Source organism: Mytilus galloprovincialis, chromosome 9 (assembly GCF_965363235.1).
Source record: "Mytilus galloprovincialis chromosome 9, xbMytGall1.hap1.1, whole genome shotgun sequence".
Lineage (NCBI taxonomy): Eukaryota > Metazoa > Mollusca > Bivalvia > Mytilida > Mytilidae > Mytilus > Mytilus galloprovincialis.
The window spans coordinates 76,422,281-76,709,801 of NC_134846.1; the positions used below are offsets into that span (position 1 = coordinate 76,422,281).

At 32.0% G+C, this 287,521-nt stretch overlaps 8 protein-coding genes and 1 long non-coding RNA gene across 15 annotated transcripts; 6 read left to right on the top strand and 3 right to left on the bottom strand.

Annotated features, from left to right (window-relative positions):
- Positions 1 to 6,581: 6,581 nt before the first annotated feature.
- On the top strand, positions 6,582 to 57,508 carry LOC143045979 (piwi-like protein 1). Its single transcript, XM_076218882.1, has 21 exons — positions 6,582 to 6,696; positions 22,483 to 22,592; positions 23,331 to 23,442; positions 26,546 to 26,615; positions 27,335 to 27,631; positions 30,607 to 30,802; positions 31,949 to 32,067; positions 32,564 to 32,644; positions 33,025 to 33,138; positions 34,481 to 34,672; positions 36,398 to 36,476; positions 37,454 to 37,552; positions 39,965 to 40,105; positions 40,788 to 41,090; positions 41,652 to 41,747; positions 42,833 to 42,949; positions 51,597 to 51,791; positions 52,514 to 52,702; positions 53,318 to 53,385; positions 54,005 to 54,182; positions 54,652 to 57,508. The coding sequence occupies exons 2-21, from the start codon at positions 22,500 to 22,502 to the stop codon at positions 54,736 to 54,738; spliced, it is 2,826 nt and encodes a 941-aa protein (XP_076074997.1). The 5' UTR covers positions 6,582 to 6,696; positions 22,483 to 22,499; the 3' UTR covers positions 54,739 to 57,508.
- Positions 57,509 to 63,631: 6,123 nt separating this feature from the next.
- Positions 63,632 to 84,266, bottom strand: LOC143045981 (UPF0561 protein C2orf68 homolog). The gene is made up of 4 exons (XM_076218885.1): positions 84,094 to 84,266; positions 82,688 to 82,800; positions 81,261 to 81,334; positions 63,632 to 64,167 (listed from the first exon to the last, which is right to left on the bottom strand). Exons 1-4 carry the CDS (start codon positions 84,165 to 84,167, stop codon positions 64,042 to 64,044), a joined length of 387 nt encoding a protein of 128 aa, XP_076075000.1. The 5' UTR covers positions 84,168 to 84,266; the 3' UTR covers positions 63,632 to 64,041.
- A 203-nt stretch (positions 84,267 to 84,469) lies between these two features.
- LOC143045980 (ubiquitin carboxyl-terminal hydrolase 39-like) lies at positions 84,470 to 119,107 on the top strand. Its single transcript, XM_076218883.1, has 14 exons — positions 84,470 to 85,142; positions 88,257 to 88,320; positions 88,805 to 88,899; positions 89,403 to 89,539; positions 89,883 to 89,979; positions 90,579 to 90,634; positions 91,589 to 91,814; positions 93,355 to 93,500; positions 94,764 to 94,809; positions 95,670 to 95,893; positions 97,468 to 97,529; positions 100,550 to 100,691; positions 103,804 to 103,890; positions 118,749 to 119,107. Exons 1-14 carry the CDS (start codon positions 84,536 to 84,538, stop codon positions 118,824 to 118,826), a joined length of 2,067 nt encoding a protein of 688 aa, XP_076074998.1. The 5' UTR covers positions 84,470 to 84,535; the 3' UTR covers positions 118,827 to 119,107.
- A 4,998-nt stretch (positions 119,108 to 124,105) lies between these two features.
- LOC143045982 (EF-hand calcium-binding domain-containing protein 6-like) lies at positions 124,106 to 153,755 on the top strand. Of its 5 annotated transcripts, none has more exons than XM_076218886.1 (17): positions 124,106 to 124,574; positions 126,155 to 126,181; positions 128,522 to 128,613; positions 130,447 to 130,544; positions 131,822 to 132,079; positions 132,662 to 132,799; positions 134,416 to 134,525; positions 136,441 to 136,485; positions 144,273 to 144,418; positions 144,750 to 144,958; positions 145,639 to 145,749; positions 146,286 to 146,462; positions 149,394 to 149,678; positions 150,134 to 150,377; positions 150,804 to 150,976; positions 151,351 to 151,522; positions 152,269 to 153,755. In XM_076218886.1, exons 1-17 carry the CDS (start codon positions 124,229 to 124,231, stop codon positions 152,509 to 152,511), a joined length of 2,874 nt encoding a protein of 957 aa, XP_076075001.1. In that variant the 5' UTR covers positions 124,106 to 124,228; the 3' UTR covers positions 152,512 to 153,755. The 5 variants fall into 5 exon arrangements, with proteins under 5 accessions (XP_076075001.1, XP_076075002.1, XP_076075004.1 ...); XM_076218887.1 differs by having other exon boundaries at positions 124,107 to 124,574; positions 144,750 to 144,946; XM_076218889.1 differs by lacking the exon at positions 136,441 to 136,485 and having other exon boundaries at positions 124,107 to 124,574.
- A 989-nt stretch (positions 153,756 to 154,744) lies between these two features.
- LOC143045984 (UBX domain-containing protein 8-like) lies at positions 154,745 to 201,464 on the bottom strand. The gene is made up of 7 exons (XM_076218892.1): positions 201,342 to 201,464; positions 192,470 to 192,601; positions 184,834 to 184,907; positions 183,692 to 183,811; positions 183,259 to 183,390; positions 182,652 to 182,768; positions 154,745 to 156,552 (listed from the first exon to the last, which is right to left on the bottom strand). Exons 1-7 carry the CDS (start codon positions 201,406 to 201,408, stop codon positions 156,394 to 156,396), a joined length of 801 nt encoding a protein of 266 aa, XP_076075007.1. The 5' UTR covers positions 201,409 to 201,464; the 3' UTR covers positions 154,745 to 156,393.
- Positions 158,808 to 160,073, bottom strand: LOC143045985 (uncharacterized). Its single transcript, XR_012969051.1, has 2 exons — positions 159,958 to 160,073; positions 158,808 to 159,514 (listed from the first exon to the last, which is right to left on the bottom strand). It is a non-coding gene; the product is annotated as an uncharacterized LOC143045985 (long non-coding RNA).
- A 276-nt stretch (positions 201,465 to 201,740) lies between the features above and the next one.
- LOC143045983 (S-adenosylmethionine synthase-like) lies at positions 201,741 to 210,521 on the top strand. The gene is made up of 8 exons (XM_076218891.1): positions 201,741 to 201,928; positions 202,909 to 203,109; positions 204,021 to 204,133; positions 204,620 to 204,763; positions 205,465 to 205,683; positions 207,820 to 208,002; positions 208,420 to 208,553; positions 209,113 to 210,521. Exons 1-8 carry the CDS (start codon positions 201,790 to 201,792, stop codon positions 209,213 to 209,215), a joined length of 1,236 nt encoding a protein of 411 aa, XP_076075006.1. The 5' UTR covers positions 201,741 to 201,789; the 3' UTR covers positions 209,216 to 210,521.
- Positions 210,522 to 246,353: 35,832 nt separating this feature from the next.
- On the top strand, positions 246,354 to 261,335 carry LOC143045987 (E3 ubiquitin-protein ligase CHIP-like). Its single transcript, XM_076218893.1, has 7 exons — positions 246,354 to 246,532; positions 254,030 to 254,228; positions 254,981 to 255,146; positions 255,947 to 256,025; positions 256,429 to 256,485; positions 256,969 to 257,085; positions 258,288 to 261,335. The coding sequence occupies exons 1-7, from the start codon at positions 246,440 to 246,442 to the stop codon at positions 258,411 to 258,413; spliced, it is 837 nt and encodes a 278-aa protein (XP_076075008.1). The 5' UTR covers positions 246,354 to 246,439; the 3' UTR covers positions 258,414 to 261,335.
- A 662-nt stretch (positions 261,336 to 261,997) lies between these two features.
- LOC143045988 (N-acetylneuraminate lyase-like) lies at positions 261,998 to 277,701 on the top strand. Of its 3 annotated transcripts, none has more exons than XM_076218894.1 (12): positions 261,998 to 262,129; positions 269,744 to 269,808; positions 270,801 to 270,865; positions 271,754 to 271,824; positions 272,099 to 272,186; positions 272,830 to 272,884; positions 274,062 to 274,137; positions 274,306 to 274,398; positions 274,947 to 275,092; positions 275,598 to 275,723; positions 276,471 to 276,510; positions 277,284 to 277,701. In XM_076218894.1, the coding sequence occupies exons 2-12, from the start codon at positions 269,791 to 269,793 to the stop codon at positions 277,427 to 277,429; spliced, it is 924 nt and encodes a 307-aa protein (XP_076075009.1). In that variant the 5' UTR covers positions 261,998 to 262,129; positions 269,744 to 269,790; the 3' UTR covers positions 277,430 to 277,701. The 3 variants fall into 3 exon arrangements, with proteins under 3 accessions (XP_076075009.1, XP_076075010.1, XP_076075011.1); XM_076218895.1 differs by having other exon boundaries at positions 270,804 to 270,865; XM_076218896.1 differs by lacking the exons at positions 261,998 to 262,129; positions 269,744 to 269,808 and adding an exon at positions 269,985 to 270,011.
- Positions 277,702 to 287,521: the final 9,820 nt, after the last annotated feature.

Below are 287,521 nucleotides of genomic sequence, written 5' to 3' on the forward strand. Positions count from 1 at the left end.
TGAGTTCCACAAGGAACCATACCGAACCCCTTCTCTTTCTCTCTCATATCAACCACCTGCCAGATGCAGTAAAATCAGCTGTTATACCTCTTGCTGATAATGGTCTGCTACAAAGAAATATAAACTCAAAACATATACACACTCTATTACAGCAATATCTGATTAGCCTAGAAAAAGACTAGAACATGCGCTTTAACGCAAAATAGTGTTACATCCTGAGCATTAATTAAGGCCATCGATGAACACATACTCTGACAAGTCCAACACAATCCATACTAAGGGCTGAAGACATCAGAAGATCTAAAATGGACCACCCACTTTTCAAATGTAGCCAAGAAAGCAAATTCGACACTAAGCTTTCTTAAACGCAACCTAACTTATAAGATAAGATAAGAAATTTTATTTCAAGTCGGGTTACATTAAATACAAACAAGCTCTGTAGAGCTTTTTGCCGACATTAATAACAATAACAACACACATATTAAGATACATAAAACACACATATGAGACATACAAATTATGATAGCTATATTGCAAGTAAAAAGTTCATAAATAAAAAGCATAGCACATGCAAGCAAAGCACTAAAACTGAAACATAAGCACATGCAAAGCAGAATGAAATAAATAAAGCAAACTAATTTCTATAAGCTACATGGAACAAACATTTAACACAAAATAAAATAAAGGTATTAAGATCTGCAGGAGCCACACCTGCATGAGTTGCCATTCCAGTTGTTGATCATACTTTTAAACTGGTTAGGTTTGTCTGTGCACGGATCGTGTCAGGCAACTCATTCCATAGTGTAGCTCCAGCATATCTTAATGAATGAAGGCCAAAATGTGTGGTTCTCACCTGTGGAATTTCAACAGTTTGTTGTTTTCTAAAAGTATAAGATACATTTTTAAAATTAATGATATCATGGAGATACACCGGTGATTCTTTATGTAATATTTTAAAAGTTTCTATTGCCATCATTCTTAGGCGTCTTATTTTTAAAGAAGGTAAACCAGATTTTAACAACAGAGTTTCATAATCACTATCAAAATCTTCATATATGAACCTCAAGGCACGTTCTTGTATTTTTTCCATCTTTTTAGTATTACCCTCCCCACAAAAATGCCAAACCACAGGACAATAATTGAAATTAGACATAATATATGAATGATAAATAGTTAACCTTCCCAATTTAGATAGATGTTTTCCAATTCTTTTAAGAACATTTAACTGCCTTGATGCTTTTTTACAAATATCAGAGATATGAGTTTTAAACTTGAGTTGATAATCTATTGTCACCCCCAGAAGCTTTACCTCGGTGTCACATAAAATTTCATTCCCATCCAAATTGAATTTAATATTCCCACTTTTTGATTAATTTATCTGGATTAGCTTTCATTTTGTTATTAGCAAACCAATCAATTAAAACAGCACTTTCCTTTTCCAAAGATTTAACTAATCCATTTAGGTCTGGTCCTGAGTGTGACAATGTATTATCGTCTGCATAATTATACAGAAAGATTGAATGATACATTGAATTTCTTTTTTAGGAGTTGTTTTAAATACTTGTTCTTTTTAACTTCGATTCTGCCCAAAAGACTGCAAGAAAAAGGCATACATCTCATTGGTAAGATCTACGATGGAATATGGGGCAATTCATATTGTATACAACATATACAACAAACAACATCAACCAATTAGAAAAGATCTAACGAAGAGCAGCACGATTCATCACAAGGGATTATAAATCAAGAGAAAATTGATCGGTCACCAAAAATGCTTCCGTTCTGAAACTAAAAAAACTGCAGCCCAAAAGAACAAGCTTAAGACTGGTAAACTGGTTGAGGGTTTGGTCCATGCAGTTATCAAACCTGACGATTTTTTTGGTAAAAAGCAATACCAAACGGATTATCAAGCCGAAACGATTTGCAGACTTTGGATGTACTAACATAGTAAACAACTCGGTTAAGAACAATTCAAAGGCAATTGAAACAACAAACTGCATTCTTCGTTAAGTCGGTGATTCTGTGTAACCTTCTGGAAGTAGACATAGTGTGCGTCAAGTTAGTAGAGAGCTTCACAACAGCTCTCCAACGCCGTCAATTGGCGCTCTCACTCCCGTCGAGTTAAAGCCAGAATTCGTATCTTCCACGTCACGATACAGATACACTGGCGTAAACGTGATGATCGTAACTGCAGTTACGATCATCCCAATATGGAGGACACAAATATAGGGAAATTTTATAAGGCTGATTTCTCCACTTTAACAGGTTATTTTCAGATATGTATTATTTCAAGAAACATCTTTATAAGCATTGCCAATGAAATATTTTTTCGGACTGGATGGAAAAGCAACAAGAAGAATGAAAATCGAGATACAAAAAATCACGATGATGATCGTAACTTTTATTTATTTTTATAAACGATGATCGTAACTTACTTAAGATACAGACTTGACTTCATCATACATAACTGGAGAAATTCCTCCAAATCATTATATAAATTGTCTTATTACTTATATCAATGCGATGTTTAACATCAGTGTTGCAATATCTTCATCATTATTGCCAAATATAAAATCTTCAAATGGCCTGATGAAACATATCCCTCTGCTTTAGGGTGGAGGGTGATAGTCCTTAGCAATCTGATCGTATATCTTTCCACAATCATTGTATCTTATAATCAAAGAGGTTTCGGTTCTATATTCAAAAGTCTCCAGTCTAATTCAGATTGATGTTTCATACACGTGGTCTACTACATTATATGGTGTCTCCTTGTCAATGTATCATTCAATCTTTCTGATTGAAATCTGGCGGAAAACTCGTTTGTACACAGCAATATTAACTATAGCTTATTTGTACCAAGTCAGGAAATGGCAGTTGTTATCTTATAGTACGTCTCTGTGTGTGTTGCATTTTAGTGTTTCTGTTGTGTCGTTGTTCTCCTCTTATATTTGATGTGTTTCCCTCAGTTTTAGTTTGTAACCCGGATTTATTTTTTCTCAATCGATTTCAGCGTTATACTAAATAAAGGCAACAGTAGTATACCGCTGTTCGAAATTCATAAATCGATTGAAAAAAAAACCAAATCCTGGTTACAAACTAAAACTGAGGGAAACACATTAAATATAAGAGGAGAACTACGACACAACCGAAACACAAAATTAAAATGTAACACACACAGAAACGAACTATGATATAACAATGGCCATTTTCCTGACTTGGTACAGGACATTTACAGAAAAAAATGTTGCCTTTATTCAAAACTCTCCGGATAAATGACAACGCAGAAAGACATTTCTGTGGGTATGTTCTTGGAATATAAATACACGAGTGGCGAAAGATACCAAAGGGACATTCAAACTCATAAATTTTAAAAGAATATTTGACCTTTTCAAAGAGTATGCAACAAAATCTTTGTTATTATAAAATTAAAGTTTGACCAAAACGATTTTTTGAACATTGTCTAATTGATGCATGGCCGAATCGGCTATATGGCCTTGTTTCCGTATAATGCAACTTTAAAATAGCACTATTTCACTATTATAGTAAAGCAATATTTCGTAGTTTTTAACCCTCATAAACATTCTATCCATTTGTAGGTTCTATTTTGAAAAAAAAGAAGATCGTATCTCTGGAAATCTATATTAACCTATAGCTGTACAATGTAACCTATGGGAATGCAACAAGAGTATAAATCTCAATAACCGAAAACTATACCATAGCTCTCGATGGTATAATTTTCACAGTTATACCATGGTTTTGTTTTATATGGTATCCGAAAAGAAAAAGATATAGGAAGACCTGAATTTTTTGACACAGTAACAACGGAGTCAGTGCGGGTCCACTAAGCTAAACTGCCCGCTTTGCACCAGCCGATATATGCATATCGATATATGATAGCCTAGGGTGTAAATCGAACCAACGCCCACCAACTCCGTTGTCCTATATATATTTAAATAAATGAAAACTCGCTCTCAGAACGATCAAAAAAACAAATAAAGTTTGAAAAACACATAAATGTGTCAATATCATATTCACATATTCATATATTACTGGAAAATATCCGTAGATTTTCAGTTATTGAAATGTATATACTTAGATTGTATCCTCATAGGCTTCACTGACTGTACAGCCTCTACATGCATATAAGGTTTTAAACCAAAACGATTTTGTAGGGGACAGGGGGCACGTTGCTTTTGAGGAGCTTCATATATGGTAAAAACATTAGACTTAAAAAAGTATTGTTCAAAATGTTGGCTTGCTGGATCCCCTTCAAAATCCTGGAACCACACCAGATTTGTTTCTAGACTTATAAACGAGGTTGCTCAAGTAACATCAATTAATTTTAGGCCGTTAAAATTAAATCTGTGACTTATCTTGCGTCCAAATCCAGAAAATCTAATTCCGTCAACAGTTTTTTATCGTTTGCAACGTAATCCGTCACCAATGTAGATGTGCATCAATTGCTGTCGAAAAATCAAGTCTAACTGATGTTCCCGCTATTTCAGAAACCCGTGCTTATTTTGAGAAAGTACGCGGAGTTTTAAGCCAGTAAATGGTATGGGAGTCTTTCGCCATCTTGGATTGTAAAAAAGAGAGAACCTAAGGTCCAGATTTTTTTTTTTATCAAGTTAGCAAAATTTGATCCATGAATGTAGATATTTAATGTAGATTTTCATGTTAAAGAACCAATTTATATGAATATAATTTATAAATATTAATAGTCTTACAAGTGTAGATTATTTTTGGTTGTTTTTAAATATTTTTAAATTGGCATTTTAAGGGGAAGTAATTCTAAAACAGTGCATTTTCTGAAGGAATCTACATAAAATTTTCTTATTTTGCATTTTAGCCAGGAAAAACGTACGGTGACCCTATCTTTTCTTTTGAGATTCTCAAAGCATTGTCTTAAAGCTATCTTTTCCTATTATAGTGTACAATTCTATCATTTTGTTTAGTTTCTAATCACAAAATGGTGTTTTTTCCTGTATAATCCATACAAAATGTGTCATTTTTTCACAACCTGTAGCTTGAGAAAATGCGCGGTGACCTATCATTTTTATTATATTTTTGAACATATATCAATAGATACTTCGTTTTGTCAAAGTATGAACAAATTCTATCATTTTTATTTTAAACTCCCATACCACGTTAACTTATTCTTATCAAACTTATTTTAAAGTATACAAACAAAAAAAATTGACATATACAATTTAAACAGCAAAAGATGCAACAGGTTAAAACAGATATTTCATATTTTTTGGATAATTTTGCGGTGTTTCGTAAATTATACCGTAGCTTTTTGTTGTAACCCAACCTTACTTGACTCTGTCTCGTGAGGTTATTGCCGAGGCTTTCAAAAGCTAGGGTAAAATTTACGAAACACCGCAAAACTATTGTCAAAAGAAATGAAATATCTATAACTTTATTCTGCCACATGAACCCATTTTCGATAATACACTATTTAATTTTTTTGTTCCTTTTTTCTCTTTTCGTTGTGTTCGGTCCTCGTTAGGAGGTAACTGACATCACATCATGCCTACACATAATTTACAACCCCGATCTTCATAAAATGACACAAGCAAACAAAAAGGTGACAAAATCGCAAGACATCTAGAGGGCAGTATACAGACTCAAACTACAGAAAGAATAAATTGGACGTCGATTTGTAAACAACAAAATGCATCTCATGTTTAAACATTTTCATGAGCTCCTACGGATAAATGAAAACCATGCAGCACTGACGGAACAGTCGGTCGCATTTTTGTCTGTGATTATTGAATGTTTCCCCATTAGTAAAATGTTGGAAGTGGCTATGCTGTCGTCTCTTAGGTGCTATTTTACCGGCTCCGTCAAAATAGCCTTCTTTGCTAGATATTTTGCCGCATCATGGCCGTCAAAATAGAGATTTATAAAGAGTTTTGCCGGTTTTCATTCATACTATCATTATGTAAAACAAAAAGAAAATATAAAATTGATTTTTAATACAAATGTAATTATTTTTTATACTAAGACAGAATTTCGGCACTAACCGCAAAAGGCCGTAAAACGGACAGCGATTTTCGTCCAATTTCCTGAATGAAAAACACGATTTTCTTAGTAATTCCACGACTGATAATAAAAATATAGTTTTCCTGCATATTTCTTCCATGTAAGCCATCCTTTGAAGTGTTTACACCTCAAAATCATAAAACGGCAAAATTGTGTCCACGTTAAAAAAAAAAGAATACAAATTATGTATTATATATACTAAAATCGAAACTGACAAACACGAGTCTATCAAATATAATCGAGAAACGCACACGCATTTATTTTGGCTGTAAGCAAAACTAAAAGAACTTGAGTTATTTGGCGATTATATTGTAACATTTGTCAAAAATGGCTGCATTCGTACTCCGAAACGGTAAAAGTTTTGGGTACAACTCGTAGTTTTCCAAATCACAATTCACTTAAAACAACAGTTTAACACTATAACATAACACCAAATTTAATCCTTACGTTTTCAAATAACAATCAATTAATCATCCAATTAATCTTATGAATTTCCCGAAAAGCTTGATACGGGATCGGACGAAAAATACTTAATTTATATGTGGTTTGTTATGATGTCAAAAAGAGGCTCAGCGCGAGACAGAAGAGATTGACAAGTTACACCAAAATGTTTTCATAAAAAAACCCTACATATAATCATCAATTAAGGTTAATATAATTTAAGAGTATTGCTTTATACTTATCTGACATCTTTCACATGTTATGAAATGGTAATATCATGATTGTAAGCTTGATGAAAGTTACAAAGTTGACGTCTGCGTGTCATGTGCTTTCCTTTTCACGGTTTTTGATTTTACCATTGTTTTATTTACCCTAAAATAAATGAACACATTTATGGGACCCCTTGCTGTAGAGTTAGTTAGAGGCTTTGGTTACACTATAGTGGTGTACACGGCGACTTGTCTAAGAAAACAAAGTCTATGTTACATATAAACAACATTTGGTTAAAATTTTCCTTTTTTCACAGTTGCCTATTTTTGTGAAACGTGGGCTATTTCAGAAAATCAACATATCAGCAAATTAATGTAGGACATGCTCAATTCTGTTTTTGGACAGTGTTGAACTGTTCTAGAATTCCCATCTCCTGTTAACCGTGGCAAGTTGATTTATTAAAAAATAATTAGTCACCATCAGCTGAAATTCATACGGTTATCGATAAAAATAATCTTTACTATCAATCACATTCACTCGAGATATAGTTTTTCACATTCCATTCATAAATCACCAAAAGAAAAACCACTACTGACCTACCTTTTAAGTGATTGCACTGTGATAATCCAGACTAATCTGGACTTTCATTTAAAGAGAAGGAGAGGAGATGTCAAAAGTTTGCTACACACAATGGTTTATAAATCCTTTATGTGACATGCAACAGGGGCCATTTACCCATATCATTATGCAGTTAAGCTGCATTATGCGAGCACCCTGGATTTGTGTTTTACCCCAAAAAACCTGAAATACTTGCCATTGTTATTATCTAGCCTGCTACTATGTTATATATAACTAATTGAACACTTTTTTAATACTTTATTCTGGATTACAAAAAAAATGACCAGAAAAACCTTAAATGATCGTCTATTTATCCAAAAGTTTTAAAGTTACACATAGGAAGTAGTGCTTATTAAGAATCCTTGTGTAGTTCATTATGACTTGTGCTTTTAGCTAAGATGTCAAAGAACAATTGTATGAAATATTTAATCGCCGAAAATCTCTTAAGACAAGTAGTTTAGATTTCCCAAATGACAAAAGTCGTAGGAATATTGTTTGTCATCAATACGTAGTACAACTACGTCAGTAGTCTATTATATAATACATGTAAGTTCAACTGTTCATGCTGTTGGCGGCAATTTCAAATTAGAAAAAAGAAATTTTCGTAGCTTTTCAATTTGGAGGCAGGTGTGCAAATTAGCGGTGGTCCGAGGTCCGCGACCTTCCACTTTTGCAAGCGGAATTTCGACTAGGATAGTTGGTTTCTAGCTACGCCCGAAGTAGTCACCTGACATTTGAAAGAAAATAAGAAATTACTTTGCAAACCTTTTCACCATGTTCACCAATGTCTCCAATTAAACGAGCTAAAAACTTATTTTTATCATTATTATTCATGACGGCGATGTTCATTTTGTTCAACCGCTAGCTTTATACAGAAAATCACTGACAAATATTGTATAAATTCGAGTAAAATCGTATCTGATTGACAAAAACAACATTGTAAACACATAACAATGGCGGCCGTGAAGACAAAATTTTACAAAATCGGATCCGATTCCGGAAGCGGATAAGGGTAATTCCGGGTTTGGCGATCATTTACAAAATAAATCCAAGCAGGTGAAAAAATACATCTATGCATGGTAAATGAATATAAACACAATTATTGTACACCGAAAGATATACGTACAAGAAAGAAAAAGCAGAAAAATATTTTATTCAGAAACTCAAAATTACTTTTTGACAAATTTTAATTTAAAAATCCAATACAACGTGACAGCTGGGAACAGTATATCTAACAATATACATGTTCATGGTCACAGTCTAAATTTTCTTTATAAATGATAAATGATGATAATGCATGTGAGATGCTTTTAAAGTGTAAACATATTACTGCAATTTCGAGGAGTTATTTGTTTTTTCTCAATTTTGAAGGGTCAATTAAAGTAGCTGAAAGTTTCATTCTTTATTTTCACAAATAATGTTACTATATTATATATACCTTAATGTAAGTAAATCATATGATATATAGGTGGCATTCTTTGGGCCACTTTACCCCCACCTGTTTGATAACTTGGAAATGGTCGAGCTCCCCACCCCTAAACCATATGAGGGACAGATCCAGGATTTTAGGTTAGGAGGGGCGCAAACTTAAATTTTCGCTGAGCAGAGCGAGGCTATAAAAAAAATTGAGGTAAAATTATCGGAATATTCTTTATTAAGCTGAGAACAACCCATACTTTGCAAATTTAAGGGGGGTGCAAGCCCGCAACCCTCCCCCGTCTGAATCCGCCCCTGCATATATTCAAGTATAGGACAATATGATAAATAAAAAACGAAATATAGGGGGAGTCCCTGGAGTTACCCCACCCCCTCCTGTTTGAGAACTTGGAAACGGTCGAGATCCACACCCCTTAACCATATATATTCATGTCTGTGACAATATGAAAAATCAAATGAAATATAGGAAGAGTCGCTAGGGGTCACCCACCCCTCCTGTTTTAGAATTTAAAAATGGTCGAGATCCCCATCCCTAAACCATATATATTCATGTATGGGACAATATAACAAATCAGATGAAAGATAGAAGGAGTCCCTGAGGTCACTGTTCACCCTCCTGTTTGAGAACTTGGAAATGGTCAAGATCCTTACCCCTAAACCATATATACTCATGTATGGGACAATATAACAAATTAAATGAAATATAGGGAAGTCCCTGTGGTCATCCCAACCAGGCCTGGGGCCATTACATTGCAATGTAATGCATTACATTACAATTACTTTGTGATTCTTCCATTACAATTACAATTACATTTTTTCTCACATGTAATGCATTACATTACAATTACTTTGCCTGTGTAATGCATTACATTACACATTACTTTTTCAATATAAAAACAAAAAGCATTTCAAAAACAGAGGTATATGTACATATGTATACAGTGTTAGGTACATAGACTTCAAATACTGGTTAATTAATATGTCCATTGCACTTTATCATCATAAGTGGTTTAAATGTGATGCCATTAAGAGAACAGCAATCAGTTCTGTACACCTTTCCGGCAATACTTAAAAGCCTTTCTACAGGAGCTTATGTGTGGGAAATGGCTAAATACTTGATAGCTGTATTAGCCAAAGAAGAAAGGCACACTGAATTTGACTTCCATTATTCCAGTGCATTGATTGAAATTTCTTCACATGGCTCAGACAAGTAGATGTCAACATCATGTACTGCACCGTACCTGTGTCTATACCCTTTGATTGAGTAGTAGGAGGCATGAAACTTAAAAAGTCACTTTCAAGTTTCTTAGGTGGTGGTAAAAAATAAATAAATTATCATATAATTTTGTTTCTAACATTGATCACTTAATCATTAAGACATCATTAAGGATTTCAAAGGGATATAATAAATGTGTCATTAAAGGATTATCTTGTGAAATGCCTAAGGGTTCTGTGAGGACAGACATAAGTTGAGAAGATTTGATTGCAATAAAAACATTGTGATATTAAATTAGGTGAAATAACAACACAGGCAGGACCCAAACCACAGTTTGGTTTAAAAATATTGTTTGATATATTCAATATTTCATTGAAATACATGTAAGGTGTGTATAGAATTATGAAATTTTCATCTTCATATTTTTTTCATTGATCTATATAGTTTTGTTTGATAATTTTTTTTATAAGATTTTTCATAGACCACCAAACACCAAAATATTCCCATATCATATTAAACAAATATCAGAAACCAAGATCAAAGACTTGATATTTTTTACCATTTTATATTTCTTACCTTAATGTGGGTTTTAAAGATTGATGTAATTTATTTAATACAGTAATTAACTGTGACAAAAATTTTATTTCATACTTTCTTTTGTTTTTGTTAATATTTTATTTTTATTATACAATATTCTTCAATTTTATCTATTTTACCAATTTGTAATGAAAAGTAATGTACTGTAATGGAGGCATTACATCAATTTTTAACTAAAGTAATCATTACATTACATGTAATTGTAATGCAGAAAATGTGCATTACAAATTACTTTGCATTACATCCAAAAACTGTAATATTACAATGCATTACAATTACAAATTACCATTACCCCAGGCCTGATCCCAACCCTCCTGTTTGAGAACTTGGAAACAGTCGAGATCCCCACACCAAAACAATATATATTCATGTATGGATCAATATAACTAATTAAATGAAATATAGGGGGAGTCCCTTGGGTCACCCTACCCCTCCTGTTTGAGAACTTGGAAACCAATGAGATCCCCACCCCTAAACCATATATATTCATGTATGGGACAATATAACAAATAAAATGAAATGTAGGGGAAGTCCCTAGGGTCACCCACCCCCAGTGGCGGATCCAGAAATTTTCATAAGCGGGGCCCACTGACTGACCTAAGAGGGGCCCGCTCCAGTCACGCTTCAGTGATTCCCTATATAAGCAACCAAATTTTTTCCAAAAAAGGGGGGGGGGGGCGGGCCCCCTGCCCCCTAAATCCTCTGCCTACCCCTACCTGTTTGAGAACTTGAAAACCGTTGAGATCCCCACCCCTAAATTATATATATTCATATGTATGGGACAAAATAACAAATCATTTACATTTACTATGGGCAAGTCAGTCAGACCTCACCTTTGATCCCTGTTGTAGTGAACATTTGTCTGATTCGTGTCTCATAACTTTTGTACTATAGAACATAAACTCAGTTTTCTTTCCAGGGAAACCAGTCCATTCATACTATAACATGTGCATACTAAGTCAAATTGAACTTCTAGCAGTCAAATAAAACCAAGGTTAACTACCAAGTAGAACAACTGCAATCATTGGGAACTTGTACCACTGCAGACTCACCATAAAAAATATACATTGATATATGCATTGCTTTTGAAACCTTGATAACATATAAATTATTTGCCTTAATAAATAAATCATTAGATAAACATGAATATACTATATATGAATGTTTAATGTTGAGGCAACATTGCAACAGTTTTCATAATTACGGTTGCCTTGGTTTTTGGTTAACTGCCTTCAGCGCTTACAGCGCTTTGATTTTGTCAAACAGTACAATCAACACCTTTATTAATTGGTCCTTTATTGTCGATAGCTATAAAATGCAATCAGCTGATTATTGAGTTTCTGTCAAAATCATAACAAGTTCAAGGTGAATTCCGTGTATAGTCTGATCAGTTAAAAGTCTGAGAAACTCTGGAAAAAAAGTAAATAAACAAGATGGATGAAAATAAATAGTTATATATGTAGGACTCAAATCTATGGTGGGTTCCAAATCTATGGCAGATTCCTAATCTATGGTAAATGTGACGTCATGCCATCCCAAATCTATGGCAGATTTTTTACAATCCTAATCTATGGCAAGTTTTGTAGTTTCCTAATTTATTGCAGATTTTTATTGTTTCAAAATCTATGGCAATTTTTTGCAAATGGGAAACAATTAATGCAGTACATTTTCGACCAATACCTTGTCTTAAGAAAGAGGAAATATACGACAACGGAAACATGTCTATAAACATTTGTGAAATAAACATTCCATAATGGTCAACCAAAAACAGTCATAAATTATAAATTCATAAACCTTAATACAGACTTCAAAATGAAATTATGTGCTCTGTAAAAAATAAACATTTTTTTTTTAATCTGTGCATGGTATCTGTTTAATCCATTCATTAAACCAACTAATAAGTCGTTTAACAAACAAGAAGACCGTTTTTTGTATAAAAAAAATAATAAAAAAGTAACAAATAAAAATAAAGTACAGTTTGAATTTTGAAATAATATTTATTTCAGCGATATCGTTAATTCATCTTTTTTATTTGATGTGGATTTAAATCAAATTTGTATCCAGTAATTTGATCTTTCACATAATAAACTTTGCCAGCCGTAGACCGTAGAATACTACCAGAACTCCTTTTAAAAATATGCGATACTAAAAATAGCGGTGCCCTTATTCATATAAAAAAGAAGATGTGGTATGATTGCCAATGAGACAACTGTCCACAACGCAGGCATTGACCGGTACAGCACATCTTGTCCCTCTTCGGAAAAGTAGGTCATATTTTCCTTTAAACCACCGCCAAATTTTTGTCAGGAAAATAATATTTATTTCAGCGATATCGTTAATTCATCTTTTTTAAATCAAATTTGTATCCGGTAATTTGATCTTTCAATTTATAAACTTTTCCAGCCGTAAACCGTAGACGACAACTACCAAAATCATTTTCAAAAATATGCGATACTGAAAATAGCGGTGACCTAATCACGGGCATTGACCGGTACAACACATCTTGTCCCTCTTTGGAATAGTAGGTCACATCTTCCTTTAAACCAGCAGCAAATTTTTGTCAGGAAAATAACTTCATCTTGAATGGTGTTCAAGTCTATGGGTTCCACCATCGTTAGCGGCGGCGAAGATGTAATATGGCGTTATTCAATTGTGACGTTATATGTTACTCTCTGCAGATCTGCCATAGATTTGGAGAAAACAAAAATCTGCCATAGATTTGAGTTGTTTGGCGTTTGTAACGTCACGTTTACCATAGATTAGGAATCTGCCATAGATTTGGAACCCGCCATAGATTTGAGTCCTACATATATATTTCTTTCGCAAAATTCTTTCGCAAATGACCAATTTTAATTGCTGCAATTTTTATTTTTTTGCAATTTAAATGGCGACCGCCAGGTTAAACCCTGCTATTTCTGACCATGTCCAGATTAAAGTCCCTGATTGGTTATTCTCTTGGCAGGAGTGAAATACCTAAAAGCTAGTTTATATTACCTCCAATAAAAACCTGACATCCAATGCAGTGGTCTCGCTAGCCCAAAATAGAAGGGCGCCGTGCCCTGGGTGCCTTCATCCGCGCCCTTCTGCCCTGACGTCTTTTTCCAAAATTATCTTGTGCCGTTTTGGTAAAATTTTGTTTCATCGATTTCTGAGGTCTCCAAGTTAATTACTTATGACACCTGTGTGATTGCCCCCAGGTTAATCATGTCATTACAATCAATTACAATGATAAAGACTTCAAAGGTGTTAATAACTAGGTAATTTAATTAGGACAATGTATCTTTTTGTCATACTTTTGATGAATGTGTCAGCGAGTGTTTAGCTTGGGTGGCCATTTTCGATCTCCAAGTCACAAATTATGGAAGGGCGTATAAATGAAGACTTTCATGACTTTAGAATTGAATTTAAGTCATCAAAATAAAACTATGCCTTTACAGAAATGCCTTCCACCTCAACTTGTTAGCGACAAGCACAGTTTTTAATTAACCCAAACGTGGTGGAAATTGATTTTGGAGTTACTTCCCCTGTTTTAGCTTATTACAAATTAGTGCTCTAAAAATATTATCTAGTATCAAAAAATGGAATAAATAACCAATTGAATATATAATAACAATAATAATGTTACCTTAAAGATATTAACTGTATTTGAACATATTAAAAAATATATATTGCAATTTCTACTTGATAATTATACTTTTAGCAATCCATGTTCTAAACATTTTTAAATTAGTAATGCTCTAAGTTTCAGATCATATGATGTTTTAAAAGCTATAATTCCTATATAGATAAAAACAACACATTTTGATAATGGGTAGAGTGAAGTTAAACTGTAAAAACATAATAAGTTGATGAAGATCAAGGATCCGGAAATTTTTTCACCTAATTTCGGTCATTTTCATATAACATAAAAGTTGGTGCCCCTTTTCAAAAACAGATTGTCAAAATCTCATTACTGCTAGCATCAACGAACTTGTTTCACTGTTGCATTGCGTTTACTTCATGATTTATCCTACCATTTTCCTAAAATCGATCAAAAGCAATTAAGGCAAGGCAACAGTTTAAGAATAAAATGATTTTAATGACTCAAAATCGTAATTTTCTCAGTCATCGCTTACGTTTCTTTCGATTCTGAAGTCGAAATTCAAACCGGATGTAATGCGACAATACTAAAACGAACAATTCCGGACTTATTTCTGGGATTAGTTTTGTTTATCAAATTCACAGGAAAACATCGTTTTTTGAATATTTACCTTTAATAGTGTAAGAATATTAATGAAAATAGTTGCACTTGCTTTATTTAGCAAGAAATCATTTTAAATTTACGATTTAGTGTCAAATCTGCGGAAGAGAATTTCAGGCATGCGTATCATAGTAAACAAAGCACGTGTGTTAGTAGCGAAAAAAATCTTTTTTCTCCGTAAATTAAATCAAGTTTTAATTTAATTTTAAATCATTATTGACAATTGTCTTAGCTAAAAAGTAATTAAATAGTATAGAATTTTAATTTCTTTATAATATTAGTTCGGAGCTTGTGATTAATAGCCAGGTGTGAACTAAAAACACAGGTAAAGAGATTAGCGATCATTAGCCAATAGCTCCCCGAGGCATTAATATAGTTATTAGGAGGGCCCTCAGGATTATAACACTTAACTGGAGTGGCAGTTTAATTACATAAAATCGATAACAAAACAAAAATATGTTTAAAATGGCGATTTGAAACTCAATCTCAACGAAATGACCGAAATTATTTCTGTTGAAAAATAAAATTTGACCTAAATCCCAATAAATGATTTAGGACTTTTGAGTTTCCGAATCGGTCATGTCTGGCATATATGACCGTTTCCGGACCCTTGATGAAGATGTACTATATCATTCATAACTACACAAACAATGAAATAAAGACTATAGTTGAAAAGCATCTTTATTTTAAAAAAACAACATATACAGTAAAAAAAAAAAAAGAGATTCGTTAACTCGTGATACACACAGAAACGTAGACAAAAAAATGAGCAGTGCCTTTTCTTATCATAAAAAGTGCCCTGCCCTCCACTGGCACCCTGCCCCTTTTGATTTCTAGCTAGAGCACTGCAATGTCAGACATGACATGACCTGTGATTTTAGAGCATGTCCAAAGGTGTAATGTAATGAAGGCAGCAATAGCTTATATTAAATATTGTTTTAATAAGACGTAAATCAAGTTAAATGTAGCTTCCATACATGTCAAGTGACATGATATTCGCGTGTAAGACACGCTTTTTCAACGGTTTACACGCGAGGATTTTGTCACATGGCGTGTACACGCTTTTTCGTTCTTTTCATTTTTTGGTCGTTAGTGATATCGCTATTCTCGGGTTTTTTCCTTATTCGGCGATAAATACCGAAAAATTCGAAGTAATTGTTTGGCTGCCGTATTATTTTTCTGTATGAACAAACAGTAAAAGGTAAGGAGATTGTGATTAGTTTTAACGATTTTGTGACTTTCTTTCAAATTCACTTAATAGGGGAAATGTGCACAGAAGGTGGTCACTTTCAGGGCCTGTACCGTCGTCTATTAAAAGTGCCGATTGTTAAGCCAAAACGATGTGTACGGCAAGATTCAAGATTTATAAATTATATTTTGGAGTTCGAGTTTAAATGATCGAGTGACAAGTAACGCATAATTTGTGCATTCTATGTTGCAATGATAAAAAACAATACATGTGAGAGGAGAAATACAATGTAGCTATTTGAATAAGCATTTAACATGTTTATCTAATGGAAATCAAATTTATAAAACATTTTTCTTTTTCAATTTCAGTTTCAAAGGAGTAGGTTCAGTAAGAACCCTTTTTGGCCCCAAAATTAAGCAGTTTTGCAAAATTGCGAAAATGTAATCTTTTAGCTATTTTTTGGAAAGTAGAATGCTTCTGCTACATAAATATGTGCTGTTTTTGACAATACAATGCACATATATCGTGTACTAGCATCATAAAGTCAAGCTAAATTACTGAAATCTTCACAATTATAGCATTTTAGTTAAATTTTAGACAGTTTCCGTCTTAAATGAAAGTGGCCGCATTCGTGTTCATTCATAATATTGAAATGTAAGTTGTATTTGATGATAATACATAACATATATAAAGGTTGAGGATGAACACGGATGCGGCCACTTTCATTTTTGACGAAAACCATCTGAAAAGTGATGTTTTTTGGCATATTTGATAGATTTTTCATATTTAGGCTTCAATCGGAGCGTTTTTAATGACTGAATCAGTTAAAATCTTTTACATAAACTAATCGAATCAATTGAAATAGACACTAAGTGTTTAAAAAGTGTCCTAAATATCTCGTTAGATGAAACTGAAATTTGGGGCCAAAATCGGCCCTTACCGGACCTACTCCTTTAGCCAACACGGCAACAGATTTCTACAGACCATGGGGATAAAAATATCACAGAACTGTTGGATCAGCTCTCATAGTACCAGCTTTCTTCTGATGAACTACCCAGTTTTAACACTTTGCCACGCATTTATTTTTTGATGTTTTTTACTTACCAGGCAACCGTAACGTCACGTTACAGTCGTTTTCCCGCAAAGCATAAATACGCGACGTTGTTCACTTGGAAATGCACTAGCACGTATGTAAATGTGTGTGTATGGGCCGAAACTGACAATTAAAGCTTTGCTTAAATATTGATTTGTTAATTTGAAACTGTACCTTTTCATATTATAATGATGCTGTCCACCCATCAAAGGATTTAATCGTGTATTTTTGTTTAATCAAATATTAATTGCACCAAAGTTGATGTGAATTGTTTCATTGACAAATCAATATTGCGTATCCCCTAACTGATTTATGCCGTAGAAGTATGTATGGAAGTCCTGCTTTCTTTCTTGTGAATACATTCCTCCACTGTCTGGAGCACCTTTTGCTTATAATATAATCAACAAACGGAAATGGCGATTAATGCATGGAATCAGACAACTTATAAATTTAAAGGAATTCTACAAATTTTGGAAAAAAAAAGAATTCTCACTTAAAAAATGCTGTTATTTCATCTAAAATCGATTTTTTTTTCAAAAAATATTGTGAAGTAACTACATGATCGATTTTTATGAAACAAACACCACAAGATGTAGAAATGTTTAAACTTTTATTGTTTATTTGGAATCGGCCATATGATATAATTCAGGCTTATTTTTTGTTTTTGATAGTTGAACACAAAGAAAAATATTTCTTGAAAATTTTGCTATGCATTTTAATCAAAATTAAATCGTAAATATTTTTGATTGTGTTTACCTCATCAAAAAAGGAAAAGGATCCTCACGAAAATTAAGGCCAAATGAACAGAACCAAATTAAACATTTCTTCATCTTATGGTTTTTATTTGGTAAATATCGGTTGTGTGGTTACTACCGTACGCAGTATTGTTTTGAAAAATATCAATAGGACATTTTTTTTTCAAGTCAAATTTGAGTTTTGTAAGTAATAAGTACCATTTTTTTCCAGTCAAAATTGAATTTTGTAAATAATAAGTATCATATGTAGTGAAGTTTAATAGTCATATAAATAAAGTACAGAATCAATCATCACGGAGTGACAATCACAGAGGTACAGAGGGTGGCCTAGTTACCGGGCATTTATAAAGTATGTATTTTGTTTTCTTTTTCAGCCTGTATTTAAGATGATCAACTGTACATTCATTTTAGTGTACTGATAGCTATCAAGATCAAATGGTTCTCTTGTAGAATGGAGCTAATGCACTGTCTTATAAAGAAGAAGATGATTAATTTATAATAACTTTGAATCAAATAAAAATTAAGGGAGCCAAAACTTAACAGACGAACGACGACAAAGTCATATATACCAAAATACGATAGCATTGATTATTAAACACCATGCATGTCAGGTCTGAACACAGAGTAGAGAAGAAAGATTACTCATTACATATTTATTGACACAATTTGGCAGCACCAAATTAAGCCCATGTATTCTGTCTTTTTTCTGAATTCTACAAGAAGTATATGTTAATGGTATTTATAACAAATTTTGGCAAGTTTGATATGTGTTTTCAAATGCACAACATGAATTGCTCTATAATTTCAAATCATTCTGACTCATTATTCTTCCGTGACAACTCCGATCCCAATATTAACATGGAATGTGTTGTGACATTCAGCTGAACATAAATGTTTATCACATTTTTCACATCCCATTTGTGTTGTTTTACTTTTCTTCTCTCCTGTTTTTGTGCAAAGTTTGCATGTGGAACGTTTGCGGCCCAATTTCAAATGAGCGTGTGTTGCTCGCGGTCTCATTGGTGGTGCTGGTGTCCTCAATCGTGCGAAATTCCCTATAAGTTGTGTTGACAAATTTATCCTGAAGTCCAATTGCCTATACCTCTTTTTAGTACGGGCTACTTGCGGAACCTCTGTTTCTGCCTTTACAATAAATGAGTTCACAATACAAAGATCTATTATGAAATTCATTAAATATTTCCACCATTTTTTAGATGGCCTACCAATTGAATATTTTGCACGTAATTGATCAGAGATGTCAACCCCTCTGAAATTTTCCTGGTAATTTGTAACTACGCGCGGCCTTGTAACGCGGGCATTTGTCCCATCTTTCTGTCTCCGGTTTGTTGTATCTACCTACAAATAATTAAAATCATTTAACTATAAAAACTTTAAAAAAAACATTGGCAAGTATTTCCCTACAAAAAAAATAATTCACTGGAAAAATAAATAATTTTATTTCATACTTTTCATAATTAAGACATTTAAGGCTGAAATAAAATTTGAATTGATCATTTAATACTATTTGCAATCTTCTCGTTCTTACACACTGTGCTGGTCTGCAAAAGAAAAGTAAAAAGGAGACTTTTTTTAAAATTAATGCGTACTGAATACTTAATACTAAATTCCTGAAAACTGCGTATCATGCCGTTCCGTTTGCGTATACCAATTACACCTTAAACTACCCTGAATAAGGATGGGGACGGGTAATATCCTCATCTAAAGTATTACACAGGGTCCCCAAAGAAGAACCTGTTATAACTTAGCTATGAGAAATATATGAAAAAAGATCTGAAAAAGAAGGATGTAATTATGATAATGATGATATATATGATGTAATAATGATAAAATGACGACGACGACAATGGATGATGATGATGACGATGATGATGATGATGATGATGATGATGATGATGATGATGATGATGATGATGATGATGATGATGATGATGATGATGATGATGATGATGATGATGAGTTGATGATGATGATGTGGTTACCTCAATCAATGACTCATTGGAAGCCACAACATTAACTGGTTTCTTGTCCATCCAAACAACGCCCACCATATTGTCTGTTTGTCTTCCTACAAACTGGCCAGTTTGCATCCTCGGGGCGTTCTTTAAATCTTGTGGAAAGCCTTTTCTGTTCTGTCGAATGGTTCCACATCCATATATTCCATTGCTTAACAGATCTTGCAATAATGGTATTGAGGTAAAGTAACTGTCAAAATACAAATGATGGTTTTTATGATGTAGATCTTCAGCCAATTTCTCCACAACACGATGTCCTAAACCCTTTGTACTATCAACAGCCGTCTCCTTTCCCATATAAATATCAAACTTGTGACAATATCCAGATTTACTATCGCACCTCATCCACACTTTGAATCCCCATTTGGTGGGTTTTGATGGTATATACTGTTTGGCTACCGATCTTCCTTTATAAGCCACCATAGCCTCATCAATGGCTTGGTTTTTATTTGGGTTGTATCGTGCTGCGAAGTTTTGGAGAGATGAATCAATAAGAGGGCGTATCTTGTGGAGCTTATCGTGCCCAGGTTGGTCTACAGGGACATCAGTTTCTATATCATTACAATGGATATATTGGTTGAGCTTTTCATACCGTTTTACTGACATGACTTCTTTAAACCCCTGATTCCCTAAATACTTATTATTGGACCAGTAAAAGGAATAATCAGGAAGCTGGTTTATTCCCATTAATATCTGCATCCCTGAAAAAATATACGTGAAATACTAATTCCAGTTTCAACATAAATTACCAAATAAAGTACATGTTGCGTATTAAAATAATACAGCATTTACTTTTCTTTTCAGAATTTTTCAGATCTTTATTTACCGTGACAACAATGTACAACAATGTACAGTTAAAACAAAATGCGCACTATGTGACCTTTCTTATTTTAGGAATTTTGTTTTGGTATTGACAGGTGCCCGTCATGTGACACACATTTTTTTGACGTCATTTTACGTCCTTGACATTTTTGTTTTGTTTTTCTAACGTGTACATGTTGACGTTTTGTTTTAGTGTAATTGCATTAAAAACCGCATGTAAATGATTTTTATATTTCGCTAGTTTATTATCTTTGGAATGTATATGTTCTTCTTTAATTATGGTAAGTCTATTCAACTTTGCAAAGGTTTATGATGGCAAATTGAAGTGAATTTGGAATTTTTGCCTGTGTTTTTATGTACATAGTATGTGCAAATATTTAACCAGATATATATCTGGCAAACAGGATTTTCTGGTAAATTTTAACTCTGAAAGGTGTGGAATATAGTTCTAATTATTTTGAATAATATTAACTTATGAAAAAAGCACCTATAAAAGCCGAAATCTCATCCCGGGTGGTATCACTCCAGAGTGGGTCGGGGCCATTTTGAGCTGCATATTGATTTGTTTGGCTCACAATTTTCTCAAGCATATTATCGTCGAAGAAAAGCTTGAAATACTCAAGCTCACTGGCATTAGGGTTCAGATTGTGTGATGGACCAGTGATCTGAATAAAGGGGTCTATGTCAAGTTCTTCGTATGTTTCTCTCCAAACAAGTTCTGCATTTTCGGGAGCTGCATCGTCCTCGTCATTGGCCTCTTCATCTGATACCACGGGTGTATTGTCAGGGGAACCATGATCGACTTCAGCATTATAATTCTCCAGCCATTCATCCCCACTTGATAATTCATTGTCGTCACTGCCCTCATCAGAGTATAAGCTGTTTTGCTCAGACATGTCAGCGTCAGTGAAAAACGGCGGACATTTTGTTTCCGAAATATCTGCTACAGCTGTCGTCTGCTCCAAAAATATCGTACACTGAACGTTATTCGATCATAAAATTTTATTAAAAACAAAGGGGAAGTTTTCAGCAACTCGTTTCTTTTTACAATTTCATTATTTTCGCCTTTAAATTAGAGTAATACCGATTTTACTGTGATGTGTAGAAATGTGTAATTGCGGGGCAAAGGGGTATGTGTAAAAATGTGTAGTTGCGTGGCAAGGTATTAACCAGGCAATAGCAATGGGAGCAATGGCAGAGATGACATTTTACATTGCCAAAAAACAACAACATTATGACATTCTTTCAAATCTTGATGAAGCTAATTCAGTCATATATCAATTCCTACTGTGGGAGAGCCTTTTCAATTATAAAGAAATTGACACTGAATTCTGATCAGAACTTGACTATGTTACATTTGTATTGTGTGCTGTTATCAAATAAATGTAACTAAACTTGAAACTGGCAGTTGTTTTGAATATGTGCCTAGTGGTGGTGCTTTAAAAGCAACATAACAGACCACTGTTTAATACAATAAAAGTTCACAGTAGAATATATATTGTTTTTTTATATTCACTAATTTGTATGAAATTATGAACATTATCAGATTCATATTAACAAGTCCGCATCTACGTCACGCGTTTTCACACGCTTTTTGACATGTCATGACATGATTTCCCATTGTCAGAGGTTGACATGTATGGTAGCTTCTAACATGATTGAAATTTTTTCAGTTGACCAGCTTTTTGTGCAATATATTTCCCCAAGACTGATAAAATAAGAAAAAAAAGTATTGATAAAAGTGGAAATGATTATAATTAGATTTTTTTTTTATTACTTTTAGGAAGTAAAAGATCTGAAATGGCTACTGGTGGGTTTGGAAGAGGTGGAAGAGGGGCAGCTCTACTTCAGGCTCTGAAAGATGGAACTCGTAAACCAGGAGATCAGGATGAGGTACATGTGAATCATGACCATAATTGTGCTAAGTCTTGAAGTTAATGGCAATATAGTAAAGCATGATTTTTGTATCAGCGAGTTAATCTGACTTGTGCTGATTATTGTATCATCAAGTTAAGCTTGACTAACACTGATTTTTGTATCAGGAAGTCAAGCTGGACTTATGCTACCGATTGAGGGGCAAGGTCGCTTTCCCATCTGTCATTGAAATATCTGATGGTAAAAGTTTTACAAATTAAGCAAGTCTTTTTTTAATTATTTCAATTGCAAGCAAGAAATATTACAAAACATGACCTGTCAATAAAAACAAAACAATTATTATATGACAATCATATTGGTGCCCGGTCAGTCTTCATGGTGAACTGTTAAATCTACAGGCCCGGAGCTCAATTTTTGAAAAATTTTAGTTAGATTATGTAGGCCTGTAGATATAATTTTTACAGGCCCAAGAGCAATTTTACAATCCTGGGCTGCCATTCAGCGTGAAGACTGCCAGGTGGTCTTAAATCTTAGAATGCACACCTCAAGTATCACGTCAGTGTGTCAATATCAGGCTTTATCAATTCTATCAAATTAAAGTCTTGATAATTGCTATTTGCTTCTCTGCAAAGATAGAGTTTTTGCTCAACATGCCAATCACTTAAAATCTTCTTTTTTGCTAACATGGATTGTGTCTTGTTTTCAATAGTTACAATTTTTACCCAAATTTTGATAATCAGTGTTTTTTTGTTGCAGAAACCAGTTGGAGTTCAGCAGGCAACACAGCCACCTCCTATTGCTATGGGTAGAGGTGATATATTGAGGGGTTTGGTTGCTGCGAGATCGGCTCCACCACCTACACCAGGAGGTGAGATAAAGATATAATACTTTTTGGGGAAAGACGGCTTCAAGCCGTCAATTCCCTAATGGGGTTGGCCAGAGTATCATTTCCTCACGTCAATCATTTTGTTTTGATAGTTTGGAAACCCCCTCAAAATGTCATACTGAAATTGATTACAAGGAGAACAGATTGACTTTAAATACATTTGTTACACATTTCCCTTCTGTTTCTCGTGAAATTATCGTATATTGAGCTTTCCCTTACACTATATACGTTTCTTTTACAGTCCGGAAAAATCAGTATTACGAAATATTCTAAATATATCTAACCTAGTGACGTCATTGTTGGAATGCCTCATTGCACAGGGATATCCTTTATTCATTATAAAAATCATTCACAGTATTTGTATACTAATTTAAAATCCGTATTTGTTAAATGTAAACCTAATGATGTAGTGTAGATGATTCACACACCAACATGCAATGCTTTAATCTGAGGCTATAATCAGATAATTTGTAGGTCAACTTTCGCGGTAAACAATGTCAATGGGGATACATGAGATTGGGGAGAGAAACGTCAGTTTTCATTGTTTCTGTAAAGTTCTGTTTTTAGAATCTTCCTCCAATTCAGGAGCACCTCAATTGATGAGTTCTTGTACACTAAAATCGAAGTAAATGTTTCTGAACACTTAAAATGTGACATTTAGTATATGATAAGTAGTCTTCTATATAAAAAAAAAATTGTGTACCAACATAATTATTGAAATGGTTAAAAAAAAATAAAAAAAAATAAAATGTTGCTTTTTGTAGTTTATACCTATTGAGATTGGGGAGAGCAACTGCAGTTTTCATTCTTTCAGTAAAGTTATGTTTTTAGAATATTTCTCCAATTAAGGAGCACCTCAATTGATGAGTAATTACCCACTAAAATGAAAGTTAATGTATCTTAAACACTAAAAATGTCACATTAAGTATATATATAAGTAGTCATCGATTAAAAAATAATTTTGCGTACCAACATAATTATTGTAGTGGTCATTTTTTTTCCATTTTTTTTTTAAATATTGCTTTTTGTAGTTCAAAGCTATTTATTCATGAATTTTACAGATATATCAAAATGTGGGATCTGGAAACAAACTTCACACAGCTTATATCAATCATATTTGATTTTATAAGTACATGTATACCTGTGATGAGAGTTGTAATTGGGAACTTTATCAATGGAAAATTAAAACTGAATAGATGTTTCAGTCCTCACTTTCTTGAGAATACTGTCACAAAAAATTGAAAAAGGTCTTAGCCTGCCCTTCAGTTGTACATAATTAAAATTCTAAAGTATATTGTAGTAGATTATCTAAAATTCAATTGAATTCAATTGAATTTTAGATAATTAACTCCCAACTTTAATCAAATGTTTTGATTTATAGTGTGTGATAACATTGTGTGAGGGAATTCGACGTTTGATGTACCACTGTTCACTCCAGTGCAATTTATGACAATACCACTGCATCAATCAGAATTATTTTTTTGCAGTGTTTTAAGAAATGATTTTGCTTTGTTGTCGCGTATTATTTGTGAAACATTCAATGTTTTAAAAAGGCGAATTTTCTTTATAAAGTCAATGATTATGTTGACTTTTGAAGGCCAAACTTTCTACAGCCTTAAATACGCTAATGAAAGATCCAAAAACTATACCAATACATAACGACATGATTATGAAATTATAACAAATCTATTGGTTAACAAATTTTTACTCGTTATTGCAAAATAATGAACTTAATATATCTGACATTTTCTCCCTACCCAGTTTACCCCTATACATTTTTATGATGTGGACTGGTCATTGTTATTGAATCGTAGGCAATTTGATTGGATTAAGTTGTTATTAGTTTACCTTCAAACTTGTTTATGCTTTTCATACATGACTATTGATTAATTAGAACGTGCATGAATGTGACCGGTAACTAAAATGACCTTCAAACTGGACACTGGACGAGTCAATATTATATTTTATCAATGAAAGTTAAGGTATGAAAGGTAAGAATTGCCACTTATTCGATTTTCACAAAATTTTCGGAATATACAGTTGGAAAGGTTATTTTTTAAAAGCCTATTGTGAAGAGTAAAGAGAAAGTTTACAAATAATACGTTTTGTTCCATTAAACAAGTCATCTTCGTAAGAGAAATACCGAAATATATTTTACGCACGACTACGGCAGGTAAAATTATTATTTATCATAATAAAAAAAAGCATTTTTCAGTCTCATTGGAATATGTTGATTACAATTAATCCCAAACTTAAGAAGTAAGTAACTAAAGTCAAAATATGTCCGATCTGCCTATTTCTGCACATCAAAAGTCAATACGATCGTTTTAAAGTCAATTTCGTCTACCTCACAAAATCTTGTTAGGCACTATAGAAGGTGCAGATCTCATGGTCCAAATTGTCTCTATGATGAATTCTTGACTAAGGAAATGAAATAACAATAAACAACAATTAGTTTCATTATTGTCAGCTTTTCTATATGTTCTAGCTGTTCTTTTGTTCATTCTTTGTATGTAGACTATCAAAAGATACCCCCCTAAAAATTGAAACAATGGCCGTCTTTTCAGCTCTTTGATTTAAGAAGTTTTATTTATCAGCTTCAGTTTTGGTAATAACAAGAAAAAAGGATAAGGGAAGATTCTTTTTGTTCATCGTGAAATGTCTTTTTGAGAATAGAACGATTATTATTAAATGTTCATATTAACATGGCTTATAGAATAGCTACCTGTAATTGAAAAACTCAAATATTGAAAAATATAAGAACAACACGTTAATTCAAGAATGTGTGTAGTACATGAGTTAATTATCAGTATTGTTCCTTTCACAAGTTCAATATTTTTCAATATTAAAATGCTTTGATTAGTTATTCTTTAAATTACATTGACAATGGGCTTTATGATGGATATAAAGTAGAAAATGCAAGAATCTATATCTTTTTCAAAGCATTTACAATTTGTGTTGAAGCAACGTTGTTGACGACTTCTTGACAACACTTATTGTGAAATTATTGGTTTTTAATTCCCTTAGAAATCATGTTAATTCACTACAATCAATGTAACAATTACTTTGTGTATTGTTTTTAAAGGTGCACCAGATCAGGCTCCTATAGGATTAGCAAGAGGAAGAGGGTTGGCTGCTATGCAAGCCCTTCTACAGTATGTATTTATGAAGTCTAAGTGTAGGAACACCATTTGAGAGTTCACCTGCATAATTGGCTTACAGGTGTCCTTTTTAAAAGGCATTGAATGATTGCTGATAGCACACCTCACACTTGTGGAGGATTTGTTTGAAAAAGATGCCTCCCATCTCATTACATTGCTGTTAAAAGCCTTCATATCATAACGCACAAGGAAACCTTACTGAAAATAAGGTTTTAGTCAATTATTCAAACTGCTGTGTGTATATGAATTAAAAGACTGACATTTGAAAACAAAAAACTATAACATTGTTATATACATTTCAAGTCTTTCGCCTAAGATGGAGTTAACAATTTTTTTTTACCATTCATTATTCAATATTAAGACTCTTGACTCAAATTAGATGCTGATTGGCAATGATGATCTAAACTTTTATCATAAAAAATAGACAGGACAATAATAATGAGCTAATGAAAGTATGAAACTTAGATGGCCCATTTGAACTAACATGGTATCTTGCCCTTTTGTAAATCTTCAGGTATACTTTTCAATTTATTATTTAAATGTTTTGTGATTTATTCAGCTATGGATTACAAATGTTAGTTCTACTTTTTAGAAAAACTGCATTACTTTTGTTATAAAAAAAATATTTTGATTATTTTATATGGTACTGTTCATGTGGTTCTAACAGTTGCACTGAAAGAAATATTCATTATAGTATACTATGTTAATTTCAGGGGAAGAGGACGTTCAATGCCATTACCTCAGCAAGCTCAGCAACTCCCAGTGGGACAGGCATCCCCTCAGCAGACTCGGCAAAGTCCAGGGGCACAAGCATCACCTCAGAAACAGCATCCTCCTGCAGGACAACAACCTTCACCTCCCAGAGCTGGTCCAGGATCAGCTGGTCAGCCATTCCCTGGTCAACCATCACCTGGTCATTCATCCACTCAGCAGCTAGAAGGAAGGTTTGCAAGGATGGCTACAGAAGATAGAAGACCCACTGTTAGCAATGTTGGAAAAGATGGCAAAGCGTTAGTGATTTTTTCACAAACATAATTGAAATATTTGATTGGTTTTGAAGAGAAAAGATGTTACACTCTGATTTTTATACGACCGCAAAATTTGAAAAATTTTTCGTCGTATATTGCTATCACGTTGGCGTCGGCGTCGTCGTCGTCGTCGTCGTCGTCGTCCGGCGTCCGAATACTTTTAGTTTTCGCACTCTAACTTTAGTAAAAGTGAATGGAAATCTATGAAATTTTAACTCAAGGTTTATGACCACAAAAGGAAGGTTGGTATTGATTTTGGGAGTTTTGGTCCCAACATTTTAGGAATTAGGGGCCAAAAAGGGCCTAAATAAGCATTTTCTTGGTTTTCGCACTATAACTTTAGTTTTAGTGAATAGAAATCTATGAAAGTTTGACACAAGGTTTATGACCACAAAAGGAAGGTTGGGATTGATTTTGGGGGTTTTGGTTCCAACAGTTTAGGAATTAAGGGCCAAAAAAGGGCCCAAATAAGCATTATTCTTGGTTTTCGCACAATAACTTTAGTATAAGTAAATAGAAATCAATGAAATTTTAGCACAAGGTTTATGACCACAAAAGGAAGGATGGGATTGATTTTTGGAGTTGAGGTCACAACAGTTTATGAATAAGGGGCCAAAAAGGGGCCCTATTAAGCATTATTTTTGGTTTTTGCACCATAACTTTAGTATAAGTAAATAGAAATCTATGAAATTTAAACACAAGGTTTATGACCATAAAAGGAAGGTTGGGTTTGATTTTGGGAGTTTTGGTCCTAACAGTTTAGGAATAAGGGGCCCAAAGGGTCCAAAATTGAACTTTGTGTGATTTCATCAAAAATTGAATAATTGGGGTTCTTTGATATGCCGAATCTAACTATGTATGTAGATTCTTAATTTTTGGTCCCGTTTTCAAATTGGTCTACATTAAGGTCCAAAGGGTCCAAAATTAAACTTAGTTTGATTTTAACAAAAATTGAATCCTTGGGGTTCTTTGATATGCTGAATTTAAAAATGTACTTAGATTTTTAATTATTGGCCTAGTTTTCAAGTTGGTCCAAATGGGGGTCCAAAATTAAACTTTGTTTGATTTATTCAAAAATTGAATAAATGGGTTCTTTGATATGCCAAATCTAACTGTGTATATAGATTCTTAATTTTTGGTCCAGTTTTCAAATTGGTCTACATTAAGGTCCAAAGGGTCCAAATTAAACTAAGTTTGATTTTAACAAAAATTAAATTCTTGGGCTTATTTGATATGCTTTATCTAAATATGTACTTTGATTTTTGATTATGGGCCCAGTTTTCAAGTTGGTCCAAATCAGGATTCCATATCAAGTATTGTGCAATAGCAAGAAATTTTCAATTGCACAGTATTGCACAATAGCAAGAAATATCTAATTGCACAATATTGTGCAATAGCAATTAATTTTCAATTGGAGTTATCTTTCTTTGTATAGAATAGTAGTTGATAATATATGTTGGAAATTTGCCAGACATGACTTTGATGTCATTTTCTATTTTTATTTGCCAATAACTTTATGTAAATAACTTCATTGGAAATTTGCCAATATAAAATGTTGCTGATGAAGCTTTTTTTCCTTATCTTATCTAAAATGTTTTAGATAATGTATGTTGGAAATTTGCCAGACATGACTATGATGTCATTTTCTATTTTTATTTGCCAATAACTTTATGTAAATAACTTCATTGGAAATTTGCCAATATAAAATGTTGCTGATGAAGTTTTTTTTTATTGTTTTATACAATAAACAATGTATATTCACTTTTACTACCAACCACTCTTTACCAATCAGTGATAACAAGCACTTTATTTTACATTTTAATATTTTATGATGTATTTAAAAGAGTAGTTATTGTTGCAAACTCCATTAGAAATTTGAATTGATATCAGTTTTGGAAAAAGGGAAACAGGGATGTGAAAAAAAGGGGGGGGGGGTTAAATTTTTCTCATTTCAGATTTCATAAATAAAAAGAAAATTTCTTCAAACATTTTTTTGAGAGGATTAATATTCAACAGCATAGTGAATTGCTCAAAGGCAAAAAAAAACTTTTAAGTTCATTAGACCACATTCATTCTGTGTCAGAAACCTATGCTGTGTCAACTATTTAAGGGGGTAGACCTTGGTTCAGGGAGATAACTCTTTAAATCAGTTAAGCGTTTGTAAAAGTCAAGTTCATCAATGTATTTTAAGCATTTACCTGAAACAGATTGAAAATAATCTATGTAACCTAGAAGCTTAGAATATATTTTTGAAAATGGTTGACACAAACGTACTGATGATTTTAAGAGTTATTTCCCTTAACCTAGGTCTACCTCCTTAATTTTAGATTTAAATAAGAAGAAATCTTTAATCGATTTGTAAAATCTTGACATTTGTTTTGTGTAAAAAAACCCATGTAATGTCAAAAATTTGATCACAATCCAAATTCAGAGCTGTATCACGCTTGAATGTTTTGTCCATACTTGCCCCAACTGTTCAGGGTTCGACCTCTGCGGTCGTATAAAGCTGCGCCCTGCGGAGCACCTGGTTTCTCTTGCAAATGAATGCAATTAATTACAATTTTATCTTGTGATTTATAATGTTCACAAGATATGGTAATTATATCAAATTTATATCAGATCTTAGCACATTCTTCTTATTTGCCTCTCTTTTAACAGTTCATTACACATTGAAATGTTACATTGTGAAATGAGAACACTTTTAAGTAAAAGTGGTTAGTTTGCCATTATGTTGTTGTCACATTAACTTGAAAATTACATCATATATTATGATGTCAACTTATATAAAATATTTTTCAAAATTAGGTTTTACCCTCATATATTGGTTCAATGAACATTGAAATTGTGGTCGAGTGGAACATGGTGTCTAATGAATGCATATTCTTGTTATACATAATATTTTACATTTATAAAGTCATAAACCTTTTAAAGAATAAATCTTTTTTTTTTATTTTTAGAGTTGCCCTATCAGGAAATTATATAAGAATTAGGTGTGCCAATCCTGGTGTGTATCAATATCATGTAGATTACCGTCCAATGGTTGATTCAAAGAATATGAGATTTAAAATGCTCAATGAACACAGGGATGTGATTGGACAAGTAAAGGCCTTTGATGGTAGTATATTATATCTACCAATCCGGTTGCCAGATCAGGTAGGTGGTGTCAGTGATTTTTTTATGTAGTTTTAAGTTATAGTTCAATATAAATTAGCTATATTATAACATGACCACAAGTTTGCAGTGAAATAAAAACCAACAATTTCACTCTTCCATAGGAGTTGTGAAGACGTTTTTCATGACATTGCATCAAAACAATTGAGATTGTAGAAAAGATATTGTTCCTTCTATTTTTCTACTTTTGCCATTCAAGAGTCCATGGTAGATGTAATAAAAAGAAAAACTAAATCAAGAATTAAAATATCAAAAATTATTCCATTTTTGTATTATTTTAGTACATTTTCTCTTTGAATTTTATTTAAAACAAAAAAGCATATACACTTTGAGAAAAGTGATATTTATCTTGCTGAAAGTCACAGGCTTTTACGTGTAATGTTATTGTAAAATAATTTTTGACAACAATTGGTTTTGGTAGCAGGTTATTTTAAGTGTGCACCACATATTTTATGTTATTTCGAATAGACAGACAAATATTAGTCTTTCTATACAATTTTATTATGATTTCAATTTTGAGCTGGGGTAAGTCATGAAAAAATGTTGATGACGTTATGGTCACATGACAAAATTATGACTATGAGCAGATAGACAAAAGAGAGGGCATACATAGGCTATGCCTGTTGCCCAATCCAATTCAATTTATTTGAATAAAATATTGTTTAAACGTAAACGATAGACAAAAAAAAAAACAGTCAGTCAATCAGAAGACTCATCACATCCAAAATTAAATTATTTTTCTATATATTTGGAATCTTGGTTTAGTTATTCTCTAATTGTTAGTCTTTTCTGGTCCTATTGTTGGGAAACTTTTAAACAATGCTTATAACTAGATCTTAGCGTCACTTTTACAGTTCCTGAGTTATGTCCTTTGAAAATGTAATGTGCTAGCGAGGTCATCATCTGGACCCATTCCCCAATTATTTTTTAATGATTTAAAAAAAATATTGATGTCTTTCACATATAAATTTTAAAAAATATTTTGAATCAAATTATAATCCAATCATGCTGTCAGATTATTTAAATGAATCAATTAAATTTTCTTACAAATTCCCAACGGTTATCATGTGTGTCCTTTAGAGCACTGTATTTGAGATGTTATAATGATATTTTTTGAATATTTTTCAGGAAACTGTTGTAATTTCTAAAAGAATTACTGATGGGGTTGATATAACCCTTACCATCAGACTCACCCGTGTGGTTCCTCCAGAATCTTGTTTGATGGTGTACAATATCATTTTTAGAAGGCAAGTCAACATAGATGTGGTGATGCAATGAAAATGCTATAATAGATATATTTGAATAAAAGAAGTTATTTTATCAGTTACTGTGGGGTGAAGCTAAAATGACTGTTTTATTAAATTGACCAGTCACACATTGAAAATGAAAACACTAATAAATCTAGATCATGAGAACTTTTTCAAAGAAATGGTTTACAAGGTCACTTCATTATTAATCTTGCACAGGCTCTTCTCAAGAAGTGAGTTTTGACTTTTTTATTTAAATTCATATCTGCATTGATATCTGAAGTTTCCAACTAGATTAACATCAGACAGACACATTACATTTCTTTTTATCTACTACTTAGATCTTCTTGTTTGTTTTTTCCCCAATTTATTTTGGAGTACCTCATAGAGAAAAAAAGAAACTTGAATAACATGTCTTCCAAACATGTTTATATTTATAGTGCATTTAAAGTGCTCTTATTTAATTTTGTTTAAATTATTTGAAATTTTATTTTAGAATTATGTATATATTGCAAATGGTTCAAGTTGGACGTTATTTTTACAACCCAAAGACACCATCAGCTGTTCCCCAACACAAGTGAGTAAACTGAATAAAATTATCAACTATTACCATGATCTTAAGGAAACAGAAAATAAGTTTTATCTATTAAAGTAAATCATGTAATATTTATTTGTCATTTTGGATGCTACTATTTGAAATGCTGACATCCATATATATTTCTGTACGTTGTTTATCTGAAAACTAGAATCCAAATTCTTGGTTTAATTTGAATAAAACTAAAATCATAAAGGGTACTTTGTATTCTGATGTTATGCAAACTTTTATATTCTGTTAGCATAAACAGAACATAAACAGAACAAACCTAACTAACAACACACTTTCCAATTTTGATGTTTTTTTAAAGTTTATATGACCATAGGTATGTTTCATTATTATATCATTTCTACTGATTTCAGATTGGAGGTTTGGCCTGGGTACATAACTTCAGTTTGCGAAAATGAAGGTGGATTGATGTTGCTGGCTGATGCAAGCCACAGAGTTCTAAGAACTCAAACTGTACTTGAGTTAATGTAAGTTTACATTTTACCAATAGATATAGGAAGATGTAGTATGAGTGCCAATGAGACAACTCTCCATCCAAGTCACAATTTATAAAAGTAAACCATTTTTTATTAGACTATCAAAATTCTTTTTATGCCCCACCTAGGGGCATTATGTTTTCCCATCTCTGTGTCCATGCGTCCTATCTTTCATTCATCTGTCCGGGTTCAGGTTAAAGTTTTAGTCAAGTAAGCTTAGATGAAGTTAAATTCCAATCAACTTGACACTTAATACACATGATCTATCTAAATTTAATCCAAATTAGAGTTTTGTCCTCAATTTCATGGTGCACTGAACATAGATAATGATAGTGTGTATAGAGCATCTGTGTACTATGGACACATTCTTGTTTGATGTTAACATGGGGTGTTATTAGATAACTATAGTATTGTTAGCCAAAATAGGTTTTACAAAATAAGAAGTGATAGTTCAACATTGAGTAATAAGTCCAAATAAGCCCCATCAGTGTTTTTAAGAGTTAATAGTTAGTACATCAGTCTATAAAATAATAATGCATCTTTTAGTTATAATATTGGAAAATTTCAAAATGAATTTTTTATACATATCTGGGTTGTTTTTTTTTTTTATGAAAAAAAGATGGTTGGTACAAGACATTACATCCTACTTTTCTTTGTTACAAGAAGTTCTTCATTGATATATTTGTATGTTTTCTTCAAAAAGGAAATAAAATCAAACATAGAACTGTTAAAATTTTGTTAGTTTGTTTTAAAATATACCTTTTAATTGGATATACAGCCATAGAATGAGATTTACCAAAAAAAAAAAATGAAATTTACATGAATCTCACTAATTTACTTCCAAATAATTAATATTAATAAAGAGCATATTAGCTGTGACCTAAAAAAAGTTACACAACAATAATTATTATATTTTATTTTTTACTATTCTCGGGCAAACATGTATTTTGGGAAAAACTTGTGCTCTATGATAATGTAGCCAAAATGTTTTTCAATCGGCTTTGTGAATGTAAAATATTAAGTTTAACTAAAATATGCATTCGTTTGACACCATGTCCTACTTGACCAAAATTATGTTTATTTAACCATTATATTGGGGTAGAAACCTAAATTTGGCAAATATTTTGAATAAGTTGACATCATAATATACGATCTTAGTTGCAAAGAAAGTTCCCACAATAAACCTTATCCTTTAAAAAGTTATTTATAAGGGAATAGTTACACGATTTACTTAATAGTAAGCTTAGTCTACTATATAAGCTTCACCTCAAGCTAAAATTTTTAAATCCTCTCATTTCACTACTTTATGATGAATCTGTTTTGTTTGTTTCAGGCAGCAGATTGTACAGAGAAATTCAAGTGGCTTTCAAGATGAATGTGTAAAAAAACTTGTAGGGACTGTGGTACTCACTAGATATAACAACAAGACATACCGCATAGATGATATCATCTGGGATAAAAGTCCTGCTCATTCGTTCCCCTGTAAAAATACAGGAGAGTCTATTACTTTCCAAGAGTATTACAAGTAAGTGTTGTTTAACAGGAAGAAGTTTACTTTGTGAATGATGTTAGAGTTTTTGGTTCATTTTTTTTTCTTTTAAAAAAAAAATAGCAATTGGTTGTCCTTATGGAAACTGAGAAGAAAAATATATATATATCAGTGTTCTCCCCAGGCCGTTTTACTGCTGCACTTTTCAGTGCTATCACAATTTCCCGCTGTTCTATTGCACTGACCGCAGCGCTATCCAACGCAAGCGCGTCGCTATATTTTTTTCGTAATTTTTTTCAAATTTCCCGCTTATTTTTCACTTCGGATCACGTGATCGACTGGTTTACTATTTCTGAATAAATTATTTCCGTTGTATTAAGTAACTTCACGGGACCAGTCTAATAAATTTTACAAAATGGCGACTTTGGAAGTCAAAATAAACAAAGATTTCAACATTGACATCTATTTTTTAAATAAAAAGAATATATAGAGGCATATATGAATGAAAGGAGCTGAAATAAATCAACCGCATTTCCCGACGACACTCACAGACTTGTTTTACGACCTCTGAACAAACGATGATTTTAAAAATAATCAAACACAGGGGTTTGTTACAATTTGCCGGGTTTACTATCCATACGAACTCCGAAAATGATCAAGTCTTTGAAGAATTAATTATCACCTAATCGAACTTATAATTGTTTAGTCAGCAATTCTACAGTAATGAAATTTACCATTTGAAAACAATTGAGAGGATATGATTAGGAAAACTAACCCCAAGCCACAGGCACTTGTTTCTATCCATTGGAAGCCCCATATTGTAAATATACGTTGATAGTTGGGCTTCCAATGGATAGAAACAAGTGCCTGTGTCCCAAGCTGATACGACTTGAGAAATTCACTTTTTCGATGTCCAACTTGGATGAAGCCATTTGAATATTATAAAACGTTAAGGTCAGAAAAATGAGAAATCATTATGCTAAAAATTGTCAATTCCTGTCAAACATTGTAAGGGTAACAGTACACTGCTATAGTGGGTTACAAAACCAAACACAGAAGCTAACAATGACTTTATTGTTAGTTATATAAATGTTCTGCAACATCACCTGTTAGTGCTAAGAAATCTTCACATAGGCAGTCTGGTATACACTCATCATGGAAAAAGACCTCCTTGGGTTTTATACACAGATAATATGAGGATTATATGAATTAACAATGGAGAAAAAAGGACTCTTCTTCTATATCCAGACCATAACATTTACAAACAAAGGGGTATTAACTTCCATGAGCATGATGAGGACATCATTACAAGAGAAAACATCAATAGCATAATATAAGAAAAACACATAACAAATCAATTACAAACAAACAGCGCGCTGCGACAAAGTTACTGAGAATTGTCGAAAATTATGCGCTTACCACAGTGCTATCCAAAAATCCTGGTGAGAACACTATATATGAATTAAAAATCAAAGAAAATAGTCACATTATAAAACTGCTTATTTCAAGGAAGAAAAACTGAAAACCAAAATGAATATTAATATATCTCTACCATCATCATGATTATGTAAAAGGTTGAAAAGAACTCAAGTTAATTATCAGAACATTTTTTATTCACTTTTCAAGATCTAATAGATGAAAATTCAAATACAAGTTATTTTATTCCAAACATCAAAAAGTTTTGAAGACGAAAAAATTGAATACAAGTTTTTAAGCTGAAGGTGGATGTGGCCTTCTTAAAATGTTATAATAATGTTACAGGAAAGCTTACAATAAGAATATTCAAGATGACCAACAACCACTTCTCCTACACAGACAGAAAAAGAAGAGAACACCTCAGGTATGTATTAGTGTTATATATTGGAGTAGATATAAAAGTCCTGTCATAAAAAAATGATCCAATTACATACATTCTCTATGAGATCATTAGAACTGCTGGTGTCAGCCTCCATCACAGCTTACACTTAAATGGGTTTGTCTGTGAGCAGTTACAGCTCGTAATGTATGTCAAATATTTCTCTATACTTTATATTGGCAGTGAGTTGCATCAAGAATAGTAACTTTTTACGACTTAAAATCACGTTCATTGACTGTATTGTGTGCTTGCTGAATCCAAGTGTGTACACAATATGTAAAGCATGTTCTAATAATTTGTCACTTTTTTGTGACACATTACAGCAGCATCTTTTTTTCACAAGTTGCTTTTCAGTAAGATGTTAAAAGAATATAAAAATATAATAGAATTTTCATCATATCTTTTGGAACATCGCAGCATTTTCACATAGTATTATTTGCTGCATATGGGTTGACTACTTTATTTTTACACCTTTGAGGCATGTACTTCCAATAAACCTAAAAACAGTTCATGCATTATTTGTAATGTGCAAATATTATTCTGCCCCAGATGTTATATATTTTCTCAAATAAAATATTAAGAAATAAGGTTTTAAGTCAGCTTCACTGTGACAGATTTCATTGACCTTAAGTAGTTTTGTTTTGAAAAGAAAGCAAATGGTCACACATGATTTGAAATTAACGGAAGATGTTTTCGAACAATTACCAAAAGTTTACATGAATCCTCATGGCAAAAAAGGGATGTTGACAAGGCACCAGTGCAATCTATACAAGGCAGATTGCAGTTTTGTTGCATACAGAGGATAACATTTGACTTTAAATATTTACATCTTTGGGCCTCTTGAGATTTGATTCATGCAATTAAAGGGCTGTGAAGATGTTTTAATAAGGATAACAATATGTTTTCATATTACAGCATGAATCTTTGTTGACTAAATAAATGGAGACTTGTGTTTTTTTCAGGGAATGGAACAACAATGTGAGAACATCTGTTTAATTCCAGAGTTATGTTACATGACTGGTTTAACAGATGAACTACGATCAGATTTCAGAGTGATGAAGGTAATGTTTGCAGTTTATATTATTATAAGGAGACCCGATACAGTTTGGAGTTGTATTGTGAATTTTAGACCCCTGCATAATGAAATGGGGGGCATTAAGTGTTACCTTTGACCTTCTGCCTGTCTTTCCCATTTTCGTTTTTGCACTACCTGAAGTTTTTCTCATCCAAATTTAATGATGATTTAATCATGATGTGCAGAACCATGGACAATGGAAGTCCAGGTTATCATACAACAAATAATTATATTTGAAAAAAAATTCACAATATCATCACTTCGGAAAAAACACTGTTTAATTGGTCTTATAATGTTTCTCACATGAGATAAATTTGAAAGACAAGGTTTTTTTGTAACAATTCCCTACACTTAGTTCCTTTGTGCACTGCTCCTGATCTTAGTCAAATATTCTCACATACTGTATCTATGTTTGTGTCATCCTTTAGGACAACAAAGCTAGACAAATTAGACAGGTAAGTGATACATGTCTCACTGGGTGCTAGCAGAGACAAAGTGTCATCTTATTAATCGTAGTATTTGTAATCAAACTTTCTTATTCTCATTCAGTTTACTTCAAATTTTTTGGGGTCATTTTAATGCAGGGGGCAGTAAGAAGTACCCAAAATTAGTTTCCGTTCTCTATTAGTTTGCTGCAAAGAAATTTTATGCAACTTATTCCCAAAAAATACAGATCAAGTTTTAATTTGGGTGTCGTCACTTTTACCGCCCTACAGTTTTAAAAACTGAAAAATTGCTGATTTTTTTCGTATCCGTTCTCAAACTGTAGTTTGCATCAGGCTAATAATATTATGAAAGTTTTATGCAATTCTTATTACCACAATACTGAGATTAAGTTATAATTTGGGTGGCAGTACTTTTACTGACCTTGAGTTATGTCCGTATAAAATTTTATGTGCTAGTCTGGGTATGGACACATTTTACAATATTTTTTTTATCGTTTTTCAACCCTCATGTATTTAGTGCATGCTAGTACCACTACATTATTGTCTATGTTGTATATCTTTGTAAACAACATATCTCATATAATAGTTTTATACATGTTTGGCAATAACATGTGCTGCATATTTCCTTCCAAGAAATATGTGTCAAATTATTTCACTTTTGTACTTTTGTAGATCCCAAAATATAAATTTATGTTATCCTTGGACTGTTAAAAGCTTGTAAATGTGAATTATATTTTTCGCCTATATGTTAAGGCCAAATAAAATAGTATGTGTGGTTCCAGTTACCACCTTTTGGTATGTGTAGTGTGCATTTGTGTATAGTGCGCACCCCTTCATAAAACGAGAGAAAAAAGTTTATTGGTCGTATAATACTCCTTGACATTTTCAGAAAATTTCACTCCAAAAACAGCAAACAGAAGGTCTATTGGTAATTAGGATGTTGACTTTGATGTTATATGCAAAGGGACACATTCCCCATTTTTTGTGTGTTTGTAATCATCATCACCTTTAGTTTATTCAACTACATTTGCAAACAGGAGAATAAAGATTCCTTGAAGATTAATTGTTTGTAATTAGTTAACATTTTAAAAAAGATCTGAAGTACAGACTAGCCTTTAAAAACTGAAAATCAAGAAATGCAATTATAATTCACACACATGTTTGCAAAAAAGTTCTTGAGTTGTGTAATAAAGTGTTATCTTTCTTAACCTTTTCAAGACTCCTTGTCATCTGTGAATTTTTCTGTTTTTCCTGTCTCAAATCCTGCACCTTAGTCTTTCTTAACCTTTTCTTTGGTTCAACTGTGAACGTATATTTGTTCCACCTAACAGAAGTTCCAATGGAAACTTTGTTATAAACAATGTCATAATATCTGTTCCTGTTGGAACAAATATTCCATACCATTTATTCCGTTTGGAACATTTACTGTAATATTTATTTCAATTTGGAATTTATATCATGAAGGAACTTCTATTCCGTGACACAACCTGTGAAAATTGTGATTTTTTTCATCTCACAGTGATGTTACAATTGTAACAGGAAAGGAAAGTTTATTACTGAAAATTACACACATGAATCAGCTGAAAGTCTGACCATTCCTCAACCTCCTGCCAAGAATTAACTCCCTTGAAACTGTATTGGGTCCCCTTAAGATATCATTCCTTTTAAGCTATTAGTCTTTTAGTATCTGATAAATTTCAATTGTGTTTGCATGTTTATTTAATATTTCAAAAGTTTTCCTGGAAACTCATAATTACAGTATTTAAATTTTGTGTCATGTTAATGAATTGATTATTTCTCATTTGCTACAGTCACTCACCCTCAAACGTTTCTTTTATGTGTTAAAATCTAGAAAACATAAAAAGCATTGCATACTGATCATTGAATAATGTTCAATGTAACCTATATCATATTGACAAGTAATTTTTAATTCAAATATTTTCTTTTTTCAGGATATAGCAACACATACAAGAGTTTCTCCAGCGCAGAGAAAACTGACAATGGGAAAGTTTGTAAATAGTGTTAACAGTAGTCCTGAAGCAAGTCAGGAACTAGCAAACTGGGGCCTTAGTTTTGACAATGATACAATAGATGTAATTATATGACTAACATAACAGTAGAAGTATTAACTCAAGTATAATTTTCTCAAGTTGAAATTATTACAAAAATCAATGGCTGTGTAAACATTTAGCTACACTTGTCAACAATTGAATACTTTCATTCAAACATTTGAAAAATATTCTAACTTCATATAAAAGAGAATTTTTACATTACAGTGTAGTTCATTAATACATCAACTAGAAAACCTTTTGACACATCTCTTGATGTATACATACACTCACACACTAGCACATAAGCATACATATATATTTATATATGTTAAACCTTTCAACCAGTTTGTATACTGACATAGTTTTATTTGTGTAATTAATCTGTATGCAGATAAACTTACTCGATTAATTAAACGTTATGTTGAAATAGTGACTGATGTATTTTAGTTGACTGCTTACCACACGTGTTAGTTTATAATCTCAGTGTCAGGTCTAGTTAAAACTCATAACTGAATTTGTATTTGATTTATGTCCACAAAGCTTACAGAATTCATGACTAAAATAAAAGATGTGTCAAATTCATTATTAAATGGGATCCCATGTCTTCTTGCCAACTGTATGTTAAACAGAAAATTCAAATGCTATGTTTTAATTTACAAATTTGTCCCCTTGAGGGAAAAAAAAAATGAAAAAGTTATGATGAAATCTAATTTATTTGAAACAGATTGAAGGCAGACAAGTGCAGGAAGAGAAGATTATATTCAGGGATGGTCATGTGATGGCAGGACCTCAGGCTGACTGGGGTAGGGATGCAACAAGAAAAACTGTAATCACAGCTGTTGATCTCAAAAACTGGATTGTGTTATACACCAAAAGAGATTCAGCTGCAGTACAAGAATACATCAGTATGATGTTAAAGTGCTGTCCTCAAATGGGAATACAGTGCAATAACCCAACAAGATATGAACTCAGGGATGACAGGACAGAAACGTATATCAAATCTTTAAGAGATAATATAAATCCTACAGTAAGTTTAAATTGTATTTAAACTAAGAATAATAATTTGTGACAGAATACATGACAAACCAGATATTTGCAACTCAACCTGTACATTTACACCTTATAGCTATTTATCGGCCATTTCTGACATCACACAGTTTCCCATAAAATTTTGGCATCATGATATAACATATCTGAAGCCACAACGGAAAAGTTATTGTTGAATGATGTCAAGAGTTCAAGTGGGACAGATTCTCAGGTCAGCTGGGAATAGCCATAAGGTGTATTGTAAAAAACAGTTTGGAAACAATTGCTAGTAAAGACATACATTATATGCTTGACTGCTTTGAAAGTTTTGCTTTTAAATTGTTAACTTATTGCTGTAATATTTATAAATAAGTATCTTATCATTTCCCAATAAACATGATTATGATGTCACAAAAAACATTCTTGTTCACCAACAGATTACTTCAGACAACAGCACACTTGATCTGAATGTTTTCTGACACACATTTTTAAATGCAGAGAAATAATGTGACTGTTTTTATGATTTAACTACATATGATTAAACTATGATTTCCATTTACAGGTTCAAATGGTTGTGATAATCTTCCCAACATCCAGAGATGATAGATATTCAGCAGTCAAGAAACTATGTTGTGTAGAATGTCCAGTACCTTCTCAGGTTTGTTCTTTTATGATTTTGATAAAATCCATAGTTTAACATTGTATTATTCAACTTTCTATGCCCAGCCATTGGGAAAGGGCCGTTAAGTTTTACCCTTGTCCATCTGTCCATATGTCCCAAAGTTGGTTTCCGTTCTCTAGCTTATTTTTGCCTTGACCAAATGCTTATTTCCACAAAACTCAGATCAAGTCCAAATTTGGGTAGTGTCACTTCACCGTTCTTCGGTTATGTCTGTTTATAACTTCAAATGATCTGCAAGGGGGGACATCATCTGTGTCACATGGACACATTCCTTATTTATTATAATGAGCATTGTGTATTGAACAAGTAAAGAACATTTTCAAAAAAAGGTATAATATGACTTGTGGATAAACATCCTTGTGCATTGACTAATTAAAAGAACAAGACAGCTCAGAGATAATGTATGTTTCTATTGTATTTTGAAATTGGCAAGTATTGACCTTTCTAAAAACATTTACGTTTCATCAGTGTATTCATCTTCTTACTATGTATCAAAAGTCAGTCAAGTTTCAATAACTAGTGCTTTATCAAAAATTTGTATTTTTATAAAAGTAAACGATAAAAAGTCTTCTCATTGGACTATTAATTTAAAAATGTGTTTGTCAGAAAAGGTTGATTTTCTCTCAACACACAAATGTCTTTGTTGCATGTTTAAGTTACAAAGAAATCATAACTTTGTCTGAAAAGTATACTGTAACAAACTTTTCTAAACTTGAAATGACTAAAATCCAAACATTGAAATGAAAGCAAGATTATTAGCATTACAATAAAATTGAGAATGGAAATGGGGAATGTGTCAAAGAGACGACAACCTGACCAAAGAGCAGACAACAGCCGAAGGCCAGCAATGGGTCTACAATGCAGCGATAAACACTAGTTCAGTGATAATGGACGTCATACTAAACTCGTGAAATATTCAAAGGAAACTAAAATTAAAAATCATACAAGAAAAAATAAGTTTTGGTTTAAATAGCATGAATCTTATCTAGGAAATTTCTGTTTTACACAATAGATTATAATGTATAAGATGTTGGTAGTAAAAGTTGAAAGATTTATTGCAGGTGATCATAGCCAAGACAATCAAGGACCAAAAGAAGTTGAGAAGTGTTACACAGAAAGTTGGATTACAGATTAATGTCAAATTGGGTGGAGAGTTGTGGGCTTTAAGTATACCAATGGTGGGTTATGTTACTTAGCTGATGTTAAACTGTATAGGCTGAATTTGATGCCTTAATAGGAGTTATTTTGCCTTTTACAGTCAATTGCATTGATTGTGAAGGTAAAGGCAGGGGTTTATCTGAGTATTTTGGGAAAAGGGACCCTGGCCAGTTTTGTGAATTTTTTAACACGCTTTTCAATGAAATTGGGAAAAACAACCAATATACCAGATGTTAGTTTTAATGTGTTTTGTTCATTAAATTTTATGTCAATAAATACGTTACCATCATAAATTCTGAGTGCATCCATCTGCGCAAGTCTGACAGGCGGAAAAACCCCAAAATAAAAATATCATCCAATGAGAAGAGGGATGACCAGTGCCCGTATAACCATGCCTTTATATCATCCATTTAATTTCCGCCTGCGCATCAAGACACACGTATTTTTGTATTAGTACATAACATACAGAGAAGACTGAAGTTTTTTGTTTTTTCTATATTGAACATCGTAGGTATCCCCATACCATTATTTATTTGACATTTTTTGTTATTATATTGTTGTTATAAGTGTTTAACTTCATACTTATTTAATTATGGAGTTTAATGCTCCCAGTCCTTACGAGGCCATTACAGGTAATGATGTTTTCTTAGACGGTTCATTACCCTTTCCTGTGACCGTAACAGCGGTAGGGCAGGGAACCCCTCCTATTAGTAGTCAACTAACCGACGTTTTTACTTCGGTGACTACTAAGACCGGTCAACAGACCCTGCATGCAGGTTCTGTCGGTTATGATGGAGGTGTCCCTACCACTGCTACGGTTACACACACTTTTTCTAGGCCAGTTGACACCACAGGGTCCATTTCATCTTACCCTGGTATCTCTATGGGTTTGAACTTACCTGGTTCTAGAGCACCAGCGTCCTATTGTGGCTTAACTTTACCGGCTTCGGCTAGTAATGCCATGTCGTGGTCTAGACCTCCTTGGTCTCAGGGTTATCCTTATTCAGGCTTTTCTGGTCAGGGTTTTCATGGTCAAGGGTTTCCTGGTCAAGGTTTTCCTAATCAGGTTTTTCCTAGTCAGCCCTTTCCAGGTTTCTGGCCTTATTGTGGACCAACACCAGTTATTGTTCCACAGAGTACTACTCCTAATCTATCAGTTCCTGCTCCTCCTGTAGCAGTGTCTAGTAGGGGTAGTAGTATATCTGTACCTGCTGCTCTGCCTACCTCTTCTGTTGGGCATCAGTCTAATCAGGTAGCTAACTCTGGCCCCTCCTTAGATGGGTTCAAGAGTATTTTGGATGATTTTCGTCAATCTATTTCTTCGGAATTGACTTCCTTCTCCAATCGCCTGTGTACACTAGAGAACATTGCCAATAAGTCAAGTTCTCCAGTGATTTCACTCCGTCCAGATCATGACATTGGAAGTGACCTGGAAGACAGTGATGAGGAGGAACGTTTTTCAGTTGCCCCAGGCAGCCAAGAAGAAGGGTTTACTTCGGATGAAGATGACAACTCAGTTCAGGTTTCTCAGATTGTTTCGCAACCTTCTGTTTCTGTGTCTTTATCTTCATCTGTAATTGGTCAGTCTTCTACCAATTCTGGTAAAGAACCAGAGACTGAAGATGCCCCTTCCTCCTTGAAGGATCTCAGAGATTCTGTTTATACTATCATGAGAGATGTCAACAAGGTGCCTTTTCAGTCACCTCCCAGACCCAAGAAACTAACCTCCACTTTTGAGGCTTCATGTGGTCTGCCTGTAGATGATAATAAATCTCATAGTAGTTTTCCACAGTCTAATTATATGTCCAACTCTTTGCAGATCATTAATGATGGGATTGTGTCTAATGAGTCCCAATTTTCCCAGGTTAGTGGTTTCGGTCTGGCCTCATTCTCTGAGCAGTTCCGCTCTAAGGATTATGAAATTTTTGACTCTACTTTGGGCAAACTAGTACCCAAATGTGACAAAGTGTTATCATCTACTATTTCTTCTAAACCCGCCGATGGACTGCGTCTTACTCAGTCTGTTTGGTCTAAAATAGAGAATCTTCTTAGAAACGCTTCTCATGTTCTAGGCACTGCTGAACATTTCTTATCAGCAGTTGCCCCAGTTCTTAAAGACTCTTCTCTTCCACCAGAGGTCAAACCTTTCCTATTACAGGTAGACAAGGCTTTGGGTGCCTCTCAATTGCTGATTATGGGTTCCATCGCCAACTGCACCTTATCCAAAAGATCTGAAATTTTGGAGAAGGCAAAGGTGTCAGATAATCTTAAGGATGCTTTAATCAAGTCTCCTTTGGATGAGAAGATATTTGGGTTACCACTTGATGAGGTACAGAAACATCTCAATCAAACTCCAGTCCCAGTGAAGGTAAATGTATCTGTTTCGGGAAATAATTCTAAGCGAGGTAGTTATTCCTCTGCTGGAGGCTCATCTTATAATTCTCAGGAGAAGAGGAGGAAAATCACTAATGATGGAGGTAATAAACCTAAGAAATCTTCAATCCCTAGGTCTAAACCTAACAGTTTTAAGAGAGGTGGCAAGAGGGCCAATCCCTCTTCCTAGGAAGTTGCCCCCTCGTACGTTACTGTCAGAACCCAATCCAGAGATGTACTACAAAACTCCTCTTTCTCAATTACCAGTAGGGGGGAGGTTAACTCATTTTCTAAAAAAGTGGATAAGTATTACCTCAGATTGTTGGGTTCTGTCAGTAATTCGAGGGGGATTGACTCTTCAATTCAAAGAACAACCACCTCTTTCATCTGTTCCTATCCCACTGTCCAATACTCAAGATCCACAGAAATTTCTTCTTCTGTCAACAGAAGTAGAGGCTCTTTTGACAAAGAGGGCAGTGGAGGAAGTCCCTGTATCTTCAATAGATCCAGGTTTCTATTCTCGTCTCTTCCTTGTATCGAAGAAGACCGGAGGAATGAGACCGGTCATCGACTTGTCTATCCTCAACTCTTATATGATTATTCCCCATTTCAAAATGGAGACCAATCGTTCAATAAGAGCTTCTATTCTTCCAGGTATGTGGACAACATCCCTGGACCTGACGGACGCCTATTTTGCCATTCATACCGCAAATTCCTTCGGTTTGTTTGGAACAAAAGGGTTTACCAGTTCAGGGCTCTCCCTTTTGGTCTGTCAACTGCACCACTAGCTTTCACCAAACTTATGCAGGTAGCAATTGCTCACCTTCATTCACAGGCTATTCAGATTCATTCTTACCTGGACGACTCACTGATCAAGGAACTTTCTCCCGAGAAACTCTATCTCAATACAGATGTAGTCATCAGATTGCTGCTCTCTCTGGGGTTTCTCATTTCTTGGAAAAAGTCGGACCTCATTCCGTCTCAGGACTTTATTTTCCTAGGCGAACATTACCTTACTCATCAGTGCATAGTTCGACCTCCTCAGGAAAAGTTTCAGAATCTTTGTTCAAAAATTCATCTGTTTCTATCTCAAAAAACAGTCACTGCTCGCCAGTTTTCACAACTGCTAGGTCTCTTAAATTCTCTAGCCGATGTTGTTCCACTTGGTCGCCTTCACATTCGACCTCTTCAATTTTATCTACACCAACATTGGCTCCCAGCTACACAGAATTGGGAGTTTCCAGTTCCAATCATTCATCAGGAATTGTGTCCTCATTTGGTTTGGTGGACTTCTCAAGCAAACGTTTTGAGAGGCCAACTTCTGTCCTCTCCAGTCCCAAATCAGACTCTGTTCACAGATGCCTCCAACCTCGGTTGGGGAGCTTATCTGGAAGGTCTTTCAGTGTCAGGAGTGTGGACTCCAGATCTTTTGAAGGAACACATCAACATACTAGAAATGAAGGCAGTGCTTCTTGCCCTGTCTCATTTTCAGTCCCTACTGCAGAACAAATCTCTGGTTCTAGCAACGGACAACACCACTGTGGTGGCTTATTTGCGAAACCAAGGGGGAACTCATTGTTACGAGCTGTATCTTTTAGCAAGAGAAATCCTTCTTCTTTGCAATCAACTTCATCTACAGATTGTAGTTCGTCATGTCCCAGGGAAACTCAATGTGTTAGCAGATGCTCTGTCAAGAACACTTACTCCAGTCAATACAGAGTGGGAACTTCTACAATCAGTATTTCAGGCAATAACACTTCAGTGGGGGTCTCCCCATGTAGACCTGTTTGCAACGAGCCTCAATTACAAAATTCAAGTGTTCATGTCTCCTGTACCAGATCCGAAAGCTTACGCAGTGGACTGCATGAGTGTTCCTTGGGACGGGATGTTCGCTTATGCTTTCCCACCGTTCAGATTTCTGTCACAAGTTCTTCGGAAGATCTCAGCAGAGCAAGGGTTGATCATTCTTATTGCTCCAGCTTGGCCCAAACAAGCCTGGTTTCCAGATCTTCTTCATCTATCCTGTGCTCGTCCACTGGTTCTACCAGTACGACACAATCTTTTGTCCCAGTTCAAGGGCAAGATACTTCATCCCAATCCAGAGAAGCTACATCTGTTCGCGTGGCTTCTCTCAGGGATAGCTTCAAGGAGAGAGGTTTTTCTGAATGCGCAGCCAGACATCTCTCCAGGGCAGTCAGAGATTCCACTAACATCGTCTATGATGCCAAGTGGACTATCTTCAGTAGTTGGTGTAGTGGGAAGGAAATTGATCCTTTCCAAATTTCTGTACAACAACTAGCAGACTTTCTGATCCACCTTTTTGAAGAGAAAGGATTATCTCCCTCTACTATTAAAGGCTATAGATCAGCTATTTCTAGGACGATTCTACTGTCTGGAGGTCCAGACTTTGGTAATGATGAATTCATTTCTCTTTTAGTTAAGAATTTCACTCTTGAACGCCCTAGACAGAGAGTTTTAATCCCGTCTTGGAATTTGAGTCTTGTTTTATCAGCTTTAAAAAACCATCCTTTTGAACCTGCGGAAAAGGTTGAAATCAAGTTTTTGTCGTATAAGTGTTGTTTCCTTCTTGCCTTAGCTTCTGGTAGAAGAAGAAGTGAAATTCATGCTTTTTCCACTGCTGACTACTGCCTTCGTTTTAATAGGGATAAGTCATCTGTTACCCTATTAACGGATCCAGCTTTTTTAGCCAAAAATCAAATTCCTGGTAGAGGTTCAGAACCGATAGTGATTCCAGCCCTTCCTGTTGATTCAAGTTCTAAAGTACTTTGTCCTATCCGAGTCTTACTTTTATATCTTCAGAGAACTCAAAGTCTCCGCACCTCCTCAAATTCCAGGTTATTTATTCCTATTAACAAAGGAAAACAAGATTTGTCTGTTAAAACCATTTCATCTTGGATCTGTAAAACTATTCAATTAGCTTACAGTTTTTCTAATGAAGAACTTCTGAATAGTATGCATATTAAAACCCATGATGTTAGAGCTATTTCTACCTCCTGGGCTCTGTTTAATAATGCTTCTTTAGAGGAAGTCTTATCTGCAGGTTTCTGGAGAACTGAAAATTCTTTCATTTCTCATTATCTGCAGTCTTTAGCTACTCAAGCTCAGAGTTTGTACTCCTTAGGACCTTTAGTTTCCGCACAAAGAGTTGTTTTTCCTCCTGCATCTTCTGGTTCAGGGGATTCAGCTTTGTGTTAGATTCTATATTTCACTCAGAATTTATGATGGTAACGTATTTATTGACATAAAATTGTACATTTTTAAAGTAAAATGAGATTTTATTAAATAAATACTTACCATCATAAATTAAAGGTTACTCCCAACCTCCCCTTCATCCCCTGTTTTTTTCCTATGGCTTCATGCTTATGTTGGAAAATTAAATGGATGATATAAAGGCATGGTTATACGGGCACTGGTCATCCCTCTTCTCATTGGATGATATTTTTATTTTGGGGTTTTTCCGCCTGTCAGACTTGCGCAGATGGATGCACTCAGAATTTATGATGGTAAGTATTTATTTAATAAAATCTCATTTTACTTTAAAAATGTACAATTTTGTTTTGTTGGTGAAAATAAAGTAAGGACTACTTACACCTTCTTTGTTTTTAAATATAACAACATGGCATTAAAGTTTATTTGAGTATCAAAATAATGAGTTCTAACTTCTTAAAGGATTGTTACATTTTTTTTTGTTTTGACATGAAAATTTGTGAACTAAAATATTTTGAGTTCTGTATAAAATATATCCTGTTTCTATTTTCTTTTTTATATATCTTTTGGTTTTCAATTTTAGTGTTGCTATGATAGCCGTCACATGTTTAGATCTTTTCATTTTTAAGTCTCCCAAACAAAGTTTGGAGACTTATTGTTTTTGCTCAGTTCTTATTATTTTTATTATTCTTCTTCTTCCTCTTCCTCTTCCTCTTCCTCTTCCGCCACTTTAAAAAATGAACTTGTCCGCAGCGTTTCTCCAAAACCGCTTGTCAGATTGACTTAGGATTTCATAAAATGGTAAACTAATATGTCTAGGTGAGCCATCAATCTTTCGTTTGTGCATTGGGGTCTATTAAGGGGTATTTCGGGGGGTAGAAAGGAGGGAGGGGTTTACTATAGAACCCTATGGGATTTTATTTTCTAAAATTTTCAAATGAATATAACTTGAAAACTGTAAGTGATAGATACATGTAGTCTTCAGAAATGATTATAGGACAATAAAACAAATCACATGAAATATAGGGGGAGTCCCTGGGGGTTCATCCCCACCCCCTTCAATTTGAGAATATGCCTTTGTCTTGTAAACGGTCCAGATCCCCTCCCCTAAACCATATATATTCTTGAATGGGACGATAAAACAAATCAAATGAAATTAAAGTGAGGTCCCCGGGGGTCATCCCCACCCTGTTCAATTTGAGAATGTGCTATTATCTTGTAAACGGTCCAGATCCCCACCCCTAAACCATATATATTCTTGTAGGGGACAAAAAAACAAATGAAATGAAATAAAAGGGAAGTCCCTAGGGGGTTACCCCATCCCCTTTTGTTTGAAAACTTGTAAACCGTCAACATCCCCACCCCTAAACCACATATATTCTTGTAGGGGGCAATAAAACAAATGAAATGAAATAAAAGGGAAGTCGGGGGGGGGGGGTGTCACCCCACCCCCTCTTAATTGAAAACTTGTAAACGGTCAACATCCCCACCCCTAAACCATATATATTCTTGTATGGGACAATAAAGCTAATCAAATGAAATTAAAAAAAGTTCCTGGGGGTCGCCCCACCTCTTCAATTTGAGAATGTGCTATTATCTTGTAAACGGTCCAGATCCCCACCCCTAAACAATCTTGTAGGGCACAATAAAACAAATCAAATGAAATGTAGGTAAAGTCCCTGGGGGTCACTACCAACCCCTCCTGTTTGAATACTTGTAAATGGTGGAGATTCCTACTCGTAAGCCATATATATTCTTGTATGGGACAAAAAATCAAAGCAAATGAACATGGGACCATATGAATGGCGAGTTATGGGAGCTTTGTTTGGGAGACTTCGTAACAGCATCCTGTTACAATTACTTCTTGTTTATTTACTGTATTTTATTGACAAACTTGGAGTTATATACTTGTCCGTTCCCGGATTTGATCTGGTTTTAGTATTTTACCACATTTCCTGTTTATTTATGGCAGCCATTGTTTGTCAATTGTTTGTCATTCAATATGTTTCAACTTGGATTTACACATTACTTGTTGGCGATTTTTGGCATAAAGCTAGCGGTTGAATAAAAAAACATCTCTGTCATGAATAATAAAGATGAAAAGGAATTTTGTGATCATTTGGGAATTTTACTCCCAAAATTGGGAAAAATGTAGGGTTTTTGCCGTTGGGAATGGGTCCGAAAACCGGACCCTGTGGAATGCTAGAAAAATCCATGAAAGGTGATATCTTTGGTCAGCTAGCAAGCAAGCTAACCAAAGATATTACCTTTACTTACACACTCAATGCAATCGGCTGTATTCCATTATTCAAATGTTTTGTGTTTTTCTTTTCTAAACTGGAATACAATGAAGTCACAGAACTTTTATGGCAAAAAGGATCACCAGGACTAGATCAACAAATTTGTCAACATGGCTGAAATTATCAGTTGACTCCTTATTATTGGAATAATTGGCCTTCAGAGAATGATTTTTGCAATTTTTTTTTACCAAAAATATAGAAATAGAAAAATTATTAACAGAAAAAATGATCAACCAAACTAATTTGTCAAGTTTTCAGAAATTGTCCGTTACTTTATTTGTGAGTTATTGCCCTTTAATGATGATTTTTCAACCAGTTTCTTGCATTTTTGGCCAAAACTACTGTAAATAAAAAAAAGATTATAATGGCAAAAGTGATCAACAAGACGAGATCTACAAATGAGTCAACATTGCAGAAAATTAGGTTGACTCGTTACAGGAAACAAAACTAGAAGAGAGAGAAACTGACAATGATAAAAAAATAAATATTAAGCAATACAGGATAAACAAAAAAGAGATTTTAGTCAAGTATTATATTCTAGGTTAAATGCTGGAGAGTGTCCTTTGCTGAAGATATATAAAGATCAAGGTGTGCAACCCAGTTACCTTGTTGAACATCCTTAAATTAAAACATAAATTTACCATTCTATTCACAGATCTTGAGCATTAGCCCTGTTTCAACTTTTATGTTGGATTTAAAACATTAGTAGAAATGATATCAGTGTTAAGTGGTATATTAAAACGTGAATATAAAATGTATTTTGTAGAGTAACTTGATGGTGGTAGGAATAGATGTATATCATGATGCTACAAGGGGTAAAAGATCTATTGCTGGATTTGTGTCGAGTACAAACAAAGAATGTACAAGGTGGTACAGCAGAGTTTGTTTCCAGCTACCAGGACAAGAACTTATTGACGGATTGAAGATATGTATGACATCAGCAATAAGAAAGTACCATGAGGTATGTTAAGGTTTGATTTATATTTGGTAACCAAATGGTACTGTAAGGTTGTTATTGTCTGTATTTAACTTCCCTGTTTTTATGATTCAAAATTTCAAATTTTCCTCTCAAATTTTTTTATACTTTGTAGAACTCTCAAGATTACAGAATATCAATCTGTTTTTTAACCAAATAACAATCCATTTAATTTATGTATAAACTTCAGAATAATTGGGTAAAAAATAAAAGACCATTCAAATGAAGAAGTTCATACTGATGAAGGGAATTTTTTTTTACGAAAATACAAACTGAATGTGTTAATTTTTTAATATTTGATATTCTATTTGTAGCTTAATTTTTTTTTGGTGATCAGTCATATTTTAATTATATATAAAGTTTATTAGGCTTTAAGGTGGTACCTAACACTACAGGGAGATAACTCTGTAAAATCAGCTTAACGTTTTAATTACGTTATGTTGTTAAGGGAATATTAAGCTTCTCGATGATCAAAATTAGTGTTTGTCAAACTGCTATATAACCAGTGTAATTTTTCTGATAAAATGGTTGGTTCAAATTTTTTGAAATTTTTATGTTTTTGTCAAAGGGTCCAAGTATATACTTTGTTTAAATTTTTATGAAAATTAAACGCTCCAAATTAATTTTAGTGAAGGTGTTGGGTACCACATTAAGGGTCCTTTGTTCTTGTAGTTTATAACATTTTGTACATATATATATATTTGAAGGTTAACCACACATTCCCAGAGAAGGTTGTTGTATTCAGAGATGGTGTCGGTGATGGACAGCTGAGTATTGTGGGAGGTCATGAAGTAGAACAACTGAAACAATGCTTTAGACAGTTTGGAGATAATTATAATCCAACAATGACTGTAGTAGTAGTACAGAAAAGAATAAATGCTAGAATCTTTCTCAAGGTAATATATTTATTTGTGATGTTATGCAAGTACACAGGGATAAGAAAGATATTCCGAACAGAAATATAATAAAAATTATATTTCAAGGGGGATAAATTTCGGAAAGGCTTTATAACTAAAAATACCTACATGGCTTGTACTTTTTTCTGAAAACTGCAGAGGTTATCCTTGTTAGTACCCCGGAAAGCATGTTGGTGTTTTTAAAAGGTATCGTTGCAAAGAAGCCTATACAACCAGATAAGGGATTTGGCTGATTTTGTTCAAATCAACCATCCCTAGTTCTGTTAGATGCCACTGCAGATTCTAAATCCGTTTTGATCAGAGCAGGAAATAGAAGAAAGACAGAAAATGTTTTTTTGTGGCATTAACAAAATTCAGACTAATCCTAAGCACATTAAAAATGATAAATATTTCATTTTGTAAAACCATTCACACCTGCAGAAGAAATGTGCTACATACTTTATATAATTTTCATATATTAAAATTAAGCTTCAGTGAAATCTTCTTGATTTAGAATGAGTCTGGCTGGAACTCTTTTTCCACAGTTCAAAGAAACAAATGAATTATTATTTATCATCAGGTTTGTATAACATTATTGATTTTTTTTTATTTCAGACAAATAGGGATCTGGAAAACCCACCTCCTGGAACTGTTGTTGATCATACCATTACAAGGAGAGAGTGGTAAGCACTTATGGCAAACATGTAGTGTATAGAATTTCTTATGTTAGATTTTCAATTAACTTACAGCCCCTATATGAAAATTGAAAGTTAGTTCATGATATTTTGTGTGTATAGTATTCATTGTATTGAAGAATGTTTTATTTGCTAGAATTTAAATGTTACTTTGGGGGATGCAATGATAATATGTTGAATAAGCTAAGACAGTTTGATGAAAATAATATTGTGATGATGTTGCCCTGTTGAGAAGGTGGGGATTAGTATAGGGTGCAATGTTTTTTATGCCTCCACAATGGCAGAGAAAGCATTAAGTTTTACTCTTGTCTGTCCATCCATATATTAGTTTCTGCATTGTAACTTTAGTTTGCCTTACCAAATTTAATGAAACTTATACACAATGTTCTTTACCACTTAACACAGATCAAGTTCTAATTAGGGTTGTTTCATTTTTCTTCTTGAATTATGTCTTTTTGTAAGTTTAAAAATTGCAGAATTTGCCGTATATTAACAAGTTGTGGCAGCTTTCTTAATTTACATTTGACATGAAATAGTCAGGAAAATTGAAAAGGAAAAAATGTCTGGAAGGTGACGTTTGAATTTATTCTACTTACGTATATTGTAGGTATGACTTCTACCTTGTTTCTCAGCATGTAAGACAAGGAACAGTATCACCAACACATTATATTGTGGTACATGACAGTTCTAACATGAGACCAGATCATCTTCAGCGTCTATCATACAAAATGACTCATTTGTATTATAACTGGCCAGGAACTGTAAGGGTCCCTGCACCTTGTCAGGTAAGAATTTTAACATATCTAAAATCAATTATGTGATCACACAGATAAAAAATTCAAACAAGCAGAAAACTCAGTTCAGTCTGTTGAAATACTGAATTCATTGTGTAACATAAACAATAAAGGTTATTGGTGTGTATTCCTTTAACTGGCAGTTAATAGTGGAAACATGAATATTTTTTAAATTTAATTGCAATGCATTTTGTTCAGGTCTTAATTTGAGCATCACCAAGAAGAGTCAGCTTTCATCTGAATACTTATGCCCAATTTGTGTGATCTTGAATTATGCAATTATAACTCCTGTGTAAAAAAATTGATGTTCACAGCTATTTAACTCAATTGTGTATGAATAAAGCAACCCCTATTTAAACATTTCACAAATAAGACAGATTGACATTATTTAAATATATTTTTTTTCTATTCTAGTTTCTTGTATTATACAAATGAATAAATTTACCTTGTTCCTTTTCAGTATGCCCATAAGTTGGCTTACTTGGTTGGCCAGAACATCCACAAAGAACCAAGTACAGAGCTGTCTGACAGATTGTTCTTCTTATAGATGGTACCAAATATCACCAAGAAATCATTGGGCTAATAAGATTTTAGTCCTGTCGGATATTGATCTCAATGCTAGTCAAATTTTAATTGATTCTGTTACAAAGGATTGTGGGAAAGAGGACACTAGTTTAGTGATGTTTTAAATGATTACCTGGTTTGTGTCTTCCATCATTTAGACAATTTTTAGAGGACATCTACATTTTATAAGTAGTTTCAAACCAAAAGATGTGTTTTATATGTTATTTTTTCATATTTTGTTCATCATTGACATAGTAATTTTTAGTTCATCTCCATTGCAAAAGACAAGGAATGCGTTGATTTATTTGTTACAATCATTTTATATTTTTGTAATGTTTTGTTTTTATTTTGCAAGTTAGTGAAACTTGTAGATCAATGTTATAATTATTTTATATTTTTGTACATCCTGTACATGTACTGTATGAAAAAAGGTTGTTTTAAATGTTATATCAGCTGTAATACTCCCATAGAAGAGCCAAACTTTTTACCAAAAAAAAAGTAACAAAGGGAACTTGAATCTGAACACATATACACATTTGGTAAAGAATACAGAAGATTGAAAAAAAAAGTCAAATGTGTACTTTTGTTTAAATGCAAGGTGTAAATATTTTGAAAATTTCCCAGAAAAGTATTTAAGGTGGCTCGTGGGTACAAAAATTTCAGCAAAAAATTAAACCCTTATTAGTTATTACTTAATGATATGGTACAAAAATCAACCCAAAAAACGATTCGGTTTGGCTACAGATGACTTTTAAAATGTTTATATCATTGAAAAAGCTCCAAATTATCTCCCTTTGGTGTAAAAATGCCATTTTTTGGCATTAAATTTGAAATATCTTATTTAACTCATCGGTGACCTATATTTTTTATTATTGTTTTCAAATAAGCTGTACATACACTAAAAAATTGTGAAATTTAAGCGATTTCTGTAATTAGGTTATTTTTTTATTTCGATATTACCTCTATTTCTCGTATTAGCTCAACAGAAAAAAAAGACATTAACAAAAATGTATACTTCTTCTGGCGGCAGATTGTGTGCTTGAATGAACGGTGACCCCATTTTTTTTTATTTCATTTTTCTTTCAAGTATAGGATACAGTTCATTTATAAAAAATATAGCGCAATCCTATATTAGAAAAAAAAATTGATTTATACCCAGGAGCCCCCTTAATGGTCCAATGAATTCTATCTTCTCCTTCTTAATCTGTATTCTGCAATATCCTTTCATCAGTTAGTCAGGGAAAAATATTTTGTCAAGTTTTTCTCTCTAAAATGGACCGTAACTATTCTAGTCATATAACATTATTAGGGTGTATTTTGTGATTATTTTCAGTAAGAATGATTGATATTATATATGTTTGTAAATAGGCTTGAGTTTGGTATAAGAAACGTGAAATGAATGTATGGACTTCATACTGCAAACCATTGTATATAAAAACAACCTGACATATCTCTGTATTACATATTCATTCATGAAATATAAAGCAAATTATATACCTGTACATAAGAATCATTCTTATTTATGTCAAAGGCAGCAAGGAGTCTTAACCAACATTATATACCATATGTTATAAATTTTCATACACATTTCAAGTTAAAACTCTATTTAAAAATTGTATTTCTTTATTTTAACTGCAATATTTAGATCATGTTCAGCTAATCTCTTGACAATGAAAATTCCCCTGGAAGATCTTCTTGACATTTAATACTGTACTTTCATTTGAGAAAAAAATTGCTCCCAGGCAGCAATTTTTTCTGATTAATTTGTTTCTGAAAGAATTATGTTTCAGATTAATGTCCAACAATATGCTCAATAAGACACTATTATATTTAGAAAAAAAATAAATAGTTGCAAGTGCTAACTAAATTACACTAAACATTTCATATACCGACTAATGAGAAAATGCAGTGTTTCTTCAGAGAGTCCAAGTGTAGACTGCATTTATGGTTTTTAGAAACTCCATCCAAAATTTGAACATACCGGTAAGTATCTATGTTGAATGCTAAAACTGAAGATGTTTTAAAATTTGTTATAATGACCTATATACATGTATATAGCTATCAGAAAAAGGAATAGTGCATTTATGTTTTGAAGTTTTTTTTTTTTTTACCAATCAGTCATAGGTAATGCATTTATAATGGGCAGTGGGACATATTTTATGTTATGAGTTATTTTTTAGTTGAAATTTTTTTCTTGTAATTTAAATAGGATATTGTTCCCCTAGCAATACCAAATGTTAAGATACTAAAATATAAATTGTGTACAAGTAATGACACTACTCGGGATGTCTAAATAAGGGTGATTATTGACTTCTGTGATTTTTAATATCTTGTTAGATATAAGTTCTGGACAGAAGTATCTTCATATTTCAGAGAAAGTATCCGGATCAATTTAGATCGTTTTGGCTTTATATAATGTAACAAATTTTGGTTAACCTCAACATTTCTGCTTTCACAAAATACCTTTTGTAGGACAAACTATATTTTACCAAAATTGGTTTGATAATACTCACTTGAGTAAAGAAGACCCCTATTACTGAAGATTTTGATATAAGAAAGTGTTCCGTTTACATGGTAACCAGCTCATACCATTTATTGTACCTCAGTACAAGTGTTCACTTTAGATAGGTTTCTGTTCTATGCAATCTCTTTATTTGTCTTTATATATTTGCAATAACCTCATGTGTAAGGAGAATACTATTGTATGCATCTTTGATAATGAAAATTTATTACAAATAAAGATTTTAAAGCAAGTCACTTTTATGTAGTTGGGTGTTCCTTAGTATAGTGAATTTCTATTTTGCAATAATTCTTCAATTACCAAAACTTTTTTTAGCCCCCTACCGACGAAGTTGAAGGGGACTTTAGGTTTGCACTCCATCTGCCTGATTGTCTATTCGCCAGTCCAGCAAATCAGTTTTACAGACTATTTTCCTTCATGCTTGGAAGATTTTGATTTGATATTTAGTGTATTGTTTTATTATGACAAGTTACAGATCAAGTTCAAACTTTGTTTTTGTGCAGAGTCCTTGGACTTTGAAAATTCACTGAAAAAAATCAGTTTACCACTATTTTTTTGTCATTCTTTAAGATATTGATTTGATAATTTCTTTATATGTAGTTCATGACAAGTCATGGTTCAATTGTGAATTTTGTTCCAATCTGATGATTTTGTGCAGTTATGGTCTTTGGACCTTAAAAAAAAATCACTCAAATAATCAGTATTTAACACTTATTTTGTCATGCTTGAAGATTTTGGCTTGATATTTGTTCTTTAGTTTACACTATTAAAAGTTATAGATCACGTTAAAATTTTGTTCCAATACAATAATTTGTTATCCAGCACTCACAATACCCACAGAATGCTTGTTATCCTTTGTTTCATAATGGATATGTTCTCAGACAATGATTACTAATATTGATAAATCACCAAAGTATACCAAATTTCAATAATTTAGGTTCTCCCTAGAATTGGTCCTCTGCAATCATTTACCAGCTCTAGCAGTCTTGTTCTCTCTCTGTTTTTAAATGGCATTGTATGACCATATGATTTTGGATGTGAAAATGGTAAACAAAAAAGTGTCGGACATAATTTGCATGGTCTTGTCTTTCACAAAACCTTAATGATGGTCTCAGAATAGCATTCTTACCTCAAGTTGGTAGATGTTGATACCAGACCTAGTCAAACCAAACACTAGAAAATTTATATTTACATTTTCTCTGTTGAGTATGTCAATAGTAATGAACAAAAGCAAAGACTGGTCGGTCCAGGGACAGAATAACTGATTCACAAGATGAAATCTATATAAAGTCAACACTGCCAAAATTGATTGTCAATGCCTTAAAGGAGTAATTGCCCTCTGGAATAAAGATTTTTTACTAAGTTTAAGTTTTATGCAGAAACAGTAAGTAGAAAAACTATTTCCCATGAATGACCATTTTAACCAAATTAGAGTTTTTTAGAAACCAGTGTAGATAAGATACTGTACATAGCTGACAATATATAAAAATGATCACATGGCTGAAATATGGTAGAGTCCTGATGAAGTTATCACTTTGAATGAAAAATATTTGCTGATTTTTGTATTTTTTAGCAGAAACTAGTACATGTACTGTACATAGAGGAACTAAAAATGCAGAATGACCAGAAACATAGGATTTACAAATAAAACAGTTGATATAATACCAATTCATTGATAAAAGTTCCTGGGAGCCTCTTTTTATACGACCGCAAAAATTGGAAAATTTTTTGGTCGTATATTGGTATGATGTTGGCGTCGTCGTCGTCGTCCGAATACTTTTAGTTTTCGCACTCTAACTTTAGTAAAAGTGAATAGAAATCTATGAAATTTTAACACAAGGTTTATGACCACAAAAGGAAGGTTGGGATTGGTTTTGGGAGTTTTGGTCCCAATATTTTAGGAATTAGGGGCCAAAAAGGGCCAAAATAAGCATTTTCTTGGTTTTCGCACTATAACTTTAGTTTAAGTAAATAGAAATCTATGAAATTTTGACACAAGGTTTATGACCACAAAAGGAAGGTTGGGATTGATTTTGGGATGTTTGGTTTCAACAGTTTAGGAATTAGAGGCCAAAAAAGGGCCCAAATAAGCATTATTCTTGGTTTTCGCACAATAACTTTAGTATAAGTTAATAGAAATAAATGAAATTTAAACACAAGGTTTATGACCACAAAAGGAAGTTGGGCTTGATTTTGGGAGTTGAGGTCCCAACAGTTTAGGAATTAAGGACCAAAAAGGGGCCCAAATAAGCATTATTCTTGGTTTTTGCACCATAACTTTAGTATAAGTAAATAGAAATCTATGAAATTTAAACACAAGGTTTATGACCATAAAAGGAAGGTTGGGTTTGATTTTGGGAGTTTTGGTCCCAACAGTTTAGGAATAAGGGGCCCAAAGGGTCCAAAATTGAACTTTGTTTGATTTCATCAAAAATTGAATAATTGGGGTTCTTTGATATGCCAAATCTAACTGTGTATGTAGATTCTTAAGTTTTGGTCCCGTTTTCAAATTGGTCTACATTAAAGTCCAAAGGGTCCAAAATTAAACTAAGTTTGATTTTAACAAAAATTGAATTCTTGGGCTTTTTTGATATGCTGAATCTAAACATGTACTTAGAATTTTGATTATGGGCCCAGTTTTCAAGTTGGTTCAAATCAGGATCCAAAATTATTATATTAAGTATTGTGCAATAGCAAGAAATTTTCAATTGCACAGTATTCAGCAATAGCAAGAAATCTTCAATTGCACAGTATTGTGCAATAGCAAGAAATTTTCAATTACACAGTATTGCGCAATAGCAAGAAATCTTCAATTGCACAGTATTGTGCAATAGCAAATATTTTCAATTGCACAGTATTGCACAATAGCAAGAAATATCTAATTGCACAATAATTCAGAATAGTAGTTGAATCAACTTAAATCATTGTTTTATACAATATACAATGTATATTCACTTTTACTACCAACTGATAAATTAAAACAATCTTTACCATTCAGTGACAACAAGCACTTTATTTTACATTTTAATATTTTATGATGTATTTAATAAAAGAGTAGTTATTGTTGCAAACTCCATTAGAAATTTGAATTGATATCAGTTTTGGAAAAAGGGAAAGGGGGATGTGAAAAAAAATGGGGGGGGGGGGGGGGGTTAAATTTTTTTCATTTCAGATTTCATAAATAAAAAAAATTTTTTCTAACATTTTTTTGAGAGGATTAATATTCAACAGCATAGTGAATTACTCAAAGGCAAAAAAAAAAAAAAATTAAGTTCATTAGACCACATTCATTCTGTGTCAGAAACCTATGCTGTGTCAACTATTTAATTTTAGATTTAGATAAGTTTGAAGAAGAAATCTTTAATTGATTTGTAAAATCTTGACATTTGTTTTGTGTAAAAAAACCCATATAATGTCAAAAATTTGATCACAATCCAAATTCAGAGCTGTATCACGCTTGAATGTTTTGTCCATACTTGCCCCAACTGTTCAGGGTTCGACCTCTGCGGTCGTATAAAGCTGCGCCCTGCGGAGCACCTAGTTTCTGTTTGTGCTAAGTTCTGGCATTGAAATTGTTAAATCAAAAGCAGTTGTAAGGATGTTTTTGATTTAATGGTAAAAATACTACCCAAGTTATTCACATATAACAAGTTTCATACTTGTGATAATGATCTTTCAGTATTAAAATTTTTTGTCGAGCCTGCATGTTGCAGAAAGCTCGACAGGGATAGAGATCCAACGATGTGAGTTAACTTCTTAAAATCTTTATATATTAGAAAGTGGGAGAACTGGATGCTTCATACTTTGAATATAGATGCTGTATGATACGAAGTTTCCATATGTCACATGTCCATTGTCCTTGACCTCATTTTCATGGTTCAATGACTACTTGAAAAAAAAAGTAAGAGATTTTTTGTAATGTTAATTTCTCTTTTATTATGAGTAATAGAATAACTATATATGGTATGTGCTTACCTTGCAAGGTTCTTCTGCCTGTTGCACAGTTTTCACTTGACCTCGACCTCATTTCATGGACCAGTGAACAAGGTTAATTTTAAGAGGTCAAGTCTATCTCAGATACTATAAGCAATATGTCTAGTATATTTGGTGTATGGAAGGATTATAAGGTGTACTTGAACAACTGTCAGGTGTCATCTGACCTTGACCTCATTTTCATGGTTCAACGGTTATAGTTAAGTTTTTGTTTTTGGTCTTGTTTTTCTTATACTGTATGCAATAAGTCTACTATATTTGGTGTATGGAATGATTGTAAGGTGTACATGTCCAACTGGCAGGTGTCATCTGACCTTGACCGCATTTTCATGGTTCAGTGGTGAAAGTTGAGTTTTGGTCTTTTTTCTAATACTATATGTAATAGGTCAACTATATTTGGTGTATGGAAATATTTTATGATGAACATGTCGGTCTCGCAGGTTTTATTTGACCATGACCTCGCAGGTCATTGTTAAGTTTAAGTGTTTCTGTCTGTTTTTCTGAAACTATAAGCAATAAGTCAACTATATTTGTTGTATCAAAGGATTGAAAGCTGTACATGTCTGTCTGGCATGGTTCATCTTGAGCCATTGGCCAATGTTTAGTTTTTTTGGTTAAAGTCCATTTCTTAGACACTACATTGTATAAGCAATAGCTCAACGTATTCAGTGTATTGAATGATTTTAAGGTGTACATGTATTTCTCGTTTGTTTCAGATGACCTTGACCTCATTTTCTTGGATCATGTTAAGTTAATGTAATAGTTGTAGTAAAGCTTTTTTTTAAGACTATCATCATAGTATCAATGGTTGATAAAGAAGGCGAGACATTTCAGCATGTGCACTCTTGTTGTAAAGAAATTTTGCATTTGCAATTTGACACAAACCCTTTCTCCTTGTGATGTTCATACAGCTGTATCCAAGTATTATCTTAATGTTGTTTAAAATCTATTTGGATGTTCAGTGGTTGATTTTATATACTGTTATATCAGCTGATTGGGTTATTTGAGCTAAGTTTCTGTTATTGGAAATAGTATTTGATGCAATGCATAAGGTTTTTCTCTGAATTCAAATTTGTTCACTGTTTTTATGAAGATATTCCTTTTTGATATAGATAGTAGATTTCATTCATTTGCAGGATTCAAACTTGCATCATCAGTGTTAACAGGCTAGAGATCCAGTAGTTGTACTAAAAATATAGTATATATACCAATACACATAATTAACAGCGCCTGGTGATGTTTTATAGCCTGACCGGTTTCGGTCCGAAAAGGACCTTCATCAGAGGCAGAATGATGGATTAATGTTTGCACCCTATTTATATAGATATGGTAACCGGCGGTTGAGTTAAACCGGCAGTTGAGTTAACCGGCGGTTGAGTTTAACCGGCGGTTGAATTAACCGGCGGTTGAGTTATCCGGCAGTTCAGATTTAACTGGCGGTTTGTTTAACTGGCGGTTTGTTTAACCGGCGGTTGAGTTAACCAGTGGTTTAGATTTAACCGGCGGTTCAGAGTGAACCGACGGATCAAAGTTATCCAGTGGATAAATACGTATCTTGTTGATATCTAAAAAGGTTCAATTATCCTTTCAGTGGGATTTTCCATGGTTACAGTTATCTATATTTAGCTAATGTACATGTTACAGTAAACTTTCTTTACATGTTACGTTAAACTTTTATACGGTAATCATGTGACCTGATGATATAACCATATTTTGGCTTTAGCATTGGGTAAAGGGTGTTTTAAAGGGTGCTGAAAGGATAATTGAACCTTTTTAGATATCAACAAGATACGTATTTATCCACTGGATAACTTTGATCCGCCGGTTCACTCTGAACCGCCGGTTAAATCTAAACCACTGGTTAACTCAACCGCCGGTTAAACAAACCGCCAGTTAAATCTGAACTGCCGGATAACTCAACCGCCGGTTAATTCAACCGCCGGTTAAACTCAACCGCCGGTTAACTCAACCGCCGGTTTAACTCAACCGCCGGTTACCATATCTATATAAATAGGGTGCAAACATTAATCCATCATTCTGCCTCTGATGAAGGTCCTTTTCGGACCGAAACCAGTCAGGCTATAAAACACCACCAGGCGATGTTAATTATGTGTATTGGTATATATACTATATTTTTATGCTTTTACATTTTTCTCACTGATACACATAGTTAATATGGCTTCTACTAATGAAAGCTCCATTTGGAGCTAATGTGTTTAGAGACTACTTATGTCAGTACACGTTTCCTATATTGCCTATCCAGTAGTTGGACTACTTTAACCACTTGGCCACTGAGGCCTCCAATTACTGTAATATATTAGGAAATATTTGTTGTTAAAATGACTAAGGATAATAAATCAAATTTTGAGGTGGGTTGTATTTTTTTTATTTTTCTACCATTTCCCTTTTGATGTCTATTTACTCACATTACACTGAATTCTAACAACACTGAAACTTATACCAATCCAAACATTCTTTTCCAATGAAACAGTAAGTATATCACTAAGATAATACAAAGCATTATTTCTCCAGTTTGTTATGCAGATAATAAGATGTGCTTAAATATCATGAAGATGTCTAATGTGCTTGGTTCTATTCATAGTGATGATACAACATGGAAAAAATAACAATGGCCCCTAGTCCATCTGGCACCAGGCCAAAATAACTTTACGACAAGCAACACAAAACACTGGCTAAATCAAGGTAAAGCACAGCATAAATTGGATGCCTTCACTTCTAGTAAAAATTTCTGGGTTGAAATTTATGAAGCAATCAGGTCTGTTCATCTTTAAGCTTTTCCATTTCTTGCTTTATTCTTTCCTCCAGAGCCTCAATAAACGGTTGTGTCAGCTGCTTCTCATTCCCGACTTTTCTAGCCACAAAATGAGGCTTATCATCCTAAAAAATAAATGAAAAACAGTATATATAAAGTCTCTGAATGATTGTATAATAAAAACTATACACAAATTCCCATACGTTTCGGCCATTACGGTCTTCTTCATTGGAATAAATTACAACATTGAAACAACAATTACATTGCTTGAATACATTACGTTATAATAACTTCTATGACGTTCATTTGCTGCGTTGTTCGCTTTTTTAATATAAATATTTTTATTATCGTTCATACATTGTGTTGAGTCCTTCAGGTTCTAAAGTTTTTAATTTTTTTATCGAAAAGGCTTCTTTAGTTTTTCTGTAAGTTTCTGTCCCAAATACTCTTTCTATGGCGGTAACTTTTAAATTTGTATATATATATATATATAAGTAAGTCCGAGTCAGTGACAGTTCTGCAACAGATTTATCCATCGGATCACCAGCAATGATGGTGATACATGGCTGTGTACATTATGTATATACAACTCGTCTAAACATCAACCCAACAATGTTAGATCTGTAAATTTGCTTTCGCAAATATTTTGTTCTTCCCTCGCCGGGATTCAAACCCATGCTACTGAGATATCGTGACACCAAATCGCCTGCCCTGTAGCCGTCCCGCTAGACCACACGACCATCTGGGCTTCACAATAATAAAGCTTTCGGTGGCCGTGTGTTACCTTTCCTCGTCAGTTTTAATCTATCGTCGTACGACAGTACATGATATATAAGGCATGGAGATATTATTGTTACAGATCAGCTAAATTATATACAACTCGTCTAAACATCAACTCAACAATGTTAGATCTGTAAATTTGCTTTCTCAAACAATATATACAATACTTTATCACATAAGCATAGTAGAAATTATTTAAGAATTTCATTTCATATAATATATAATAAACATTTACCATGCGGTAATTGAATTATTATCGTTTTATTTTACTTATCTATTGAAAGACAACTGTGAATACCTTTCGGTATCCACCCACTATTACCCAACCAATTATGACTTCAGGTGTTGGTTCACCTTGTTTAATTTCAAATATAATATATAAAACTAGAGGCTCTAAAGAGCCTGTGTCGCTCACCTTGGTCTATGTGAATATTAAACAATGGACACAGATGGATTCATGACAAAATTGTGTTTTGGTGATGGTGATCTGTTTGTAGATCTTACTTTACTAAACATTCTTGCTGCTTACAATTATCTCTATCTATAATAGTACTTTCTGTGGAAAATGTTATTGAAAATCTTCAAATTTTAAGAAAATTGTTAAAAATTGACTATGAAGGGCAATAACTCCTTAGGGGTCAATTGACTATTTTGGTCATACTGACTTATTTTTAGTTCTTACTTTGCTGTACATTATTGCTGTTTACAGTTTATCTCTATCTATAATAATATTCAAGATAATAACAAAAAAACAGCAAAATTTCCTCAAAATTACCAATTCAGGGGCAGCAACCTTACAACCGATTATCCGATTCATCTGAAAATTCCAGGGCAGATAGATCGTGACCTGATCAACAATTTTACTTCCTGTCAGATTTGCTCTTAATGCTTTGGTTTTTGAATTATAAGCAAAAAACTGCATTTTACACCCATGTTCTATTTTTAGCCTTGGCGGCCATCTTGGTTTGTTGGCCGAGTTACCGGACACATTTTTTTAACTAGATACCCCAATGATGATTATGGCCAAGTTTGGTTAAATTTGGCCCAGTAGTTTCAGAGGAGAAGATTTTTCTAAAAGATTACTAAGATTTACGAAAAAATGGTTAAAAATTGACTATAAAGGGCAATAACTCCTAAAGTGGTCAACTGACCATTTTGGTCATGTTGACTTATTTGTAGATCATACTTTGCTGAACATTATTGCTGTTTACAGTTTATCTCTATCTATAATAATATTCAAGATAATAACCAAAAACAGCAAAATTACCTTAAAATTACCATTTCAGGGGCAGCAACCCAACAAAAGAATGTCCGATTCATCTGAAAATTTCAGGGCAGATAGATGTTGACCTGATGAACAATATTACCCCCATGTCAGATTTGCTCTAAATGCTTTGGTTTTTGAGTTATAAGCCAAAAACTGCATTTTACCCCTATGTTCTATTTTTAGCCATGGCGGCCATCTTGGTTGGTTGGCCGGGTCACTGGACACATTTCTTAATCTAGATACCCTAATGATGGTTGTGGCCAAGTTTGGTTAAATTTGGCCCAGTAGTTTTAGAGGAGAAGATTTTTGTAAAAGTTAACGCAGGACGACGACGACGACGGACGCCAAGTGATGAGAAAAGCTCACTTGGCCTTTCGGCCAGGTGAGCTAAAAAGAAGATTTGGTACAATGAGACAGAGCCCAAATAGCATGGATGTCAAGAACCTCTTATTCAGAATGTAAAGCTTCAAAATATTTTATGTATTTAACTTTCCTAACTTTTTGTGTTGAGTTTACTTTAAAAAACTTTCCTAGAATCAATATTTCATATCCAATATTAGGATATTGTAGGAAAATATCAAATTTAATTGTAAGAGCTTTCGTTATCTACAAGGAAGTTAAACTAAACCAGCTTTTATCCCGTTTTGTAGCAAAAACAATTTTGATGTTTCCTACAATTTACAAATATTGTTTTTATCCTGCAAATTAACAATTATGCTTATGGTATAGTTTTTTTCTTCCCAACTGTTGAATTTGTTTTTAATGAAATAAACCTGACTTTTAAAAATATAGACCTTTCATTATGTTTAAAGTTGAGTATGAGAAAGTCCCTAAAAATTATAATTGTAAATGTACAATGTATTAAATTCAAAGGCAGAATAAACAAGAATGTGTCCAAAGTACACGGATGCCCCACTCGCACTATCATTTTCCATGTTCAATGGACGACGAAATTGGATAAAAAATATAATTAGGCATTAAAATTAGAAAGATAATATCATAGGGAACATGTGTACTAAGTTTCAAGTTGATTGGACTTCAACTTCATCAAAAACTACCTTGACCAAAAACTTTAACCTGAAACATGCACTTTCATTTTCTATGTTCAGTGGACCGTGAAATAGGGGTCAAAAGTTTAATTTGGCTTTAAAATTAGAAAGATCATATCATAAGGAACATGTGTACTAAGTTTCAAGTTGATTGGACTTCAACTTCATCAAAAACTACCTTGACCAAAAACTTTAACCTGAAACATGCACTTTCATTTTCTATGTTCAGTGGACCGTGAAATTGGGGTCAAAAGTTTAATTTGGCTTTAAAATTAGAAAGATCATATCATAAGGAACATGTGTACTAAGTTTCAAGTTGATTGGACTTCAACTTCATCAAAAACTACCTTGACCAAAAACTTTAACCTGAAGCGGGACAGACGGACGGACGGACGGACGGACGGACGGACGAACGAACGGACGCACAGACCAGAAAATATAATGCCCCTCTACTATCGTAGGTGGGGCATAAAAAAGTCAAAATCACAGACACAGTTCACACTATCTTTTTTTGAAACACTTATTTGTTTCATCAAAATTGAGAATGGAAATGGGGAATGTGTCAAAGAGGCAACAACCTGAACCAAGAGCAGAACATACCTTATTTGTATAACCTTTCCTATTGGATACTTATGATGTTTAATCAATCTCTGACAGTTCTTAACATAACTTATTTGTATAATCTTTCCTATTGGATACCTATGATGTTTAATCAATCTCTGACATTCTTAACATAACTTATTTGTATAATCTTTCCTATTGGATACCTATGATGTTTAATCAATCTCTGACATTCTTAACATAACTTATTTGTATAATCTTTCCTATTGGATACCTATGATGTTTAATCAATCTCTGACATTCTTAACAGAACTTATTTGTATAATCTTTCCTATTGGATACCTATGATGTTTAATCAATCTCTGACAGTTCTTAACATAACTTATTTGTATAATCTTTCCTATTGGATACCCATGATGTTTAATCAATCTCTGACAGTTCTTAACATAACTTATTTGTATAATCTTTCCTATTGGATACCCATGATGTTTAATCAATCTCTGACAGTTCTTAACATAACTTATTTGTATAATCTTTCCTATTGGATACCCATGATGTTTAATCAATCTCTGACAGTTCTTAACAGAACTTATTTGTATAATCTTTCCTATTGGATACCTATGATGTTTAATCAATCTCTGACATTCTTAACATAACTTATTTGTATAATCTTTCCTATTGGATACTTATGATGTTTAATCAATCTCTGACAGTTCTTAACATAACTTATTTGTATAATCTTTCCTATTGGATACCCATGATGTTTAATCAATCTCTGACAGTTCTTAACATAACTTATTTGTATAATCTTTCCTATTGGATACCTATGATGTTTAATCAATCTCTGACATTCTTAACATAACTTATTTGTATAATCTTTCCTATTGGATACCTATGATGTTTAATCAATCTCTGACAGTTCTTAACATAACTTATTTGTATAATCTTTCCTATTGGATACCTATGATGTTTAATCAATCTCTGACAGTTCTTAACATAACTTATTTGTATAATCTTTCCTATTGGATACTTATGATGTTTAATCAATCTCTGACAGTTCTTAACATAACTTATTTGTATAATCTTTCCTATTGGATACCTATGATGTTTAATCAATCTCTGACAGTTCTTAACATAACTTATTTGTATAATCTTTCCTATTGGATACCTATGATGTTTAATCAATCTCTGACAGTTCTTAACATAACTTATTTGTATAATCTTTCCTATTGGATACCTATGATGTTTAATCAATCTCTGACATTCTTAACATAACTTATTTGTATAATCTTTCCTATTGGATACCTATGATGTTTAATCAATCTCTGACAGTTCTTAACATAACTTATTTGTATAATCTTTCCTATTGGATACTTATGATGTTTAATCAATCTCTGACAGTTCTTAACATAACTTATTTGTATAATCTTTCCTATTGGATACCTATGATGTTTAATCAATCTCTGACAGTTCTTAACATAACTTATTTGTATAATCTTTCCTATTGGATACCTATGATGTTTAATCAATCTCTGACAGTTCTTAACATAACTTATTTGTATAATCTTTCCTATTGGATACTTATGATGTTTAATCAATCTCTGACAGTTCTTAACATAACTTATTTGTATAATCTTTCCTATTGGATGCTTATGATGTTTAATCAATCTCTGACAGTTCTTAACATAACTTATTTGTATAATCTTTCCTATTGGATACCTATGATGTTTAATCAATCTCTGACAGTTCTTAACATAACTTATTTGTATAATCTTTCCTATTAGATACCTATGATGTTTAATCAATCTCTGACAGTTCTTAACATAACTTATTTGTATAATCTTTTCTATTGGATATCTATGATGTTTAATCAATCTCTGACAGTTCTTAACATAACTTATTTGTATAATCTTTCCTATTGGATACCTATGATGTTTAATCAATCTCTGACATTCTTAACATAACTTATTTGTATAATCTTTCCTATTGGATACCTATGATGTTTAATCAATCTCTGACAGTTCTTAACATAACTTATTTGTATAATCTTTCCTATTGGATACCTATGATGTTTAATCAATCTCTGACATTCTTAACATAACTTATTTGTATAATCTTTCCTATTGGATACCTATGATGTTTAATCAATCTCTGACATTCTTAACATAACTTATTTGTATAATCTTTCCTATTGGATACCTATGATGTTTAATCAATCTCTGACAGTTCTTAACATAACTTATTTGTATAATCTTTCCTATTGGATACCTATGATGTTTAATCAATCTCTGACATTCTTAACATAACTTATTTGTATAATCTTTCCTATTGGATACCTATGATGTTTAATCAATCTCTGACAGTTCTTAACATAACTTATTTGTATAATCTTTTCTATTGGATACCTATGATGTTTAATCAATCTCTGACATTCTTAACAGAACTTATTTGTATAATCTTTCCTATTGGATACCTATGATGTTTAATCAATCTCTGACAGTTCTTAACATAACTTATTTGTATAATCTTTCCTATTGGATACTTATGATGTTTAATCAATCTCTGACAGTTCTTAACATAACTTATTTGTATAATCTTTTCTATTGGATACTTATGATGTTTAATCAATCTCTGACAGTTCTTAACATAACTTATTTGTATAATCTTTCCTATTGGATACCTATGATGTTTAATCAATCTCTGACATTCTTAACATAACTTATTTGTATAATCTTTCCTATTGGATACCTATGATGTTTAATCAATCTCTGACATTCTTAACATAACTTATTTGTATAATCTTTCCTATTGGATACCTATGATGTTTAATCAATCTCTGACATTCTTAACATAACTTATTTGTATAATCTTTCCTATTGGATACCTATGATGTTTAATCAATCTCTGACAGTTCTTAACATAACTTATTTGTATAATCTTTCCTATTGGATACCTATGATGTTTAATCAATCTCTGACATTCTTAACATAACTTATTTGTATAATCTTTCCTATTGGATACCTATGATGTTTAATCAATCTCTGACAGTTCTTAACATAACTTATTTGTATAATCTTTCCTATTGGATACCTATGATGTTTAATCAATCTCTGACAGTTCTTAACATAACTTATTTGTATAATCTTTCCTATTGGATACCTATGATGTTTAATCAATCTCTGACATTTTTAACATAACTTATTTGTATAATCTTTCCTATTGGATACCCATGATGTTTAATCAATCTCTGACAGTTCTTAACATAACTTATTTGTATAATCTTTCCTATTGGATACCTATGATGTTTAATCAATCTCTGACAGTTCTTAACATAACTTATTTGTATAATCTTTCCTATTGGATACCCATGATGTTTAATCAATCTCTGACAGTTCTTAACATAACTTATTTGTATAATCTTTCCTATTGGATACCTATGATGTTTAATCAATCTCTGACATTCTTAACATAACTTATTTGTATAATCTTTCCTATTGGATACTTATGATGTTTAATCAATCTCTGACAGTTCTTAACATAACTTATTTGTATAATCTTTTCTATTGGATACCTATGATGTTTAATCAATCTCTGACAGTTCTTAACATTTACTTATTTGTATAATCTTTCCTATTGGATACCTATGATGTTTAATCAATCTCTGACATTCTTAACATAACTTATTTGTATAATCTTTCCTATTGGATACCTATGATGTTTAATCAATCTCTGACAGTTCTTAACATAACTTATTTGTATAATCTTTTCTATTGGATACTTATGATGTTTAATCAATCTCTGACAGTTCTTAACATAACTTATTTGTATAATCTTTCCTATTGGATACCTATGATGTTTAATCAATCTCTGACAGTTCTTAACATAACTTATTTGTATAATCTTTTCTATTGGATACCTATGATGTTTAATCAATCTCTGACATTCTTAACATAACTTATTTGTATAATCTTTCCTATTGGATACCTATGATGTTTAATCAATCTCTGACAGTTCTTAACATAACTTATTTGTATAATCTTTCCTATTGGATATCTATGATGTTTAATCAATCTCTGACATTCTTAACATAACTTATTTGTATAATCTTTCCTATTGGATACCTATGATGTTTAATCAATCTCTGACATTCTTAACATAACTTATTTGTATAATCTTTCCTATTGGATATCTATGATGTTTAATCAATCTCTGACATTCTTAACATAACTTATTTGTATAATCTTTTCTATTGGATACCTATGATGTTTAATCAATCTCTGACATTCTTAACATAACTTATTTGTATAATCTTTCCTATTGGATACCTATGATGTTTAATCAATCTCTGACATTCTTAACATAACTTATTTGTATAATCTTTCCTATTGGATACCCATGATGTTTAATCAATCTCTGACATTCTTAACATAACTTATTTGTATAATCTTTCCTATTGGATACCTATGATGTTTAATCAATCTCTGACATTCTTAACATAACTTATTTGTATAATCTTTCCTATTGGATACCTATGATGTTTAATCAATCTCTGACAGTTCTTAACATAACTTATTTGTATAATCTTTCCTATTGGATACCTATGATGTTTAATCAATCTCTGACAGTTCTTAACATAACTTATTTGTATAATCTTTCCTATTGGATACCTATGATGTTTAATCAATCTCTGACATTCTTAACATAACTTATTTGTATAATCTTTTCTATTGGATACCTATGATGTTTAATCAATCTCTGACATTCTTAACATAACTTATTTGTATAATCTTTTCTATTCGATACCTATGATGTTTAATCAATCTCTGACATTCTTAACATAACTTATTTGTATAATCTTTCCTATTGGATACCTATGATGTTTAATCAATCTCTGACAGTTCTTAACATAACTTATTTGTATAATCTTTCCTATTGGATACCTATGATGTTTAATCAATCTCTGACATTCTTAACATTTACTTATTTGTATAATCTTTCCTATTGGATACCTATGATGTTTAATCAATCTCTGACATTCTTAACATAACTTATTTGTATAATCTTTCCTATTGGATACCTATGATGTTTAATCAATCTCTGACAGTTCTTAACATAACTTATTTGTATAATCTTTCCTATTGGATACTTATGATGTTTAATCAATCTCTGACAGTTCTTAACATAACTTATTTGTATAATCTTTCCTATTGGATACCTATGATGTTTAATCAATCTCTGACATTCTTAACATAACTTATTTGTATAATCTTTCCTATTGGATACCTATGATGTTTAATCAATCTCTGACATTCTTAACATAACTTATTTGTATAATCTTTCCTATTGGATACCTATGATGTTTAATCAATCTCTGACAGTTCTTAACATAACTTATTTGTATAATCTTTCCTATTGGATACCTATGATGTTTAATCAATCTCTGACAGTTCTTAACATAACTTATTTGTATAATCTTTTCTATTGGATACCTATGATGTTTAATCAATCTCTGACATTCTTAACATAACTTATTTGTATAATCTTTCCTATTGGATACCTATGATGTTTAATCAATCTCTGACATTCTTAACATTTACTTATTTGTATAATCTTTCCTATTGGATACCTATGATGTTTAATCAATCTCTGACAGTTCTTAACATAACTTATTTGTATAATCTTTCCTATTGGATACCTATGATGTTTAATCAATCTCTGACATTCTTAACATAACTTATTTGTATAATCTTTCCTATTGGATACCTATGATGTTTAATCAATCTCTGACATTCTTAACATAACTTATTTGTATAATCTTTCCTATTGGATACCTATGATGTTTAATCAATCTCTGACATTCTTAACATAACTTATTTGTATAATCTTTTCTATTGGATATCTATGATGTTTAATCAATCTCTGACATTCTTAACATTTACTTATTTGTATAATCTTTCCTATTGGATACCTATGATGTTTAATCAATCTCTGACAGTTCTTAACATAACTTATTTGTATAATCTTTCCTATTGGATACCTATGATGTTTAATCAATCTCTGACAGTTCTTAACATAACTTATTTGTATAATCTTTCCTATTGGATACTTATGATGTTTAATCAATCTCTGACAGTTCTTAACATAACTTATTTGTATAATCTTTCCTATTGGATACCTATGATGTTTAATCAATCTCTGACATTCTTAACATAACTTATTTGTATAATCTTTCCTATTGGATACCTATGATGTTTAATCAATCTCTGACATTCTTAACATAACTTATTTGTATAATCTTTTCTATTGGATATCTATGATGTTTAATCAATCTCTGACAGTTCTTATCATAACTTATTTGTATAATCTTTTCTATTGGATACCTATGATGTTTAATCAATCTCTGACAGTTCTTATCATAACTTATTTGTATAATCTTTCCTATTGGATACCTATGATGTTTAATCAATCTCTGACAGTTCTTAACATAACTTATTTGTATAATCTTTCCTATTGGATACCTATGATGTTTAATCAATCTCTGACAGTTCTTAACATAACTTATTTGTATAATCTTTCCTATTGGATACCTATGATGTTTAATCAATCTCTGACAGTTCTTAACATAACTTATTTGTATAATCTTTCCTATTGGATACCTATGATGTTTAATCAATCTCTGACATTCTTAACATAACTTATTTGTATAATCTTTCCTATTGGATACCTATGATGTTTAATCAATCTCTGACATTCTTAACATAACTTATTTGTATAATCTTTTCTATTGGATACCTATGATGTTTAATCAATCTCTGACAGTGCTTAACATAACTTATTTGTATAATCTTTCCTATTGGATACCTATGATGTTTAATCAATCTCTGACAGTTCTTAACATAACTTATTTGTATAATCTTTCCTATTGGATATCTATGATGTTTAATCAATCTCTGACAGTTCTTAACATTTACTTATTTGTATAATCTTTTCTATTGGATACCTATGATGTTTAATCAATCTCTGACATTCTTAACATAACTTATTTGTATAATCTTTCCTATTGGATACCTATGATGTTTAATCAATCTCTGACAGTGCTTAACATAACTTATTTGTATAATCTTTCCTATTGGATACCTATGATGTTTAATCAATCTCTGACAGTTCTTAACATAACTTATTTGTATAATCTTTTCTATTGGATACTTATGATGTTTAATCAATCTCTGACAGTTCTTAACATAACTTATTTGTATAATCTTTCCTATTGGATACCTATGATGTTTAATCAATCTCTGACATTCTTAACATAACTTATTTGTATAATCTTTCCTATTGGATACCTATGATGTTTAATCAATCTCTGACATTCTTAACATAACTTATTTGTATAATCTTTCCTATTGGATACCTATGATGTTTAATCAATCTCTGACAGTTCTTAACATAACTTATTTGTATAATCTTTCCTATTGGATACCTATGATGTTTAATCAATCTCTGACATTCTTAACATAACTTATTTGTATAATCTTTCCTATTGGATACCTATGATGTTTAATCAATCTCTGACAGTTCTTAACATAACTTATTTGTATAATCTTTTCTATTGGATACCTATGATGTTTAATCAATCTCTGACATTCTTAACATAACTTATTTGTATAATCTTTCCTATTGGATACCTATGATGTTTAATCAATCTCTGACATTTTTAACATAACTTATTTGTATAATCTTTCCTATTGGATACCCATGATGTTTAATCAATCTCTGACAGTTCTTAACATAACTTATTTGTATAATCTTTCCTATTGGATACCCATGATGTTTAATCAATCTCTGACATTCTTAACATAACTTATTTGTATAATCTTTTCTATTGGATACCTAATATGTTTAATCAATCTCTGACATTCTTAACATAACTTATTTGTATAATCTTTCCTATTGGATACCTATGATGTTTAATCAATCTCTGACATTCTTAACATTTACTTATTTGTATAATCTTTCCTATTGGATACCTATGATGTTTAATCAATCTCTGACAGTTCTTAACATAACTTATTTGTATAATCTTTCCTATTGGATACCTATGATGTTTAATCAATCTCTGACATTCTTAACATAACTTATTTGTATAATCTTTCCTATTGGATACGTATGATGTTTAATCAATCTCTGACATTCTTAACATAACTTATTTGTATAATCTTTCCTATTGGATACCTATGATGTTTAATCAATCTCTGACATTCTTAACATAACTTATTTGTATAATCTTTTCTATTGGATATCTATGATGTTTAATCAATCTCTGACAGTTCTTAACATAACTTATTTGTATAATCTTTCCTATTGGATACCTATGATGTTTAATCAATCTCTGACATTCTTAACATAACTTATTTGTATAATCTTTCCTATTGGATACCTATGATGTTTAATCAATCTCTGACATTCTTAACATAACTTATTTGTATAATCTTTCCTATTGGATACCTATGATGTTTAATCAATCTCTGACATTCTTAACATAACTTATTTGTATAATCTTTCCTATTGGATACCTATGATGTTTAATCAATCTCTGACAGTTCTTAACATAACTTATTTGTATAATCTTTCCTATTGGATACCTATGATGTTTAATCAATCTCTGACAGTTCTTAACATAACTTATTTGTATAATCTTTCCTATTGGATACCTATGATGTTTAATCAATCTCTGACAGTTCTTAACATAACTTATTTGTATAATCTTTCCTATTGGATACCTATGATGTTTAATCAATCTCTGACAGTTCTTAACATAACTTATTTGTATAATCTTTCCTATTGGATACCTATGATGTTTAATCAATCTCTGACAGTTCTTAACATAACTTATTTGTATAATCTTTCCTATTGGATACCTATGATGTTTAATCAATCTCTGACATTCTTAACATAACTTATTTGTATAATCTTTCCTATTGGATACCTATGATGTTTAATCAATCTCTGACAGTTCTTAACATAACTTATTTGTATAATCTTTTCTATTGGATACCTATGATGTTTAATCAATCTCTGACATTCTTAACATAACTTATTTGTATAATCTTTCCTATTGGATACCTATGATGTTTAATCAATCTCTGACATTTTTAACATAACTTATTTGTATAATCTTTCCTATTGGATACCCATGATGTTTAATCAATCTCTGACAGTTCTTAACATAACTTATTTGTATAATCTTTCCTATTGGATACCTATGATGTTTAATCAATCTCTGACATTCTTAACATAACTTATTTGTATAATCTTTTCTATTGGATACCTAATATGTTTAATCAATCTCTGACATTCTTAACATAACTTATTTGTATAATCTTTCCTATTGGATACCTATGATGTTTAATCAATCTCTGACATTCTTAACATTTACTTATTTGTATAATCTTTCCTATTGGATACCTATGATGTTTAATCAATCTCTGACAGTTCTTAACATAACTTATTTGTATAATCTTTCCTATTGGATACCTATGATGTTTAATCAATCTCTGACATTCTTAACATAACTTATTTGTATAATCTTTCCTATTGGATACGTATGATGTTTAATCAATCTCTGACATTCTTAACATAACTTATTTGTATAATCTTTCCTATTGGATACCTATGATGTTTAATCAATCTCTGACATTCTTAACATAACTTATTTGTATAATCTTTTCTATTGGATATCTATGATGTTTAATCAATCTCTGACAGTTCTTAACATAACTTATTTGTATAATCTTTCCTATTGGATACCTATGATGTTTAATCAATCTCTGACATTCTTAACATAACTTATTTGTATAATCTTTCCTATTGGATACGTATGATGTTTAATCAATCTCTGACATTCTTAACATAACTTATTTGTATAATCTTTCCTATTGGATACCTATGATGTTTAATCAATCTCTGACATTCTTAACATAACTTATTTGTATAATCTTTCCTATTGGATACCTATGATGTTTAATCAATCTCTGACAGTTCTTAACATAACTTATTTGTATAATCTTTCCTATTGGATACCTATGATGTTTAATCAATCTCTGACAGTTCTTAACATAACTTATTTGTATAATCTTTCCTATTGGATACCTATGATGTTTAATCAATCTCTGACAGTTCTTAACATAACTTATTTGTATAATCTTTCCTATTGGATACCTATGATGTTTAATCAATCTCTGACAGTTCTTAACATAACTTATTTGTATAATCTTTCCTATTGGATACCTATGATGTTTAATCAATCTCTGACAGTTCTTAACATAACTTATTTGTATAATCTTTCCTATTGGATACCTATGATGTTTAATCAATCTCTGACAGTTCTTAACATAACTTATTTGTATAATCTTTCCTATTGGATACCCATGATGTTTAATCAATCTCTGACATTCTTAACATAACTTATTTGTATAATCTTTCCTATTGGATACCTATGATGTTTAATCATCTCTGACAGTTCTTAACATAACTTATTTGTATAATCTTTCCTATTGGATACCTATGATGTTTAATCAATCTCTGACAGTTCTTAACATAACTTATTTGTATAATCTTTCCTATTGGATACCCATGATGTTTAATCAATCTCTGACATTCTTAACATAACTTATTTGTATAATCTTTCCTATTGGATACCTATGATGTTTAATCAATCTCTGACATTCTTAACATAACTTATTTGTATAATCTTTCCTATTGGATACTTATGATGTTTAATCAATCTCTGACAGTTCTTAACATAACTTATTTGTATAATCTTTCCTATTGGATACCTATGATGTTTAATCAATCTCTGACATTTTTAACATAACTTATTTGTATAATCTTTCCTATTGGATACCTATGATGTTTAATCAATCTCTGACATTCTTAACATAACTTATTTGTATAATCTTTTCTATTGGATATCTATGATGTTTAATCAATCTCTGACATTCTTAACATAACTTATTTGTATAATCTTTTCTATTGGATACCTATGATGTTTAATCAATCTCTGACATTCTTAACATAACTTATTTGTATAATCTTTCCTATTGGATACCTATGATGTTTAATCAATCTCTGACATTCTTAACATAACTTATTTGTATAATCTTTCCTATTGGATACCTATGATGTTTAATCAATCTCTGACATTCTTAACATTTACTTATTTGTATAATCTTTCCTATTGGATACTTATGATGTTTAATCAATCTCTGACAGTTCTTAACATTTACTTATTTGTATAATCTTTCCTATTGGATATCTATGATGTTTAATCAATCTCTGACAGTTCTTAACATAACTTATTTGTATAATCTTTCCTATTGGATACCTATGATGTTTAATCAATCTCTGACAGTTCTTAACATAACTTATTTGTATAATCTTTCCTATTGGATACCCATGATGTTTAATCAATCTCTGACATTCTTAACATAACTTATTTGTATAATCTTTCCTATTGGATACCTATGATGTTTAATCAATCTCTGACATTCTTAACATAACTTATTTGTATAATCTTTCCTATTGGATACTTATGATGTTTAATCAATCTCTGCCAGTTCTTAACATAACTTATTTGTATAATCTTTCCTATTGGATACCTATGATGTTTAATCAATCTCTGACAGTTCTTAACATTTACTTATTTGTATAATCTTTCCTATTGGATACTTATGATGTTTAATCAATCTCTGACAGTTCTTAACATTTACTTATTTGTATAATCTTTTCTATTGGATACCTATGATGTTTAATCAATCTCTGACATTCTTAACATAACTTATTTGTATAATCTTTCCTATTGGATACCTATGATGTTTAATCAATCTCTGACAGTTCTTAACATTTACTTATTTGTATAATCTTTCCTATTGGATACCTATGATGTTTAATCAATCTCTGACAGTTCTTAACATAACTTATTTGTATAATCTTTCCTATTGGATACTTATGATGTTTAATCAATCTCTGACAGTTCTTAACATAACTTATTTGTATAATCTTTCCTATTGGATACCTATGATGTTTAATCAATCTCTGACAGTTCTTAACATTTACTTATTTGTATAATCTTTCCTATTGGATACCTATGATGTTTAATCAATCTCTGACATTCTTAACATAACTTATTTGTATAATCTTTCCTATTGGATATCTATGATGTTTAATCAATCTCTGACAGTTCTTAACATAACTTATTTGTATAATCTTTCCTATTGGATACCTATGATGTTTAATCAATCTCTGACATTCTTAACATAACTTATTTGTATAATCTTTCCTATTGGATACCTATGATGTTTAATCAATCTCTGACAGTTCTTAACATAACTTATTTGTATAATCTTTCCTATTGGATACCTATGATGTTTAATCAATCTCTGACAGTTCTTAACATAACTTATTTGTATAATCTTTCCTATTGGATATCTATGATGTTTAATCAATCTCTGACATTCTTAACATAACTTATTTGTATAATCTTTCCTATTGGATACCTATGATGTTTAATCAATCTCTGACAGTTCTTAACATAACTTATTTGTATAATCTTTTCTATTGGATATCTATGATGTTTAATCAATCTCTGACATTCTTAACATAACTTATTTGTATAATCTTTTCTATTGGATACCTATGATGTTTAATCAATCTCTGACATTCTTAACATAACTTATTTGTATAATCTTTCCTATTGGATACCTATGATGTTTAATCAATCTCTGACATTCTTAACATAACTTATTTGTATAATCTTTCCTATTGGATACCTATGATGTTTAATCAATCTCTGACATTCTTAACATAACTTATTTGTATAATCTTTCCTATTGGATACCTATGATGTTTAATCAATCTCTGACATTCTTAACATAACTTATTTGTATAATCTTTCCTATTGGATACCTATGATGTTTAATCAATCTCTGACAGTTCTTAACATAACTTATTTGTATAATCTTTCCTATTGGATACCTATGATGTTTAATCAATCTCTGACAGTTCTTAACATAACTTATTTGTATAATCTTTCCTATTGGATACCCATGATGTTTAATCAATCTCTGACAGTTCTTAACATAACTTATTTGTATAATCTTTTCTATTGGATACTTATGATGTTTAATCAATCTCTGACAGTTCTTATCTTTTAGTTGATTGCTCATGTTCAACAAACTTATTCACATGTTGCTATATCAAATGCAAATCAATCTATCTAACACTGATGTGCATTAGCACAAAATGGGAAATAATCTTTTCTTGAACAAGTTGTTTTTTACAAAGGAGTTCACCAGACGCCTCTATTACAGAACCTACAGCTTGTATTTATTGATAATTTGTATTTGTCCTGAATATGCATGAAATATTTGCCACTGGACATTTAGCAACCAACAATCAATCAACCAGCAAAGGAGTTCACATTATTTGTTGTATCACAAAATCCTTTAAGAATATGATGATATTTGTTTAAATAGAACACATTTCCAAATACAAATGTACCTACTTGGTAAACAATAAAAGTCAATATATCTCCTTCTTTATCTTCAAACTCTAACTGGAACAGCTCATTTTTTTCATCTGTAAGAAAAGTGCATTATAATGTGTTATGAGAATACAGTGTATAAATGGAGGAAATAATGTTGAAGTATTCATTTTGAAGCAATAATGTTTCCTTGGTTACATTTACACTTATTTACAGACAAAGCAGTAATAAAACAGAAAACCAGATGCTCCACAGGCCACAGGGTGCAGCTTTATACGACCGCAGAGGACGAACCCGAAACGGTTGGAGCAAGTATGGACACAACATTCAAGCTAGATACAGCTCTGAATTTGGATTGTGATTAAATAGTTGACACAGCATAGGTTTCTGACACAGAATGAATGTGGTCTAATGAACTTGCTTTTGAGCAATTAACTATGCTGTTGAATATTAATCCTCTCCAAAAAAAATATTTGAAGAAATTTTCTTTTTAATTTCTGAAATCTAAAATGAGAAAAATTGAAACACCCCCCCCCCCCCCCATTTTTTTCCACCTCCCCCTTTCCCTTCTTTCAAAAATGATCTCAATTCAAATACTAATATAGTTTGCAATAATAACTACTCATTTAAATACATCATAAAGTATTAAAATATAAAATGTCATACAGTCATGGTTAAAATTAATATTAATAAATAGTAACTTCTAAAAAAATAAATGGGGAATGTGTCCAAAGGGACACAGACGATGCCCCTGCTAGCATATAACGTTATAAAGGGACATAACTTTAGAACTGTAAAAGTGAAGCTGCCAAAAAATTGAACTTAAACTGAGTTTAGAGGTAATAAGCATTATACATTGCTGTTATACATCGTACAAATTTGGTCAATACACATCCATACCCCTATAGGCAAGTCAAGAGATGTTCTGAAAAGAGTAAATATTACCGTTTTGCACCTGGCCTCTTTCCATATCAAAATCAGTTAAAATAAAACATCCGAAATTTAATTTCAGTTCTTTTCTTTCATTTCCACCCCAGAAAAACTAAGAAATGTACATGATGTATGAGAAAGGGAAAGAAAAAAGATAAAGAAAAAATATACTATAATTAAAGCGAACTATATTCATGGACAACGAAAAGCGGAATCATTAATTGTGGTCTTGGGCCTGCTACATGAAAAAAGCATTTATTTCTTTTTTTAATTGATATATTGTGCCAACACCATCCTCTGTTGTAAATTATGAATTGACTCCTTGATTAACTGTTATGTTGAGTGTGTTAAAACAACATCACACTTTATCTGAAATAGAGACCCACTTGGTAATTGAAATATATGAACAAAAATATTGCAAAGGCAGCCACCTATAATTTACAATCAAAAAACTTAACCACAAATATTTTCCCATTTTTAAGCTGCGAAAGTATGATCTCATTGTTGCTATTACAAACCTTTCTTTTGTCTTGTAGGTGGTACATACACATCAATATTAGGTTTCTTTGGTCTTTGGTTTAATTTTGGTTTTTCTTGTTTCTTTGACCTTACTTCTTTATCATAATTATCCCTATTGGTGGAAAATATAAATGTTTTATTCTTTAATACATAGAGAAAGCATGATTTTCATTGAACAATGCAGATTTATCATTATATTTTGTTTTAATGCATCTCCTTAAAAAAATGAATTATTTACAAGTTTATGTACTTAATAATATAAATGTAATTTCATGGTACATTGTAAGTATATTTAACCAAATTCATATAAAATGGTAATTTTTGAAATCTCAAGAAGAGATTTTATATGAATTTATAGGGTTAAATATACTTATCACAATCCACCATCACCCCTGGAATAAATTCAGTTTTTTGTTCACTTAATTGAAATTATTCAATTAAATGACAAATTAAAACTAAAGCTAGTGTATGTTACACAGGTGAACTATGACGTAGGTGAGTACATCTCATGGATGTAATTTTGAATCACCTAGTTAATTGCGATGAGAGCATGTTGTGAAAGCAAACTGCGTTCCATAGATTTTTTTATGTAGCGACGTCACACCTCATCTTACAATTGTGTATTACGTATGTGGACTTGACCTTCTTTTCGAGCTAAGTTTTGTTTACATTTGAACCAAGGGGGTGAAGTTGAGGTTGTTTTGGGAATAAGGAAAAGTAGGCTAAAATCAGAAAATATTATTTTTACTGTTGTAAAATGTCTGAAAACTTGAAATGTTGAAATCAATCCTTGCTTGAAGCGAGTTTTTATTCGGTCTTTGAAATACCGACAAATAGAAAACATGTGCGATTTCGCAAACTACCTATATTTAAACCAAGTGCATTGCTATCGAGAACTGATTACTATTGAGAACAGATGACTACACGATATCCTAACAATAGTTGAAAATGAGCGTTTGACACCTAACGCCGTAAAAAAATCAGACGATATCGATATCACTAACGACCAATAAATGAAAAGAATGAAAAAAAGCGTGTTAAGTGTAGCTGCGGAACCGTAGCTCTTAGGTCCTTGTGTTATTTTTTTACTATTTGCGGACCGCAAATAGTAAAAAAATAACACAAGGACCTAAGAGCTACGGTTCCGCAGCTATGTTAAGTGGTGAAAAGCGAGTACACACCATGTGACAAAATCTGTGTATGTAAACTGCTGAAAAATCTTGTATTACACACGAATATCATGTCACTTGACAACTATGCCTGACGGTAAAGGGCATTCTCATCTTCAGTAAGGTTTCGAAGACGTCATAATTATTAGCAATTTGGAGTAGTTCAGTTTCTTTTAATAAAAATTAAAATGAAAAAGTTTTTTACAAAGATATGTTTGGTTTTTTTTGCTGGTTACCTGTCCACTTGATTTCGTATTATACTTTTCATGAAACCATGACCCATATCAATTTTAGTTTTATTGTTTGCCATTCTCAGATGTCTAAGAGGTGTATAAGACCCAACAAATATCCAAAGAAGGAAATTTCTTTCCAACCGGCACTTCCTGTGTACTACGTACCATTTTATGAGTACTGCGGTGTATAATTTTAAAGTTCTTGTCGGAGAAGCTATGTTTGCACGTTGAATATATTTTGTTCCACTTTTTTCTTTTTTTACAAATTTAACTGTTATTTGTATTTGATGTTTTCTTTACAATAAGTAAACAGTTAACCATATTTAGTCATTTTGACACTTTATCGCTAATACAAGGCAAAATCCGGTTCATATATTCCGGAATTGGTTTACTAATTATCAGAATTATACAAATGCAATGACGTACTTCACATCCACATATCGGCATGGCGGCGAACGAACTGAGCACGAAATTAAAAAGTTCATCAAGAGCAATATTAAAGCGTACTCATGTACCAGAAACTGTCCAAGAAGACGATGACAACCCCATGAAATCAATTCTTAAAAAAAATAAAAAGCCAAAACTCGATTCATCTGTCGAAGAGCATTCAAAGGCACAACAAGAGCCTACACACAAATCGGGATCTCGTATTGCCAGCCAGGTGACAGTTGTCACTGACCAGAAACTAACAGACTCGTCATCTAAGGTTGAAAAATCTCCTAGTCAACCAAAAAACAAGCCAATTTCAGACAATAGACAGTCTGATGTAAACCAACCTAAAAGAAACGAAGACCCTTCGGATGTTGCTAAAAGTGGAATAAGTTCAGATAAAGCTGTAGGCAGTGAAAAATCAAGAAAAGAAGTAAAGAAAGAGATAACTGCTACTGAAAAATCTGGAAAATCTGACAAAAAGAGTGAAAAGAAGGAGAAAGAGAAAGTGAAAAAAGGAAAGTGTACAGAATCCAAATCATCAGCAGATAAAAAGCAGTCGCCAATAAAAAGTACAAGTAAAAAGACAACAGTGAAGATTGAAGAAGAAGATGAGGAAATAGGTATATCAAAAAGGTCTTTTATTGGTAAAACTTAAAAATGATATACATATATGGTAAGGCCGAGAAAAAAAAGATCGATGTTTCCGGTAACCCGACCGACCCTGTTTTTTAGCCCCGACCCTAACTTTTTTATTGCATCTTCAAAAAAAAAAAAAAAATTGTATCAACCGACCCCGTTTTTGACACAGGCTTCTGATAGATGACATAATATTTTTTTCTCTCTTGCTTCTACTTGCATAGAAAGCCAGTAAAACATTTTATTAATGTCAAAAGGTATTCCAAATAGGTTAAAATCCAAGAAATTTGCACAGCAGGTGCTTCAAAAACATTGCAAATGGCACACTTCCGGTTTTTGAAACTAATTACGGATCTGGACTTGGAAAAACCATGATAATTTTCCGGATTTCATTTACGATGTCAAAAAAAAAAAAAAAAAAAAAAAAAAAAAAGAATTCCGACCTACCGACCCTATTTTTCAAAATGATGTTACAGGAAACACATATCTTTTTTTTTTAGGCCTAAGAGGTTTCATAACATCCTCATAAGGCCACAGGTACTTGTGGACAGGATACCCTTTGGGTGCCCCTGAGTGAGAATATCCCGAATGACCCCCCCCCCATGTAGTTTAATTTTGATTTATTTTTTATTAAACATTTATTTAAATTGTTTTCACTGGGAATATATGTCGAAGTTACTGACAAACAGCATTTGAGATTTTTGCCAGTCGACTGATATGTATATAGAGAGAAGGTAAGTCACTCTGGTTTTGTTTACTTGAGGTACCAATTAGTAATCACCTTAAAAATGATATTAATAAACGATCCTACCTTTCATGTCACTGACTTCTTTCCTTTCAATAATGAATTTGCTCTTTAGGGATACATATATTTATTAAATCGGAGCTCAAATAGTCCAGTAATTCATTGTTTTAATCGAACGATTCACAATTTTTATCGACATTTTGAAATCTTTAAAGCAGAAATGACGGAAATGATGACGAACTGACATCTGGCGAGTAATCTGCGCAGCAACGACAACTCCGGTCTTTCTTCCGAGGACTTCCGAATTGCACTGAAATAAATAAAAAAGACAGAGAATGACTAAAAAAAGTACAGGAAAATTTCAGCGTTTTTTTATGAAACTGAAAATAGTATCGAGAAACGACAAATATTTATTATGAGCCAAACAGGTGCTAATTCATTGTTTAACTGGTTAATAGAAAGTTTGGAAGAAACCACAGACACTGAATATGTTGACTTACTTGAAATAATGTCAAAATTTAAGGCTCCAGTAACTGGCCTAGCTGTGGATAATTTCATGAAAAAAATTTTCCCCAACATTATTTCAAGTAAGTCAACATATTCAGTGTCTGTGGTTTCTTCCAAACTTTCTATTAACCAGTTAAACAATGAATTAGCACCTGTTTGGCTCATAATAAATATTTGTCGTTTCTCGATACTATTTTCAGTTTCATAAAAAAACGCTTAAATTTTCCCGTACTTTTTTTAGTCATTCTCTGTCTTTTATTTATTTCAGTGCAATTCGGAAGTCCTCGGAAGAAAGACCGGAGTTGTCGTTGCTGCGCAGATTACTCGCCAGATGTCAGTTCGTCATCATTTCCGTCATTTCTGCTTTGAAGATTTCAAAATGTCGATAAAAATTGTGAATCGTTCGATTAAAACAATGAATTACTGGACTATTTGAGCTCCGATTTAATAAATATATGTATCCCTAAAGAGCAAATTCATTATTGAAAGGAAAGAAGTCAGTGACATGAAAGGTAGGATCGTTTATTAATATTATTTTTAAGGTGATTACTAATTGGTACCTCAAGTAAACAAAACCAGAGTGACACCTTCTCTCTATATACATATCAGTCGACTGGCAAAAATCTCAAATGCTGTTTGTCAGTAACTTCGACATATATTCCCAGTGAAAACAATTTAAATAAACGTTTAATAAAAAATAAATCAAAATTAAACTACATGGGGGGTCATTCGGGATATTCTCACTCAGGGGCACCCAAAGGGTATCCTGTCCACAAGTACCTGTGCATAAGGCTCCCAAAAATTGTCTGTTTACGGTTACTCAACCCCCCCTGCTTTCAAGCTCTGACCCTTAGTCATTTTATTTCTGTTGTAAAGAGAAAAAGATATTGAACTTAAACCCAAGTTTGACATTGTTTGAGTTGCCAATGAATGAATTCAATAGTCCATTTGCCAATAACTGATTTAGTTCTGTTATCACTTTTTAAACAAATTACTTCCCTTTGTCAATCGTAGACTGGTTCCATACCGGACAAAATTGGCTTTTGCCAATGCAAAGCATGACAAATTGAAAGTTATGTATCGGCGGTATAACTAATTTTTCATGATGTCAAAAGTATTTAGCTATATTAATTTACAACAATTTGATAAATTAAAAGATCAGGAAACATTAAAGATTACTCACATTACGCACAGGTAAATTTGCTCTTTCTGCTAGCTCTCCATTGTAAATAAAAATTAATGTCCCCTATAAGGGATACAACTAAAAAAGGGATCTCTAATTATATGATTATAGGGTCAATTACGGGAAGTGGCAAATAGCCTATTGTTGATACATCCTTTACAAAAATATGGAAAAAAATCAAAATGAAAAATAGAATAAAAAAAATGGAAATACTGACCTACCTACCTTATTTTTTTTTTTATTGATGTAACCTTAAAGAGACACATTGTTTTTTTGGTCTCATTTGTAATGAATATATGGGTTAAAAGCTCATTAGCGCTTATGTTATGTCTGTATTTCAATGTACAATGTATACAATGCTTTTAAAACTCTAAATGAAGCTTTTTTATTTATTTATTTAATTACATTGCGTTAATTGCAATGTGAATAATTACCAATCTGTCACTATTACATGTCCCCACTAGGCTGATGCTAGGAATAGTAGGTAGGAAAAGATTTTGGTGCAGTCTGTCAGAATTACATTTAAAAATTGATGTAAATTATAATTTGTAATTTGATTGAAACATGATTAATTAATTTGGCATATTAATGCTAAACCTAGGTCTGGTGTACATTTCACTCATGTTTATAGATAGATAATTATGATAAACATATATATTATAGCGGCAGTACAGGACCCTAAAGTTGACAAAAGCAGAATCTGTCCTTATTTGGACACTATTAATAGGTAAGAACAAATATTATTCTATCTTCCATGAACAATATTTTATGTCTAGAAGTGGCAAGAAAAAAAACGATCAAAATATTCAGGTAATTTTCCGTCAATCAAAAAATCTATACAAAATTCATCATTTTGCTGATTTTAATTGAAGTATTGGTCATGTTGGTAAAAATTTACAATGTACTGTAACTTATTAATTTCAAATTTTAATGTTTTTGGTTTAATGCTGTCCATTTATATGTTCACTGTTGGACAAGGGTAATAATCGTATACTTTTCAAGTTATTTGATTGATTTTCATGTGCATTGTTTGACTCTGGAGATGAGTTGAAAGACAGACTCGGCAGAAGTTGTTTATGAATTATTGAACAACTATTTCAAAAGTAAACTGTTTAGAAGGGGAAAAAAATAGTAGTAATGAATGAGAAGCATAATTTATACTTACAAGATTTTAACAATACAGGTTTATATTGATAAATTTTTTGTTTTAGATCTGTTCTTGATTTTGACTTTGAGAAGTTATGTTCTGTGTCCTTGTCCCACATCAATGTGTATGCATGCTTAGTATGTGGAAAATATTTCCAAGGTAAGTTTAACACACTATTATTTGTCATAAATTCATAATATATATACTGTAATAGCATTTAGAACCTTTACTATTGCATATGAGATTTAAATTACCAGTTTCAGGTCTTGAACAGAAGTCTGTAGTAGAGGGGATTCATTATCATTTTCCAGAATATATAGTTTAGTTAAAAGTCGAGTCTACTCTAATTTTCATTGCAAATTTATAACTGGTATAACGAAAATTCAGACATGGCCACAAGGGAAATTTATTTAAAGATTCCGAAACCTTTGGCACTAAAAAACACTAACAATAGTAGAAAATAAATGTGAGAGAACCAACTTGTGACCCTCCATCTCGCAAAGGAGGACATTTAAAGTTTCAAAGGTCCACTATCTTCACCATATTCCCTTAAGGACAAAAAGGTTAAAGATATAATATCCGTAACAACTAAGAACATTTCTATTTAAACTGGTGATGAGTTTGTGAGAAATTATGTCCTAGCTGTATGTTTTTTACTTCAGGTCGTGGAAAAATGTCCCATGCCTATACACACAGTGTGTTGGAGAGCCATCATGTGTACTTAAACTTACAAACACAAAAGTTCTATTGTCTACCAGATAACTATCAAATCATCGATTCATCTCTAGAAGATATCATTGTATGTATATCATTATGATAGGTGGACGGTAACTCAGTGAATAATAAATGAAAGCATCACCCTTTTTCAGATGGACATCTGAATAGTCTTTTTTTCAAATGGTAAAACATATCTGACTCTAAACTCAATTTAAATCAATTAAATAATTTTCTGGATCATGAGATTTCCATTTCAGGAATGAATGAAATCTGTTAGATTAGAAGGATAACAAGACAATTGAGAAATGACTAACCAATATATTTTTTGTATAGTGAACTATCTTTTCATTGTTAAGTTTGAGGTCACAAAGGCTGTTTTATATATATTATATTGTTTTATTGATGATATTTCTGTATTTTGACAGTATGTATTGAATCCAACCTTCACACCAGAGCAGATCCAACAGATGGATAACAATAGTAAGCTGTCAATAGCTTATGACAAGACCACATATTTACCAGGCATGTATTTCATCATTATTCTCATCTTAATATTGTGACATTATTTTTATTGTTAGTTTATTCCAATGAAACAGGCATTATTCTAATACTTTTCCAGGTCATATTTGTAAATATTTGTAAATTTAGTACTTTATGCTGCTCGACTGAACATGTAAAAATGTAATAGGAAAAGTTAATTTTCTTTTGAATTGGCTCAATATGTCAAGACTGTGTCGCATATCTTCCTATAAGTTGTCATTTAAGTAGTCTTAAGATAGTATTTTTGGCTCAAAGAGAAGAATTTTGATATTTTGCACATAAGAGGTTTTAAATGTTAGCATGTATGCAGGTATGATGGATATCTCGGTCACAAATTAATATCCTTAGTAAGGAAGCTTACATATTATGAAATCAAGGAAATATATATATTTACAACAGTATGTCCTTTTGAAATTGTAAAGTGAATTTTCATTAAAGATAAGATATAGTATGCAACCAAAAGGTGTAAAGGAAGACCACTTACTAGAGGTAAATAGTTTATTGTTATGTTTACATAGGTACTGTAATTTTTAAGAATTATGCTCCTTGAAGCGATTTGTTAACAATGATTTTTGTTTCAGGTATTGTTGGATTAAACAATATTAAAGCCAATGATTATTGTAATGTGGTACTACAGGTAAGACTATTAATCTTATTTAATGAAAGTGACTGACAACCAAAGATAAATCTTTTAAATAGCCCCAGAATTTTTTTGATTGAAATTATTGATGGTCTCTTAACTTTCACAATAGTGATGTTTGATTCATCTTTAGGAACATGAAAAATGTAATGAAAGATAACTCCAATGGACATAATTTGTTTAATGCCCAAGAGTTACTCCCCCTTATATGCTGCCATATGAAATATATTGTGTAAATTAGAAAATGTTTTTTTAATGATAAATAAGATAATTGTTATAGAATCATTATTCATGGGCGTACCAGATTTCATTATTGTTTCAATTGGTTTTTTTTATTGTAGAATATGAAATCTAATTTTTTTTTAGAGCCCACAAGGAAGGTTTTAGTGATAACCTACAGTTATAACAGATTTTTTAAATTTTCTATGATTTTCAGAATACTTTTAAGTTGCACCTCTCTTTGTGTACATATTTTAAAAAATTTTGCTGATTTTTGAGATGGTGCAATTAATCAGATTTTAGCAACATTCTTGATGTTGGTTCTCTTTTAAGTGTTATCCACTTCCTACATTTTTCAACCTCAAGCCTCATTCTATTTAGCATATTTGCAACATTTTTGATGGAGGTACCCATTTTGGGAAATCCCTCTTTCAGATTTCAAACTTTCTAGCATGTTTGTATGTATACACATTGCAGATGCACCTCTTTATGTGAACATATTTGAAGAATATTTGTATGTTTTAGATAATCTCCCTTAAAAATAAGTTTTCATTAGTTTGACTATTTTTTTTTAATTAGAATGTAAAACCGTTTTATGCTATTCAAATGGACACTTCTGAAGACAAGTACCAGTATAATTAACAACCATAAAATTGATAATAATATTGATCACCAGCCATTTGAGTCCTAAACCCATTTTCTTAATTTTTGCAATCAACTTCTTTCTTTCAGGCATTGTCTCATGTAACACCTTTAAGGGACTATTTCTTACAAGAATCTAATTACAGTGTAATAAAACGACCTCCAGGTGATCAAATGTGCCTACTTACTCAAAGATTTGGAGAGTTGTTACGGAAGTTATGGAATCCACGTAACTTCAAAGCCCATGTCAGCCCACATGAAATGTTACAAGCAGTTGTACTGTGTAGTAAAAAGAAATTACAAATTACAAAGCAAGGTACATATCTAGTCTTGATCAAAGTGTATGTGGTTAAAAGAATCTTTGTTATTTAAATTGTTATACAAAGTATAATTTTATCAATGATCATATATATTTTTAGCAGATATAATTTCACTTTTATTATAAAACAGTTGAACTAGTTGGTTATCGGAAAATCTGAATTCTTGATATTAAATTATCTGAAACTACTTTCAGTAGATGTAAGGCCTAAAAAAAAAAGATATGTGTTTCTGGTAACATTATTATGAAAAATAGGGTCGGTAGGTCGGAATTCTTTTTTTTTTTGACATTGTAAATGAAATCCGGAAAATTATCATAGTTTTTCCAAGTCCAGGTCCGTAATTAGTTTCAAAAACCGGAAGTGCGCCATTTGCAATGTTTTTGAAGCACCTGCTGTGCAAATTTCTTGGATTTTAACCAATTTGGAATACCTTTTGACATTAATAAAATGTTTTACTGGCTTTCTATGCAAGTAGAAGCAAGATAGAAAAAATATTATGTCGTTTAACAGAAGCCTGTGTCAAAAACAGGGTCGGTTGATACAATTTTTAACCAGGTTTTATGACAAAAATGTCGGTTATTGATTCAGGGATGTACAGCGGGCAGTCGGGCGGGCGGCAACCAAATGATGTTCATGCATTTACTCATGAACCGTTCATCCAAAGCTTTTAAAATTTTAATGTGTTGTTACTGATAACAAGATGAAAGTCAAGTTCAAGAATGACGATTTTGACTTTTACCGTTCAGGAGTTATGGTTCTTGAAAGATTAAAAAATGGTGTTTCCAGTCGTGTCCGCGCATATACTCATGAACTGTTCAACCAAAGCTTTTTAAATTTTAATATGTTGTTACTGATGACAAACTGGAGGTCAAGTTCAATAATGTCGATTTTGACTTTTACCGTTCAGGAGTTATGGTTCTTGAAAGATAAAAAAAATGGTGTTTCCATTCGTGTTGTTGCATTTACTCATGAACCATTCATTCTAAGCTCTTTCAAATTTTAATATGTTGATACTGATGACAAAATGCAGGTCAAATTTGATATTGACGATTTTCACTTTCACCGTTTATCAGTTATGGTTCTTGTGATATTGCCAGGACACAAATAAATGTTAATAAATCCGGTTTGCTGTCGGTGTGACAGCCTCTTGTTTTTTTTGTTTTTTTGAAGATACAATAAAAAAATTAGGGTCGGGGCTAAAAAAAACAGGATCTGTCGGGTTACCGTAACTCAGATTTTTTTTTCTCTGCCTAATAGACTTTTTGTCAGGGTTTTTATCTGTAGCTACTTTTTGAAGATGCATAGACTTTTTGTCATGGTTTTTACCTGTTACTTCTTTCAGGAAATACATTAAACCTTTTGTCATGGTTTTTATCTTTGACTACTTTCAGGAGATACAGTAGACTTTGTCATGGAATTTATCTTTAACTGCTTTCAGGAGATGCAATAGTCTGTTTGTCATGGTTTTTATCTGTTACTACTTACAGGGAATACAATAAACCTTTTGTCATGGTTTTTATCTTTAACTACTTTCAGGAGATGCAATAGACTTTTTGTCATGGTTTTTAAATGCTGGACATGGAGCTTTAAATGGAACCCGAAAATTGTCAAGTAGTATTATTAACAAAACTTTCAGGGGCATAATGAAGGTATATACAAGAAAAGTATTACCTGTAGAATTGGTAAGTACATAATTATAGTTTATTAACATGTATATATATAAATGAGAGTTTAAAAGAATTTATTCTAAACTGGCCCTTGCAATTAGATTTTATATGTAAGAAAACATTAAAATGATAATAAGGCATGTTTGTTTAAGTATAAAGCTCCTTGAATATTTTTTTATGAACAAGATTTAATCTTTCAGAAAAGTTGGCAAAATAAATATAAAAAAGTTCTAACCAACTCAATATAAACAATTATAACAAACCTGCAATTCTATTATTAAAACATATGTTATGTTTTTTGGGAATTAAATTACGTTGTTAGTAAGGGAGATTTGTAATGTGTGTTTCATATTTGAACAGAATTGCTTCAATGCTTATTTCTGATAACTTAAATGAATTGGGGTTGTTACACAGTGCAGCTTTTAAGTATAATTCTGTTTTATAGATGATAAGATTTTTTGAAAATTAACTAATTAATTAAATATTGAACTTTTTGTTGAAATAATAAATGTTATTATAAATATGCAGGTTAATACATAATTATTGTTTGTATTCAAAACATTCAAAGATATAAACTATTTAATTATTCATCTACAGAATCAATATTTCAACTAGCTGCTTATATAAAGATATAGAGTTATCTCCCATTATGTAGGATTTATATCCCTGTTTTGTTTAATATTGTCAGAGGTTATCTCCCATTATGTAGGATTTATATCCCTGTTTTGTTTAATATTGTCAGAGGTTATCTCCCATTATGTAGGATTTATTTCCCTGTTTTGTTTTATATTGTCAGAGTTATCTCCCATTATATAGGATTTATATCCCTGTTTTGTTTTATATTGTCAGAGTTATCTCCCATTATGTAGGATTTATATCTCTGTTTTGTTTTATATTGTCAGAGTTATCTCCCATTATGTAGGATTTATTTCCCTGTTTTGTTTAATATTGTCAGAGGTTATCTCCCTTTATGTAGGATTTATATCCGTGTTTTGTTTTATATTATCAGAGGTTATCTCCCATTGTGTATGATTTATATCCCTGTTTTGTTTAATATTGCCAGAGGCTATCTCCCTTTATGTATGATTTATGTCCCTGTTTTGTTTTATATTGTCAGAGGTTATCTCCCATTATGTAGGATTTATATTCCTGTTTTGTTTATATTGTCAGAGGTTATCTCCCATTATGTAGGATTGATATCCCTGTTATATTTTATATTGTCAGAGGTTACCTCCCATTATGTAGGATTTATATCTCTGTTTTGTTTTATATTGTCAGAGTGATGAAGAAAAAGCCAAACTTATGGAACAGGAAGAGTATAAAGGTATGGAGTTTATTTAAATGATTTTGTTATCAGTCTTCAAAAGCAATTACAGTCTTAACTTCATGTCAAACATTCAAGAATTTTCAACACAAAAATATCCCCAAAAAGTTTTCATACATTTTTATTTTTGTCAAGCCTACGAATTTTGTTGCAGAAAGCTTGACATAGGGATAATGATCCAGCATGGTTAGCTAACTTTTTAAAAGCTTCATATTTTAGGAAGAGGAAGACCTGGATGCTTCATACTTTGTTTATATATATATATATATGCCTTATGTTACAAAGTTTCCGTCTGTCACATGTCCATTGTCCTAAACTTCATTTTCATGGTTTGATGACTACTTGAAATAAAAGTTTTAAGATTTTTTGTAATGATAATTTCTCTCTTATTATGAGTAATAGGACAAATATATTGGTATGTCTTATCTTGCAAGGTCCTCATGCTGTCAGACAGTTTTCACTTAAGACAATAGACAAAAAACATATGTTTTAGGCAGCAACCAAAGAAGGACTTCTGAATTAAGGATCCTGCCAAAGTTCTAGTTTTCTTCCCTGATTACAGACCAGTTTACATGAGGCTACATTGTAGACATTGTTGTCATTAGGGAATTGTGATCAAGTAGCTACAGAACAAACATTATTTCTAGTTTATTCTGCACAATGACAATCATGCAGATGCTTGATGAACTTAAATAGTTCAGGCGATTCCCTTTATCTAGTAAATAATGTCATAAAGTCATGCATAACTGACAAAATTTTCTGGTGAAGGACGTTACTTGAAAGTGGTCTATTTACTAAGACAGCGATGTTATGAATAGTCGATATTTACATTATACTGATGTAATGCTTTCTTATTTCAGTGAGAATGGATGAAATGCCATGGTTATATTTAACATGTGACTTGCCTCCACCCCCTCTGTATCCTGATGAAATGAGAGAGAACATTATTCCACAGATTCCTTTCTCTGTGCTGCTTTCAAAGTTCAATGGGGTCAATGAAAAAGAATATAAAACCTACAAAGATTCCACCATGAAACGTTTTGAAATCACACAGTTACCGCCATACATTATAGTATATATTAAGGTAAGCTGGAATATGTACTGATGTTATTGTTTAGTAGTTGCATTATGTTGAGAAGTAAATATGTTTAATTAGATGAATATGTATTAATCACTGTTATATGTTGTAATGAATTAAATTTGTACGTTAATGTAAAAGACAGGATATGGTGTCACAACATATACTGGAAAAATAAAAGCAAAGACACAAGGCTATTCTTCATCTCAAAGTCACTGTGAGTCCTTACCCTTGGAGCAAAAGGTCATATCTCACTATAAGATCTACATAACAATTTTGATAATAAACTGTTGGTAAAAAGTTAATTGACAAAAATACCAAACTCCAAGGGAAATTCAAAACAGAAAGTACTTTTTAAAATGGGAAAATCAACAGCTCAAACATATCTAAAGAATGGATAACAACTGTCATATTCATGACTTGGTATATGCATTTCTTTGTGTGCAGAAAAGGGGGAATTAAACCTGATTTTATAGATACTAAACCTCAAACTTGTATGACAGTCACATAGAATATCACCATATTGACAACACACTTGTATGACAGTCACATAGAATATCATCATATTGACAACACACTTGTATGACAGTCACATAGAATATCACCATATTGACAGTCACATAGAATATCACCATTATTGACAGTCACATAGAATATCACCATATTGACAACAATGTAAGAGCAAAACAAAAACCTCAAACTTGTATGACAGTCACATAGAATATCACCATTATTGACAGTCACATAGAATATCACCATATTGACAGTCACATAGAATATCACCATTATTGACAATCACATAGAATATCACCATATTGACAGTCACATAGAATATCACCATATTGACAGTCACATAGAATATCACCATATTGACAGTCACATAGAATATCACCATTATTGACAATCACATAGAATATCACCATATTGACAGTCACATAGAATATCACCATATTGACAGTCACATAGAATATCACCATATTGACAGTCACATAGAATATCACCATTATTGACAATCACATAGAATATCACCATATTGACAGTCACATAGAATATCACCATATTGACAATCACATAGAATATCACCATATTGACAGTCACATAGAATATCACCATATTGACAGTCACATAGAATATCACCATATTGACAGTCACATAGAATATCACCATATTGACAATCACATAGAATATCACTATATTGACAACAATGTAAGAGCAAAACAAATAGACATAAAAGGTAAAAACGTCAAAAATTGGAGTATAGCAGTCAGCATTGTAATATAATCTTAATCATTATAAAAACAAATCACTGTTTTAACAAAGAAACACAAAATAGCATAAAGACAAAGTATGTAAGCAGACATAGAATACAAGAACTCAAAATTGACCATGGCACCATAACACAATGGTGTAATTACAAAATTTACTTGCAAAAATTATTTGGTTTACCATACCCCTTATGACATATTAGCAAGAGACTTTAACTCCGACTTTTTTTGTTTGGTTACGTTTAAAACTAGATTTCCTTGTTTTTATGAAGTACTGTGTTATTAAAAGCTGTAATTGTCTACTTTGTTTTTCAGAGATTTGCAAAGAATTATTTTATTACAGAGAAGAACCCTACTATTGTTAACTTTCCTATAAAGTAAGTTCAATGTGTGATATTTGATAAGTTATTATACACCACATAACAGGGTATAATGTTTTTGACCAGTCTGTCGGTCTGTCCATCAGCCCTGTTCTTGTCAATGCAACTCCTCTCAAACCACACAACAAAGTTTCATGAAACCTTTTTAGATAATAAGGACATACTATGTAGATGTGCATATCGACAGGAAATTATGATTCAATTTTTTTTTATACGACCGCAAATTTTGAAAAAATTTTCGTCGTATATTGCTATCACGTTGGCGTCTGCGTCGTCGTCGTCGTCGTCGTCGTCCGGCGTCCGAATACTTTTAGTTTTCGCACTCTAACTTTAGTAAAAGTGAATAGAAATCTATGAAATTTTAACACAAGGTTTATGACCATAAAAGGAAGGTTGGTATTGATTTTGGGAGTTTTGGTCCCAACATTTTAGGAATAAGGGGCCAAAAAGGGCCCAAATAAGCATTTTCTTGGTTTTCGCACCATAACTTTAGTTTAAGTTAATAGAAATCTATGAAATTTTGACACAAGGTTTATGACCACAAAAGAAAGATTGGGATTGATTTTGGGAGTTTTGGTTTCAATAGTTTAGGAATAAGGGGCCAATAAAGGGCCCAAATAAGCATTTTTCTTGGTTTTTGCACAATAACCTTAGGTTAAGTAAATGGAAATCTATGAAATTTAAACACAATGTTTATGACCACAAAAGGAAGGTTGGTATTTATTTTGGGAGTTTAGGACCCAACAGATTAGGAATTAGGGGCCAAAAAGGGACCCAAATAAGCATTTTTCTTGGTTTTCGCACTATAATGTTAGTATAAGTAAATACAAATCTATGAAATTTAAACACAAGGCTTATGACCATAAAAGGAAGGTTGGTATTGATTTTGGGAGTTTTGGTCCCAACAGTTTAGGAAAAAGGGGCCCAAAGGGTCCAAAATTAAACTTTGTTTGATTTCATCAAAATTGAATAATTGGGGTTCTTTGATATGCCGAATCTAACTGTATATGTAGATTCTCAACTTTTGGTCCCGTTTTCAAATTGGTCTACATTAAGGTCCAAAGGGTCCAAAATTAAACTTAGTTTGATTTTGACAAAAAATGAATCGGTTGGGTTCTTTGATATGTTGAATCTAAAAATGTACTTAGATTCTTGATTATTGAAGTTTTTTTTGGTCCAGTTTTCAAATTGGTCTACATTAAGGTCCAAAGGGTCCAAAATTAAACTTTGTTTGATTTCATCAAAAATTGAATCCTTGGGGTTCTTTGATATGCCAAATCTAACTGTGTATGTAGATTCTTCATTTTTGGTCCTGTTTTCAAATTTCAAATTCTACATTAAAGTCCAAAGGGTCCAAAATTAAACTAAGTTTGATTTTAACAAAAATTGAATTCTTGGGCCTCTTTGATATGCTGAATCTAAACATGTACTTAGATTTTTAATTATGGGCCCAGTTTTCAAGTTGGTCCAAATCAGGATCTAAAATTATTATATTAAGTATTGTGCAATAGCAAGTCTTTTCAATTGCACAGTATTGTGCAATGGCAAGAAATATCTAATTGCACAATATTGTGAAATAGCAAATTTTTTTTTAATTAGAGTTATCTTTCTTTGTCCAGAATAGTAAGCAAGAAATATCCTATTTGTGCAATAGCAAGAATTTTTTTTAATTGGAGTTATCTTTCTTTGTCCAGAATCAACTTAAATCTTTGTTATATACAATATACAATGTATATACACTTTTTACTACCAACTGATAAATTTAAATAATCTTTACCATTCAGTGATAACAAGCAGTTTTTTTACATCTTAATATTTTATGATGTATTTAAATGAGTAGTTATTGTTGCAAACTCCATTAGAAATTTGAATTGATATCAGTTTTGAAAAAGGGAAACGGGGATGTGAAAAAAAAGGGGGGGGGGTTAAATTTTTCTCATTTCAGATTTCATAAATAAAAAGAAAATTTCTTCAAACATTTTTTTGAGAGGATTAATATTCAACAGCATAGTGATTTGCTCAAAGGCAAAAAAAACCTTTTAAGTTCATTAGACCACATTCATTCTGTGTCAGAAACCTATGCTGTGTCAACTATTTAATTTTAGATTTAAAAAGTTTGAAGAAGAAATCTTTAATTGATTTGTAAAATCTTGGCATTTGTTTTGTGTAAAAAAAAAAACATGTAATGTCAAAAATTTGATCACAATCCAAATTCAGAGCTGTATCATGCTTGAATGTTTTGTCCATACTTGCCCCAACTGTTCAGGGTTCGACCTCTGCGGTCGTATAAAGCTGTGCCCTGCGGAGCACCTGGTTCTTTCTTACAAGTATTTTCTTTCTCCAGTGACGATGTGGGAACGTGGGATATGTGAGCGCACTCACTAAGGTTCTTTAATTCAATAAATGTTGCATAATTAGAGTCAAACATCTTCAATGTTGAAGTCCTATAGTTTTCATTTTCTATCTTTTTGTCTGTCTGTCTGTTCGTAAATGCAGTAAATCCAAAAGTATGGGTAGGATGCAAATGAAGTTTTGCACCATTCATGTGTATAATATGTTTATGTGCATATTATTTTATTTTGTGAAAATTGGCCAATTAATTTTGAAATAACAGCTTGACATTGATGAGATCTGTTGGACATCAACTTTCTGTTTCTGATACTTTTGAATTTTTTCTTGCATCATGTCTTATTTAAAAATATCTTATACATGTACCAATGTAATTTGAAGTCATTCTCATCTTCAAGATAGCTTTCACATTTTGTTTTTCGGAACAGTATTTCATCTTGCTTCTGATAAAGTACAAACCAGAAAGCTGGGAAAAAAATTTAGAGAGTCAAATTGAAATAAGTAATGTTAACCTTCAAAAAATTGACAGGTTGGACAGATTGTTTTTCAAAACTGTCACAGATAATTATTGAAACTCATTTTACTGTTTTAATGACAGTTATAAATAAAAATTAAATGCAGTTTTACAGTTTCTGTTAAAAAATAATTCCTACAATTTCTTTTTTTAGGAATGTTGACTTTGGAGATTTATTAGCTCCAGAAATAAGAGTAAAACACAAATGTACAACCTATGATTTGATGGCCAATATTGTCCATGATGGTCAGCCAGGACCAGGAAAGGGATCATATAGAGTGCATGTTTTACACAAGGTAAATAATGTAGATTATCAGGTTTTCTACACATTGATATTGTTAAATATCAGCCTCGAGCCACAATGTAAACCTTTTTGTCGAGCAGCTGATACTTTACAATATATATATACGAAGAAACCCAAATATCTGTTTTTGTTCTATTACTGGTCTTTGCCCCCTCTGTATGACAGTTTTTTTCTTGACAAAAACAAGCTGCTTGATTATGTCTCCTCACATATTGTGAAGTCGCTGATAACTTCTCCTCAGACATTGGGACGTCAATGATAATGCCTGCTCTCGTCTCAAAGCTGTAATAAGAGAATTACAGAGCAATTGAGCAGGGTGATATAGGCGTAGGAAATGATGATAATATAGAATATTATGTCTTACATGTGTAATAGATAATTCTATTTGATAAGACATAATCACATGATATGAAATATTTAAAGTAGTTTTCTTTTAGATGGAAGGAAAGACTTACAACCAAGGATCCGGAAATTTTGTCACCCAATTTCTATCATTTTGAGATAACTTTAAAAGTTGGTGCCCTTTAAAAAAAAAAAAATTGTCAAAATCACATAACAGCAAGAGTATGCTCATACTCGTACGATCAACAAACTTGTTTAACTGTTGCATCGCATTTTCTCATGAATTTTCCCACCATTTTTCTAAAATTGTTCAAGAGCAATTAAGGGAAGGTAACAGTTTAAGAATGAAGTGATTTTAATGACTTAAAACGTTAATTTCCTCAGTCATCGCTAACTTTTCTTTTAATTTAGAAGACAAAAAAAAATTAGCACCGGATGTTTTACGACAAAAGTAAAACAAGCAATTCCGGACTCATTTCCGGGATTAGTTTTGTTTATCAAATTCACAGGAAATCATCGTCTTTTTAATTTTTTACCTTTGGTCAAGTTTATCAATGATAATAGTTGCACTTGTTTTATTTAGCATGAAATCATTTTGAATTTACGATTTAGTGTCTAATCTGCGGAAGAGAACTTAAGCATGCATATTACATAGTAAACTAAACATGTGTGTTAGTAGTGAAAAAATTCTTTTTTCTATGTATATTAAATTAAATCAAGTTTAAATTTTATTTAAATCAGAATTGACAATTGTCTTAGCTGAAAAGTAATTAAATAATGAGGACAGTTGTTATGGAATTTTAATTTCTTTATAATATTAGTTCTGAGCTTGTGATTAATAGCCAGGTATGAATTAAAGGGCGCACTACATTTGTGCGCATTTGGGGATTAAAATGTTTTACATTTGCGCGCATTCATTTCACAGGTAATCTCGGGTAAAAATATATATAAAGTTATATTAGATTATAAATGACGATATTTTTTTGGTATTTTCATAATAGATATGACTATCAATTATTAATTTTGAAAATAGTTTGTTAATTCAAATTATATATTGTTCATATTGAATTCTAAAACCAATTTTAAACCTCGTTATAGCTTAAGGTCAAGTTACAATAAATGGGCTATGTCACAGATTTCTTAAAATTTTGCATACACCTTTGACTTATTGAATTATATCCGAAAATCAAAAAAAATATGCTGCTTTATCTCCTTTTTCCCTGCCTTAGGAGACTTAGACTAACGGAATGGGTACTGATACTTGTAAATAATTAAACGAAGTAATATATAAATAAGTATTATTACCCGTATTTTCCCTAAAATATTACTGATTGAAATCTTTAAAAATAGGTGCCGTAGGAGACTAACGGATGGGATACTTGTAAATAATTGAACAAATTAATAAATAAATAAGTATTTTTACCTGTATTTTACCTGAGTTTACCTGTCAAAAAGATGAGCGCAAATGTAATCAAAAGCTGCGCTCAAACATAATGATTTTGACGTGCAAATGTAATGGTAATGCGCTCAAACTGGAATTAAAAACACAGGTAAAGAGATTAGCAATCATTTGCCAATATTTCCAGGAGGCATTAATATGCATGTAGTTAAAAGGAGGGCCCTCAGGATTATAACACTGCACTGGAGTGACAGTTTTATTACAGGAAATCGATAACAAAACAAAAACAAGTTCAAAATGGCTTTTTAGAAACTTGTTCTAAACGAAATGATCAAAATTATTTCTGTTAAAAGTAAAAGGAGTAGGTCCGGTAAGGACCGATTTTGGCCTCAAATTTCAGGTTCATCTGACGAAAGATTTTGACCTCTTTTTAAACACTTAAGTGTCTATTTCATTTGATTCAGTTAGTTTTTGTGAAAGATTTTAACTGATTTAGTCATTAAAAACGATCCGATTCAAGCTCAAAATGAAAAATCTACCAAATTTGTTAAAAAATGTCACTTTTCAGATGGTTTTTGTCAAAAAGGAAAGTGGCCGCATCCGTGTTCATCCTAAACCTTTATATATGTTATGTATTATCATAAAATACAACTCTCATTCCAATATTAAGGATGAACACGAATGCGGTCACTTTCGTTTTAAGCGAAAACCGTCTAAAATTTAACTAAAATGATAGAATTGTGAAGATTTCAGCAATTTAGCATGACTTAGTGGTGCTAGTACTCGATATATGTGCATTGTATTGTCAAAAACAGCCATATTTATGTAGCAGAAGCATTCTACTGTCCAATAAATAACTAAAAGTTTACATTTTAACAATTTGGTAAAACTGCTATATTTTAGGGCCAAAAAGGGGTCTTACCGGACCTTCTCCTTTGTCCTAAATCCTAATTCCTCGTTTAGGACAAAGACTTTCAGTTTAGGACAAGTCTGGCATATATGACCCTTGCTTACAACCCTAAAAAAATGTACAGTTAATAACCCTATAATTTCTTATCAAGTGTATAACCTTGAGCCTCTTGATTTGTACAAGAGTTATCTCCAATCAAATAATGTTACTTGTTTCTTGGGAATTATTCTATTTTCAAAGAAGATCTGCAGAGTGACCAATATTTTTAAAAGAGAATTACATTTGTTGAACATATAGGTCAAGTAAAAAATGAAAATATGTCAGAACAAACGTCATACAAAACATTTAGCTGCCAGGGCAAACCTTAAAATAACTATTAGTCATTATAATAAATGTTACTTATAGAAATTCTTAAACAATAATTAATACTGGTATTTAATTCGAAATTTTCAGGGAACAGGAAAATGGTATGAGATGCAGGATTTACATGTAATAGATATTTTACCACAGATGATTCCATTGTCAGAAAGTTATATTCAGGTAAATTATTAAAATTATTCCTTAGGCAAAAATTTATATTCAGGTAAAGTATTGAGTTGACACCATTGTCTGAAAGTTATGTTCAGGTAAATTATTCAGTTGATTCCTTTGGCAGAAAGTTATGTTCAGGTAAACTATTAAGATGATTCTTTTGTCAGAAAGTTATGTTCAGGTAAATTATTAAGATGACTCTTTTGTCAGAAAGTTATGTTCAGGTAAATTATCAAGATGATTCTTTTGTCAGAAAGTTATGTTCAGGTAAATTATTAAGATGTGTTTGTTGTCAAAAAGTTATATTCAGGTAAATTATTCAGATGATTCCTTTGGCAGAAAGTTATGTTCAGGTAAATTGTTAAGGTGGGTTCGTTGTCAAAAAGTTATATTCAAGTAAATTATTAAGATGATTACTTTATCAGAAAGTTACATTCAAGTAAATTATTTTGTTTTTTAGCTTCAGGCTAGGTGAGCTTTTCTCATCACTTGGAGTCTGTCATTCACCTTCTGTAAACTTTGACAAAAAATCTTCTCCTCTGAAACGACTTGGACAATTTAACCAAACTTGTCCACAGTCATTATTTGGGTATATAGTTTATTAAAAGTTTCTGACAACCCAGCCTGCCAGCCAACATGGCTAAAAAAGAACATAAGGGTAAAATTATAGTTTTGGCGAATTTCTCTAAAACTAAAGCATTAAGAGCAAATCTGGGTAAAAATTTTCATCAGGTTAGAATCTATCTGTGCTGAAGTTTTCAAAGAATCAAACAACCTTTCGTTGGGTGCTACCCCTGAATTGGTAATTTTAAGGAAATTTTGCAGATTTTGGCTATTATCTTGAATATTATTATAGATAGAGATTAACTGTAAGCAGCAATCCTTATCATCAAAGTCAGATCTACAAATAAGTCAACAAGACCAAAATTGTCAATAGATCCCTTAAAGAGTTATTGCCGTTTATATTCAATATTTAACATTTTTTGTAAATTTTTGTAATCTTTTATAAAAATCTTCTGCTCTGAAACTACTTAGACCAATTTTACCAAACTTGGCCACAATAATCATAAGGGCATCTAGTTTAAAAAAAATTTTGAAGACGAAGTTTACCAATTTTCACCGTTGTAAACAATCAACAAAGTTTAGCATGGATATTCAGGTAAACACATGTATAATATGTACCTTATTGAACCTGATTCAAATTATTGAGGGTAAAAATTAGCATTTTGTCAGATGAAGATCTCATATGATCAAGACCAACAGAAATTGTAAAAAAATATATCATGAATACAAGACCTACAAAAAATCCATTTAAATGAAATCTTCAATGGGCTCTATGTAGGCATAATTGCTGTTAAATGATGATTTTTGACAAATTTTGCATATTTCAACTCTGATATCAATTTGCAGAATACACATTTCTTTGAAATTAAAATTCTGATTGGGAAACTTGATTAAAATCTATTTCCTTGAATTGTGTGGGTTGGCATTATCATAAATAGAAGTTTGAAGTTAAATAGATAAAAGATTGTTAAAATTATTCAAGTTGATAATAATATAGGCTTCTTAAAGCAAGTTGATAATTGTTTATTTTTTACCTGTGTCAATAACTACAGGTCAAGAAACAGCTTGTCCAAAACACATTTGGTAGAAAACTTTTTGATGAAGCTTTCATGGATTTTATGGAGGAAAATATTTTATAATATGTTGGAACTGTCTTCACTTCTATGAGGAGAAACATTTCATATTGTTTTGAAGTTTGACAAAGTTGAGTTGTAGTGTTAAGCAAATTGGAGATCTGTTGTGCAGCTACTTTCTGTTCAATTTGCCAATAGTTTGAAATTTTACAACACTCTTTGTACACAAATTTTCATTAAACTTTTCTTGACTTCTATGGAAATGAATTTTATATTCGCAGGGATCTCCATGGATGAAAATTGAACCATGGAGGAACTTTCACCATTACAAACCTTGTCTACGCTGTACAGTGTAGCGCGATCGGAAGTATTTTATCCCTCCATACAAAGATGGTGAACATGCTAATTCATTGCTTATTTAAATTATATTTATTTGAATTTTCATTATAGAATTAGAAGTATCAATATTTTCATTTATTGCCGTTTTTAACCATTCAAATGCCAAGTCTTCATGGTCCCCCCTTAGTCGAGAATGACCAAAAGCTGTCATGAAGGTCCCCAAGCAGATTTCTTTTATTTTTGGTAATTGTTATGGGGGTTAAAAATCATCTGATGTGGAGCTTATTTTTCGTGGACACTCAAATTCAGAGCCCATTACCGGTATATATGGCTGATTTGCAGCAACAACAAAACAATTCGTACGGGTTATGTAAAAGGTTAAAGAGATTTGTAAAGCAAACGTTGACAAATGAAAAGGTTTTTAATGACTTTATCTGGAAAAATTGATGCTGTGCAACATGCATCTTTCGAGTCTGAATAGAAACCGGAAACGCGGATGTATCAATTTGATTGTAATATACGAAATGAATTCGGAATTTAGATACGATATTTCTTTACAGGAAATATTTAAGTTTTTACTTTTAAACTGTTAAAGTAATTCTAAATTATCGTTACAGCAATACTCGAGTTATTTGCGATGTAATAATATTTACTGTTTTGCGTCTTATTTTGTACTTCTTAAAAAAGGGGGATGCTGATTGCGTAAGTCAAAATAAAGCACGTGTTCGACTTGTTAAACTGTTTTCTTTGTAACTGGATTAATTTATTAATTAATTTATTTAATCTAAATGATCATAATCATTTGCTGAAACTTAGTTGATTACTTTGACAATGGATCGTGTATCCTCAGATAGTATTCTCCTGTCTGGTTTGTTGATCTACCTGTACAAGCTCAGGTACAAGCAATTAGCGATCTTAATCCGGATATCCCTCAGGCGTTAGAACTGTATTGGATTATAACATAAAAAGCCTAAGGGTTATGCAATCACATGCATTTGATTATAATTGATAAAAAAATGGCGTCGGGCTACAAAAAACGATGAAGTTTTGAACGATGGCGGAAGACAATTTAACGATGGCGCAAGACAATTTAACGATGGCGCGAGTCATTTGACGATGGCGCAAGACATTTGAACGATGGCGGGGCTCCATCGTTAAACAGGCCATGGAGATCCCTGTATTCGGTTGACTAGAGATTGATAATGTTTAGTGGTAGCCTGTTAGATTTTCACATTTGCTGTAGCCTGTACAGTTTCTTTTTGTTTGCAGATAGTTTAAAATTAATTGCTAGCAAAGGAGGAGGTCCAGACAAAATATTAGTCTTGTTTCTGTTAGCATGATATATGTATTACCTTTTGTTTGAATAAATATCTTGTAAAAACATCAGTACAGTTAAAAAAAGGAGACTGCTATGGTCCTTGGGCATGTAGGGCTTATTAACTGGTGGGGATGGGGATACAGCATGTGTAACAATGTCCCAATTTTTGTTTATTTTTTTTCAACAAATTTGTTCAAAAATATACTTTTGGGAAATTACGGATCATGCACAAAGTCGTCTCAATTTTCATCAAATCTGTTACTGGAGAGTTCCCAAAAAACACATAATCAAAATTGTGGAAAGTGCTTCAAACATTACATTGATGTTTATGTATATAGAAAAATAATAATTCACTGATACACCTCTGTGTGTTACTTTTGAAGTTTTCAATACAATAAGTGGACTTTTTTATTACATGTCGATTGCTCCTAGTTAAATACCAGATTGTTGAATATAATTGTTAAAAAACTTAGCGACAAAAATCATCAGACTTTGAGAGCTCTCTATGAGCACTAAGTGACAAGCAAATGTAATTGTTTTGTAAGCGGGAAATTGATTTGGTATCCAGTCATGAATTTTTATAATTAAAACACTAGGTATTGATTCAGTTTATTCATCTACTTGTAATTCTATAAATCGTTTAAACTAAACATTTTCGTGGAAACTGGATCTTTAATAGTTCAGGATTGATTATGTAGAATATTAGATGCAGTTTATTGAGTAATTTAATGCTACATTTATTCATTAGCAGACAGAACCTTTTTAAATTTATGGTCAGGTGATTTTCATATAGGTTGAGAATTTTTTGTTAAAGGTCAATTCATTTCTTTTTTTGAATAGCTCCCCAGCAGGCTCTAATATATAATTTAAACTAATGAAAAGTTTTATTTTGAATTGAAAAGGAAATGAAAATGGGAAATTCTTCTAGAAATATGTTTGTTTTGAAAATGAGAGTATCAATAAATCGATATAATAAGAAGCTAACTTTTGTATGATTTCTGCTTGTCCTTATTTTATAAATATATTATAGATTTAGGGTATTAGAGAGTAGTGATTGAGAAAATATCTCTCTCATAACATTGGTTTTATCAAGGAACATTCAAAATTATTGTATGCAGCTAAATGACTAGATGGATATTAGTTTGACTAAAATTATATAGTAGTAGAATAATCAAACCTAGTTTCTTTCAAATTTAATCTTATATATGAAAATAAAAATAAAGGAATTAATTTAAACCAGTCTTTATACTTTCTTTAGTTCAAAGGGGCATTGGCTACAAGATATAAACAATAGTTTACATAAGATTTTTTCCACAATCATAATGAAAGTGAAATAGTTCGAAATTATTTGCTTTAAGAGCCAGTTCGGTTGAGTTTTGTAAAAAAAAAAAAAAAAACGGCCTGATGAACTATTCACTTGCAAGTAAATAATTCTATCTCATTGAGTCCATATTCGTGAGACCTTCAAGCTAGAGATTGATTATGCTCAAACTAGGCATGTTCAACTATAAAAAGGAAAAGTATATCAACTTTGAAAGTTCACATTACTCATTCTTATAGCGGTTTAAACAATGATTAACATATTTGTTTATCATATAATATGAAATCAAACATTCCTAAGAAAAAACAATTGCATGTGTTCACTATCTATTGACATCTATATCTATGTTTATATGACCTTCAGCAGTCTATGGAGGTCACCTTTCATGGTTAATGAGATGGCGTCTAGAGACTCTAGACTAAAACACACATGAAATTCTGATATATATTATTGATTCAATGCATCTTGAATTGAGAATTTGAGTCAAATCAGTGAACATGAATTCAACAGCTAATACCCCTTGAAAGATGTGTTAAGTGTGCTAGAGGATTCCCATTGAATAAATAGAAGTTTTTACATATTTTATAAAATGAAATGAAAAGAATAATTCTGAAGTTTTTATGGATTTTGTAAAATTAAATGAAAGGAAAGTTGGTGAAATAGGTACCTAGCTGTCATATGATCACTGTATTGTGAAATTTATAAACTTTAAATACCTACAAATAGCACTCAATGGATTGGAAAAAAATGTTTAATTGGATGTATATCAATTAAATTTCCATTTTATGATATTTTCTCCTTGATAAAAACATTTTTCCAATACACTTAAATGATATCAAAGTGAGTTTAAATACCTCTTGAGACTTTTAAAATAATTCAGTGAGGCAATTATAAACCTTGTTAAAATTTCCATATGACCAGGTAACAACTCACCTGCTTAAAATGGAAATGATTGATTATACCATTTCACTTACTGATAGACAGCAGTATGGCTATGTGTAATTAGTTAACTACCGGCAAAGCTTAAAGGGACTGTTAGTCCGTCTGTCTGTCCACCAGTCTAGTAAATAAGTGTTCCTCACTTCTTTCGAAATGCTTAAAGATTTGATAATAGGTATATAGTTATATTTTGGCAAGTTACAGATCAAATTTGAATATTTGTCGAACGATCTTGTGCATAGTTATGGTTCTTAGCTTAGAAAATTCATGCAATTTACAGTTTCCCACACTTTTTATATGACTGCAAAAAATTTTGGGATTGTATAATGGTATGAGGTTGTTGTTTCAAGATACATTGGTGTCCGGACAATAACTTAAGTTTAAGTGAATGGATCTCTATGAAATTTTTTAAGAAGGTTCAATACCACAAAAGGAAGGTTGGGATTGATTTTGGAGAGGATAGTCCCAAAACAAGCATTTTCTAATTTCAGGATAATAGCTTGTTTATAAGTATTAAGATTGCTCTGAAATTTTACCACAATGTTTAATACCACAGGTAGAAGGTTTGGATTCATTTTCTGGGTTACAGGGTCAATAAGTTAAGGAATTAAGGGCCAAAAACAAGCATTTTTCTAGTTTCCAGACAATAACTTGTGTGTCAGTGTGTAGATCTCTCTGACATTATACCACAAGGTTCCATATAACAAAGGGAAGGCTGGGATTGAGTTTGGGGGTTAATTGTGCCAAACATATCGGAACTAGGGGCCAAAAAGGGCTGAAAACAAGCATTTTTATAGTTTGGGGAGGGGGATTTTTTTTAGGGATTCATATTTTTTTCAAAATTTTTCCATTTTTGAAAAGTTTCAAGAAGAAATCTTCAATTGCACAGTATTGAGCAAAAGACTTGTAAGATCTTTGACATTTATTTTGTGTCAGAAACCTATATCATGTCAAAAATTTGATCTCAATCCAAATTAAGACAGTATCAGGCATGAATATTGTGTCAAAATTTGCCTCAACTGTTTAGGGTTCGACCCCTGCTGTCGTACCAGGCTGCGCTCATCGAAGTATTTTCTTTTCCTCATGATTGAAGATATTGATTTAATATTTGTTTTACAGCATGACTATGACCAGTTACAGATCAAGTTTGAATTTTGTTTAGTTCAGATTTTTATGCCCCACCTACAATAGTAGAACTGCATTATTTTTTCTGGTCTGTGCATCCGTCCGTTCATATGTCTGTGCGTCTGTCCGTCCATCTGTCCCGCTTCAGGTTAAAGTTTTTGGTCAAGGTAGTTTTTGATGAAGCTGAAGTCCAATCAACCTGAAACTTAGTACACATGTTCCCTTTGATATGATCTTTCTTATTTTGATGCCAAAGTAGATTTTTACCCAATTTCATGGTCCATTGAACATGGAAAATGATAGTGCAAGTGGGGCATCCGTGTACTTTGGACACATTCTTGTTTATTTGCGATTTATGGTCCTCTGATCAGTTTTCCACATTTTTTTTCTGTCAAGATTTGATTTTTGGTATAGTTTAACCATGGCCAAGTTATAGTTCAAGTTTGAATTTTGTTCCATATTGATGATTTTTTTTGTATACTTATGGTCCAGGACTGAGAATTTTTTTTAATAAAGAAAATGTTACAACTTACTGGAATTTTTAACTGGTAGGGGACTATATATTGTAGTGCAATTACTCTCAGACTGCTTGTTTAGCACTTATTTGGAGAACATATTCAAACACATTATTTAAAATTATCAGCTCACACTGGCTTCAATTTCTTGAAAGATAGATTAAGTCATAAATTTGAAGTGTTTGCTTGAATTTTGCCTTATTCTACAGACTTTTGATGAAAGATTTTTGCCTTGATAAGAAAGCCACTGTTAGGTATGGACCAAGATGTCTTCTCCCTATCTGATATATTTATAGGTGTAACACCACTAATTCAGGCCCGGCCAGAAAGCACATACCAGAAAGTAGTACATATTTAACACAAAATAGTTCCTACACATGAGTGTAACTTTCAAAATATGTAGAATATTTAGGTATTTTTGGTATCAAATGAAAGCTGAAGGACTGGTGATCATTGTAGAACACTTTTGGACTTTTAATTTTGAATAGTAAAAAAACTGCACCAAATTTTAAAAGGAGGGTACATTTTGTCTGTTTGTCAGATCTGAAGTACCTGGTTTGGTACATCTGAAGTTCCGGGAACCAGTTCTTTCTTATATGCAATGTAAGGTATGTTGATTTTTTCAGTACAAGACACCATAAAGTGTTGCTTTGAAATGCAATGATTGCCACTTTATTTGAACTTAAAATAAAAGAGGTGTGCCTGCTTGAAACGGAGGAATTTAACATAGAAAGCAATGGGACCATGAATTAGTGGTGTACTTCCTATATTACAGAGAATCACCAGAAATCCAATTTTTAGAAGTTGTACCTATTCCAATGAAAATAAGTCAAATATGATGTTAGTAATCATGTCTAATCATCTTTTTTGGGTCAACCGTCCTGCTTATGGGAAATTTAAGCTCTTAAATTGGCATACTCAAATATGTTAGCCTTTTATGGTCATACAACATGCATGCAGTTAAGACTTGACTCCAAGTTCTCATTTTTGCATTTTTTCTGATTCAAATCAATAAAACATGTATTTTATGACTTGTTTATGGAACAAAATAGCTCTTGGTCAAAATAATCTCATGATTTTTCAAGTTTTTTTGTTTTTCTTATGGTAGCCTTTTACAATCTAGGCAAATGGTATATACTCATATAAGAATTTTTAAATCTCACTGTACATGCAATTTTGGACCAGTTTAACAAGTTATCTAGCTGAGGGATATATAAATTGCTCTTATTAATCTATGTTTTACCACAGAATTATAATTCATGCAAAAAAAAAAGCCTTTTTTCAATTTCAAGAAAAAAGGGGGGATAATTTCTCATTTATGTCTTAAGTTTGGACTAATGTATTGTAATTTAATGAAGAACCTCTGATAAAAATATGACTATTAGTAAGCACATAGCTTTCCTAATAGAAATTAATAAATAAAACAATGATATTGAGAATAAAAAAAATTTATTGGCCAATGGTAATATACATATGCAGTTTTCTTTGAATAACCCATATGTTACTACCAGTCCAATTTGAGCTTTAAATTAATAAAATAGTATTTGGACTAAGGCTTTATATGTTTTTTATTGCTTGAAATAGATCATAGAATGAAATAAAGTAATGCTCAAGTCAATATAGCAAGTTTGGTTCTGTTATAGGTGTAACACCACTAATTCAGGCCCGGCCAGAAAGCACATACCAGAAAGTAGTACATATTTAACACAAAATAGTTCCTACACATGAGTGTAACTTTCAAAATATGTAGAATATTTAGGTATTTTTGGTATCAAATGAAAGCTGAAGGACTGGTGATCATTGTAGAACACTTTTGGACTTTTAATTTTGAATAGTAAAAAAACTGCACCAAATTTTAAAAGGAGGGTACATTTTGTCTGTTTGTCAGATCTGAAGTACCTGGTTTGGTACATCTGAAGTTCCGGGAACCAGTTCTTTCTTATATGCAATGTAAGGTATGTTGATTTTTTCAGTACAAGACACCATAAAGTGTTGCTTTGAAATGCAATGATTGCCACTTTATTTGAACTTAAAATAAAAGAGGTGTGCCTGCTTGAAACGGAGGAATTTAACATAGAAAGCAATGGGACCATGAATTAGTGGTGTACTTCCTATATTACAACATCTCCTCTGAAACCATTTAGCTTAATACTGAGTACTAGTCTTGTTTGAAATGTTCTTAACTGCTACTATGCATTCTACTCCAATCTTAATTGAAGAGGACTGCAAGTTTTTCTGCCCAAGGTCTTTGGTTATCTGCAGTTACTGGACTTCCTCTACCAATAACAACTGACTGCATGATATAACCATTGAAGAATGCTGAAAGTAGTGTTTAAAACAACCAAACATCCTTTCAAATTTTAAATATAATCAAAAACCATTTCTATCTGTAAATATTGTTCTTGGTTTTGTTCATGTCTCCATTATAAGGTTGTGTCTTTTTTCAAGAACTAATCACAGGTCAATTTTGCATTTTGTTACAGTATTGATTTTACCGTGTTTGATATTTAAAAATTATTTAAAAATAATTGTTGTGCACACCTTTTGTAAGTATGCAGTATAAGTGGATAAAATTATATCACATTTGTCTTCATTTCTGGTTAACCATTTCTTAGTGGGTAGGTTTTGATGGGGTGGACATTTGGATACTATAAGAGTAATTGTACTTTTCTGGGAATAATCTGAAAACATGAACTTTTCTAAAAGCTTAAAATTTCTGTTAATGCCAAAAAAGAATACAATTTAGACTCTGCCTGCAACATTTTTTAATTTCATTTACAATTTACAGTAGGGGTGGGGTGTAAGTTTTGGTACTTTTAAGGTTAAACTACAATTTAAAAGTAAAATACAATATTTGATTACCTGTTTGACATTGTAATTGATTTGTTACATACAATTACTGATATTACTTGTGAAGTTGAAATAAGTTTAAAGAGACACTGCACAGACAAACAAACTCAACTTCACTTATTGAAAAAACTATTTGACAAAAGGAATATGAACCGGTTGTCACTTTTGGTCTAAAATAGATTTCTTGGTCTACTTTTACTGTACTATTATCTCTGCATGCTGAGTATAAAGCTATATACCACAATTATCAGTTAAGCCTACGTTGTTGGGATACTCAGATGAGACTTATTCGTGTAATCATAATGGTATTTAAATGTAGAAAGTCACTCAGTCGGTTATAAATTATAGTTTCTTAAGGATAAAATAAGGTGTTAGATGGAATTTAGTACTATCATAGTGTAAACACCTCCTCTTGTTAAATCAACACGTTAAATGGGTAGATAACAATTTTAAATTCGAATAGAAATGTGGTTTCAATACAGGAAATATCTAGATTCTAAATTCTGTTATCAATTCCAATACTTTGAGAGGCCATATTCATGTAAATCATTTGGAATCTAACCCAATTAATCCTTAATTAAAACATGAAAAATTATCATACATGTGGTAGATTTTTTTGCTGCATTGAGACACATTTGGCTGTTTTCTGCACTTTGTTGGGGTTGTTGTCTCTTTGACACATTCCCTGTTTTTATTCTCTATTCTATTACATTTTTTCATGATTTGAGATTTACTGATTCACCTTGAAATCAATTTGAGTGGAAAGTTATCTGGAAAATTAGAAAATCAAGTGCAGTTCTATCCAATTTTTGTCTATCAATCCAAAATCTTATGTTTATAATTGTTTCGCAATAATAACATTGGGAATCCTTTATACAGAATGCCGATTGGGGATATGGAAAAAGGGGGGATCATGAGCATTACTTTATATCTGTCAAAGTGAATTATGTTTGTAAATTTTGAGATTTTACAATGCATTAAAAATATTTACTTTTTACATCGCGATGACCATGAGGTCATTCTGATGTATTGCTATCGCCTAAATTTCCATTATGCAAATTAGTTTTTGGTTTTCAACCGATCTATGAAAATTATAGATCCACGGCCATTATCTAGTGCAAAATAACATTACTTATCCCTTGTTTTGAATTCATTTTTTCAATGGATACTCCTATAAATGTTTTTATTAAAGCACAAATTAATAACATGAAAATGTGTATATAAAAGTAAAAAATCATTGATAATTTCTATGCACACGTACCAAAAAATTGTGTTAAAGCTTACCGATTAATATCTCAAGAACATTTTGCGACACTCCCGGCAAGGACCGATAACTCTGTTATTGTTTTGCAGGAAAATATGAATGGCTTCTCATATCCAATCTTTTAGAAAAATCGAATTTTTTTTTACAGAAGAGTGTCCACCATGCATTTGCACTGCACTATAATTAGAATAGTAGAATAGAATGATATACAAATAGATGAAAATTATATATACATGCAACTGTAATATTAATATAATATATAACAACAAACCAGTGTATACTCTGGGATTATTATTATATAAGTATAATAGTCCCAGGTATACTGATTTGTACCACTACAATATACTAGTTATTACAGTGCGGTTGAATTTCCTGTCATTTATTCATCATCCATACACGAACTTGTATCAGAAAGAAATACTCTGTAAATTAACCTCAGTTTCAGGTATAGAGATGTAATCTGTTTCTGTGACATGTGCTTTCAGGGGTTAAGAAATTTTGTTATAGCTCACTAGCCAAGGGCTAATTAATTGCAATATTTTACTAGCCCTGTTGGAAGAACTACTAGCCCAACAAAACTGACCTGGTAGCCCTAGTATGCCATACAAATTCAGAGTTTGCTGCAATAACAATGAATTCTATTAAATTAACAATTTTTATCCATTCACAGCATTGTACAGTAGATTTTTGCAAATTGGATATTCAAAACTTATATCAGCAAAAAATATTTCATTAGCATATAAATTCAATTAATCGATTATTGAATATTCACTGAAAATTCTGATATAATGAGTTGACCAAATCCGGGGTTGATACAAGTCTTGACCACAGCTATACGTGGGTATGTAAAAGGATTGGAGGGGGTCTTATCATATACAATAGAACCATCACGTTTGTGTAAAAGAATTATCAGCACATGTTTCAAATTTATATCTGACAAAAGTTTCTGTTGTCAAAAGGGATTCACATTTATATTGCAATAAATTTACAGAAGGAGGTGAAATCAGATTGCATAAGCAATGTACAATACTACCCCATGCACTAACACATCGATATTGAAAGTACAAGATCCACCCAGAGTTATTTGTTCTATTTTAAAACTTGTACAAAATCAGTTCAAATTCTGGAAATCCCAGAAGACGTAGTTGAATCTGATTGGATAAGATAGAAAAGTGATGAGGGGATTTTCCCCTTTCAATTTTAGAAACGCCAAGAATTTTTTGTTACTAGTCCGTCGGGCATTTTGGGTTACAAGTTTTGGTTACCCCAGGTCTAACTGTTGTAGTCCTAGCCGTCGGGCTAGTGGGTTTCTTAACCCCTGGCTTTTGACCATCCACAAGAACATGCGGTCATCCGATGTTCAGTACTTCAGTACTTTGATTAAAGAGTGAGGGAGTGGACTGAACCCTTACTTAGTCTTGTATTGATAACTATTGTTCTATCTGTCCTTCATTTTATATATGTGTTCACTTTTTAGTTAAACTTGATAACTTTTCATAATTAAAAGAAAAATGACCATGAGTGCTATTTGTGACCAAGTTTATTAGTCCTTAGTAGTTCTTTGTTTGTAAACAAAGAAGAAAGAAATTTTTATCTGTACTTTACTAGTGGCTTTTGTAATTCTTATATATCTATTAGAGCCAGCGGGAATAAGGCAGGTGTATTCCAAAAGTATATGGAAAATTATGTTGATAAAGGTATGTCTGTACTGAATTCTGACATATAGGTAATGTAAGTCTAGTTCAAGAATACTTTATGTCAATTTAAATGATAAAAAATTCAGGGAATATCTTAAGGGATTTTTGTTTTGATTTGTTCTTCCATTTAAAAATTTAAAATTATTGATTTGCATAGTTTTTATTTGATCTTATTACCTCTTAAATAATGTTGATAATGGTTAATAAAATGTTCGGGATTACTGTTGTGTATCTATGCAGTAATCTGAGGAAACTGTTATGTTACATGCTTATTGGCTCAGACAATATTTATCTCATCATATATATTCTATGCAATACAATTCTGTCAATTTATAATATATTTTGTCAGTATATTATATATTTTATTAATAAAAAATAATTTATTGTATAGGTACATAATGTTATATTCAAGTGCAAGGTATAAAATACAAAAATGAAAAGTAGGTGACTTCAATGGGTGCCAATTTTTATTTGGGTTTTCTGATGGAAATCCAATATTGATCTGGGGTTGTACGGGGGGGGTGGTTCCAGTTATTTACTTTCAATAATTCATGAACTGTTCAACCAATGCTTTTCATATTTAAATATGTTGTTTCTGATAAGAAAAATGGATATCATTATAGTATAACTAACAGCCATATTTGAGTATAAAAAATAAGAGAACACTTAACTAAACAAGGTATAGATTAAACAAATGCAGAGCTGGAGTTTAATCTATGATGGTGTTTGGTCACAAGTTTTTTTATTTTTATTCTCCACCTAGGGGCATTATGTTTTCCAGTCTGTGCGTCGTCTTTTTGTTCATCTGTATGTTTGTTCGTTCTTTTGTCTGTCTGTCCTGCTAGAGGTTTAAGTTTTGGGTCAAGGTAGTTTATAATGAAGTTGAAGTCCAACTTAGTTTAAATGTTCCCTTTGATAATGATCTTTCTAATGTTAATGCAAAATTAAAGTTTTGACCCAATTTCACCTTCCACTGAATAAAGAAAATGATAATGTGTAGTATGGACACATTCTTGTTTTTATACTGCAATCAGCTATTTTACTATACAGATAAAGCTATACGTATAAACGTTAGCTTTATACGTCAATGACCTCAACTAACCTATAAGCCCCGCCTTCTTACCGGAACTACTGTATTTCATCAACAACGTCACGTCACAACCATGACAACGTGTAGTAACAATGGTCAAACTTTTAAGAATTTAAACTTATGTCTTCAAATTGGTAATTTATATACCATGTTTATTAAATGTTATTAATTAAGTTCATTTTCCCTTTCTAATTCCTTAAAATGTCAATGTCCTACCGCCTGGACTACGGTCATAGGGAAATACCCCAAAATGGTACCCCAAGAGGGAAATTCCAAACAAATTTTTTTTTAACAATATTTGTTCCATATTTTTTTTTATTTTTTTTATTTTTTATTGATTTCAGTATAAAAACAATATATGTATAGTGTCTTGAAATATGAAATTTATTTGTATTCGGCACGAAACAGGGGAAATGCTCGGTAGAACCTCGCATTTCCCTCCGTTTCTAAGCCTCGTACAAATAAATTTCATACTTCAAGACACTATATGTATATTGTCTAAATATTCAATAAAGTACCCATTCATTCAAAACATATAAAATGTGTTAAAAAGCCATTACCATGTCAGAGCTTTACCATGCCCCTTTAAAACTAGGAAAACTGAAAATGATAAGTCCATGGATTATTAACTTCTGTGAAATGATACAATAAAGAGATCACCGACACATCACGGTCTCCACAATGTTGAAACATTTCAGTCTCCTTACCATTATGTCCATGTTATAAATTCATCTCTTTTCTTTTTAATGTTTCTCTTTCTCTATTTTTCCAGATATTTGAATTGAGAAGAGATATTCCAAACCCAACATATGGAAAGACACCAGAAGAAAATGTTACTATGGAGAGCTAGTTCAGTGCTTTGAGGAGCTAGTTCAGAGCTTTGGAGAGCTAATGTTCAGTGCTATAGGGAGTTTGTTCAGTGCTATAGGGAGTTAGTTCAGTGGATCTGACATGGACAAATCATAAACATTGAATGAATTGTAAATTAATAAATAAAAAAACTGACTTGAAACACTGATTGTTTGTACATCAAGTACTTTACAGATTAATTAACACGTTTGTTGAGGTAACAATATGCAAATAATAAAAGCACTGACAAATCATAGAGAAGCATTTTTATATGCATCTTTTGAAGACTCATTGTCAATGGTTGTTCTTTGTGTGATAACTTAGAACACTGATAGAACTTGTCTGAATATTGTAGTAAATGTATTGACTGTATGTTCGGTGTTTGCTGAATATGGTCAACTTTAATCTGATTTGAATATCTTGACCATTTTATTCACAATATTGTAATGGGATGATAATTCGTACCTGCACTTGGTTTTTGCCTCTTTAAATAAGACAGTAATTAAGTTTATATTAGCACAGTCCTTGAAATATGCTTATTATTTCAATAAATGTATTCTTTGATGCAATCTCAAATTATTTGGTATTCATATTTGTTAGTATTTTTGTCAAAAACTTTGCATGTTTTAGCAAATTATGTTTGTTTTTGAGGTCTAGGACATTTCAGTATCTTGTATGACCCTTGCAAAGACAGAATTTGCAAAAAAGATTATCAGGTTCTTAGAAAATGTTAAGAATGAAACTTATTATGTGACACACAATAAATATAAATGTACTCCTGTTGTGTTATATTTTTCTTTAATTTTTATTGCCAAGTATTATATAAAAGATGGTTTCTTTATGTAAATTTATCTTTTAATGTGTATGACAGAAAATTGAATTTGTTTTAATTACTTACACAAATATTTATAATTAATCCTTCTCATGTTAAAATAACAAAGAAAGCCTTTTAAATTAGATTAACAAAGAAAAAGGACACACTTGTTATTCAGTACAAAGAATAATGTAAACTTCTGCCTACCATAGACTTCTGGATTATATGTATGTTATAAAAATGTTATTAATTTCACTTTAGAATGAATAATATGAACACTAAAATACACAACTTCCTTCATGAATAATATAAATAATAAGAAACATATTGTGACTGTTGCCTATCTTCTAGATATCTTGAAACATTATAGAGGGAGGGAATTTTCTCTTCAATTAAGTACTCAAGTTTGTTTTGCAAGTGAGGTATTTGCAAAGCAGCAGTGATAATTTTCAAAATGATTTTCAGAAACCATCATTAAAATGGTTCTAATTAAGTTTAAAAAACTATTTATATTGAATTTTTCATCCTTTTTGTTAAAATGAAATCACATAGAAACAAGAATATGTGCCCATAATACACCATGCCTAACTCACACTATCATATTCCCATGTTCAGTGAACCATGAAACATTGTTCAAATTTAAATTTGGCATATATTCTAAATATTTCACTTTATATTGAACATGTGTACTAAGTTTGCAAGTAGATGTGACCACAAAATACCTTAAACTGAAACCAACTTGAAACCTAAACTTTAACCTAGTACAGCACTGATGGACACATGCACAGACCAAAAAATGGTGCTCCTCTTCTATTATGGGCAGGGCATCAAAATGGGAAGAGAAAAAGAATTCAGTTTATTGTTTTGCAGACAAAATTCCATACTCCAACTCATCAATGATATATGATTATTAGAAGAGCCGTGGTATAGTGGTTAGTGCATCGGACTACTAACACAAAGGTTCCTGGTTCGTTTCTCGTTTGGGATGAAAATTTCAGGAACTCAATTTTCGGCTCTCCCTTGGCACCATCTGCGAGTATGGTCTTGAGGAAACGATGATAGTCCGTCGGAAGGGGGCGATAAATGGCTGACCCATGTTAAGAGAGAGTTATATCTCTTGCACGATAAAGACACCCTTGTACATTTCGAAAAAGAGTAGGCTAATGCCGCTACAAGGCAGCACTCGCACCTGCAAAGTGGAAAGGGATTAATATAAGTTGCAAAACTTGTTTCCCAATCCACTATAAATAAATATGTTTAAACTAATGCTATATGAAATAGATGGGCAGAAAGAGTCAGAAATACACAATTCAAATGTTGTTTGTTGAAATCAGTATTGTGTTCTGTCCTTTTACTAGTTATAAATACACAAGTTTTGTGTTTGCTTTATCTTAAAATCTGCTAGGTACATATTTAATATCTGTAATAATTCAAGGAGCATATTCATGAAGTCAGACTTGGTTAAATTTTCTGTTGGAAACCTATGTTGATACATGAATAAAAGAAAAACAACCTATTTGTTTCCTTCTTAAAAACCCATGTGACATTTATTGTAAGCTAGTTCGTAAATAGCAGTGGTTGTCTTTTGTGTACCAGAATACATAATATGACAAATTTATCTGGTATTCTGTGTGTATTTTATTGGTTTGCTTAATGACCAGTGGCAAATAGTTCATGCCTATTTAGGACAAAAATATGTTGATTAGGATCTTTAAAATTGGTAAGGTTGTATGAAAGGCTAATGTAATCTAGACTGCAACTAGAATGCATGATATGTTTGGTAGATGGGAAAGAGCTATGGCCATTTTCTCCATATTAGTTTCAAATACAAGATCAAAGACAGACTGTAAATATAATGTTGCTTATGAAATTTAAATATTGAAGAGTCTAAATGACATTACCAATAGATTTTTCCAAAAATTTAAATATATCAAGAAAATCTAAACGTCTTTCAACAATGCACTTAGATTTTGCAAACAGTTTTTGACTATACTCTAAATGTTAATTCAGAATTTTATTGTTTTGGCAATTATCCTCATATCCAATTATTTCATTCTTTTGAAGTTCAGCAAAACTTCCTGTTTTCCTTTAACTTTAAAACCTGCATGTTTGTTAACTTATACAAATGTAAATTAGTAAAAAATCAAATACTTGTTAGATCTCTGAATTATATTATTCAAACAAGATATATGCATCAGTTTGGACATGATGGTTAACTTTAGGTTTCTTGTGATCTTGCATAGAAAGATATGTTTATAGTTATTGTATAAATTATATAAGTGGTGAGAATAAAAGTTTGAATTTGAATCTAGATATTTGAAGTCGAAGATTCTCCTACATATGATACACTTTCCTTTTCCTTTTATAGTTGTAGTTTCTTTAAGTCAAAGGTAGTGGTATATGCACTGCATTTATAATAGTAAAAGGCATTCAACAGTTTTTCAAAAGCATGCCTTATATACCCTTTTCTTTAAAAAAAATCCGTTAAATTGATAACTATTGAAAATAAATCTTTAGGGAATTTCCAGTACCTAGGGAGAACAATGATCTCATATAAATATGACTTCTGGTGCTACAGTTTATAGTAGTGTTGTCAAATCATACACTATTACCTAACCGGTTACTCGGATAATCGTTCGACCGATTAACCGGTTAACCGGTAGTTTAAGTTGGTGTTTGAAAGCCTTATATCTTTAGTACCATACACATAGCTATAAGATGTGGTAACAACCTTCCATCCAAGTCATACATTTACGCCTATTGTCCTTAAGCATTATAAGGCTTGTATGTGAGGATTCCTTGCGAAGTTTGACTTGTAATATTCAGATACACCGTATCAACTATGGCGTTTGTATCAACTTCAGATTGAAAAATAGAAAAAAAAACTTCCTGATCTCGTAGAAGCGAATATGTCTGAAACCGATTATATTTTCCTTTTCTCTTCTCTCCGATATTAATGTGGAGTGTTTCAATTTGAAATGATTAAGCATGTTACTCGTACTATCAAATATGCATTTAGTACATTCACGTTGGTTTGCATTTCACAATATTTTAGTTGACATTTCGTTTAAAGTATATCAAAGCCTTACACGACGGAGGTTGCATATTTAGAAGTAGGTCTACACGCTATTAGATCAAAAATAAAATAATGAAGTAAATCGTAAAATTTAACCGTAATTACTGATTTAAAGTTACTGTTAAAATAACAAGTATACTAATTATGTTTCATTAAGATCTTGCCCCAAGCTGAGCGACAAGTTCTAATTAATTTTATGTTTTTCGGATAAACAATAGCAATCAATAGACTGGACAATTGATCTGTCAAATTAATTACCGCGACGACAATTTTTAAATAAAACATAACTGTTTAATGATTTCGATACAAATTTATATCAAATCTATTAAAATTGAAAAAAATGTCCGGTTAACCGGTTAGTGTTTTTGGTATTCGGTATTCGGTCGTTCGACCGGTTAACCGGTTAATCGTTGACAACACTAGTTTATAGAACTTCAGTATTTACACGAAGTTGATACTGTGGATAAAGGTAAAGATTTTGCTGATAGAACCTCAATGTATACATTTTGTGGAAGACTGAATATTAGAATAAAATGGAAATGAAACTAAGTATGATATAGATTCAGGGGAAGTATGTGATAATATAAAATATCTTCAGGTTGTATTTGTCTTGTTTTATCTAAATTTATGCTAATGCTTTGGCATTGTGTCTGAGGTCTGACAGAATTATGTTAGAACTTTTGCCATTGACGACAGCATGCATCATTTGGCATGTTTTTTTCTGAACACAAATCTTTTTTTTTACTGTAAACAAAACAGTCACGATATTTGCCATGCAATCCTTGTTGATACACCACGGTACCAGTAGGCTATTTGTCTAAGGTTTTAACTCTCAACTAAAATGAAATAATCAAATTTTGATCTTGTAAGAAAGACATTTATTTTACACAAATATTTTTTTTTTATTAAATTTTCAAGCATCTTAATTATATAACAATTAAGCTACGTTGTGTTATTTTTTCCTAATTTGATTAAGTGCTTCATTAATCAGATAATTGGTGTTGAGTTGTGACAAACATGTTTAATCAAGAAATAGTCCCTGTCCTTTTTGATAAAGTAACACTCCAATGTTGTTTTGGATCAATTCTTCACATACTCTCACATAAAATTGCTTTATTATATTTCCGATATAAAAGTATTTTATTGTCATCAGCATCTAACTTTACATTTACAATCACCATATAGACTTGTCAATTTTCTCAGAGTTTCTGATTCACGACAGTACAACGTAGCAATGAAATAACTTTAAATTAATTTAACCTTTATAAGTTAAACTAATCGTATAAAAGACATTACATGTATATAAAGTCCTTTTCCGGGTGGTTGGTTTTCAATGAAGGCTTAACAAAAAGCAAGGGAAATAATACGTATAGTTTATCGATACATGCGCAAATTACTGACAGGGTAACCGGGCAAACGTTGCTAAGGACTCAGTAGTTATTGGAAGTCGTGGTTCCTGTCCAGGGGAGAAAGAAATAATTAAAAGTTTACCGGTATAGTAACAACATCAAAAATGTCGCAGGTTGGGATACCCCGTCCCAATGTGATGGGTTTAGGAACAAATAAAAGTGGCATTACTCTACCACAGATTGCACATCCTTTATCTCGTATGTCAGGCCCCGGTAACTTGGATGTTCGTGGGGTGTCTCGTGATAGCCATAGACCAAATTCACAACCTTTAACAGGAAGACCATTAGCTAACGAAAATGTTTTCACTGGACGTAAATCTGTAAGTTCTTATGGCCGGGACAGCCGACTTGGTGTTAACCAGCAAGTGGTGGCGATGCCGCATGATTCTATTCCTGAAGGAGTCGAAGTTACACATGGAGATCCAAATACTACAAGAATGCCCCTTTTTGGTAAGTATATGATTGGCGATTTACATTATCTTTTTTAAATTTATTTCTAAAGTCTTTTAACTGTTCATTTTTAGGAATATTCATATAATTTGTTTGGAAACAGCAATGGTATCTAATTAGACATCAAAATAATTGAATTAATCATTGAGAAATTATTTTATTTGCTATCGACAATACACAATTCTTTGTTATTCAAACAAATTTTTAGATTAAGACTTCTCAAGTGTCAAATTCTTCCTGAACTAAGATATATATAAAGATCAAATATTAGATCACCGTTTACAGTAAACTGTAACACACGAATCGTTTAGAAATGTACTGTTTACTTTCGATGTGAGACGACAATTTCTGTTTGTTTGATTGAATTATTCTTTACATTCAATCAATTCAATGGTTATATTAAAAAATTACAAGGGTTTTAACGGGTTATACCCTGTCTACTTTTTTAAAGTACAGATAAAATAATGAAAACAAAAATGACTTGACAACGTTTTATCCCCTTTACCAGAAAAAAAACATTTGAGGAAAATCATTCAACTAAAGAATTGTTTTGTTATCGAATTGTGATATAATTTTTAAAGTTTAGATCAGGAATTTTGATTGTAACTGGACACTGTCGTTAATGTTAAATCAATAAGTAAAAGTATAGACGCACAACTTTTTCTTCCAAACAGCATGTGACAGATACAGTATAAACTTTAAAAAAAAGAACATTACTGTATACTAAAAAAAAACCAACATCACAACATGTACATCTACAAAGGTTTTAAATGCACACTTCGTGTTACCAGATATACATTAATTACAGATAATTTCGTTTTCAACATTAGAAAAATGAATTATTGATGTATAAAAACTATTTTCTTGTCAAAACTGGTTCATTTAAATGTAAGCATTGGATATCAATTGTAAATAATCCTATCGATAAGTTCTGTTAATTGTATGTTGAAACATGGACTAGAGATGAACAAATGACAAACTATATAAGTTATCGATGTGATAACAAACATGTCAATTTCAACATTTCTATTCTTACGATCAGTTCTCTTTGCTAGTAACAGGCTTTCTTCGTTGGTATTTTTTACTATCATTCTTTTGTCAACATACAAACCTAGATAACAATGTAAGTGTGTTTCTTCGATTCTTATACAGCGAATTGATGGGTGTATATACTGAAGACAAACGTCGACTTTTTGAGACTAGTTGAAATTCAAACTGGCACCATTGGCACGAGATCAAAACTGACAACTTAGCAGCTAAGCATGGTCGTTTGGCTTTTTGAATTTGAGTTTTTTTGGCATTATCAGTGCAATACAAAATAATGGTAGATTTCTCATAATTTTGTGAAAGATTATATGACTACAAAGTAAAATAGGAAAAATATCGAACTCCAAAGACAATTCAAAACCGAAAGACTTTATCAAATAGCAAAATGTTCACACACATGAAACTAATGAAAAACTAGTACCCTGTAATGAAGGTTTGTTATCAGACTGCAATCGGGTAAATGCTGTTAAGTTTCGGGTAAGGCAGGTTGTATTACTGAACAACAGACTATTTACATAATTTTACTTTTTAAGGCCCTATTGCCTTGGATACACCACGTGGTAAGCATATAATAAATGGTGAAGGAGGTTTCATTCCTGTTGAAAGGATTATATACTGCATAGATGTTAATAAAGCTTGTTCATTGTAGCCTTTCAAAACCATCTCTCTCGGAATCAATGCATGTTGATAGCATATCTTGATCTGCTTATTACCTCTATTCTATGTTTCTCGTGCTAGAATTAAACTATTGTAGCAAATAGCTCTAGGACTTTAGATAACGCATGTGGTTAAGCATAAGTTTTGAGTTCAGATAATGTCTGCGTTTCTGACAATGACATACAATAGAGAGAAGAAACTGAACAAGTAATGAGGCGAAGAATGTTTCCGTATTTTTTTCAGTGTGATACTTAGCAATGACTGCAAAAAGGTTTGTTGTAACGATTTGCTTTTTGACCACGAATTCATTTTCGGCCATAAACTGAACATGATTAATATCTAACAACTTGGGATACATATACATCTATATATTATAACGAAACATAGCAAAATAATTAACAAAATATATATCATGTTTATCTAATTTTAAGGGTTCGGTTTAAATATACCTTCTCACTTTCGATTTGATTGGGAACATTAACTCTAAAGATATGTGTAACCAGGAATTAAGGCAATTACGTTTCCCCCACAGTTTGTCAAAATAAAAATATGTTGACAAAAAAACTAAAACGAAATATGTTGAGATTCCAACTTTCCTAGAATTTAAAAAAAAAAACATTTTTTTTTATCGCTTGTCACTTTCAAAAGTCTCCCCAATCTCCACTTTTCATCCCACCTATACGCCACTGTAGAAGAATCTTCCAAACTAACTCTTTGTTAGAGATCCAATATTTAACACTTGGCAAGGCTTTATGGAATAAGTTCAAGGTTTCTATCAGTAAACTCGACGTTATGTCCTCAGGACCGCTAAGTAAAGGCAACAGTAGTATACCGCTGTTCGAAACTCATAAATCGATAGAAAAAAAAAATCCGGGTTACAAACTAAAACTGAGGGAAACGCATTAAATATAAGAGGAGACAACGACACAACATTAAAATGTAACACACACAGAAACGAACTAAGCATTAGACAAAATCCTATGAGAATAACAAATATAATATCAAAACTAAATACATGAATTTGGAATAGAAAAGTACCGTGACATGTCTTATAACAATGCGAATTCACACTCAAATATAAGAGAAAACAAACGACACAACAGAAACACAACGTTAAAATGTAACACACACAGAAACGAACTATAGTATAACATTGGCCATATTTCTGACTTTGTACAGGACATTTTTTTAAGGGAAAAAATGGTGGGTTTAACCTGGTTTTGTGGCATGCCAAACCTCCCGCTTTAATAACAATGTTTAATATAACATTAAAATAACAACATACCATTACAGGACTTCATTACAAATAAATAGGAGAACACATTGGACAAAGAAACACACGAATGATAGCTAACAAAAGGCACCAGGTTTAAAATTTAATACGCCAGAAGTGCGTTTCGTCCACACACTTCTACTAGTGACGCCCAGATACAAAAAGTTTGAAAGCCAAAACAAGTACAAAGTTGAACAACACTGAGGACCAAAAGTTCAAAAAAGTTGTGCCCAATACGGCTAGGGTTTTTCTGCTTGGGATAAGAACATCCTTATTATTTAAAATAACGAGTATATTTACAAGTGTCCCTGTAACTTTTTAAGATTTGTTCAGATTTCAAAATTGAAATTTTCTTAACTTTTGTATGTTTTTTGTTATTTATCTAAGACTCGTAGTTGAATCTGAATATTTAAATGTCGCGCAAGTGAAAGGTTTGAGTGATGTAAACTCATCCAACCTGCCATTGTCCTATGGAAAGTACCTGTACCAAGTTGGGATTATGACTTCATTTTCCTTAATTCGTATACGATTGTATACGATCATGTTTTCATGCCTTTTTTGTCGGCCTAGTGATTTTGGACTTCAATTTTGGATACGCATCCTTGGAGTTGAATGTTCTTATTCTTTGTTCGTTTTTTTCCCATGATTTTTCAAGCCTTTTAGATTTGTAAACAAAATACAATCTTGTAACTTTTTACCAAAATACTCCTTGTTACTTTTGATTAAAACACTCCCGACTAGTAAAAAATGTATGTCCACCTTTTGACTGAAAACGTATGCTTTCCATATGCATTACTGTAGCAAGAAATAAAAGATGATCTGTTTGATCATAATCAAAATTTTAAAGTAAAACGTATTGAAAAACATAATGTACTTGACGATTCTGAAACTAACATCTCTAAAATTAGCCATTGATAATGTTTAACATCTTTAATATACATAATGTCATTAAATGGTATTGGTATTTCAGGGAGCAGAGCCGGTATGGGAAGCAGGATGGACAGTCGTATGTCCTCAAGGTTGTCTAATGCCTCAGCTCAAGGTCGACTGGAAATCGATGAGGTGAGTTTAAGGACAGTGTATGGTTAAAGAACATTTTTATCCCCATGAATAATCAAAAGCCCAGCATCTATGTCATCTATTTGACTGCATCGTATACCACTTTTTATGTTTGTTTTTACATTTAGTTATGTTGGTATTACGAAGTTCATAACGAACACATGTAATTACGATGTTGTTGGAACATAGGTACTGTTTGTCAGAGGAAAAACAATTATTGGTTGTTGTTTGCTTAATGTCCAGTGGCACATATTAGAAGTTCATTTGCTTAATGTCCAGTGGTACATATTAGAAGTACATTCAGGAAGAGAACAATATAATAGGAAGGTTCTGAAAGATAGGTTGACTAGGATGATGGGCATGACATTTGAATTGCCACTGAAAATTTAAGTGTATGTTACATAGGAACAGAAAGGAGTAGGTTCAGTAAGACCCCTTTTTGGCCCCAAAATATAGCAGTTTTACAAAATTGTTAAAATGTAAACCTTTAGTTATTTATTGGACAGTAGAATGCTTCTGCTACATAAATATGGGCTGTTTTTGACAATACAATGCACATATATCCGGTACTAGTACCATTAAGGCATGCTAAATTACTGAAATCCTCATAATTCTAGGATTTTAGTTAAATTTTAGACGGTTTTCGTGTAAAACGAAAGTGGCCGCATTCGTGTTCATCCTTTATATTGAAATGTAAGTTGTATTTTATGATAATACATAATATATATAAAGGTTGAGGATGAACACGGATGCGGCCACTTTCATTTTTACCAAAAACCATCTGAAAAGTGACATTTTTCGGCATATTAGGTAGATTTTTCATATTTGAGCTTGAATCGGATCGTTTTTAATGACTAAATCTGTTAAAATCTTTCACATAAATTAATTAATTCAAATAAAATAGACACTTAAGTGTTTAAAAAGTGGTCAAAATCTTTCGTCAGATGAACCTGAAATTTGAGGCCAAAATCGGTCCTTACCGGACCTACTCCTTTGTCTCTAAGAGGCCACCTAGTAAGTGACCTCATCAGAGAATTTTTGCAAGGGTTCTATAACATGTGAAGAACATGGCGTTCACCCTACACAAAAGGGAAAAAAGTTTAAGATTAACTTATTTGAAATAAATACAAATGTAAAAGTCAATATTCCCACACCCCACAAAAAAAACAATGAAAAAAAGGCCTCAGTAGTAGCCCATTTCCTCTGAAATATTGCTTAGTTTTAACATAGAATGAAACAGTTTTGACAGTTTTATCTTATAATGAAGAACTTTATTCTTAAAAAGCATTTATGTGACAGTTATCTCAAAACTTGATTGAATTGTTTATGATGTTTTAAGACCAAACAGTTTTAAGTATTTGACTATACAAGATGTAAGTAAGTAGAAACAGGAATAGATATTTTCACATACACAAATTCATGTTATTTTTTATTACAGCATTGCTATGAGGAACTTCTCTTCTCTAGTAGATTTTTTTGAAGAAACTTTGCATTTGGGGCTTTTTTTATTTATAGATTTGTATGAATCTAACATCATGATCATGTCAGGAACTCATATGGTTGTGGTGATCATGTCACTGTATATATAGAGTAAAAAATGTTAGCGTCACAATTTGTTGTCCTGCAGGAATATATGTTATATTAGAAACAAAAGTTTAAAAAATCCATTGCTAATGTACCTGTAGTATTTATTTGATTATTTAAGACATGATGATACTAAAGTAAAAAGAGCTTAAATACAGCCCTCAGTTGCTTTTACTAAATGACTAAATAAAGTTTGAAGGAATCTACATGAACTAATAACATTTGTTTTACTCATATGTGTATTCATTTTAGTTGGAAGCTAGTCTAAAACTAAAAATTAAAGGAAGTTACTTTGAGATCAGGAAAAGGTTCAGGGATAATGATCCAGAACAGAAAGGAAATGTTTCCAGGTAATTATTTAGTTAATTGACACAGAATAATACCTTGTATCAGGAAAAATGTTGGATCACACTATGAGTTAATTGTCAGGCTATTGTAAAGGTCTATTCACAGACTCCTACAACAACTACAGCCAATACTGTCAACCAGGTTCTAAATGATTCATCCAAATTATAACAAAATGTAACAATTCAATAAGGGTCTTGCATGATCTGTGCTGGCTTACACCCTTTTTGGCTTTACTATAATCTAGTTAAGGTACCTAGTTTTTGAAGTCATGATGTAACTTATAGTCACATCCTTGTTATTTTTATTGATAACATGGTCTGTTATGGTACAGGTGTTTTATAAACATAAGGATGTATTCTTCTGACATTTCAGTCTCGTTCAGTCTCATTGAAATCTGGAATTATTTCCAAAACATGTGATATTAGTAGAAAATAGCAATGAATTTGATAATTATCATATTCAAAATTCAATCTGTGAAAGACTTGTGTATTTCCAATAAGTAGTTTTTGAGAAATGAAATTTTCAAATTTTATGACTAATCAAGTCAGGTTTTTTTAGTGAAATTTTGAGAAAAATGGGTGAGGGGTACCAAAAAAATGATTTTACCAGAAACATAAATATCCCATATAACTTTTTCTATTCAAATTTCATACATATGTATTTTTTTCAATCATGTGATATGCATTTTGTTCTTAAAACAGAGAAAAATCACAAATTTCCAAAATTGACAACATGGTAAATTTGACACGAAAAAGCATCAAAATATGATAAAACTTTCTTATATTAACACCTACCTATAGGTTTTTTTAGTTGAATTTATTCAGATTGGTCCCCTTCATCTTTGAGAGTATGAAAAAAAATTTAATTGTGGAACTGTGATTTTTTTCACAATAATGTCCTAAAAATGGGTAAAAATTGATGAAAAATGGAAAAATCATCAAAATTGGGTACTTTCAAAAGGCCGTAGCAAAAAAAAGAAACACACTACCATATGATTTTTTTTTTCACCAATTATTTTTTTACAGTCTTATAAACCCAAAAATCTGGTTTAGAAAAAAAGTTTAATTCTAGAAATGTTTGGCTCCTCAGAGGTGTACATCCTTTGGTTGGTCGGGTTGTTGTCTCTTTGACACATTCCCCATTTCCATTCTCAATTTTATCCTTAAAAAATAAAATGAGAGAAAATGGTACAATTATTGAAAGACACTAAATTATTCAAACTTTTTCAGTTCATATTTTTGAGAGAACAAAATCATTAAAGTGCCAATTTTGTTTACAGGGAGGCATTGCATAGAATTCTTGTGACAATTTTAAATGTTTCACTGAGTCAAAATGTGTACAATCGGCTGATGGAGAGGATTGGATTAAAAGATAAACAAGTGATTAATTACACTGAATTCTTTGCCTACTTCCGTGATGGACCAGAGCCTAATGATTATCCAGGTTGGATGGACCCAGTACAGAGGCAATACCAGGATAAGGCAGTCATGTCATCTATACAAGTTCATTCTAATCTGAAAGAGAAGGCAAAACAGAGGTAAATAAAAATTCAGGGACTAACATATATATTAAGAGTAAAATTGGAGGTTGAAGGTGGCTGTTTTTGGTAAATAGACATTTGCAACATGAGCATCGAACTACACACTTATGAAGGAGGTCTTCTTAGAAATGAAGGTTTTATATGAATAGGCAGGCTCATATATAGTCTTAAAGTTTGCAAACATTAAGACAAAGTTGAGAAATTATTATAGTTTTCTTGGTAATCTAATTGCCTGCTATATTATCTCTTAATATTTAAGACATACATCAGAGTTGTTCTAGTTATATGAATCAAAAGAATCTGTATTAAACCAGGGGAATAACTTTTTTACAATAGATTTACTGCAAATCCGGTTTTTGATGTGTTTTGTGTAATTTAAAAAAAAAACCAAGAAGAATGTTCAACATTTTGAAAATTTATTTCCTACTACAAATTTGATCAAATAATCAATATCTACTAGTATATATATGTTCATGTTTTAGTCATTCAAATTCTTTAATAAAAAGTTAAGAAAAGTTTTTCTTTTCTGTATCCTTATAACCAAGTTAAAAAAAAGAAATATGTCATTGTATTTTTCAGATTCTTGGATATAGCAGATTTAATACCCCAGCTAAACCCAGGTGGATCAGGTCGTATCATGAAACCAGAGTTCAAACAAATGCTTAACAAACTTATGTTTTATATGGAAGATACTGAGTTTGAAAAATTGTGGAAAAAGTTAGTATACTTTTCTTTATTATTTTGTATGTCTGTTTATTGTTTTTGTTTCTTTAGCCTGTAAAAAAACCCAGTTGACACATTTTATATGTAGTATTTATATGTTAAATACGATTTGGGGCTATGGAAGCTATCAAAATGAGAAATTGATATGACATCAAAAAGCAAGATGCCCTTCATTCCATGTTATGAAAGAAATATATAACCTCAAAGATTAACAGATAAAAAGATTAAGGAATTCCTCATTTTTAACTTTTTCAAACTTTTTGTTAAATTTTTACATAGTTTTACAATTATACAGTTTAGAACCTTTTTAAAAATCCTAATGGTGTCAAAGTGTGATAAATTCACTATTATAAAAAAACAAACTGTTAAGGTTCAAGTAGTATTACATGAAGTTATTCGGATTATAGGTAAATGGACATAGTCCTATGTAAGATTAAAATATCCTGGTGTAGGATTAGTTTCATACCTTTATATTGACTATCTAGTAGTTAGGTAAACATACTTCTCATGTCAACACAAAATGGTCATTTAAAAATTTGTCAAATGTAAACACACAAACCTATTCAATAATATGAAGTATAATCAATTTCTTTTCATAGAAATCACAAAACATTTATTCCATATTAGGCATTTATCTTATAGTAAATAAACAAAGGCCAGGACAAGGTTTGATCCATTGTAAAATAATATGTTGAAGTAGTGGTTGACCTGCATGTCATTTAAAAGTATTAGTCTTTAAAGAAATTAGCCATGGTAATACATACATTCAAATGCATGCATTTAAAAACTCAGGAACACTCATCTGAATGACCATTCTAAACTGTTTGTATTTTCATTTGATTAATATTTTATCGAAAGGTATTCATTGCTAAGTTCATGGATTTTCATTTTAGGGTCCATCACATTTATAAGTTAATAAAAAAAAAAACATCTACCACTTATTGTTACAGAGAATGTTTTCTTTTCTTCTGTTTCTGGTTTTTCATGTAAGCCCTTAAATCAGGCAGTAATTATACTTTGCAAAGCATTTCAGACAGACAATAAATAGTAAAACCTTACATAAAATTTTGACTAATAGATATATTTTAGACATATAGCTAGCAACATGAAAACTTTATAAACCTAAAGCATAATACATATAATGTTAAGGAAACATATATTGTAAATGTCACAGACATAGCTTTGGTTATCACAAAATGTCTATACAGTTTATACAATTTGAATGTGCAGATAACAGGATTAAAGTATAAAGTTCAATTTCTTTAGTATCCAAGATATCTGTTAGCACCAGATCAGATCAGCGAGCTGTGCAGATCTGGTTTCCTGAAGCATATTTACTGGCTTGCAAACACAATACAAATCTTTGTATATTATTATTGATAATAAAACAAAGCTACTGTAAAGAGATGTGAAACACAGAACTGACTTCCTTGCCTCATTCTTCATGCAAGAAATTTCCTTTAAATCTTTATGCATACTTTGTTTTAGTTATGTAACATATACAGTTACCTAAATTTGCTTACATCCACTTCATTTGAATTTTGAATAGTTTTCTCATTGGCATTAATTCAACATCTCCTTACATTTATAAACATTCTTTTATTTTTCAGGTATGATCCTTCTAACTCTGGAACAATTAGTTCTGAAACTTTCTTGAAAGCTCTGGGAATAACTCTGCAAGAAAATGGAGAAAATGGAAGGCTGTCACCTATTAATGAAAGTAAGTTCTTTGGTCTTGCCTAATTTATATTCTAACTTGGTTATGTTGTAACTTTCATGGAGCTGACAGTATAAAAAAACTACTGGGTACATATACAACATGGTACATGTTTAAAACTTATGTGTATTAATTCTGCCAAGCAGTTTAAAATACATTTTTGTATTTGAAAACTATTTCAATTAATGATTGTCACATGAATTAAATTAATCGGTATGATACTCAAATTAGAAGAAAAAAAATGTATATTAATTAGTAATATCTTAAATAACCAGCAAAAGCATTTTTTTTCTAATTTCTGTAAAAGAAAACAAAAATGTTATTGTGAAATTTTATATTATAAATATTAAAAAAAAAGAGAAAAGAAAGAATGTAGATTTATTATTAAATTTAGGACAATATCTAAACAAGACAACACGAGTAAGGTCCCAAGGTAAGGATATAGATGTATCATCTTTGACTGGATGGAAAATTATACATTATTATGAATATTAGCAAGGGTGATTTGGGTTTGAAACATTCATTGGTCTTTGTAGGTTTAAGCTTCAGTTCTAGCATGTCTAGTTTAAATTCTAAAATGCCTAGCATGATACTGGGTAAGGATTTTGCACACTGAATAAGATATAGGATATTTTTTACTTGTACTTTTTGTCTCGCCTTGAAGGAGTCAAAAAGCGAGACATAGGTATGTTGTTTCTGGCGTCAGCGACGGCGACAGCGTCAACAATATATTAGTTTGTGATTAGGTCTAGTTTATGGTGAACCACAAGTGGTAGGTCAATCATATTTATCGCACCGCTGGTAAAATATCACGTTGTGATTTGTCCTCCGGCCTCACCCCTTATGGATTTTACTAAACCTCTATGGATCTCTAGGGGGTCAGTAGCAAACCATATAACATACATTGGTATGCAGTTGTATAAGCATTGGCACATCTCATTTCTATGGAGATTATGTGGCCCTGCCCCCTCAGTCATGGTCTATTGACTTTGAAACTTTTGCTTATTTTACATGTATTAGTTTCTGATTACGTCAGTTAATGGGGAACCATTAGCAGTAGGCCAATGTTAGTTGGTATTCAGTTGTTTAAGCATTGGCACATCTCATTTCTATTGAGAATATTTGGCCTCGCCCCTAAGTCACAGTCTAATGACTTTGGAACTTATCTTAGTTAACATGTATTAGTTTGTGATTAGATCAGTTTAAGATAAACTGCTTATGTTAAATCAATGATATTTGGTATGCAAATTTATTGGCATTTGCAAGTATCGTTTCCATGGAGATTATATAGTCCCACCCCCTGTTCATGGTTCATTGATTTTGAAACTTTTACATAGTTTACAAGTTAATGTTTGTATTTAGGTTTGGGAACAACGTATAATAAGTCAATGGTGTTTGGTATGCATTTGTATAAGCATTGGCACATCTCATTTACATGGAGATTGTTTAGCCATGTAACTCAGTCATTGACTTTGAATATTTGCATAACTTGTGTAAGATGATAAAGTATTGCTATTTTGATTTCAACATTTGCATAATCAAAATTACAAAAAGGTGAGACATATTTCTGTGATAGCAGTTTATTATACTTTACTTATACATATTTTTTCATATTATAATCTTATATTTCACATCTCTTCTCAACCCAATGAATTCAGTGAAAGGTAGATAAGAGTATTTTATTTTCTTATTTTTCTTATCAATTTTAAAAAAAGGAGAATTAAATTTTTGAAATTATTATATATATAACATTTTACGGTTCAGTACAGAGAACAGATTTTTGTACTCAAAGATTTATCTTTTGATATCTTGTATCTGAAATTTTTGAGATAGCTTAAATGGTTCAGTTCACTTAAGTAAAATTTTAAAAGAAATACATCTCACTGTGCTTTTTTTAAATGATTTTGAATAAATTTAGGATCTCAATATAAAGAAACTAAGCCTGGTTCAGGTATAGCAAGAGGTAAGGATTTGTCATGCTGATGTTGTCCAACATAAAAGGCTTGTATTTGAAGTAAAATCTGCTCTTTAACACATTTTGTAATCAGTTTACTGGGTCATATGAAATTTCATTGGTAAAATAGCGTCCCATTTACCAAAACCACTCATTTTTGGTGTCATAATACCCTGTTGACAGATTAATATTCGGTTGAATGATTTCTTTTATTTTAGAAATTAACTAGTGGGATTATCAGGATTTAGATTTCAATTTTTTATACATACATTATATCATATTGCTTGAGATTAGAATGTGGGCTGGTTTTTAAAAGACATTTAAATTTAGAATATCAAAGTAACATGACCATGTAAAGAATGTCAAATTTAGAAATTCTTTTGTTCATTTTAAACAGACTTTTTTCAATTAAAATTTTCTCTAGCTGCAAAAATAAAGGTTTTATGTGCTTTAAGTAAATTTTTGAGTTAGAACTATGGAAAATATAGGCTTTGTAATATACATGTCCCTAATACTGAAATTGTCATATTTTAAAATGAAGAAATGCTTCAGAATTCAACTGTCTGAGTTTGCAGTTAGTTTGAAAAATGCGTAGATTTGAAACATGTGAAACAAAGCAACAAAATGACATTAACAAATTTGAAACACAATATGATAAAAACATTGTTCTCCCTAGGTCAACAAGGTCAATCAAATGCATTGCTGAATTCGTAAAAAATCAACAGGTCTAAATTCATTGGATATGTTTGCTAATTCAGGCTGATTTTACTGACTGTAACCTATCATTACATAGATTAATACATTTAATTTTCATTACATTATTAATCAATGATATTTAAAAGACATTTTGATTTATTGTGTTGCATCATTCATAAGATAAAATAATGATGTAGTTATGGATTTTATATTAATGCTTATATATACCACAGCTTTTCAGATTTCAACTGACTAAGGTTGCAGTTAGTTTGTTGTAATTGTTAAATTTGTAGAGTTTGAAACATTAAAGCACCATATAAATACACAATTTTTTTATATAAAAAAACCAATATCATAGCAATATTGCTCTTTTAGTGGCACTCTTTATACATTTGTTAGCCTTTTGAACCATTTTGAAGAAATATGGAAATTGCGGCACCAATCTTGGACACCGCTTTGGCTTAAATTAGCAAACATCAATGTAATAAATTGGTAAAATATATATTTTAATCATGATCAGAAAAAGCCAAAAAAAAAAATGAATTTGATATATAAAGGGAAATAACTGAGATATTAAAATGTTATAATAGATTTTATGATAAGTTTACCTACAAATTGTATATTGTTTTCACAAAAATGACAACTTTTAATTGACCCCATTTTTCTTTTTTTATGAAATTTGTTTGTAAATATTTTATTAAGACATTTTAAAGTTTATTGCAAAAAATATATATTGTCTATTTTTTTTTTCTGCCAAAACAAAAGATGCTGGGTCAGATGATTCAACCTTAATAAGTTTATTATTGGTAACTGTTATGATATTGTAATTATTATGTTTATTTATGTTGGCCTAATTTGTGTTGTATGGCCTGATAGTTGTTTACCAAATAATCTTATAACTGTGCAGTTGAGGAATCACTGGAACAATCACAGAATGATTGGAACTTTCTAGAATGATCCTTATAAAAGATGCGTAATTTAAACTTCTACGTTATTCCAGAAACTTCCGTTGTAACTTTCCAGGATTTTCCACAATGTTCCATTATAGAGTGTTCTAGAATTTTCCATGACAACACTATATATACAGACACTAAAGTTAAACTCTCATAATTAAACTTGGACATAGACATTGATAGACATTAGTATTCACAGCATTTGGATTGACACTTTTATTCTACAAACAACATCATACTGGATTGTGACCTTAGTAGTGAACGTAATATTCAAATTGGATTCCGAAAGATTTCCGGATACAGATAAAGATAACTGATTGGACTCATATTTTGACAGTTAAGTTAACAGTAATATTTGTGTAATACCTTTTGTAAACTTTTGTATATTAAATATTGTTAAATTTTATTATTGATTTGTGTCTTTTGTTGGCTACAATTTAAAGGCGATTTCTGGCCGTAACAGAAATTGGGGGCTCGTCCGGGAGACTGAAAATATTTTATTCAAAATTTGTTTAGTATTTGTATTATAACTAGCCAACAAAATTCTACAAAATGGCATTTGATGCTGGTAAATTTTTGAAAACGCCAGACCTGGAGAGTTTTGATAATTTAAAGAAAGACGAATTAGTGTTGCTTGCTAAACATCTGCAGTTAAATTTTAAAGTATCTATGAGAAAACAAATTATAAAAAATTTGGTTATAGACAAATTAGTTGACGCAGAAATTTTAGGTGAAGAGGCTCTTGAACTTAAGGTCGAAAATGTAGATGCCTTTAAATTAAAACAGCTTGAATTAGAACATGAATTTAAATTAAAACAAGCAGAACTGGAAATGAAGGAAAGGTTAGAAATGGAAAAGAAAGAAAAAGAAGATGAATTTAAATTAAAAGAACTGGAAATGAAGGAGAGGGAGAAAATAAAAGAACTTGAAATGAGAGAAAGGCTAGAGATGGAAAAACTGAAAATTGAAATAATTAAAGAAGAAAGCAACTCTAAAGTCCTATCAAAATCAGATTATTTTGATGCAGCAAAAAATATACGTTTGGTTCCCAGATTTTGTGAAAAAACAGTTGATAAATATTTTCCACAGTTTGAGAAAATTGCTCGTAATTTGAATTGGCCAAAGCCATATTGGACTAAAATGCTACAAAGTGTTTTTGAGGGTAAGGCCGCTGAAATATACTCCGCACTTCCATCAGAAAAAAGTTCCGATTATGACACTGTGAAACAGGAAGTTTTGAAAGCCTATGAGCTAGTACCAGAAGCATATAGACAGAAATTTAGATCTTATAAAAAGTTTGATTCACAAACCTATGTGGAATTTGCTCGGGAAAAAGAAGATCTATTTGATAAATGGCTTACTTCAAAGAAAACAGATAACAATTTTGATAACCTAAGACAATTGATGTTATTAGAAGAGTTCAAACAATGTGTTCATTTAGACTTAAAAACACATTTAGACGACAAAACTGTTGGGACAATACATGATGCAGCTGTAATTTCAGATAATTATACTCTTTCACATAAAAGAAGTTTCAAGGGTCAAAATGTTAATACTTCCAGTGGAAATTACAAAAATCAAAGCACTGAGCATACTGATAGTAAGCCTGTTCCACAGAATAAGAGTCAGTCCAGTTATAATATGTCTAGTCCAAAATTTGATACTTTTGAGAAGAAGTCACTGACTTGTGCTTATTGTAAGAAGATTGGTCACCTGATGGCTGATTGTTTTAGACTCCAGAAGAAGAATGAACGAGATAATAAGCCGAAGTCCAGTGCGTGTACGACACCTTATATTACCAGTACGTTGGAATGTCCTGCGAGTCAGGCTTTTAAGTCCAGTTTTTGTGATTACATGGAGGAATATAAACCCTTTATGTCTGATGGGTTTATTTCTATTGTTGATGATACCACTCTTCAGCCTATTAAGATTTTACGGGACACGGGAGCTTCTCAGTCTTTATTGTTAGAAGGTGTGTTGCCTTTGTCCGAGAAGACTTCTGTTGGTGCCTCCGTTTTGTTACAAGGTGTAGAGTTAGGTTGTATAGATGTTCCTCTCCATCGAATTTATCTGAAGTCAGATTTGATAACTGGACCAGTTGTTGTGGGTGTTCGTCCTAATCTCCCTGTTGAGGGTGTTACATTATTGCTAGGAAATGATCTAGCTAGGAACAAAGTGGTTGCTGAACCAATTGTTACCAGTGAACCGGTGGTGGATTTTAAATCACCTGAAGATGATGCTGAATTGTATCCAGCTTGTGTTGTTACTAGGGCGATGGCTAGAAAACAACAAAATGAGATTTTGCAAGAAGACAAGTTTGATTACATGGACCTTTCTGACACTTTTATAGCTGACATTGAAGGTCCTGGTAGCTCAGAAAAGGCCATTACAAAACCACCTAGTGTTAACAAGAATGTTATTATGCCATGGCCAGACGTTACCAGCCATTCATTAGACCGAAAGAATTTATTTGAAGAACAACATAAAGACCCTGAGGTTCTTCAGCTCAGCCAGAGAGCTCAACCACAGGAGGAAGCAGACAAAGTGGCCGAATGCTATTACCATCAGGACGGCATTTTAATGAGGAAGTGGAGGCCTCCTGATGCTACCCCAGAAGAGGAATGGAGAGTGGTACACCAAGTGGTGGTGCCTAAAGTTTATAGGCAAGAAATTATTGGTCTTGCCCATGACACCCCCTTGGCTGGACACTTAGGTATAAGAAAGACTTGCCTTAAGATCTTGCAGCATTTCTACTGGCCAAGACTTAGAAATGATGTTGCAGAATACTGCAAATCCTGTCATATATGCCAGGTTGTTGGTAAGCCTAACCAGAAAATACCACCAGCACCACTTCTGCCTATTCCAGCCTTTGACGAACCTTTCAGCAGAGTTCTAATTGACTGCGTTGGACCTTTACCAAAGACCAAAACTGGAAATGCATATTTATTGACAATCATGTGTACATCCACTCGTTTTCCAGAAGCTATTCCGCTCAGAAATATCAAGACACCTACTATCGTCAAAGCTTTGATCAAATTTTTCACATTAGTAGGACTTCCTAAGTCTATACAGTCCGACCAGGGATCAAATTTCATGTCAGGTTTATTTCAGCAAGTCGTATACCAGTTAGGGATTGCTCAGTACAGATCAAGTGCTTATCATCCAGAATCTCAAGGTGCCTTAGAACGTTTTCATCAAACATTGAAGAACATGATTAGAACTTTTTGTCTTCAATTTGACAGAGACTGGGATGATGGAGTTCACTTTCTACTTTTTGCGGTTCGAGAGGCTGTTCAAGAATCCCTTGGATTTAGTCCCTTTGAGTTGGTATTTGGTCATACTGTAAGGGGACCGTTAAAATTGATTAAGGAAAAGTGGCTTACTGAACATACTGACTTGAATCTTTTAGACTATGTATCTAGATTTAAAGAAAAATTGTATACTGCTTGTCAAATTGCTCAGAAAAACTTAAAAAAATGTACAGAACAAGATGAAAATATGGTATGATAAAGATGCCAGGGATAGAGTTTTTGAGCCTGGTGATAAGGTACTTGTATTTTTGCCAGTCCCTGGACATCCTTTACAGGCTAAATATTGTGGTCCTTATACAATAGAGAATAAAATTAATGATTTGAATTATATTGTAAAAACTCCAGGTCGGCGCAAACAAAATAGAGTGTGTCATATTAATATGTTAAAACCATATTTTGAGCGTACTAATGTACTATGTGATAGTAAACCAGTTGCCACTTTAGGCATGGTTAACTTTGAGAACAATCATGACAAACCAGATGTAATTGAACCAACTTTTAGTTGTAAAACTATGGAAGAGACAGTTAGATTGAAAAATTCAGAAATTTTGTCAAATTTAGATTCAAAACTTGCACATCTGTCTTTTGATCATAGAGAAGAAATAAAAACTTTGGTATTTTCTTTTAAAAATCTTTTTCCAGATGTGCCAAACAAAACCACTGCTGTTTGTCATGATGTTGATGTAGGAGATGCTTCTCCAATTAAGCAACATCCTTACAGGCTCAATCCACTCAAACTTGAAGTTATGAGAAAAGAAATTAAATATATGCTTGACAATGATATTATTGAGCCGAGTAACAGTGAATGGAGCTCTCCTTGTCTCCTTGTGCCAAAACCAGATAAAACTTTTCGTTTCGTGACTGATTTCAGAAAAGTAAATTCAGTCTCAAAATCTGATTCCTATCCGATTCCAAGGATAGACGATTGTATTGACAATATTGGTCAAGCAAAATTTGTGAGCAAATTTGATTTATTGAAAGGTTATTGGCAAGTTCCATTGACACAGAGAGCTCGTGAAATATCAGCTTTTGTTACACCAGATGGCTTATTTCAATATACTGTAATGCCATTTGGCATGAAAAGTGCTCCAGCTACATTTCAAAGAATGATCAATAATGTTATAAAAGATTTAGACTGTTGTTATGCTTATATTGATGATCTTATTGTATGTAGTGATAGCTGGGAACAGCATTTAACACATTTGTATGATACTTTTGATAGATTTTCACATTCAAATTTGACTGTTAATCTTGGTAAAAGTGAATTTTGTCAGGCCACTGTTGATTATTTAGGGCATACAGTTGGCCAAGGTCAAGTAAAACCTATTATGGCTAAAGTGGAAGCTATTTCCAAATTTCCACCTCCTACAAATAGAAAACAACTTATGAGATATTTAGGCATGATTGGATTTTACAGAAAATTTTGTTCAAATTTTGCTACTGTTGTTCAACCATTGACTCATCTTTTACGAAAAGATTCTAAATTTATCTGGAGTGAAAATTGTCAAAAAGCTTTTGAAAATAGCAGATCACTTTTAATTAATAGTCCAGTTCTGATTACTCCAGACTTTGAAAAACAATTTAAACTTGCCGTTGATGCAAGCGATGTAGGAATAGGAGCTGTTTTATATCAAGAGACAGATGATAATGTTGAAAAACCTATATCATATTTTTCTAAGAAATTAGATAAACATCAGAAAAATTATTCAACTATTGAAAAAGAGTGTTTTGCAATGTTGTCAGCACTTCAACATTTTGATGTATATTTGAATCCCACTGTATATCCTATTCTTGTTTATACTGATCATAATCCTCTCACCTTCATGCATAAAATGAGAAACAAGAATCAGAGGTTGACTAGGTGGAGTTTATTGTTACAGGAATATGATGTAATTGTAAAACATATTAAGGGTAAAGATAATGTAATAGCTGATGCTTTATCTAGAGCTTATTAAATCACTTTGTATATATTATGTATTTTTGTTCATATTATTCATGATAAGTTTTTGTTACACTAAAACTTCTTTTAAGGGGGGAGGTGTTATGATATTGTAATTATTATGTTTATTTATGTTGGCCTAATTTGTGTTGTATGGCCTGATAGTTGTTTACCAAATAATCTTATAACTGTGCAGTTGAGGAATCACTGGAACAATCACAGAATGATTGGAACTTTCTAGAATGATCCTTATAAAAGATGCGTAATTTAAACTTCTACGTTATTCCAGAAACTTCCGTTGTAACTTTCCAGGATTTTCCACAATGTTCCATTATAGAGTGTTCTAGAATTTTCCATGACAACACTATATATACAGACACTAAAGTTAAACTCTCATAATTAAACTTGGACATAGACATTGATAGACATTAGTATTCACAGCATTTGGATTGACACTTTTATTCTACAAACAACATCATACTGGATTGTGACCTTAGTAGTGAACGTAATATTCAAATTGGATTCCGAAAGATTTCCGGATACAGATAAAGATAACTGATTGGACTCATATTTTGACAGTTAAGTTAACAGTAATATTTGTGTAATACCTTTTGTAAACTTTTGTATATTAAATATTGTTAAATTTTATTATTGATTTGTGTCTTTTGTTGGCTACAATTTAAAGGCGATTTCTGGCCGTAACAGTAACCAACAGCCTATCAATAAAACCATCAATAGTTGACTATTCTTTATTTCTCAGAATTCACTATGATATATAACACCCTTTTGATTTACTCTAGTATATTATATAAAGACTCTGTTTCAATAACTTTTTCAAAATTGTCACTTGCACGTCCCTCTATTTTATTGTAATGATACCAAATTGTTTTTGAACAGTTACGTCTTCTCGTACACCAAGAAAGAAGGAAATAGAGAGAAAACAGTCCTTAGATGTGGAAAGATGGTTGAAGAACAAGTTTAGAGAAGGATGTGTACAGATGAAGGATGCATTTGAAGCCAGAGATGCCAAAAATAATGGTCTTGTAAGTGTTTAAATATTTTGACAAGAAAAATTACTGACTATTATCAGCCACAGTTAGCGTCCTCATGAACTGGTTATCACATATGTTAATAAATATTTTCAGATCTTTTGTTCATTGGCAAACATATTAAAATCAAATTTTTCTACATAAGGGAGATAACTCATTAATTAATTTGATACCACTGGTGGTTAAACATTAGCACATAATCAAATTTATTACTATGGTGGTTTAACATTAGCACATTTCTTCAATGTATTTACCACTGGCGTGACTGGTGTTTATTATAAGCATTGATCATTAACTTATGGTTTCATTCCCTTTTCTTTTTTAGGTAACATTTGATGGCTTCTTAGAAGTATTATGTAAATATGGTTTGAATTTGGAGAAGAAGTTGTTGTCAGCATTCTTATCAAGATGTAGTGTAAAACCACAACGTGATGGGGTACCTTACAGGGAATTTTTACATAGATTCCAGGATAGATCTGAAGCAGGAATGACCCACAACATACTGAACAGTAAAAAACACAGGCTAGTCAGATTGTAACTATTAATATAATTATCTCTAGAGGTGATGCACTGTTTGTACTGGGTTATCCATGTAGACTGTGTGCACTCTAGAGCGGATACCATGACAACATGTATGGTAACCATGCTCAAATCAGTTACCAAGACAACATGTTTGGTAACCATGCACTTCTCTGTAGATTGTGTGGTGTCTAGGTATTGTAGTTTGTATGGTAGCACTACTGTTGGTGTCTATGCACTGAATTTTTGCTAGATAATTTATTGTGAAAACATCAACATTGTTATAGAGATAAGGAATCATAACAGCACTTCTTAATAGGGTGGTTTCTGAATTAGTGTTTTGTGTGGTTCACTTTTAGACTTGTTATAAATTTTTATGTCCAAAGAAGGATAACAAGATAATTTTGAAAACAAGATATATTATTATTACATGAAACCTTTATTCTATATTATTATCAAAATAAAAAGATCTTAAACACCTTGGAAAATAATAACCATATGAAATATATTGATCATTTAATATGTTTAGAATATGTCAAACTACAATTGATGCTAATTGTGAGTAACAGATGGGGTGACGTCAACGAGACAGTAGCCAAGTGACACAAATATAAAGAAAAACATCTATTTACATTTAAACCAAAGTTATTTTTATTATAACCTATATTTAAATGTATGTATATATCTGTAAATAGGGTTGGAGATAGACCTGCTAGTCCTGGTAACGTTTCTACAATGAGTGGTATTGAAGTACAGCTAATGAACATGTTCCAAAGAGATTTCTTATCATTATTGGGTACACTCAAGTAAGTAAATCACTATTTTATAACATTTTTTCACAAATTGTATAGAGGGGATATCAGTATTTTCAAAAACCAAAATACTAAAAGTAACTTATTATTTGCAAAGCATGCAATTCATTTATGAAATAAGGAGATCTGGTATGATTGCCAATGAGACAACTATCCTACCGAGTCCAAATGAAGCAGATTTAAGAAGCTATAGGTCACTTTATGATTTCTTTCCTTATTTCTACTGGTCATTGTCTGAAATTTTGATGTGAAGAGAAGACATGTATAACAGTGCACTATGAACAGTTGAAAAGTTAATATCCAAATAAAGCTGTTTTAAGAATAAAAAGACATGTGCTGCTGTGATACAGTTAAATAAATTGCAGCCACAATATTGTGATAAACCAATATAAAAATAAGAAGATGTGAAATGATTGGAAAAACGTTGTATTTAAAAACTTCTAGTCTGTAATGAAATATAGCAATTCCTCTTGAAGAAATAAACAACATAGGTTTAATCCATCTATATTCTGACCTCTTTACTTCTACAGGAGCATAGACAACCACAACACTAATGTGATAAGCCAGGAAGAGTTTAGAGCTGCGATAGAGAGCAGATTTAGCCTGACCCTCCGTGATGACCAGTATGAGTCATTCCTTGATAGGTTACCACTAGATGAGGATGGCAATGTTAAATATGCAGAATTTCTACAGTTCTTTGATACAAAGTAAGTACAGATTTAAGTATGGATATATTAAGGCTTTTAAAACATTTTAGAACACATAATGTCGTCATTAGGCCATTCTGGGGTACATTTATTATGCCCCTGCTTTAAAAAAGTGGTGGGGTATACTGTTTTATCTCTGTCCCCATCCATCCGTCTGTCACATGAATATTTTTATTCTCATTTTATTGAAGAACTACATCATAGGGATTTCTGAAATTTGGTTTCAGGGTTTATATAAGTCAGCTTCACTGTGTGATACGTTTTGAGATTCATCACTCAATAACTTCCTGGGCGGGCGGGGTATCACCAGTGAGTTGTAGCTTGCAGTTTCACTTGTATTGATAAAAGAAAACATCTGCACACTATATCAATTCTAAATGTATCAGATAATAACAAATGTGATGAATTTAATTTCAGTAAGTGAAGGATGACAGAAGATAGATATTTATGCTAAGTGGTTTGGATGATATTGTTTTTAGCTCACCTGGCCCGAAGGGCCAAGTGAGCTTTTCTCACCACTTGGCGTCCGTCGTCCGTCGTCGTCTTCCGTCGTCCGTCGTCGTCCGTCGTCGTCGTCGTTAACAATTTACATTTTGAACTTCTTCTAGAGAACCACTGAATGGAATGGAACCAAACATGGCATGAATGTTCCTTATGAGGTGCTGACCAAGTGTTGTTACTTTGTAGCCGATCCATCATCCAAGATGGCCGCCAGCAGGGGACTTAGTTTAACATAGGACCCTATGGGAAATGCATACAAATGACTTCTTTTAGAGAACCACTGAATGGAATGAAACCAAACATGGCATGAATGTTCCTTATGAGGTACTGACCAAGTGTTGTTACTTTGTTGCCGATCCATCATCCAAGATGGCTGCTAGCCGGGGACTTAGTTTAACATAGGACCCTATGGGAAATGCATACAAATGACTTCTTTTAGAGAACCACTGAATGGAATAAAACCAAACATAGCATGAATGTTCCTTATGGGGTGCTGACCAAGTGTTGTTACTTTGTAGCCGATCCATCATCCAAGATGGCCGCCAGCAGGGGACTTAGTTTAACATAGGACCCTATGGGAAATGCATACAAATGACTTCTTTTAGAGAACCACTGAATTGAATGAAACCAAACATGGCATGAATGTTCCTTATGAGGTGCTGACCAAGTGTTGTTACTTTGTTGCCGATCCATCATCCAAGATGGCCGCCAGCGGGGGACTTAGTTTAACATAGGACCCTATGGGAAATGCATACAAATGACTTCCTCTAGAGAACCACTGAATGGAATGAAACCAAACATGGCATGAATGTTCCTTATGAGGTGCTGACCAAGTGTTGTTACTTTGTTGCCGATCCATCATCCAAGATGGCCGCCAGCCGGGAACTTAGTTTAACATAGGACCCTATGGGAAATGCATACAAATGACTTCTTTTAGAGAACCACTGAATGGAATAAAACCAAACATAGCATGAATGTTCCTTATGGGGTGCTGACCAAGTGTTGTTACTTTGTAGCCAATCCATCATCCAAGATGGCCGCCAGCGGGGGACTTAGTTTAACACAGGACCCTATGGGAAATGCATACAAATGACTTCTTCTAGAGAACCACTAAATGGAATGAAACCAAACATAGCATGAATGTTCCTTATGGAGTGCTGACCAAGTGTTGTTACTTTGTAGCCGATCCATCATCCAAGATGGCCGCCAGCGGGGGACTTAGTTTAACATAGGACCCTATGGGAAATGCATACAAATGACTTCTTCTAGAGAACCACTAAATGGAATGAAACCAAACATAGCATGAATGTTCCTTATGGAGTGCTGACCAAGTGTTGTTACTTTGTAGCCAATCCATCATTCAAGATGGCCGCCAGCGGGGGACTTAGTTTAACATAGGACCCTATGGGAAATGCATACAAATGACTTCTTTTAGAGAACCACTGAATGGAATGAAATCAAACATGGCATGAATGTTCCTAATGTGGTGCTGACCAAGTGTTGTTACTTTGTAGCCGATCCATTATCCAAGATGGACGCCAGCGGGGGACTTAGTTTAACATAGGACCCTATGGGAAATGCATACAAATGACTTCTTTTAGAGAACAACTGAATGTAATGAAACCAAACATTGCATGAATGTTCCTTATGCCGTGCTGACCATGTGTTGTTTCTTTGTAGCCCATCCTTCATCCAAGATGGCCGCCAGCATGGGACTTAGTTTAACATAGGACCCTATGGGAAATGCATACAAATGACTTCTTTTAGAGAACCACTGAATGGAATGAAATCAAACATGGCATGAATGTTCCTAATGTGGTGCTGACCAAGTGTTGTTACTTTGTAGCCGATCCATTATCCAAGATGGCCGCCAGCAGGGACTTAGTTTAACATAGGACCCTATTGGAAATGCATACAAATGACTTCTTTTAGAGAACCACTGAATGGAATAAAACTAAACATTGCATGAATGTTCCTTATGAGGTGCTGACCAAGTGTTGTTACTTTGTAGCAGATCCATCATCCAAGATGGCCCCCAGCAGGAGACTTAGTTTAACATAGGACCCTATGGGAAATGCATACAAATGACTTCTTTTAGAGAACCACTGAATGGAATAAAACCAGACATGGCATGAATGTTCCTTATGAGGTGCTGACCAAGTGTTGTTACTTTGTAGCCGATCCGCCATCCAAGATGGCCACCAGTGGGGGACTTTTGAATGAAATTAAACATGTTCCTTTCCTTATCAATGAGGTTGTGTTGTCACTTTTAGCCAAATTTTATATTTTTTCATATGATTTCAAAAACCCAAGTAGAATCAGGTGAGCGATACAGGCTCTTGAGAGCCTCTAGTTTCCTATCTCTATCCTTTTCCTTTTGAAACGCAACAGTTTTGAATACATTTTAATCATTTCTATATATTGTTTTAGGGGAATGGCACCAAGTTTATTTGGTAAGAAACAGGGTACTGGTCCTGTCCCTGCTCCTATTCCTAACATAATGGAAGAGTTGGTACAAACACAGGCTGACAGACTGGTCGTGGAGGAAGAACCATTAGATTACACTTCACGCAAGAGGAGTAATGAAGAATTATTCAACCTTGTCAAAGATCTACTGACTCGTAAGTTCCAGGATGTAGAAAGAGCTTACCAGGAATTAGATGAGATAAATACCAGAAGACTAACTCAAGAGTTGATGTTCCAGCTATTAAACAGGTATGATCATTGACCTTATATCTACCAAAATATTTAAAAAGGTTGAAATGAAACGTATAGAACCGATTGTTTTTTTTTTCTAACATTTTAGATAGATATTTTTTTATAACAATATACATTTACCAAAAATTAACCAAAGAATTACCGGTATCATAATTTATGTTAATTTGGTAATTACACCTTATATATAAGAATGCTGGATTTTGATTGGTTGGCAGTTAGTGTATTTTTCGCATATTCTAACCCTTTTTCCTTATTTCAATAGAATTTGCATGTTTTTCACAACTTCCAGTGGATATGCTTCAAATTCCCTTATATGCCATGGTATTTGTCTTTTTGGATATTCCTTTTATTTTACCCTTGATCCTCTTTCTGACAAAATTATTTGGATATGACGTTACATAAAGACAGCTTTGATGCAAAAAAATATTTTTTTATCCCTTGTTTCATTGTAGATTTGATATAAAACCAGAGATTTCTCGAGGTGAAATTAGAGAATTATGGAAAACATTTATCACAAACACAGACAAGACCTTAGACTACTTACAGTTTGTAAGACATTTTGGTTTCTCTGCAAGATCTGCCCACTTCCCTAATGCCAAGGTCCAGCCTCCAAGAAAAGGTGATGCCGATTTCATGATCAGATCCAGAAAATTAAACTGTGCTGCTGATATGTTACAAGACAGTCTAAGATCAAAGGTAAAATTATATTAGAATAGCTAGGTATTTTGTACATCTCCACAGCAGTAGTAGGTCTCTTAAAGGTGTCCTGGTTTGTTTGAAAAAAACTAAATCAAGAAAGAAATTGGCTTCATTCTAAGGAGAAAAATCCAATATAGGCTTTTTTTTATTGGCTGCTTATAAATTTCTATGATTAAGTTTACTATACTCTTATTGAGATTGAAATGCAGTTCTAGACCACATTATTAACAAAATGCAAATGTTTTTTAAAATGAAGCTTTTATCAGAGATTTGAACAGAATCAATATCAGTAAGAATTGTTCACATTGCATACACAATATAAGGAAAATAAATTTAAACATGCTGATAATTGAACCTCTGATAGCACAATTATGATTAATTCTATATATCAATTTTTTAAAACTTGTTGCTTTATATTTTTAGATTGACTATATGTGGGAGGAGCTACGTAAAGAGTTTGTAGGGATGGACCCTTATGGTACAGGCTATGTAACGAGGGAGGAGTTTAAGGATGTCCTTACTGAGTTATGTGTTCATCTTAGTGAATTTGAAACTAGATCACTAAGTGATAAATTTGAAATTCGACAGGATGGCAGGTAAGACCAACCTTTTCTTTGATTTGGAAAATTTTTCATTTGTTAAAAATGTATGAAATCCTTTTTACAAAAGAGATATATGATTAAAAAGTATTGTTCAAGTACTTAAAAAACAAGTCATAATCTTGACAATAGACAAAAATAAATAATGTTCCCTTTCTGATTTTTCTAAAAACCTAACTAATCAAGATTTCTTTAAGAGTAGACTATCTTATAGCATATCAGCATCACAGTTTAGATGATTCTTATTATGAAGTCGCAATCATCTTTTCTGGAGACTTACTAAAGTCAGACTTTACATGAACTTTTCTATGTTTAACAGCACACTGCAATTCTTCCTTTTAATAAAATATGCATTTTTACTTCACTTTTAGAGTATCATATATAGAATTTTTGAAACCATTTGCTCTGAAGAAACAGATGTGGCGTCATGGCAATAATATGCTGTCTTTGTTACAACATCCACAGCCTGAGATACCTATAGCAGACATTGGGGAACCTCCACAGAAAGGATTACATGGAATTACATCAAAACTTAGACAAAAAGTAAGTCAATATATAAGTGTTCCCTAAGACTGTGTCTACCACATCACTAAAACATGGCATTGATTTGTGACATTGCAATAAAAAAATCAAAATAATCTTGGTAATTGCAATAATCATTGTGTTGAATTTATAAGAAACCATAAAAGTAAGAGAAATAAATCTCAGAATGTTGTATTTGTTCAAATTGATAGAAAAATTAAGATATCAGGACTGAGGGTGACTCTTTCTTAGTCTATGGTACTCAGTGACATGGAAAATAATATTTGATATCAGAACAAATGTCAGCCTTAAAAATACAAGAAGGTGGGGTCATAGCTTTCTATACAAGGTAAAAATGAGAAGTGGAATTGTTATTTTCTGTATCTTTGTCAAGCACAGGCATTTAAAAAAGAAACTGTAATGACTTGGCCATCTCAAAAAAGCTATATCTTGAGAACCCTTTTAGCCATTTTAAAAAAATCAAATTAGTCTGATCACATGACCACAATATCATCTTCAATATGCAAAGTGCAAGGCTGTTAAGGAACAATCAATCAATCAATTAGAAATACAATGTATATCAAATTTAACATGAATTTAAAAATATATCAAATTTAACATGAATTTAAAAATATATCAAATTTAACATGAATTTAAAAATATATCAAATTTAACATGAATTTAAAAATATATCAAATTTAACATGAATTTAAATGCTTTGTTGATTATTCAAACAATACATTACATTGAAACTTTATTTATTTCAGCTGGCTGGAGACTGGAAGAATATACGAAGGGCTTTCAAGAAGTTAGATAGAGCTAATGATGGGTACCTCAATGTGAATGAGTTCAGATCTGTCTTGAAACTTGCTAATGTCATTCTAGATGAAGAAGAAGTTTACCATGTATTGACACAGTTTGATAATAACATGTCTGGAAAAATCTCTTATGAAAAATTTGTTGACGAAGTACTAAAACCTCCAACTCGACAAAGTGTAAAACAAATTTAAAAAGTGTTGCTAAATTTAACATAAACTGATTTTTTTAATCTTTGTAAGTGACTCAACTTGGAATTTGTATATGAGATGTTTGACTTTTGGTTGAATGATGCATACAAGTTGAATGAAAGTGAGAGAATATGGTGTATATTTGAGTTATATATATATTTTCCAATGGGTATTCTATCTAATTATGACAATTGTGGCTTAAATGTAACTTATGTATGAGGTTTTACTTTATTTCTATATTCAGAAGGTTATTAATTATTTTTTTTGACTGAAGTTGCCAAAAACAAAATTTTTTTTTTTTTTATTATAGCTGGTTAAAAAACTTCTCAAATTTTATGATTTTATGATTTTCTTAAAATGTTTTTTTTTTTCAAGGAATGCAAGAATGGTGTAAATGTGTTTGTTGTACAAATGTGAGATTCCCCAATATCATCTGACCAACAAATATCAGTAAATTTCTTCATATTTATATCCTGTAAATGTTCATAATCACCACCTTAGTAAAAAAATCTTTGAAGAAATGTGGAAGTTAAGTTTATTTTGCTTTTAAGTCCAGATTTTTACTATATTTCAACTAAGGATTTTGGCATATTATCCATATATTAAGCTGCCATCATTTTCACTTGTATGATTGAGAATTTTTTTATTGTACAAAAATCATGTATTTTCCATATTATCCATTTTGAAATAGATATTACATTTTTTTCGCTTTGCTCAAATTTGGTTTCATTCCCTCCATCAAATGTATATTGTCTATAACAGTATTATCAGATTTTAAAAAGAATGTTTTTATATTGTGTTTATGAACTGTGATATTTTATAGCTGTGATATTTATCGGATTCTTTTTGTATAACTCTCTGTATTAATTATTATTATAAGTGCCTTTGTTAATTTTGTAGAATAAGTTCTCTCTTTTTATATTATATTCTTTGGTTACTATCTATTACTGCAACTTTCTTAATGTATTTTACAAAAGAAAACCTTAACATATATGAGATTGTTTTAAAGAATGTTATTTACTGATCGAAACTGTCATTTCATATTCATCAAGAGCATATAAAATTTACCATACAACCCTCTGGCACACGACAATCTGTTATATGTGATTTTTTTTCTACGAGTCCGTACAATCTGTCATTTTCTTGTTACAGCATGTGGTTACAGAACTATATATTTTGTCTTTCTGTTTGTCAGCTATTGACTGATTTTTTTATGTTTTGACATTAAATTTGTTGTATGTTTACAAGTACTCTTTTCTTATTTATACTATTTACACTGCAATGACTTTTGACCTGGTCCCAACTATGAACTAGTGATTTCATATACAACATATTAATTACTTGATTTCTGTGATAAAATCGTCCACCAAAAGATGACTAGTTTATGATGTTTAAATGAATATCTACATACTGGTACTCTTAGATCTGCACTTAGTGTCTTATTGCCACACCCAGTCTGTGTTTTTGTTACATTTTTTTCTGTTATGTATCAATATGATCATTTCAGCTGTTTCTTTAAGTTGTTCGTATGTTGTGCTATTACAACACTGTCCAAGGTTAGAGAAATGATTGGTTTAACCCGCCACATTCTGTATGTACCTGTCCTAAGTCAATAGCCAGTAACTCAGTGGTTGTGATTTGTTTGTATATCAATTTTTGGTTGTTTATTGTTTTGTACATGAATCGGGCAATTAGTTTTCTGGTTTGAATTGTTTTAAATTTGTTATATCGTGGCCGACTATGCAGTATGGATTATGCTCATTGTTGAAGGTCGTACAGTGACCTGTTGTTGTTAATTTCTATGTCGTTTGGTCTTTGGTGGATGATATGTCTCATTGTCAATCATACCACATCTTCTTATTTTTATAAACCTTCAAGTTTGATGTAAATCCAACCTAATATGACATCAGTTTAATTTAGAAAAAAATAAGATTTTCTATGAAAAATGTTATGAAATTAAACTGAAACTTATCCACCTCTCTCCAAGCAGAATAAACCTAAGAAAGTGTATAGTTAAAGGTTTTTTAGCCTACAGGTCTTAAATGTGTTTTTGACACATCAGTTTGGGCCTTAATGAACAAGTTGCCTGCAATTAATAGGCAAACTTTAGTTTCTTCCAGTATATCCAGTACTTTATGAGACTGAAAGAAGAATTGTCTTTGACAGCACATAAGATCACAATTGTGTGCATGTGAACTGGTGTAGGGGAAATAACTCTAGTAATAACTCTGGTACACAAATAAAACACCTTTATTTAACCTTTTTAACAAATAGAAATGATATTCAGATAAAACACATTAAATCTTTTAACAAATAGAAAAGTTGTTATGTGAAAACTAACATATCAATAATTCATAAAGCATTTACATACAAATAAAAACAATAAAAAATATCACACACATCTTCTAGATGTGCTCAAGTAAAATATGTGTAGAAATACAGCTGTCTCAACTGTATGTAGCCATAGAATGTATGATTTCAAGTCATCTTTAACAGCAATGACCCATGGCTGACCAGCACTACAGTACTATATTTTTACAATGGTGGTATCTGAAGAGATTTTTTAATTGAAAGTTTTATGAATATAATTTAAAGGAAACCATGCTATTTGAAAATATTGGCAAAACTGAAACGTAATCATTGACAAATTCAATATTGTTGACATACATGTAAATATTTTGAGTGAAAACTAAATCATACATTCTTTCTCTCTTACACTGAACAATAGCATTGGCAAGAAAATCGACAAAACGTTTAGGCATTTCCTAATTGAACAAAACTTTGAGACACCTTTATGCATAACTCTTTGATTACTAAAAGAGAGTCACAGTAAAACTAACTTAAGGGGGCTCGAGGGTATAAATCATTTTTTTTCTAATATAGGATTTCTCTATTTTTTTCTTTAAATAAACTTTATCCTATATCTAATAGAAAAATGAAATAAAAATATGGCGTCACCGTTCATTTAAGCTCACAATCTGTAGTCTAAAGAAATATGCATTTTTTTTAGGTAATTTTTTTCTGTTGAACTAATAGGAGAAAAAAAGGTAATATCGAAATAAAAAATTAACTAAATTACAGAAATCGCTTAAATTTTACAATAGTTTAGTTTAAGTAGTTAATTTGAATAAAATAATAAAAAATATAGGTCACCAATGAGTTAAAAAAGATATTTCAATTTTAATGCCAAAAAATGGCATTTTTTCACCAAAGGGAGATAATTTGGAGCTTTTTCAATGATATAAACATTTTAAAAGTCATCTGGGGCCAAAACAAGTCTGTCAATCATGGGTCTTTTATAACAGTAATAAGAGATGAAAGGAAATTATCTCGCCTTATTGCAATATTGTACTTATATCCTGTTGTTTCTTGTCAGATTTATTTTTACCAATCCTATTCATTTTTGTATTCCTCTTTTCAAATTCTGATATCAAATCATCTCAAACACCTCTTATATCCATTTCTTTATTTTTCTGTATAATTTGTGTTATTCTTAAATTCATAAAAATGTAAAGTAAAAAATAAACAATGCCTTAAACAATGCCTAAAAAGTCCAATTGACGTTTTTCAATTTGACCCGCATGAGATATAAAAGCATATTTTCACCAATCATGATAATGTTATCACATCAGAAATTGAATCTGACTGGTTTTACCATTAGTTATTTGATATTTGACTAGAAAACTTTCAGACCTTAGTAAAATACTTGTTTTATTTCACCAATCATTATTAAGAACCTGCAGCCTTCATGATGTTTTTAAAATGAGTTGGAATTATTAAAAGGGCCTTAACTCTAAGGTTTTCAATCTTCTTTCAAATGCCCAATTGAAAGTTTGTACCAAAACATTTGTACGGATAACAAAATATTTATACATTCAATCATCGTTACAATATTTCTTCAATATTCAATGTTGTGCGCTTGGTAAACTTTAATTCACTTAGAGTTAGTTCCCTTTGATCAGAAAGTGCTTGTCGAGGATAAGTTGTACATAATGTATATCGTCTCTGGTTGAACCCTAGTGTTGTAATGTAGTCCAGAATGACCTGAAAAGAATAAAGAAATATAAAATTTACATCTTTTCAGTCCATGGATATGACATTTTTCAACAATCTATACTATTAAACGAGAAGACCTCATTTTGTGTGTCGCTTCTCTTCCTTCCACAATAAATTAATCATCATGCCTCTGTGTCCTATAGGTAACATGCATAGTCGCATTTGTCATCCATTCTTATGATTATTCAGATTGAGTTATTTTGGGAGAAAAACGACAAAAAAGGAGTCCAGATAATTCCGTCATCAGACTGATTTTTAGTCATAGATAAGACTTCCGGTTTGAAACATTCACAAACACAACCAATCGTCTGATAGATAACAAAAAATGAAAAATAAATAAGCCAATCAAATCGTTCTCTATATCATGGTGTTTAGATAGCAAGAACCACAACTATTATACCTCCTTATAGAGGACAATTATTTTTTCGCGTTTATCTACATGTAAACTACGATTATTCTACTTTAATATATAGAGACTCTCTGTATTCTGTCTACTGTTTTCTTTCAATTGTTTACTATTTAAGGGGTAATACCAGTTGCATATATATTAGAATAAGTAAAACATGTGACACATTTTTAAAAATCAGTCGTATGATAGATAACAAAAAAGAATCAAAGCGCGAAAGCGCTGTAAAGGCAGTTAATTACAGGTTGTGTGTATTTCTAGTCCAGTTATATCATTATCTTCCATAGAACAGAGGTGGTTTGTAGTATTTAAGATTTAGAGTTCTCTTGTACCTAGTTCACCTATATCTATAGTCTACTGTTTACAGTATATTTTCTGTACCTCGCCATGAAATGCATTTTTAAGACATAAGAACTTTTCCTTTTTAATGTAAATAAAACTATTTTTAATTATTGATTATATACACATATTCAATTACTCCTATCCTATGAAAAATTCACAAGGATTGACTAGTCTCCGTTCTGTGTGTATTGCTAGAACATCAAGTAACATAATGGTTAATGTACATAGTAACATGTCAACTCTTTTGAAGACAGAACTTTTTTAAAATTCTCCCTCCAAGCAGAATTATTTTTCAGTATAAACATGATAAAGTTATCTACCTGTATTAATGACCTAGAGACTCTCAAGAGCCTGTGTCGCTCACCTTGGACGGTCTATGTGCATATTAAACAACGGACACATATAAAATGACAAAATTGTGTTTTTGATGATGGGGATGTGTTTGTAGATCTTTCTTTACTGAACATTCTTGGTGCTACAATTATCTCTATCTATAATAAACATAGCCCAGTATTTACAGTTGAAAATATTTTTTAAAAATTAACAAAAAATACAAAAATTTATGAAAATTGTTAAAAATTGACTATAAAGGGCAATAACTCTTTAAGGGGTCAACTTAAAATTTTGGTCATATTGACTTATTTGTAGATCTTACTTTGCAGAACATTATTGCTGTTTACAGTTTATCTCTATCTATAATAATATTTAAGATATTAACCAAACTCTGCAAAATTTCCTTCAAATTACTAATTTGGGGGCAGCAATCCATCAACGGGTTGTCAGATTTGTCTGAAAATTCCTGGGCAGATAGATCTTCACTGAAGAGACAATTTCACCCATGTCAGATTTGCTCTAAATGCTTTGGTTTCAGAGTTAAAAGCCAAAATCTACATTTTACCTGTATGTTCTATTTTTGGCCATAGTGGCCATCTCGGTTGATTGACCGGGTCTAACCACACATTTTTTAAATTAGATACCGCAATGATGATTTTGGCTAAGTTTGGTTAAATTTGGCACAGTAGTTTCAGAGAAGATTTTTTGTAAAAGTTTATGGTCGACGAAACCAAGTGATGAGTCAGGTCAGGTGAGCTAAAAAGGAGTTTTTAATCAAGGTAACAATGACATCTGGTGGCCATAAAAGCTGTCTCATTAGCATTTTAACCACTTCCCATATTTGCTTTTAAGACAATAGAAGAAAATTATTCAATGCAAAAACAAAACTTACTTGTAAATATGAAATTCTCTTTACAGTATGAGTTTTTCTCATTGTTGGAGATTGTACAGTAGTACAGTCCTGTAACTGCTTATACCCATTTCTTATCCCCTTTAGTTTGATAAACTCACAGAATATCATATATTTACATTGTGCCACATCTCCTTATTTTTATATGCATTACAATAACATGAACAATTGTAATTCAAATCTATATATCAAAGCAAAATGAATTTCACTACTTTCATTCATGCATCCTTTGGAAAAATATAAGTTCTAAAATGACACAATATATGTTTATTTATATAAAAATAATATTTAGTTTTCGACTCTTAACAGGTATAAACAAGAATGTGTCCCCAGTACACGAATGTCCCACTCCCACTATCATTTTCCATGTTCAGTGGACCGTGACATTGGGCTAAAAACTCTAATTTGGCATTAAAATTAAAAAGATCATATCATAGGGAACATGTGTACCAAGTTTGAAGTCGATTGGACTTCAACTTCATCAAAAACTACCTTGACCAAAAACTTTCACCTGAAGAGGGACAGAGGGACAGACAGACGGACGAACGGACGCACAGACCAGAAAACATAATGCCCCCCTACTATCGTAGGTGGGGCATAAAAATGCACAGCTGTGTCATGATTTGTGAAATCTGTGCTGAAAACATAGGCATTTATGGTGTTTGAGTAATTCCATCTGTGAAGCTCAACATTAGCTCGTCATTGTGTGGTGGACAGTTATAAATCTTTCCTGCAGGTTGAATGTACATCTGTTCAGGAAAACCAATTTCACAAATCAAAACTTTCCTCTAGATTTCTCCTACAATATTCATCCAGTTTAGTTCTTTTGGTTTAACGGGACACCGTCCTGATTTTTAATTTTGTAATTAAACCATTCAGTCTCTTGCTTACAAATGGTGCATGAAAATAGGATGGGAATGCATGGCAGTAGACAAGTCTCTATAAAGTGGGTATGTGCCCTGAAAAAAGTTTTATAACATTAGCTTTTTTGAAACTTGTGAAAGACTTGTGCAACACACATACCTAAATAACTATAACATAGGTGGAGAGCATCATTCATGTCAATGTTTTGTTCCTGTTTACATTGTCATTGATATTTTTCAAGAAAGCCCGATGCATAGCTCATGAATTCTTGTCATTACAACCGAAATTTACATAATTACTGCTAAAATAATTATCAGTATAATATATCTCTTGTAGAAAAACCATACAATTGTAGTATTATAAACCAAAAAATGTCAAACAGATGATATTGAATCGTAATCCCAAAAGTTATGACGTCTTGAATTCACCCCCCTTTTTATTCTAAAACGATAATTGCGGTTGCAAACAGACTTTGGTTTACTTGCATGGCGATTATATAAATAACAGTATATATTTCTTAAAGAAAATAAAGTTTTACCATGAATAGTTTCCTGAACGTAGTCGTTTTCAGTAAAATGTGCCTTGCAAACAACAGCTGATTGATATGGGTTCTACGATTGCATCGCACATGACAATCTACGTTTGAGCCATGGCATTGATCCAATTTTTCCTTCTTATTAATTTTAAGTCATTTAGAAATGCAAGTCCTCCTCTTAAATGACACTCAGGTACACACCAACAAGGACTAGGCATCGTTAATTGCGTGATTGTTTTGCAGTGCAAAAACGGAAGTTAAGGACGGAACTGACTGGTCTCACTAATAAGAGACAAGAAGAATTTTAGAGACAAACAGCGACAAGAAGTTTAATTTAGTGACGAAGCGACAATAACTAACAAGGGACAAGCGAATCGTAATTCTCTCACGAGGCTATTCTCATTTGATGTGATAGGGTGAAGCTACACCTATCAAATATGTCCCTATGAAAAAGAAGAATTTCACTGTTAGAAAGGAAATGATATTGCATGGTTTTGATTCAATAAATTCTTTAAAAGGAAATTGAAATTTTTTTGTTTTGATGGCCAATTTTTAGCGTGTGCATAAAATATATTTTTTTTATATCTAATAAAAACTAATCCCTTTCTTCTTAATAAAAACATATTTTTATCTATCAATGTACAGTAATATAAAAAATGTTTTATAACCGCCCCTATAATAAAAAATAATGCATGATTTTTTTAATATCTATGGGGAATAAGTTGTTGCAATGACATTTTTTTAATTTATGTATAGTCGCTATATAGTCTTCTTGACGCTTCTTCTCGCTAAATTAATTATATTGTCGCTTCTTATCGCTATTTTAATTTTATTGTCGCTTCTTATCACTTTTTGACGCTTCTTGTCTTTAATTAGTGGAACCCTATTCAGGAACGATAATTTCATATTTTACATAACTGAGACCGAAATAACTATAACGTCATACGGCTTCACGTACAGAAATACTTTACATTGTATATTATGCAATATAATTCACGGTCAGTCGACTTTTAATTATAATATCATGTTATATCAACGAGTGAAATGATTTTAAAATATCTTTAGATCGCAAATAGTACTCGAAATTGAACGGACCTCTTTCCACACGGAATTCGAATAATGATAGTTTGTAATCAGATTGACTGCTTATAATGCAAAAGACACATTAATAAACAGATTTTTAAAACGAACAATACACACTGATCGTTTCTTTATTTCCCAATGTATATGAAAGGAACAAAAACCAATACATACCACAAAAAGAAGAGGAGAAATTTAAACATTTCCGGATCTATTTCTTGCAAAATGACCCCCAGCAAAGATTTGCGTAAGGAAAGATCAACCTCATGACTTGAAAGTCAGGCCTTAAAGCACTGCCTTTAAAAATAAATAAGCCATTCAGAGCGTTCTCCATATCATGGTGTTTAGATAGCAAAAATAACAACTACTATACCTCCTTAGAGAGGACAAATATTTTTCGCGTTTCATTTCATGGTGTAAGGCAGCAACCATTTGATTTTCTGGGGGGGGCTATGGTTTTTTTTTTCTGTGCAAACTTTTTTTTTTCGCCTGCGGCGAAAAACAATCTATTTTTTGGCGACAAGTCGAAAACAATTTTTTTCTTTCAATTTTAGCATTACATATAGTGGCAGCTGAGGGTGAAACAAACAATTTTTTTTCTCAGAATCAAAAACAAATTATTTTTTTCTCCAAAAACTGGAAACAAACTATTTTTTCCAAAAAAAACCATAGCCCCCCCCAGAAAATCAAATGGTTGCTGCCTAAAGATCGCAAGAACCACAACTATTATACCTCCTTATAGAGGACAATTATTTTTCGCGTTTATCTACATGTAAACTACGATTATACTACTTTGATATATAGAGACTCTCTGTATTCTGTCAGGGACTTTCTATGTTAGTATAGAAAGTCCCTGATTCTGTCTACTGTTTTCTTTGAAATGTTTACTATTTAAAGGGTCATACCACTTGCATATATATTAAAATAAGTAAAACATGCTCAACTTCATCTAAAACTACCTCAACCAAAAACTTTAACCTGAAGCGGGACAGACAGACGACCGAACGAACGAATGCACGGATGCACATATTAGATGGGGCATAACAATTTATTGTTGAAAGTGAAAATAGTGATTTGGCAAAAATGAAAGTAAGGTAAAGATTAGAGGGAGGCAGGACCTTTTTCGGGTATTGGGATCGGGTGTTGGGATCAGGTGTTTTGAAGCTCGGGATTTGGGGATTGATCCTTACGGGATCCGGGAATATATTTTTCGATTTCGGGATTTCGGGATCAGGACCCCTCCGACCAACCCTCAAATGAGCCTTAGTCGGTCTTAGTCATTTATACAAGATTCATATCCTACCATTGGCATGTTAGTAAGGCTCTCAAAAGAAAAAGCAGATGGATTGACCTTGAAGCATATTTTATTAGACTTATAATGGTCCATATATAAGCAGTTACATTTATTTGATGTTTGAAACGGTGCAAATTTTTAATTTGATTTGAATTTTACCAAAAGAAGCATTGTAGCAAAAGAGAAGAATAATTGTGGTCTGAGGCCAGAAACACGAAAATAATTGAATTTAACAGAAAGGAAACAAATATCGGACTTTGTAAAAAGGGAGAGGGCTTTTGATACCTTTTATGAAATTCTCCATACATAATATCTTTTACAAAAAATCAATACAATAGTTCACAAGCTGTATGTGCCCGCGATTTCGGGGGTGTGTTCTAGTTAACATTTATTTTTCAAGTTACCATCTATACTGAGCACATTAAGTTTAGCAACAAGCAGTCAATTTATATTTAAAAAGTATCCCTACTAAAAAATATGTACAAATACACCAGGTGCAATGTTTTACTTGACAAAAACTTAATTATAAAAATTATTTGCATAATTTTGGAAAATTTAAATCTTAATTTTGTTATCAATTAAAGTACATGTTGCTTAATGTTATTTACTAAGTATAGTTCATGGTAACATGAGTACCTTAGGTGGTAGTTGTATATAATGAAGATAAAAGTATTTGCTGTGTCATAGTGTACTTTCTTTTAGACCAATTTATAACTCTTCGCAACACTTGTCCTCACATATGTGATAAATGTGTGGAAAACTACCTGGCACCTGATGATTACTATACATATACTTATGGAGGATTACCTGATATCTGCTGATTAATATAGTACTATACATGTACTTACTTATCAAAATTTACTACACATAAATATGATGATGATGCAAGTTTTCAACAACCTTGATTGGCTATATATCAAGTAACATTTCAAGTTTTCAACCCTCCTTTTCATGTAACACAGGTTTTAATATATGTATAATAAAAAGCAACAATATGTGTGAAGTACAGCTGTGCAATATATATATTAATAAGATTATTTCAATGAATTGTTATGTATCTCATTCAGTGATCAATAAACACTCATTATATATATAAAAAAATAAAATGTGGTATGATTGACAATGAGACAACTGTTCACAAGGAACTAAATGACACAGAATTTTAAAACTATAATTAATAATGTAAAGGACACATCTCCATTAATCCTTAGGGAGTGTACATGGATCTGCTGTACCCTTGCAGTCAATCAAGGGGTGCGTCTACACTTGTGGAATCTCAAAGTACATACATACATATATAGTTGTTTTGATTTGAGATTATAACAGACACAAAATACTTAGTATGCTTAACCAGATCCAGTGACTAAAATTTGTTTTTTGATTCAAACAATATATGCTGCCCCTTTCCTTTCCAATATATAAGAGACAGAACTATCAAAAATTATTTAACTGCAAAAAACTTCACATGTGATGATGCAATGCTGTTTAGCTTCCATTCAAAGCAAACTGTAGAAGATTTTGTGCAGATACATCTCATAATAGAAAGACAAACTGACAAAGTCCAAATCAAGATGGTACAAAAAATTGAATGAGGTACAAAAATATGGGTATAGTTTTTAGTAATTCTGTCAAGTTTAGATCCATTTTAAAATAAAATGTAAAATGAAAACCAGATGCTCCGCAGGGCGTAGATTTATACGACCGCAGAGGTTGAACCCTGAACGGTTGGGGCAAGTATGGACACAACATTCAAGCTGGATTCAGCTCTAAATTTGGATTGTGATTAAATAGTTGACACAGCATAGGTTTCTGACACAGAATGAATGTGTTCTAATGAACTTAAAATTTTTGTTTTCTCTTAGAGCAATTCACTATGCTGTTGAATATTAATCCTCTCAAAAAAATGTTTGAAGAAATTTTCTTTTTTATTTATGAAATTTCAAATGAGAAAAATTGAACCCAATTTTTTTAATCACATCCCCCTTTCCCTTATTCCAAAACTAATCTCAATTAAAATTTCTAATGGAGTTTGCAACAATAACTACTCATTTAAATACATCATAAAATATTAAGATGTAAAAAAACTACTTGTTATCACTGAATGGTAAAGATTATTTTAATGTATCAGTTGGTAGTAAAAAGTGAATATACATTGTATATTGTATATAACAAAGATTTAAGTTGATTCTGGACAAAGAAAGATAACTCCAATTAAAAAAAAATCTTGCTATTGCACAATATTTTGCAATTAGATATTTCTTGCTTACTATTCTGGACAAAGAAAGATAACTCTAATTAAAAAACAATTTGCTATTTCACAATATTGTGCAATTAGATATTTCTTGCCATTGCGCAATACTGTGCAATTGAAAAGACTTGCTATTGCACAATACTTAATATAATAATTTTAGATCCTGATTTGGACCAACTTGAAAACTGGGCCCATAATAAAAAATCTAAGTACATTTTTGGATTCAGCATATCAAAGAACCCCAAGATTTCAATTTTTGTTAAAATCAGACTAAGTTTAATTTTGGACCCTTTGGACTTTAGTGTAGACCAATTTGAAAACAGGACCAAAAATGAAGAATCTACATACACAGTTAGATTTGGTATATCAAAGAACCCCATTTATTCATTTTTTGATGAAATCAAACAAAGTTTAATTTTGGACCCCAATTTGGACCAACTTGAAAACTGGGCCAATAATCAAGAATCTAAGTACATTTTTAGATTCAGCATATCAAAGAACCTAACTGTTTCATTTTTTGTCAAAATCAAACTAAGTTTAATTTTGGACCCTTTGGACCTTAATGTAGACCAATTTGAAAACGGGACCAAAAGTTAAGAATCTACATACACAGTCATGACAGTTAGATTCGGCATATCAAAGAACCCCAATTATTCAATTTTGATGAAATCAAACAAAGTTTAGTTTTGGACCCTTTGGGCCCCTTATTCTGTTGGGACCAAAACTCCCAAAATCAATACCAACCTTCCTTTTATGGTCATAAACCTTGTGTTTAAATTTCATAGATTTCTATTTACTTATGCTAACGTTATGGTGCGAAAACCAAGAAAAATGCTTATTTGGGTCTCTTTTTGGCCCCTAATTCCTAAACTGTTGGGACCTAAACTCCCAAAATCAATACCAACCTTCCTTTTGTAGTCATTAACATTGTGTTTAAATTTCATTGATTTCTATTTACTTAAACTAAAGTTATTGTGCGAAAACCAAGAATAATGCTTATTTGGGCCCTTTTTTGGCCCCTAATTCCTAAACTGTTGAAACCAAAACTCCCAAAATCAATCCCAACCGTTCTTTTGTGGTCATAAACCTTGTGTCAAAATTTCATAGATTTCTATTAACTTAAACTAAAGTTATAGTGCGAAAACCAAGAAAATGCTTATTTGGGCCCTTTTTGGCCCCTAATTCCTAAAATGTTGGGACCAAAACTCCCAAAATCAATACCAACCTTCCTTTTGTGGTCATAAACCTTGTGTTAAAATTTCATAGATTTCCATTCACTTTTACTAAAGTTAGAGTGCGAAAACTAAAAGTATTCGGATGACGACGACGACGCCAACGTGATAGCAATATACGACGAAAAATTTTTCAAATTTTGCGGTCGTATAAAAAGCGTATTTCCACACTTGAGAAAACCCTGAAATATACTGATAAAAATTAAAATAATAGCTGCAAAAAATCTACCTTAGCTAATGGTTTAGCCATCAAATGTTGAGTTGCATTTTAAAACAAAAGGGACTAATTTAGTTAATAGTGTGACCAAATTATAACTTAATGAAAGAAAATATAATTATGCAAATTTTTCGATTTACAACTCTTTTTTTTTTTTTTTTTTACATCTGAGTCATTTAAAAGATTCAAAATTTAGATTTAATATCATCAAACAGAGCAATTTAATTATTTTTTTTTAAATACATATACATGTGAAGCAGTCTGAAACCTCTTGGAAAGTTGTGTATTAGTTGGTTATTCTCCCATGACTTGGAAAGAAGATTTGATAATCAGTTTGTCTATTCAATAGAAGGTAGCCCATTGAAGTATGATAATGTATGTGGTTTATATTGAATATTATAATAATGATTACTCCCAATTACCACAAACCGTGCAAGACCCTCACAGGTAGTCAAAACTGGAAACAATGTCAGGGTTATGTCAACATACCAGTGGACCTATTACTCTGGATACATAAAAAGTTGAAAAATGTCAGTGTCTCAGTACATCTTAATGATATAATGAAATATATTAAACTAAAAATAAAGCTTCTAATTTGTTTAAATTTCCTGAAAATATATCATAGGAATTATTTTCATTATGAAGGAAATCCCAACTCCAGCAAAAGTGAAAGTCATTCATATTTTCAAATCAGTTTTAAAAATTTGATAAAGGTTAGTTATCATGTGATGTAATGCACAGACATGGCCTGACAATGGTCTGTAATAAACACATCATAGATTTATACGCAAAATGTTTGTTTGACTTTAAGAAGTGTGACTTTTGACCTCACTCCAACCAAAATGAATTATCACTCTTTAATCTACTGCATTTAAGACCCTGGAAGTGATAAACACCTGTTATTCAATTCATACTATAAGTATAAATATGTAATTACCTAGCTGTGACTTTAAGCTAGGTCAGGTCAATAAAAAGGACCTGAATACCTATCTTTTATCAACAAATTTTGGTGATTTTAAATATCTAATTATCATTTAAAAGGAAAATTTAAGCAAATCTACCCATATTTACCAATTCAATTTTCATATTTTTATACATAGATCTACTTATTTTTTACATATTTAAATATTCTACACATTTTTTTTTTTTTTTTTTTTATTTAACAGACCTTTTCAAAGTGTCCTAAAAATGATTAAGTAATGTCATCTGAATGTGGTTCATTGGATTCTAATACTACAGTAAAATATCTACAAGAATTGCACCAGAATATGCCATACAGATGTTATTTTAACTTTCTTTTTATTTAGGAGGAAGGGTATCATCTCAAAAGCCTCCAAATCACTCCTTTAAAAGAAACTTGTCCATGACCTTGTTTGGCTAATACAATTGTAAAAGTTTTCATGAAATTTACATTTCATGAAAGTCATATTGTCATACATGTGAACCATAAAATTATCCATACATCCACACATTCCAATATAACTTTAAGCATATCATTATATATATATCTGTTTTATCTATTTCTTTTTAAAATACAGAGGAAATAGTCTCAAAGCAGCCACTGAAAATTCTAATGAAATTTTTATGTAACATTTTTTTTCATTGGCTAAAATTCAAAATCATTCATGATGTTTTGTGGATTTTTTTAGTAAGTCAAATTTATTCCTCTGTGCAAGCTCTAACTATTATTTCATTAAGTAATGTATTATAATCAGAATAATAGTACTCAAGGCCGTAACTAGGCATCTTATTTGAGTGAGGCAAAATAATTGAGCCGAGCGAAGCGAGGCGAAATTTTTTTTTAGAGGGTATGAAATGAATCGTGCAAAATCCTGCATTCTAGGCATTTTTAGAGAGTTTGATAATGTTTTGAATTTGGACACTTTTTATATAATTTTTTTTTTATTTAAAGACTTTTGCTAACACCAAATTTTTAACAACTTTATTTAAATTTATATGCAAGATAATCATCCAAATTTCACTGATTTGAGTCTGCTGCCAGAACATAGAACAAACATCAGTAGTCAGTAGAGTTTGCCAAATTTTTCTATGGCCGGTTCAGTCAAATCATTTCAGAATGATAATTTGGTCTGCTAATATCCTTATCGCGATGAACATGGAGCATGGCAAGACCACACATTCTCTCGCCACTCATGCATGCTCTTTTCCAAGTTTTCAGTCGTTTCAGGGCAGTCTGTGTTTCTAAAGGTTGCACATTATCATAAACACAATGATCAATGTCTTCTTCCAATTCCTACTCCATCAGCAATTCTGTAGCAGCATCGGTAGTAACAGTTTTGTTTGCAAAAGGGAATTCAGCTTTTCTGTAAGCACCATCATACAGTCGCAGTTACAAAATATTAAACTCACTTTTATGCTGACAAAGAGTAGACAAACTAGGGGTAGAATGAGATAATATACATTTTATGATTCTATCTATAGAGTAAGTATATATGATATGGGTACAGGGGAATTGGAATGGAGTTTTTGACGTTTACATGTAGGTCCGTAATTTCAAATTATTTCTGGAAATGGTTGGTGGTATTTTAGTTCCAGAATCTATAAACTTTAGGGGTTGGGGTGTCCTTTTCCGAAAACCCGAATATAAAGAAACGAAATTCCATAGTCCCGAATAAGTAAAGACAAAATCCTGTGTTTAAGGTTCTACCATTCCTCAATAATATCAAATTGGAATATGGGATATATTCTTTAAATTTTTAAGGTTAAAGAAACATGGATAAAACCTGATCCATGAAATTAATACGCAGACAGGACTGCCCCCTTGCGATGCCCAGTACTTGATTTGTCAAAAGTTGGTGAAAAACGGAGATATGAAAACGCAGACAGGACTGCCCCCTTCCGAAGACCTGTACTTGATTTGTCAGTCTACTTATCGTTTGTGGATTGTTCTAATGAAGTTATATGCAATACTCAAACTCTGTGCTAAAAAAAACTAGTTTACTAGAATTATTCCTTCTTTACCTTCAGTGTCGCTTTTCCTTTTTCTACAAGAGCCTGTTTTTAACTAGAGATCCATGATGATTATCGTTACTAGGTTAATGTAATCGAGAAACATCACCCGTTGAGATTCTGAGTTATATCCAGGAAGAATGGTTTAAAAGGAATTATGGCAAGTTATAGAAATTAAGGTTGAGACAGAACAACAAATGACTTTTTTATTGATAAATATGTATTAAAAAAAATCAGTGTTGAAATTTTAGTGAGGCAATTGCCTCACTTGCCTCAAGGGTAGTTACGGCCTTGGTACTGTAGTTAAAGAGTTGCCACCCTCAATTTTGACAGTCGCAAATTTCAGTTTTACTGTCTTTGCTACACGTCACCAGTAAAACTGCATTTGAGACTGTCAAATCAACAATTGACAGTAGCAGCTCTTCAACTACAGTACTGTTATTCCCTAAATGCATGTGGTGCAAAATGTCTCAGACAATAATTATAATCTCTGATCATCAATTTCTCAAAAAAAATCCCCAAAGGCAAAAAAATGATACATGAGATAAGAACTAGTAGGCAAAGCAGTGTGAGATAGGGCTGAGATTATTATTTATTTTTCAGACATAATTTTTTTAAAACAAAATCACTGCTCATCATTAATCCATTCTAGAGTACAATATTGCTAAGATGATATTATATTTTACTGGTTAAATTCATTTATTGTTATGGGTACTTAATTCTATACTGGTAGTTTAGTTAAATTTGTATCCTCTTGATATGGTACTTGATTTTGTGGGCCATGCCTATGTGAAATTTGCATTTTGTTAAAAACTATTCTTGGGTTTCATCATACTAACTAGGTTGCTACTAGTATTACAATATCATTACATATTGGAGTTATTCACCATCCATTTAAACTTTTTTTGTTTGTATCTAGTTTTTGACAGTTTTTGATAAATAAAAGTCAAATATGGATTATTAGTTTATATATATAGTTTTGGTTAACCTAAGGTAAAACACCTGCATATTGGCCTGAGTTTTTAATACACCAATACAGTAATACAGTTAAATTTTATTTAGCCTGTAAATTGACCTAAGGAACTTTGGAACTTTGTTTACATTTTCAACTTCTACAGTTAGATTTCATTTAGCCTGTATTTTGACCTAAGGAACTTTGGAACTTTGCTTAGATTTTCAACTTCTGTATCTTGTAATAGTATATCTGCCTTTCTGTAAATAGCATTACATTCTAATCTAGGTTATCTTGAACTCTTTAAATAGATGCATACCTTGTTTTTAAAGTATTAAAGGTAACATTTACAGGTATGTAGGACAATGACCAAGAAAAGTGATCTAAATAAAAACTTTTTATTTCAATATACGATAAATAACCAAGTTATTTGTATATATGTACATGTAACATAATTTTAATTAAACTTATACATGGGATAAACCTCAGGAAGACAGCAACCAAGTCATAAACAGCAACTAAAAATGAACATACAGCAGTTTTCTTCTGATATGATCAGAGAAGATGAGCAGAGGACCTGTAATGTCATCTGGGGTCAGTCAGCCACCAACAAGAGCATTCATGGATGACAGCAAAGTCAGTCCTTGAAGGCAAGTGGGTGTTACAAGATCTAGGTGAGCTTATAGACTGGGCACGTATGAACTTCAAGCCATCAAAGTCAAGGAGTCTGATATTAAAGAAAGGAAAGGTGCAGGACAGAAAGATCATGATTGGAGGAGACATCATCCAACAAACATGGAGAAACCAGTCAAAAGCTTGGGCAAGTGGTTTAGAGACTCCTTGAACAAAATAGACAGTGTAGATGAGATGGTATCACAGACAGGGAAGTGGATTGACATTATTGACAAGTCTGGTTTACCTGGGAACAAGGCGTGGTGCTACCAGCATGGAATATTAACAAGGATAACATGGCCTCTGTTAATGTAAGAAGTACCTCTAACCAAGGTTGAAAGTTTAGAGAGGATGTTCAACAGACACTTACGCAAATGGCTAGGGGTTCCAAAGAGTTTTAGCAGCATTGGCATGTACAGTACCAGTTCAAAACTTCAACTACCACTGTCTTCTATTACAGAGGAGTTTAAAGTCACCAAAACCAGACAAGTTATGATGCTAAGAGACAGTAAAGATGACAAGGTGAAAGAGGTAAATGTTGATGTCAGGACAGGAAGGAAATGGGTGGCCAAGAGCATTGTTGAAGATGCAGAGAGCCGATTAAGACATAGAGACATCAGGGCAACTTGGTTTTGGCAACATTCAGCAACCATTATGGCAGTCAGCAGATGCAAGACATAGAAGGGAACTTGTTCAGCAAGAAGTTCGTCGTGGAAAAGAAGAAGATTGACAAGTAAGAGCTGTCAGTATGAAACAACAAGCACAATATATGAAATGGGAAATGGCAAGACCAAGAAAGATCAGTTGGCATGAGATGCGATGAATGGACGGCAAGAAGATGAGCTTCTTACTAAGATCAGTAAACAACGTACTACCAACACTTACAAACCTTACAAAGTGGAAACTGATTGAAGGCACTAGTTGTAAGTTGTGTGTTACACTAGCAAACCTAGAACATGCTTTGTTGTCTTGCAGGACAGCTCTGAAGGATGGCAGGTACACATGGCGTCATGACCAAGTACTTCGAGAAATAGCAGCAGTCTTGGACACACAGAGAAAGAAGAAGACTAAGATTGAGAAGTTCAATTGCTTAAGTTCATCAACTTCATCAAAGGTCAGGAGGACAGTCATCAAAAAACACATACAGCAAAGCCAGTGGTATTCTAGCAACAGCGAATGACTGGGAGATGCAAGCCAATATTGTGGGAAAGACCACCTTCCCAAGAGAGATTATAACAACAATCCTCCGACCAGACATTGTGCTGTGGTCCAGAATCAGCAGATAGGTCATATGTGTAGAGCTTACAGTGCCATGGGAATCAAGACTGGAAGAAGCCCATGAGAGAAAGCTTGCCAAGTACCAGATATTAGTAACAGACATCCGAGAGAAGAATTGGAGGACAAGGTATTTTCCAGTTGAGGTAGGCTGTAGAGGCTTGTTTCTCAAACATTGTGGAGAGCCTTTGGGTCCCTAGGACTAACTGGACCAGTAAGAAGAAGCTTGGTTGGAAAAGTTGGGACACAGGCAGAGGAAGCTTCTGGTTGGGTAAGGAGGAAGAAGAGCAGTGGAAGAGTTAGCTGTTTCCTGGCTGAGTCTGATCAACTCAGTCGGCGCACCCCTGGAGATTGTCGTGGACAGCGCAGAAACAGTCGAGAAGAGGGGATCCACCCGATGATGGAACCAACTGAGCAGTGGAAACACTGTATTTAAGGTATGATGATGTTGATGGATGGTTGTTTTTTACAGGTCCATGCAGTGACAAATTCAATGCATATTCAAGATGATAACATGCTACTATGATTTGAATATGAACCCTCATATAGACATGTTGAGCCAAATTTATAACATGTGAGTACTCTCAGATCTGTTCCTAGTGTCTTTTTGTTGTCGGGATGTACAAGTACCCGGCCACATCCACTAGTATTTTTGTCCATCTGATGAGTTACGCCTTTTTCAACTGATTTTTATAGTTCGTTCTTATATTGTACTGTTATACTACTGTCCCAGGTAAGAGGGAGGGTTGGGATCCCGCTAACATGTTAAAACCCACCACATTATTTATGTATGTGTCTGACCCAAGTCAGGAGCCTGTAATTCAGTGGTTGTCGTTTGTTTATGTGTTACATATTTGTTTCTCGCTCATTTTCTTATATAAATAGGGCCGTTAGTTTTCTCATTTGAATTGTTTTACATTGTCAAATTGCCTTTTATAGTTGACTATGCAGTATGAGCTTTGCTCATTGTTGAAGGCCATACAGTGACCTGTAGTTGTTAATTTCTGTTTTATTTTGGTCTCTTGTGGACAGTTGTCTCATTGGCAATCATACCACATCTTCTTTTTTATAGTTCAAACGCAGACATTGTTCCCTACTCAAACACTTTATTCAGACTCTGAGGCCAACCCAAACCTTGCTCTTACTCCTTAATATTACAGGCAAGGCAGAGATGTAACTGATATCAATTTTAAAGTCTTAGGTTTGATCTGGCCAGGGATCAAACCCATTTTTCCCTCACTCAAGGCCAGCACACTGCCATAAGACCACAAAGTAGGTTTTAATAATAAGTTTGAGTATGTAACCTGAAACATTGAAAGTTCAAATTGACAATAATAAAAAAATCTAGAGCTGTTTGCATAGGAGGACCAATTATATGGATTTCAATTGTTGCTGTGAATTTCAGTATTGCGACAATGACATTTTAAGATGTTAGGCTTTCAGTCAAACATGTATCAATGTTAAAGGTCAATCAACTTCATAGGGGTCAAAGGTCCTAGCAACAATCACCTAACTTGACAAATTACATTCCCATAATGCATCTGCACAGTTTATATACCATAAGTAACAGTTTTGCCCCAACACACAATTAACTATCAAAGGAGTCAGGGTCAAGGTCAGAATGACTTTATAATTAGTATTTGACACATACCATTCTCATGATGCATCTGCATAAAAAATATCAAAATTAGTGCTTTAAATGTTTAAAAGTTATGCACAGAATACAGCCAATGTTTTACTATCATAGATTTTTTAAAGGTCAAAATCAATGATATAACAATTTTTTAAAAAAAATCATCAAAATAGAAACCAGTTAATTATAACCAGTTAATTATTAAAAATAAGTGCTTGACTTCTGATCCCTAAAATGGGGGGAAGGTCATGTCAATCCTTTCTTATGGATATCTTGGTTGTTTATCATATGAGCTGAGTTGGTCAGGAATCAACCTTATGCAAACAAATAGCAATACATCTGTTAACCTATTTTGATTTTTTTTTGTGTTGAAAAAATCTCAATGCAAAGTCTATAACTGTTTGAAATTGATTTCATATGTGAACCCTACAAAATAAACCAAACTTCAACTTTTATTGATATTCAAACCTTCTTAAATCAATCAAAGTCATATAGATGTACATATATTATTGGACTTGGATAAAGTCAATGATGTACATATATTATTGGACTTGGATAAAGTCAATGATGTACATATATTATTGGACTTGGATAAAGTCAATGATGTACATATATTATTGGACTTGGATAAAGTCAATGATGTACATATATTATTGGACTTGGATAAAGTCAATGATGTACATATATTATTGAACTTGGATAAAGTCATATAGATGTACATATATTATTGGACTTGGATAAAGTCAAATACATGTACATATATTATTGGACTTGGATAAAGTCAATGATGTACATATATTATTGGACTTGGATAAAGTCAATGATGTACATATATTATTGAACTTGGATAAAGTCATATAGATGTACATATATTATTGGACTTGGATAAAGTCAAATACATGTACATATATTATTGAACTTGGATAAGGTCTTTTTATATCCGACCCAGCTCATATATATTGAAATATATTTTTTTTAATTATATCACTTTTATTTAGACTTTAAATTGAATGAACATAGTAAATGCTTAATCTCTTCCTCTAGTCAAAACATTTCAATTTATGGCATAATTAAGTATCCAAAAAAAATCAATTGAACAATTCCATGTTATCACAAACTAAAGACAACTTGTAGAAATCTAGACTAACATCCTAAATTTTACGGTGATATTGTACTTACAAAGCGCGGAAATCACTATGTGATCCGTGTAAACTCATCGAACCTTTAAACAAACTTATAAGTAAGGGTTATTGTACCAATATTGTAATTAGATCTCTGAATATAGTTTACATTGGCACTAATATCGATTTTGTCATTAGCAAATTAAAACATAACTAAATTGTATCTTTTTATGAGGCGGGATGTATAGAGACACACACACTTTAATTTTTATCTCTAAAGAAGTTGCTCCTCACTATCCTACTACCTGTCGATACATTTATTTTTGGCATTGCACAAGTCATGTCTTCTCTGACTGTTCATGACGTTAAAATACTAAATCCCTGGGATGTGTTTTAGTTGATTTTAGTATCTGATGCATGATTTTTTATTATTAATTGTTTTTGGCTTTTAACTAGCTGTCAGTAACTGCGAGTACTCTCAAATTATACTTTCTTGTTAATTTGACCTGTTGATGCTATTTGTAATGCTTTTTTGTTATTTTATATTAATATGGATCTTGTCTATATACCAGCTTTGATTATTTGGAATATCTACTTATTTTCACTTCTGTGTACTACATTTGTATGAACATCAAGATTATTCTCCCTAAATCTGTACAGGAACGTTTTATCCAGCTCTAATTGTATAGTTTTATTGTTGATATTCATTAAAAAGGGAGAAGATTTGGTACCATTAAAACGTTTAATCCCGCTGCAAATGTTTGCACCTGTCCTAAGTCAGGAATCTGATGTACAGTAGTTGTCGTTTGTTTATGTAATTTATACGTGTTTCTGGTTTCTCGTTTTTCAAGTAGATTAGACTGTTGGTTTTTCCGTTTGAATGGTTTTACACTAGTAATTTTGGGGCCCTTTATAGCTTGTTTTTTAGTGTGAGCCAAGGCTCCATGTTGAAGGCCGTACATTGACCTATAATGATTTACTTTATAAATTGTAATTTGGATGAAGAGTTGTCTCATAGGCACTCACACCACATCTTCCTATATCTATAAATCAAAAGAACATGCTCAATCTTTCTTTGAATAAGAAACTTCAGATTTCCTTTAAGTTAATCATTGAACTAGTGGACTTTGGTCCATACATTTGGAAAGGATTAAACTGAGAAAGTCCAGACTAATTTTGATTGGCTAGCCAAAGTTGATTATTCAGTTACAATTTTCTTCATGTAGATAATGCATGATGGCTGAGTATAAAGTCATCTGTATTTTGTAACTTGCTTTTATCTTAATCATAATAAAGGTCAAAAATTCATGATCGTAGTATCTTATATTTAGAGCATTTATAAACCATATCCCTATCTATAACCCATGCATTTTTTTTCAAATGAGTTTATCTTGTGTAAACTAAAGATCTGATTTTTTTTATCCTTGTTTGGAAATGGTACATATTACAACCTCAATTTTAATCTAATGATCAAATGTTTATTTGGAAGTCAAATACTTATATATTTCATCATGTTCTATAACATACATTTGCATGCTTCAGAGTTTTATAATAATAATAATAAATTCTTTATTTAAAGAGGGTAAAAACACTTAGTTATAATAAACTAATCTTCCCCGAGGCCCTCATAGAAAGGTTTGACCAGAACTTACTGTTTTTAAATCCTAAATTTTGCAAACAATTAGATTTATTGTTTAATTGTTGTTTTAATGCCGATTTCAGCACTATTGTGTATATTTTGGATGCCAGCTTAAATTGGTTGAAGGAAACTGAGAACAGAGAACACCACAGACCTTTGGCATGAAAAGTGGCAATCCAAGCTATTTAAGATTGAAGTCAAACTCAACTTAAATGTGTGGATTGTAAACTCACAACCTCATTGTTAACCCTCAAGTGATACAGTAGATAAACTATTTAGACGACTCGGCCATAACAACAAATTTAACATTACTGCAGACCCAAGACCACAATTAATGACCCCTCTTTCCGTTGTCTACAAATATAGTGGCTTTTAATTAAAGTGTATTTTTTCTTAATTTTTTTACTTTCCATTCCTTATTCCTTATACCTGTAGTTATATTTTACATGGATGCATCTTGTTTATGAATACTAAGAGAATAAGTTTTTAGAATGCATGCATAGAGAGGTGAAATAAATTTTTGGTACTTGTCTTTTAACTGGTTTTAATATTGAAAGAGTGATTAGGCCAGGTGCAAAAAGGTAATATTTACAGTTTTCAGAACATCTCTTGACTTGTCCATATGAGTATGGATGTGTTTTGGCTAAATTTGTAAGATACTGGAGAGCAATCATTTCTGATTGTCGGATATATTTTTGGACTAGTACTGTACTTAACACACACAAAATATTTGAAAAAAAGATTTATTGCATTTTTTAATGAGTTAAAACGTTATAAAGAATTAATAGAGGAATTTAATTGTGGTCTGTGACCTGCAAGTCAAGAAGCAGGTCCAATAAGCCCTACAGCCTAGCATCAAACTATGATAAAATGGCTGTACTACAAATGTATCCTTACTAACTAAAAAAATAGAAAATGGGTCTGTTTTTTAATCTATACATCAGTCATTTTATGAAGACAAAATTCGCAAAAATTTCAATTTCTCAATAAATTCAATGAAATACCCAGTAGGTCAATTTGAATTTGGTTTTAGCACTGGAAACATAAAACGCATGAATCATACACGAGGGATCTTTTAACATTATGTTTGTTATAACAAATCATCTGAATTGAATATTTTGTTTATCAAACCCTGCTTTCTAAGTTTCCAGGACCAAAGTATGGTTGAAACCCGGAAAATTTTGTCATAACAGGCTGAAGATACGAAGGGGACATACACACTTTATACGTCAAAGATACACACTGACAACACCATGGAAACAAGAATGTGTCCAAAGTACACTGATGCTCCACTCGCAATATCATTTTCTATGTTCAGTGGATCATGAAATTGGGGTCAAAACTCTAATTTTGCATTATAATTAGAAAGATCATATCATAGGGAACACGTGTACCAAGTTTCCAGTTGATTGGACTAAAGCTTAATCAAAAACTACCTTGACCAAAAACTTTAACCTGAATCAGGACAGACAGACGAACCTATGAACAAACAGATGGACAAAAACAGATGGACAAACAGACCCACAGACTTGAAAACATAATGCCCCTCTACTATTGTAGGTGGGGCAAAAAAAAAGTGAACAAAGACGTTAGGAAAAGAAACACATAAAAAACTAAAGACTGGACAACTGGAACCCACACAAAAAACAACAAAAGTCTCTGGTGCTCGTGAATATTAAAGAGATCTATATCCACAGGTTTGAACTTGTCATGTAGCTTGAGGTAAGTACAAATTAAGTGATGTATCAAGGTATGCGTATGATATTTTTCCAAGTTAAGTGCTTGAGATATAATTCATGATATTTGACAGACTTTGCAGTACTGTATCTGTGGTTTCCTTTATTTCAAGTTTGATGGGATAGATTGGTTTAACAAAGTCAAAAACTTTTTATTTAGTGGGAGGACATTGTCTATACAGCAAAAGCTGAACTTAAAAGATGATACCGGCTTATATGAATAAAGGAACAAGTTTGCAGAAGGAACACAGTTGGTTCACAAGTAATGCAGATTAATTGCAGCATATTTGTTTTCAATAAAAGTAATCTGGCATCAACAAAATGTTTCAGAGATTTTTTGTTTGAATCAGAATGATTTTTTACAAAGAATAATTCTGTGTTGATATAAAACTTGTGTCTTTTCACTTGTATTATTGAATAAATATTCAATGGGATCGTTAAATTCCTTCTAAGAGAAATCATTCATTGATTAATTAACCTAACAAAAAAAATCTTCTAAGTAGATGAAAATACATGTACTGCATGTGATGTTGTATTTAGTAAATATACAGTAAATTCAGAAATAACTGTGTGCATTCATTTTTGCGATTTTCTCATTTTAGACTAAAATGCGATATCAATTTTTGCAATATTGAGAAAAATTCTGTTTAATTCATATAAAACAAGAATGTGTTCCTAGTACATGAATGCCCCATCCACACTATCATTTTCTATGTTCAGTGGAACGTGAAAATGGGGTATAATTTCTAATTTGGCATTAAAATTAGAAAGATCATATCTAAGGGAACATGTTTACTAAGTTTCAAGTTGATTGGACTTCCACTTCATCAAAATCTACCTCGACCAAAAACTTTAACCTGAAGCAGGACAGACGGACGGATGGCCAGACGGACAGATGAACAGATGGACGAACAAACAAACGAACGGACGCACAGACCAGAAAACATAATGCCCATAAGTGGGGCATAAAAATTCAAAATGTATGCTTTATCTATTGCGATTGTATCCCTGTCACATTTTTAGCAATAATAACTGAATTTACAGTGGATTAATATAGTATATTGATTCCGTACCCCTGCACCAAAGGCAAGGACATACACAACTCCTGGTAAAATCATGTCGGCCAGGTCAGAGACTGATATGTCTTCTGTGGAAAAGAATCCAGTACCAACACCAAGGTCAAGGACTCAGACTGCAACAGTAACATCTGCAAGATCCATGCATGGACTGAACAAAGTGGGCACACCTAAAAATACTCCACAGTATAATCCTCGCCATAGAAGGTCAAGGTCATCCAATGCTGAGATATGGTTGGATCACAGACCTCCAGGATCAGTAGAACTTGGCACTGTTTTACAACCAAAACTTAAGAAGAAGAAATCTGTGTCTAAGCTAGAGGTTAAGGATACTAAGGAGGCTACCAAGTATATCCTCACTCATCAAGATATAGATTCAGCAGGAGAATTAGAAACCAAACTAATATCAAGGGAAACATGTTACCAACAGCTGGTGGTGGAACTGCCGTGGTATTTAATGATGTAGAGACTCTAAAACAGATATCCCCAGGTAGTAGGAAGAGACGTAGTTCTTGTCCACAGCTTACGGACTATGATGGAGACTGGACAGATGTGGAAGATAGATGTGAAATAGCCATTGAAGGTCTAGGAAGATAAGTAGAGGAACAGAAAAAGTATCTAGAGTGTAGATATGTGTTGTATAGACAGAATGTGATCTTAACATATCCAAATACAAAGTCTGCAAAAAGAAGGATTATGTAGAGGACTGCCCTGATGATTCTTGATAAAATCATGTCTTTAGTAATTTTACAAAAATTAAAAGGGGCATTCATTGTTTAAATATTTCCTCTTATACATTTTGCTGAACTGATAATGATGTAGCATTTGTTGTGATGTGCAGTACAATTTTGTAAATTTCCCATGATTCAATAATGTTTTAACTTAACTAATTCATGAAATCATTCTATAGATTCAAACTATTTGCCTTTTGTTTCCTCCTGTGTCATTCCATTCCTTGTTAACCTTATATCATATAAGAAATTGAAAAGTTTATAGAATCAGGAGGTTTTGAAAATTTGTCAATTGAACATCTTATATCCCATGAAATGGAACAGATCTGTACAAGATAAACACAATGAGAAAATGATATACATGTACATATGTGACCAGCCACGACATATCCAGGCTTATGGAGGTAGAACGTCATTGTGAGAAAAACGCCGTTAACTATATGTGACTAGCCACTTCCGGGCTTAGGAGGGTACATTGTCTAAAATTTGCTTTTTGTATATTTACCTAGAATATTCCGAAACAAAACTCTCTGTCATGGTATTATGACATATTTGTTGTAATAGCAATGAAACGAGTCATTTCGAATACCGGTGTGAAAATGAGACTGTTCTATGACAACTTTTATTTATTGAAGGCACTAATATATAAAACACAAAATTATTGTATTTATTGGCTCTTAGTGATGTTCAATAGCGTATTTGAATAAAACTTCAAAGACTTAAATTTACTACAATACAAACAATTCTTAGCTCTATTTTAGAACATGTAATTTAAACTTGTTGAAATGAAGTTAGTTTAAAATTTGCCAAAGTAAGCTTTAAGAATTCCTTTTTTTAATTTAGATTTATGATGCATGTCTCTATACATAGTATGCGACGCGTAACAGTTTATAAGTTGGTGTTCTCTTATATGCATTTGATACGGTGCATTTATTATGGATATATTTCAGACTTCATTTATAAAAGGAAATCTATAGAGCAGAAATTTATTTTTTTTTGTATCAATTTAAAATGGTGATTCAAATCTCTTCAAATGATAAAGTAAAACTTCTTCAAAACTTATATATGATGTAAAGTTCGGCGTCCACAAAAAAGAAGCCAAGGAAAGTGTTTATCTCTTCTTCACAAATACGTATTTTATTGAATCTCGATATTTATCATGTTTATAATTTTTCTATCAATGACTTCTACCTCCATAGGCCTGCAAATGTCATGGCGGGTCACATATTTCAGCAACACTACCGAAAAAAAAGCTACAACATGATTGGTGATCAGCATCATTTTGAATTTTTTCCATCATTAGAAAAATCAAATTATTCAGGGTTTCTTATGATTTAATGGGTGCTAGTTCTGTATATGTTTTGCCTTTTATTTGTTTTAATAGTAAACAAATGTGTTTGTATAGTTTTTGTAAGTGTCCATTTTGTAAATAGAATATAATGATTATAGCTATTGTGATATAAGTTATATTTATAACACTTCTCCACATTTGTTTTTTTGTGATAATTTACTTTTATTTTAAAGAATATGCAGATTTTGATGTGTTACTAAAGAGAAAACAAAATTAGCATAACAATTATTTCTTTATGTGAAAAAAAGCAAATAAAAATTAAATGTTATGAATGATTTCTGAATTTGAGTTTTCTGAATTTGACATTTTTACAGCTTGATTTTTAACTGAAGATGTTTATATATACTATTAGTTTGCTTCTATCATAATTTATCTTTGCAATGCTTAGTCATGTTTGCTTCTAAAGTTAATCATTTCATGTATATAACACCCATTTTGTTTTTATTGAACAAAGATTTCTTTTCTCTCAGATTTTATGTTTAATTTCACATTTTGTTTCTCAAGTCCATAAACATGATTTTGTATCATTTACTTTTGACTCTTCCTGTGAAAATGAAACTAGCAAGAAAACTTCCTAATTAAGAACACAAAATCCCTACTCATATTCTTTATCTTGTCTTATATTATTGTCTTTATGTAAATATGTTTATCATCAGATCTGAACCTCTTTAACGTATATTGTCACATATATGTAAATATTGGCTGTCAGTATTTTTTCACCTTTATTTTATGTATAAATATATGTTATAAAATGTAAATATAAAAAAATATATATATAGTATATTGATAGTCCTAAATACAATAGCTTTACAACAACTACCAATAAACTTAAACATAATCCAAGAAAATGAAAGTCATATAAACCAAACAAGAAATACATGTACACCTGAAAACCATTCAGTACACTAAATATAGTTGACCTATTGCTTATAATTTTCTAAGAAACAGACTTAACCAAGAAAACTAAACATTGACCAATGAACCATGAATATGAGGTCAAGGTCAGATGAACCATGCCAGGTAGACATGTACAGCTTACAATTCTTCCATTTAACAAATATAGTTGACCTATTGCTTATAGTTTAAGAAAAAAAGACAAAAACTCATAAACTTAACTTTGACCACTGAACCATGAAAATAAGGTCAAGGTCAGATGAAACCTGACAGTTAGACATGTAGCCAAAGCAGAGGCAATTTATTTCAACCACAAACACAAAATCATGAAATCAAACTTTATATTTCCATGAAGTAAATTTTGTGGCTTTCAGCTTTTCCAGCCCTTTGGTTTGGTTGTTGTCTTTTTGACGCATTCCCCATTTCCACTCTCAACCCCCCCCCCGCAAAAAAAAATTGACTTTTCTTCATGAAATACATCTCATGCAGCCTAACAAATCATACAAAATTATGACTGTTTGAAAAGCATGGATATTATATCTTTTTAAAGAAAATATAAATACAAAATCTTACCTGAAGTGTATTTGAATATAAAAATCTACGAGTATGATTTTGTCCTAATGGAGATCTTAAAACGATCTGTAAACTGTCTGGATCATTCTCCTCGGGCTCTTTAGGAAGAATTATTTTCTGTAACAACACAATAAATTTTTAACATTCTGGTAATTTTTTAAAACACTTAAGCTAGCACAACACACTTTATCTTAAAAAATTCAAACTTATATTTGATCTTGGCATCTAGTAGTTGTTATGGAAATAAAACACACACATACAGTATGAAAATGTAAGGAGTAAACTGGTGACAGCATTATATGACATGATTACGATTTTTTCATGAGGTTCTGCATAGAGGTCTTTCATTCCTGTAGTATATTATTTAAATTTTACAGTAACTTTCTCTATTCTTTATATCTTAGCACCTTATTATTCTCTATTCTTTACTAATCTTTGCCCATTTTTCTTCAGATTTGGCTGATTAGTCTCTATTCTGTACACCCAATTAAGTTGTTACATGTTGTCTCGAAATCAATATTTTGAATCTCATTTTCTACAGAATTCCCTTTTTAAAATTTATCAAATTAAAACCCTTATCACCCTTATCCGTGTCAGATATTTCTACCTTTCTTTGTTTCCTTTTAGCTTCTCTTTCTTGCTCTTGTCTAACTTGCTCCAGGTATTCTTCATTTATATTCTCTTCAAGTCTACGGAATCTTACTTCATCTGTTTGTTCATCAGAATCTTGTACATCTCCCTGTTAGATATAATAATATGTACAGCATAAATATTTTAGCAAAATGTCTCTTTTGTTTTGTATTTTTTTTAATAATGAGTTGTAAAACAGTATGTATTTAGAAGACTTTCCAATTTGGTTTTCCCTGCATAATAATTATATGGTTTTGCGACAATAAAATGATGACATTATGAATAGTAGTGGATGTGTTTGTGCATTACTGTGAGCTTTTAAAGTTACAATTATCAAATTATTAGTAAAGTTGTAAATGATAAATCAAGACATGATGTTAATTAAGGACTGGACCATAGCGCCTACTTACTCCTAAAACTTCACCTTTTCCTTTCCAAGCTGGTCCCAGAAATCTATAATGTTCTTCTTCCTTTTGTCTTTTCTTTGCCTCCTCTCTGGGTATAAGTATCTTTTCTTTATATGCCTCTGTCTGAAAGAAAAGGTTATTGTCTGATCAAAATAAAATGTGTACACTTTACATCTGGTAATCAGCCACTGTAGGCTATAATACAGGTGTTGTTAAATATATGCATTTGGTATTTTGTAGAGCAAATATCAATTTAATAATTCATAGTGATTACAACGATGACAAAAATGCATTTAAATTTATACAAATTTATTTTTGACATTGCTCACTACAAGAATGTGTCTTCCTACAGTGTTAAATAAGATTTTGTATGAAATGTACTCCAATTTACACAGGTAGACTTCTATATAGTAAAACAGCAAACTTATATGTTTAATATTCTAATACGGTTCATCGGAACTCAACAGAATTGTAAGTGTTAATTCTCTAGTCTTGGGATGATACAGATTTTGTCATGCATGTTCATGATTGAAAGTTGTATGGTGACCTCGAGATACCTATTTCGTGCTAACTTGTGTTGCCGTGTTTTTGACATAAACCCCACATCTCTTTTAATATAAAAGTAATACAGTATCACTCAATAGTATCATAGTGGTTTAAGATAAGCAATATAAACAAGTTTACAATAAATAATACATGACAGATTGTAAGGTATTTAAATAGCTCATGCTAATTCTCTTTTAACATTAACAGAATAAAATTAAATAGAAGAATTGAGTTAAATTTCTTATGGTTTATTTTTCTCTCATGTCATTAGTTTCAATTTTATAGTGAAACTATATAATGCAGAGGCAACTACCTCCACAACCTAAAGATGGTATGTGACACTACAGGGAGATAACTCTCTAAAAATCAGCTAAATGTTTAAATAGTGTTCTTTTGTTAAGAAATATTAAGCTTCTCAAAGATTAAAATTAGTGTTTGTCAAACTGCTATATATCCAATAGAATTATTTTTCAATAAAGTGTGTAGTACAATTTTTCTGAATTTTTTAGATTTTTGTCAACATTTCACGATCAATCGCACTAGAGGCGAACACGCCACCATGAAATCAGAGAGGCAGTTATGGTATAATTATGACAAACCTTAATTTGATAGTCTTTTTGTATCTTTTCTCTGCAGACCTCTTGTTCTTTTTTATGTTCATTATCATTCGGTTCTGAAATTTGAAAAAAAAAGAATAAAAGATTTATTGTTCAAATTATCCAAAACTTTTAATTTGAATATAAGAAGATACATATACAAAGATGTACTTGGTGTGTAACTTCTTATGATACTACTAAATATCAAATATCTTATTGATTCGGGCATTATAAAACAATTGAGGAAAACTAATATTTTTAAGTAATTTCTTATGTACCAAACCAGGGCCCTTGGTAATAAAACTTAATTCAGAACTTGGAAGTACACAATTTTGATTGATTGAATTCTAAATCTGAGAACTAAGTTGTACTCATTTCTTTCCCCAATATTGTCCAGTAGAATATAATCCATGACTCAAATCTCATTTTTGTTAATCTTGGATTGCTGATGTTTTTGCCAAAAATACAAAAAAATGGTAATCATAATCATTCAAGGGCAACAACTATTATAAGAAAATTATTGACAACTTCTTTGTTGACTAACTTGTATATTACACATCAGTTTTTTTTATTAAAGGTTAAATGAACCATGCCACACAAGCAATCATACAATGTACCAAATAAAAATATCCTATTACTTATAATCAGTGAGTTATAACATGACAAACAGTCTTTGCACCATGAAAATGAGGTCAAGTAAGATGGACATAAGAAAGACAATACTTCAAAACAAAAGGCATATGTATACAAGGTATGACATATACACATATATTTCCCTCTAAAATTTACAACTTTTATCAAGCAGTTTGTCCCAGGCAGATCAAAAATTGGTAAAAATCATCATTGTTACAGAAGGAGACTGCAGGGCTAAATAATATCGATGAACAAGAAATATACCAATGATTATTCAACTGCATAACAAATAGCATTGACTTGCTATTATAAGTTCCTCTTAAAGTGATCTAATTACAAACTTACACAAAGTAAACTGTAATATTTATAAAGTATACAGATCATTTCAGATATTCAGATTATTTGTCTTTGCCATCAAGGTTACAAAAATAGAGTTAATCTGATGTTACTATCATTAAAATACATCATAAGTTTGTAGGTAAAAAAAGAAAAATTTCCATATGTTTGGACTAAGGAGCCTAAATGACAAAGGCAAAACGTCTACTTTTCTTATCTTGTTTGGTCAGTTTTCAATTCTGAAGAAATTTATGTGGATGAACACTTTTTCTTGTTATTCTTATCAAATCACCCAATTCAAAAAATATGCAAGGGCCTTTATTATGGACCTTAAGAAAAGGGTTTTTCTCATTGTTGAAGGCAATATGGTTGCCTATAATTGCTTACATCCACTTCATTCAAACTTAGGTGGATAGTTGTCTCAATAGCAATCATACCACATTTCTTTATTTTTAATTTATATAGTAATTAAGGTAACAGTTTTAACAACATCAGTCTTATTGATTACTGTGAAACACATGTATCATAAGTACCTAAATATTAGTCAGTTATAGCATAAGAAATGAAATTGTTTGTTTTTAACATATCTTTACAGGAAGGTGGTTAACCACATAACAATACACAGTATGTAGTACATTAAGACTATCTGTATTAACACAGGTCAAAATTAAAGTACTAACATGATCTTATCCTGGTTTATCAATAAAGATCATTTAATTCAAAGTAATGTCATATTTAGACAGTTGTTTCAGTACATACATATATCATTTGGCAAAGGTCTATTTTATGTGTGGCAAAATAAAAACAAGAAATTGCAGCGAGTCCAGGGATTTTTTTCTCGTGACGACGACACTGATGCCGACGATATGTCTCGCTTTTTCAACTAAATTCGAAGGCTCAACAAAAAAGTTGAGCGTCCACAAATTATAGAATTTGTCTGGGATATTGCTGAAAGTCACTTATAGTTTAACAATTTGGCAAGAATTAAACCTGTGAGAGTAATAACATGACCATTTTCCATAAATTTAATATTTGCAAGGGACATAACTCTTTTTTTTTCAATGTGGATTGTTCATCATTTTAGAATTTGTCCAGCAAATTACTGATATTACACTGTAGTATAAGTTTTATAAAAATCAATCAAGAATTGTACCTGTGAGATTGCTACTGAGACATTTTCCATAAATTTAATATTTCTAAGCTGCATAACTCTTTTAAAAAGAGTTGATCGTCCACCATTTTAAAATATGTCTGTGATATTGCCCATATTACCCTATATTATAAGTTTAATATAAATATGACAAAAATTGCACCCCTAAAAGTAAGCACCTGTAAGAGTGCTAACAAGGCCATTTTCCATTGAATTTAATATTTCTAAGGGGCTTAACTCTTTTAAACCGGATGCTCCACATGGTGCAGCTTTATACGACCGCAGAGGTCGAACCCTGAACAGTTGGGGCAAGTATGGACACACAACATTTAAGCTTGATACAGCTCTGAATTTGGATTGTGATTAAATAGTTGACACAGTATAGGTTTCTGACACAGAATGAATGTGGTCTAATGAACTTAAATTATTTTTTTACCTATTATGGTTTAATATCCAAAATCTAAATACACATGGCATGGATTTATTCAGCATATCAAAAAATTCCAAGAATTCAATTTTTGATGAAATCAAACAAAGTTTAATTTTGGACCCTTTTGACCTCAATGTGGACCAATTTGATAACAGGGCCAAAAAATCTAAATGCATGGTTAGATTTAGCCTACCAAAGAACCCCATGGCATACATTCAATTGTTGTTGAATCAAACAAAGTTAAATTTTGGACCCCATTTTGGACCAACTTGAAAACTGGGCCCATAATTAAAAATCTAAATACATATTTAGATTCAGCATATCAATGAACCCCAAGAATTCAATTTTTGTTAAAATCAAACTATTTACTTAGTTTTATTTTGAACCCTTTGGACCATTATGTTAACCAATTTGAAAACCGGACCATAAAATGAAAATCTAAATAAACGGTTAGATTCAGCATATCAGAGAACCTCAATAATTCAATTTTTGATGAAATCAAACAAAGTTTAATTTTGGTCCCTTGTGGCCTCTAATGAAGACCAATTTAAAAACGGAGATCAAATTCCAAAAACTTAATAAACGGTTAGATTCAGCATATTTAAGAACCCCTAAAATTTAACCCACATTGAAATTGGTCAAGAAATAAGCAATTTATACAAAGTATTAGAAAAGTATTGTTTTTGGCCCCTTTTTCCTTAACAGTTTGGGCCATAACACCAAAAATCAATCCCAACCTTCCTTTTTTGGAATGGAACCTTGTGGTACAATTTCAGAAAGATTTAAACTAGAAAAATACTTATTTTGACCCCTTTTGGGCCCCTTGTTCCTAAACTATTGGGACCAAAACCCCTAAAAGCAATCCCAACCTTCCTTTAGTGGTTATAAACCTTATGTTAAAATTTTATTGATTTCTATTTACTTATACTAAAGTTATTATTTGGAAACCATCCGTCTTCGGACGATGCTGACCGGGGACATCGACGATGCTGACAACGACGAACTGATACCAATAAACGACAAAATTTTTTAAAATTTTTACAGTCTTATAAAAAAATCAATCATCCAACATTTTAGAACTTGTCTGAGATATTGCTGATATTAACCTACCGTATAACTTTTATCAAAATCAGACAAGAATTGTACCAATGAGAGCCATAACCAAGCCATTTTCCATAAACTTAATATTTCTAAGGGGAATAACTTAAAAAAAAAAGAAATCGGCCACCATTATAAAGCTTGTTCGAAATATTGCTGACATTAACCTATAGTATAAGTTTTATCAACTTCATAATAAAGATTTCATCCAGAGCTAAGCCTCAGAAACATGGGTTCATTGAATTAAAATTCAAGTCAGATAGTTCATTAGTTATAATAAACACAAATGATAAAAAAATACTTTTGTTGCATGATGTGCTATGGTTTCTGATTTCAAAACCTATGGAAACTTGCATGTTTCATTGAATTCGAACTTGGTGTAAAATTCAAATTTATGATATTCATGAAGTCCTAAACAAGACAATGTTGTGTAAAGTTTCAAAACAAAATTATCTAGTCTTTTGCCAAAAGAAGTGGTTACATACATTTTTTTCTCACTGTTGAAGGCTGTCTATAAATGCTCACATTCACTTTGGTGGATAGTTGTCTTATTGGCAATCATACCACATCTTCTTATATAAGTTGAATGTATTGGAAGACTCAGAATTGTCTTAGTTTTAATGTCAATTTTGTCATAAATATGTCATCAATTGATTTTGTTTCCTCCTGATCAATGTAAACATGTACAATTATATTTTAAAATCAAATTTAGTTAAAATATATAAAAAAAAGTCAGATAAAAATAAATACTTGCATTTAGAGGATATGAGAATACTTCACAACAAAAATTTATTACACTAATAAACTTTTTGCTTCTATTGGTAACAAGTTCATTTAACTCCAACCAGAATTCAATTTCCCACAATAGTTTTTTGAAAAATCATAGTTTTAAACGAAATATATGGGAAAAATTGAGTTACTTACAGTCATGTAACAGTATTTGTTTTCTCATCATTGTTCAATCTATGATACATTGAGATAATAATGACCATTTAATTCTTATTTCCAAATCATGCTAGAAATAGGGGCCACATTTGGGTCTTATCAATCATACTCACTTTTTTTATAATCAAATACCTGGTTAACTCACAATTAAGACTATCATAAAGAAATTTTGTAAACTTTTGTTTTATACGAATTATTGGAGATTTTGAGTAAACCATTTTATGATGGACAGATATGCGTAATTGGCCTAGGAATGTAGATTGAAACAAATCCATATCAGAATGAACCGATCTATAAATGGTACATTATTTGCTCCAGTGACAATTGTAGTGGAACTAAAAAATATCATTAATATGAGGATAAATACTTAGATATATACATATGTATATCCTTTGTACTGATTATAACAATTAAAGCTTCAAGTGTACCTTATTAAATTTCTATGAAACATATATATAGACAATAAAATGTCTTTAAATATCAGCTGTATTTGTACCAGGCTAGGAAACAAGGTGTATGCGAGATTTTAAACGATGCAACTAAGTCTTACCTAATTTGGTAGTCTGGGACAAGTACCATGCAAATGAGTCTTACCTTATTTGGTAGTCTGGGATATGTATTACTAATTTTATTTTAACTGATCTTATAGTTTAATTTGCATAAAGACAGTCTATTTCAAGATGTGGTTAATAAAGGATGATTACCATTATAATCATTATTGAATTCTAATCACTAATCAGTGTCACCAAACACATATACAAAAGAACTGAGTGTATGATATGGGACGATTAACTGGACACTTCATAGATGAGTTTATCCCGAAACTCCTGTCTATAGGTTGACTGGTCTTAAATAAGCGAACTGCTTAAACCCTGCCCAGTCAAGTGAAATAAATCTAGTAATACCTTCTAAATGAGTCTTACCTAATTTGGTAGTCTATGACTTGTACCATAAAAAATATTCTTACCTATTTTGGTAGTCTGGGAGGTGTACCATGCAAATGAGTCTTACCTATTTTGGTAGTCTGGGAGGTTTACCATGCAATTGAGTCTTACCTATTTTGGTAGTCTGGGAGGTGTACCATGCAAATGAGTCTTACCTATTTTGGTAGTCTGGGAGGTGCACCATGCAAATGAGTCTTACCTTATTTGGTAGTCATGGCTTATACCATCATAGTACATGTATATATATCATGTATATGTTAGCGGCAATAAGTGAAATCAGGCATTAAGCTTAAATCCTAGGCAATAAGCTAACGCCTAGGCATTAAGTTATTGCCTGAAATTTTCAGGCATTAAGCTTATTACCTGAAATCTAATGATGATTATTCATCCTATTGCCGAACATAATTTTAGGCAATAAGTGAAATCTGGAATTAATGCATATTTGGTGATTTATTCTTGATATAAAGGAGTTACTTAATTTATTTCTAATATAACATGTGTAAATATACATTCATTTGACAGATCTTCAAATTTAGTAAGTTTATTTAGTAATTTTAGCAGTTAAAAAACAGAATTTACACATACTTTTTTCATGTTTTTGTGATATTACTAAATATTAAAGATTTAAAAAAGTGATTGTTATAATCCAATTAAAGAAGGGGGAGATTCTATAAAATAATTTTAATATTTATTTGAAAATTTTTTCACTTCACTATAGTCGAGCTGATTTAAACTGGTTAAAAGTACACAAAATTAAAATGTGATTTTTTTTGCTCACACCATTTTTCAATTTTTTTTTATATAGGATAAGTAAGTTTTCTTTATTACCAGTTTCACAACTTGTGATAACAAAATTATTTGAACTCAAATTTTTATCAAGTTTTCATATTTTTAGATTAATATTTTAATATAGATAACATATCTTACTAGTGATTTTATTTCCAGTCTCTTGTGGAGTGTTGTGACACTTCCATTTCAGCTCCCTCAAGGCATTATTTTACTGATTATATGTAAAATTTAAACTATTTGCAGTTAGTTTGTTCAATTCTAATATAAAAAGTAGTTATATTTTTTACTTATGTTTTGTTTCATAGAGTTTACAATGTACAAATTATTATAAATTAAAGCTAATATTTATTTCCTAATAATTAGTCGGTTTTTAAATTAAAATTGTTGGTTAAATTTGATACAATATTATTTTTTTTCATTTGCTATTTTTTACGTCAATACGCGGTTAGGACATCCTAGCTAAGATATTCCTCAGATAGCTTCAATGTGCATGCTGAGACATGTCGTAAGTCGGTCCTAATTTTATCATAATTTCTGTCCTAGGAATATCTTATAGGATCGATCTTAGGATTTTTTCATTTGCTATTTTCTTTTACGCCAAAACAAAGGACCGCGGTTAGAACATCCTAGCTAAGATAATCCTCAAAGGTAAAGCTCAGATAGCTTAGATGTGCATGATGAGACATGTCGTAAGTCGGTCCTTACTTTATCATAATTTCTGTCTTAAGAATATAATTTTACAGGACTAATCACAGGACAATTTAATTTCGATAAACCCAGTTCTCATAATGTTGTTGTGTAACAAATATATTTTTATTTAAATGAATAAATGTCTTTTATTTACTCGCATTTATACTTTAGGCATTAAGCTTAATGCCTGCACATATTTTTCAGGATTTAAGCTTAAATCCTAGGATTTAAGACTAATGCCTAACATCATTTAGGCAATAGACTTACTGCCTAGGCGTTAGCTTATTGCCTAGGATTTAAGCTTAATGCCTAATTTCACTTATTGCCGCTAACATATATATATATTGTATATATTTCTTACTATATTTGATAGTTTTGGTCTCTTAGACCTGTATCTTGTACATAATTCTTACCATGTTTGGTATTCTTTGACCTTTATCTGAGTATATAATTCTACACTATATAGTGGTCTTGGATCCGTAGCTTGGGAACATACTCAACAATTGCTTTTCTACAAACTGAATCACAATTGTTTTACCATACTCTGTGAAAAGTATTGTATCTAGTACATGTATCTTACAGTGTATGGTAGTCTTGGACCCGTATCTTATATATATATCTTACCATGTTTGGTAGGCTGTGACTTGTAGTGTGAGAACATAATCCACATTCTTTTTCCTACAAACTGTATCACAAAAGTCAAACAGGCCAACAAAAGCAATGCTTTGACCAAAATTTGTATCAACATCCATGGTTCTGAAAACAAAGAAAAAAGGTTTATCTAACAGAAAAATTTACAAACTATTGAACAAGTAAATCTAAGATCAAGTTTAGTTTTGTTGAAGTTTGTGAATATCAATGTTAGCCCATTTGGGAAAAGTAGATTTTTTTTTAATTCTATTGTAGTTGCCTCATAGTTGTATTCTAATTCAGTCCTGATGATTCCATAAGGAAAACAATTTAGACAGTCCTTTTTTTTATTTCTAAATATCTTTTAATATACAAATACATTGCATTTTATATTTTAGTAACATGACCAATCAATGTTCAAATTTTCAGAAATTTTAATTCTTCCAGCATTATCAAATTGTCTCCCCTATATTCTGAATAACTGTTAACTTAATTTATTTTTGTGAGTTATTTAATTTTTGGGGTAGAAAAGTAACAAAAATTTTAAATCATCACAAATATGTGAGCTTGGATCTTCTCTTCTAGATAAAGATATATCATAATCAAGAAAATGAGAAGATAATGAAAATAAAATTACTGTGATGTCATCTAGGAAAGACTTTAAAAAAATAAGCTTGTAAATAATAAAATTGAGAATGGAAATTGGGAATGTGTCAAAGAGACAATTTGCCTAATAGCAGAAAACAGCCGAAGGCCACCATATATAATAATTAGTTGGTTTACAATAAATTGTGTAATATAATACCTGCACAATTGTTTTTAAACAATTGTTACAAAAAGTCAAATCAATTGTACCAATTTAATACAGGACATACATGTATCCTGTCCAAGCAATATACTTTTCTAGTTCTTACAGTGAATTTTAGGATGGCTTTTGGTTTTTGTTGCTTTTTTTTTTTTTTTTTTTTTTTGGGGGGGGGGGGGTCTTTCATTTTGCACCTATATATAATTTTTCAGATGGACATGGTAAATTTTATTTTTTGAATGCATAAACAACTGTTATAAAAGTTAGGTTTCTGAACCATTGAAATATTATCTAGTTAGTCAAATACTTCCATGCTGAAACTAAAATTTCTCAGGTGTGACTTAGGTAAATATATTGTGAAGTCACATGACTCATACTTTTTACGCTCTTTGATCAGGTTGTTGTCTCTTTGACACATTCACTATTTCCATTCTCAATGTTATGTCATAATGATATACCTGATTTACATTTATATCTTATATTTTTTTTTTAAATATCTTAAAAATTATTAAAAGAAACTGAACAATTGCAAGTTAAGAAAATTCGTTAGTGCATGAATAACTTTTATGCAAATATGCTACAACATGTTTTATTAAAATTTTCTATTTAACAGAAATCATGGATTATCATGGATTATTCCCCCTAATTATAACTACATTCTTTAGACATAATATAGATTGTGCTAAGAAACACAAAACACTCCTAATCAAGTCCTGTTATCATGGTTATAATACATATATCTTACTAATGACTTAAAACTATGCCATTAGTAATTGTAAAATCATATCCTCCTTGTACAATGGTTTGACAGTTATAAAAAGGATGTAGACAGGTCAGATAATCACCCTAGTGGCCTCATAAGGATGTTGATTTATATTTGTGTAAAGAGGTATACATTTTGATAGAAAACAAGGATATATGGGAATTAATTTTAAAAAACTAAACAGTTTTGTCTTAATTACATATATTTCCAATTCTTGACAATGAGCTTAACCCAGTATTATACTACATTGTACCCAAGATTAATACAATCACATACAATCTTGATTTTTTTTTTTACATATTTTGTATAATTATTGAATCCTAGATTATATTGAATGTGGATTAATTCCAAAATTCTGGTTTTCACACATTCCTGAATTGTGGATTTTTAGCATGCATCCATTTCTGCACTGAGAGAATTGGTGAAAAAAATATGTATTTGCAATTAATAAAATTTTAAAATGATTGCTTGTCCCTAAAATCTTAAAGGTTTAAAAAAAAAACTTGACCTACCCTTAGACTATATATGTCTAATGCATAGTTTTATAATAAATTTATCCCATAAATAAATCAAACAAAATCTAATTTAAATATCATCTCCCTGCACATTAAAAATCAACTTTTGCTATCATAGATATTGGCACATTATGGTGAAATTTCAACTAAATTGGATAAAACAAATATTCATTTTTTTATGACCCAATTGCAATCAAGAGCAAGGAATATATTAAATGAGGCATTCTTGTTTTTTCCTTTGACAAAACATTTGAAAAATGGTTTTTAAACCTGTAAATGAACAGTATGTTCCCTTTTGGAATTTAAATATAACATTTATTCAGAACAAAGATAATATAGATTATTTGTATATTTATTTGTATACTATTTTCAATTATGTAGCTAACTTGGAGACTGTAGATAAATCAACCTTTTATTTCTAATTAATAAATCAATGAACCTTAGTGTTCAAAGGAGGTTTCAAAATTATTTTATTTTTAAATATTTATAAGTTTCTTATACTTTCTATTGAATCTAAACACAACTTGTTAAGTAAACACACATGTACTTTCATTTATTTACTTTTATTTATATTTTTTGGAAAGTTGGAGGGTGCCCTAACTGTAAAATTGCTGTATCAACTCATGTTAAAACCATTCTACTGACAACATTATAATTAGGTCAAGTAATTGTTGAACAGTGTTAAGAAAAATTCATATTTTATGTATTTCATATACATGTTTATACATTCCATGTTTCACAAATCAATAAAGTTCACATTTGTTTAATCTAATAATATAACTTTAAACACTATTGTAGAGAGTCTTATAACAACAACACTTTAGGGACTGCTGCAGAAAATTTATTGATCGACATGTTTCGGTGCCTAGGGCACCGTCATCAGGATAAAATCAATACATAAAATCATGTTGAAGTAAAAAATCGGGTTGTTAAAATTTAAACGTCACAATGTTACAATGGTAAGTAACGTTATTAATAGCAACGTACTGAAAGTGAAAGTTCATTGGAAGTATGTAAATAAACTATAAAAAGAAATTAAAAAATAAAATGTTTTTGTTGTGAAAATGTTTGTTAAAATTATTCTGCCAACATGTGTTTGTCCTCTTGCATCGTGGAAAGAATAATACAATAAGTTGTCAGGCTGTGTATATACTGTATAGGTTGTGTGGTCTGAATGTTCTGTTAACTTTCTTCCCCAAAATAGACGACATTTTATCAGCAATTCCCTACCATTTCGACTGGCTTCCCTTGGCCAGAGGTACTGCTTCCAATCGCGTCAGGAATGCTGTAAAATGTTTTGGTCGCCGAAAGTAAAGGACAAAGTATAAATATCACTATTCTAAGTTGAATTTTAACTATGTGTTCGTTCATCAAACTATCGGGTATGGCCAGTAATCTGTAAAAGTTGTTGTATCTCGAGGGTTGTATGTTTGATTAACATATTTTCGGGAGCATCAGATTGAATTTGAAGAATACGAAATCGGGTGCATTTAATTTCAAATGAATTCTGTTAGAGAGAAATAATTTCCTATCACTGTTCTTTTCCTCCTTAAGGCTCGTTTTGGGTTAAGATGGTCCGTAATTATCGATTTCTTTTCTTGTGGTTGATGGCAGCATTCTCGGAAGGTTCCTGTGGGTGCATCAATAAAATATAACTTTGTTTACTCTGTGCGAATGGCTAGTATGATTAGCGCTGGTTGCAACGGCGGTTCCTTAAAAGGAATGCAGGGGTTCACGATAAAAAAATAAAATCAATTACAAACGAAAGTGAACCAACGCCTGGTGAGTCTGTAGTAAGGTAGAGTCCATAAAGTGGATACCCGAGGGTATGCAGGGTCGTTATGATAAAAACATAAAATGTAGAGAGTCTTATAACAACAACACTTTAGGGACTGCTGCAGAAAATTTATTGATCGACATGTTTCGGTGCCTAGGGCACCGTCATCAGGATAAAATCAATACATAAAATCATGTTGAAGTAAAAAATCGGGTTGTTAAAATTTAAACGTCACAATGTTACAATGGTAAGTAACGTTATTAATAGCAACGTACTGAAAGTGAAAGTTCATTGGAAGTATGTAAATAAACTATAAAAAGAAATTAAAAAATAAAATGTTTTTGTTGTGAAAATGTTTGTTAAAATTATTCTGCCAACATGTGTTTGTCCTCTTGCATCGTGGAAAGAATAATACAATAAGTTGTCAGGCTGTGTATATACTGTATAGGTTGTGTGGTCTGAATGTTCTGTTAACTTTCTTCCCCAAAATAGACGACATTTTATCAGCAATTCCCTACCATTTCGACTGGCTTCCCTTGGCCAGAGGTACTGCTTCCAATCGCGTCAGGAATGCTGTAAAATGTTTTGGTCGCCGAAAGTAAAGGACAAAGTATAAATATCACTATTCTAAGTTGAATTTTAACTATGTGTTCGTTCATCAAACTATCGGGTATGGCCAGTAATCTGTAAAAGTTGTTGTATCTCGAGGGTTGTATGTTTGATTAACATATTTTCGGGAGCATCAGATTGAATTTGAAGAATACGAAATCGGGTGCATTTAATTTCAAATGAATTCTGTTAGAGAGAAATAATTTCCTATCACTGTTCTTTTCCTCCTTAAGGCTCGTTTTGGGTTAAGATGGTCCGTAATTATCGATTTCTTTTCTTGTGGTTGATGGCAGCATTCTCGGAAGGTTCCTGTGGGTGCATCAATAAAATATAACTTTGTTTACTCTGTGCGAATGGCTAGTATGATTAGCGCTGGTTGCAACGGCGGTTCCTTAAAAGGAATGCAGGGGTTCACGATAAAAAAATAAAATCAATTACAAACGAAAGTGAACCAACGCCTGGTGAGTCTGTAGTAAGGTAGAGTCCATAAAGTGGATACCCGAGGGTATGCAGGGTCGTTATGATAAAAACATAAAATGTAGAGAGTCTTATAACAACAACACTTTAGGGACTGCTGCAGAAAATTTATTGATCGACATGTTTCGGTGCCTAGGGCACCGTCATCAGGATAAAATCAATACATAAAATCATGTTGAAGTAAAAAATCGGGTTGTTAAAATTTAAACGTCACAATGTTACAATGGTAAGTAACGTTATTAATAGCAACGTACTGAAAGTGAAAGTTCATTGGAAAGAATAATACGATGCAAGAGGACAAACACATGTTGGCAGAATAATTTTAACAAACATTTTCACAACAAAAACATTTTATTTTTTAATTTCTTTTTATAGTTTATTTACATACTTCCAATGAACTTTCACTTTCAGTACGTTGCTATTAATAACGTTACTTACCATTGTAACATTGTGACGTTTAAATTTTAACAACCCGATTTTTTACTTCAACATGATTTTATGTATTGATTTTATCCTGATGACGGTGCCCTAGGCACCGAAACATGTCGATCAATAAATTTTCTGCAGCAGTCCCTAAAGTGTTGTTGTTATAAGACTCTCTACATTTTATGTTTTTATCATAACGACCCTGCATACCCTCGGGTATCCACTTTATGGACTCTACCTTACTACAGACTCACCAGGCGTTGGTTCACTTTCGTTTGTAATTGATTTTATTTTTTTATCGTGAACCCCTGCATTCCTTTTAAGGAACCGCCGTTGCAACCAGCGCTAATCATACTAGCCATTCGCACAGAGTAAACAAAGTTATATTTTATTGATGCACCCACAGGAACCTTCCGAGAATGCTGCCATCAACCACAAGAAAAGAAATCGATAATTACGGACCATCTTAACCCAAAACGAGCCTTAAGGAGGAAAAGAACAGTGATAGGAAATTATTTCTCTCTAACAGAATTCATTTGAAATTAAATGCACCCGATTTCGTATTCTTCAAATTCAATCTGATGCTCCCGAAAATATGTTAATCAAACATACAACCCTCGAGATACAACAACTTTTACAGATTACTGGCCATACCCGATAGTTTGATGAACGAACACATAGTTAAAATTCAACTTAGAATAGTGATATTTATACTTTGTCCTTTACTTTCGGCGACCAAAACATTTTACAGCATTCCTGACGCGATTGGAAGCAGTACCTCTGGCCAAGGGAAGCCAGTCGAAATGGTAGGGAATTGCTGATAAAATGTCGTCTATTTTGGGGAAGAAAGTTAACAGAACATTCAGACCACACAACCTATACAGTATATACACAGCCTGACAACTTATTGTATTATTCTTTCCACGATGCAAGAGGACAAACACATGTTGGCAGAATAATTTTAACAAACATTTTCACAACAAAAACATTTTATTTTTTAATTTCTTTTTATAGTTTATTTACATACTTCCAATGAACTTTCACTTTCAGTACGTTGCTATTAATAACGTTACTTACCATTGTAACATTGTGACGTTTAAATTTTAACAACCCGATTTTTTACTTCAACATGATTTTATGTATTGATTTTATCCTGATGACGGTGCCCTAGGCACCGAAACATGTCGATCAATAAATTTTCTGCAGCAGTCCCTAAAGTGTTGTTGTTATAAGACTCTCTACATTTTATGTTTTTATCATAACGACCCTGCATACCCTCGGGTATCCACTTTATGGACTCTACCTTACTACAGACTCACCAGGCGTTGGTTCACTTTCGTTTGTAATTGATTTTATTTTTTTATCGTGAACCCCTGCATTCCTTTTAAGGAACCGCCGTTGCAACCAGCGCTAATCATACTAGCCATTCGCACAGAGTAAACAAAGTTATATTTTATTGATGCACCCACAGGAACCTTCCGAGAATGCTGCCATCAACCACAAGAAAAGAAATCGATAATTACGGACCATCTTAACCCAAAACGAGCCTTAAGGAGGAAAAGAACAGTGATAGGAAATTATTTCTCTCTAACAGAATTCATTTGAAATTAAATGCACCCGATTTCGTATTCTTCAAATTCAATCTGATGCTCCCGAAAATATGTTAATCAAACATACAACCCTCGAGATACAACAACTTTTACAGATTACTGGCCATACCCGATAGTTTGATGAACGAACACATAGTTAAAATTCAACTTAGAATAGTGATATTTATACTTTGTCCTTTACTTTCGGCGACCAAAACATTTTACAGCATTCCTGACGCGATTGGAAGCAGTACCTCTGGCCAAGGGAAGCCAGTCGAAATGGTAGGGAATTGCTGATAAAATGTCGTCTATTTTGGGGAAGAAAGTTAACAGAACATTCAGACCACACAACCTATACAGTATATACACAGCCTGACAACTTATTGTATTATTCTTTCCACGATGCAAGAGGACAAACACATGTTGGCAGAATAATTTTAACAAACATTTTCACAACAAAAACATTTTATTTTTTAATTTCTTTTTATAGTTTATTTACATACTTCCAATGAACTTTCACTTTCAGTACGTTGCTATTAATAACGTTACTTACCATTGTAACATTGTGACGTTTAAATTTTAACAACCCGATTTTTTACTTCAACATGATTTTATGTATTGATTTTATCCTGATGACGGTGCCCTAGGCACCGAAACATGTCGATCAATAAATTTTCTGCAGCAGTCCCTAAAGTGTTGTTGTTATAAGACTCTCTACATTTTATGTTTTTATCATAACGACCCTGCATACCCTCGGGTATCCACTTTATGGACTCTACCTTACTACAGACTCACCAGGCGTTGGTTCACTTTCGTTTGTAATTGATTTTAAACACTATTGTTAATGCCTTTTGATGAATTATTATAACAAAAAGACAGAGTCTTACATTACCATGATTACATTTGACAGAAAATGTGTTTCCACAATTACAAACTTAAAAGCACAAAAACAATTCAGTTACTTTCTTTAAGTCTTATTTTTTTTTGGGGGGGGGGGTCTAATTCTCAGTGAACTCACTGACTTCATGGTCTTAAATTATTAATGTATAATAAAATGCATGTAATTATTTTTTTTATTTTTTCCATTAGTAATGTCAATATATTGCATTATTATATCATGTACACACACAAATATTTAACTTTAAATATGATATACCTTTACTACTGTAATTATTTATCATTAGTTATTTTCATCACAAGGCCAACCAAAGGTTAAATATCAAATATTCAATATATATATATCTATAGTGATCTATACAGGTAGTGACATTGGGGAAATTTACTTGCTTATTCTTTAGTTTTCTATCTTACTTGTGTACTATTATTTGCCAGTTTGTTTTTTCATTTATTGGCCATGGTGTCGTCAGTTTATTTTCAATCTATGAGTTTGACTGTCCCTCTGGTACCTTTCGTCCCTCTTTTTCTGTTAAACAAGGGCGGGATAAATTTTTCACTGAAGCTTCTTTAGAGCAAAAAAGGGAAACCTAGGGCAGTCTATTAACTCACTATACAGCCAACATCATCTTATAATCAAACCAAAGAACATGATCACTTAAAGAGAGAATACATATGTCTCATTTTATAACTGATAATGATATACATGTATGTAAAAGTAATATTATATTTTTTGTAAAGAAATCTTGTAAAAATTTCTAGATTTAAATCTGAACTCAAAGACTTTCTGTTAAGGAATTCTTAATATGCATAAATGTACCAGTTTAATGTACATAATTTGTTCTATATAATGCCATAAGTTAATAAGTACAAAATCTAGGACTTTTGAATATTCCGGATTCCATCCGTAAACGACTTTTTACATTACACTGGGGGCACCTGTCCATAACAACTGCGTTTTTATTCAATGGACACGACTCTAAATAAAATTCATAGTAATTGATTAACAACCTGCTTGGAAGTATACAAATAGAAAGGCACTAGACATCAACACAAGCACAGTGGCCATAAACTCCATCACGGATCTCGATCAATGGTTTGTTTACAAAATAAGACTTGGGATCTTCCAAAAGAAGGGGTGAAATATAACGATAGAGACGTCTAAAGTGCTTTTGATCCCTGAAAATCTAATGATTTCTATCTAAAATAATTTTTAATAATTACAGAAATTAGATAGAATGGTTTTAGATCGACTCAGACTTCACTGATGGTCAATTCCATAACCTGCGTAAACAATTATCACCTACAAATGGAACATTCCTAAAACAACCATTTTTAGGCTACGTTGACCAATCAAACCAGTTGAATTTATCAAGTGACTAAGACTGGGTATAAAACGATCTGATTCTATATAAACTGCCTCTTTTCCAACAAACCTAAAACAACACAGGACATCAAAATGTCTTCGCAACCGACAGTGAATGGACTGAATGGCAGTCACTATAAAGAAATCAATCAACATTATGCAGAGGAATGCAGCCAGGATGACATCGGAACATTTTTATTTACATCAGAATCTGTAGGCGAAGGCCATCCAGGTAGAAATTTTGACCAGTCCAAACACGTGCATGCAATATCACCGATTACATCAGTTTTAAGCACTAATTAATTGCTAGTTAGGATAATTTTTACTGTGCATTTACCTACAGTTGCATTCCATCGATTTGGATATCATGTTTTATTTGGAAATCAAAGCTAGACTTGCACAGTAGCACCAGAGAATCAAATTGTACTAACTTTGACAGTATAGTATATATAGATATTAATTGAGGTCACACTAAGAACATAAACATTTATATATAAATATATTGATTTATAAATCTAAGTTTCATTTCATTTATCAAAACATTATTACATGTATTTAGAAGTAAAATGTGTCATAATAATAATAGAATACATGTAGGGAAAAGATTGGATCACAAACTTCAATTTATTTTGCTGTAATTCAGTGTATTATAATAGTTGACAAGTTACCATGGCAACTAGAAATGGTGTATTGCAGTTGTACTACATTTGTAGCTTTGGCTCATTTCATTTCCATGGATAATTTTGATTCATTAAGTTTGAGCAGTGGATATGTATATATGTTTAAGCATTGCCACCTACATTCATAACTTTTTCAAACTTGCAACCAGGGTGCTAGATAGTGAATAAAGAAAATCACTCAGTTGTTGTACACTGTACATGTAGCATGCACTTTTGTTAATAATTCAATATGTTTATTTTTGCATGCACTCACTACTAAGTTAATCCTCATGTAGGTTTATCATTTGTCTCTCCGGCAAATTTTGAGAAAAAATTGTTGAAGTGTAAGAATAAACTTACAAATTCAGGAAAGAAACGAAGAAGATACAGGTGTTCAAATATTAAAAATATGATGAATAGAAAAAAGTTATACTTGCAATGAAATTGGGGTTGAATATATATTTCTTGAACACTCATAGAAAACTACAAATAGTCCAATTTTACACTCAATTGTACATTTCAAACAGTTTTTAACGGAATACTTTTCTTGCAGATAAAATATGTGACCAAGTAAGTGATGCTGTCCTGGATGCACATCTCAAACAAGATCCAAATGCAATGGTAGCATGTGAAACACTCTCAAAGACTGGTATGATATTGGTGGCAGGTGAAATCACATCAAAAGCAAACGTTGACTATCAGAAAGTTATTCGTGACACAATCAAACAAATAGGATATGATGATTCAGCTAAAGGTATGTTTATGATCAGTAGTTTAATAACATGAACATGCAGGAGTGAGTTGTAACTGTAAACTATGTCTTAGGGGCACACATTATTCTCTGCTGGCCAATTTTTAGGCCCCATTTATGGGCATTATGTTTTCTGGTCTCATTTGTCTGTTTGTCCGTTCGTTTCAGGTTAAAGTTTTTGGTCGAGGTAGTTTTTGATGAAGTTGAAGTCCGATCAACTTGAAATTTAGTAAAAAAATGTTCCCTATGATATGATCTTTCTAATTTTAATGCCAAATTAGAGATTTTATTCCATTTTCATGGTCATCTGAACAGAGAAAATTATAGTGTGAATGGGGCATCCATGTACTTTGGACACATTCTTGTTGGGGTATCTTCTTGTTAAAGAAAAAATTTATGCTCCTTTGTAGTACTCTTCAATCAGACTCTGTGGACATTTGATTGCACAAGAGATGAATATAACATCAAACATTCATATATAAAAACAAAATTCCATAGGATAGGATGTTTTGTTAATTATTTTCACTGGTTTTAACATTCAGAAGTGTCATGTTTTAATAATAGTTTCTGGAGAATAATCATGATGGGATATAAATCAGTATTGGGAATCCAGGTGAATTAGAAGTAATCAGTAAGGAAAACATAAGAACGACCTACATTTGAAAAGGTTCAGAAGAATACAAATGATCTGCTTATATTTCTACAAAAGAGAAAATAGGTATTTTAAACCTTGAACGTTGGATTCTATTGAAGTTATTCTTCTAATTTTCATTATTTTACAATAATTACCCACATGCTTACAGAAACCAGGTCTTCAATGATTAATTTTTGTTTTGTTTATTTGTATACTGATCAATATGAATGGAACTTATGTATGTATAAATGAAATTAAACATTTTTTTTTTATTTTGCAGGATTTGACTATAAAACTTGCAATGTTTTAATTGCTTTAGAACAACAAAGTCCTGATATTGCTCAGGGCGTACACGTAGACAGAAATGAGGATGATATCGGCGCAGGAGATCAGGTTAGCAAAAAGAACCTATCTTTTAATATAACCACGTCTAATGAAAGCTCATGATAAATATATGTTTGAATAAAGATGCCTCTGTGTGTGTTTTATTATTATTGGGTGAAGTGGAAACACAATGATCAATGTAAAATATAGAATTCCAAGGTTAATTTGATAAGAGAAAGTCAATAAAACTGACAAAACCACATGCTGGAACAACTGGTAAAACAGTACACAAATTTTCTGTCCTCGGAAATAGTGAAACAAGGAGACGTATACATGTTAAGTTTATCAATGATGTTTGTGATAAATAGTTCCTGTCTACATCCTCAGTTGGTTTTACTGATAATATTCATCATCAAAATATGTTAAAAACCTTTTTATTAGAAACAGCCATCCTCATATGCATATACATGTACTAGGACATTTATAAGTAAACAAAAATAAGACCTCTGTTTACCTTTTTTTCAAGTTTTACTTTTAATGATTATATTTTTGTAGGGATTGATGTTTGGTTATGCTACAAATGAAACAGAAGAATGCATGCCTTTAACAGTTGTCTTGTCACATCAGCTCAATGCTAAAATTGCACAACTACGCAGAAGTGGAGAATTGGCATGGGCAAGACCAGATTCTAAAACACAGGTAAAACAATTGTTTATGTAAGAATTTGTTTTTCTGTTGTCACTTTCTTGTTTATCACATTTTGAATTAAAATCAATGAAATACAGAGCAAGATTGACAAAGTTCTTTAGATTGCTCAAGAAAAGCTTTAAAATGGAGAATGGATATATTAATGACAGGTTGAATTGTTTTTGACAGTCTTCCTGTAGATTACCTGGTAGTAACTGCAAGAAACTTCTGTTAGAATTATTGTTGCTATTGATTTATTGTAAAAATAATTAAGTATAGAATAATTCATACATTAGAGTACCAATATGAATAATCAAGAAAACTCATTTGGGAAATTATAAGTATGCTTGTTTAATACTTAAAAAAAAAATGTCTTTTTCCTTGGTTTACTTGTCAATTGTCTCTGTGCCTTCTTTTTTGTAATGACATTGTACCATTGGAATCGCACACAGAAATTCATTTACAATTGTAAAAAGGCAAGTCTGTGAGCTGGTGTTATACACTTCTAATAATGCAGTTTACAGCACTTTATCAAAGAATGATTTTATTTTATATCAAACATTCAAAGTTATAATGTGGATTGACCAAATGCATTGCCCTTTATTTCCTAAACTAACCTTTATAAGCTTTGATGCCTATCTTGCCCGATTTTATATATACCCTGGTTTAGACAATGTTGTTGCAAAAAATTGAAAATTATTTATTTTTTGAAGGTTACCATTGAGTATCAGTATGTGAAAGGTGCATGTATTCCACTGAGAGTTCACACTGTTGTCATTTCCTTACAACATGACGAAACAGTAACATTGGAAAGACTTAGGACAGAATTAATGGAAAAAGTTGTCAAAACAGTTATACCAGAAAAATATATTGACAGTAAAACTGTATATCATATTCAGCCATCAGGAAAATTTATCATTGGAGGTCCACAGGTAAGTTGGAAAAAGCTTAAACAAGATATTTTAAAAAACATTAATATTCCAAATATAGCTCAGATATATATGTAGGACTCTTAAAGTGCGATGCCTCGATAAGCTAAAGTCCGATGGTCCGCGAAAGTATAGACGTAAGAAACGTAGCTGGATTATGACGTTAATTAACATTCTTTATACAAACAAAAAATTGAACTCTCCGGAAGATGAATTACAAATATTGATTAACAACTTTTGAATAAGTAAACCAGTATTTAATAACTTAATTAATCAAAACCTAACCGTGATATGTCTGTGATATGTCGTCTGAAGCGAATGTGTTTGTTTTATGCTGGAAAAAGGACTTTTGTATCCTGTAGGTGACCATTTTACTATTTTGGTACACAATAGTATTTGCTTAATTAAATATCCTGTATCTTGAATTTATTGAAAGCTAACTAATACATTAAAATCATTGTTTTTGTTGCAGTTTACTCTGCCGTCCCTGTTAAAAAAATTGACCCTTTTATTGAAAAGTAACGTTGATCAGAAAAGTACATTTTGTATAAGGCCAACCTTAAAAATATGTTTGTTTGCAGTTTTCCGACTGTACCTTCAGACTGAAGGGTCGGTAGGTAGGGAAAATATTTTATTTTATCAGCCAAAAAGTTTAAACAAGCAGTTACACAAACCAAGTTTCTTGTTAAGAAAAAAAAACTGTTTTAAAACAACAAACACTGAAAACCAACATGAAATGAACAGGCATTTTCAAATAACATAACCCTTTTTAACATAAACTGTAACATAGTGTCATTATCCAATTTATGACATAAAATATGGTATTATTAAATAATGAAATGCTAATAAACAAGGAATGACTAGAACTATTTTAAAGAAATATATTCACTGACATGTACTTTAATGAGGAGAGTATTTTCATCAGATTAATGTAGATATTACAGATTTATAAGACAATGTATTAATAAAAAATGTATTTTTAATATAAAGAAAAATCAGTCATTGAATCTTCCTCAATTGAAAAGAAACGCAACTTAAAAAAGACTTTTTATATTTCTAACACTATTTAATTATATGTAATATGGTTATATTTTGAAAGATATGTTGATGCCAGACTTAAATGAAAACAAAAGAAAACTTAATAATTTTGGGGTGAAATCCATAGCACCTCATTAAAGTAAATGGTCTGTACTGAAATGTTTTGACTGCATAAAAAAAATTGACAGCATAGCTTCTAAGAACATGTTTTAATTCAATTCACATAGGCCACAAAGTTTGAGTATATTAAATATTGTAAGAAAGAAAATAATTGCAATGAGTAGGGCAGCCCCCTTATCCTAAAGGAGCATACTTAAAGGTCAGTCAGTAAACTGCAAACAAACCATATTTTAATTTAAGCCTTTAAAACTTAAATTATAAATTTTGGGACTAAAATGTCAGTTTGTTCATTGTAGAAAATTATAACATGTATTTTTACTTGCTACGAAAAAGGGTTAAGCTTGGGCGAACACTGCCGTTTCTCGCACTTAAATTAAAGTTTACAATATTACATTATTTACCTTTATTACGTGGTAAAACCTCTAGATACAATTAAGCATACCGGTAAATCATAAAGCCTATCACATCATATGTTATACCTTAGCATACTAGATCATACTAGCTTTTGCAAAGACTTGTTTTTAACATCTATGTACTTTAATGTTTTAGCCCTTAAACATTACCCTATTGTTCCATTAGCTTGCTATACCATCGTAATTTAGCAAACAAATAACCATAGCAAGTTAGTGTGAGAGACCGTTGTACTTTAGCATATCCATCACGCTTTAGAGTCCTACATATTTACACAATAAACAACCTATATATAAAAAGGATTGCACACATTTTTCATGGAATTTATTTGAATTTTAATTTTGGAGAGCTGTTCAAATGTAAATTATTTCAGTAAGCAGAAAATTGCAAATCATGAATATAATTTGTGATTACACTTTTAAGTAATAATGAATTATACATAATACATTAGCCCAAGTATAGCAGTGAATGACAATTGAAACTCGCTGCCTCAACAAGGAGCCTTAATACCAGAAATGTACTTACTAATACTCCAAAAGTTGATGTTAAATAATAGTTTTTATTTTTTAGGGTGATGCTGGTTTAACTGGAAGAAAAATTATTGTTGACACGTATGGTGGATGGGGTGCTCATGGTGGTGGTGCATTTTCTGGTAAAGACTTCTCTAAAGTAGACAGATCTGCCGCATACGCTGCAAGATGGGTAGCCAAATCTCTTGTCAAAGCTGGTCTGTGTAAACGTGTTCTTGTTCAGGTAATTATATTGTAAAATGTAACAAATCACAAAGAAATATAAAGGTTTAAAATCTTGTGTTGATGAATGTGATTTCCTGGAACAAAATGTTTGATTTCTAATGCAGTCATAACGTGATATAAAAAATGTCTTTTCTTGTGCCGTGTTGTTGGGATGTTGTTTTAAATATAATATACCACCCCTATTTTTATTTGAGGTTGAACAATCAGACCATTTTTCTAATATTGCACTCACAATGCATTCACAAGTCTTTTGCAATCTTTTTGAATTTTCCAGTCAGCTCTATATAAATTTTGCCATTTCAATATTGATGAATTGCAAGATTCAAGAAAATTGATAAAAAAAAAGAATATAACTCTCTGTAACATAATATATAGCTCAGTTTATATATTGATAAGTATTCTTTTATGTTTACAGGTATCTTATGCCATTGGTGTTGCTGAACCATTATCCATTACAGTGTTCAGTTATGGTACATCAAATATGTCAGAAAAACAACTCTTAGAAATTGTCAAGAAAAATTTCGATCTTCGACCTGGTGCTATTGTAAAGTAAGTTGAATCCTAATGAATTGTTTGTGAAAATTATACATGCTGAACAAGTGTGACAGAATTGAAATAAAGCGATGAAAAACTATTTTTATTGTAAATATGATAGGGTAAATGTATTTAAAGTTGATCCATCAATTAAACCTTAAAAAAGAAATCTTATGTGACATCATGTGACCTTTACTGAAGAGAGAATATTCTACCCCCCCCCCCCCCCCCCCCCCTTTAAGAACAAGAGAATAAAATGTTTACAATATAAATGATATCACAGTCATAATCTTTTGGTCAATCAAAAACCAAAGCAAGTGAGAGTGTTGTACAAACAGTTGCACATGTGTTTTGTGTTTTACTTTGCCTCCTCTTTCATTGTATCATATCTTAAAACTTAAAAGTATGAATGATACATGTAAATGGGCGTTGCATAACAGTAACTGATAAAAAAAAAAAAATTGTAAAAATTTCCTTCAGTATTAATGATCTAGAATTTTGTATTAACTCAAGTTGCTGCATTTTTATGCTGTAATTGATTTCTGTGTGCTAATTTTGCATATTTCTTTTGCAGAGAACTTAATTTGAGACAGCCAATCTATCAGAAAACTGCCTGCTATGGACATTTTGGTCGACCTGAATTTTCATGGGAAGTTCCCAAGAAGTTGAAATTATAACAAAAATATAGAACATTATTTATTTTTTTATTGTTTTTGTTGTGAAATAAGAACGGATTTCCAGAAAAGGGTTTAGTAACTCGTCCGATTACCTAATTTAAAATGAAATCCAACCCTTGCAATATTTTCTTGTGAACATGTAATTGACCAAATGTTGACAGAGAAAGATGAAAGTATTCAATCCATAGAAAGTGTTACAAATAGAATACATATGTACAAGATTTGAAACTTGATATTTTAACTATGACAAATTTCAGTTTTATATGATTATTGTTTGTAATATTTTTATTAAGTGATTTACAAAGAAAATACAGTTTTAAGCTGAGTTATCCCCCTTTTCTGGAAATTTGTCACTGTCAGAGACGTTACCACAGTAACTAGAGGGATAGTCTGACTGATATATTTTTCTGTTATTAACATCACTCAGATTTTGGTTGCCCTTTAGTTAGTGCAAATGTGATTTTCTATGGACTTTTTGTATACATATTTGTCTTGTGTTTATGAAAATTCAACGGAAAAGAGCACTTTTTCTAAACACTCGGGTCCAACTCTCTGACAGTACAATCGCTAATCATTCTACAATTTTAAAAAAGCATCAAAATGTGTTTGTATTTAATGTTTTATGTCCCAGTTTTTTTTATTATATAGATGATTTTGTTTATATTTGATATTTTCATTGTTTATGTCAATGTAGTTTTATAATAAGAACTTGTACTGCCTTATAAGGGCATATCTGCATTGTTGTATCTCAAATTTTTAGCCACATCAACATTCTGTATTGCACCAATTAAGATAATCATGACTTATTCCTTAACATTTAATTTTAATTAGATGGCACTGTTATTTATGAGTATTTATCCTGTGTCTACAGACAGGTGCTTGGTGACAGTGTATTTAATGTAATTGTATTTCTGTAAAGATGTGTACATCAATTGTACACAGTATAAGTTTGATCTCTTATTGTATGTTTTACACGTGAGAGTTGAAGGGTTTCATATGATAGACTGTCAAGTGCTCTCTTTAACATCATTCCTCTATAACATTTTATCATTTGTTACCCTTCATACTCAACATGTTTACATTATTGTTTGTATTTTTACTATAGTTGTAAATAATTGTAGTAATCATGTCTGTGGCAATGTATACCGATAGGTGCAATTTTATTGTATCATACTTTGCTCATTATTTTATAAGACTTTGTCCTATGGGATACACAAAATGTTGTTATTGCAGTACAATGTGGGGTATAAATGAATTGAATAAATGGGGGAAAAATAAAATAGTATAAAGGCAAAAATATACATAATTTTTTAGTGTAATTTATTATTTCTTCCTCAAGTCATTTTCCATTGGAGATCTTTTTATATAGAAGAACCATAAAATCAGGATTCTCAAGATTACCAAAATCAATTCAAAATAAATGTAAAAAAACAAAAATACAGAGAAAAATAAACAGAAAGTCCATGTACAAATGACCAAAATCAAATACTCAAACACATCAAACAAATACATAATGACTGTCATATTCCTAACTTGGTACAGGCATTTTCTTCTGTAGAAATTGGTGGGATTAAACATGGTTTTATAGCTAGCTAAATATTCAAATTTTAAAGTAAATTTGGATTTTATTAAATAAATACTTACCATCATAAATTCTGAGTGTAACCCCAATTGCGTCATAGGTCAGATGGAAAATCCCTACTAAAAATAAACGTACTCTCACTGGTCCGGACATATACCCCTGTTTGCCCATATTCTTCCATTCAATTTCCTCAAGACAGAAACATAAGGAAAGGGGATGAAGGGGAGGTGGGTGGGACCTATAATTTATGATGGTAAGTATTTATTTAATAAAATCCAAATTTACTTTAAAATTTGAATATTTTATAGCTATAAATACGTTACCATCATAAATTCTGAGTAACAGAATCTAACGTAAAGCTGAATCCCCTGTAACAGAAGAAACAGGAGGAAAGTTCAATCTTTGTGCTGAAACTATAGGTCCAAGAGAGTATAAACTCTCGGCAAAAGTAGCCATAGATTGGAGGTAGTGAGATATAAAAGAGTTCTCGTTTCTCCAGAAACCTGCAGACAGTACCTCTTCTAAAGAAGCACTGTTAAACAGAGCCCAGGATGTAGAGATACCCCTAACATCATGGGCTTTAACATTAAAACTATTTAAAAGTTCTGCCTTAGAAGAACCATAAGCTAAAGATATGCATTTGCATATCCAAGTAGAAATAGTTTTAACAGAAAGATCTGAGATTCCTTTTTTAATAGGAATAAAGAGTCTTGAGTTAGAAACAGAACGTAAACTACACGTTCTTTCCAGATAAATAGAAAGGATTCTTACTGGACATAAAAGTACAGAAATAGAATCGCTAGGGAGTGCAGGAATCACAACTGGTTCTGCACCCTTATCTGGAATCTGATTCTTTGCCAAAAAAGCAGGATCCGTTAAAAGAGTAACAGAAGATTTATCCCTGTTAAATCGAAGGCAAGCATCAGAAATAGAGAAGGCATGGATTTCACTCCTTCTCCGTCCAGAAGCCAAAGCTAAAAGAAAACAGCATTTATAGGAAAGAAACCTTAAATCTATTGTTTCTGCTGGTTCAAAAGGAGGAAGTTTTAAAAAGGATAAAACTAGTCCAAGGTCCCACTTAGGAACTAAAGTTTTTTGTCTTGGTCTTTCAAGACTAAAACTACGAACCAAAAGAGAAATATGCTCATTGATTCCAAAATCTGGGCCACCAGAAATATGAATAGTTCTTGAGATAGCTGATCTATATCCCTTAATAGTAGAGGGACATAATCCTTTGGATTCAAAAAGAAAAACTAGAAAGTCTGCTAATTGTTGTACAGTGACTTGGAAAGGATCAATTTCCCGCTCACTACACCAATCTGAGAAGATTGACCATTTTGCATCATAGACAATGCTAGTGGAGTCTCTGACAGACTTTGTGAGATGCTTGGTTGCTCCTTCAGAAAAACCTCTCTTTCTGAGGCTAACCCTGAGAGAAGCCAGGCGTGTAGATGAAGTTTTTCTGGATTTTGATAAAGAACCTTGCCCTTGATTTGAGACAGAAGGTCTGGTCTCAGAGGTAGAACTAGAGGACAAGCACATGAAAGGCGCAGAAGGTCTGGAAACCAAGACTGTTTTGGCCATGCTGGAGCAATAACTATGATCTTGCAATTTTCCCCTGCTATTTTCTGAAGTACTGGGGAGAGAAACCTGAAAGGAGGGAAGGCGTACCCGAACATTCCTTTCCAAGATAGGCTCATTGCGTCTACCGCAAAAGATTTTGGATCCGGAACCGGAGACACAAATGTTAGAAGTTTGTGATTGAGACTGGTCGCAAACAGATCTATCTGAGGTGACCCCCAATGAAGAGTCACAGCTTTGAAAACTACTTGAAGTAGTTCCCACTCCGTGTTTACTGGAGCAAGGGATCTGGATAGAGTGTCGGCTAGAATATTGAGGTGCCCCGCAATATGTCTCACCACTAGATGAACCTGGAGTTGAAAACACAGAAGGAGAATGTCTCTGGCTATCTGATAAAGAGAAGGTGAATGAGTTCCTCCCTGATTCTTGAGATAAGCTACAACTGTTGTGTTGTCCGTGGCCAGAATGACAGACTGATTCTTTAGAGACATTTGGAAATGATTCAGTGCAAACAGAACTGCTTTCATTTCCAATACATTGATATGCTCTTCCAAAAGATCTGGACTCCAGACTCCCGAGATTGTAAGCCCCTCCAGATATGCTCCCCAACCGAGGATGGAGGCATCTGTGAATAATGTTAGACTGGGAACTTGAGGGAACAGACATAGGCCCCTCATTACATTTTCCCGTACTAACCACCATTGAAGGTGTGGAAATAAAGGCTGAGTGATTGGAATCAATGCTTCCCATTCTTGTGAAGCTGCAATCCATAACTTGTGCAGATAAAACTGAAGCGGACGAATGTGAAGTCGTCCCAATGGAATTACATCTGCCAGAGAGTTCAATAGACCCAGAAGTTGCAAGAATTGACGTGCTGTGACTGATTGAACCGTCAGGAATAAATGTATTTTCTGACATAGTTTTGTAAATTTCTCCTCTGGTGGGAGGACTAGGCCTACACTGGTTAGGAAATGTTCTCCCAGGAAAACAAAGTCTTGAGACGGAATTATCTCTGACTTTTTCCAAGAGATAAGGAAACCTAGGGACAGAAAACAATTGATGACCAAATCTGTCTGAACCCTCAATTTGATTGGGCAAAATTCCTTGAGAAGGGAATCGTCCAGGTAGGAATGAATCTGAATAGACAGGGAATGTAGGTGAGCTATAGCTGCCTGCATGATTTTTGTAAAAACCAAAGGGGCTGTAGACAGGCCAAAAGGGAGAGCCTTGAACTGGAAAACTTTGTTGTTCCAAACGAAGCGAAGGTATTTCCTGTAAGTTTGGGAAATGGGAATGTGGAAATACGCGTCTGAAAGATCCAGAGAAGTAGTCCACATTCCTGGAAGGATTGAAGCCCTGATGGATCTGTTTGTTTCCATTTTGAAGTGGGGAACAATAAGAAATTTGTTCAGAATAGATAGGTCTATGACCGGCCTCATTCCTCCAGTCTTCTTTGGAACCAGAAAAAGACGGGAATAAAATCCCGGAGACAGAGTTAAGATCGACACCTCCTCTATTGCAGCTTTTTGTAACATTGTGTTCACTTCTACTGATAGAAGTTGACACTTTACTGGGTCTTGAGTATGAGACAAACTTATTGGAACTGCAGACAGAGGAGGTGGGTTCTTGAACTGAAGTGTTAATCCCCCTCGAATTATTGACAGCACATAACAGTCTGAGGTAATTTTCTTCCACTGATTTAGGAAAAAACTTAACCTCCCCCCTACTGGTATTGATTTTTGAGGAACTTGTTGTAAATTTTCCCCTGGGGAAGCTGTCAATAACGTACGAGGGGGCAAGAACCTAGGTACTAGACCCAGGTTTCTTGGAACCCTTAAAACCACCAGAAGGCTTACCTGAGCTTTTTCCTGAGTTATTGGGTTTGTTCTGCGGTTTGCCGTAGTTATTCTTCCTTTTCTTAGCAGAAGAAGGAGGACCACCTGAAGCAGAAGTACTAGTAGAACTAGATGTAGCATTAACCGACCTCTTGCCATTAGTAACTTGTACACTAACTTTGACTGGAGGAGGGTTTTTGCTGAGTTCCTCTTGAACCCGCTGTAAGGGAAAACCAAACATCTTGTCAGAGAGTGGAGATTTCAGTAAAGAATCTTTCAAAGGCTCAGCGATAGAAATGTTTTCAAGAAACTCTGCTCTTTTAGATAGGGTGCAATTAGCAATAGAACCCATTAAAAGCAACTGAGATGAACCTAAAGCTTTATCCAGTTGAAGTAAGAAGGATCGTACTTCTGCTGGAACAACCGAATCTTCGCTGTTAAGCAAATGTCCGGTTGCAGCTAGAAAATGTTCGGCTGTGCCAAGAACTTGAGAAGCACTACGAAGGAGATTCTCAGTCTTTGACCAAACAGGTTGAGTGAGACGAAGACCATCTACTGGCTTTTTTCCCAATAAAGATGACATAGATTTGTCACAATTGGGAACAAGTCTACCCAGTGAAGAATCAAAGATATCAAAATCCTTGTACTTAACCTGATCAGAAAAGGATGACATTCCAAATCCTGAGATATTGTTATTAGCAACCTTTTCACTAGCAGAATTAGCGATACCTTCATTAATAAATTGTAAAGCAAAAGCCATATGGCCAGATTCAGGAAAAGAATTGTGAGAAGTCACAGTATCCTGAGAAATACCACAGGAAGCTTCAAAAGTTGAAGAAGGTTTCTTCGGCTTGGAAGGAGAGGCAAAAGGGATATGTGCTTCATCCCTCATCAAGGTATACACCTTATCCCTAAGATCCTTCAAGGAAGGAGGATCCTCAGTCTCCTTGGTGGGAGGTTGTTGAGCTGACTTAGAAGAAGGCTCAGGGGCCGTCTTCGATACCTTGGGAGAAGAAGAACTTTCAACATCCTCATCAGTGAGGAAAGCCCTTTCATGACTCCCAGGGGAAACAGAAAGCTCGTCATCCTCCCTCTCATCACATTCTACAGACTTAGCTGGAGAAGGTTGATGAGAAGAAACTCTATTCTCCAGTAGAGTCATACGACTGGATAGAGTGCTAAATTCAGCCTTGAAAGACTCACCAAAGTCCAAAAGTAACTTCTGTAACCCATCCATAGGTGATGCATGATCAGAAACCTGAGTACCATGAGAAGAACTAGGAGCTTGAGAGTCAGGTACGGTGGTAGAAGGAGCTACTGCAGAAGTCAAAGATACTGCTATGGGTAGAGCAGGAGCTAAAGGTGGTGCAGTAGCTACCCCAGAAGGGGGACCATAGAAATTGTCCCTATAAGGCCAAAAACCAGGTTGGTTTGGCATAAACCCACCATAAGGGTAAGACTGTGGCCAAGGTGGCTGAGACCATGAGGGTAAAGGTTGTGTGCCCGTGTTGGGAAGCATATACCCACAATAGGATAATGGGGGTCTAGAACCTGGCAAGTTCAAGCCCATAGCTGTACCTGGGACAGAACTAATAGTACCCGCTGAATTAACAGGCCTAGATAAAGTATGAGTCACCGAAGTTGACGTAGGTACCCCCCCAAAATGCATGGCCGAACCTTGTGAAAGGGTCGGATAGGTAGCAATACCAGACACCGTTGTCGAAACTCCGGTCAATGTACTGGTAGTTTGGGGGGGACTTAAAGGTAGTGACCCATCTAAGAGATAGTCCGAACCAGGAATACTTACATACGGACTATTCAAATTAAAGTCCATAATAAATTTTACTTTAGTAAAAAAACACAAATAATTTGTTTAGAAATTTAAACAAAACAAGGGAATATATTTCCAATAAAATACACAATATATATGAAAAGCAATTAAGCTATTCAAAACAAACTAAACACTTCTCTGTTGAATCTGTAAAACTTGATGTGCACGTGTGACCGATGTCGCAGATGGAAATTGAATGGAAGAATATGGGCAAACAGGGGTATATGTCCGGACCAGTGAGAGTACGTTTATTTTTAGTAGGGATTTTCCATCTGACCTATGACGCAATTGGGGTTACACTCAGAATTTATGATGGTAACGTATTTATAGCTATAAAACCTCTCTTGTAAAACAATAACAAAGTTCCATCATATTGACCATGATGTGTGTCAGAACAAACAAAATATAAGATAAAAAAAGGGGGAAAGTTAATATTGTGTTATCTTATTCACTATAAAAACAGACACATGTAAAATAGAAAGACGTATAGACAATAGCACATTTTTTGGAAAGTTTGCTATAGCTACTTTCCTTAGGCATCGGCCTTAACTTCTGATGAGACAGACTATCGCAATGTTCTGCTCCATGATAATGTAGCACTAGTGTTCGAATTCTTATTCTTGGATATTTTGAGTTGCTAATCTTTTGAAAAGATTACAGCTTGAAAAAAAAAGGAATAAATGTTCACCGACAATTCAAATGAGTTAACATCATTTTGAAAATAAATATCACAAACACGACTTTGCGGATCGGCCATTGGCTGAAGAGAAAATCAAAAGAAATCTACGCAAGACAGCGTTTCATTCATGAATATTTTATGAATGAACATTTTCCCGCACTATTTTTTACTATGTACGATATTTACAACTGTTTATTATTGAATAAGTAAAAGCCAGTGTATCGAAAGGTATGCGAGAACAAGTAGATATTTGACCAAGTTGTCAGATAATTGACAAGTGATAATGGTTTGATTTATTTTAACAATACACAGGTGATAGAATATAAAATAATCTATAATTATATGGCTTGTGTCTCACGCCAAGGACGAGTAAAAGTAAATACCGGCTTTAATAGAAAAGTGCATTGTTTTTGTCAAACTGACATCGATCTGAAAGTTTTGATGCCAAAAATCATTTGAAAACTTTATTGCGTTATTTAAATATCTAGCTGTTTCACATTCTAATGTGGATATAAGGACCTTCACTCATTCAGCATGCTCAAGTGGATCAACTGACAACAGAAAAATATTGTCTTAGTGACAATTATCATAGCATCCGTATAATTTAAAAACAACCGAGTCATCATCTGCTTCTTAGAATATTATAGTTCAGTGTATCAAGACCGAGGTCAAGCTAAAGACAAGTGCTGTAGAAATTATTAAAATGATCTAATAACCGTTTGTTCATGTACTAGCACAATGACTTTCTTAGTGCTTAACAATGCAGTGGCGGATCCAGAACTTTTTATCCTCACACTTTATTCCGGGGGCAGTATGATTCTTTAAGATTGACCTATAATTAACAATGTGTCGTCCTAACACAGAGGCAATGCCCGTTACTAGTATATCAAATAAATGGCTTAAAACAAAAATCTCAAATGTTATTGCTTCAATGGTAATTACACAGCAGCAACTAAAATGTGTTACAGGGTTATAAGCACCTCAGATCAACATTGTATGAATCTAGTGTATATAAACGTTTTATTCCTGAGGTCATACTACTATTATGCCCCCACCATATTGAGTTTTATCCTTGTTTTTTTTCTGTAAGTATGTACGTCCCTTACTTGTACGTATGTCCATGCATCCCAAAATTGATTTCTGTTCTCTTACTTTAGTTTGCATGAACCAAATTTTATGAAACTTGTACGCAATTCTTATATTAAACACAAAACACAAGTCAAGTTTGAATTTTGTTGGCGTCACTTTTACCATTCTAGATATAAAGGGGTGAAATTTGCAGTATACCCTATCAAGTATATTTACCCTTATATATAAGTTTGACTTGTAGCTTTCTTCGGTTATACATTTATCAGGTGAACATAAAAACGGTCTTTAGATTTAGTATAGATATGTATATATATAAAACAAGAATGTGTCCATAGTACACAAGTGAGTACAAAAGTTCAGGGTCGAATCCGATACCAATACCAATAGTACATGTATATTCACCTATTAGTCCAGTCAATCTAGCATAAATTTGACCCTAACCTGAAAGTAATTGCAACAGAAGATTTGTAAGGTTTAATCTTTAGCATTATACCCTAAATATACACAGAAAAAAGTCCCATAAAATCTTATTGAGGAAGACTAAAAAAATCACCATATAAAATTCCTATGGAGATTTGCAAAAATGGCAGAAATATCAATAAAAATTGACACAAAATAATAACTTTGCTGCTTCTATTCATCAGAATGTATTGATTCTTGTTTTTTTAACAGTCTTTAGAGTATTACAAACAATTCTAAAGATGTTTTCATATCTTTTATCAAGCTATAATCTAGAGTTCGTAATTCATTAGTTGACCATTTATTGAATTTTTCAACATGTCAAGGTAAAGAATCTCAAATTTAATGAAAATAATTAAGCATGTTTTCTTCTTTTAGTGGTTTAAAGTTTCTTTAGACAAGTAAGATGCTGAAAAAATATAATATACAGATATAAATAATACCAAATTTTCACATTATTTTTCAAAATGGTCACAAAGCTTCTAATTTGCAATTTCTTCAATGAAAAATGCACATAAAAAATAAAACTACTCATAACACTTCGGTTTTGTACATTTCATGAGCAGAAGATTATATGATTTAGTCAAAAACCAGCTTATAACCCTATCAAAGTATCATACTTTACATAAATTTCAAGAAAATCAACCAAAAACTGACCAAAAAGACTCATCTCCCTCTTCCATAGGAAATTAGAAATGCTGATTTTGAGTTTTTCTCAAGTTAGATTTTATGGGACTTTTTTCTGTGTATATTAAGGGCATAATGCTATAGATTAGAACTAAAACATTTTCTGTTGCAATTAGTTTGGGGTTAAATCTTAGTTTGACTGGACTATATTACCTATTACCTTATCTGTACATTTCTCATCTGACAGGTGCACCACCAAACGGTGTATTTCGAATTTTGCTATATACAAGGGTCATAATTGCAGGGTTGACGCTAATAAATTCAATCATTGTCAAATTGTTCCCTATTGTAGTATTTTAATCAGTAAGACTTTCTAAGATGACAATACGAATACTAAAATTTTTAAAATAAGGCGTATAGGTACAGTTTTCAATTTGTTAGCGGGCATGACATAAAACAGCGAATCAAAGAATTCAGTTTTATTTATAACTAAATGAATAAATATAGGACAATGCTGCATGTTGATTAAAAAATTAAAAAATACTTCAGGGCCTTTTGTTTTCCGAATAATTAATATAACCAATAATTGATAAGTTCCAGGTCGACAGGTTCAAACAAAGATTTTGAAAGCATGTAGGAAACTGTGCATCTTATAATGGGCATGACTTTATCATATGACATTCCCAATACTAAAATAAGGCTTACGCATAGTTATATACATTAGTTCAGTCACGGACCCCCAATATCACGGGTGTGTTCTAAGTTTCAAATTGATTGGACTTCAACTTCATAAAAAACTACCTCGACCAAAAACTTTAACCTGAATGGGACAGACAGATGAACGAACGGACGGATGAACGGACGGATGAACGGACGCACAGACCAAAGAAACATAATGCCCATAAATGGGGCTTAAAAAGTCATTTTTGGAAATTGCTGCGAGACAATGGTTTAGTTTGAAAAATCAAAACTGTGATTAAATACATATTTGAAATAATACACGTCTATAACCTTTTTGAAATAATGCACATATACAGTTGCAAACTATCCAGCACTTTGATTAAATCCAGACAAGAATACAAATTCTTACGATTGCAAAATAACACAATGATGTGATGTAAATGTACAGAGCCACATCTTGTGTAACAAAGCACATTGGCAAAAACACTGTTTATTTCACCATACAGTGAGTTGAAAACATCCTGAACAGTTAACAATTCTGTGAACTGGGTTGATAAATTTGTCAGTTAGATAATTAATGGTTATAATGGTACGAAGAGAGGTAACCTCACCAAGGCTATACATTTAACACCAAATTATACCCCACTTGAAAAATAGGGTATTTTTGGGTTTAGAAGTCGAGTTGTGACCTTTTTATGAGCTTTTCTTATCACTTGGCGTCGTCAACTTTCATCATCATCATTAGGGTATCTAGTTAAAAAAATGTGTCTGGTGACCCTTCAAACCAAGATGGCCACCATGACTAAAACTAGAACATAGGGGTAAAATGTAGATGTTGGCTTATAACTCCGAAACAAAAGCATTTAGAGCAAATCTGACATGGGGTTAAAATGTTTATCAGGTCAAGATCTATCTGCCCTGAAATTTTCATATGAATTGGACAACCGATTGTAGGGTTGCTGCCCCTTAATTGTTAATTCTAAGGAAATTTTGTCGTTTTCTATACGACTGCAAGTTTAGGAATTAGGGGCCAAAAAGGGACCAAATAATCATTATTCTTGGTTTTCGCACAATAACTTAAGTATAAGTAAATGGAAATCAATGAAATTTAAACAAGGTATATGACCACAAAAGGAAGGTTGGGATTGATTTTGGTAATTGAGGTCCCAACAGTTTAGGAATTAGGGACCAAAATGGGGCCTTAATAAGCATTTTTCTTGGTTTTTGCACCATAACTTTAGTATAAGTAAATAGAAATCTATGAAATTTAAACACAAGGTTTTTGACCATAAAAGGAAGGTTGGGATTGATTTTGGGAGTTTTGGTCCCAACAGTTTAGGAATAAGGGGCCCAAAGGGTCCAAAATTAAACTTTGTTTGATTTCACCAAAAATTAAATAAATTGAAATTGAATTTGATATGCCGAATCTAACTGTGTATGCAGATTCTTAATTTTTGGTCCCGTTTTCAAATTGGTCTACATTAAGGTCCAAAGGGTCCAAAATTAAACTTAGTTTGATTATAACAAAAATTGAATCCATGGGGTTTTTTGATATGCTGAATCTAAAAATGTACTAAGATTTTTGATTATTGGCCCTGTTTTCAAGTTGGTCCAAATCGGGGTCCAAAATTAAACTTTGTTTGATTTCATTAAAAATTGAATAATTGGGGTTCTTTGATATGCCAAATCTAACTGTGTGTGTAGATTCTTAATTTTTGGTCCCGTTTTCAAATTGGTCTACATTTAGGTCCAAAGGGTCCAAATTTAAACTAAAATTGATTTTAACAAAAATTGAATTCTTGGGCTTCTTTGATATGCTGAATCTAAACATGTACTTAGACTTTTCATTATTGGCCCAGTTTTCAAGTTGGTCCAAATCAGGATCCAAAATTAGTATATTAAGTATTGTGCAATAGCAAGAAATTTTCAATTGCACAGTATTCAGCAATAGCAAGAATTCTTCAATTGCACAGTATTGCACAATAGCAAGAAATTTTCAATTGCAGAGTATTGTGCAATAGCAAGAGATTTTCAGTTAGAGTTATCTTTCTTTGTCCAGAATAGTAGTTGAATCAACTGAAATCATTGTTTTATACAATATACAATGTATATTCACTTTTACTACCAACTGATAAATTAAAACAATCTTTACCATTCAGTGATAACAAGCACTTTTTTTACATTTTAATATTTTATGATGTATTTAAATGAGTAGTTATTGTTGCAAACTCCATTAGAAATTTGAATTGAGATCAGTTTTGAAATAAGGGAAAGAGGCATGTGAAAAAAAAAATGGGTGGGGGTGTTCAATTTTTCTCATTTCAGATTTCATAAATAAAAAGAAAATTTCTTCAAACATTTTTTTGAGAGGATTAATGAGGGCCCTCATGGGGTTTTTGATTATGTGATTACTTGGCCGTTTTTTTAATGATTATTTGATTATTAAGCCAAATATTTCATGATTATTTGATTACCTAGGACTGTATTTTTAGTTTATGATTATTTGATTACTAAAGATAAGCAAATATTTAATGATTATGTGATTATATTGGCAAAAAAATGGTGATTATGTGATTACTAGGACCCCCCCCCCCCCCCATGAGGGGCCTCATTAATATTCAACAGCATAGTGAATTGCTCAAAGGCAAAAAAAAAATTCAGTTCATTAGACCACATTCATTCTGTGTCAGAAACCTATGCTGTGTCAACTATTTAATCACAATCCAAATTTAGAGCTGAATCCAGCTTGAATGTTGTGTCCATACTTGCCCCAACCGTTCAGGGTTCAACCTCTGCGGTCGTATAAAGTTGCGCCCTGTGGAGCATCTGGTTGTTTATTTTCTTGAATTTTATTATAGAGATAAACTATAAACAGCAATAATGATCAGCAAAGTAAGCTCTACAAATAAGTCAAAAAAGAGGGACGAAAGATACCAAAGGGACAGTCAAACTCATAAATCTAAAACAAACTGACAACGCCATGGCTAAAAATGAAAAAGACAAACAAACAACAGCACACACGACACAACATAGAAAACTAAAGAATAAACAACACGAACCCCACCAAAAGACTAGGGGTGATCTCAGGTGCTCCGGAAGGGTACGCAGATTCTGCTCCACATGCGACACCCGTCGTGTTGCTTATGTGATAACAAATCCGGTAAATAGTCTAATTCGGTAGGTCACATTCATGAACATGACTAAAATGGTCAGTTGACGACTTCAAGAGTTATTGCCCTTTATCGTTTTCATTTTTTACAAATTTTTCGTAAATTTTTGTAACACTTTACAAAAATCTTCTCTGAAACAACTGGGCCAAGTTTAACCAATCTTAGCTACAATCATTATTAGGGTATCTAGTTTTAAAAATGTGTGCAGCGACCCAGTCAACTAACCAAGATGGCCTCATGGCTAAATATAGAACATAGGGATAAAAAGTAGATTTTGGCTTATAACTCTGAAACCAAAGCATTTAGGGACTTATCATTTTTTATCTGGGAGGGTGGGCTGGTCAGAATGCAGGGGGGGGGGGGGGTCAAGTTTTTTTTCTGTGTGTGGAAAAGGAGGGTTCACTAAAGCATTACTGTCATTTTTTTTATAAATTCAAAGAGGGGGGATCAATATTTTTTGCACGTAGAAAAAAATAGTTAACCTACAAGAGACAAAATGTATAGAAGAACATAACAAAAGTCAAATCGAAATATATTTTCAACACCATTCATATACAATTAAGTTAGACATCAAAAGACTTTGGTGATTTAGGAAGCTGCCAATTTGTGTCATAAAATGCACAAGTGTTTCATAACCGGAATACTTCAGTCGTTATATTTTATTCACTTAGTCTTAGATCACTAGATTAACAAGCATTACTGCCATTTTTTTTTCTAAATCAGCTTTATAGTTTGAAAGAAATTAAGTATAAAATAAAACGAAATCAACAGCAATTTGTGCAAAATTTTATCCAAAAATCCAAAACACTTCGCCTCGTGAAAGAATATAGTATAGAGCAAAACATTCTCCAATAAATGATCAAATATTCATCTAATCTGCATTCAAAAGATAAATATTGAAACAAATGATTCTGAAATGACAAACACCACTTATGTATAAAATTGAGAATGGAAATGGGGAATGTGCCTAAGAGACAACAACCCGACCATAGAAAAAAAACAACAGCAGAAGGTCACCAACAGGTCTTCAATGTAGCGAGAAATTCCCGCACCCGGAGGCGTCCTTCAGCTGGCCCCTAAACAAATATATACTAGTTCAGTGATAATGAACGCCATACTAATTTCCAAATTGTACACAAGAAACTAAAATTAAAATAATACAAGACTAACAAAGGCCAGAGGCTCCTGCCTTGGGACAGGCGCAAAAATGCGGTGGGGTTAAACATGTTTGTGAGATCTCAACCCTCCCCTATACCTCTAGCCAATGTAGAAAAGTAAACGCATAACAATACGCACATTAAAATTCAGTCCAAGAGAAGTCCGAGTCTGATGTCAGAAGATGTAACCAAAGAAAATAAACAAAATGACAATAATACATAAATAACAACAGACTACTAGCAGTTAACTGACATGCCAGCTCCAGACTTCAATTAAACTGACTGTACCTTTTTGTTTTCATTACAAGATCCTTTTGGGTCCATTTATATATACCTCTCATTCCCTCACAACTTGTACGTTTCAGACTAATAAATCATTTTTTTTTTTGGTTACCATCACACATCTATTAATGAAATGTGACATTAAATGAGTAATTGAATTGTTCAAGCTGAAAGCATGAACTCTATAAAAGTTTACCGACCCAATGTAGGTTTCAATAAGGCCTAACGTAAAAGTTGAGTTTAAGCCGGAGCAGTCAAGAAAGTGACATATATAATACAGTCAGTGATACTACTTGTACATTATTTCTATTTTCTTAAAGAAGCTAAAAAAATGTACACATATAAGTAAATTATAATGTTTGAATAATTTCCCCCTTAATTTTCTAAAAAAATACTTGTACAATAAGTAAATTTTTCTCACAAAATTTCTCAAGTTTTCAGATATAAAATCATGCTTTAAATGATTTTTCCCAGGTTATAATTTTTTATTAGAGCTCAATGTTTCATCTCATTAATTCATCAAAAAAGCTGATTGCGCAAAGATCTTAAATATTTGCGCAAGGCCTTCAAAAATTGTTCCATGGGGCTTGTAAATGAGCAGTGTTCTGAAGATAACAGACAAATGGAATTTTCAGTAAAATTTATCCCAGGAAGACGAAGCGGTGTGTCAGTGTCAAAACCACTGAGAATATTTCATGTTTGCAATATTTTCGTAAAATAACATAAGTGCTTTGGATGTTCAAATTTTGGCATATTTAATAGAGGGGGGATCACATTTTTTAAAATATTTTTTAAGGGGGGATCAAATAAAAATAGTGAAACATTATGGGAGGGTCAAGAAAATTTTATGTTTTTAATTTCAAAATGACCAGCACCCCCCCCCCAATTGGTAATTTTTAAAGAAATTTTGCCGTTTTTGATTATTATCTTGAATACTATTATAGATAGAGATAAACTGTAAACAGCAATAATGTTCAGCAAAGTAAGATCTACAAATATGTCAACATGACCAAAAAGATCAGATGACGCCTTAATGAGTTATTGCCCTTTATAGTAAATTTTTAACAATTTTCATTTATTTGGTTATTTTTTGTAAATTTTTACAAAATATTTTCCTCTGTTACTAAAAGGCCAAGTTTGTTATAGTTAAAGAAAACTGTAAGAAGCAAGAATGTTCAGTAAAGTAAGACCTACAAACACATCACCATTTCCAAAACACAATTTTGTCATGAATCTATCTGTGTCCTTTGTTTGATATGCACATAGACCAAGGTGAGTGACACAGGCTCTTTAGAGCCTCTAGTTATACAATCGCAAAAAATGGGGTTGTTTAAATTATCCTCTTCTGACATTTTGTTCAAATGAAATAACCCAAATAGGAATTTAAGGATAATCCACTCTGAACCACGCAACATTAATAACATTATTCATAATAATTCCAATCAGGGTACGACCTCTGCGGTCGTATAGGATTGCGCTTCCCGGAGCATTTTAATGAATACATGCACTCATTTTTTAGACGCTTGAAACTCTAGTGGGGTAGGCTGATCTATGCTTAGCAACCTGTGCATTCTTATTTCTCATTACCATCATCGTTAGTAAAAGAATATAACTGGTACATGCATTTATAGTTTTTAAATCTTGAAAACAAGAACAAATATGCTCAATGTTCAGATCTACCTGCTTCATAATTGCCCCGTGGCTTTGGTGGCGTAGTGGTCCAAGTTACTTTGTAATATCAGTCTGTCAACACTAAAGCAATGTTGTTGCTAATGCAATAAAGATTCATCCATTCATTCATTCAACACTGAGGTTGGCAGTTAGAAACCACATTTCTTAGCAAGGTGTTATAGACTAGGACGGTCATTGGTTCTCTTTGGACTCTCTGGCAACCTCCAACACAAATCAAACATAACAGATATTGCCAAGTATTCTGCAAGTAGCAATGAACTTCAATAATCGATTTGCCAAAATTTGGTTGCTAGCACTTAACCCATTGCTGATCATTACACGATCTACAAAAATGGTCAAATTCATGTTTTGTTAGTTGCTCAGTCGTTATATGTTTATGTTGTGTTTGTTTTTTTCCCGTCATTTTAACCATCGGTCAGTTAAGTCTTGAACGTATGACTTTCCTTTGATGTATTTTGCTATCTTTATGTACGCATTGAAGATAAATTATAAGATATCCTCACTGTGTTGACCTTAAGCAGTCATTTGTTATGTACCATGCAAAGAGTGAAGCATGGTTATTTTAATCTTTCACTCTTAATACTTTTATTGTAGTTTGCTTCTTTATTCTACATTTGCTAGAGATATAGGGGAGGGTTGAGATAACACAAAACATGCATAACCCCGCCGCATTTTAGCATCGGTCCTTAGTTCGGAGCCTCTGGACTTTGTTTGTCGTGTATGGGTTTTTTTTTTTAATTTTTTAAAATTCGTTTATATTTTTTGAAGTTTAGTATGACGTCCATTTTTGGCTTAAAAGTCGAAAAAGCGAGACATAGTGACCCTCAATTCCGTCGGCGTCGGCGGCGGCGTCCACAAATGTTCACTTTGTGGTTAGAATTTTTGAAATTCTAATAACTTTCTTAAACTATCCTGGATTTCTGCGAAACTTGGACAGAAGCTTGTTTATGTTCGTAAGATAGTATCCAGAAGTAAATTTTGTAAGAATTTTTTTTCTGTATTTTACTTATAAATGGACTTAGTTTTTCTGCCATGAAACATCACATATGATTCACTCTGTGGTTAAAGCTTTTAAAATTTTAATAAATTTCTTAAAATATCATGGATCATGTACAAAACTTCGACAGGAGCTTAATTATGGTCATAAAATAGTATCCAGAAGTAAAGTTTTGTAAAAATAAAATTCCATTTTTTTCTGTATTTTACATATAAATGGACTTAGTTTTTCTGCCAGGTAACATTACATTCACTCTGTGTTTTTTTTTTTAAATTTTAATAACTTTCTTAGACGATACTGGATTTGTACCAAACTTGGACAGAAGCTTGTTTCTGATCATAAGATAGTATCCAGAAGTAAATTTTGTAAAAAAAAATCCATTTTTTTCCGTATTTTACTTATAAATGGACTTAGTTTTTCTTCCAGTTAACATTACATACAGTTTGCATGCAGTTAAAGTTTTAAAACATTTATTAGACTCATAAACTATCCTTGATTTTTACCAAACTTGGACAGAAGCTTCTTACAATCAAAACATAGTATCGAGAGGAATATTTTTATTGATTTTTATCCTCATTTTTGTTGAGTCTGCGATTAACAGCAAAAGTAGGCGAGACATTGGGTTCCGCAGAATCCTTACGAATTTTCAATGAACTATATATCTTTATTACCAAAGTCTATATAAACTATAATCCTCGGTCACACCTTACCGGATAGCACGAACGGACGCCTAACGGATGAAAATAATAGTTGTCCGTTGACAAAATTGTTATCCGTTGGGAGTCCGTTAATGTACTGACCGAATAAAACGGACGTGTAACGAATGCATAACGGACACACACCGGATATGCAACGTACGAGAAACGGAAACGTAACGGACAGAACGGATGTCGAACATGCATCAAACGCGGACGAGTACCGCATAAAGTGGACACCTAACGCAAGCGTACCGGATAAAACGGATGAACAAGATAGACGGAAAAATTAAAGGCGACAATAATAATACATGTAAATCGCATAGATATTCAAACTGTTTCTGTGTAACTGATTTTTGGTTTGTTCTACAAAATGCCGCCAAAGGGCAGTGTCTGGCATGAATAAGAGCTGCTTGATTGTGAAGACGTGCCCTTACTCTAAGATCGATTATGAATAATAAGAATTCATGAACCTTAACTGAGAAATTTGACATACCAATAATTGGCATTTCTGACGTGAAATTTTCAATTGCCATTTATCCGTTTCAAATCCGTTTATCATCCGTTTTATCCGTTCGAGCTATCCGTTAAGTTGTGACCGAGGCTTTACGGATAGCTCGAACGGATGCCTAACGGATAACTTTATTTCAATCCGTTCATGTCCGTTAAACGTCCGTCCATATCCGTTGTCTGTCCGTTCAGCGTACGTTTTATCCGTCGACGTCCGTTCTGTCCGGTGTAAAATTTTGAGCATATTCAAAACCTTGAACGGACGTCCAACGGATAAAATGTCCGTTGAACGTCCGGTAGTCGTCCGTTTTGTAAGGTACTCGTCCGTTTTGTTTCCGTTTTGTATCCGTTACGTGTCCGTTATACATCCGTTGGAGGTCTGGCAGATAAATTCACCAACGGAATTCTAACGGACGTCTAACGTAAAAAACGGATGTTGAACGAATGTGAAACGGACTTCTAACGGACGTCTGACGGATAAAACGGATGCTGAATGGATCTGAAACGGATAAATGCCAATTAGTTTTCTTAAGGCTAACGAATTCTTATTATTCATAATCGATCTTAGAGTAAGGGCACGTTTTCACAATCAAGCAGCTCTTATTCAGGCCAGAAACTGCCCTTTTGGCAGCATTTTGAAGTACAAACTTAAACCAGTTACACAGAAACATTTTGAATATTTATGCGATTTACATGTATTATAATTGTCGCCTTTAATTTTTCCGTTTATCTTGTTCATCCGATTTATCCGGTACGCTTCCGTTAGGTGTCCGTTTTATGCGGTACTCGTCCGTTGGATGTACGTTCGACATCCGTTCTGTCCGGTGCGTTTCCGTTTCTAGCACGTTGCACATCCGTTGCATGTCCGTTATGCATTCGTTAAGCGTCCGTATTATTAGGTCAGTACATCAACGGATTCCCAACGGATAACAATTTTGTCAACGGACAACTTTTATTTTCATCCGTTAGGCGTCCGATCGTCTTATCCGGTAAGGTGTGACCGAGGCTATAGGCATACATTTGAATTATATCAACACCAATAATACATATAAAACATACATCAACACAGACTATGTGACAGAATAGCAGAAGGTGTTGTAGTAATAAACAAACATTATTTTAACATTTCAGTTCTAAGCTTAAAAGATCTAAATATAATTTAGCTAAATTACACAGCTCTTTTACATTGTTAGTGCTCATCAGTTTAACAAATTTGTACATCGAACTATTGCAAATTTTTTATAGGGGCCAGCTGAGGCCATGTCCGGGTGCGGGATTTTCGCTCTGCATTGAAGACCCATTGGCCTTCGGCTGTTTTCTACACTTTGGTCGGGTTGTTTTCTCTTTGACATATTCCCCATTTCTATTCTCAATGTTATTTGTTATAATACTATAATTGATATATAACTGTCAACATTCAGCTTTGTACTTTTCCTTTAAAGTTATCTCTTATTTACAGAAAAGACCTCGATTTATATTAGAACATGTAATATTCAGCCAAATATATTTTTAGTTACAATTTATTGTCAATTAGTTTCCTCGGAAGAGTTTGATTTCCCTCTTTATATGAAGTAGATACAAAAATCAATGTATTTTATCTTTCTTTAAAACTTGATGAAAACACATTTAATCTAAAAAAATATATTTCACAACTTTTACATTTTAGTACAAAGATAATTATGAAACAAAGAACCCAATTTGTAAACTAAATACGTTACGATCATTGAATATAATCCGTATTGTTTTCATCTGTGTATTTTTTGGTATTTTTGGGTATACCTAACAAATGACAAAAAAAACTACTAAAAGGAGTTTTGTCACATAAATGGCGATTTTTTTTAATTATTTCCAATTGATATCTCTACTTGATACTCTGTGAACGACAAACATACCAGTAATTTAACACCTCCAAAAAATATATATAATGACGAAACCATAAACTGCTTTCTCGTAAGAGCTTATGCTTTTATCTGATCTTTCAAATACATTGTGTTTTTGCTCACCTTGTAATATTGTAAACAAACTAAACCAGCAATGCAATATCTACAAAAATAAGGAGGCCGAGTGTAGGGCGCTCGAAAACATTATATATGTGCATGTTCCAAGTTAGAAACCTGTAAATAAGTAGTTGTTCATATCTGTTTTTCGTTTATTGTACTTACATCATAATTTAAATCATTGTATTTCTGTTTTTTTTGTTTTTGTTTTGTTTTACATTTTTCAAACATAGTCTTATATAGATTTTAATACGCCATGGTTTTTCTCACTTGAAGGCTGTACGGTGACATTTCACGAGTCCAAGTTATTTTATGGGCACTGGTTGATAGATCTCATGCATTGCCATTCATTCCACATTGTCAAGTATTTTCACTGACCATTACAATTAATTTACTATTTTGGAAATGCATCCGTTCAAGAAATGTGTTTTATGTTATCGCTGGTTACTGGTTTGTTGTTTGCCCATTACCGAAATATTTGGGTCCTACTAAAATGCGCCCGGGAGCGCCCGGGTGAAGAAAAAGCGCCCGGGGAAAAGAAAAAGCGCCCAGAGAAGAAAATATCGCGCCCGGGGAAAATATATTTTTGTTAAGTTATGAACATTGATTTTTTTTTTAATTTTAGACAAGTAATTTGCAAATTCAGATAATAGAAATTTGTAATAAAGCACTTGAAAAACAAGTATGAATATTTCAATTTTAACAATAATATATGAATACTATTTCGAAAGACTGATAATAATTGATCACAGTTTATGCGGAAGATTTATGAAATGTAAGACATCAAAAGACATGTTTTTCAAAAACGATATCAAAATGAAAAATGTATAAGACAACTCAAATCTCACAGATAAATATTAATTTAATCAAAATTAAAAGAGGTACACATAATAAATTAGCAAAAACAGTGTACCGAAGTTAAAACAAAGGGGTAAAACGCAGGTGTTAGGTTTAAATTTAAGTCTAAGCATTAAAACCATGAGATAAGCATAGCCATTGAAACAGTTTCAGTTTATAAAAAGATGTAATAAATCTATCTCAGCATCTGTATAAAAATTTGTTCACCATGCAGTTGCGAAAATATTAGACCTCAGGCATCGATTATTTTTAGTAACAAAATATACATTTTGATCCAGGACAATGTCTTTCAGGATTCTTCTATATACTCTTATCTATATTTATTTACTAAACTTATATACAATTTTGAAATCTAAAATGCAAATGTGCAACAACACTTTAGATGTAGCATCGTACATATCCCCATTTATATTAAGGACAAAACAAGCAATGATTAGTTATTTTTTAAGGAAAAACATATTGTTATAAAATATTATTATTTTCTTCTCCCGGGCGTTGATTTTCTTCTCCGGGCGCTATTTTTCCTTCTCCGGGCGCTTTTCCTTTTCCCCAGACGCTTTTTAGTAGGACCGAAATATTTGACAGATTTTTATATCAATCTTTAAAAAGTTTGACATCGAAACATTACAAAGGCGTATATATGTACAGAATGTATATTTCAAAGTAAAATATTAATGGCATGCTCCGAACACATTCTAAAAAGCACATTATCACTTATTGTTTTGAAATAAAAAGTTACAATTGTAGTAAAGTAGAAAATCTTCATTTCACATTTTCCTTCAATATACAATAGAGTTATCCTTCTTTGAACCGAATTTTATGGCATTGGTTCTCCGTATATAGTTGATGCCTGCTTCTAAGATTTTGCAAATATTTTTTATACACTAATTTAGTCACCAGTTTCTTCCTCGAAGGTATCACCAGCCACTGTTGACGAACGTGTTGACCCAAAAGATATCACCAGTAAATGTTGACGAACGTCTCAAAAGTTATCACCAGCCACTGTTGACGAACGTTTCCTCACCAAAATTATCACCAGCCCGGCAGTTGACGAACGTTTCCTCTCAAAAGTTATCACCAGCCACTGTTGACGAACGTTTCCCCCCAAAATTTATCACCAGACACTGTTGACAAACGTGTCGTCCCAAAATATATCACTAGTCAATGTTGACGAACGTGTCGTCCCAAAGTTTATATCAACACTCACTGTCACAGTTGAAGAACGTTTCGTCACCGAATGTACCACCAGTGAAGCCGTCAACACTCATGTGCTGACATGAAATATCATTGATACGATTATTTTTTGTAAATAAATTGTTCTTAAATCTTTTTTAAGAAAGTTTTTTCCACACTCAGGCAAATATGACCTCAGGGAATTGCAGGGACAAGAAATTGTAACTCCATGGAATTCTTTGATGTGCTGAACCAGACCTGTCACAATTTTTTTGAATGTTTGGTTTCTGGAGCCCTCAAATTCGTAATTGATTTAGAAAAAAAGCTGGCGTATAAGGATAAATAGGAGTTACAGGATAGACAAAAAAATCCACGTAAATTTCATTTCACAAACTGCTTGCAAAAATAAAGAGTTTTAACCTTTTCTTACATATAATGATTATTAGATTTAATTAACAATCAACAAAAAAAAATGTTTAAATTATTACATGTCGCATGTGTCTGGTCCCTGTTTTTATAATGATTTTTACAGATTAATTACAAGAACACTGAAATGTCAGGAAAAAAGAGGCGCACGTAATCAATCACATCAGTTGTCAATGTCAACATCTTTAGTAATTTATATGCAAATATATATTGATAAGGTGCAAATTAAATGATTAAGAATTTTAAAATTATTGTTAACCTATATACACAACCTTGGAATTTCCCAGTTCAAACAAACGTTTATGGTAGTGATTAATCATTTAATAAATTACTGAATAAGGCTGACGTTTTTTTTTTCTATGCTGCCGTTCCAAAAATGGCATACTTCGAAACTATGCCATATGTGTAGCTAAGGACGAGTCTAAGATTGTGATCATATCCATTTTATATTTTACAATGCGTATTTCATAAATTCATATTAACAATAAATTCGTATTTTGTTCTAGTTCGAATCATTTTCATAACAATGGTAGAATCCAAAGCCTGTATCCGACTTAAAGACTTATTGTACATGTGCAACTAGCAGCTAGCTTCCCTCGAATCATTCAAGAAATGCATTAAAACGATAACACATCCAAACAACATCTCTTAGAAAAAAATGACCAATTTCAATTATTCCACATGTATAAAAGTTGTCAAAATAATTCCAAACTGCGATCGATGTATGAATTTGGTTGGTTATGTAATGTTATGCTTGTCATTTCTAAAGTTAACATCTATATTTGTATGTCATGTTTTTCTTTTCTTTGTCTGCTATATATTTTTACGATAAAAGATCCAATGGAGAAAAATGTCGGAAAAAATGCTATTTGTTGGCATTATCCCACTTTTGTCTTTCCTAATGTTGACCTAGTTGTAGATTTGTAGTTCTTGTCTTGATAATCATCATTGCTTATTATTTCTCTCTGTCCCTTATACAGATAATAGATTAAACAAAATGGGCTTATTTTTCTGATCAATTTTGCTCTACATTTTCTCTCTCTCCGTATATATTTCAACAGCTGTTCACCCTAATATTTACAGATTCAAACTGCATTGCAGATATATTCAATAAATTTCTTGCAAACATCTCTGAGGTGTTAATATCAATACTTTTCTATGGATTAGAACATACTCACCCCTTCTCGTCCAATGAATAGTCAGTTTTTAGCCCTCTAATTTTCATAGTACATGGTTTTCCATGCACTATGAAATGCTATACATGAATGACTTTTCATTGTCAGTTAATTATGAAAGTGAACTCTTTTAATAGTTGCACTAACGAAGTGTTCAATCCCTTAAGGCATTTTCCTTGGGAAAATAGCCTACTGATTAAAGATGAAGGAGCAAAGATTAATTATTTTTTTTTAATTTTGCAAAATTTCATGCATTTTCTAATGAAACACATATATAGAATACAACAAAAAAAATGGTAAGGTTGAATAAAATGATATTTATTTAATTTATATACCATGTATTATACCTTACATTTGAGAGAATTATTTTCTTTTTCTTTCAAAAATACACAATGCCAGACTGCTGATATATAAAGCAAAGGATTGTTTTCGGAGAAACACAGTTACATTTAAATTTATCAATAAAAAGTAAGCATTTAATGTTGAATGGTCTGAATTCAAATATTCTTACAGAGATTTTTATATTTATAAAAAAAAATCAAATTTCAAAAAGGGGATTTCCATAGCATTGTGTTGGTTTTTAAAATAAAAAAATCTAAAGATATATATTAAGTATTAAATTTTACCTGAAGCAGAAGAAAAACAATTTCCTTCACAAACTATGTCAGTGGTATTTCATTTTATCCATTGAATTGATCACTACCTATGTTTTATATTTAGTTCATTATAAAAATTGAACTCTTATTTAGGTTTGAATATTACAATGGGAAAAGATAGTTGTGTAAGGTCACTCGAAAGTGTGAATATGTTCTAAATTGGTCAGACAATACTTGGTCATGTTTCATGAAGATTTAAGCCCTCGGCTTCGCCTTGGGCTTAAATCTTCATAAAACATGACCAAGTATTGTCTAACCTATAAGTATCAATCACAATATGATTGCAAATGAGAACTGTTCACCAGAGAACAATTATTAAGAATGAGAATAACAAAAGCTCACAGTATGACCTTCAACAATGAGCAAACCCTAACCTTATTTAACCCATTGAAAGAGGTGTAATCCCCTGCAACAGTTTATGTTTTTTTAAAACCTGAACCATAGACAATCATATTCAGTTTATTCTTCGAGACTTGTATATATATATATATATATTTGTTCTTTTGAGAGATATCATACCTTATGAAAACTATTTTTCATTCTACAAATAGAACTACACAAAGCCGCATTTCTCTGGGAGACGTATCGGATCGGTTGACTACAATATCTTTATGTTCACTTTTGCTATTTTCAGTAAATCACCTCGGCATACGGACGCTTCCTCTCCCTCACCCACCCACCAAATAAAAGAAAAAAAGAATAAACAACAAAAATTAAGATCTTCCCTAACTTTACATAATTTAATAGACATAAACCAGGTTAATACAAATTTTAGTAGATATTCTATTCCAGAAGTATATACGTCAAACCAGTTGTAAAAAAGTATATTGACACATAGGGAACTGACCTTTAGCTGATCCATCATGTAATATATCATGTATTTCTTACTTCATAAATCTTACATAAATATCACAAAAATCATTAATATTATCTGTGAATTTGTGTTCCAAGTGTAATATAAATATAGGTAAATTGGTCCGAGGTTTTGTAGTTGCGTTAGAATATTTTTGGACTGATATAATATTACCAATATCAAGAAAAAAACTCGACAGTTATAGGACTTATAGGGTGAAAATATAAACCCAGTGCATGATTCTTCACAGTGTCACCAAAAGGGTATAACACACGGATATCAAAATTAATTGATCATAAAGACATTCCAAACGACTGAAAGCTGATCGCAATATAGGCTTGATATATCAAGATGCATTGCCCATAACCTCCCCCGTCGCTCACACATTGCAGAGTGCAATGCTTTACAGGTGATCACTTTGATAGATAAAAACGAAAGCGATTCTAGAGAACAAAAATAAAAGGTTGCCGAATAAACCTTTACAGTTTTCTTCCTCGTTAACTGAACTACGGTTTTAGATTAAAAGTATCAGGAATTAATCTAAGTCCATTTTCTCCCAATGTACGCAGAGACTTGGAATTATCATGGGAAAGTTTTTTTTATAAATTTCCTGTTGACAAAACTTTTAATTTTTCGAAAACTAAGGATTTTCTTATTCAAGGCATAGATTACCTTAGTCGTATTAGGCACAATATTTTGAAATTTTGGATCTTCAATGCTCTTCAACTTTGTACATGTTTGGGCTTTTATAACTATTTTGGTATGAGCGTCACTGATGTATCTAATGTAGACGAAACTCGCGTCTGGCGTACTAAATTATAAGCCTGGTACCTTTGATAACTATTTCTGAACTGAACCACCAGGAAAACAAAAGGTCTCGTCTTCGAGGCAAATTTTCACGTATTCTTCACCTATTTTTCAATATCAATCTACAGCTCATCTAAAATAGTATAGACTACTACACAATCTTCTTTAAAACAAGAGGGTGAATGGACAACCTTGTCTAGTCTTTTTTTTTATATACACAAGAATATTTTCTTTATTGGTTGTAATGTAATTTATTTTCTTGCAAAATAAACAAGATGTCCTACATCTGAACTACATAATAAAAGCAAATAAAAGTCATTCTAAAGTGTTAAATCACATTATGCGTTATGAAGCATTTCTTGGATTTCAAGATCGTTATACATAGCAACATTTAAGATTCATAGGATAAATAGTTTCATCTTTAAAATGGCAGCAATGATATATGAAAACCAAAGTTTTGAAACCGTGGTTTTCATCTGTGTACGTATCTTTAATATCTACTCAGAAACTATAAATTGCCATCCTACGAAAAGGTAATCACATACCACTGTTTTAGAATCTTCGATAATAATTTCATGGGAATACAACAATTAAATCAGATCCTGCTTGAATATACCATGACGCTTCTTCATGATCAAAATAAAATCGTTTGCCTTTTGTTGAAACTGGAAAAGATTTGTCGACATTAATTATTCTATCATCAACTAAAATGTTACTTACAGCTTTCAAATTGTCATTTATATATTTTGAAAAGTAACATGAGTAATACGGATATTTGTTGATAAAATTCGTTTCGTATAAAACAAGTCTGGTTGTGTCAGCTACTATAGAGAATCTAAATAAAACATTGCTTCCATCCGTATAACGTAAGCGGATGCTGTTTGATTCTGCGTTTATTTCAGTTGTAGCTATTGCAACTGAAGAAAATTTATTTCTAAAACCGAGGTTTGGACCTATAAATATACCAGAAGGTTCGCTAATTGCTTCTGGATAGCTTTCCATCAATGGTCGCAACTCTGCTAATGTGTATAACATCAACCTGCCATCTGAATGAAGTGTAATCACTTTGTAGTATGGTGCACGTCTGCCTTTCCGCGCCATAATGCACACCTGATCCACGAATCGTCTGTTTCCTGGAGCATGAGCAGAACTGAGTACCATTTTAGTATTGGAATGTGATGAATGTTGTAACCCGTATACTTCTAGTTGACTGTCATGAAACAAATCTAGCGTAGACACAATCGGATCATCAGACTGAAGGTCAAACTGTATAAAATCTATTTTCACGGGCAATGTAGATCCAGAAAATGAAATTCGAATAGTATTTGGTGCCTTATGTGAAAAAGCACCTCTTTTAACAATCCAGAAATGAGTTCTAGAGGTAGGATTGAATATTCTACGTTCAACGGTAGACCATTTCCATTTTTTATGATTAAAGTACTGAAATCTTACGAGCGACATTTTAGGATTAACTAATCCCAAAGAAAATGTCCCAGACACGGCTCCTCTTTCAAACTGAATTGGTGTGGAAAATTTGATATATATAACAGACGAGGTTGGATTATAAATAGTTCCAGGCATCAGCTTTGGATTGATTTGAAGCTTTTCTGCATCAAATGATAAGAAACCAGTGGCACCAAGACCTAGATCCTTGTTAGAATTGTCATTTTTTCCTAATGTCCATAATGTTATATTTTTTACGTAACATTTTGGAGTTGCTTCAAATTCGTCTTCCCATTTTAAACCTAATCCAGAATTGTTGAGATATTCCGAATGTGCAGATATCTGCATCCCAATTAAATAGTTTGTTTGTAAACACATAAAAACATTGTACTTATCAATACATTGGAATGGTTGTATATTCGTTAACAAGTTCACTATTTCTGTTTTATCTCTGTGTACGTTTGGAGGAGGCAGTTGTGAAAACATAACATATTCAGTAAGAGCTTTGGTGCAAAAGAACACTTCATTACTTGGTTGGTTCTCTAATTGAAATTCAAGACTATCTAGTTCAGTTCCATAATTGTCAGATAAATTAATTAGAATCCTCAAAGTGTGGTATCCAGGAGACAGCAATATAGGGTATGTCAAAGGCCCTGTTTCGGAGAAAACATTCCACATATGTCCCCAGTTAGTTCGGAAAATAGTTTCAAACTCTGCGACTGTTTGATTATTCATAAATAGGAGAACATGGTCTGCCAAGCCGTCATTTGAATATCTTATATTAGTCACAGTTATTTTAGTCAGAGCAGAAAGACAAAACTTGATATCAATATACTCCTCTTCGTATAGAAGCAGTGTTCTTTTCATCGAACCTCCACCTCTCCACATTACCCGGTCCTGGTGTCGAGATAAATCTGCAGAATCTTCAAATTCGATTGTGACCCTATTGCCCTTGTGTCGAGCACCATAAACCGTGCATATGATAGACAAAATTACTAGTAATATAGGTAACATGTTTCTCAAGTTGTTGTCTGATCAACTGTGAAATATGAAATGATATTGTTACCTTTTATCAATAGACACGCCCTCCAATCAAAATAGTTATGAGTGTTGAATGATAACGAGAAATAATATTAATGCAAAAATTACGAATAATATTCGAATAAAACACCACAAACTTTTTTGATTGCCTGATTAATAAAAAAATTATGTCATAATCCCAATGAAATATTTCATTCCATAAATCTAGTTATTAGCATGACTATGTACTTTAGTTGTAAAACCCTATTTTGTTAATTTTCTTGAAATTCAAATCGATGCTGTCGTTATGTTTTCTGAACTTAAAACAATGCTTTCTTTTTTTAAATAAAGGGGGAATAGGACAACCTTGTCGAACAAAATGAATAAAGAAATGTCTAAAACTATGCGCTTAAATTGATATTTTACTAAGAACGGAAGTACTGTACTATGTAATTAATTGGTAAATAAAAAGCAGTAATTTTGTTTAACAAATAATTTTTATTGTTGAATTTGCAGAGTAAGATCTTATTTCAAGTGTCCATGCGGTTCTAATTCTTCCTACTACACAAATCCTTGACTGGACGGTTAAAAAATATAAACTAGATTTTAATGTATACGGTTGTATGGAGAATGTGGCATATCATTTAGAAATCGGCGAAATTAAACTCCGTGTTGAAAAAAAGATATACATGTATAAAGATACATAAAAGATGTACTTATTGTATTAATAACATTAGAAGTAATGAGATTTACAATATAATAAAACAAAATGCTTGGAGTTACATCGATGATAGATGTCAATATATTTTTCATTTTTTAAAAGATGTCACAATCTGACAAACGTGGGTTTTATAGTATGTAATAACATTTTATTATTTGGTTTAAAAAAACGCGACCTTTTCACTGTGGTTAATCGTTGGTTTATATGTTATTTGTATCTTTTTTAAAATTATGATTCAATAGAATATCTATTTTTGTCTTCTTCAAAATTGAGTAATAATGAAGCATTGTGTTTTTCACTTGTCATGATATTTATGTTTGTTACACCCAAGTTACAAATAACGAGACATATGAACCGTAATTACTAGTAATATGAATCTTGACGAACATAAATCAACAAACAATTATTCAAATTGAGCTGGGGTCAAACTTTTGCTTTAAAATACAATCAATGCTTTAAAGATACAAAACAAACAAATGCATAATGGATATATTATTTCATGTATCATATACATATACTGTTTACTCTTTAGAAGTTAAATAAGTCTTTATTGTTATATGAGCATACACATATGTAATAAATACTAAGCAACAACAACAATTATACTAAATTGAGATCAATACATAACTGTTACATGTGGAGCAACATCTGCTTACCCTTCCGTCGTTACTGAGATCACCAACAGTTTTTGATGGGTTCGTGTTGCTCAGTCTCAGGTTTTCAGTGTTGTGTTGTGTACACTGTTGTTTGTCTTTTGTTCTTTTTTCTTTCTCTCTTTGTTGTTTGTTTGTTTTTTTTTTTTGGTCACCAGGCGTTGTCAGTCTATTTTCGGCTCATTAAATTGAATGCCTTTTGGTATCTTTAGCCTCCTTCCACTGAACTCAACCTCATAAAGACTTTGCTATCAAGAACTTTAGCAGGACCTCTAGATTTTCAGAAGTCAAATAATTGTAGAAATTACTTTTCATCTTCTAATGTTTTACATGTTCGACACGTTTTCTTTATTTCAAAGTAAATATATATATCTTGGATTCTCCAAACGACGTCAAATTTAACATGATAATAAAATAAGATTTCAAATCGACAGTTGATTATTTGGCACTCTAATAGAAGTTTTTCTGTTCTCAAACCGCCGTCCAGTTTTTGGTTTTTAAATATATTTTTTTTTTTTAAAAGTCTTAATTTTGATTTCACAAATTTATCAAAGAGGTATACCGATTATTATATCAATTTCAATTGGTATATCTTATCTGGTCCCTTTCATGACCACAACTCTAAATGTTGTAGATATAATGTCTGGGAATTTCTCATATTGTCCTGGAATTTCAAATATTTCTGTCAAACACAACTATTTTTTTGTACCATGCAAAGAACATCGCCAGTATTTGTCGTATGTCATATCTCAATGTTTTCGTTATCTGAGGGAGTTGACGACATATGCTTAGACAGCTGTCTTTTGCTGAAGATTGTATTTTGGCTTATAGATGGCTTTCTGTTTATTCTGTCTTGTTATTGCTGTCTCAAAGACATAAACCCACATCTCCTTTTAATCAGACGTATGCATGTTAAAAATGAGTAAACGAAGATAACAAAACAGTAGTGTTCATCTGCAGATATTTGATGTTGGAGCTTGCCTTGAAAAGATTTGGTTTTGAGGTTTGGTTGTACCTGTAGAAAACTTATTTCAAACGGGATAGCAGATCGTCATTTTTACGGAAATGTTGTTAACCGTGTCCGTAAATTTAGAACTGATCCTGGTAAACTTATCGCTCCCTTAAATAAACGTATTCTAAAAGGTTACCAATTCTAAACTGTAATAAGATCATTAAATATTGTTTTTATTGGTATAAATATTGATTTTGTTATCAGTAAATTAAAAGCAAACTAAATATTACTAGTATGTTATATACATATACACATTCATGGATCTACAATCTGTCGATACCTGTATCTTGGCATTGCACAAGGTCATGTTTTTCTCTGACTGTTTATAACGTCTTTACACTAAATCCATTGGATGTTGAATGTGTACGGATTGATAATTTAGTCTTAGATGCATGATTTTTTTTTATTAGTTGTTATATAGTGGCTTTGAACTAGCTTTCGATTAACTGTGAGTATTCTCAGATCTGTTCGTAGTGTCTTTTTGTTGTTGGGATGTACAAGTACCCGGCCACGTCCACTTGTATTTTGTCCATCTGATGATTTAAGCCTTTTTCAGCTGATTTTTATAGTTCGTTCTTATTCTAAACTGTTATACCACTGTCCCAGGTTAGGGGGAGGTTTGGGATCCCGCTAACATGTTTAACCCCGCCACATTATGTATGTATGTGTCTGTCCCAAGTCGGGAGCCTGTAGGATTCAGTGGTTGTCGTTTGTTTATTTGTTACATATCTGTTTTTCGCTCATTTTTTCTTTATATAAATAAGACCGTTAGTTTTCTCGTTTGAATTGTTTTACATTGTCCTTTCGGGCCTTTTATAGCCGACTATGCGGTATGGGCTTTGCTCATGGTCGTACGATGACCCATAGTTGTTAATTTCTGTGTCATTTTAGTCTCTTGTGGAGAGTTGTCTCATTGGAAATCATACCACATCTATTTTTTTTTTTTTTAAATTGAAGTCTTTTATTTTGCTTTGTTTGATTTTTTGGGACGGCAACTTGTCTCATTTGTTGCTCAGTTTCACAAGCTACGGTAATTTTGATTTGCAAAGTATAAAACATATATCATTATAGAGGAAACAAATAGATTTGGTAATACAAGGAGTAGCATTGGACGTCATTTAGAGAGTTTACATATTTATTTCTGAATGTGAGGTCAGATTGGATGCTGTCAGCAAATCAGATTTAATAAAACCAACGCATGATTATGAAAGTAGTACAGTGGTAATCTCTGTAGTACTTACTTTAATATTTAACCTGCTGGTATTACGATAATGATATACAGCAAATGTATCGATAGTCAATAAGTACATGCATTTTTTGCACCAAGATTGATCACATTTAATAATTAAAAGGAAAATGACAATCACATTTTATATTGATGAATAATATTACATCATACGGATCAAATTTTTAAAACTTTTTTTGCTGCCAAAAATAATATTTATACTTCACATATATCAGATTTAATGTTGCTCGTGTAGTGAATATGAAATTTTCTTTCAATTATCTGAAATTTACAAAGATCCTTTTCTGAAAATGCATCGAACAAATTTTACAACTTTAACTTTACAATTTGACTTTTAAGTAGTATGGTCATTGATAGAAATGTTTATTTATGTGTTTTTTTTATATTAAAACTATTTTGTTCGTTTGTTGAAACGATATTGTTTCACCGATAAAATGCGGGAAAGTTTAGACTATACACTATAGTCATTTGTCCAGTCTTCACAAAAACTGTTCAGACTACAAAGCAATCGAACCAGTAATGCATTAAACACAAAAAGTCTAAACTTATAGGCCACAGTTTAAGGTTGTCCAATCTACATTCCCTCCAGGAAGAAAGCCGGAATTATTGACGGTTCAAGTGAAAATATTTATAGCTGTCTATGTTTGTGTGTGCGAACCAGTGTCTTCTAAAGATACTGAGCTACAATCTGTTATTGTGGACACACATAATGAGTTTCAATGTTGGTGTATTCTACTGATGGCAATTTTAACTACTCGAACACTTAGTATTGCTCCTCACTTGCTTTATGCCCCACCTACGATAGTAGAGGGACATTATGTTTTCTGGTCTGTGCGTCCGTTCGTTTGTTCGTTCGTCCGTCCATCCCGCTTCAGGTTAAAGTTTTTGGTCAAGGTAGTTGTTGATGAAGTTGAAGTCCAATCAACTTGAAACTTAGTACACATGTTCCCTATGATTTGATCTTTCTAATTTTAATGCCATATTACAGTTTTTATCCCAATTTCACGGTCTACTGAACATAGAAAATGATTGTGCGATTGGGGCATCCATGATCTATGGACACATTCTTGTTCTGCTATGTTTGATGATTGAAGGTTGTCAAAATTTTCAGCTTTGATAGTTTTTAACTCTTGGTATGCTGATCATGTTAAAATAATTATCTGGATCAATACCAGAAACCAGTCATTCGATCACTTTGAACAAAAATATAAGCTTTAGGCTTGTACGTCTATTTATATACCGGATTTGAAATAACATGAGCGACAGGAGGGGAGCAACATGTGGAGCAGGATCTGCTACTCTCCCGTAGCACCTGAGATCACCCCCAGTTTTTGATGATGTTCGTGTTGCTCACGGTCTTTTGTTTTCTATGTTGTGTCATGTGTACTATAATTTGTCTGTTTGTCTTTTTCATTTTTAGCCTTGGCGTTGTCAGTTTATTTTCGATTTGTGAGTTTGACTTTTCCTCTGGTATCTTTTGCCCCTCTTTTTGTATTCTAGTTTGAGCAAGCATGTTTGTTATGCATTCTTCTTCACTTGTTTTGGTTACGCCTGATATGAATCGTGCTGCTTAAATATTACATATGCTCTCGAGCATATGACACAGAAAAATAAATATTATAAAGACTATCGATATGAATATTCCATATGCTCTCGACATACTATTCAGATAGTACCGTGAGAGTCATCTACATGGATATATTCATATTCATTCTTTGTTCCAATGTGTATATACAGTAGTTTTATAGAAAATGTATATCTGTATATTTCTATATTTTGCTGGCTGTAGGCACTTTGTTAACACAATTAATGCTTAAGCTTCATTTTATTTAAGTCTGTGACTATCATCCTATAAAATAGAATAGTATTTCGAGTTTAAGTGTTTTAATTGTCCCCCAGGTCATCCTAAAATGTTATCATTTTTCATTTTAGTGAGTGGCTCATACTCTTATAGTGTTAATTAATGAATTGCTGTGTTCTTGAATATAAAATGTTATCCGGACAAGTTTTACCTAGATATCCATGATAGTCCTGAACATTCATAAAAAAATTGCCACTGGACGTTAAGCAACAAACAATCAATCAATCAACCTAGATTTTCCTAATTTTTTTTAGTGATTTAATTAATAGTCACAGTCCTTTCACAAGTATTCATGTTTTTGACCACACTGTAAAACCTATTTTATTATATGGTAGCGAAATATGGGGGATGTTTAATTCTCTTTCCTCTAAATGTAAGAAGGAAGATATATCTTTTGAAAAATTATATTCAGGTTTACCCTGTGAGAAACTTCATATAAAATTTTGTAAATTTATACTTGGGGTACACAAGAAAACAACAAATGCTGCAGTGTTATCTGAACTTGGAAGATTTCCAATATATTTTAATATTATAAAAGGAATGTTATTGTACTGGTATAGATTAGAGAATTTAGGTAATAATTTTCCTCTATTAAAAGAGGCATATACACAATCAAAGACACTACATCACATGAATATAACATCATGGTATGGTTCAATAAATGTTGTTTTTAAAATACTTGGTATTGACTATACAAATGCCATAAATGCTCCATTTTGTGAATCCTTATACAAATTTAAGAAATATATACAAACCAAGCTATCAACATTGTTTATTAGCTGTTGGAAAAAACAAATAGATAAATTTTCAGACAGTAAACTGAAAACCTACCTTTTATATAAAACAAATTTTGGTTTTGAAAAATATCTAACATTGATCAAGAATTTTGAACTTAGAAGAAGTTTTACTAAATTACGTGTATCTTCTCATAGATTACAAATAGAATTAGGTAGATATCAGGGTATTCCCCGAATTAACAGAATATGTAATAAATGTTCTTCCAATACTGTCGAAGATGAGGCTCATTTTCTATTTGATTGTAACAAATTTGAGGATGATAGAAATTGTATGTTAGCTAGTATTGCACAATATAATTCTTATTTTAATCATATGAACAGTCAAAGCAAAATTATCTGGTTATTTAGTGTAGAAAATGTTGAGTTACTTAAAATAATATGTAATTTTATATACAAACATCTTCCTTAGTGAAGATTAGTTAAAGGAAATCTATGTGTGTATATACATTTGATTGGACATAGAAAATTATATTCATCTGAATATCACAAGCATACTAGCCGATTAAAAAAAAAAAAAAAAAATAATTGTTAAGATATATTATTTATTCAAATGTTCTCTTATATCCTTGAGGCATCGTCCCCTGGTATCAACTGCATTCAAGTTACCTATGATGCTTCCTTGTTTGCTTTTGATACAGGTAGGAAAGAGACATTTACACACATTTTACATGCCTATGGCCCATAAGGTATCGTCCCCTGGTGTCAGCTGCCTTTAGGAAACCATAATGCTTTCCTATTTGCTGCTGACACAGGATGAGTCATGGACATGTTTAATTTCTACTTTCTTTTTGGCTAATTATTATATATTTAATTGATCCAACTTTTTGTGTACTATACATATGTGGATATCTATTTTTTTTTTTTTTTTTTTCTTTTTGGGCTGCTTGTTTGTTATCTATATCAACCACACTTGTAATAAAATGCATTAGTATTAAAAAAAAACCAACATACTATAGATTCTTTATCTACGTATTCTTTAAGAACTTAAATAGTTCTCGTTTAACTTTTTTTTTTTTTTTTTTTTATCTCATTGTTTGTATTGTATTATGAAAAAATTATTGATGTTGTAATGTTTATGCCCTTTGGGGCCCATAATTGGAAATAAAAATATCTTATCTTATCTTATTCTTTTTTTAGAAGAACCCTTATGATCATACTTCATGCAAATAAGCAGCACACGGAGTAAAAAATGGCTAACCCGGTATCTCACGTATAGATACCAAATATGTAATGTATGTTGTTATTATTGTTTTTGTATTATGTCTATGTTTTTATATTCGGTCTTAAAAAAGCACTGTTGTGATGACTGTATCTATGGTTTATTTGCACAGGCACTTGTCTCAGATTTTTTCCCCCTATATACCTTAATATAATAATGTTGTATTAAGGTATAAAGGAAAAAAATTCTAAGACAAGTGCCTGTGTTTATTTGGACTTTTAATAAAATTAATGCCGAATAGAATGTCTGAAAAATCCGGATATTTTACGTAAGTTTGCCGTTGTTGTGATTATTTTTTGTTGGTCATAGAAACGTTTGAAAACACGACAATTTTCGTTGTAATTTCTAGTTCATGTTTGACCTTGAATTTAAGGAAAAAAATATTTTTTTGATTTCTTGCTAAAATCCCCTTACTTCTTTATATTCTCTAAGCGTTAAGTATGAGTGCTGCTGCAGATCTTAAAAATCAAGGCAACAAATATTTTGCAAATAGAAGTTTTGATTCGGCGATTAATTGTTATTCAAAAGCTATTGTAAGTGAATGAAGTTATGACTTAATCAGTTAATAATGAAAAAAAAACTTTACATATATATACACTTGTGCCAAATTTGTTGATCTTCTGTACATGGAGACCGCAACATGGTACACCAGAAATGTTAAAAATACTGGTATAAATTATGGAATATTGTTTGTAAATCCTTGGTATCAGGTCGTTCTGCTACAAAAACCATCTTGTCCCAAGCTGATCTGACCCTAACTTTATCCAGCCAAATGGTAAAATATGTTATTGTAGTCTCAGCCCTAAGTTTATAACAGTACACACAATGTGAAACATCAATTGAGGTTAACGAGGCGTTCCTTGTTTTATTGCTTCAATAACATCTAATTAAAACCTTCAACTTTGTACACACGTCAAACTAAACAATTACACGCGCTGGCTGCCAGAATTAATATACAATCATTGTATATAGTGAACACCTGTTGAAAACTCAAAATTGTCATTAATTTTCTTTAATCTTCAATCAACATTTAACTATGCATAAACATGATAAATATCGTTAAATGAGGCAATACACATAGTGTTCTAGCTACATCGTTTGAACAGAACGCAGCGCCTGCTATTTTATTGACACCCATGCCTTTTTTCTGCTGTCCCTCGGGTGCCCTGCAGTTTTAATCGCGGGAAAGTCAGCAATTTCTGCCATTGAAATACCGGTAAATTCGTAATTCTTCCATGAACAAGAAGTTCATCTACATTTTTTTGTACCTGTGCAAACTGTCAAATTAAGTAACCCATTAAGTGCATGGGTTCTCCTTAACACATTGTTAATTAACACCAATTACCTTAGCTTTAGGTCATACATGTATAATTTGTGTACATCAACAAAATGAGTTACTTCCCCTTATTTATCACCTGTTCACAATATATTCCTTAAATTTATGTTTCTTTTCGTAAAAGGATTAAATATAAGATTAATTTAAGGCACTGGCTACGGTTACATGGAAATGTAACAATAATAAAAATATTATTGTTACATTGGAGTCTAATTGCCGGAATGGAAAGTTGGGTAAGGAACTGATTAATTACGAATGTAACAATAATTATTGAGGCTACAGTTACATTGAGTTATTGTTACATGAAAAACGACAATGTACTTACGCTAGATTAATTAAACTTAAATCTATAGTTTAATTGCTTAATTCTTTCATATGTACTAAATAATGCTGGTAATAATGATAAATAATAAATATTATTATTCAACAAATGGTGTGTAAATAGTTTTACGTAATCATGGTTTTGATGTTCTTAAAGTTACTACTCCAGATTAGGACTGAGTACTCCAAAGGCGAAAAATATAGTTCAATGGTTTCACTTTGAACTTAATTACTGTGAACTTCTGTATACATGTATCCATGGAGGACGTAAGTTCGTTCATCAAAAATGTGTAGGACTTAAACACATGAAATATGCTTTAAAAACCACTTACTGGATACATATGTAGAAACTGTCATTGTAAATAAAAAATTTAAGAAATTATATTTATAAATGTATGTATTGTAAATATAAAATAAATGTCTTAAACTTTTATTATTTAGTACATATTACTAGTCCAATCGTACATTGCTGTTTTTCATGTAACAATAACGCAATGTAACCATAGCCTCAATAGTTATTGTTACATTCGTAATTAATCAGGTCCTTACCCAACCATGCATTTCGGCAATTAGTCTCCAATGTAACAATAATATTTTTATTATTGTTACATTTCCATGTAACCGTAGCCAGTGCCTTAATTTAATGCAAATGCATATTACAATATTAATTAGGGCCCCGCCGACGGCGGGTCGCCCTATAGTGATCAGTCTGTCCGTCCGTCTGTCCGTCCGTCCGTCTGTCCGTCCGTAACACTTTCGTGTCCGCTCCATATCTAGAGAACCGTTATGATTTCATACTTAATACTTAACATGATTATTAACCAACACCAGAGGGTGTGTCATGTTGTATGTACAACTTCCTAGGTCAAAGGTCAAGGTCAAAAACTTTGGTTTCAGTTGACAACCCTGTGTCCTGTGGTGAAGATCGTGTCCGCTCCATATCTAGATAACCATTATGATTTCAAAGTTTATACTTGACATCCATTTTAACAACCACCAGAGGGTGTGTCATGATGAATGTACAACTTCCTAGGTCAAAGGTCAAGGTCAAAAACTTTGGTTTCGAGTTGACAATCCTGTGTCCTGTGGTGAAGATCGTGTCCGCTCCATATCTAGATAATCGTTATGATTTCAAAGTATATACTTGTCATACATTTTAACCACCACCAGAGGGCGTGTCATGATGTATGTACAACTTCCTAGGTCAAAGGTCAACGTCAAAAAAACTTTGGTTTCAGTTGACAACCCTGTGTCCTGTGGTGAAGATTGTGTCCGCTCTATATCTTGAAAACCGTTATGATTTCAAATATTATACTTGACATCTATTTTAACCAACACCAGAGGGTGTGTCATGATATATGTACCACTTCCTAGGTCAAAGGTCTGTCTGTCTGTTGGTCTGTCCATCGCTAACAAATTTGATCCACATTATATTTTGAGAGGACAGCTGTTATTATTTCATACTTTATACCTGACAAACATTTTCAACTTAACATATATATTAACCAACACAAGAGAATGTGTCATAATGTATGCATCCTAGGTCTAAGATCAGTCTGTCGGTCTGTCCATCTGTTCGTTGTTCTTAACAAATTGTGTCCGCTCTACCTCTTGAGAACCATTAATATTTCATACTTTATACTTGGTGGGTCATAATATATTGAAGGCATAATTCTAAAAATATGTGACAAATATCAATTGGGCAGCACCTTTAAACATATTGTTCAAACATCAATCCATATATCCAGAAGTCACCTTAGAGTAGTAATCAATGAGTTCACATCATGCAGTCATATCACTATTATACTATGAAAGTAAGATGAGAATATTTATCAGTTTTAACTTAAAATCTTAGATCAAAATCACACATGAGACTATGTAATAACTTCAAATAATGCTTCATATCAGATTATCCATACAACTTATTTACCCCACGTTGTTGACAGCGGGGCCCACAGAGATGGCTCCCATCTCAATGATATCTAGTTTAAATTATTTTCACTTCAATACACTTTAAAAATAAATATTTTGAAAATTATATTTTGCATCTTTACTTCCATTAACTGATCTATCAAGTGAAATCAAGAATAAAAAAAATCAAAATGTCTGTTTACACATGTATCCAATCACATCTCAGTCATTACAGCTGGACGGATGTGCTGGGCCAGCTCTCCTTTATCCGCTATCTTCGATGAGGGTTTACTTCTAGATAATCAATGACTTACTACTTTAGATGACAGAAACCAATCCAACGCTGTACAGTAAACGCTGTAGTAAGCGTATTCCCGCGTTAATATGCACTTCAAAACCAGTGATATTGTTGGCTTTTTATTTATAATAAACTATGAATTTGACTGGAACTTAAATTTGCAGACCCCCTTTCAAGAGGTAAACCCTCATTTGAAATAAGACCCCTTATTGTAAGTGAAGATACATAAATAGACCCTCAAATCTGCATATATAGATTTAGGCATAAACATTTTTTAAATGAGTGTTCTTCAGTTTGTTTTCATGCACAATTACTACTGAGACTGCACTGTTTGGGAAAAAAGCTGTTTTTATGGGAATAATTGCAAGCCATTTTTTTTTTCAAATTGGGATTTTTTTCCAGGGGGAAAAGCCTTTATTCTCCAGTAATTTAAAGCAAACAATATCACTGAAAACCCATTGTAGATAGGGGAGTGTTATGCTGATTAACGTCCGAAGGCTGTATCCTAGGTTTTACGGCTTAGGTCCTGATAACGCTTCCTGTCATCTTTAGCGCTACGTCCAAGACTCATCCACCAGTACTCCATCATCGAGGTTAGCGGGCTGCCAAGCTGACCAAACTAGCCCTGAAAACAGCCGTTGTGAAGAAATAAGAGCAAAATAGTAAACAAACCAAAATGAACTCACAAAACCAAGATGGCGACCTCCAAAATGGCGTTCACCACCTGTTCCTGACCGATGGCACGAAATTATTTAAACGCTCACCAATCGCCTTCGGGCACCGAGCCGATTGTGCAAGGGCTGTATAGCCAGTCAAGGTCGTAAAAAACTTCCATTTGTTGTCTGTTTACATATTAGTTGAGACTGGTATTGTAAAAGCAACTATATAATTTGAAGCTTCCTAAAAGGGTCTCAGCATCATGACCATAGATTTAAAGTCAACCATATAAAATTGTGCCAAAAGTACTGAAATATATTACTCCATTTTAACTGAAACTTGAATTTACAAGAATGCATCAAAGTTATGTGCTAATTAATTATGAGGCTTAAATAAGTGTCTTTTTTTTTTAGTGACATTAATTAACGCGTAAAATTGCCCTTTTTTCAATGAAATTTACGCGTAAAATTGCCCGTTTTCTGACAAGTACCCTGCCCTTTTCAAATCCTGGCTAGAACACTGATGAAAAATATTCACATCTATAATACTAAAATTACGAGGTCCAATTTGTCAGCCGTCATCACGTAAAAACGACGAATCAAAGAATTCAACTTTATATATAACTAATATAGTACAAAGGTGTAGATTAAAAATTACACCACTCCAGGCCCTTTTGTTTTCCACGTAATTAATATTGCCAATAATTAAGAAGTTCCTGGTCGAGTCCGATACCGATACCAATAGTATATTCACCTGTCACCGATTACCTTATCTGTACGTTCCGCATCTGACAGGCGCACCACCAAACGGTGTATTCAGGATTAATATGCTATATAGTATTACACGGATCATAATCACAGGGTTGACACTACTTAATTGTCAAATTGTTACCTATTGTAGTATTTTAATCAGTTAAACTTTCTAAGATAACAATACGAATCTATAATACTAAAATTACGAGGTCCAATTTGTCAGCTGTCATCACGTAAAAACGACGAATCAAAAAATTCAACTTTATATATAACTAATATAGTACAAAGGTGTAGATTAAAAATTACACCACTCCAGGCCCCTTTGTTTTCCACGTAATTAATATTGCCAATAATTAAGAAGTTCCGGGTCGAGTCTGATACCGATACCAATAGTATATTCACCTGTTACCGATTACCTTATCTGTACGTTCCGCATCTGATAGGCGCACCACCAAACGGTGTATTCAGGATTAATATGCTATATAGTATTACACGGGTCATAATCACAGGGTTGACACTACTTAATTGTCAAATTGTTACCTATTGTAGTATTTTAATCAGTTAGACTTTCTAAGATAACAATACGAATACTAAAAATCTGGACTAAAATAAGGCGTATAGGTACAGTTTTCTATTTGTTAGCGGGCATGACGTAAAACAGCGAATCAAAGAATTCAACTTTATTTATAACTAATATAGGACAATGCTGTTGATTAAAAAGTACTCCATTCCAGGACCTTTTGTTTTCCAAATAATTAATATTATCAATAATTGATAAGTTCCAGTTCGACGGGTTCAAACAGAAAGATTTGAAAGCAGAGAAAACTGTGTATCTTATAATCGGCATGACTTTATCAGATAACAATACTAATACTAAAATAAGGCTTGCGTATAGTTATATACTTCAGTCACGGACCCGCGATATCACGGGTGTGTTCTAGTTTTAATTATGTTTTCCTCTTGTTTGATTTCAGTTCTTTATATTTCACAATTTGTGTCTGTATTTTCTGGACAATGATGCACAAATAATGCATTTTGCAAGTTTATTATATATTGTACAAAAAGAGTTATAGAAACAAATTACTAAGTAAGATAAATATATTAAGTTGTTCTAAAACACAAGTAAAATTAATATCATAAAACAACAGGGAAAACGTAAAACTTGCTGTTATATACAATAATTAATAAAATTTCATGTAAATAAATGTAGCAATTTGATCAATGGTTCCAATTTTCTTTCTACTATTTATTGATGGAATATCAACTCTCTTGTCACTAAAATTGTTTTCTTTTGCATATTCTTTTAATATTTATTTGGAATAAGTAATTTTAATAAGAAAAATTGTTTTCTTGTCACTAAATAGTCTTCTTGTCGCTTCTTGTAGCTAAAATTTTTCTTGTCGCTAATTAGTGAGACCGAATTCATCAAACAAAATTTCTCGATTTGAGTAGTATTATAACATTAGACAAAAACAAAGTTTGTGTGCATCCCCTTGGGAATCTTCTTCTACAGTTGTGTATGGAACTACATGTACATGTATTATAATTACACAGTTGAAAGAATAATTAAGATCAGTCATTTGAAAACTTGCTATTTTTTTAAATGATATATACATGGTTTCTCTTGCAGTTGTGTCACTTTAAATAGTACTGACTCCTCTGCACCAGGCACGAGGATGACATACCAGTTATGTGCAACTTCTTACAATATCTTACCATATCATTAATGTCCAGATACACATTTTAATATGCACCCACATGCCATATAGCACCGTCCCTTGGTGCCTCCTGCAGTACAGCTAGATATATTTAGCCTACTCACAGTATTCTTTTTTGTTACTTTCTAGAGGTGTGCCTGAGAGGAAGGTTTTATATATACTCCTTTATATATATATATACTAATATATGAAAACTGTTGTTTCTTATTTGTGTTTGTAACTACGTACAAATGATGTATCTGTATTGGTTATTATATTTGTAAAAGAATAATATTATAATGATATTATATAATGCTCCTTGTGAGCCCATTTTATTGAAATAAAGCATCTTCTTCTTCTATACATGTATGGTACTAACTTTTAGAATATTCAATGTACCATGTATGTTTTAATATGAAATAATCATACATGCACAAAAGTGAATAGTCTTCATACATGTTATAACTTCTGTTAAAAAATCATAATTAAGACAAATGCTTTTAACTGCAGCAGCATAATCATCTTCAATCATCTAATGTGATAAATATTCAAAAAAAATATTTGACTAAATGTCTTGCTATTACAATGTATTCAAGAAATAAGGAAACAACTTGGGCCATATCGATTTGTGGCTGGATCACATGAAAGGCTTCAAAGCTATGAAAAGGTCTATTGATTTACCCTATAATACATGTAGGTACATGTACATGTATACATAAATGTCACAGACAGGTCACATACTCTTCAGATAAATGAGACAGAATAGACTTGTGTGGGTTATTCCTTTTGAGAAAAAGCATCTATTACTAGTATTAGTAATTACATGATAGTCTGAAAAAATCTCTTGTATAAAGATAATAATAAATTCAGGCGACTTTTTGGTAATTAAATAATGAGTAATAAATCAAAAAAGAAGACAGAATGACATTATAGCTTTACATGTACACTAATTGTGATCATAAATGTTTCATCCTAAAAAATAAAGTTTTAATTGTTTTGTGACTTGAACTTTGTGAGAAATTTAACTTTACTGACATTCATGTTTTGTTTTTTTTCAGTTGAAAAGTCCTAATACCTCAACTTACTTCACAAATAGAGCATTATGTTATTTAAAAATGAAAAAGTGGGATTTAGCTCAACAAGATTGTCGACGTGCCTTAGATTTAGACAGATCTTTAGTGAAAGGACATTTTTTCATGGGACAAGCCTTGGTTGAACTTGGCTTGTATGATGAAGCTATTGCAAGTTTGATGAGAGGTAAATATTAAATTAGTATATACTGTATGAATCGTTACAAATTGAAAACCATTTTAGTCCATTCAGAAATTACATATTATTTACAACCGTACTGTTAAAAATAGGACAACACAAGAATTACATTTATTATGATTTCAATTTTAGAAGACACAAAAAAAAAAAGATTTGAGGATAAACTTATTTAAATACAGTACTTGAAAGGCCACACCATAGTATAAAGAATGGAACATTTGATTTGAATTGATGAGTCTGAAAAAAAATATCACAAAAATACTCTTGAAATTACTGTGTATGCCATCTTATTGTTATTGCAATGAAACATTTGTTCTGGTAGATTCAAACTAGTGTCAAGTTAGCAATACTTCGAAGCTTTAATACAATTAGTTGTATTTTACTGCATATCTTTTTGCTATCAATTTTATGAACTATAGTGTTGCAACAAAGACATTTTGTAAGGAATGTTGTCTTGTGTTTGTAATACTTGTTCCTTGAATGTTTTTTTTTTCAATAGGGCACATGCTCCTTGTTTCAGGCTTTTTGATGTTTCCTGCAAAAAAAGTCAACCTATGTGACCACTACCCATCCTTTTATCATTCTCAGATTTATCTTTTTAGTCGCATCCATTAATCATGTTAATGAAACTAGGCTTTTTAATGTTCCTCATGCCTAGTTAAGGGTTTAGATTGTGACATATGATATATAAAAAGAAAGCAATCATTTAGATTTTATTTGACCTTTTTACTATATTGCAGCAAATGATTTAGCCAAAGAACAAAAGTTAAACTTTGGAGATGATATAGCAGGTGCTCTTAGAATGGCCAAGAAAAGAAGATGGAATGCAATAGAAGAAAAACGTATTAAAGAGGAAATAGAATTACAGTCTTATATAAATAATCTCATTATTGAAGACAAAAAGAGGCAAGTCTTTATTATAAGAGATCAAAATTATTAGTGCAAATGTTACATTATTTGTTATATAGTTTAAAAACTTGAGGAATCCTCTAAAGTAGGCTTTTTTAAAATTATCAAGTACCCATTCTTATTAATATAAGAATAAGAAGATGTGATATGATTGTCAATGAGACAACTATCCACCAGGGTTCATATGACATGGATGAAAGCAACTATATGTCACTTGAAGGCCTTCAATAAGGAAAACCAATTCAGTAAGCTGAATGCCCTGACATGAAAAAATGTAAAAAATTCAAATGAGAACATCAACAGCCTTATTCATGCTAAAACAATAAAGAAAAAGCAAATACATGATTTGGGACAGGCACATGCAGAATGTTTTTTGACTCTCAAACTAACCTCAGACGATGGTGTAACAACAAAACACAACTGTAAAAATCAGTTGAAAACAGCTTCAGTTATCAGATCTGCAGGAAGCACAAAAACACGACAAACACACCAAAATCACAAATCTGATCTTAGAGTATTGATAGTTCCTGAAAACTAAATTGTATGTAGGTAAATAAATTGGGGTTTTTTTTATGAAAAATTATATACGAAAAATATGAATGATCTTATAACTAGAGAAATATTACCTTATGATAAAAGACCTTTCTTGATTGTTCTTTTTGTTAAATGGAAGTTAAAATTTTGTTTAAATGACATATTTTCATAGACTATGCATGTATGCAAATATCAGTGCAGTGTATTTGTATCTTATGATAAATTAATGAAGTTTAATGTACATGGCAATAATTGTTCTACAGGAAACTGGAAAAACTTCGTGAAGAAACCTCTGATCAAGAAAGTTTTACAGAAGTACAGAATGCATTAGAGGAAGATAATGTAAGAAATACAGATAAATATTACTGGTAGAGGTATCAATATACTGTAAAAGTCAAATTGGCACTATTGAATTATGCTCATGAATTTATACTTTCATAGAAGATGGATGGTTGTGTTTTTTATTATCTTTTCAACAAAGATTTAAGGAACTTAAAATAAATATGACTAAATTGTGTATTATATGATTATGCTTTAATATCTGTTTCATTATCCACAGATACAATATTTTTGTAGTTTTTTTTTTTTTTTAAATTCTTTAATATAATTTGTCTCTACCTATTTATTATCATATTTCATCAAAATGATAGGGATTTTTTTTATTACATTCAGCACTGTTTGTAGAATGGTTTATAAATAATACATGTTTTGAGTACAATTTAATACAATGATTTACTTCTTACAGGACACAAGAATAAAAGATGTAAATGAGTTATTTTCCCAGTTAGACCACAGACGAAAGGTAGATCATTATTGTTTGGAATTAAAAATAAATAATAAGTTTTTCTACTGAATCGTTATTAAGAAACCACTTTGGCTGTCAGACTCTATCTGTACAAAATATTACTTTTTTTGTAGATGATGGCATCATTTGCTATAATAGTAAGGTGAACTTCAGCTAGCAATTTGTGGTATTTGTAGAATGTACAGAAAGTTATCTTAAGCTGTGTCAAACAAGAAGAAAATGTTATTTAAAAATATATGCTGACATACAATTCTTACACTATTTTCATTTGATGGACTTCACTTTAAAAAAAATACACATCTTCAAGAAAATATAAATCATGTAATATCAATGTTATTTCTTCATAAACATCAAGTTCAATTTTAAGAACAAGTTTAACAAAACATACTAGAATTTGAAGAAAAGAGACCTTAGCAATAAATGTGTATAAAGATTTAGTCTTCATGTTATATCTATTTTGTATTTCTACTGTTATTTCAGACAAGAGATGTTCCTGATTATTTATGTGGGAAGATAAGTTTTGAATTGATGAGGGAACCAGTCATTACACCCTCAGGAATTACATATGATAAAAAGGATATAGTGGAACATTTACAGGTATATTATACTTTGTTATAACATATGAACATTATTTAAGGAATGACTGTAATATTTTTTATGCCCCACCTATGATAGTAGAGGGGCATTATGTTTTCTGGTCTGTGCCTCCGTTCGTCCGTCCGTCCGTCTGTGCCTCCGTCCGTCCGGTTAAAGTTTTTGGTCGAGGTAGTTTTTGATGAAGCTGAAGTCCAATCAACTTGAAACTTAATACACACGTTCCCCATGATATGATCTTTCTAATTTTAATGCCAAATTATAGTTTTGACCCCAATTTCATGGTCCACTGAACATAGAAAATGATAGTGCAAAGTTCAGGTTAAAGTTTTTGGTCAAGGTAGTTTTTGATGAAGTTAAAGTTACATCAACTTGAAACTTAGTACATATGTTCCCTATGATATGATCTTTCTAATTTTAATTCCAAATTAAAGTTTTGACCCCAATTTCACGGTCCACTGAACATAGAAAATGATAGTGGGAGTGGGGCATCCGTGTACTATGGACACATTCTTGTTTCTGTTTATGAAGAATTAATATTAAAAATGTGGTGCACACTGCATAACCTGTGAAACGGGTTATTTTAAAGTGTGCACAACAATGTTGATGTTATTTTGAATAGACAGATGAAATATTACAGTTATTCTTTATAATTTAATTCTAAATTCCATTTTAAGCCAGAGCAAACCATGAAAAAATGCAGATGATGTCAGTCACATGACAAAATTATGTCTATAGACAAAACACCGTAAGCCAAGAAGACATGTTACATCCAAAATTTAATTATTTGGTATTGTAAACTGTTATTTACATGGTAAAGAAGAAAAAGACTTATGTTCTACATTTGAGTATTCTAAACTATTGCAAAATGTTCTTATTGATTTGTTAAAAGCTATGCATATATTTGTTTTTGTTGTCATCTTCCTTCTCCTCAACCTAATGGTGGAGGAGGATCATCTAATATTCAGTATATCATTAACCTACAACAATGTATATGATTTGCAAGGAGTATGAATGACAAAATTATTGTGGATTGAATTTCAAATTTACTTCAATAGTAGAACCAAATGCTATAAAATTGATTGTTTTTTGAAAATTGTAGAAGTCTTCATAGGAGAAGAGGTTAAGATTGAATATTGTTAAGGCTGAAAATAAACATTGACAAATTATGTTATATATTTATCACCCTTTTTTCTACATTACAGAGAGTTGGACACTTTGACCCAGTAACTCGTACAGATCTGACACAGGACCAACTGATTCCAAACCTTGCAATGAAGGAAGTGATAGATACATTTTTAGAGGAAAATCCCTGGGCTGAAGATTATTGAAATATGTGGAGTTTTAATTCATCAAATGAAGTAGTAATGCATAAGTATACTACTTAAGATAAGAAGCAATGATATCATTAGGTTCTGTGAAGAAAGCAGAGATGTTAAGTTTGACATCGTTATCATCATCATCATCATACTGTTCATCATCATTTTTGATATCATAATCACCATCAACATTTTCATTGTTACAATTTTATCATTTTTAACATTTTCATCATCACTAAATTAAGTTTTTATACATCAGTCAAAGACCAATGTGTAAAAATCCATCTCTTTATCATTTAGTGTGCTACCTCAAATTTGCTTTTACCAATAGAATAGACTGAAGAATGTTTCCTGTTTTGTTTTCTTTATGCATTTTTAATAATCAGATTTCTTTAACCAAAATCCAATATGTTTTGGATTGATAGAGGAAGCTCCCTACAGATTTATTTTTACTTCCCAGGTGTCCCTCCAGAGTTTATATGGGACTTTGTTGCTTGGGTTGATTTACTGGTTACTTTACATAATTGTTGGAATTGGTAAACATAATGAACCTTTTCAATTTAAAGAAAATTTTAATATGTAATGGTTTGTCATTCAAGAGTAATAGGTTATTTTGCAGTCATATTTGAAGCAATATTTATATGTTAAAGGGTATCCTCATGCATGTTTTTTTCTACAGAGCTATTTCATTGGCATTTAATAAAATGCTTTCTAGATATCCCATTTTATTATTGCAATAGTTTCAATATGCACATTAAAAGAGTATAAGTTACTTTTAGCATAGCTGTTAATTTTTTTATTTCTCTCCTTTTTATAGAATTTATCAATATTCATTTCTGAATTCAATCTAAATTTGTAAGAATCAGAGGATTGGTATACTGAAGTGTTACTAAATGTAAACTAACTTTAAGCTTATTGCAACTGATGAAATGATCATAAAATTGACATTATACCTGCCCCCAACCTTTTTTCCCCCACATGATTTTGTTAAGACTGTTTAAAGACATCAACATTAATATTGATTTGGATAGGAAATATTGTAAAATGAATTTCAAATTTCAAATTGAATAACTAATTCCAAGAATTGTAATAGTTTTGTCATAGATAATTCCTATATTGTCTTCCCTCAGAATACACTCCAAGTCCTATCAGATGTTTAAATGTGGTACAGTGTTACCCCTCTACCCTTTACTTTAGTAGTCGTTTACTATGCAATTTTGTATCTTGAAAGAAAATTAATACTATATTGCATATGATTCCTTTTATTTATTGAAAAAAAACCCATTTTACAACCCTAATATTCTATTAATCAAGCTATTGTACCGGTACATGAATTTAATTGATTAATTAGTTCAATCTTTTATCTTCTATTATGATCAACTTGTCCTTTTTATACGACCGCAAAAATTTTAATTTTTCGTCGTATATTGCTATCACGTTGGCGTCGTCGTCGTCCAAATACTTTTAGTTTTCGCACTCTAACTTTAGTAAAAGTGAATAGAAATCTATGAAATTTTAACACAAGGTTTATGACCATAAAAGGAAGGTTGGGATTGATTTTGGGAGTTTTGGTCCTAACATTTTAGGAATTAGGGGCCAAAAACGGCCCAAATAAGCATTTTCTTGGTTTTCGCACTATAACTTTAGTTTAAGTAAATAGAAATCTATGAAATTTGAACACAAGGTTTATGACCACAAAAGGAAGGTTGGGATTGATTTTGGGTGTTTTGGTTCCAACAGTTTAGGAATAAGGGGCCAAAAAAGGGCCCAAATAAGCATTATTCTTGGTTTTCGCACAATAACTTTAGTATAAGTAAATAGAAATCAATGAAAATAAAACACAAGGTTTATGACCACAAAAGGAAGGTTGGGATTGATTTTAGGAGTTGAGGTCCCAACAGTTTTGGAATAAGGGGCCAAAAAGGGGCCCAAATAAGCATTATTCTTGGTTTTCGCACCATAACTTCAGTATAAGTAAATAGAAATCTATGAAATTTTAAACACAAGGTTTGTGACCATAAAAGGAAGGTTGGGTTTGATTTTGGGAGTTTTGGTCCCAACAGTTTAGGAATAAGGGGCCCAAAGGGTCCAAAATTGAACTTTGTTTGATTTTAACAAAAATTGAATCCTTGGGGTTCTTTGCTATGCTGAATCTAAAAATGTACTTAGATTTTTGATTATTGGCCCAGTTTTCAAGTTGGTCCAAATCGGGGTCCAAAATTAAACTTTGTTTGATTTCATCAAAAATTGAATAATTGGGGTTCTTTGATATGCCAAATCTTACTGTGTATGTAGATTCTTAATTTTTGGTCCCATTTTCAAATTGGTCTACATTAAAGTCAAAAGGGTCCAAAATTAAACTAAGTTTGATTTTAACAAAAATTGAATTCTTGGGCTTTTTTGATATGCTGAATCTAAACATGTACTTAGATTTTTGATTATGGGCCCAGTTTTCAAGTTGGTTCAAATCAGGATCCAAAATTATTATATTAAGTATTGTGCAATAGCAAGAAATTTTCAATTGCACAGTATTCAGCAATAGCAAGAAATCTTCAATTGCACAGTATTGTACAATAACAAGAAATTTTCAATTGCACAGTATTGCGCAATAGCAAGAAATCTTCAATTGCACAGTATTGCGCAATAGCAAGAAATATCTAATTGCACAATATTGTGCAATAGCAAGAAATTTTTAATTGGAGTTATCTTTCTTTGTCCAGAATAGTAGTTGAATCAACTTAAATTATTGTTTTATACAATATACAATGTATATTCACTTTTACTACCAACTGATAAATTAAAACAATCTTTACCATTCAGTGATAACAAGCACTTTTTTTTACATTTTAATATTTTATGATGTATTTAAATGAGTAGTTATTGTTGCAAACTCCATTAGAAATTTGAATTGAGATCAGTTTTGAAATAAGGGAAAGGGGCATGTGAAAAAAAAATGGGTGGGGGTGTTCAATTTTTCTCATTTCAGATTTCATAAATAAAAAGAAAATTTGTTCAAACATTTTTTTGAGAGGATTAATATTCAACAGCATAGTGAATTGCTCAAAGGCAAAAAAAATATTTTAAGTTCATTAGACCACATTCATTCTGTGTCAGAAACCTATGCTGTGTCAACTATTTCAGCACAATCCAAATTTAGAGCTGAATCCAGCTTGAATGTTGTGTCCATACTTGCCCCAACCATTCAGAGTTCAACCTCTGCGGTCGTATAAAGCTGCGCCCTGCGGAGCATCTGGTTCCTACATGTTCACACTAACATATATTCCTTCCTAAAAATATGCACTCCGTCCATCAATAAGGAGAAAATAAATCCAACTGAAGACAAAATAAACAAATATTCTTCAGACAATTTCAACACATGGTTTGATAAAATCCAGTTGTTATGACTACTGTAAAATATTTATTTTTTTGAATGTTTAATCTTGTGAAATATAAAGCAAACCGTTTTGGGTGACAAACACTTATTACACAACACTGCACCTGTTATAACACAGAAAATTTGAAGATTGATCTATTCTTATGAACGATGTGATATTGAGAACAGGTAGATTACATTGTACCTAAGGGATAAAAGATAATGGCCTTGCAAACATAAACCGTCGTCTAAAAAGGCCTTATCTTGATCTGAACAATCATATAAAGTCCATTAATATTTTTGATGTCTCCTTCCACCAAGGCCAATGATTGTAACTTCAAACATTGAGTTTATGGTAAATATGAATTCATATTTTCTATCTCTAAGACAAAACATTGAATATATGTACCTAAAATTGATTTGATAAAAGTTTTTAACCTGGTATAAAGACTCACTTTATGTCTTCTATGTAATGTTTTGTGGACTTCTTTGTCGCTGTGTATTTTTCAGAAGGTTCCCATGGTATCTTCTGCTATTTTCATGTAAAAGCTATGAATCACATTGAATTATATGATATTTGATTCAACATTTTATGTATATAACAACAAAACAATTCAGTGTTACAGCAAGTTATAGCTATACTGCAAGCTTTGCAGTTGTTAGGTATTGGGTATTCACAAATAACACATTCTTCTATGATAAATTTAAAGGAAAAAGCACCAGATTATATCTGAAATAATTTTAAAAGTGTATCTAATTTAAGTCCTGCTTATATGTTGATGATATTTTTTTTTGTATTTCAACATACAATGTTTTCAATAATTTGCTTTCTTATAGTATGTAAGATCAAAAAGAAATAATGTATATTTTCTATAGATAGTTTGCTTCTATACACATAGTATGGACTTGTATATAGGTATAGTGTATATTAATATGGAAGAACAATAATAAATACTAAAGTAATATGCCATCTCAAATTCTCAATTTACCATTTACAAGTTCATACACAATAAGAATAACACATTATATTTGAGCTGATATTTCAGTGAATAGTACAGATATCTTCTTAATTAAATTTCTCTGTAATGAAAGTAATAAAGAATTAAGTGCTTCAGTCGGACATAAGTAATATTTTTCTAAGAAGTTCAAAGAGAGATGCTGAAATACACCTAAACCTGTTTAATAAATTCTCTAATTGATTTTCTGGTGAGAATATAATTTTATGACAACAATGTATTTTTTTGTAAACTACATATTCATCTATATATATTATTTTCTGACAGCAATAGATATAGGAAGATGTGGTGTGAGTGCCAAATGCATTTTTTGTAAACTACTTATCAACCTATATTGTTTCTAGTCAGAATAAACATTTATTTATCACATCTATCACATGTGAAATGTTTCCCAGTATATCAAAAGAAGTTTTACCTTGTGTCCTTGAGAAAGCCTTATTATTAATAAACAAACAAGTGGGAGGTTTGCTGTGTACTGTAGGTAATACTGTATACTGACTAACAATTAAAAAGTCTAATTAAAAGTAACAAAATAACTGAGGATTGGAAAAAAAAATTGGACCTATGTTTTCATGTCAATCTCCAAATTCATTCATTTCCCCAATTAGGTTGTTTTCAAATCAGCATTGACAAATAGTAGTGATTATAGTACAGTTCACCCTCATACTGTCACAGTACAAGGTTGTTCATAATTTTGATTTAATGTTAGATTTTTTAGCACTGCATTTGATAGGTATATCTGGACTTTTTTTTCAAAAAAAAGAAAGAGACACTAAAAAGGTTTGTCAAAGTTGGGACAAATGGTTTAAAGATACATGTATTATACTTTTAATGCAAAGGAATACACACCTTGGTCATAAAAGTAAAGAAAAAAAGAAAAAAGTTCATTGATTTGTGTTCATATTCATTTCTGTATTATTTGATATCTATTACTGTGTTAACATGCTTAAGATTGAATGATTTATGTCTTAACTTATTGATATGTGTGAGATGTGTGTGTTGTATATGTTTGAATGTTTAAGTATTTGTGTACGGAGTATGAAAATTCTTACTTTTCCATCTGTGATATTATGTATATTGTTATATGAATATTAAGAATAAAGCTTTAGAAACCATGAATGAATTATCTTTGTAAACTGACTGAAGGTACTCCAAACAACTTGAAAAGCAAACATTAATGTCTTCCAATTTCAACAATTCTCCATACTAATTAATATAAACATTTACTTTTGAGAGATTTATCTTTTTTTTTCAGTAATCTCAATGGTGTAATGCATATATGATGAAATTTAAATTGCAACTCTTAACGTGTAGGCTGTACAAAAGTTTCATAGTCAGTGGATCATAACTGAAGGGACAGGGCTAAGTTATGTTCCTATGCTAGTACAACTGCACACCAAAGACAATTAATTAATATGGCTTGTGAATCTATCTGCTTTTATCAAAGGTAGATAATTCAAATGCAAAATATTGACTGAATTTGTTCCATTGCTTGATGCAATGGATCAAACACTGTAAATGAAAGCATTCTTTGCAGTCACTTCGATTTGTTATTTTTCTGGTAATGGCAAGGGAAAACATTTTTAATGAGCAAAGCTTAAATACCCCACGCTCTTCATATGATTTGGAAGTTCTAATAATGAACAATTGGCGTATATCTTATTCTGTTTACATTTAGGGGTTACTTAAAATCATATTAGGTTCCATTATTTCGGTCAACAATTCGTGATGTAGACCGTAAAACATATGTAGTGTCCGTTTTACTCTGTTGGGGTAAGCTTTATACAGTATGAACATGTATCAACTGTAATATGAAAACACCATAGAGAGAGGGTATATAAAAAAGAAGATGTGGTATGATTGCCAATGAGACAGCTATCGACAAAAGACCAAAATGACACAGACATTAACAACTATAGGTCACTGTACGGCCTTCAACAATGAGCAAAGCCCATACCGCATAGTGAGCTATAAAAGGCCCCGATAAGACAATGTAAAACTAACGGCCTTATTTATGTAAAAAAATGAACACAAAACAAATATGTAACACATAAACAAACGACAACCACTGAATTACAGGCTCCTGATGTTACTTCAAATGATATTTACTTTTTGACAACTTGAAGGTTGAATCATAACGTTTGTTATAGATTCAAGATAAAGATGAAATACATAGATTAAAGTTTGAAATCCTCTATCTGTGTCAACATCGAGGAAAAAATCGATATAAAGAGACCCTCTAGTTTTGGTAGTATCATGAATTGTGATGCATGTGTAAAATTAACAAATATAGTTTACCAGTAAATACATTTATAATCTAGAGTTATAGTGTCAAACACATGCAATCAACATAGTACTAGCAGGTTGATTAGTAAATAGTTATCAAAGATACCAGGCTTATGATTTGATTCAAATACTCATCAGTGACCTTGTGGTCCTATTGAACTTTAGGCACGACTATTGTACTCCGACTCAGTGATCACCAATGAAAATACTTGATATGGTGCTTCGAGCACAAGTTGTACTACAAGTATTGGGCAACATTCTATGACAAAAAGACAAAATTTGCAGAATTTGGGGGAAATCAAGAGCAAAAAGATTGAGAGTTTTACCATTCAACACATTAAATTGACAAGCATTTGCAATACCGAATGTCGTGTTATTTTAGTACAATATTACCAATTTAATGTATACTGTTTGAAAGACGAATTGTTTATCTAAAAAAGCATTACGTATTTGAGGAAAATCGCTATTATTGCATCTCTATATGTAAAAAACACAGAAAATATGTATAAAAACCCAATTGTAATTGAATTTATGAATAATTTTATTGGCAGTTTTCTAAAATATTTTAAGATTACTTATTATTCATAATTATTTTAATATTACTTGAGAGAAATGTGTATAAAAAAGAAAAATAATTATACAACCTCCTACGATGATGTAGGTGTTTTTTTACGTATTTTATTTGTTTTAAATTATTCTGTCTTTTTTAAACTATTAATGTCAAAGTAAAGCAATCCATTTATTCTATTTACCACTATTTACATTTTTGTTTGTTTTCTGCAAGAGTTACTGAAAAACTGTAATGTCATAGGTGCAGGCGTAACTGATTCAAAAGCAATGTTTAACATGGTTTCTGGACCTAACGTGTGCCTGTACGCCTCCCACTCAACGATTTATCTCATTAACCAAAAAAAAAAAAAACAAATGAAGGAACAAGTTGAAGATGGAATTTGAATCTTTAAATATTATAGGGAAGATATTCAAACATAAAAGGCATGCTAAAATATAATGGTTTCAATTAACTGTCGATAGAATCTAAGCATAGCATACAGAGATAATGTATGTATTTAAAATATTTTTTTTGTATGCAGTTGGAATTTGAACAAACTTTTTTTAACTAGCCCAATCGGGTGTCTCTTGGTAAAACAAGCTATGTGCATCATTACCTTAATTCACATTGAATATAACATACCAAAGTGATGCTTTGGATAATTAATAATATTCTGTTGGTGGTATGAATTCGGGTGCAATTTCAAATCACCTCAAATTGGTTTTACCTCTGGCAAAATGGTTGAAAGCACATAATGTACCGATATTGTTTTCTCAACGATGTTATCACCAACCCAGTAGTCAGCACTTTTGTGTTGATGAAGTGTTCGGCCTGATGGTCTTTCATGAATCCTGGCATACAACAGATTATTAATCCTGGTAATGAAATTATTTAATTGGTTTCCAACAGTCGCACACCATGAAATCAACAAACTTTAGCTGTTTACACGAATCGAATGACACTATGTACATAACCAAGTGCAGATTAAATAATTATATTCTCAAATGAACAAAAGATATAAGAAAATCAAACAAAGACAAAAAAATATATGGTGCCAACTTGTTTGATTACTTACCAGTCCATTATTACCATTCCTGTTCCCAGCTGTTAGCAGAAAAAATCAGTTCTGTTTCAAGTTGTCCTATTTACAAAAAGTTATCAAAGGTACCAGGATTACAATTTAGCACGTCAGACGCGCGCCTCGCCTACATAAGACTCATCAGTGACGCTCATATCAAAATATTTATAAAGCCAAACAAGTACAAAGCTGAAGAGTACTGAGGATCCAAAATTCCAAAAAGTTGTGCCAAATACGGCATATATATATATTTAGATAAATCTATTGAACTGTGTACAACAGTTATTAAAAAAATCCATAAAAAAGAAACTGCAGGAAATATCAATATGACCGCTAAGACGTGTGTAAGATTATAATTTTGAAATGATTTTCCAAGGAAATCTCTTATAACAGTATAACAGACCAAATAATCTGTACATGTGTGTTTTTTGTATGAAACATCAATTTCTGTCAGTTTAAGTTTGCCGTATCTTTTGAATCCAAAACAAGAGTTGAAAATGCGAAAAAATATGACAAACGCTATCAGACTATATACCTCAGGCATAGATTGCCTCAGCTGTATTTGGCAAAACTTTTAAGTATTTTGGTCCTCAATGTTCTTCAACTTCGTAGTTTATTTGGCCTTTTTAACTTTTTGGTTCGAGCGTCACTGATGAGTCTTTTGTAGACGAAACGAGCGTCTGGTGTATATACAAAATTTAGTCCTGGTATCTATGATGAGTTTTATTACAACCACTGGGTCGATGCCACTGCTGGTGGAGATTTATTTTCCCGAGGGTATCACAAGCCCAGTAGTCAGCACTTTTTGTGCTGACATGAATTATCATTGATATGGTTATATTTATAAATTAACTGTTAACAAAATTTTGAATTTTTGAAATACTAAGACTCTTCTACCTCTGGCATAGATTGCCTTACCTGTATTTGGCAAAACTTTTAAGTATTTTGGTCCTCAATGCTCTTCAACTTCGTAGTTTATTTGGCCTTTTTAACTTTTTGGATTCGATCGTCACTGATGAGTCTTTTGTAGACGAAACGCGCGTCTGGCGTATATACAAAATTTAGTCCTCAATCTATGATGAGTTTATTAACAACCACTGGGTCGATGCCACTGCTGGTGGAGATTTATTTCCCCGAGGGTATCAGCAACCCAGTAGTCAGCACTTTTTTGTGCTGACATGAATTATCATTGATATGGTTATATTTATAAATTAACTGTTAACAAAATTTTGAATTTTTGAAATACTTAGGCTTTTCTACCTCAGACATAGATTGCCTTAGCTGTATTTGGCAAAACATTTAGGTATTTTGGTCCTCAATGCTCTTCAACTTCATAGTTTATTTGGCCTTTAAACTTTTTGGATTCGAGCGTCACTGATGAGTCTTTTGTAGACGAAACGCGCGTCTGGCGTATATACAAAATTTAGTCCTGGTATCTATGATGAATTTATATATATCTAGATTTTTAACGAGGAAGAATGGCGAAAGATACAAAAGGACATTCACGATAATGCTGTTCCATATTATTTAATATTTTATTCAATATAAATCAACACGGTGTGTAATATGCATGTACATTGGTTCCGATTCATTTGTCAAACTTACACACGACGCTTCGGAAAGACCATGATAATGATCCGTATCATGGGAGCTATAAACATAAAGGAAATTAATGGTCAACCAAATGCTAAATTCTGGTCATGCTAAATTCAAAAGTTCCTAAATACACTTTTTGAAATTTTAATATTGAACTGCGTGTAAAAGATCAGTCCATCAACTGAAAAAATCAAAACTTAGATCGACATCGTTTGATAATTTGTCCAAAAAAAAAAAAAAAAAAAAAAACCAGACGAAAACTAAATTCAGCTGAGCCAGACACTTGTTTTGAATGGATCAATCAATTCGACCATTCTGTAACACACCAACGATTAGTATGAAAGTTTCAATCAAATAATTCAATTAATTACAGACAAAACAGTTTTACAACAACACCTACTATTAGATTTTTCTGCGCAAAAAAAATACTCTGCATTTCCACATATTTTCAATAAACAGTGCTTGTCCTTTATTGATGATACAAGAAGACATTTAAAGGGGAAAAGATGCGGTACAGCTATTGAAGAGAACCTCCTTGGATAATAATGTTAATTCATTGTTTTTGAAATATAATTCAATTTGCTATTATCTTTTTAATCATTGTTTTCACGAATCATATTTTATTATTGTTTTTCATATATGAAAAATTATATTCCATTATAGAATTGTTTTTGTACAATAGATATTTTTCATATATGTGACAATATTATTTGAATATGTTAATTCATGATTGTTCATATAACTGAAATAGTTTTTAGATTTCAACTATTTTTTAGTTTGCATAATATCATATATGATAAATATATTCTATTTTAAAATTAATTATTTGTCATTCATACGTTGTAAATAGCATTAAACTATTAACATGTGTAAAATCTTAATTATAACAGCTAACTTGCTCATTTGAAGAAGAAGAATAATATTTCCTGTCTTCATTGGAACCCAATATACATGGTGAATGGTATTTCTATGCTAAACGAAAATATCAAATGATAGAAAGAATTGCAATAATTTTGTTTTGAAGAATTGACTGATAGAGGAGAAGAAATACATATAATATTTAAGCTGTCGAACTACTAAAATTCAAATTCGCAGATTTAGGAAATAGATTTATTGACAATTTAGTGTAGGAAAACAAAATAAGAAACCACTGATCGACGTGTAGCAGAGACTTTTAACTTTGGCGTAAAGTAAAACATCATACGACTACCATCACAAGTTATTTGATCAGACTTCAAAAGATTTAATAGAATATTGTGAGGTTGCATGATAGCCAGTTTTTGAGAACGGATTATGGATAGAGGTAAAATGCCCTCTAATGTAATACCTTGATTTACCCCGATATCTCTCAACGGATAACATTCTACATCGTGTGTTATCTGTAATACTATTAATAAACTTGTCATAGGTATGTGATTATACATATATTAACTTTATTATCAGATCCAACTAAAGTGGTGGTAATCAGGATTTGGAATTTGGACATAAATATGGGCGAATCAAAGAAGGTATATTTTTTAATATGTAATTACTAAATTTAGACGAAATTGAAACAGTCATAAAGTGTTAATTTTCCACAGTGCTAACACTGTGTTTAACATGAAATAATTTGAACATACGCCCATATAAAGGCAAATGATTGATTTTTTCTAATTTATGTTGAATCTCTATAAGCGGTTAGAAGAACACGAACAAGGAAATGTCTATAAATGTAAATATTAAAAAAAAATAAAAAAATATCTGAATCTAAGAAAATATTCTGACAAGGTATTGCCTAAGAAAAGGAATAGGTGGATATTTATTTTAAAAACCGTGATTTATCAGTATTTTCGGATGATGCAATTGCATTATTGTTGTCTATTATTTGTATTTTAAGAAAAAAATCAAAAATATAATGATCAACGAAATATCGCATTGTATTGGAAAATCCAGTCATTTTTTACTTCATGTGCTTTCGATAGAATAGGATCCTTTTGTTTAGAATACAATAGTTTTCTGCGTCAAAGCCAGTCATTGGCAACTTCAGACATATTCACCGTATATCAAAGGAAATTGTTTTCTCTCTCCGTTATATAAAATACGATCACAAGAAATGTTTTTTTTTATTACAATGAAAATGAATACGAAAACTATATCAAGTGAGTTTGTTTTTCTTCGAAATTTTGCTGAATAGTACCACAGAAATGAGGATGCTATCTTACCAGTAGTCAGCACTTAGGTGTTGACATGAATATCAATTATGTGGTAATTATTTTAAATTTCCTGTTTACAAAATTTTGATTTTTTTGAAAAACTAAGGACTTTCTTATCCCAGGCATAGAGTACCTTAGCCGTATTTGACACAACGTTTTGAAATTTTGGATCTTAAATGCTATCCAAGTTTGTAACTATTTTGATACGAGATTCACTGATGAGTCTTATGTAGATGAAACGCGCGTCTGGCATACTCAATTATAATCCTGGTTCCTTTGATAACTGTTTGATATATTTGTCATTACAGCAGTTCGAGGATTTTAGAGTGAAAGGATGTGTGTGTGCACCATTTACATTACTTAAAGATGACGGGTAAGTGTTATGTACTCGTTTAAATTAAAGTGCAGTAACGAAGCATTGGGTACACATTGATAAGACATCAATCAGATAGTGCAACAAAACAAAAGAGTCATGCTATGATTCACATATGGTGATGCTTTATGAAAGAAAAAAAATATTTAAGCTACATGACTTATAATGTAAGAAGCGCGTTTCGTCTACATCATTGGTGCCACTATTAGAACATTTAGAATACAAAATGAAATTCGAACATGGGGGGCATTTGAACCCTATAAATTACATAAATAGTGACCAGCACTGATAACACCATTTATGAGTTGGGTAGAAAGCCTTAGTGTTTAGAAAAATAAAAATAATAAATCATGTAAAAATGAAAATTTACAAAACATTACCGTGTCATTTAAATTCCAGGTAAACACAAGTATACACAGAAGAGATCACTTCTTGGCTGGTGTTATTCTGGATTTGAAACGTAAAGCTGCAGCGGCATCTGCCCAGTGGTTGATTGACTCGTTAAAGAAACACATATTAATACGTTGTCTATACTCATTATTAGTGTCACTCGATTAAAAAGTAATCTCAAGAAGTTCAACTATTGATAATTAAATCATGTTTTCTTGCATTCTAGATCCATAGAAACATCAAACACATTGCAGAAAATAAGCATATTATTATCGATTAACAACATTTTTTGCTAATTCATATTGAATAAACAGTATAAAAAAAGTAAAATCACTAAGTACTGAACTCCTAGGAAAATAAAAAAAAGTCCCTAATCTAATGGCAAAATCCAAAGCTCTAACACATCAAACGAATGGATAACAACCGATAACTAAGACACAAGTGTTTTTATTCCACGTAAAGTAAACTACATTTTGAACGACATTGTTTTCTTTTTAGTGAAATTAACTTTGATGGCTTTGAAGACTATGCAAAATATCTCGTTAGTCAGAAGTTCACATATCTTTTCGGTAAGTAACAAGACAATACATGAATCTCTACAATAAAGTTAATTTAATAAAGCTTGATTCCATGCTACTGATCTTTCGTATTCTTGCAAAACTTAACGAAACATAATAGATACCTTATTGAAAAGTTTTGACTACAGGGGATCTTGGATTTTTTACTCTTGTGCAATATGCCTGTTATAAGTTCGAAGTATATAAAAGTCACAAATATCCTACAACAATGCTCAAATGGCTATCATCCCAATACTATCACATTAAATCATTCATTATTTCATAGTGAATGGAACATTGGCAGAAGGGTTGTCTTTGACTCTAGAGGAGAGAAAACAAACAGCTGAGGCATGGGTCAAAGTAGCGAAAGGAAGGTAAGTTAAAGTGGCGATGTTGAACAATTACTGTAACACAATCAAAAAAGATTTTATGCAAATTTTAAATCAAATATAATTTTTGAAAAAATGAAAGTCCAGAAAGAAAGTTTCTGGATGAGACTGAATACATGAACAGCCTAAAACGGGTAGAATGTAAAAAACATGTTTTAGTTCCGACTTTAATTTTTTTCAGTATTTTTGTTTAGTTCAACAAAAAGTTCGAGACCAAGGGTTTGTAGATTATATGGGTGGTTGAAAAGGTTGCACTTAAAACCGATGGCAAAATATAGGTTGACGATTAATCACAGGAACCGAAATATCAGTTCATCCAAAGAGTTTATTGTTTGTATATAACATCGATTTTTATATGACAAAATATGTATCAACAATCGGTAAAAACTATATAAATATAATGCTCACAATGTGGATAACATGTTAACGCAAAAATAAAAAAAACACAACAAAAACAAATGTCTTCATTTAAACGTAGGTGGATAGGTTGTCTTATTTGCTATACCACTTCTGCGCTTGACAAAAAAAAACAAAACAAAAAAACAAAAAAACAAAAAACAAAAAACAAATAAAAAACAGGAATAGACGACCAACCTGAATAACCTAAAAATCTTTTATCATATTGTAGGTTTGGCATTATTCTTCACATTGGAACTAACAATTATAAAGATTCCCAAGAGCTGGTTTGTTTAAATATAGTAGCTTAGTTCAATAATTATGAACTTCCCTAATGGGCAATAATATTATTGTAGGCAATCACTAGCAATATTTCTTGCCTGTGCTGTGGTTATTCATTGTGTGTAGTTTTAGTCATATAGCTCTCATTGTAAGCTTCCCTGCTTTCATTTTGTTTTAGAACTGATTGTTCCTGATAAGGAAGGGGTATATAGAAACAGTTAAGAAAAAGACAAAAGTAAAGAACAGACAATTTCATTCATGTTTAATTAAAAAAAAACAACATATGTACACGTGACATATTACTATTACTTGAAATTTGATTATAGTTACTGAAAGCTATTTCGAAGTATTGCTGGTATGTTAATCAAGTTTTTATCCCACTTATATTAGCTAATGAACTTAGGAATATACATCGCAAAGTCAAGCCGTACACAGATTCAGGTATCTTGCGCTTTGAAGGCCGTACCATGTTAACACATAGTTCTTATCTTCTTTGACATTCGTTACCTGGTGGAAAGTTGTCTCATTGTCAATCTTACCACAACTTTTTCCTCTTCCAGTATGCTAGTTAAATCTAGTGTTTTATTTGATTTTTATGCCCCACCTACGATAGTAGAGGGGCATTATGTTTTCTGGTCTATGCGTCTGTTCGTCCGTCCGTCCGTTCGTCCGTTCGTCCGTCCGTCTGTCCCGTTTCAGGTTAAAGTTTTTGGTCAAGGTAGTTTTTGATGAATTTGAAGTCTGAACAACTTGAAACTTAGTACACATGTTCACTATGATATGATCTTTCTAATTCTAATGCCAAATAAGAGTTTTTACCCCAACTTCACGGTCCACTGAACATAGAAAATGATAATGCGAGTGGGGCATCCGTGTACTGATGGCACATTCTTGTTTACACTGTCTTGGTCTGAAATAATTATTTGGTATCTAGTGACTCGTAAGGCAGATAATTGGCTGAATATTTGTTGTTTTATCATGTATGCATATTTTTTATGAATTCTTTTTACTGCAATCAATATGTGACACTCTAATAAACACTTTATTTTATTTGTATGTGTGTGTTTGTGTGTTGAGCAATATTTATGATACAACTATTAAAAGACATTGCAAATCCACATTAAAAAAATATAAGCGTTAATTGTCTAACAATAACAGTGTCATGTTTTGTTATCTTTATAGGCTAGGCATGCAGAAAAGATTGGGGTTGATGCTATAGCATGTTTTGCACCATCATTCTACAAACCAGACTCATTGGGTAATTGTTCAGATCTAAATTTTATTAAACATAAAATGTTTTACTTAAAACAAACGTTACACTTTTTTTTACATTTTATAGCTGGACAAAATTTATATTTTATTGCAGGAAAATAATTCTAGTTTTTGTGTCCCCGATTTCATAGTGTTGTTTTGTATTTTGTTGCAGAAACATTAGTTGAGTATATTTCCAAAGTAGCTTCAGCAGCACCAAATACACCATTCTTCTACTACTGTATCAATTTCTTCACTGGTGTTTATCGTGAGTAAATATCATAATACACTATCTATTCAGATTTTAATCAAATTTGCCAATCATTCTCTATTTTTTGTATTTAAGCATTATATTATTCAAGACTTCATTGACCTATTTTTCTCTAATCTTTATTTTTTTGCCATTTTTCGGAAGCATTGGTACTTTATTCTGTATACGCCATCCAAACCTCACAACCATGGATGTATTACAGAATTACAGAATACAATATTTTATCTCCCAAATCATGGTACTCGTTTTTGTGCAGAATAATCAAAATGAATAGTACAAACAAATAATCAAATTAGAAATGAATATAATTAAAAGAAAAATATCCACACACACTCCCAAATATGAATGAGATTTCAAAATAGATTTTGTTTTCAATTGTGACATAGTACAAATACTTATTTTAGACTGCAGCATTTTGTAAAAATATTTCGAAACTATCAATTTTTAAACGCGCGTCTGGCGTATAAAATTATAATACTGGTACCCTTGATAACTATTTAATTATATATATTATAAGAATGAACTTCGAGCATGTTTATTATTAGTGAATGACGCAAAATTCTTGGAGCTCGCTGAAAGTAAAATTCCGAACCTGGTTGGTTTAAAGCATTCATCAAGAGAACTTCCCAATGCTCATCGATGTATGATGGTTAATCCAAAGAAGTTCCAGGTTATGATAGGGTCCGATGTGGTCAGTATATTTCAACAGTTATTTTTGGATTAAAAAAGAATTTAAATTGAATAAAAAATGACAACACACACTGCATAAAGTCGTGTACTATGAAGGAAAATGCAATATACCAGGTACAGAGTTAATACACTTTGATAAGAATGGCTTTCTGTGGAAGTTTTGACAGTTATCTGCTGGAAAGTCCGATTCCTAATTCTAGTAATTTTTTCTTCGTTTTATTAAAGCATAGCTTGTTTTGTCCAATTGGTGAATATTTTTAAGTACAAAAAAAGTAAAATCATAAAAATACTGAACTCCGAGGAAAATTCAAAAAGGAAAGTCCACAATCAGATGGCAAAATCAAAAGCTCAAACACATCGAACGAATGGATAACAACTGTCATATTCCTGACTTGGTACAGGTATTTTTTTATGTAGAAAATGGTGGATTGAACCTTGTTAAACAAAGTACACTGTATCATAAAACCTGTTTCTGGACACTAATTTGCACCATTCAATAATTTCAGCAACTGCTTACTAGTTTGTCACTTGGTATAGAGGTACCCGTTATAGCATCGTTTCTAGGACAGCTATTTGACAATATGAAGACGGCTTTCGATAAAGTTGACATGAAAACAGCAAGCAAATATCAGGTATCTATTTAATATTGTTACCTTAATCTATAGTTACACCTGTTACCTAATTATGTATGTAGTGTGTGAACAAAATACATTTGGCTTTGATTTCATTGATTTGTCTTCTTCATTATTGTATGACATCAGTTAACTACTTTTGACTTAACAATTTTGTAAGTTTTTTTAATATCAAATTGTCATGTATAACACGCTAATTATAAGAAATAATTCAAATTGAAATTTCATGTAAAATTGTCTTACGATTATCATAATGTGGCACTTGATTGTCTTAATATTTTGTAACTCATGACGGTGTCCGCAAAAGTAAGTTTTATTTTTTGATGTTATATAATCCCTTAACTATTAAACACTAGACTCATATCTAAAAAAAGCTTAAATAAAGCAACTATAGTTGTACGGTCATCATTAATGAACAAAAGCAATACCACATATTCAGATAGAATAAAAAACAAAACAAAAAACGCGATATGACAATATGAAAAACCGTTCAAAGGAAAAACCCAAACGGCCTGATTTATAAAAATGCAAATTATGAAAAAGAAAAATGCAACCAAAGACACCCTTAACATACAGACTCCTACGTGAGGAACGGTACATTTAGATTGTTGTGAGGTAAACAATTACTATTACTTATCAACTCTACCTTACACATGGGACAATAGTGTAACAACAAAATATAAAAGAACAGTTTTCAGAACATTCATTTTGTTTGCAAATGAAAGGATTTTGACCTTTGTATTATAGTGTCAAGCACAAGAAATCAACACAATTCGATCAGAATTTGGTAAGTATATACATGCAAAAGGATGTTAATCAAGCTTTGGTAAAATCATTTGCTGGGAAAAATATAAAAACAACACGTGATTACTACCATGATCTCGAATCACTTTTCTGCATTAACTTCAGCGAGAACGCTCAAATCCAGACATTGATGTATATGAAATAAACATGCGAAGAACTCAATGATCAGAATGAAACCTAAATGCATGATACATATATAGAAATGAATTGCATACGTCCGTGATTTCAATTAAACGTAACTTTTATATATATGTAACAAAGAAGATAAACGGATAAAACAGATGTGTATTTCGAAAATTAATGTCTTTTTATTGATGCTCGAGGCAAGAATATTTATATATATTCAAAATATAAAACAAATGTTGAGGAGTGGATCAAACCAAAAAGAAAATTAAGTGTAACCAAACCCGGATTTATAATAAGTGAACAGCTTTTTTTCAGTAAGAGAATTCACTACGAGCTTAAACTGATCAAGAATATAAATATGTCATGATTGATTGTAAGACACCATTTTTTCAATATACATGTAACTGCAAAGAAATGATGAACAATAACAATAAAACTAATTAATCATCCTCCCACTATAACTGTGGGTGTCGATATCTGTTTTTATCTGTTTTTAATTTGGTTTATTATGTCATTTTAGGACCATTACTGTCAAATGAAATCAACATGTTTATTTTAATTCCTATTATTTACAACTACAGTTGTTTTTGTTTTTTCTCCTTTTATTTATTGAGTACATCTATACTGCAGGTGCCGGCATAAATGTAGCGAAAGCAATGTTTAACATAGTATCTGGGCTTAATGCTGGACCTGTACGACTGCCACTCACCGACTTAAGTCAAGAACAAAAGCAAAAATTGAAGGAAAAAATTGATTCCACAGGAATCTTTAAATAATAATCTAGGAAACAATGATTTATCTATAAGTCTTTTAGTTTCTATGAACTATCGTTAGAAACAAATCATATGATAAGCAGCCTTAAGATGAACCTGTTCAAATAAATAATCCTTACCTTGGAATGATGGTTTCAGTTGTGGGCATCTTATTTTATGGTCATTACAATGTTTTGTGGATATTTTGATTAGCAATAATATGGATGCATGAACGAATTATCTCATACGTTGAACAACCAAATTAACATATGCAATAAAAGAAAGCTTTGTGTCTATTCTTGAGTGTTGAATTAATATTTTCTTGTTAGTATATAAAACAATTCATGGGACATAAAACACATGTAAAATGACAGCAAAGTCCTTTTATTCACCATGTTCATTAAACAACCGTTTAATGAAAGTTTCTTGTTCGAAAAAAAATTGTTTTAAATGGTAAGATTACTGAAAAGTCTGTTTTTGCAGTGGATTGATAATCTGATTGACGAATGATTTCAAAACTCCACCGAAAAAAGCAGATATCTCTGATATGTGGATTACGAGATCCTTTAGATTTGATGTTGATGCTTGATAAACTTAACATATGGCTAAGGGTGTCCAAATTGTGTTGCTCTAAGTTCATGTTGGAATTTTATAAAGTGTCAGTTCAAAACAAGGTTTGATTCAACTTACACAATCGGCGTCTTTTGGTGACACCAGCTTTGCACATCATAACGTAAATCGCTCACATTGAAAATAAATGAACTGCCTTGGTTTAATATTGATATAGTTTCTAGGTGGCATGTATCCAGTTCTATTTCTAATCGCTTCAAATTGTTCGAATTGTTCTGTTACCACGGGTCAAATTGTTAAAAGCACGATATATCCAGGTTCCAAATAACTAAATTAATGCAACTTTCTTGTGACAGTTGTGTATTTTCCATGGAAATAAACACACACGAATCCTTCCACAGCTGTCAGAAATACTGCAGATAAAAATGCAAATAAGACGACCAGCATGGACAAATCTGAATTAAACACACACGTCGTAAAACTTGTAAATATTTAATTAGAAAAAAACAATAATTCAACATTGAAATTTTTCCAGGTACGTAATTTCCCGCTGATGTTCCCCCATAGTATGTGAAAACTATTCCCTTAGCAAATATAATTGTGATTCCACAGAATGTTGTACACTTGATATATCTTTCGCATTCATTGTCTCCAACTAGAATGCACATATTTTGAGTTTTCCAACAGACAATCTATTGTTGTAATCAAATCAAGCTTTTTGAAATATCACAAATTTTACAATCATGACTGACTTCCTATTTGCTTTATTAAGTGTAGATAAGGTGGTATTTAAAACGGTTCCAATACGAAATATGGGTAAACCAAACAATGTTAGAAAAGAACAGGCGCCAACATTTTCCCTTAGTCATTTATGGAATTATTTTAATGTCTATATCAGTCAAAAGATGTTTGCAGAAATAATATAAGTTGAACAAACCCAATGCAATACCAATGTGAAACTGAAAGAATTTTATAGCAACAGGTGTACATTGCACGAGGTTCTATGAATCTGAGTGTTTCCTATACAAATAATTGGAGATGCGATAGGTTATGAAAAAAACGACAGTTTCCGTTGTGTTGTAATAAGTGACAAATGCATTACACAAATTTAAGGACAATATCATGCAGTTACCCAAAGACGCTCGGTACATTCCCAAGTTCAAATGTGATTTCACTGACAACGTTATGCAATAATCAAGTGTTACAATAACCACCCATTGTTTGGTGAAAAAGGTATCCCGGAACATAGAATTTAACTATGAGTTCAGATATTTTCTCAAAGGTACCAGTGTTATAATTGTATACGCCAGACGTGCGTTTCGTCGTCAAAAGACTCATCAGTGACGCTCAGATCAAAATAGTTAGAAAGCCAAACAAGTATAAAGTTGAAGAGCATTGTTGACCCAAAATTCCAAAAGTTGTGCCAAAAACGACTATGGTTGTCTATGCCTGGGATAAGAAAAACAAAAGTGTTTCGAATAATTCGAAATGGACCCCACATGCCAACCTGATATAACTGCTGCTTTATCATGTTCCTAGCTTTGACATTACTGAATAACTTTGGAATTGTATGACATGATGCTTTGAAAGCATGAGTAGCTTAACTAGATGATGTAGCTGGTATTGCTTATATTCGTGTCTTGGGTCAATCGGATTGTTTAAATCCCATGATAAGTTGTTTGTCTGTTTGTACGTCAATAACATTAATGTGCCAATTTTTCTGCGCCAGATATGCATTTTGACAATAAATGTCTCTTCCGTGATGCTCAAGGCCGAGAAATTTGAAAATCGAAAGCTTATAAAAAATATGAAGAGCTTAGAAACCAAAATGACAATAGAGTAAAGCCAAAGTCGGGAAAGTCAAGTTTCTATTGATGTCAGTTTCTTATAACTATTTTCCCCAAGGGTGACTGGGGAGTAGAAATATGGTCACTTGGTCTTCTCCCGACCGGCAGTAAAACGCTTGCCGAAGTGGGGCGTCCGTTTGGCTGTGCGGGATGTATCAAGTTCGCAGTCACGTCCGGTCAGAAGGGGAACGTTAATCCGATGCCTCGTGTAAAGAGAGTGCCACTCTCTTTGCACGTTAAGAACCCTTGCAACAACTCTTTGAGGGGTCCGTTGTTGGCTTGTTGCAAGGCAAAATTTCTGTCCCTATCCAATATACCCTCATTTTCCAGTGGCAGTCCAAATTTCCCCGACCATCATTCCAGATGGCCTCTATTGTATCAACCTACCTATTGTATTTATTGTGAATTTGTTCTCGTCCTGAATATGCATGAAATATTTGCCACTGGACGTTAAGCAACCAACAATCACTCAATCAATCTTATAACTATTTGGATAGTCTTGCCTTTGGCAATTTTAGTTAATAACCGGATTATGTTTAATGATTATAATAAAAAAAGAGATGTACCATTGTTGTAAATGAGACAAACATCCACCAGAGTATATATGACATGAAGTTATAGATCACTGTACGTCCGAAGAATATGGAAGGTTTTATAGCTAGCTGAACCTTCTTATAATACATTTCTTTAAAGTTTCGACAACCAAAAAACTAGGTTTCTGATGTAGGGCAGACATGAATTGGTGAATCTAAATTTTCAGTTTTCTAGAACCCAACTGACGAAGGAGAATACGAAAAAGGCAAAAAGAAACAGGTAAAAAATCTGTCCAGAAACCAAAAATCAGTAATCAACACAGACAACATGCAGCCTTAATACAGGGTAATACTTTATTATTACAAACATATAATGTGTTACGTCAGACACGGCTTTCGTCTACATCAGATTTATCAAAACATTAATATTAAAAATTCAAATACGAAGTTCAAGTGCATCGGCATTCTTAAATACTGATTTATTGTTCAAAATCATAAGGTCACTTTGGCTGGGGTTAGAAACCGTAATGATAAACGATAAAGACCTTTTACACAAATATAAGCTCATCAGTATCCCAAAACTGTTTTATATCAGATTTCTTTCAGATTCAAAGAGGCTGTCGACATGGGGATCCCTTGTCACCTTATATTTTTCTTTTATGTGCTGAAATTCTAGGAATTTTAATCAGAAAGAACAAAGAAATTAAAGGAATTAAAATTGATGACACAGAATATCTTATCTCCCAATACGCAGATGACACATCAATAATACTTGACGGTACACCTAAATCTCTAGATGCATCTCTTCGCTGACTCCATAAATATGCTGAAATGTCTGGTCTCCATATGAACTTGGACAAAACAAAGGTGGTGTGGATAGGCAAAAAAAAAATATAGTCAAGACACAATGTGTGTAAAATGGGGATTGGAATGGGGTTCCAGTAGGGTTACATTACTAGGAATAAACTTTTCTGTTAATCTGCATGAAATGGAACTGTTGAATTATGGTCCAAGAATTAAAGAAATTGAAAATATAATAAAAATTTGGTCTAAACAAGCATTAACACCAGTTGGAAAAATAACTATCATTAAGACACTAATTATTTCAAAATTGAACCATCTGTTTTTAACATTACAAGCACCATGCAAAAATACTTTAAAACAACTAACTGACAAAATTTATTCATTTATTTTGGAAAACAAACCTGACAAGATTAAAAGAGAAATATTATGTTCTGAACACAAATTAGGAGGGCTGAAAATGATAGATATTGACAAATATATAAAAGGATTGAAACTAACTTGGATAAGACAGTTGTTGAAAAACAACCCAAAACTAAATAAGCTATTAGAAAGTACTGAAAAAATTAGTATTGAAAACCTAGTTTATTTAGGTCCAACAAAAAGATGTAAAAACCCTTTTTTGGGAAGAAGTTTTTAAAGCTTGGACAGATTTACAAAATAAATTCATACCAAAAAATGAAGAGGAGTTTTTATCAGTTTCGCTCTGGAATAATGAAAACATAAAAATAGGAACAACATCCATTTTCTATAAAGACTGGATAGATAAAGGAATCTTTTTGATAAATGATTTATTAAACGATGAGGGAAAACTAATGACTTTTCAACAATTCCAAAACATTTATAAAATTAAGTCAAACTTTCTTACTTATAATGAGGTCATTTCATCAATAAAATCATATAAAAAGGCTTTAAAAAACTATATATCCATAAACAATTGTTATAAAACACTAGGACCAATTATGCCGAATAATATAAGAATGTTTTTTTATCAAGAAAAGGCTCGAAAGATATGTATAATGTTTTATTTGAAAAAAGCAGTACTAAACTTAGATGTGAAGAAAAATGGTCCTTAACACTCAACAAAAATTTTGATTGGAAAACTGTGCATAATATGTCTTTTTACTCCACAAAAAGCTCAAAACTCCACTGGTTCCAATATAGAATAATACACAGAATATTGGGCACAAATAAATTTTTATTTAAGATAAAAATAAAACAAAGCGATAAATGTACTTTCTGTAATGAAGTTACTGAAGATATTGAACACATCTTTTGGACATGCCATAAAATAGCAGATCTGTGGATAAGACTCATGGACTGGATTTATAACCAAACACAAATAATTATTCCATTTAACATGGATATAATTTTATTCGGAAATTTAAGAAAAACAGAAAATAATGAAATAAAAAACCTTAATAATACTTTTATCAAAATTCTTTATCTATAGAACAAAACTGTGTGAAAATCAAGTAAATTTTGCAGGGCTGAAAAACTATCTAAAAGAAAATCTAATACTAGAAAAGAATATATTTTTTAAAACAAAGCCTCTTCACATTGCCAACCTCTACTGGGACCCCTGGCTTCCATTATTAGACTGAATAATTTACACTTAAGCAACCTAATTAGCATTACCCTATGTAATGTTATTGTGCATTTTATTTTAGCCTTCTCACACCAACATATATGTTTTTATATAATATACTGTTATATGATATTTATTGTTTATTGTCTTTTGTTCTTGTTTTGTGCCTAAATGCATATACATTCTTTAATATCTGATTTGTGTTTGTATGTTTATTTACAATGGAAAACCAACTTTGCCAAATTAATTTAATGTTGTATCTTAAGAAAAAAAAATATTGCTGCCAAATTCCAAATTTCAAAGATTTTTTATTTTAATTTTTTTTTTCTCTAGTTTTTATTTTTTTTGTTTTTTGTTTTGCTTTTCTGTTTTATTTATTTATTATTTTCTCTTCTCTTCTCACTTTCTCTCTCAAATAAAATTCTCACTTTATTGATAAACATTGAAATAATTGATACACAATATACTGTATATATATTTTATAATTTTGAATACTAACAATTACTAACAATTTTTCTAAATATACAATCTAATGTTTAACGAGGCCGGGATAAGGTACCGGTACTTTCTGTATCAAACCAATAAATGTGAAAGTTTTCAATAAAGTATGTATAATTTAAAAAAAGAAAAAAAAGAAACCGTAATGGTTTCGAATAATAAAAAAATGTAAATTAAAAATTTAAAGAAAACTACCGTATCATTTAAACTTCAAGTGAACACAAATGTACTGTGGTCTTTTTGTCACCAGCAGTGGCTTCGTCCTAATGTTTGGAAATAACCTCATTTAAGAACCCGGATTAATAATTTATAATATGTTAGATGCGCGTTTTGTCGTTTTCATCGCCATCAGATTATTTGTGCTTTGTTAAAAAAATGTATTCTCGAATGCTTTCATCTGCTGATATATAAATCATATCGTATTGTCCTCTAAAATTGACCGTTGTACTTCAAACTAAGTTACATAGTGCAGAAAAATATACGTATCATTATCGATGAACAACATTGTTTTCTTTTTCACATTGAATATACACAATGAAGAAGAAGATGTTTTATTTCCATATAATGGGTTCACAAACAATATGAGACATTATTTTGATAAAGAAACAACATTGTTTTCTTATTCATCATACGGTAAACTATATAGTGTAATCGACATTGTTTCTTTTTAGTGAAATTAACTTTGATGGCTTTGAAGAATATGCAAAATATCTTGTTTGTCAGAAGTTCACGTATCTTTTTGATAAGTTACAAAAAATAATTCTTGTTCATAATTATAAAGTTTGTCAAACAATTACTAATTCCAGGCGTCCCCACTTTCCTACTTTTGCAAAATTAACCATTTAGACTACATGGAAGCAAAACTCACAGTTATATCGTTAACGTTTTTACCTTATTGATGAAGTTTTAATTACTGTGTATAACTGTTGTAAGTTCGAAATATATAAATTACAAAAAATGTCTTACGCCAATGCTTCAAAGGAAACATCTTTCATACTAATACTATCATATTAAAGTGTGCATTATTTATAGTAAATGGAACATTAGAAGAAGGGTTATCTATGACCCAAGAAGAGAGAAAACAAACAGCAGAGACATGGGTGACAGTAGCGAAAGGAAGGTGAGTAATAATGGCCGTTTTTTACAATAACTGTAACACACAAGCAAAATATAAGACCACAGAATGACAAAAAAAGCAACTGCAATGACATCTAAATCCCATATTACTAATAGATGTTTCGCAAATTCCCAATAAATCATAATAATCATGAATGCATCATTAAGAGAAAGAAAGTCCAAGAACGTTATTAGATTTAATGAACACCTGTACAGGTGAAAATTAAGGCATTTCTTACTGTACAGAATTTTTCTTTCTGCTGTTTTTGTTTAGATCGAGACTAAGGGTGTAGCGATTTCAATGTAGTTAATGTACGTCAACGCTGTATCGCTGGGAGCAATATTTAGTCTCCTCGATAGATTTTTAGATGTTATATAAGAATTAGGAATTGATTCGATTTGTACACGAAAAAAAAATTAGTTAACTCTTGTTATGCGTTTACTTTTCTACATTGGCTAGAGGTATAGGGGGAGGGTTGAGATCTCATAAATATGTTCAACCCCGCTGCAATTTTGCGCCTGTCCCAAGTCAGGAGCCTCTGGCCTTTGTTAGTCTTGTATGATTTTTAATTTTAGTTTTTTGTGTATAATTCGGAGTTTAGTATGACGTCCATTATCACTGTACTAGTATACATATGTTTAAGGGGCCAGCTGAAGGACGCCTACGGGTGTGGGAGTTTCTCGCTACATTGAAGACCCATTGGTGGCCTTCGGCTGTTGTCTGCTCTATTGTCGGGTTGTTTTCGCTTTGACACATTCCCCATTTCCTTTCTCAATTTTATCTTAACAATCGTTAATAATGCAAAAGGCATGTTAACGCTAATATAAAAACAACAAAACAAAATGCCAACAAAATGCCAACACAAAGCACTGAATTAGTGATAATCTTTTATATTGTAGGTTTGGAATTATTCTTCATTTTGGAACTAACAATTATAAAGATTTCCAAGGTTTGGTTTGTTTAAATTCATTAGCTTTTCTTCCGTATCCAGTTTACAGCTCACAATCCTTCGTTCTGAATCTATAATATTAATGTTTAACTTTGGTTATTTTAATGAGTAATGAATTAAAGAGTGTGATATGAGTTACATCAATGAAACAGCAAACAGTAACTTAAAGCAAAGAAGAAAGAAAAGTCATAGTTCATACCTTAAAATACAAGGCAAATAAAAAGAACATCCAAATTTGACAAATGAGCTTTGATTGTATGGCAATAATACGTTCATGTTTTGTTACTTTTATAGGCTAGGCATGCAGAGAAGATTAGGGTTGATGCTATATCACCATTTTTGCACCATCTTTCTACAAACCTGACTCAGTGGGTTATTTGTTATATCTTGTTTTATTAGACATGAAATGTTTAACTTAATACAAATGTTTCACTATTTTACATTGTATAGCATATAAAATAGTAATAGTGTTATATCCCTAATTCGATCTTATTGTATTGTATTTTGTTGCAGAAACATTAGTGGAGTATATGTCAAAAGTAGCGTCGGCGGCACCAAATACACCATTCTTCTACTACTGTATCAATTTCTTCACTGGTGTTTGTCGTGAGTAAACTTTATTATACAAAATTAAAGACCACTTTTTCTATTCTGAATTTATTTTGCCCATCATTCTCAATTCTTTTTATTTAATCACCCGATGATTTTCTATTCTTTATTTTATTGACCAATTTTTCTATGTTTTCTTGTTGCACATTTTTCTGCAGTATTTGTCCCTTATTCACCCTTCTGTAAACCCTATCCATACCCTTACAATTGCGCAGTTATTTATTAATATATAATGTATGTGAAATAGATAAACCAAAATTTGAATTTAATTTGTAAATGTTATATTGTACAAAGAATCATGTTGAACTGCAACATTTTTGTCAATATATTTTGAGACTGTTTAAATTTTAAATATGAAATATTATAGCATAAACTTCGAACCATTTTTATAGTAAAGCAGTCATAAGTGCAATCATAGGGAGTTTCCATCCATTGATTATAACGGTTGTATGTGGTAGTTTATACATTTGTCTGTTGAAATGTCAGTAACCTTTGGTTCAACCATTTGTTTCGTCGTTCTCTCAGCGTATAGTTTGATCCCAGGTTAATATTTTAAGTGAAACGTGCACTGGAACAACAAAATTGAAGCATAAAGACATTTTTTTTTCTGGTCAATAATTTGCACCATTCAATCATTTCAGCAACTAGTTTGTCACTAGGAATAGAAGTACCGGTGATAGCATCATTTATGGGACAGTTATTTGACAATATGAAGACGGCTTTCGATAAAGTTGACATGAAAACAGCAAGTAGATATCAGGTATCTATTCAAAATTGTTACCTTAGACGATAGTTAGTTTGATTTTTCTTTCATTGATTTGTGTTCTTAAATGGTTTGTGAGATTTAAACATAGGTAAACTACAGTTGCATTTATTCTTATGCAAGTTTGTTTAACTTCAAAATGTAATCTAGTACAATCTAGTTATTTGCCCTATTCACATGGAATTTCGTCAATTTATGAGAATATTTGTGAAATTTCTTTTCTAGATATAATTCTAAATTTGTTGATAAAACAAATCAACTTCTTGGTCAATCAAATTCGACATCTATTTAAAGTTGTCTTCAAACCAGTGCAATGAGCTATTTTTGGAATTGCAGCGGAGTGTTTACACGCTTGTTGAAGACCTTATTGTGACTTTGATAATATGAAGTACACCAAGGACTGTTCATTTGCCTTCGTTTTTCTAAATATGTGCAGTGAATCTGTGTCATGAATGGTCCAAATGATGTGGGATAAAGAAACTATAAGCATGATAAGGGGTACGGTCTTCAGTAATGTGCAAATCAAATATCGCATATTCAGCAACAACAACAAAAATCACGCGATTTGATAAAATGTAAATCAATTAAAAAAAAACAAAAAACACTACGGCATGATTTATGACATAGCAATAAATGAAAGAGAAATATGTAACTAACGGAATCACTAACACACCGGCTCCTGATCCTGTAGTATGTGTCGAGGTTTAATTTACGATCGATTAACTTTCCACTACACACGGGACAATAGTGTAACAAACAATATAAGGAACAGTTTTAATGAACATACATTATTTAGATTTTTAACCTTGTGTTATAGTTTCAAGTACAAGAACTCAACACA

Bases quoted from the DNA above. Each gene is read 5' to 3' on its own strand.
- LOC143045981 (XM_076218885.1), bottom strand. From the start codon at position 84,167: ATGGCAAACAATAAAACTAAAATTGATATGGGTCATGGTTTCATGAAA. The intron at 82,801-84,093 runs GTAACCAGCAAA...TTCCACCAATAG, and splicing joins ATACGAAATCAAGTGGACAG to GGATAATTATGATAAAGAAG. The intron at 64,168-81,260 runs GTAGGTACATTT...TTTATTTTTTAG, and splicing joins TGACTTTTATTGTTTACCAA to GATGATAAGCCTCATTTTGT.
- LOC143045984 (XM_076218892.1), bottom strand. From the start codon at position 201,408: ATGGAGTTTATGGCCACTGTGCTTGTGTTGATGTCTAGTGCCTTTCTA. The intron at 192,602-201,341 runs GTTGTTAATCAA...CTTTGTTTTCAG, and splicing joins ATTTGTATACTTCCAAGCAG to AACCATGGATGTTGATACAA. The intron at 156,553-182,651 runs GTAAGATTTTGT...TATTCTTTTCAG, and splicing joins TATATTCAAATACACTTCAG to GTCATTCTGGACTACATTAC.
- LOC143045983 (XM_076218891.1), top strand. From the start codon at position 201,790: ATGTCTTCGCAACCGACAGTGAATGGACTGAATGGCAGTCACTATAAA. The intron at 203,110-204,020 runs GTATGTTTATGA...TTTATTTTGCAG, and splicing joins ATATGATGATTCAGCTAAAG to GATTTGACTATAAAACTTGC. The intron at 204,134-204,619 runs GTTAGCAAAAAG...ATATTTTTGTAG, and splicing joins ATATCGGCGCAGGAGATCAG to GGATTGATGTTTGGTTATGC.
- LOC143045982 (XM_076218886.1), top strand. From the start codon at position 124,229: ATGTCGCAGGTTGGGATACCCCGTCCCAATGTGATGGGTTTAGGAACA. The intron at 130,545-131,821 runs GTAATTATTTAG...TTTTGTTTACAG, and splicing joins CAGAAAGGAAATGTTTCCAG to GGAGGCATTGCATAGAATTC. The intron at 149,679-150,133 runs GTATGATCATTG...GTTTCATTGTAG, and splicing joins ATGTTCCAGCTATTAAACAG to ATTTGATATAAAACCAGAGA.
- LOC143045979 (XM_076218882.1), top strand. From the start codon at position 22,500: ATGGCTACTGGTGGGTTTGGAAGAGGTGGAAGAGGGGCAGCTCTACTT. The intron at 26,616-27,334 runs GTATGTATTTAT...TGTTAATTTCAG, and splicing joins GCTATGCAAGCCCTTCTACA to GGGAAGAGGACGTTCAATGC. The intron at 40,106-40,787 runs GTAATTATATGA...TATTTGAAACAG, and splicing joins TTGACAATGATACAATAGAT to ATTGAAGGCAGACAAGTGCA.
- LOC143045980 (XM_076218883.1), top strand. From the start codon at position 84,536: ATGGCGGCGAACGAACTGAGCACGAAATTAAAAAGTTCATCAAGAGCA. The intron at 89,980-90,578 runs GCATGTATTTCA...TTTTTGTTTCAG, and splicing joins CAAGACCACATATTTACCAG to GTATTGTTGGATTAAACAAT. The intron at 103,891-118,748 runs GTAAATTATTAA...CTATTTTTCCAG, and splicing joins TGTCAGAAAGTTATATTCAG to ATATTTGAATTGAGAAGAGA.
- LOC143045988 (XM_076218894.1), top strand. The intron at 270,866-271,753 runs GTAAGTGTTATG...TTTTCTTTTTAG, and splicing joins ACATTACTTAAAGATGACGG to TGAAATTAACTTTGATGGCT. The intron at 275,093-275,597 runs GTCAGTATATTT...CAATAATTTCAG, and splicing joins TTATGATAGGGTCCGATGTG to CAACTGCTTACTAGTTTGTC.
- LOC143045987 (XM_076218893.1), top strand. From the start codon at position 246,440: ATGAGTGCTGCTGCAGATCTTAAAAATCAAGGCAACAAATATTTTGCA. The intron at 256,486-256,968 runs GTAGATCATTAT...CTGTTATTTCAG, and splicing joins AGTTAGACCACAGACGAAAG to ACAAGAGATGTTCCTGATTA. The intron at 257,086-258,287 runs GTATATTATACT...TCTACATTACAG, and splicing joins ATATAGTGGAACATTTACAG to AGAGTTGGACACTTTGACCC.